The sequence below is a fragment of the Periplaneta americana genome, chromosome 10 (genome assembly GCF_040183065.1).
Source record: "Periplaneta americana isolate PAMFEO1 chromosome 10, P.americana_PAMFEO1_priV1, whole genome shotgun sequence".
Lineage (NCBI taxonomy): Eukaryota > Metazoa > Arthropoda > Insecta > Blattodea > Blattidae > Periplaneta > Periplaneta americana.
Window position 1 is genome coordinate 151,077,336 of NC_091126.1, and position 288,358 is coordinate 151,365,693.

The 288,358-nt window shown below is 36.4% G+C and overlaps 1 protein-coding gene and 1 non-coding gene across 2 annotated transcripts; one reads left to right on the forward strand and one right to left on the reverse strand.

Annotated features, from left to right (window-relative positions):
* Positions 1 to 7,639: 7,639 nt before the first annotated feature.
* LOC138708102 (uncharacterized) lies at positions 7,640 to 194,292 on the reverse strand. The gene is made up of 4 exons (XM_069838289.1): positions 194,131 to 194,292; positions 58,103 to 58,227; positions 14,949 to 15,330; positions 7,640 to 11,462 (listed from the first exon to the last, which is right to left on the reverse strand). The coding sequence occupies exons 1-4, from the start codon at positions 194,265 to 194,267 to the stop codon at positions 11,117 to 11,119; spliced, it is 990 nt and encodes a 329-aa protein (XP_069694390.1). The 5' UTR covers positions 194,268 to 194,292; the 3' UTR covers positions 7,640 to 11,116.
* Positions 37,712 to 37,783, forward strand: TRNAN-GUU (transfer RNA asparagine (anticodon GUU)). Its single transcript has one exon. It is a non-coding gene; the product is annotated as a tRNA-Asn (tRNA).
* Positions 194,293 to 288,358: the final 94,066 nt, after the last annotated feature.

Below are 288,358 nucleotides of genomic sequence, written 5' to 3' on the forward strand. Positions count from 1 at the left end.
ACTAACAAACGTGTGACTAGGTAACTTATCACCAGGGAAAGGATTTATATGTAAATACATATTTACTTATAAAGCTAATATAATTTATATTTTGCATTATCTTTATGTTTCACAATGTGTAGGGTTGAAAAATCCTACTTTTATTTTCCATATTTTTCCATATTTTAGAGTTTAGTACATATTTTCGTTAATTTCCATATATTTTCCATATTTCATATAAAATAGTCCATATTATATTAGGTTTAACAATAAAACAAAACAAAATTCCATTAACTTTTAAAAATACATTTCAACAATAGAGATTTAAACACATGTTCAGTAATCCCTTTAACATCAGAGTTATTTGAAAATTAGCAGTCCTATCAACAATGGGAAAGTAAGTTACAAAACTGTATTAATTTAATTTAAAATTTTTAACAGACTTCAGTTGTGCAGCTCAACAGTTAAATGCCAGTCAGAGTACACATAGGTTCAGTTTTGTAAATCATACTATAAAGACGGTAAATATGCCAAAAGTACGTCATTCAGTCAATTTAAAATCAAAACTAACAAGTTACATTTCAGAATTTAAAGAAGATGGTTTATCAACTGACAATAAAATATTATTTTGTAATTTGTGTCAGTGTGCAGTATCATCTACACAAAAGTTCCTGGTGCAACAACACATTACAACTAGTAAACATCAGGCCAACAAACAACTAAATTCCAAGCAGAGACAATTGTTTTTAACACAACCAACAACATCGAATGTAAGATCTGAGTTTAACATCGACCTGTGCCGTTCTCTCATCTCTGCTGATATTCCTCTCTACAAACTAAAGAATAAGGTCTTCAGGGAATTCCTTGAAAAATATACTCAACATACAATCCCGGATGAGTCAACACTTAGGAAGACGTATGCTCCATCCATCTACGATGAGACAATACAGAAGATAAGAGATGAAATTAAAGATAGTTCAATTTGGGTTTCCATTGATGAGACTCCCGACAAAGAAGGTAGACTTGTTGGTAATGTAGTTATCGGTTTGTTAAGTGAACAATATTCTGAACGAATTCTTTTACATTGTGATGTTCTAGAAAAGTGCAATAACAAAACTATAGTTAAACTGTTCAACGAAGCTATGGGTATCCTGTGGCCAAAGGGTATTATGTACGATAATGTGTTATTCTTTATTAGCGATGCTGCCCCTTATATGGTCAAAGCTGGACAAGCATTATCTGTTGTATATCCTAAATTGACTCATTTTACTTGTGTGGCGCATGCATTTCATCGTGTGGCAGAAGTGGTCAGAGACAATTTCCCTAAAGTAGATTTGTTGATTTCATCAGTGAAAAAAGTATTTCTCAAAGCTCCCAGTACAGTTAACGTGTTGAAAGAAATGTACCCTGAAATTCCATTGCCACCAAAGCCAATTTTAACTAGATGGGGTACATGGCTAGAAGCAGTTGAATATTATGCCGAACATATAGACTCTATTAACAATGTTCTCCTTGCATTGGACTCTGAAGATGCAGTCTCAATTGATACTGCGAAAACAGTTACCTGTGACATAAGTGTGAAGAATGACTTAGCTCACATTCAGCATACATTTTCATGCATCATAAAAACGCTCAAAAGTCTCCAAAATAGGCACCTTTCACTATCTGAAAGTTTTGAAATTATAAATAGTACTGTGGAACAACTGAATCGTGGTAGAGGTAAAGTTGCAGATGCAGTAAGAGCTAAGGTGGACACTGTACTTTCAAAAAACCCTGGATATGAAGAACTACAAAAGGTTGTTGCTGTGATGAGTGGTGAATCAACAGTGAAGATTAACTTGGACTTATCCCCAGCAGACATTGTGAAATTGAATTATGTACCAGTTACTTCTTGTGACGTCGAACGCTCTTTTAGTCAGTATAAATCTATCCTCAGAGACAATAGAAGAAGATTCACTTTTCAGCACTTGAAAGAAATGTTTGTAACCTATTGTTATGGTAACAGACAATAAAAATTGTGTTTTGTTGAAACTACATTGGAAGATAAGGTACGTCCATTATATTTTTTGTTTAGTTTGATTAAAATGTACCAATATTTAACGTACATAGTCATTTTTTTTATAATTTTAAGTCCATATTTAATTCCATATTTTGGTAAAAATCCATATTTAATTCCATATTTTGGTAAAAATAACTACATATATATTTACATATTTCATATATTTTTAGTCCATATAAATCCGTTCCCTGCTTATCACTCTTAAAATGAGTTTAAAATTGATAATGCACAATATTTAATATCTGTACTGCAGAACTGTCAAAACAACATTTTCAATATGTTTCACAAGTTAAATTTCATATTGTGTTGGCTTCATTTTATTACAAGGTCAGTACTATGTGGTAGGTCTCTCTGTAATAAATATAACATTGTCTTATTTCGAACATGCTGCAGCACCAAGCACAGGGTTATATTGAAGGAGGAGTAGAAGGACTATGCATTATGTCGATGTAGATTTTGTTACTCTGACAGTAAAAAATTAGACAAGGGAAAACGATTAAGGATAAAAAAATATTCAAATCTAAATACCGGTATGTCATTTTTTTAAGTTCATGGAGGGAGGTTCAAAGCCAGTAACTCCCCCCTTGTGTACACCCCTAGATAGGGTAGCTTTGGTTGGTAGCATAGAATAGATAGATAGCATACATTGGATGAATATAGCTGGGCAGAAAGTGTAGAATAAGTAGGTAGCCTAATTACAAACCTGGTAACATCTCTCTAATACTTGCATTCTTAAGGGTAAGAAATAGTGGAATTTGTTATTTTTGCTAATTGATGCACAATTTTCATTTTTTGTTTGTAGAAATATCACTGCTGCAACAACTTAAATTTGAGATTAAAAAAAATTGATACCGGTACCCAGATTTTGAAAAAAGTACCAGGAAACAGTAATTCACTAAAATTGATTTATCTAAACCATTTTTAAAAAGCAAATTAAAAGTTTGTATGGTATATTACTCCTAAAACACGTTCTTTATAATGTCTTTGAGCACAGTTTTGATATTGGTTTTCTAAATTTTAAAATAAAGAAACAGGTAAATCTTAAGAATGAATTTTAGAGGTAGAATAACAAATTTCTATTCCAGAGAGAAGTTTCTGAACAGCCTAAACAATGTGTGTACCAAATGCCACACATGTAGCATTAATAGTTTCAAAAATATATAACTTTGTGTATGGAATAAAGCAAGAAAATAAAAATTACCGGTACTGGAAATTATTGCGATCAAAGTTCAGTGTAATTTAATAACCCAGTCTACCAGAACTATAAGAATGGCGTCACAGCAGCCGAGAGGCCAAAAGACACATTAAATTGTATGTACGTACTGGTAATGTGTTTTGACATTTCAAAGAACACTTTAAAGGCTTTTTTCTTTTTTAATTTACTGGTTTTTCACCATATTCATCTATCTTCTCCCCTTAATGTCGTCATATTGCATTCTGTACAACTGGATACATAGTTACCAGTACCTCTCATTCTATGGTAAGCCTAAAACTCGAAATAAGGGTCGGAAAAAATTATTCCGTTTGACCCCGACACCAGATTTCTAAAGAATGTTTCAGTATGATGTTCTTAATTCTCTTCTTTGGAAGTACACTACTGTACAAAAGTCTATTATTGATAAGTGTCCTCCTTACAGAAGTTTCTGTATTGCAGTTTCCATTGTATAAGTCAGAAAACACTGATTTTGTTCTTCCACTATTATAACAATCCTCTATGCCAATCGCTTTTAGAACATAAGCCTACATTTGAAAATAGAAGACAAATAGAACTAAATCTATTCCTTGAGTCATTTCAACACTTGCTTTCATCACAATGATACTACAATGAGTTCTTGAATGCAGTACTGTTAACCACATAATCCCAGCATGTTTGGGACACAGACTACATTAATGTGGCCACAAGCCTGCATCGCAGAATGCTACGACTGATATGTAAAGTGGTAACATTTTAGTCTTATTAAAATTTAAAAAATTGGACGTTTGAGTTACGGATGGCTGAATTAACTACAGTATTTATATAACGGAATCACTTCTCATATGAAAAGTGCCCACATTCGAAGCATTATTCACTGAGTATTTGTTAATATCTCACTGTCCATGGCAATACTTGAGTATACAAATAATAATTTAAATCACATTACCTTTATAAAGTGAACTTAATGTTGCATTAAATTTGTCAACGTCGTAAGATGAGATAGAATACAATGGAAGAGAAATATAACTTAGCCTGCTTCAGATTTTGATGATACTTTGTATCAACTGTAAGATGGTGGTACATGTTGATAAGTGAATACAAGAAGGAACAGGGGAAACAGTTGTGGGCTTATTTGTTTGCACGTCATTTACCACTATTACAAAGTAAACGTAAAATAACTTCTTTTGCACACATCTTGAAACAATTTTTGAACTGGTGCTGAAAAGTTTTCCTTATGAAATAAGCCTAATTTAACATTGCTGTTTTAGCAGTTAATAATACTCGATATTTGTAATGAAAATTTAATCTGAGTAGGAATTGTAATTGAAATGTTTGCAGCAAAAAGGAGGAAAATCTCATTTCTTAGTCAGTGACCTGTTTTAGTAAGGGTGCCCTCATTGCATGGAATATTAAAATTCAACAGTATCGCTTTTCTATTTCATATTTTTTTATATTTTTTTAAGTAGGTTATTTTACGATGCTTTATCAACAGCTTTGGTTATTTAGCATCTGAATGAGATGAAGGTGATAATGCCAGTGAAATGAGTCGGGGGTCCAACACTGTAAGTTACCCAGCATTTGCTCATATTTGGTTGAGGGAAAACCCCAGAAAAAACCTCAACCAGGTAACTTGTCCCGACCGGGAATCGAACCCGGGCCACCTGGTTTCGTGGCTAGACATGCTAACCGTTACTCCACAGGCGTGGACTTTCTATTTCATCTAGATCTCTACAAAAGGAAAGGTGTTCATCAGGAGGGATATTTAATGTTTAAGCAATGTTAAAATGCTGTATTGGAGCGACCCATCTTGCATTACAAAATCTATCTCCTGAGCTATCTTGGCAAATACATGTCATTCGATAAACCAATTCTTGAAGAATTGAAGTAAAAGGGAGCTATGTGCCATTTCCTTCCAGCGCCGTAGCATCATGGTCTAAGGCATCCTGCCTAGGACTCACGTTACAAAATGTGCGCTGGTTCGAATCCTCATGGGGGAAGAAATTTTCTCATGAAATTTCGGCCAGTGTATGGGACTGGTGCCCACCCAGCATCGTGATGTACTTGGGGAGCTACGATAGGTAGCGAAATCTAGTTGTGAAAGCCAGCTATAACGGCTGGAATAATCATCGTGCTAACCACACGATACCTCCATTCTGGTGGATGATCGTCCACCTCTGCTTCGGCATTTGAACGTGAGACCAGCAGCCGACTGGCCGGTCTGGGCCCTTCAAGAGCTGTGGTGCCACGGATTATTATTATGTGCCATTTTCATACCTTTGAGGAAATTCAGTCATTACATATGTTAAAGCTATTGGCACATACACATCCTGCCACCTCACTATATATATATATATATATATATATATATATATATATATATATATAAAATTTTAATTTTAATTTAATTTCTTCCTGTAACCACTACAGGTTGCCATCGACAAAGAGTATCATGATACAATAGAGTAAAAGACTTGAGGCTTAGTGATAAATTGTTGTTAGAGTGAAAAATAAACAATTTGAATGATATTGAAACACATGATGTTAAACAAAGTAACGTCAAGGAGATGCGAATTAGTCATGGTCCATATGTATGATGCCTGAAAATAGCTATTGAGCCTTTGAGTGCTGCAATTGTTAGATCTCTTAAAATACTTTTTTGCAGACCAAAAGATTTACAGAAGTCGACTAGGAACAGGGGTATGGTCCCACGGGCTCCTATCATTAGTCCCGTAATGACGATGGATTCCAGATGATATTTGTCCTTATAAAAACTGATGGAAGGTTCATATATATTCCTTTTTTCCTCGTGTACTTCTTCTGGCTGGTGTTCATGCGATTCGAATCTCGTAGTAGGGTCTATGATGTAACCTTCAAGAGAGGGAGGTTTAAATGCAATGATGTCAATTCTTCGATTACTGCCCTCACTGGATATGCCATGTACTTCTTCATATACTGAATAACCTTTGTTCCTTAAGGCAGTTGCTATTATAGATCTTACTGTATGATGCCACGTATTTCGTAGAAGTTCACCATGTGGACAGGCCCCCAGGACATGGGCAAGGGTTTCAACCTCCCTGTCGCAACGTCGACAGAGATTACTGCCCGAAGACCTGCCACGTGTATATATATATATATATATATATATATATATATATATATACATACATTTTTGTGGTGATCATATCACGAATTTTTAATTAAACGTGTTATATCTGAGTAAATAACTCACGTTTTATAGGTAGTTAGGTTTCGTGGCTAGACGTGCTAACCGTTACTCCACAGGCGTGGACTTTCTATTTCATCTAGATCTCTACAAAAGGAAAGGTGTTCATCAGGAGGGATATTTAATGTTTAAGCAATGTTAAAATGCTGTATTGGAGCGACCCATCTTGCATTACAAAATCTATCTCCTGAGCTATCTTGGCAAATACATGTCATTCGATAAACCAATTCTTGAAGAATTGAAGTAAAAGGGAGCTATGTGCCATTTCCTTCCAGCGCCGTAGCATCATGGTCTAAGGCATCCTGCCTAGGACTCACGTTACAAAATGTGCGCTGGTTCGAATCCTCATGGGGGAAGAAATTTTCTCATGAAATTTCGGCCAGTGTATGGGACTGGTGCCCACCCAGCATCGTGATGTACTTGGGGAGCTACGATAGGTAGCGAAATCTAGTTGTGAAAGCCAGCTATATAAAAACCTATATAAAAATGCCTATTCAAATTGTTTTCCTAAATGTCACAAAATATGGGCCTAAAATTGCACATTTTGTAAAATATCAACTTTTCACTATGAATGGTTTTACAACACTGGATTTTGTCAAAATGAAGAAAGAAAACTGTTTAAAATTTTTCTATTGACCATGAATTCAAAATATTTGCCTACTTATTGTGCATGTATTAACATATTATTCAGCACTATTGACAAGTAAAAAAATATTGTTGATAGTGGAGAACGAATTTTCAAATTTTGGAGCTGTCTCCTACATTCACCAAATGACATGTAAATTTTTCATAGGTTAAGGGATTAAAAAAACACCAAATTGTAGAGTACAACTCGACAGAATAGTAGAGAATAGAACAAAAGACTTTGTATGAAATACTGGACACAACAGTAGATCATCTCGTAAATTAAAAAGCATAGCTCTTGACTTGTTCTACATGTTTAAGTTTCAATGCTGATAATGAAAAAGCATATTTTTCTGAATAGGGTATGATATATAACTTAAAGATGACAAAAAATCAAGCTGCCTCCTTTTTGCTGCAAATTCTTGAATTGCTTTAATTTTGTAAAAGAGTAGTATGCTGTAAAGTCATTTACATTAACACATCCGCATTATTTAGTCAAATTCATTTGTTTGTGGAATCATTAAGCATTTGGAAAATTCTTATTTTTAAAATACTCATCTTAGCAGTCTATGATCCATGCTTTCCTTTCTTTCTGTTAACAGTACTAACTCTTTGGATTCTCTATACAGCGACTCTTAAAAAAAAAACTTGATACTTCTGAGTAAAGTAGAAGTTTGGTGACTGTTACTGGAGATCCTCACTGCACCAATTATCTACGGCAGCGAATAGGAATAGCCATCTAATGTGGAAACGCAGTCAGCATTTTTAGAACCTTTCCAGAAGCCACTTCTCTGAATGAAGTTTTTTTTTATTTGAATATCTAATGTGATTTGCAGTTTTCTTTTCCTAATTTTTATGTTCTTTAAATAATGATATACCGTAGTTTTGTAGACAATGTCACTAATATAATGAAATTATTTGAACATGTGTATGATAGTAGGTAGTTCAAAGTGTAACAATCATGTATAAGTCAAAGGAAATATCTTCACAAGCTGTATTTTATGTACAAAGAAAACAAATTATATGGTATTAAATTTCCAATAATTTTAATTTTGACAGGTAAAGTAACAGAATTGGTATTCTATATAACAAACTGTATAATTCTTCAAAATCTACAACGACTGCAAGATAAATTCATATCTTCCTTTTGCATGAAATGTTGACAATGATAATATAGAAGTCGGGGAAAATATTGGGAGAAATAAAGAAAAATATATCTGCATAAAGAGTAGACTTATCTAACCAAAAAAACATCTGACGACATAAACCTAGTTACTTGAGTTGGCCTGTTGAATTCGTAATGACGTAGGTAGAGGCGTGTTAAACATGCAGTAATGAACAATAATGACCTGAAGGTATGTGAAAATTTAGTTCCTATAACATAATAATATAGAACATTATGAATCTATTTTGACGTTTAAAATAAAACTCCTGATCCTGGCTTCTAGTATTTCAGAAGTATTCAGTAATGGACAATTTTTTATTTTGATATTTATTCATAACAACATTTTAGTTTACACAACTGCCACATTTAGCTTGTTCTTTGAGAATTTTTAATGTTTTTCTTAATGTATTCACAGTTGCTGCAAGGAATCATATGGTTCAGTTCTCTCGAGAAATTTTAATCAAATGGAGTATGTTATTGATTGGTCTTCCTCATTTTTCCTTTTGGTTACAAAATTTGATAAATGTTGACTACATTACAACATACTACCAGTACAAATTTTTAATTAAATGTAATTTTTTATACCTATCCTAATAATTTGGATGTAACTTTTGAAGAATGTGTCGAGATAGATGTAAAGGCGCGTCTCCACTATTAAACATTTAACAACAACATGTTAAATATAACATGTTGAACTTAACATGTATATGGACATTTCAAGTCTCAATTGACTTAACATCTTAACTAAGTATGTTGAATTTAACACTTTTAACATGTTGGCGTGTTTTCCAGCAGAAATGGAAAACATGTCAAGTCAATTCATTTGCTCGTGCAGCGTCGGTACTGTTCAGCAAAGTTCGTACAGTTTCCATAGCAGCAACTATAAGTTCCGATTTTGTGGCGCGTATCTTGATCATTTTTATACTATCATTGGTCCTTAGTGTTAGCTGTAAGTTGTTCGAAGTAATGGAGTGGACGAAAGAAAATACATTAGAATAAAATTAATGCACTGATGGAAAGGCCTTGTTTGTGGGATGTGTCTGCAAAAGAATACATGGGCAAAACTAAGAAGGCCGACTGTTTTAGAGAACTGGAATTATTATTTAATAATTGTTCTCGAGAATACAGTAGAGAGTTTTCACACTCTCGTCGTACACTAAACGTTAATGCTATGTTGACGTTTGTAATGGTCGTATTTGATGATGTATGTTAACGTTCTTAAAACTTCAGAAATAATAATTATACGATATTACCCACTCCTTTAACATCTATCATGTCGTAGGTCCTATGATAATCAATCGCGCTGTAATTTTTTAAATTGAGATGAAATGGCTGCTCTTAAATTGTGTTTTTCTTTGATTTAACAGGAAGTATTTTTGCAGCACTATATTAAAATCGTGTTCTGACATTCTCAGCAAGTTTTTGAATCCAAATAGATACTGTATTCAACTTTAAGCTCGTTTAGAATGTATCCTGCATAGTGTCTTTTACTAAGATATTGCCGCATCCACATTCTCATGTTCTTCCTTTTCAAAGCCTTGTAACAGGCAATAGAGGCAATTACAAAAGTCAGATCATCATCTGAGTCCATTGTCCAAGGTTTGAAAATAAAACACTATCTATATTAAAATCTCATAGGCTGTTTATGGTGGACTACACAAAGAAAGTCAAGTTTAACATGTTTAACAGTGTGGACAAAGTGTTAAATGAAATTAGCATTAACATGTTCAGTCAACATGTTGGGATGTTAACAGTAAACAATTTAACATTTAACATGTTGTTGTTAAATGTTTAATAGTGGAGACGCGCCTTAATACATTAATATAATTATGTAAAAATTGGCCAGTTGATTAAGAAGTCTGTTGTAGACAACAGAAGCCTTATGGTACATTGGTATATTAGGAAACATTAGTGTTCTATAAAAATATATGCGAAATCTGAAACAATCATCTGACTGAAAGGTGGTATCACGTGACGTAAGTGATGAAAACCCTTACTGAGGTGTGAATCCTACTGCCCATTACATTTATAATTATATTTATTTTGAACTGAAGTAGATTATAGGTTACAATTTCATTTTTCTTGCTCCCTCAGTTACATGTCCTTTGTAATTTCTATCATCATTATTACTGTTATGCACTCGAATCTACTGTCTGCACTGATGAACAAGATGGTTACCGGTACTGGATCGTATTATTATTTTTTTTTTGTAATTTCACAGAATTTCACGAGCATGAGGAGAATAAAATTACTCTGACAGAAAGTTCTCATTCTGTTTTTATTAGTTTACAGAATAACTGTCAATATGGTTTTTAGACTTTGCCCAATGTTTGCTTATTTTATGAAATAACTGTTCTCTGAATGGAATTCATCATTCAAAGGCATTATGAGTACTACATCACTAAAATCATTCGAATTTAGACTGTACCTCCAAATAGACCGTAACTTCACTGATGTGCAATGTCTTTGCATTTTACGTGGTTTTCTTCATTTACTTAATAAAAATAGCATTTTTCTGATGAAGTAACTTTAACAGTAACAGCAAATACTGTTCTAGAAAAGTTGACAAATTTAATGACAAATGTAAGCATATTCATTATCAGTAATATTTATCTTCGTTCATTTATCTCGTACAAATGAGTTACACATTAATCTGGAACTTCACAAATGCAGTACTAAAAATGCATTAAAATTCAGATAACTTTAATCTTTCCCTTATAAATGACAAGTCTTGATTTATAAAACAGAAATGTACCATCAGATCATTTCTGCAAAAATTGGAACATACTTCCTGTTTCAAATTCCAGATTTAAATACACAACAGAAATCCATAATCAATTTAAATTAGGAGCAAGAGATAGATGGCTCTTCTCAGAATTTCGTGGAATGGTAGAGAGCGTGATGTTCTCGGGGAGATGCAGTTGTTCCTGAAGAGGAGCTGGACCCAGGCAGCAAAATAGTTCCGACTCCAGGCAGAGTCGTTTGAGCAGGGGCAGAATTTCCTCCAGGTGCTAGAGGTGCAGGAACAGGTTCTCTGTGATTGAAGGTGGTGCCAACCCTCGGAATAGTTACTAGTTCAGATGCTGTGCTTGTAAATGTCCGCGAACTTGGGTGTAAGTGTGACTCGGAGCACAACAATGGGGACGGTCGCAATCCTATATTGCTAGACGTGTGAGACGGGTTGAATGTTGTGTGCTGACTGAAGGTTGAACCATGACTGCAAAGGAGGAAATATTCTCGTTATCAAAGCTATCATAACAATTTATAAAAAGTAAATACTGTATGCTGTGACACTGTTTGTGCTTTCTTTCTAGAATATCTCATGATTCCCAGAACTTGACTTAGTAATATAGGGTTTTTAAGAAATAAGAGGTAATTATAATTTCGAAATATATATGATAAGAACTTTCTTGTGTTAAATATTAACGTACCTTGTTAACATGTTTCGACCTATTTTCGGTCATCTTCGGACCTGGTCGTTTTTGGTCTTGGCGCCTCTTGTTTCCTGTGTGGGTGCGTTCGTAGTGTAGAGTCAAAGAGTGTATGTGTTTTGAAATTGAGTTGTGTGTTGAGAACGTCGTTGGGGCGTGTTTTCGTGCGTCTGTATATTTCATATTGTTCTAGTGTGTTGAGTTTCTGGCTTTTTGGTTGGATGTGCAATATTTCCATGTCTGTGTTGATGTCTCTGTAGGTGTGGTTGGCATTTGTGATGTGTTCTGCATATGTGGAGGTGTTTTGTAATTTTGTTATGGCTGTGATGTGTTCTTTGTATCGTGTTTGAAATGATCTGCCTGTCTGTCCTATGTAGAAGTTGTTGCAGGTGTTACATTTGAGTTTGTATACCCCTGTGTGGTTGTATTTGTTTGTTTGTGTTGTTTGTATGTTGAGATGTTTTTGTAGAGTGTTATTTGTTCTGTACAAATACAACCACACAGGCGTATACAAACTCAAATGTAACACCTGCAACAACTTCTACATAGGACAGACATGCAGATCATTTCAAACACTTTACAAAGAACACATCACAGCCATAACAAAAATACAAAACACCTCCACATATGCAGAACACATCACAAATGCCAACCAACCTACAGAGACATCAACACAGACATGGAAATACTGCACATCCAACCAAAAAGCGAGAAACTCAACACACTAGAACAATATGAAATATTCAGACGCACGAAAACACACCCCAACAATATTCTCAACACACAACTCAATTTCAAAAAACATACACTCTTTGACTCTACACTACGAACGCACCCACACAGGAAACAAGAGGCGCCAAGACCAACAACGACCAGTTCCGAAGATGACCGAAAATAGGTCGAAACATGTTAACAAGATACGTTAATATTTAACACAAGAAATTTCTTATCATACATATTCCGAAGTGATACAGTGTTAAAAAGTTGTGTAATCAAGATGTATAATTATAAATGCTCATATTTTCTACATAATTCTGGCACTGGCATATTACACAAGAAACTAGACTTTTTGCATCACCAACTATCAAGGTTAGGTACTGTACCACATTTGTTTTAGGAAGAAAAGGAAGATTTTCAAAAGAAATAAGAAAGATGTATGGAATTTCCCATGGATTTAGTAACATAATTATAACTATTGAGTGTTTAATTGTTTAAGGTCTAAGGTCAATACTAGGTCTCGGAAGTTGATAACCTAAAAAATAACCTATAAAATTATCTTAAATTTCTGAAAATATGACGTCAAAATTAAAAAAAATAGACCATGATTTTTATAGCAAAATACAAACGAAACAGTATTACATCCATAAGTGGGAAAATACATTGTTACCAGTCACTAACTGTTGCAAAAAAACAACTTTGTCTACTTTGTTTTACTTTCGGTATTTTTACGTCTTCACTTGTGTGTTACAATATGCTGACTGCGTGCACTGCTGCTGCAGTATTTGTTCTGTTACGTTGAATGGGGGGGGGGGGAAGCATGTAACACACGTGATCAGCATTCAAGACTAATGTAACCATAAGGAAAATTCTTGTAAGATGCAATCAAATTGTGTAAGCAACCTGCTGTAGTTTCTCGAATATAGACTACGACTACACCATAAGCAATTTCCGTTCATAAACAAAGAAAGGCAAAAAATGCAACAAAAAGGTTAACATTTCCTAAAAAAAAATGACCAACAGACGATGAATGACCGAAAAATGCAAAAAGATGCAAAATAAAAGTTGTGTATGCATCCTGTTAGCCAAGGATATTTCTTATACCATGAAAACTGAAAATTTCTATTTTGTCTTCCTCCAACCGCTATTTTAATATGTATTTGCCAGTGTGCTAGCAGACGAAAGCCTTGATGTTTCTTGTAAAAAACAAATGAGCATCATTGTTAGGTTCTGTACAAAAGATAGTTCTAAAGAAAGATTTGTTGGTTTTTATGACATTTCAAGTGACAAAACTGCTTTAAGGTTATCAGAACTTATTATTATTAATCAACTTAATGCTTGGGACGTTACTAATATACAATATATATATATATCTTGTAACCCACATGTATTCTCCTATTGGTATATTAACTCTATATTATATCTCAAGTGAATTAATCGTCGAGTTTATCTCGACCAGTTTATATCTTACAAATTTATATATTCCCCTTATATTAAGGAACTGATTTTGATTATATGTAATTTTCTACTTTATTTTATATTATGAAACTGATCTTGATTATTTGTAATTTTCGACTATATTTTATGTAATCTCTAAGGTATCTTCTTTTGTGTTGTTTTGTATTCTATTATATAATTATGCACTTCATGTATATTATTAAAACCTGGTTGAGTGGAAGAGAAGGTCTTATGATCTTAACTCTGCCAGATAAAATAAAACTGCTGCTGCTACTGCTACTACTACTGCTACTGTTTTCGAACATTGTAGCACCATTAGATTTATTTTATGAAGGTAACATGCATTGTATTCTTCACCTGACATAATTAGGAATATTAAATCCAGACGTTTGAGATGGGCAGGGCATGTAGCACGTATGGGCGAACCCAGAAATGCATATAGAGTGTTAGTTGGGAGACCAGAGGAAAAAATACCTTCGGGGAGACCGAGACGTAGATGGGAGGATAATGTTAAAATGGATTTGGGGGAGGTGGGATATGATGATGGAGACTGATTAATCTTGCAAAGGATAGGAACTGATGGCGGGCTTATATGAGGGCGGCAATGAACCTGCGGGTTCCTTAAAAGTCATTTGTAAGTAACAATGTAAAAGTGTAGCTCATTGATATACTTGTTTCAAAAAGTGTCATTTGTCTGCCATTACAGAGACACCATCACAGGTATGACTCACTATTTTATTAGTAACATCCCAAGCATTAAGTTGATGAATAATAACTTCTAATAGCCTTAAAGCAGTTTTGTCACTTGAAACGTCATAAAAACAACAAATCTTTCTTTAGAACTTTCTTTTGTACAGAACCTAAGAATAATGCTCATTTGAGTTTTACAAGAAACATCAAGGTTTTCGTCTGCTTGCACACCTACAAATTCGAAGGAATGTAGCTCTTCTTTAATGTGCTCGTTAGTTGCGTCAGTTTATTTTGAATTGTACTTGACGTACTTTTAATAATCAGCATAACAATGTATGTAAATGTAATAAAGAGGAATTTATTGACTGAAGCTGATCAATTTTGCACAAAAGCTGCCTGTAACCTACCTAAGCACCTGTACAGTTGTGTCCCGATGTTGCTCATCCCGTGACGAGAAACCACCGGAAGAATCATAAGGCGGTGGTGGTTCTGGTGACCGTAGACCTGTCCTCATGCTGGAGACTCGACAGGATCCTTGGTCATTCACTTCGCCCAATTCGCTAACATGTATGTCTGAGCGTGTCTCTCTCGAGAAGGTATGGCCTCTCCCCATGGCAGCCCGACCTTCAGTCGAAGTCAAGGAGTGCACCGGCTCCAGATCCACCAGAAGACGCGAGCCAGCTACTGCAGAGTCCAGTGGTGTTGTAGCCAGACTATTTGGGTTTGAGAAAGAGTACATGTTGGCAACTCCACTAGCTGTGGACGAGCAATGCATCCGATACAATGGCCCTGTAAAATAAACATTGAACAATCTTGTAACACGTAACATTATTCTTAAACTGGTCACTGAGACTTGAGGTCCTTATTCTCCCATCTAGGAGGATAAGAAAGGTGAAATTACCTTCGTCAACCTAAATGAACAGAGTATGACTGAATGATTATATCCTAATTACCTAGTTTTTTTAATTAAAACACATTAAAAGCTCTTCTTATGTAATGGTATTATTTATTGTGTCAGAGTTGTTTTATGATTTCATATGTCAACTGTTAAAAATAAGACAGTTAATTTATTTTCTTAGAGAACACATAACTAGTAGATGGGACGTCGAAACACCCCACATAGTATTTACAGTCACTTTCTATTTTATTTCATTTTTTATTTTGAAATGTTTTGTGGATTATTTATGTTGTTTGTAGTTTACCGGATTTACAACACTGTTATTTAAATATGTTCCACATTTTAACTTATCGTTTACCGGTAATACTTTTTGACATGTTGCAGAAACAAACTGCACATCAAGACAGTACGACAGTAAGTGATCCTCAACAAAGAACCAATAAGTTAAAATGTGGAACATATTTAAATATAGTACATTATGCAACGAGCCTATAATGGTAGTAATTAAGACGCGAGTATGTTTATGAAACGAGCGCAAGCGAGTTTCATAATTTTCATACGAGCGTCTTAATTACCATTATAGGCAAGTTTCATACGACATTTTATGCTTGACCGTATTTCTAACTTGAAATTATTCATAAATATTCATGTTATTCTTATCTGACTGGGGAGTGGAACTGACCTTGTGCAATATCTCGTAAATTGTGAGATGTGCGCAGACGCGAAAGTATTGATTTTTTTCCGAGAAACAAATGTCATTAACCTTGATATAATCTAGAGAGTAAAATAAACATTAATCTTGATATAACCTTGAAATTGATTTAGACATTGAAAAACGAGATGACAAATTGAATTTATTTGAATATTATTTACAATTAACGCTAATTATTATAGTAACAGAACATAACCTTCTGCGACAGTATTGGATTTCCAGCCTCCGTGACGTTTCGCTAGTTGTCTTTCGATTGCATATCCGAGAATAATCGATACTTGCGCTTTCGTATTGCTACAATGGTGTTTTCTGATTGGTGGAACACCTCAACTTTAATTAATAGGTGTACTTTAATGAGGTGTATAATTACTACATTTCGGCATGGTCGAGCATAAACATTGTTTTAAAACCGGTAGGCTACTACCAACGTAAATAATCTACAAAACATAAAAAAACAACAAATTAGAAATGACGGTAAAGACTATGTGGAGTGTTTCAACACCCCATCTACTATAGTCCCTTTGCTCTTATTTCCGGCAGCCAATCACGTTGCAGGTCGACTACATTTAAACGTGTGCGGCTTTTCATTCGCTGCTGATGCGTTATGCACTTCCTAAGGTCGATATATACTTAATATAATTGCCCACCAATTTGGCTCTTTCGTTGGTGACACAGAAAGCACTTGAGGACATTATTTGCCGCTCAATTATTTGCTCAATTACAGTGCGTTTGATTTATTACCATAGGAGCTACGACATGATAATGTTTAACGGTGCGGCAAATAGATTCCTCGTCTGGTAGCTAGGCAACGAAAGGACAAAAATGGCGAACGATACTACCTACATAGACTTTATAGAGCCTTCACTTCCTAAGGCGTAAGCAAGGAGGAGGAGTCACGCCGGAAATAACAGCGACGCGACTATAGTTGTGTCCACATTGATTCATTTTTGAGCCTCAGTTACTGAGAGTGCATAGAAAGAATGAACTGTATGATGCTTTTTTTTCCTTATTTTATGTAGCCTAATAAGAAATAAAACTGTTTGTGAACATTGTTGCTAGTTACCATTATTGGTAGTCTCGGTTTTACAACAATGTTCATTACTGAGGCTCATTTATTGTCTTGTTATCCTTTTGTGAATAAATATACTTAAAAAAGGAACAGAAATGATTATTATCTAAAATAACCAGTTGGGTAGAAGAAACATCCCACACAGTCGCCTATGTAACAAAATGTTCCTGTCCTCAAAAGGTTGAAGGGTTCAGAGCCATAGTGGGTCAAGTGCCATTTATTAAAAAAGAGAAAGCAAGGGTTAAAGTTAAGTGAATACCATAGTTTAATGAAGTTGACGTATCATTTACTCTAAATGTGTATACTTTATATTACTTGCGGTCAATGTAGAGTATCCACCGCCCACTGATCGAATATTGGTTAAACGAGCGTTGAGAGACTTTCGCCGATTTTGGAATAGACACCGACGCACTTAGGTTAGGTTAGTTTAGGCTTTTATTATCCCGTCAAGATGAAGGTGAAAGCGATTGAGTGTGATTTTTTGTTTTCTATGTTGGCAGTACAAGTGCGTCGGTGTCTATTCCAAAATCGGCGGAAGTCGCTCAACGCTCGTTTCACCCGAATAATTCACACTTTTATCACTGCCAATGTTGCGATATAAACTAATTTTCGCAAATCTAATTTAAAAGACTGCCTACACAAGCAACAAGTTATACTAAATGTTTAGGATTAGTGTAAAACTGGCCTATGTCTCCTATAGTGGGCGGGACGTAAGTAACATTCACCTTACTTGCTATATGTTTGCATTGATTTATAGTGTCTATTTCGTTTATATGACGTCATTCCATTTTCGACCAATGAAGTGTAATGAAATTTTGAATTCCAACCAACCACAGTCACACTTTGCGATAATTTTTGCAGCTAGATTTATCGCTATCAATTTATCGCATGGTCGTTCTTTTGTTTAGTCGTTGTCGCCAACTGTTTCCCCTTAAATTGATGATCATGAATAAATTAAGATACAACTACACCAGTAGTGTCAGAGTTGTAAGCTCCGAAACCGGTTGTGGTGCTAGAGACGTCCAGTCAGAGCGTGAACTTGCTTATGTCTGTGGAAGCACCGGAGCACGCAACGAGTTATAGTGGAGCGCTCCGCTCCGTTTAGGGTATCTGACAACGTTGAACTACACGGTTAAACTTTTCTTTCAACTTTAAAGCAATGAATGCAAGATTGATATTTAATATTAATTAATATATTTACGCAGTGAAGACGACGTTCAAAACGGCGCACCATGTAGACACAAAATCTTCATGATCTTAATTGAACGTACCTTTTAAACTTGATTCTTTCAATATTCTTCCCAGATTGCACGCATACGCGATTGGAATATTGAACTGTGTAGATGAAGCTTTAGTTCCGTTACACACTACAGCGAGAATGCGTTTGTCGAGCTATAAAAATTCCTTTCCTGTAGCACTGAGTAAATAAGGAACATCTAAAATTGGTCCTGCTCCCACAGGTAACTTAACCTATAATTGTAGCCTATAAAATTTGTATTTTGTGAATGAAATAAAACAATTGGCATTACTGAATAATATCATCGCATTTCTTTATTGCAATAATCGATATTCATCTATTTCAACATCACAATGTCTGAATACGTTAAGTATTCGTAAATGTACAATTATTAACAGTTTGTCATCGAATTTTAGGAATATATTATTTACATTTTTATTTTATTCACGAAATAGTCCTAATAAATGTCACTCGAGGTGTGAGATTTCCCAGACTATTTCGTTTATATGACGTCATTACATTTTCGACCAATGAAGTGTAATGACATTTTGAATTCCAACCAATCACAGTCAGACTTTGCGATAATTTCTGCGGCTAGATTTATCGCTATCAATTTATCGCATGGTCGTTCTTTTGTTTAGTCGTTGTCGCCAACTGTTTCCCCGTAAATTGATGATCATGAATACATTAAGATGCAACTACACGGTTAAACTTTTCTTTCAACTTTAAAGCAATGAATGCAAGATTGATATTTAATATTAATTAATATATTTACGCAGTGAAGACCACGTTCAAAACGGCGCACCATGTAGACACAAAATCTTTATGCATCTTAATTGAACGTACCTTTTAAACTTGATTCTTTCAATATTCTTCCCAGATTGCACGCATACGCAATTGGAATATTGAACTATGTAGATGCAGCTTTAGTTCCGTTACACACTACAGCGAGAATGCGTTTGTCGAGCTATAAAAAATGCTTTCGTGTAGCACTCATTGTAAGTAACGGTCGAAACAAGGCACAGCTGGCATTGGTCCTGCTTCCACAGGTAACATAACCTATAAAATTGTAGCCTATAATATTTGTATTGAAATTAAACAATTAATAGACGTTCAAATTTATGTAACATCATCGCATATCAAACTCAAAGACCTTGCATAGTAATAATGTCTTTGATCAAACTGCCTTTCGTATGGCGTAATAAAATTCGTGTTTTAATTAGGCCTATCTATACAGAGATGGCTTCACTGCGTAGCAACATGTCTCGCTGTGAATACATAAGCATTGGTCCCCACTGTTACTGTTAAATTAAATTATGATTTCAGCAGATAATGAAAATGTATTTGTTATAATAATAAGAGAAAAGTGCAGTACATGTAATTAACAATGTTAAAGCTGTATTTCGCTTTTCGCAATTGGCATTAGTGAATAATAACATCGAATTTCTTTATTGCAATAATCGATATTCATCTACGAGTATTTCAACTTCACAATGTCTGAATAGGTTAAGTATTCGTTAATATACAATTATTAACATTTTGTGATCGAATTTTAGGGATATATTTTTAAATTTTTATTTTATTCACGAAATAGTCCTAATACATGTCACTCGAGGTCTGAGATTTCCCAGAAAAATCCACTCGCTTCGCTCGTGGATTTATCGGCAGATCTCAGACCTCTCGTGACATTACTACAGATAAATCTCAGACCTCTCGTGACATTACTACAGATAACTTCATTTTAACCTCTGTTTTCTACTGTTTTAATAAATGGCGCTTGACCCACTATGGTTCTCAATCCTTCAATTGCAAAAGTTTTTTTTTTATCACAGAATCAATGGTGATAACCGAACCACAGTCTACTATATACAGTCGCGAAGCTTGAGGTGTTTTTTTTTGTAAATCTCGTGATAAAGCGCTCCAAGCGGTTAGCAACTAGAAACAATGAACTGTCCATGGTCGACTTTGGACTGTGTCGTATTTCTATCGAGTGATAGTTCGTTGCGTATTTCACATTGATGCTTGTGAAATGTTCGTTATTGGTTGCAATGAAAATGTTAAGGGCTAAAATACAATAATTGGAATAATAATATAGTAGTAGTGCTATAAATTGTAGCAACAGTAAGAGAAAGAGGCCAGAGTTATCCTTTGTCTGATTTCCGAAAGATTCAGAAAGGTTCCTGGGTTTCCACAGGAATGCTGTGCAGAAACAAAAAACTCTTAATTTTGAAGTTCTTTGTGACTGTTAGAATACATTATATCCTTAAATTTCACAATGAAATGTTTCAGTCCAACCGAAAGGACATTAGATACCGGTTAAAGTTCTGTCACTTAGGCTGTTAAATTTCCAGAGAAATAAAGGTTAGATCTACTTTTTTTTTCAGAGGATATATTTTTAATTGTAGCTATTAATTTTGTTATTATTTTTATGTGTTATTTTACTAAAGACGTAGAAAAATTAAGTTTGTTTTAATGAAATTTATTGATCACGTTTTATTTTCAATTCTGGTGGGATTATTATTGCTTAGGCCTACTTTTTTTTGTCAAAGGATATGTTTTTAATCATAGCTGTTACTTTTGTTGTTATTTTTATTTGTTGCTTTACTAGAGACGTAGAAAAAGTCTGTTACAATAAAATTTATTGATCACGTTTTATTTCCAATTCTGGTGTGATTATTATTGCTTAACCTCATCCCACTTTGTTAACTACTTAAGCCTACACTACAAGTACCGGTACGCTTAAGTTACTCCATTAATTCATATTTCCATTATTATTGTTGTAAAGGGAAATGCAAATTAATATTTATTGGTTTCATAGTTAATTATCGCTATAATCTTGAATGAGTGAAGGTATTATAGTAAATTTCAGTTCGTTTTGCACAAACAAAAATTATATTACTTATTTCTTGCAGGTATCTTCGAGTTTATGGTGGAATTTAATTTACTTCATTAAAATAATAAATTAACTTCATGCATTTAATATTTCAATAATGGAAGGAAGGTGTTAATTTTTCAAAAAGAACATGACAACGAAAGTGTAACATATTTTGTTGCCTGCTAGGAGAGAGATCTGCGATGATGAGGCGATAGTAGCGATCCTAGTGGTGGGCAACTACCCATGTTTGCATTTCTACTAAATATTGAGCTTCGCGACTGTATATAGTAGACTGTGACTGAACACAGTGGAAAGAGGAAGACTTTGAAGCGTACGTTTCATCTACTGCGGATAGCATAGCATATTTCAGAGTGTGATGTGTGTTACACAGCAAGGCCTGCGCCACAGGTTAAAAGAAACATCTGGAGCGCGTGTTACCTGCCGACATATCTGCCGCGAATTATGAAGGAGTGCAGAATTTTAAACACGTCTGAAGAAAAATCGATTATTCATATTTCACTACTTGACATTCAACGGAGTTCGAAGCGTGCAAAGAAAAGAGGCGCTGAATTTAATGTAATTGGATTTATGAGAAGGTGATTGAAGCCCGCAGCTCTATATTTTATTTACCGCCAGAACAAAGACCAGAAAAATGTTGCTGGAAGTAGAGAACACAGGCAAAATCCATGCTTATACGAGCATGCTGGTAAAGATTACAAGTTCAAAACGCACCTCCTGTGTACTGTAATAAACACCACTACTAAACTGACACTGTGTTCACTCACCGACTAGGATGAGACGGTTCCTCGTATAGGATGAGGAGATTTTCATTAGATTAGTATTTCGTGTTAATATTCTTATATGGATAGGATGCGCGGACGTGTAAGTTAGTTTCAAAATCTGAGACGGAAGTAACAGGTGGACAGGAAGGCCCGAAAGGAAGCTAGGCGGACAGGAAACATGTGTCCAGGCGTGGAGTTGACTGATGAGGGAATGTATGGACTTTGCCTGCGGGTGGTCAGTAAGATGACGCCAAGCCAGGTTCCAAAAGAGATGATCTGGTATATGTCAGAGAATTGTCAGGACGCCGGAAGTAGGAGATGTTCTAGTTAACGAACAATTTTTGAAGAACGCGTCTTAAGTGACGTAAGTGTAATCATGGCCAATCAGGATTCTTAATAGAGACACGTGATATATAGATAGGAGGGCGAAATTCTATGTTTGGTGGTTGAAAGTAGAGGATAGATTTGGCAGATAGACAGAAGGCATATAGAACGCGTACGGAGAAGTTGCACTCCACATATTCTCGGCAAACCTAACTCGGAAGTATAACAATTTACGGACTTAGAATTTTTTTTAGTGAGTGTAGTAAGAAGTCGTGTGTTGCATTATTATTATAAGTCTGAATTCTTTCCTCTCATCACGTTATCAACTGTCCGTTATTTACTGGTGTTTTATAGTACAAAATATATAATTACGTGAACTCAGAAATTAGTATACCAACTTGCGGGAAGTGAGAGCGAGATATTATACACTTGGACGCGTATTTCTGCTGATCTGAAACGAACACTTAATAATAATAATAATAATAATAATAATAATAATAATAATAATAATAATAATAATAATAAACGTTTTCATAGTTCTTACCAACAACTTCTGGTGTGCGCCTACATCATTTCAACCTACGAGCATGTCTCCCAAACCCCATGTCCCGACCGTTTTGCAGCTGACCTGGGAATCTCATACCTCTACCGGAGTAATCTCGAGGAGGCTGGCGCCCAAATTAATTAGTGTACATCTTTAATTATTGACATCGACGTGCCTCCTCGAGATACTTTCCATATACGACTGAGCTGGCAGCCGAGGGCGACGACGACCAACAACGACGACAGACGACCCGCTGCATATTTCGGCGCCCCAACGAAGGCCGGCCGCTTCAAGGAGTGTTGCAAAAAAGCTTTAAACGAAAAGCTGTTACCGTTCTGCAGTTTATTCCCCTGATGTTGACCTATATTGTAATAAAATAATATTGGGAACCGTAGGCTACTTTGCCACAGGAGGCTACAAAAATAAGTATTACTTTAGTATTTGCTGTAGCGGACGACGCGAGTGCATCTAAGAAACGAAGAGCTTCTGTCTGCTCACGCGATTGTTCTTGGTAAAATTATGCGGAACAAAACATAGACCACTTTAACAATTACACTTACTTACTTACTGGCTTTTAAGGAACTCGGAGGTTTATTGCCGCCCTCACATAAGCCCGCCATTGGTCCCTATCCTGAGCAAGATTAATCCATTCTCTATCATCATATCCCACCTCCCTCAAATCAATTTTAATATTATCTTCCCATCTACGTCTCGGCCTCCCTAAAGGTCTTTTTCCCTCCGGCCTCCCAACTAACACTCTATATGCATTTCTGGATTCGCCCATACGTGCTACATGTCCTGCCCATCTCAAACGTCTGGATTTAATGTTCCTAATTATGTCAGGTAAAGAATACAATGCGTGCAGTTCTGTGTTGTGTAACTTTCTCCATTCTCCTGTAACTTCATCCCTCTTAGCCCCAAATATTTTCCTAAGCACCTTATTCTCAAACACCCTTAACCTATGTTCCTCTCTCAAAGTGAGAGTCCAAGTTTCACAATCATAAAGAACAACCGGTAATATATTTTTTTTATAAATTCTAACTTTCAGATTTTTTGACAGCAGACTGGATGATGAAAGCTTCTCAGCCGAATAATAACAGGCATTTCTCATAATTATTCTGTGTTTAATTTCCTCCCGAGTATCATTTATATTTGTTACTTTTTGCTCCAAGATATTTGAACTTCTCCACCTCTTCAAAAGATAAATTTCCAATTTTTATATTTCCATTTCGTACAATATTCTCGTCACGAGACATTATCATATACTTTGTCTTTTCGGGATTTACTTCCAAACCTATCTCTTTACTTGCTTCCAGTAAAATTCCCGTGTTTTCCCTAATAGTTTGTGGATTTTCTCCTAACATATTCACGTCATCCGCATAGACAAGCAGCTGATGTAACCCGTTCAATTCCAAATCCTCTCTGTTATCGTGGACTTTCCTAATGGCATACTCTGGAGCAAAGTTAAAAAGTAAAGGTGATAGTGCATCTCCTTGCTTTAGCCCACAGTGAATTGGAAACGCATCTGACAGAAACTGACCTATATTAACAATTATACTAATATTTACAATGTATATTATTTACCCTATGTACACTATAATACGCCATTTTTACTATTTAAACTTTAATGAAGAATGTAGGTCAACATTGATAAAACATTATTAGTATTATTATTACTATAGTATTATGTACAGTGTTGTGTATTGTAATGCAAGGTATTTTATTTCATAATACTATATCCCACTTATTTTGTAAAAAGTGTTTAAAGGAACTGTCAGACAACGGCCACTTTCAAAAGCCGATTGTCAAGAAGACTGTTTTTTCTTCTCCACAATATGATCTTTCTTAAAATATAACATCCATAGAACGTGATTTTTATTTTTAATATATCAATGATTATCATTCATTAATTTTTTTTTCAAGGGAAAAATTGTTCGGGGACCGGGTATCGATCCCGATTGTAGATGTGTTTAGTTACATGTAATTCTAAGAGTTAAAAAATTACAGTTTAGTGTTAAGTAAAACAATTTATATTAAAGAAATTATAAACATAATGAAACATGCGAAACTGGCTTTCAGGTAGAAGCTCCCTGTGAAGCAGGCTTGCATAATTTCAAGGGAAAAATTTTTCCGGGACCGGGTATCGATCCCCTTCGCTTACAAGCAAACGTTCTGATGAGGGCAGACAGAAATGTTATTTTTTTTTTCTTCCACCATGTTAATAATGTCAAAAGAAATGCTTATACAAATTTTGGCCACTCGACCGCAATTACGAGGCCGTCCAGAAAGTGATTTTCCCTGATGTCGTTTATAGAAAAAAATGCATAATTGCATGGAAATATTTATTGAAACAGATACAGCAATTTTTGCGCTATTTGTTAACATATCCCCCACCGGAATTAAGACATTTGTCATACCATGGGATCAATTTTTGTGTCGTAGAAGTCAGCCGCCTCAGATCGGAACCAGCGTTAGACTGCGTCTGCACCTCTCTCTGTCGATCCCATGATATGAGAAATGTCTCAATTCCGATGGAAATTATGTTGAAAAAATAGCTCAACAATTGCTGTGCCTGTTCCAATAAATTTGTTCAATGAAATTGTGTTTTTTTCTGTAAACGGCCCATGGCGAACTTGTTTTTTTACGGTCCTCGTAATTGCGGTCGAGTGGCCAAAATTTGTTTAAGCACTTCTTTTGACATTATTATGATGGTGGAAGAAAAAAAAATAACTTTTTTATCTGCCTCCATCAGAATGTTTGCTTGTTAGCGCACAAATGCTCTACCGACTGAGTTACCCCAGGAACTATACACGACACCTTCACAATTCTTCCCTTTATACCCACACAACTCAAATGGGCTGACAAGACACCAAACCCAACTTTGAGTGCACACAATTCTGTGTAACTTATATTGTGGCTTTCTGTTAACGTACCTACAGCAACGAATATATTATGCAAATCTGGCTTTCAGGTAGAAGCTCCCTGTGAAGCAGGCTTGTATAATTTCAAGGGAAAAATTATTCCGGGGCCGGGTATCAATCCCGGGACCCTTCGCTTAGCGCACGAATGCTCTACCGCAGTGATGTCAACTGACGCCCATAGGAGCAAGCGGGCGCTTTAGAGCCCAGGAGAGCCTGAGCGCTTTATAACGGAAAGGAAAGAGATAGACGAAAGAGGTAGTATATGCCGCTTGGTCGAGCTATAAACAGGGATGGCCAGCACTGATTCAATAGATAAAGGGAAGAGAACTTATTAAAACTGTATCCATGTTAATTTTCAGATTTGTCTGAGAAGTATAAGTACATTACAAGAATATAAGTTTCAATTTTAATGTCCATTTTTCACAAGTTTGCTTTTTTATCCAAAAGGAATATTTTATCAATTTTTTAAATAAAAAAGTGAAATTTTCAGATATGTTTGTTTAGTAGTCTTTCAGGTACTAAAACAATGTTTTCGTAAATCTAATATATCGTAAATACGTATGATTGAAGATAGTGTATTAAAATGTTTGAAAATATTCGCATGGAAATTGTTTGTAAGGAAATGAATTAACAAAGCAAATACTGTTACATCACAAACAAAAGATATTTGCCTATATGTTGTTAAAACGTCAGCTCTATAGCTTCAGCAGATTTCGAGATAATTTAATATTCTGATAACAGAAAGTTGCGCACCAATATCACCTAAAAGCATAATGCGATGAGAGCTTTATTATGTAATATTAGTTACAGTTAAAACATATACCTAGACAACTTCGTTTTGTACTATAATATTGTTTTGATTACTTTTACAAGGGTAAAGATACCATCACTATCAATTTCAACTTATCATGTCATATTCAGCGTCTTTCTTTGGGATAACACTTTCTTTATGAATGATGTATTTAATTCACTTAGTACAGCATAGTTGTAGTTATTATGGAATTTGTGTGAATATTCCTTCTTTACTCTTTATTATGTTATTAACGTTTAAAAAACAACTGCAATATTAGGCTAAGAAATTGGTGTTGGTACTTTTGTTTTACAGACAATATAGATAATATCAAACAGAAAGAAGCCATATAAAAATAACGACATAAAATTTCACGTTCCGTTTGAAGTTTGTGCATCACTGTTTTCTTAATCCAACAGGGTGCTTATTCCTCCTAGCATACCTAGCGCTTAATGCCCGCGCACGAAGTCAAGGTCAGAAAAATGCGCTTGCTTTGACATCACTGCTCTACCGTCTGAGCCATCCCAGGAACTATAAACGACACCGAAATTATTCAAGCCTGCATCACAGGGAGCTTCTACCTGAAAGCCAGATTTGCATAATATAATGTAAAAGAATAGGTGTCCGATTATTAAATTTTTCAGATGAGTACATTTTACAAAATAATATAGTACAGTATAAATTGAGGGGTCCAGTCAGAGAGAAGGATAAGTCACAAATCTTGGAATACGGAAATTAGGTATTCTCAAAACAGTCTGAGAATTTATTGTGAAAATTTAAATTCCAGCGGGCTAAGCTATTGCCAGAGTTATTGCAATTATGACAGAACATTCTAGAGACGAGAAAAAAAAGAACTAAATTTTCTTAGAAAAGCGGGTTTTCCCCTTATTTCAGTCGAACCCTCAATTTACAACCTACAAAAGAAATACTGATTATAAATTTTATCAAAACTCAAATTTTCGTTACTGCAGTCGAGCCGTTCTTATTTCCGGCGTGGCCACGCCTTCTCGACTTTTGGCGCGACGAAGGTAGGCAATAGCGGTGTTGCTAAATCTCTGTCAAGCCAATAGTGAACGAACGCATTTCTAATAGCAGGTTGTCGAACAAGTCGGTAGTGCAGTGTTATTGTTGTTATATATAGTGCTGTGTTATCGCTGAGTTTTGAGCATCATAATGCTGCGGAGTCGGAAGACCATCAATTCGCAAAGCAGAGAAATGATTCTTAGCGTTAGAGATTATTTCGAAAATGAACGTGAAGATAAGGGTAGTTTATTGCCTTTAATGCAAGTGGTGCAAAGAACACCTGATGCGTGTGATGTGAACAAGTGCACGGTTTCTCAAATAACGACAGAGAAGTACGGACAATCCGGCAAAGAACAAGAAAAACTGAGAACTATGGCGGCGGCAGGTACCAACAATGACTGTAGCGATCTAAGCGTAGCACCTCTAAATTGAACAATACCGGTAGGCAAGCTTCTTCGTGTAATTTTTTTTTATGTAGCAACGACTTATCATGACAAAATTTTTAATACTAACATATTTTACTCAATTTACAGGTTGTGTGATTTTAGTTATTCATTCACATAAAAAATGTTTATTTCTTATATTTTACAGCTTTCTCCCATTTTAGTAAGTTCTAATATTGTTTCTGTATTTACGAAAATCGTTACTTCAAATGGTCGGAAAAACCAATTATAGCACAACATGATAAGTCTTCTGTGTCCTGGGATGCTAGGATCAACAATAACAATAATATATAATATTATGTATTACTAATTATTTATCGTAGGAAATAATTTTTCGTTCGATGTTTAAGACTAGACGTGCTAAAACTTCGTTAAGAGTACAAGGGTAGACCTGACAACGCAGTAACATCCACCGTGAGCGGGAAGCGGTAAGTCGTCTGCACAAGAGGAGTAGAATAACTCCTCTTGCGTCTGCATAACCTTGACGACAACCACTGCCAGTGAAGCAGCGTGTCAGCTGACCAGAAGCTGTCGTGTGATTTGCTGCCGGAAATAAGAACGGCTCGACTGTACGTTCCTTTATATCACAAAATTAATATCTGCTTCCATCAATTCGCACATATGTTCAGTATTGTCCAATTGATGATTATTCACGGCACCATCAATGACGTAGATGTAGAACTTGAATATATTAAAATTGTGATAAAACACTCGATCCTGCTTAATTTACCAATACATCAGTAGGAGCCAAGCAGAATCAGAAAAGAATATTAACCTTGCTAATAATTTGGCCTGGTTTCTTTTCGTTATTTCTGGAGCTGCTATACATTTCCTTGGTCGTCCTCTCTCTCCAACCTGTAATACGTTCTCTTCCATAATATTACGTTTACAAAATGATCAATTATAGCCGTTAAATTCACTCATATTTATAAAAATAACAAGGTACATGTAAGATACTCATCCACAACTCTATTCTAGACAAAGACGTTATAATAGTATACTAGACTCACACAGAGCGCTGGTGTGCTGTCCAAAATTGAAACCAGTCTGCGCATGTTTACGCCGCCATGCTACTGGTAGAAATAGAGCGGTAAACACGATTTGTGTTGTCTCGGGTGTTTTTAGTGAATAGTGTGAAAGTAATGGCAATATAATTTTGAAAGATGATATATTATCGCCGCGGACTCATGCTTAACATGTCGGTATCATACAATAACGTGCGGTGTGGTTTAAAAAAATAATTTTGCCGACCGATTGTTGCTCTGTAGGTTTCACTCTAAGCGTCACGTTGTCACGTCTACTTTCTCGATAAGAATAAGCACTAGTTTGTTATATTGTTAAATTATTATTATTATTATTATTATTATTATTATTATTATTATCATTATTATTATTATTATTATTATTATTTCATATACGAGTACGTTGGCTTTCTTAACTCTTAATAATAACTCTTTAATAATAATTTTTAATCACATACCTTAATGTTCGTCCTCAGCACAAGACATTGCAATCTCGGGTTTAGTCTACGTGGATTAGACAAGTAAGTGCCATTTAATAATAATTGAAGCGGCTTATTGGTTGCATTATTGAAATTGAGGCGAGTGATTGGAGCGGCGACACAAGAAATTGAAAACAATAATACAATTAATTTCAAAGACCTGCCGAACGCATGAGGCCGCTCAAAGACCTGCCGAACGCATGAGGCCGCTCAAAGATCTGCCGAACGCATGAGGCCGCTCAAAGACCTGCCGAATGTTAACCATGAGAACGCGGCGATAATACCATCCCTGTTTAATTTTCCAAGCTATTTGCAAAAGGTACGATATAATATTATATCTGTTGTTACAATATCAATATCATTAAAAATCAATCAGTAGTTTACGACAATAAAGAATACTTAATTGTTAGTACAGGTATATCAGACTGTAGAGAAATCCCACTGAGTGAATTATTTAGACTTACACATCAGATGTTAAAACATTAGTGGAAAGATAACTTTTTGTTTTTATTATGTAAATGAATTTATCTGCAAGGTAATAAACTTTCATTCAAGATCCATATATGGATAAATAAATATACAGATAATAAATAAATAAATAGCTATAATAGCTAAGCCTCCTTTGTGAATTTATGATTCAGAGTTCACCTATAAATAACTCTTTTACATTTTGCCGGATATATTTTATTAACAAAAGCAAGGAATGGCATCTTATTGATATTGCATATGTGCATAAAAATTATGTACCATCACTCCGCAAGCAATGATAATATATCTATTTTATTTATTTAAAATAAAAATATAATATGTAAAAAATCCACACATAAAAAGTATGTGGTTTTTTTATCTTGCATAAAGTGATTGTTTAGTTTTTAGGTCTTCACGTTACCTATTGTTTGCAATGTATTAGGTACCGATACTTTTTATAATTGATAGCATTCCCTTTATTAATTGAAGAATGAATTCAATGTAATTTGGCTACCTTCGCATATTATATTTTGCCAGATTACCTATGTCCTGTGGTCTAAAAGTACCGGTAATATAATTTATTTTTGATTCTCTAAAACTTAACAACAAGTCTATACTGATTATCGGATATTTATTTCACTTAGGAATTTGATTATAACAAGAACTTGTGTAATCAAGGTGCATATATTTATGTCTTGTGATCTAAGAGTTAATATGTTAATATAATTTTAGATTCTCTGAAACCTAACAATTTGCTGATTATCGTAAAATTGTACAATCTATAATGTGTATTGTGTAGGCCTATTTATGGATGTATCAGTATGTTTTCTATAAATTGCTGCATACGTATTTTCTTTTCTTTAATGTTCTAACACATATCAATGAAACTTTGAATATGTTTATTTCGTCCTAATTATACGTTAAACGTCGAAAATGGCCATAATATGTCAATTTTAGATCATCACAGCGTTAAATTGCGTGATTTACGCACTGCTATTATTTGTCTGCTCTCCAACAATATGGCGGCAAGCGCAGCGTTCAATTTGCCCCGGTTTCCTCGTTTCGCGCAGCCGAGACTGTAGGGGCTTGATTCTAGACAACAAGTGAGAGGGAAATACTGATCGGTGATTGGTTGAGAAGCGCTATACAACAGAACTCACAAGATCCAGTGGATCATGAGACTTTTGACAGAAACCGGGAAGTTTGTCGCCTACTTATACAAGCATCATGTAAAGCTGGGTCCACACTATATAACAAAACATGTTATATAACAAACTTTATACGCAATATGTTTCTTTAACTTGCTATATGTTATATTTGTGTTGGTATCAAAATACAATTTTTGTAGCAAATTATATAACTCGATAAATTAAATTTCACGTTTGAAAATGGCGTCAAGTGCAGAGGATGTAGTTCTTGCTGCTGCTGCTTGTTTGATTCTGGCAGGATGTAGTAGGCCTTGTACACGAAAATGTTAGGTGCGACCATCATTACGAGCTAGGAAACAATACAGTGGAATAACCTTGGCAGGAGAATTTCGATGTGATGGAAGTTTCAAAAATTTTGTTTCTTATTTCTGGCTTTGTACAGGATTGTTTCCGACCTCTGATAACGAATTTGAATGACATAATATGCGTCAGGAGTCACACGACAGCTGAACTGTGGCGCGAGGTGACAGACCAGTAGTGAGTGATCTCACAGTCAAGAGTGCACGGCGACTCACAGCAGAAATTCCCAAGAAAATCGAGCCTTTTTGAGAGGGGTACATTACGACCCTTTCCAATGCCAAGTACAGTTAAGTGAAAATAAAATAAGCCTGCAATAAACGAGGTTTCGTTATTTCCAAGAAAGGCATCTTCTATGTACTTAATAAGATAGGTAAAGCTCGAATGGAATTAATTTGTATCATCTCGTGGAGTGTGGCGACTTGTGACGGGGGGGATTTGCTTGCTTTTTCCACTCTGTAATTAATCCCATCCGAGCTTTGCCAGTCTTATTAGGTACACACGAGATGCCTTTCTTGGAAATAACGAAAGCAAGTTTTTTGCAGCTCCTATGATTTTCACGTAACTGTACTTGGCATCGGAAAGAATTGTTATGTACCCCTCCAAAAAGGCTCGATTTTCTTGGGCATTGCTACTGTGATACACCGTGCACTCTGATTATGAAATCACTCACTACTGGTCTGTCACCTCTCGCCGCAATTCAGCTGTCATGTCGTGTGATTCCTGACGCACATGATATCATTCAAATTCGTTATCAGAGATCGAAAACAACTCTGTAGTCCATATCAGTCGGATCCCATAACATCCGTTATTCTCTGAAGAGCTCAATTAAGTCACAAGTTGCAGTCTTGTTCTACTACATCAGTGATGTCAAAGCAAGCGCATTTTTCTGACCTTGACGTCGTGCGCGGGCAGCAAGCGCTAAGTATGGAAAGAGGAAGGGTTGTGTATATGAGTAAGCAACCTGTTGGATTAAGAAAACAGTGGTGCACAAACTTCAAACGGAATGTGAAATTTTATGTCGTTATTTTTATATGGCTTCTTTCTGTTTAATATTATCTATATTGCCTGTAAAACAAAAGTACTAACATTGATTTCCTAATACTGCACTTGTGTTTTAAATCTTAATAACATAATAGAGAGTTAAGAAGGAATATTCACTTAAATTCCATAGTAGTATAATATTATACTGTATTAAGTGGATGAAACACATCATTCATAAAGAAAGTGATATTCCAAAGAAAGAGATTGAGTATGACATGATAAGTTGGAATTTATATTGATGGTATCTTTAGCCTTACAAAAGTAATCAATAAACTAATCAAAACAATATTACAGTACAAAGCAAAGTTACCTAGGTACTGTATCTGTTTTAAGTGTAACTAATATTACATAACAAAACACTTATCGCATTATGCTTTTAAGGTGATATTTGTGAGGAACTTCCTATCATCAGAATATTAAATTATTTTCTCGAAATCTGCTGAAGCTATAGAGCTGACATTTTTACAACACATGGGCACATATCTTTTGCTTATGATGTAACAGTAGTTGCTTTGTTAATTCATTTCCTTACAAACAATTTCCATGCGAATATTTTCAAAATTTGCAATACACTATCTTCAGTAATACTTATATAGAGTATATTAGATTTACGAAAACATTCTGTAAGGCTACTAAATAAATAGGCCTATACCTGAAAATATCACTTTTCTATACGAAAAGTTAAGAAAATAATTCTTTTGAATAAAAAAATCAAACCTGTGAAAAATGAGCATTAAAATTAAAACTTACATTCTCATAATGCACTTATACTTCTCAGACAAATCTAAAAATTAACATGGATACAGTTTTAATAAGTTCTCTTCCCTTTATCTATTGGATCAGTACTGGCCATCCCTGAATATAGCTCGACCAAGCGGCATATACCACCTCTTTCGTCTGTCTCTTTCCTTTCCGCTGTAAAGCGCTCAGGCTCTCCTGGGCTCTAAAGCGGGCTTGCTCCTGTGGACATCAATTGACATGCCTGCACTACATTATGCCAAGTTGACTTCAAACACAGTTGAATGGGCCTAATCACGCCAAGCACACAGAGAATGCATATAAGATACTACGCTATAATGCAAAACACATGACTTGATGATTCCAGCAAGACTCAGCTCGTACCGTTTTATGCAGCGGGTGTGTTTTATAACAAGTTACATGATGCGCAAACATGTTATATAACGATGTTTTATAACATCCTTTGATCTTTACCGACACCCGATTAATAACATATAACTTGCTATATAACACAAAAAACTCATGTTACATAACATTTCTTCCCTTTTCTACAAGTTACGAGGAGGATCCAGGAACTAACGACCGTTCGCGAATACCCGCCGCGCAGCTGACTCCCCTTCCTTGTTTGAAGGTCAACTGGCTTCCTTAACATGTGTTCTCATAGTGTTGTGAGTACTGTTGCAACAAGTCGCCATTGTGCATTTTGTGTTACTTCATAATGAACGACGTGATTGATAATCCCGCCGACTGTGAGGTGAGGAGTGTGATTCGATTTTTGAATGCCCGACATATGAAACCTGCAGAAGTGTATGGTGATACTGTAATGAATGAAAGAAATGTGAGAAAATGGTGCGAAATGTTCAACAATGGGCGAACAAATGTCCACGATGAAACTCGACCCGGACGCCCATCACTCATCACAAAAGACCTGAAGACTAAAGTGAACGACAGAATCTTGCAAGACAGGCGCACATCACTCGACGAATTGCATATTGCCTTTCCTGACATTTCTCGTTCTTTGCTTGGTGAAATTGTGTCGCAACATCTTGGCTACCACAAAATCTGTGCACGATGGGTTCCACGGCAACTGAGTGACCAACACAAAACTCAGAGAATGGCCTCAGCATGACATTCTTGATGCGATATCACACAGATGGAGACGCCTTTCTTGATCAAATTGTGACTGGTGATGAGACCTGTGTGTCTCACAACACCCCAGAGACCAAGCGCCAATCACGTCAGTGGCATCATCCCTCATCACCCAAGAAACCGAGAAAATTCAAACAGACACTCTCAACACAAAAAGTCATGACTACTGTCTTTTGGGATCGCAAAGGTGTTCTTTTGCTGGATTTCACGCCAAAGGGCACTACGATCAATGCAAATCGTTATTGTGAGACTTTACGAAAACTACGGCGAGCCATCCAAAACAAGAGGCGAGGAATGCTTTCGAGAGGAGTTGTGCTTCTTCACGACAACGCCCACGCGCACACTGCTGCTTCAACTCGAGAATTGCTGGATCAATTCGGTTGGGAAATCTTTGATCATCCGCCCTATAGTCCAGACCTTGCTCCTAGCGATTTTCACCTTTTCACTAAGCTGAAAAACTTTCTGGGTGTTACGCGTTTTGGAAGTGATGAAGAGTTGAAGAAGACAGTGAACACCTGGCTTAATGAACTGGCGGCAGAGGAGTATAACACGGGAATTCTAAAGCTAGTGAACAGATACGACAAATGTTTAAATGTAGATGGTGATTATGTAGAGAAGTAAAGGAAGCTTCAGTTATGTAACAGACTTTGTTTTTTCAAATAAATATATATTTTTTAATTATTACAACAAAACGGTCGTTATTTCCTGGATCCCCCTCATATATAACTTTGTTATATAACGTGTTTTGTTATATAGTGTGGACCAGCTTTAGAAATGTGAAAAATTAACCTCTGAATCGTGTTCTACGCAGATATCTGCATGGGAATATAACGGTATCTCAATTTTTCATTTTTTGGAGCATATGAGTTATGACTCTAACCGATTCATGTTATAGGTCTAATTGGAATTGTAGTATTGTTTGTTACCTAGCCATTATCACTTTTTCGCCAGTCGTCGTGCTCTTTATATTTTCTACAGCAGTGTTCCGCAACCGGTGTGCCTCCACAAGGTGAAAGGTGTGACGCGAACTTTTACCTATTATTGTAAAAGAATAATAAAATTAATTGAAGTTAAATTTCTCTCTCTGCTGACACAATTAGCCGCCCAGTTAGTGACACGGCCAATGACATCCAAGACATTATGAAGCAGAAAATAAAGAGCAGTCAGAAGTTCTCACTTCAGATCGACGAGTCCACCGACATTAGCGGTCACGCACAACTTCTTTCCTACATTCGATACATTCATGGGGATGTAATTGCATTTTTTATTTTTGTGCAAAGAAGTGCCCGAGCGAGGAACCGGTGAAGAAATATTTCGTACAACTAATGAATCGTCCACACCTGTGGAGTAACGGTTAGCGAATCTGGCCGTGAAACCAGGTGGCCCGGGTTCCGGTCGGGGCAAGTTACCTGGTTGAGGTTTTTTCCGGGGTTTTCCCTTAACCCTATACGAGCAAATGCTGGGTAACTTTCGGTGCTGGACCCCGAACTCACTTCACCGGCATTTTCACCTTCATCTCATTCAGAATCTAAATAACCGAAGATGTTAATAAAGCGTCGTAAAATAACCTACTAAAAAAACTAATTAATCTGTGGTCCGTAATGAATTTACATGCAGGGTTGCGTTAGCGTTTTACAGATGAAGCCGCTTCTAAGAAAGGATTCGTGGCTAAAGTACGTGAAGTATATCCTAACATATGGAGTGACCATTGTCTCATTCACCCCGAAGCCATTGATGCTAAGTCTTTGCCATCTCCTCTGAAAATTGTGATGCACGAAGTAGTAAAAGTTAATACGTTATTGTCATTTTCAACTACATATGTGTGTGAACTCGGCTTCTCGACGTTAACTGAAATTGAAACATTAAAGAGGGAGAGACTCAAATCCATCGATGAAAAAATCAGGCTTGCACTGTCAACAATTCCGCCGCGGATCAGCCACTTATGTGCAGCTAAGCAGGCCAAGTATCACTTTGAAAGTGTGAGTGGAGTTATTTACTTTAATACTGGTAATAGAAATGTGTATTTTCTACAGTAAATTAAAGTTAATAAATTGTTAATAAATGCAAGAGTCGATTTCTGTTTTATAATAATAATTTATTTATTTATTTCGAATATTAATGTGCAAAACAACATCATAAAGCCAATTACAGTTTAGCACAAAATAAAAAACAAAACAAAACAGAACAAATGATTATGAGAATGAATGACAGAAAATGGCAGTGAGATGAAATACAATCAATCAACATTAATCATTCACCAAATGCAACAAAATAAATGGCAATATCTAACAAATAATAAAAGATATTAAATAACAAGCAAGGATATATCATGCATAAGTAAAATCAAATCAGATCTTGCAAATTATCACTTTTAATACACCTGGCTATTGGAGAAAGGGATTTAAATAATTTAGTGAAGAAAATTCTTTGACCACGAAAACCTTTCACGGCAATTCTAAGGTAGGTGTTATGTATAAAAGAATCACAATCAATGACACCATTAATAGCATTGCAAATCAAGATTTCAGGTATAACTCCCTGTAAAGTTGATTTGAATAATTTCGAGGGAAAAATTGTTCCGGAGCCGGGTATCGAACCCGGGACCTTTGGTTTAACGTACCAACACTACCACTGAGCTACCCGGGAACTCTAACCGACACCGAATGATATTCAAATCAACTTTACAGGGAGTTATACCTGAAATCTTGATTTGCATAATACACGTCACTGTTCGTTAAAAGAAAACCACAATTTAAGTCACACGGAGTTAGTGTGCACTCGAAGTTGGTTGCTTGACGGTTGTCAGCCCACTTTGAGGTCTGTGGATATAGAGGGAAAAATTGGATCGGTGTCGGTTAGAGTTCCCGGGTAGCTCAGTGGTAGAGCGTTGGTACGTTAAACCAAAGGTCCCGGGTTCGATACCCGGCTCCGGAACAATTTTTCCCTCGAAATTATTCAAATCAAATTTACAGGGAGTTATACCTGAAATCTTGATTTGCATAATACACGTCACTCTTCGTTAACAGAAAACCACAATTTAAGTCACACGGAGTTAGTGTGCACTCGAAGTTGGTTGCTTGACGGTTGTCAGCCCACTTTGAGGTCTGTGGATATAGAGGGATAAATTGGATCGGTGTCGGTTAGAGTTCCCGGGTAGCTCAGTGGTAGAGCGTTGGTATGTTAAACCAAAGGTCCCGGGTTCGATACCCGGCTCCGGAACAATTTTTCCCTCGAAATTATTCATTAATAGCATTATTAAAGAAAGTGTAAGCAATATCCTGACGTTTCGAATACAGACTGGTACAGTTAAAATATTTACTAGATAGTTCATAATTTAAAGAAGAGGAATTGGGTACAAATCTGAACGCACAAAGAGAAATGAATTTTCTTTGGATATTTTCTAGTTTAGCCGAATCAGTAGAAGTAATAGACTTCCACGCAACCGATGCATATTCTAATTTAGACCTGACTAAAGCATAATATAATGTAAGTAGTGTATCAGGAGAGGAAAAGGAATAAGTAATAGACCTAAGAAGCCCAAGCATTCTTAGTGAATGATTAAATAAATGATCAACATGGTCATGAAAGTACAATTTAGAATCAAGATGTATACCGAGATCCTTTATACAGTCCTTTCTGATTAATAATAATAATAATAATAATAATAATAATAATAATAATAATAATAATAATAATAGTAAATTTGATTACATTACGTAATTATATTAAGAAAGTCACATCATATGTTTTTGAGGGGATTAAAATTTTGGTGTGCCGTGTTGAGTCTAGGCCTGTCTAGGGTGTGCCGTGAGTAAAAAAAGGTTGCGGAACACTGATCTACAGTATCCGAAGCACATTTATTGCTCTCGGTTCTTGTGGCATTTCGCAACCATCGTGATATCTGTATCGGTATCGAGTACGGAAACCTCTTAACAATCGGGAAGGAAGCAAGCTCTTATGAAGCAAATGGGGAAGATGCGGAGATACCGCGATCTCCATGAATGATTCATGAGTTTTGTTGTCAACTGATGAGAATAATACTGCGGGGCATGTTATAGCAATTAACCACCACAAGCAATCTCATTACTATGCAAATAAATTGACTAACTACCTCCAAAACACGTCAGGAGTTTACAAATAAAAGAGGTGGCTTGTGCACCATGTTTCAGGACGGACCAGTTTGTGTCCCCACTGCATTCTGCGTAACAATGTGCAGACTACACAGCTTGTGCTTCTGATGGATTTCTCGACAACTAAATGCGCCTGAGAATCCAAGCAAGACTAAAGGGCAGTGAGTCTCATATTTGAAGAGTTTAAATATACAGGGTGGAAGTGAAATAATTCTGCAGATTTTCAGAGCGAATAGCTCATGTTCTATGTAGCAAAAAGTGTAATACTCGTGCACAGCACCTATGGAAGGAGACGGAAACCCGATGGGGAAGTGAAACAACTGTCTGACTTATTCATTTTCCTTACGTCAAGCACTTAAATATAATTTTAAACAGTTTAAACTTATAATAGTACATTATGCAACGAGCCTATAATGAAGGTAATTAAGAAGCGAGTATGGATATTTATGAAACGAGCGCAAGCGAGTTTCATAATTTTCATACGAGCTTCTTAATTACCATTATAGGCGAGTTTCATACGACTTTTTATGCTCTACCATATTTCTAACTTGATATTATTAATTTTCTTTGTATCTGACCTTGACCTTGTATGTTGTGAGACGTGCGCAGACGCGAAAGTATTGATTTTTTCCGAGGAACAGATGTCCACATTGACCTTGCTAGGCCATAAGAACCTACACAGAGATAACACTGAAATAAAATTAGACATTGAAAAACGAGATGACAAATTGAATTTATTTGAATATTATTTACAATTAACGCTAATTATTATAGTAACAGAACATAACCTTCTGCGACAGCATTGGATTTCCAGCCTCCGTGACTTTTCGCTAATTCTCTTTCGATTGCATATCCGAGAATAATCGATACTTGCGGTTTTATAACGGTAGAAAGCTGACCTGTCATTGGCTGAACAGTTGTAACCTGAGTCGTCATTGGCTGAAAAATCTGACCTTTAATGAGTAGGTGTACTTTAGTGACATGCATTAAAGGTCTGCTACCAGGTGTATAATTACTACATTTCGGCATGGTCGAGCATAAACCAATATTTAGTACGTGTAACGAAGAAAGTAATGAATAAGAAAACATAGGACACATTATCACAACCTATTAACTGTCTTCAGAATGTCTCTGCGATGGAATTTCAAAATCAGGAATTATTTCACTTACTACCAATCGTAGGTGATCACGAAGGTATTAGTCTGTCAGTCGTGATCCAAATTTGGTTTTTACTACTTTCATTGTTGAAAGTAATTTTTCACAAACGTAAGTTGTAGAGAACATGGCTTCAACAGAGCAAGCGAAAGAACGAAGCTTCGGATATTTATTTTTTGGCAAAGATTTAAAAAGTTCAACATTTGTCAAGTCCTTACATCTAGCTTTCATTTCACATCACATTGTAAATCTGTGAGATTAAATTGAAGATCTAACCGCATTATTCGTACATCTGCTTAAAAAGAATCTACGTACAGGGATGATGATGATAATGTTGATGATGATAATAATAATAATAATAATAATAATAATAATAATATTTAACCTTTTAATGTTTCATGAGTAACATGTAAGTAACATGTAAGTGTAAGAGAAGGTCTTAAGACCTTAACTCTGCCAGGTTAAATAAAGCCATTATTATTATTATTGTTATTATTATTATTATTATTATCATCATTATTATTATTATTATTATTATTATTATTATTATTATTATTATGTAGTATAATGCCGTTTTATGTTATACAACCGTTTTCCTCGTAATACTTATTTTAATATTCTCATCATATTGGCAGCAAAAAAATGCGTCCTCCCATCCTACTTGAAACTTTCGATTTTGTAGAGGTACATGGTTTCGAGAGAGATATTGCTAAGATACGCCACTCGCAGGTCAGAGATAAACACGAATGGAACGCAGTTTGATTCCAGTGAGTGAGAGGGTGGGGGTTGGGGGAGGTAGGAAGCAAGAGTAATGTACAGCTATCATTGCGATCCACAATGTGCTCGTGAGTCACAGTTTCGCCACGGCTGCTCTAGAGCAAAGTTAAAAAGTAAAGGTGATAGTGCATCTCCTTGCTTTAGCCCACAGTGAATTGGAAACGCATTTGACAGAAATAGACCTATATGGACTCTGCTGCACGTTTCACTAAGACACATTTTAATTAATCGAACTGGTTTCTTGGGAATACCAAATTCAATAAGAATATCATATAAAACTTCTCTCTTAACCGAGTCATATGTCTCTTTGAAATCTATGAATAACTGATGCACAGTACCCTTATACTCCCATTTCTTCTCAATTGTCTGTCTAATACAAAATATCTTATCAATAGTTGATCTATTACGCCTAAAACCACACTGATGGTCCCCAATAATTTCATCTGCATATCGATCGTCCAATTCAAAAGTGCGATAACTAAAGTTCATTACAACATGTGTCCGGAAATGCTTCATTTCCGAGTTATGGCCTTCACAACATTGAAATTCACCGGAACGTTTTTCTTTCCGCAGGTCGTTGTCATTACAGATATTCAAAATGTCCACCTCCTGCTTGAATACAGACCTCACATCGATGTCTCATTGACCTGCAAACACGATCCCAAACTCCAGGAGTATTGCGTATGTCCTCAGAACATGCCACAATTCGATTCCGAAGGGATTCCAAATCAGGCACCGGAGACGAATAACCCAAAGATTTTAAATGGCCCCAAAGTAGAAATCGAGAGGGTTCAGATCAGGTGAACGTGGAGGCCAAGCAATTGGGCCACCTCTACCTATCCATCGATCAGGAAACCTTCGATCCAAGTACCGGCGAGCCGTACGACTGAAGTGTGCAGGAGCGCCATCATGCAAGAAGTGAATGTGTTGACGATTGATCAGTGGAGTGTCTTCTAAAACATGAGGTATGGTGTTTTCCAGGAAGTTTGTGTACGCCTGCCCCGAAGTCTGTTTACAAGTACATGGGGTCCAACTAATCGATCATCAATGATACCGGCCCACATGTTGAGGGAGAACCGCACCTGGTGATGAGATGGAATATTTGCACGTGGGTTTTCATACGCCCATACATGCTGATTGTGGAAATTTGTTATGCCATCTCGTGTGAACTGTGCTTCATCTGTAAATAATACTAAGGCAGGAAAGTTCGGATTTACACCACACTGCTGCAAGAACCACTGACAGAACTTAACTCGTGCAGGGTAATCTGCTGGTGACAGGGCCTGTACACGTTGCAAAGGATAAGGATACAATTGATACTCTTTCAACAGTCTCCAGACAGTCGTATGAGGAACATTGACTTGCAACGCTACCCTTCGTGTGCTGATAGAAGGAGTCATGTTCACAGCTTCCAGAATCTTCTCCTGTACTTCTGGAGTTGTAGATCTTGGTCGTCCCCTTCCCAAACCAGGAGAGTTAAATTTTCCATACTCGTACAGACGGTAATGGAGACGTACAAATGTCTTCCGATCTGGACGTTGTCGCTGTGGGTACCTCTCCTGGTACAAACGACGAGCCAGCGCAGCATTGCCGTCCGCCTTACCGTACATGAAGTGTATCTCTGCCACCTCTTGATTTGAATACATGTCGCACAGTCTAACGCCTACACAACACTGAATGTAACCTTCGCCTCAGAATGAACAGTCAGAGTGCCCTCTTAATGTCTCCTTTGACGGCAACGACCTGCGGAAAGAAAAACGTTCCGGTGAATTCCAATGTTGTGAAGGCCATAACTCGGAAATAAAGCATTTCCGGACACATGTAATGAACTATTTTGATTGTCTACATGTGGGAAATACATACCTGAAATTATGCCCCGTATTTTTGAAACACCCTGTAAAATAAGGTTTTGGGTACAATTGACTACACCCACATTCCTATATTGTCACCTAGGTGTTATAATGCTGAGATTTTTCAAAAAAGGAAGTCATATTTTAGCATTAGAACTAGAAACTGACTTTATAATATTATTATCCAACCCGAGTCACCTACAATTTAAATCTGTCAACTTTTCGTTTATGGATCATGGTCTACAGGTTTTGATTTTATATATGTTTCATTATTCATTCTACTCAATAGAGAATTATTTAAAGAATAATTTCAGCCAATTAAAAATTGCGTTACATATGTGCAAAATCATTACCAATTGCTACTGAGTAGTTAAAATAGTGCTAAGAAATGTAGGTAAATGTTGATTGTTTTGAGCAAAATTACCTCGAATAACATAATGGAAAACACATTAAGAAAATGTTAAAAATAAACAGATTGTTAACTTAAGAATTGTTAAGTCGAATAAATGTTACTTGAGGAAACGGGCCATTAGTCATTTGCAGCTTTTATTCTTCCTACTCTAAAAATAAACAAACTTCTACTTTAAGAGTGACTATAATGTGATGCGTAGGCATTTTATTGAATAAGCATCGTTACGTGAGTGAGAAGATCCGATTGTTTAATCCGCTCCCTTCTGATTTGTGATCGGAGTCGCTACATCCAACCTCACACGTACAAAATCAATACTTCAAGCAATTCATGCATGCTTCTTTGTAGAGGAGTAGGCAAAGGACTGGTATTAGGCGAATCCCATGCACCAAAGCTCACACTTGAAGCAAGTCTGTCTGCTTTGTATTTAATGTTAACCACTTGTTACCACAATTTAAAGCGTCCTTCTAAGGGGATCATTTCCACGCCGTTTAACTCGGCGATCAACACTCTTCTTTGTTCAGCAGGTTACGCATGATAGGTTTAGTTTATTATATATATATAACATATATAATATATATTATATATACACATACATACATTTTTTAAATTTAATTTCAAACAATATTCAGGTAAAATTACTTAAAATTAGTACTGTTGATCGATCAAAATATCTAATCGATTAACTATTTGAATTTAGCTCTACTGATGAATTGTATATGCTGTAAATTGAATGGTAGTCTGTATAGCTCAACTGATGAATTGTACAGGGACATCATTTTATTTTTATTAACATTTCTAATATTAACCTGGCTATACCTTTGAATTAAAGGTTCAAAACCGGAAACACCGTTTTCTACACCCTTCCACTGGAGTTCGATGATACTGGCGTAAAATACAAACAAATCACTTTACTAGGTATAGGAGGGAAGAAAAGTAGTTCATACATTTACGTAAAGTAGGAAATAAAGCGATTTTGAGTTTGATAATTTTCATTCGGTTTTTCTTTAATGAAATTAAAGTACTGCATTAACAATAAGTGTTTCTACTCCATTCGGACATATTCATTATGCAGTTAGCCTACATTATGCAGTCTACAGCACATTAGCGTACAATATAGAGAATGAAGTTAAATTGAAAAATAAACATAATATGGATATTTAAACACATTTTTGAAAATGGTGGCCGTTCATTTCGATACAGGCTTCAGTTCTTTTTTTGAAAATTATTGCACTATAGACTATTGTACCTAATTCCAATTACCAGTTTCGTCCTTCGTACTAGTAACTCATGTTGAAATAATTCTGTACCTACTCTATAAAAGAGTACCTTATGTGCTGTAAATTCATTCTTCACTTTTGCCCGATCCGAAAAGATAAAATTACTCAGACATTCTATTTACTGTTCGTCCAAGTGGTTTTGTCGCAGGGTCGTAGAAAGGGAGGAAATCACGTGCCAGTTAATTAATTAACGAGGCCCTTTTATTTATTTTAAACAGTTGTATAATATTACGTAGACGTCCAATTCCTAACATAAATTAATGTTTTCAGAAAAGAGCTAAGACAGCCCAACTACTACCCTTTACAGAGGGACGAGCAGCAGCCGTTGGGGGAAACCGGGATGTGACATAGGCAAACGACGACAGTACCTGCACGAGAATATGATTAAATATATTGAAAGCGAACATATTTCTGGAACATACTGTACTCACTAACTCAGTACTGTTTGTGTTTACTATGACCGCAAGGCGACTTTGACTGTATACGCTTGGTTCTGTGTGGAGAACGGTTCCAAGTTTACTAGTAGAGGGGGTGGGAGTGAAGTACATTAGAAAACTCAGGTACAATAAAAATTGAAGTAAAAATAAAATGATGTCCCTGTGTATGCGCTAAATTGTATAGTAAGGTAGGTGTCCCTGATATGGCCACGATAAGGTTTGAGAATTTTTCTAGCCGCCATTTTGAAAACAAAATGTAAGCTACTTTTTTCTTACTCGTTCTCCGTCTAATGGATTTTCTTAAAACAATTCCCTTTCCCCATAAAAATAGCTTTAATTGTCCAAAAATTCCCAAATTCCAAAAGTCTACCTAGTGGCCATATCAGGAACATGTGCACATGATATGGCCACCCTTGTTCTAAGTTGTACAAATCGTGATTGTTTTCAGTTTGATAGCGCAGTTGTGTTAAAATTAAATAATTTTGGTGTAAAATGAATAAAAATGACACTTGATAATCTTTTTTATAATTCAAAAGTGTAGACAAAACAGGTTTTTCCGTAAAAAATTGAATTGTTTTTCTTAAAATACAAAATTTTTGCGTAATCCCAGCTATAAGGCATGTAAATTTGTCAGGTGAAGAAATAAAAGTGAAATGAAATTGATATGGCCATGGTGCATTTGATATGGCCATATCAGGAGCAGGTAATCTTTCACGAAAATCGTTTGATTATGAACAACTCGTAAAGGATACGTCATCAACTACAACGCCAATCAACAGAACATTAAAAACTGAATGGAGTACGATGGATTTCATGAAACAAGTCTTTGACAAACATGCACAAAACAAAGGAGACTTACCAGAGACAAATAAGAAGAGGTCACATGAAAACCGCAAAACAGGCAACTGACGCCATATTGCTCAACCTGACTGGATGGAAAACGATCAAGTGACATACCAGGATGCCTTTTACTGGATGATGCTGCAATTTAGCGGATTTTTTGGTTAACTAACTCACAATAGCGGGGTGGCCATATCAGGAACATGGCCATAACAGGAGCACCCACCTTAGTCTGTATAGCTGAACTGATGAATTGTTTATGATTATAAATTGAATTAATGTACTTGATATTAATTGTACAAATTTGTATAGCTTAATGCTTGTAAATTGAATTAATCTGCTTACTTTGTATTGTATATGTTTATATAGTTTTGGCCGATGCTTTAAATTGAATTGTAATCTGTATAGCTCTATTGATAAATTGTTTGTGTTTGTAATTTGAAGTAGTTTTCATGATATGTATTATCAATTTCTGTATATCACAACTGATTGAATTGTTTATGCCTTAAATTTAATTAACTTACTTGTTTTGTATTATACATATAGGTCAACTGATGAATGATCGTTTGCGTTTGTAAATTTAATAATCTGATTGGCTATGTATTGTATATTTTTAGTAGAGCCATCGATGTAGCTCAGTCGGCAGACTAGCTGGGCTGCTGATCCGGAGCTGCGTTCGGGCTTGGGTTGGATCCCCCTTTGGTCTCAATGAATGGTTTCTTCCGAGGTTTTCCCCAGCCGTGGGACTGAAGCCGGATGGTCTATGGCGAGTCCTCGGCATCACTTCATTTCCCCCCTTTGATTTGATTACCTGGTTGGGTTTTTCCGAGGTTTTCCCCAAACAAAAGGCAAATGCCGGGTAATTTTTTGGCGAATCCTCGGACCTCACCTCATCATTGTAGAAAATTACTAGATTGTAAAACTGTAAAAATGGTAAAATATTGTAAAAATTTGTAAAAATGTAATTGTAATATTGTAAAATTTTGACTTGTTCCACATCTTAAAGCTTCATTGCTCATGTAAGATCTATGGAAGATAATAAATAAATGAATGAATGAACGAATGAATCGAATTTTGGTCGAGTTGGAAAATGTTTTAATATACTGTAATAAACAATTATTGTTAAATTTAACTTCTGTTCGGTGATAAGCATAAGTATGTTTCCTGCATCTACAGTTTGAGTATTAGCAGATTAATAATGATTAATAATGAGTTTTGTTTGCAGAAACTGAAGACTAATTACAACGCTCTGTTTTTAAATTACAGATGGTTTTAAAATGATACAATATGAAAATATCAACTGAAAAGACGAAAGTAATGGCACTTTATGGCAAAAAGCTTGTGCGGGCAAAAATAGTGGTTGACAACGAAATAATAGAACAAGTGACAGATTTTATATATTTAAAAAGTCATATTTCTTTGTATAATTATCATAAATAAAAATATATTGAAATATAATCAATTAAATGTTACCTTGAGAAGGAACTTTGGAAAACAAATGCGAAAAGAGGTCCAAATCCGATTTCACAATATAATATCAAAACCAGGTCTGTTATATGGCAGTGAATGTTGGACACTGCGGCAAAAGTAAGTAAATAGAATCAACGCATCAGAAATGAGGTTTCTACAGTCAGTGATAGGTGTTACATAAGAAATCAGTGGGAAGTTGAGGAGATGACCACAGACGTCCAACATTATCAACGTAAATGGAGAAACCACCTTCTTAGGATGCCTGAACATCGTTTACCAAAGAGACTATTGTATTACCATCCACGAGGACGAAGAGATTTAGGCAGACCTCACCGACGTTGGACGGACCAATTCCATTTGTAGTTCACAGACGGGAAGCAACCCAAAACTGTGTATTGGCAGAAGAAAAAGAAGATGGTTTTTTCATACGTTCATATACTGGGTGTTCAGTTCAAAGTGTGTCATGGCTCGCTGTATGCCGTCATGTGGCTAGTCGATGAGCCTAGAGAATTGAATCTTCCTACACTTCCGCAGAGGTGTATTACCTATGTTTCAGAGAAGTTGCCTAGCAAGTGCGGCGTTCATTCTGAAGAGTACTTACCGATACGTATGGTAACGCCGGTAGTGGCAGGAATGTGAACTGTTTGGAAACATGTACTGAGGTGGGTTTTTTCTTACTGTCGAGATATGGGGAGAGGGTTAAGACGATTACTTACGTATTTGTTGACATTAACTTCGACGGTGAACATGGACACGGAGCATTTGATTTGTATTGTGGAATGTTGCCGTACGCAAACGATGATAACAAATACCCTGCGTACGATTTGCCCGCGCAAAACACAGTTCGAAAAAGGTTATGGTAATACACAGACAGTACAGACCGCCATCTGTTGCTACGACGTTCAAGTTATACCGTACACGTTCTCAAGTTCAGATTGAACGCCTTGATTAATAGGCAACTTCTCTGACATAAAAGCTGAAACTCGCTTCAAATCGCTGTTGAGTGACGTCGAAGCCACCGGCGTGGCTCAGTCGGTTAAGGCGCTTGCCTGTCGGTCTGAAGTTGCGTTCGGGCGCGGGTTGGATCCCCGCTTGGGCTGATTACCTGGTTGGGTTTTTTCCGAGGTTTACCCCAACCGTAATGTGAATGCAAGGTAATCTAAGGCGAATCCTCGGCCTCATCTCGCCAAATATCATCTCGCTATCACCAATTTCATCGACGCTAAATAACCTAGTAGTTGATACAGCGTCGTTAAATAACCAACTAAAATAAAAAAGTGACGTCGTGACACACTTTGAAATGAACACCAAGTATAAGTACACTTAGGTACTGCCTATCTCGACAATGTTATAATCACAGAGTTCAGGTATGCGTAGCTCTGAAACCATTGAACATAGAGATTTGAAATTTTTACATGTTATATTTATAATCTTTATCTATGTATTAGGATAATTTCATTAAGTACATTCAATTCCTATAATTGATAAAAATTTGTGACCTAATTTTTTTTTTAATTTTAATCACATGTTATTTTTTTGAGACCACAATTTTAAAGATACAATAATACATTTTGTTTTAAAAATAGAGGACTTTAAGATTGATAAGTGTTGTTAAAAATTGTTTTTCTATCTCAAGTAGTTTCTGAGCTATGCGTACCTGAATTTAAGATTGTCGAGATAGGCAGTGCCTGCTCCCCTTAAACAATTGAGTTAAGTGTAATTCCTTTTTCAATAATCCCGTAATGGCTACATGGAGATGATCAGTCTTCCTTCTTGGAGACCTAGCTGAACTAGGGAATGATACCAAACGAAGTTGTACAATTCGTGCCGTTATGAGATTTGAACCGAGCATGAAGAATATGAAAGTCTGCGACCTGGAGACCCCAGCTTGCGGAGCAGACCCGGTGGCTGTCAATGTAATTTAACAATGTAATATCGTGGCAGAGAGACTGTGTTAGGCATTTCTGCTCTATCTTTCCTACTGCTTTTTATATAGGGTGACCCGCAAAACACTTACGGTGTAACTCCACAAATAGACACAGGAATGGTCCGTGTGCGAGACGAGGTACGACCTCTGTCTTTCTACGGAGTACTGCGGACATTGATAAACATAAGGGCTGTACAATGTTTTATGGCGTGCGGACCGAAACATAAATAATTAACGTACATAATTTTAAATACAGTAGAACCCCGATTATCCGTCACCTTATTAACCGATCGGCGGATTATCCGACAGTCTTTCTGTTGCTCCTTCTTTCTTTCTTTCTTTCTTTCTTTCTTTCTTTCTTTCTTTCTTTCTTTCTTTACTACGGAATTAAACGTGTAAGAAACTTAGTACTGTACCTTATATTATAATCCTATTTTTTTCTAGAGTGTTTTATTAAAAGCCTTTACCTTTACATAGTACTACTACAGGGACATCATTTTATTTTTACTAACATTTCTAATATTAACCTGGCTACACCTCTGGATCAACGATTAAGAACTGGAAACACCGTTTGCTACCTCCTTCCACGACTGGAGTTCGATGATACTGGCGTAATATACAAACAAATCACTTTACTAGGTATAGGAGGGAAGAAAAGTAGTTCATCCATTTACGTAAACTAGGAAATATCGCGATTTTGTGTCTCATAATTTTCATTAGATTTTTTTTTAATCAAAGTACAATACAGTATTAACAATAAGTGTTTTTACTCACGAGCTGAGCTTTCCATGCGGACGTATTCATTATGCAGTGTATATTATACTGTCTACAACACATTAGCGTACACTATAGAGAATGAAGTTAAATTGAAAATTAATTACAATATGGATATTTAAACACATTTTTGAAAATGGTGGCCGTTCATTTCGATACAGGCTTCAGTTCTTTTGTGCATATTATCGCACTACAGACTATTGTACGGAATTCCAATTACAGGTTCGTACTTCGTATCAGTAACTAATGTTGAAATAATTCTGTACCTACCCTATAAAAGAGACCTTACGTAATGTAAATTCAATCTTCACTTCTACCCGATCCGAAAAGATAAAATTACTCAGACATGCTATCTACTGTCCGTACAAGTGGTTACGTCGCAGCGTCGTAGAAAGGGAGGAAATCACATGACAGTTAATTACTTAACGAGGCCCTTTTATTTAATTTATTTTAAACAGTTGCATAATATTACGTAGACGTCCAATTCCTAACAGAAATTAACGTTCCCAGAAAAGAGCTAAGACAGCCCAGCCACTAGCATTTACAGAGAGGCGAATAGAAGCTGGTGGGGGAAACCGGGATGCGACGTAGGCAAATGGAAAATGATGCAATATTGAAAGCTCTTTCGTCACTGGAAAACGCGAACATATTTTTGGAACGTACTGTTTACTATGACCGTAACGCTACTATGACTATATGCGGCCTTGGATCTATGTGGAGGACGGATGAACTTCATTAGTAGAAGGGGTGGGATTGAAGTACAGTCAAAAACTCAGGTGAAATAAAAATTGAAGTAAAAATAAAATGACGTCCCTGTAGAAGCAATAAGAACGTTACTTGAAGGTATTTTTCTCAACTTGTAAAATAGTCACTACCTGCTTTCAAAGAAATAGTCCCAAGAACTTCCGCACAATATACAGCAAACCTGTGCAGCATTCAGTCCTTGTCCTACTGCTCGAACGCCCGTACTTCGCAACTTCTATGCAAAATATCTTCCACGGGTGTCAACAGTATTTTATATATATATATATATATATATATATATATATTATAATGTACCGAAGTACATATGATACTTCCATGCAGATATTCTGCGTCATCATACGATGAAAGAGTAATGGAACGGAGAAAAATTCTCTCCGGCGCCGGGATTTGAACCCGGGTTTTCAGCTCTACGTGCTGACGCTTTATCCACTAAGCCACACCGGATTCCATCCCGGCGTCGGAAGAATCGTCTCAGTTTTAAGTTCCAACTCTTGGGTTCCCTCCAGTGGCCGCCCTCTGCACTACGTCATAGACATCTATGAATCTAGGACCGAAGTCCACACATGTGCTGAGGTGCACTCGTAATGAGTGACTAGTTGGCCGGGATCCGACGGAATAAGCGCCGTCTTAAATCACGAAGTGATTTACGCATATCATATATATTATTATAATGTACCGAAGTACATATGATATTTCCATGCAGATATTCTGCGTCATCATACGATGAAAGAGTAATGGAACGGAGAAAAATTCTCTCCGGCGCCGGGATTTGAACCCGGGTTTTCAGCTCTACGTGCTGACGCTTTATCCACTAAGCCACACCGGATTCCACCCCGGCGTCGGAAGAATCGTCTCAGTTTTAAGTTCCAACTCTTGGGTTCCCTCCAGTGACCGCCCTCTGCACTACGCCATAGACATCTATGAATCTAGGACCGAAGTCCACACATGTGCTGAGGTGCACTCGTAATGAGTGACTAGTTGGCCGGGATCCGACGGAATAAGCGCCGTCTTAAATCACGAAGTGATTTACGCATATCATATATATTATTATAATGTACCGAAGTACATACGATATTTCCATGCAGATATTCTGCGTCATCATACGATGAAAGAGTAATGGAACGGAGAAAAATTCTCTCCGGCGCCGGGATTTGAACCCGGGTTTTCAGCTCTACGTGCTGACGCTTTATCCACTAAGCCACACCGGATTCCACCCCGGCGTCGGAAGAATCGTCTCAGTTTTAAGTTCCAACTCTTGGCTTCCCTCTAGTGGCCGCCCTGTGCACTATGTCATAGACATCTATGAACCTAGGACCGAAGTCCACATATGTGCTGAAGTGCACTCGTAATGAGTGTCTAGTTGGCCGGGATCCGACGGAATAAGCGCCGTCTTAAATCACGAAGTGATTTACGCATATCATATAATTATATTATTATAATGTACCGAAGTACATATGATATTTCCATGGAGATATTCTGCGTCATCATACGATGAAAGAGTAATGGAACGGAGAAAAATTAGTGGATAAAGCGTCAGCACGTAGAGCTGAAAACCCGGGTTCAAATCCCGGCGCCGGAGAGAATTTTTCTCCGTTCCATTACCCTTTCATCGTATGGTGACGCAGAATATCTGCATGGAAATATCATATGTACTTCGGTACATTATAATAATATATATGATATGCGTAAATCATTTCGTGATTTAAGACGGCGCTTATTCCGTCGGATCCCGGCCAACTAGTCACTCATAACAAGTGCACCTCAGCACATGTGTGGACTTCGGTCCTAGATTCATAGATGTCTATGACGTAGTGCAGAGGGCGGCCACTAGAGGGAACCCAGGAGTCGGAACTTAAAACTGAGACGATTCTTCCGACGCCGGGGTGGAATCCGGTGTGGCTCAGTGGATAAAGCGTCAGCACGTAGAGCTGGAAACCCGGGTTCAAATCCCGGCGCAGGAGAGAATTTTTCTCCGTTCCTCTACTCTTTCATCGTACTCTTTCATCAACAGTATTTTGCTAAGTATCGAAATAAAAATACAAATAATTGAGAGGTTTGGGAAAAGAAAAACCGCGGCTCATTTCGCATCGGAATACGTGATTGGCGTTACAACTGTGCGCGATGTAATGAAAAATAAGGATAAACTGTATAACGTATGTAGATCTACAACAAGGGCGCTCTACTATTCCTATCCTTCCGCAAACAACCATCATAAGAACTTCCTTGGCCCTTATAAACTCGTCGTTGACAACCAGAATTAAATTAGTGAACTTCTGATTCACTATCTAGCATGTTAAACACAAACTACGGAGGAATATTATGAGACTGTAATATGAAATTATGCAAATATTTTATGGTACGGATTATCCGATGTTTTCGATTAACCGTCCAGTCCACCTCCTTCATTACTACGGATACTAGAGGTTCAACTGTAATATAGTGTAGTATATGCAAAATATATAACGAAACAAATCCGTGATTGAGTGTAACATATACGTGATACATCTGAAACATAAAACAAACTTCTGGAGGAAAATCTTTCTAAATGTTTTTACAGGGGTTTCATTTCAAAACTTCCCACTCTAAATAACTAGTTAATTAAATTGAATTCAATTTAAACAAAAAAAAAAAAAACAGATACTGAGGGAGAAGTCTTAAACAAGGCTTAATTGTATTTTAGATTTCACCTCCCAACCACAGCCACTCCCACTTTGAAATTTCAAATGGCACCCCTATATTTTTATACTTAAATATGAAAGAGCATTCACTTGTTTATACACCTCATTCATTTGTTTTCGTATCATTTCTTTTTTATCGTCGCCTGGCAACCTGGATTATTGTTATTGTTGATTAGAGCTGAAGAGAATAAAGCTATAAAAACTTATTGAGCATTTCTTGTAATAGTTGTGTTCATGTATTAAATTATTTCATGCTCGACCATGCCGAAATGTAGTAATTATACACCTGGTAGCAGTCCTTTAATGCATGTCATTAAAGTACACCTACTCATTAAAGTACAGGTGTTCAGCTAATGACAAGTCAGCTTTGTACCGTTATAAAACCTCAGCCAATGACAAGTCAGCTTTGTACCGTTATAAAGCCGCAAGTATCGATTATTCTCGGATATGCAATCGAAAGAGAATTAGCGAAAAGTCACGGAGGCTGGAAATCCAATACTGTCGCAGAAGGTTATGTTCTGTTACTATAATAATTAGATTTAATTGTAAGTAATATTCAAATAAATTCAATTTGTCATCTCGTTTTTCAATTCTAAATCAATTTTCAGGTTATACCAGAGTAATGTTAATCTTATTCTGTGCCAAGATCAATGAAATTCGGCCTCTGAAAAAATCAGTACTATCGCGTCTGCGCACATCTCACAATTCAGGTCAGTTCGCACATAACCATAATTTTGAATACTTTCAAGTTAGAAATATGGTCGAGCATAAAAAGTCGTATGAAACTTGCCTATAATGGTAATTAAAACGCTCTTATGAAAATTATGAAACTCGCTTGCGCTCATTTCATAAACAATCATACTTGCGTCTTAATTACTACCATTATAGGCTCGTTGCATAATGTACTATTAAAATGGTGTATACCCTTCATGAGAGAACATAAATCATCCTTATTGATTAAATTTAGGAAATTAAGCTGTGTTTTCATCCTACAATCAACTGATACTAACAAAGCTTCTTATAATCATTACAGAATGCCTCGTGTTCAGATGAATTTTGTTTTATTCCATGCACTGTTCTGATAAAAATATCAAAGTTTTGAGCGATGGCTCTTACTGATTCACCTTTTTAAATCGTTCCAATATTTGTAACTTCTGCTTCAACATAAGTACACACTTTTTGTTCCCTGCCTTGCTGCCAACGTGTACGAGTATCTGCACACTACTGCACTGGTTCAACTGGTTAGCCCTGTGCAGCACGGGACAGGATGCGTTGACTTACCTTGTATCGTGAAGTATACGAGAGTGAGCGTCTATTTGTGGAGCTCCACTGTATATTATTTCAAGATATTGTTTTCGAGGTCATTTAGAATGGAAAACAAAGAACTCAATTAAAAGCGTGCAAAATGCTAAGGGCATGAATTGAAGTAGAGGTAGCAGAAGAAAAATATGCATAAATTCAGGACATTTAGCCCTACTTTGCACCATTGCAAGGATTCTCAGAGAATATTCTAAATGATTAGACCGCGGTAATCAGCAGAGAGTACCCTGGGACTAGCGTCTCTTACCCGCGGAGAATACACTGCACTATGGTGCACTCGTAGTTACTAGCGGGTATGCTCTCTACCTCTTCCTGCTGCACGACTGGGCACACGGGACGGCTTCGCTTACCCTTTACCCATTTCAGTGAGTGCTGATGACCACTGGATTAGATCTACTGTCCGTCCGAGTGGTTATGTCTCAGTGTCATCAAAACGGGGGAAATCACGTGAGAATTACTTAACGGGACTCTTTTCTTTAAGTTACTTTAAAGAGTTTTATAATATTACATGGAATCCTATTCCGAACAGCAAATGTTTGCAGGAAATAGCTAAGACCGGCCTGCCACTAGCCTTTACACAGGGGCTAGCAGTAGGTTTAAGCTAGAAAATAAATAATTGTCGCAAAAATGCACAAGTGAAAAATTATATCTGTGCAAATTGCGAAATGCCTGTGCAATATTATAATTGTGCAGAAAGATAAAATTAATAAAGTATGCAGAAACGAAAAGTTATGTAATTTGTTTCTTGGAGTTTTGTTACTTTCAATCCATTTTATCACACTCTAGATATACTTATGTAATTAAATAATTAGACGTAGATATGTTTAGAATCAATTACTGCTGAATTTACATCACATTAAAGTATGTTATTTTATCGGCACTAAATATTGAAATTCTTTATTAGTAAGCCTCTCAAGATTTATTGTTGGCAGAGTTCACTTAACTTACATGAATTGCAGCAACTCTTTGAAATCAATTCCTCAACATCTATTGCTCAATACCTTTTTGAACATTGTCCATGTCATTAGCATTTCATTTAAATTCAGATTAGTTCAAATACATCTCTGATTTCATTTTCTCCATTACCATCTTCGTTTCTGAAGTTCGATGTGGTAGCCGCATTTTTGCACAATTACATTCAAAGTTTGTTGCATTTTTAGAAGTCGAGTAGCAAAATGCGACAGTGGCTTAAATCCTGGCCAGCAGAAACATGTGGAGGGAGACCGGAGTGCGACATAACCACTCCGACGGACAGTAAGTTAAGTTAAATTCCTACAATTTAAATAAATAGGTAGAAATAAATAGGTAATTTGAACAGGTAAACGGATAGATAGATAGATAGATAGATAGATAGATAGATAGATAGATAGATAGATAGATAGATAGATAGATAGATAGATAGATAGATAGATAGATAGATAGATAGATAGATAGATAGATAGATAGATAGATAGATAGATAGATAGATAGATAGATAGATAGATAGATAGATAGATAGATAGATAGATAGATAGATAGATAGATAGATAGATAGATAGATAGATAGATAGATAGATAGATAGATAGATAGATAGATAGATAGATAGATAGATATAATGGGTGAATACTAAATGCCGTTTTCGAAGAACAGGGCGTAAGAGACCACATCCAAACATACATAAATAAGATAAAAACAATACTCTATCTTGCAATTTTCACAAATGACTAATGGGGAAGTATTATTTCCGTGGGAAACGCTTCTGTATGCACGGGCTTAAGTTCAGACTGTAACTCCCACATGTCTTCGTCGAACATTCTGCACTTACAAATTTCAATTTCGTCATTCCAAGCATCGCGCACACAGGTTTGGTAGGATTTAGTTCAACGTCGACAACGGGTGGGTCGCGCAGCACGCTTTGAAAACCGGCGTGTTTGAAGTAAGCAATGTAAACATCACGTACTTACCTTACTTCATAATGCAAAACAGATATGTATTGTAACATCAGTTTGAACTGTGACATTGCACAGGAACTCACAGTACAGTACTTGAAGACAAACCAGTTACAGATTATTTTCGTCTCAGTTCTTCCGCTGAAACCAAGAAATCCGACCATTTCAGGGACATCGTTGTTGTGTTCTTGTTATTTAACACTAATCACTACGCGCTATGGACCAAAAGTAACTATGACCCCATTTGATTTCTAGGTATTGTCTCTGTTATCTCCATAACCAATCATCGTATCATGACGGTTCCCATATCGAATTTCATAGCTGCGGTATCCTCTATCACACTCCTGTCTTGGAAGAGGGCATTTACTATTCACTCCGTAAAAAAGGTAAAAAAGGTATCCCCGTAACATGCCATGAAGGCACTTGGGGGGGCATGGAGGTAGAGCCCCATGCTTTCCATGACCTCGGCACTAGAATGAGGTGGTGTGGTCGGCACCACGCTCTGACCGCCTTTTACCCTCGGGAAGGACCCGGTACTCAATTTTCTATTCACTCTGTATATATATATATATATATATATATATATATATATATATATAATTTTTCTCCGTTCCGTTACTCTTTCATCGTACTCTGTATATGTTTATTGATATAGAGATATACTAGATATAGATAGAGGGATAGATAGGCAGACACACATATTGATATATAAATAAATAAATAAATAAATAAATAAATAAATAAATAAATAAACAGATTAACGCGCGCATGGACGAACGAACGAGCAAACAAGACAAAACCAAAAACAAAAAACATAAATAGATGAATAAATGAATAAATAAATATATAAATAAATGACAAACAGACATAGACAGACAAATAAATAAATAAATAAATAAATAAATAAATAAATAAATAATCATAATTTAATTCCTTCAGGTACAATTTCATGCAGCTGCACTAAAAATATTCTATTAAGCCTCATCCAGAGCTTTCTAATGATACCTTAGAAAATAATTTTTGATTATTCATATAAGAAAAGGTCCACACCTGTGGAGTAACGGTTAGCGCGTCTAGCCACAAAACCAGGTGGCCCGAGTTCGGTTCCAGGTCCGGGCAAGTTAACTGGTTGAGGTTTTTTCCGGGGTTTTCCCTCAACCTAGTATGAGCAAATGTTGGGTAACTTTCGGTGTTGGACCCCGGATTCATTTCACCGGCATTATCACCTTCATCTCATTCAGAAGCTAAAGAACCTAAGCTGTTGAAATAGCGTCGTAAAATAACATACTAAATATAAAAAAAAATATAAGAATATTATTTGAAAATATTTGTTTGTTGAAAACAATGAATTTTAGTTCTTTTTAATATTAACACGATAGCATGTGGATAAATAATATTGCTCACGCTTCCTGTATACGACACAGAGTTAAATATACAATTATAAACAAATTTGAGGTTGTTGATTTTTTTCATCATACTGCTTTGTTTACTAACTCATCAAGCTAGGAACGAATGAGAGATGATATGCACAGCAAGAAGTATGTCTAGACGTGCCCAATAATATCACTGCTCTGTCTCAACCGCGTACATTTCTTCGTTCAGCAGTAGTCTAAGAAGTTCGGTTTATTATTGACCTTACACATTTCTCGTTCTCACACACACACTGAGAATTCACCTCTAGACTAAGTTCGGAAATAATATAAAATTAATTAATAAATGTGTCATGGACAACAAGTCATTACCTTCTGAGTCCGTGTCCGTCCTGCCTAAGTCGAGGAGAAACAGAACTGTACTCACCGCCATTGATACGGGGTTGTCGCTTCTTGTAAACGATACAGCAGGAGCAAAAGCAGCAGGAGACAATAGTGACTAGGATGACGGCTGCCACTACACCGAAGATCACCCCCAGTAGCAATGGTAAACTGGAACAAGGGCGCAAGTAACATTTAATAACACGGCTAAGAAAGTAAAGTTCATGGCTTCACGCAAGTATACTGCAAACGACTTTGTTATAGCTTATAGCTATTACAGAATTTCGGGTGGAAGACGAGTTCAGAAACTTAAGTAGGAAAGTTGTTCGTTCTAGCGAAATGAGAAAGTGACGTGTAAAGAGCAAGGAGTGTTCCTGACTGACATTCGCGAACAATCCGAAGGATATGTGTACGCGCTTGTTAACACTGGGACGCCCGCAGTTTCTGTTCACCTAGGACGCTCAAAAGGGTCAATTTAACCCGGACTGTAACATTTAATACACTGATAAGTAGAAGACGGTTTTTGGCATTATTTGCATGTTTTAATCCTTGAAGGTTAAAGTATCAGAGGAATGTGTTTCATGCTATGAGGAATCAAGGGGGGAAGTTTTATAGTGCATATAAATGCATATTCGGGGGGTTAGTGCATATTTCTCAAATATTTGAATATGGATGGATATACAGGGACATCATTTTATTTTTGCTTCAATTTTTATTGTACCTGAGTTTTTGAATGTACTTCACTCCCACCCCTTCCACTAAGGAAGTTCCAACTCCACACAGAACCAAGACCGCAGATAGTAAGCAGTACTGAGTTACTGAGTATAGTACGTTCCAGAAATATGTTCGCGTTTTCCAGTGACGAAAGAGCTTTCAATATTGAACCATATTTTCGCACAGGTACTGTCCGTTTGCCTACGTCGCATCCCGATTTCCCCACCTGCTTCTGCTCGCCCCTCTGTAATAGCTGGGCTGTCTTAGCTCTTTTCTGAAAACATTAATTTCTCTTAGGAATTGGAAGTTTACGTAATATTACACAGCTGTTTAATTTAAGTTAAATAAAAGGGCCTCGTTAAGTAATTAACTGTCACGTGATTTCCTCCCTTTCTACAATCCTGCGGCATAACCACTTGGACGAACAGTAGATAGCATAGCATGTCTGAGTAATTTTATATTTTCGGGTCGGGCAGAAGTGAAGATTGAATTTACAGTACGTAGAGTAGGTACAGAATTATTTCAACATGAGTTACTAGTACGAAGGACGAAACTGGCAATTGGAATTAGATGCAATAGTCTATAGTGCGATAATATGCACAAAAGAACTGAAGCCTGTATCGAAATGAACGGCCACCATTTTCAAAATTGTGTTCAAATATTCATATTATGATTATTTTTCAATTTAACTTCTTTCTCTATATTGTACGCTAATGTGCTGTAGACAGTATAATATACACTGCATAATGAATACGTTCGCATGGATAACTCACTTCGTGAGTAAAAACACTTATTCTTAATACAGTACTGTACTTTGATTAAAGAAAAACCTAATGAAAATTATCAAACTCAAAATCGCGATATTTCCTAGTTTACGTAAATGGATGAACTACTTTTCTTCCTTCCTATACCTAGTAGAGTGATTTGTGTTTTACGCCAGTATCATCGAACTCCAGTCTTGGAGGGGGGAGCAAGCGGTGTTTCCGGTTCTCTAAAGGTATAGACAGGTTAATATTAAAAATGTTAGTAAAAATAAAATGATGTCCCTGTATTACACTTTTTACCCGAAGATCGTTACTAATGAATAGGGCTAGGATTTTGATGAAATTGCATATTTTTTTCTGGTAAGTCAGAAACATTGCTGCTTTAATATTACTGTATATGTTATGTGATAAAGTGAGTGTTTTAAAACATGTTTGTTAGGACATTTTTTTTATTCGGTCATTTTTGGTGTATTTTCATTTAGTTTTGGTCATAAATCCCCATTATTAATGTAAAGTATTCTTTATTTCCTTTGATATTTTCTCTACACATTTTTTCAATTAATACCCATTATTTTTTATATCATTTTAATCGTTTTTCTACACAAATATTGCCATTTTAACGTAGTACACCACCACATAATGGATCAGTCCAACCACCCCTTCAATATAGACTTCTCTATACCTGTTAGTTCCGGATAAGAGTGGCCTTGTGGTGGACTATATGGAATCACATGAGGTAAAATAATTAAAGTGTACTACTTAGAACAATTAATTAAAATTAAATAAGCTTCAATGTTGGTACTAGAATTTAATTTAATTACAAGTCTAAATATTAATATTGCTACTAAGCCAATTATGTAAGATCAATTTTAGAGCATTTTTGAAAGATTCTTAGTTCATAAATGCATTGTTTTTAGGACATTTTTTCATGATTTATAGGTCATCAAAATCCCAGCCCTACTAATGAATGATTTCTCAAACCTACATTTAAATATTAACTGTTCATTGTTTGAAACCCTCTACTCCAACGCAACGACAATCATTCCTTATCGTTGAAATTTTAAAAATTGTTCCATAACTGCGAAAATAACATGTAATAAAACTGAAAACACAAGTTTAAATTTCAAGACAATTCAATATGTTTACATCCAAACCGGCATTTCTTTATGTATGTAACACCGCCTGATTGGGACAGATAGCAGTTATAAATCTTTACAAATCAGTAAGCAAAACTGATGTCGCAAGGTAAAGCACCAAGAACGTGCTTCCAACAATGGACAGTTTTTTGTGGTCGGAACTCGCCTTTTAACTTAAATGTTTCTTTCTCTGTAGTTTAAATTCTTGCCAATTTCTTGATCACTGTCATTTTGTAAGTGTGACTGAACAGACATAGGGGAGAGTTGGGTAGTATCGGACATCGGACAGTGATGTTTCTTTCACTACCACCAGATGGTAGTACCTAAGTGACATGGTTACGTTTCTGTATGCGACATCTGAACACTGCTACTACCATCTGGTGATAGATGAAAGAAACATCACTGTACTAACATCTGGTGGTAGATGAAAGAAACATCACTGTCCGATATTGCCCGATGTCCGATACTAGTCAATTCTCCCCTAATGCCGAAGGAAGAAAGTAGCAAAACATATCTGCTTAAATAGTGGATTGAGGGGAATCCTACATTATCAACGGATGACATTGTCCTCTGCCAAGTCTGAGACAAAAATGTGAGTTAATTTTATTATAAATTTTTATTACGTTAGGCCTATAAATTATAATATCAATATAACTCTGCAGTAAATATTTTTGTTATGTTATTTACAGTAATTTTAATGTCTTTTTTTGTAAGAAAATTTGAAGAAATATTTAATTGTGTATTGTAACAAAAACAACTGATCAAATGATCATGAAGTGATTGGTGAATGACATTTGATATAATGAATATAATGATTAATGAAATGAGCACATGACTAATGAGATTGTGTATAAGTAGACCTAATTATAATTTAATTACCAAATAAATTCAATGAAAGAATAACATCGTTCCATTTTTATCATTAATGCATTATGGTAGGATATTTGTCAGTCAACTTTACAATTCACAGTTAAGGTGGACCTTCACATTTCTTTTTTTCGATCCACCATCCCTTTAATACATGCAACTCTTTTCTATTAATGTATTCTTTGCCGAGTATTTCTTGATTACTTTCTAATATTCTGTTGTAACTGAATTGCTATATGTCCTTCCCTCTCTATCCTCTTTTATTCTCTCCCTCCTACCTAGACTGTCTCCCTTCCATTTCTCACTTACCTATTAAATATTGCATATACCTTCCTTAATAATTTGCGTTATTTATTTATTTTCTTCTCTACCCTCAAATCCTACCTACTCTAATCATTGTTTTCCCGCTATTTTCTCCTACCTTATTTGCTGACTTTTCCGTTTACTCTATTTACACTTACATCACTTTTCTTCTACTATTCTATCTTCTGTTTATTTACGTATTGATCCCTTTCTCTTCGCTTCACTCCTAAATTTCCTATTTCATTACCTCTTTCCATATATTTATTTCTATAATACTCCTACAGTTATAGTACCCCTGATACTAATCCCGACCCCTAACATTGAAAAACATGAAATATCGAATTCACTTAATTACACTTGCAATTTCTCTCTCATTCCACTTCACATTTGTTCAGATGTTTTTTTTTTCACTTTAATGTCTTGTATTCATTGTTTGATAGTCTATCTTATTACACTCTTACACTATCTTTTTACACTTAACACTTTCTTCTCTGTTCCTTTTCTTACACTTTTGCCACCCCTAACTTTCTTGTACTCACTTTTTAGCACTCTTCTTCTTCGCTAATAACCTCTCCAAAGCCCTATCTATTCTGTCCTCACAATCACTAATATCTGGTAGTCGCTTCATTCCTTCACTCGTTCTTCTCATGTCTTCTCTTGCATTTCCTCCATTAGTCTTGTCTATGCTCCTGACCTCAGACACTTCCAGCAGTTTCCCTAATCCTTCGTCCGCAGTATTTGGTATCTGCTTCACGTTTTGTTTTCCTCCTTGGTTTATTCTGGTCAGCTGTTTCGTACTCGAAGTAGGCGTCAGATACCGACATTGTATATCTCTCGTTTCATTGATATTTAAGTTTTGTGTCGTTTGCATTTTTTCATTCTTCCTAGCGTGCTGCCTTGACGTATGCATATTTTCACGTTCATTGAACCTCTGTTTCACTGCGCCTTGATTCACCTGGCTTTGCTCGATTTCAGTCCAAAACTCTGGTTTGCCACAATTCTTTTCACAGTATTCGAGAACGTACACTTTATCATTGATTCTCAATTTATCATCGATCATGATCGCAAAATGTCCTTTACTTCTCGCTGTTTTCAGATATGGTAACAATAATTTTCTTCTTCTTCTTACTTCGTAACTAAGGTCATTTACAAAGCGCAATTTTGTTCCCCTCGCATTTTTCACTCTGTTCATGATCATTTCTTTTGTCCTTAAATTTTGAAATTTCAGCAAGTTATTATTAATGCATTACATTTATTACTTGAATAAATTTATGAGAAAATTGTGAATTACACTGAAAATGAAGACTTTTGTGGTGCATATTTCTCAATTTCGGAGCATATTTTCCAACGTTTTTACTGCATAAATTCATGCATATATTCACTACTCTTAGTGCATTTAAATCCCCCCTCTATTGACAAGATATTATGTTCTTTTATTTCAGTACTTATATCTAACTTTACATTGATACATTATAACATTTTAGTAGGAATATACAAATTGAAATAATTAACAATTAACTTCAATGTGACAAAAATTGATCGTACAAGAAATTGTACTTTAAGAGAAATGAAAATCCAGTACAGTAAAACCTCGCTAATCAAGACTAATTGGAGATAAGTTGACCGGTTTAACGAAAGTCCGGATTATTTGAAATAACCTAAAAGAACATTAAAGTGCATTAAAACTCCATTTATAGCAACAAAACACTTTTATTATGATGTATTTAAAGGTCATAGGCCTAAAGACATTATACAGTACAATAAAATGTACATACACTCAGGGGCGGATGCAAGGGGGGGGGATTAAGGGGATATATCCCCTCCTGAAATTTTGTGAAAAATACGAAACAAGAAACAAAAATAATGTTAATTCTAATTCGTGAATGTACATAGGAATTAGAGAGTTTTCCACATAAATTCTCTTTGCTAAAATGTTAAATTCCAAGAATTGCAGGAAGACAAACACAGGGTTCTTATTTTAAGACAGAGAGTGATGAAGAGTATTTTAGGCTTTTAATTTTCCTTCTCTTCTTAGACTACTTCATTAGTCAGCTCAAGGGCAGGTTTTTAAATCATAAGGGAATCCTAAAGCCCACACAAACTTTTCTGCCTAAAAACATAGTGCGAGCATCAGATGAAGATTTAGAAACTGCTGTTGAGGCTATAGTAAATCAGTGGCCCAATGATGTTGATGCATCACCAGAGTCTTTCTTCAATGAATTGAAGATGTGGAGAAGAAATTTCCTTGATCAGAAAAATCTTCACCTAATACCTACTGATTTTATATCATCTTTGAACAGTGCAATTAAATTATTTTTCCCTGCACTCGCAAGGCGCTGAAACTTTTCTGCACGTTGCGTGTAACTACAGCAACACCAACATTGCGGTATTTGAAGGCTTAGTTGAGGAACACGATGGGAGCAGACAGATTAAATGGACTGGCCTTGATGTATATACATAAAAATGTAGAAGTAAAAGCTCATGAAGTACTGGATGAACTGTCTAAGAAGCCTCGTCGCCTTCTTCTGTAAATGTCATTCTGTCATTGTTTTTGTATTGCAGTCATCGTAAATGTTAAAATTAAAAAAAATTATGGTTTATTTAACAACGCTCGCAATTGCCGAGGTTATATCAGCGTCGTCGGTGTGCCGGAATTTTTTCCCTTAGGACTTCTTTTACATGCCAGTAAATCGACTGATATGAGGCCTGTCGCATTTAAACACACTTAAATGCCATCGAGCTGGGTTGGAGTAGAACCCGCAACTTCGAGCACAGAACGCTAACACGACTACGCTACTCAGGCCAACTTGTAAATGTTTGTGACTCGGAAACAAATTGTGAGTATATAAACTTATTTCTCATTAATCCATTTTTACTATCTCCTCAAATCCCTCCCCCAAAAAAAATCCTGCGTCCGCCCCTGCATACACTGCAGTACATACGTGATACCTATACTTATGATGATGTGCCCGAAGGACCTGACTCTGCACCAGTAGGAACTCTTGCTGCGGAAGTTGGTTTCAAGTATATTTAAGTCTTAAAACAAGGTTATTTAATTAAATTACATAAGTTAGGTCAGATGCAACAGTGTTCATGAGTAAGATAGTTATATATAATAAAAGTAATATAATACAGTTATATGAACACTTTTTAATGATTGAATAAAATTAATAAAATCAGTTAAAAACCATACATGTTTCGAAGGAATGCTCCTCCATCTTCAGTGGTAGTACCACGACGCCGGTATAGATGTTCAACCGCGTAACGTAGCTTAAGGAAGACGTTACGCGGTTGAACATCTATACCGGCGTCGTGGTACTACCACTGAAGATGGAGGAGCATTCCTCCGAAACATGTATGGTTTTTAACTGATTTTATTAATTTTATTCAATCATTAAAAAGTGTTCATATAACTGTATTATATTACTTTTATTATATATAAGGTTATTTAATTTTTACAAACTCATCTTCTTTGCCTGTCCGGATTAAGCGAAGTCCATTTATCGGGGTCCGGATTAACGAGGTTTTACTGTATTATAAACATCAAACTGACAGATAATTGTAATCTGATGCAAATTCGATGATCAAACACATTTTTAGTACATTTACCGCATACCATTTTATTGCAATGTAGGCATTTACCGATACTCCTGTTTTCCTTACATGCTTTATTTAACATCAGCGACGTTTTGGTTGATCTTCAGATTCTGAATCATCTAGTACAATTATGATAAAATCTGCCTGTTTCTTTATTTTCAAATGATATTTCTGCAGTGTTTTCAATCTCACTATTATCTGTAGAATCGCTGAATGAATCATCTTGTGGAGGCACAAAATCATCATCATCATCATCATCATCATCATCATCATCATCATCATCATCATCACTTTCGTGAAAGAATATCTTTTCTCCCATCTAAATGTTCATTCATAACTTTTTGGAGCTCAACAATTAGCTTATTTCTAGGTAATATTTTCCGACGGAGTCCACGAGATTTTGAGCTCTGGTTTGGGTTAAATTCCCTCTTGGGCTGATTACCTTGTTGGGTTTTTCCGAGATTTTTCCCAACCGTAATGCGAATGTCAATTCTATGGGGAATTTTCGGCCTCACCTCATCTCGGCAAAAAAACTACATAACACTTGACATGTTCCACAGCTTAAAGCTTCAATGTTAATGTAAGATCTATGGAATACAATAAATGAAATGGGGAAAAGGAAAAAGAAATTACGAGATCTGTCCTAGGAGCTCATATTTTAACAGGATCTCCATAGTCGAGCTCTAACTCTAGAATCCTCAGTTAAATATGATCTCCACCGTTGAACTTAACTTGGAGATCACAGTTAAATATTCTCCCAGCAACACGTTCATATAATCCAGTGCACCTGGCTAAGAATTCTTCAGCGGAAAGTAGAAATAAGCTAGGAACTTATTCTTTAATATCCCTTCCTCTTCAATTCTTATTCTGTCCTTTACGTCTCGGATGTTAAATAACGTTTTGAGTTGTGAAGTCCAATAAACGGAGACAATAAATCAATCAGAAAAAAATATGTGGAAAGTGTTTGCAGGACTTTCGTAGTGAAAGTGGTGTGCGTATAATTTATGTTCAGTTCTAATCTTTCCTGACGGGAACAAGGGATAGCTACAGCTGTGTGTCGATAGTCATATATTGAAGTAGACCATAGAAATTTGTGTAAGAATTCTGTCATAAAGATGAAAAATTCGATGACTGCGTAGTTCATAACAAGCTTCGCTTGATCCATAAAATTTTATTAAAAAATAAACCTAATTCTACTTAGTTATTTCGATGGAAGTTCTAACAAAAAGCTATCCGCTCGTCATTCAATAGGGGACCGATGTCATCTACAATTTCAACAATATTCGTAGAAAAGAATGTTTCTGGAAATTGGAAGAGAATATACTCGAAATTTGATTCCAGTCTATTTAACCTGAGTTTGCCCGTGTGACCAACTTAACGTATGCCATGGTCAGGGAACAAAGAAGCGAATTTTCGAAATCTAAGTCAATGTTCAGAGAACACCCACTTACTTACTTACAAATGGCTTTTAAGGAACCCGGAGATTCATTGCTGCCCTCACATAAGCCCGCCATAGGTCCCTATCCTGTGCAAGATTAATCCACTCTCTATCATCATATCCCATCTCCCTCAAATCCATTTTAATATTATCCTCCCATCTACGTTTCGGCCTCCCCAAAGGTCTTCTTCCCTCCGGCCTCCCAACTAACAATATGCATTTCTGGATTCGCCCATACGTGCTACATGCCCTCTCAAACGTCTGGATTTAATGCTCCTAATTATGTCAGGTGAAGAATACAATGCGTGAAGTTCTGCGTTGTGTAACTTTCTCCATTCTCCTGTAGCTTCATCCCTCTTAGCCCCAAATATTTTCCTAATAACCCTATTCTCAAAAACCCTTAATCTCTATTCCTCTCTCAAAGTAAGAGTCCAAGTTTCACAACCATACAGAACAACCGGTAATATAACTGCTTTATAAATTCTAACTTTCAGATTTTTTGACAGCAGACTAGATGACAAAAGCTTATCAACCGAATAATAACAGGCCTTTCCCATATTTATTCTGCGTTTAATTTCCTCCCGAGTGTCATTTATATTTGTTACTTTTCCTCCAAGATATTTGAATTTTTTCACCTCTTCGAAGGAGAAATCTCCAATTTTTATATCTCCATTTCGTACAATGTTCTGGTCACGAGACATAATCATATACTTTGTCTTTTCGGGATTTACTTCCAAACCTGTCTCTTTACTTGCTTCAAGTAAAATTTCCGTGTTTTCCCTAATCGTTTGTGGATTTTCTCCTGACATACTCACGTCATCCCCATATACAAGAAGCTGATGTAACCCGTCCAATTCCAAACCCTGTCTGTTAACCTGAACTTTCCTAATGACATGTTCTAGAGCAAAGTTAAAAAGTGAAGGTAATAGTGCATCTCCTTGCTTTAGTCCACAGTGAATTGGAAAAACATCAGATAGAAACTCGCCTATACGGACTCTGTTGTACGTGTCACTGAGACACATTTTAATTAATCGAACTAGTTTCTTGGGAATACCAAATTCAATAAGAATATCATATAATACTTCTCTCCTAACCGAATCATATGCCTTTTTTAAATCTATGAATAACTGATGTACTGTACCATTATACTCCCATTTTTTCTCCAATATCTGTCGAATACAAAAAATCTGATCAATACTCGATCTATTACGCCTAAAACCACACTGATGATCCTCAATATCAGAGAACACCCACAAAAATCGAAATGGGATTGACTCTATTTTGACTGCCTAGGACGAAAGCTTTTCATGGATTGCTTTTCTGCTTTTGGACGAGATTGCTTTTGCGGACATCTGTGTCCAATTACAGAAATACAGCTATGAGAGGGGAAATATTTATAAAGTTACTCACTCAGAATTTATGAAAATTATTAGAGGCGTTCCTCAGGGATCAATTTTTGGTCCAGTTTAGTGTCTGGATTATATTAATGATTTAGCTTTACCCGTAAATAATTTATCCCAGATAATCTTATTTGTAGGTGATAAAAGTATTATAACCTCAAGCACTATCGCGCTAGTTTCCATATAGGCGGTCCGAGTTTGATCTCCAGCAGATTTATTGTTAGTTGTTCAGACTGAGTGCGTGTTTGCTTTCGTACGTGAGCCGACGACATCAGCAAATAATGCATTAATATAGGCCTATAAGGGACGTCTTGTAGATTCCAGACGAATGCCAGAACCTTGTCGTTTCGACAGGTCCATTTATATGCCTAACTACGATTAATGCTAGGCGACGAATGCGAAAGAAGTCTTCATTAGTGACATCTAAATTTTATCGAGTTAAGAGGTTGAGCCGAATGCATGCTTCAATACTGCGCAATGACGAACTACAGGGTCCATCTAATTACGGAAACTTTAAACTGAAAACGGAATAAGTAATAACTCATTGCAATTCAAGGTACGAACGACTTTTTCCTGATTCGCACTCTCTCGTGTCAGTCTTTCCTAGTTGCGGTCAGTTCCAAACACTTCACGTTTGTGAAGTCATAATATGACCAGGGAAGTGAAAGAAATTAAGGTCTTGAAAATTATGTTCGGGTACACTAGTTTGCAAACATTTTAGAACTTCACAGCACGAAAATATTTTGTGTATTTATTTACACTGCAAATGGGTAAATACCCGGTGACAGTGGTAAGTATTTACACTCAATAATTACAATAATAATAAATTTGAATTCATAATACTAATAATAAAATAATACAGTAGCGTGCAAATTAATCCGAACACGACATATTTTTTAATTTTCTGTCATTGTTGGCCTCACAGCTGCTCATACCGCTTTAATTGACAACTGTAGTACGTGTAATTCCATTGTTGAAGGTCTGTCGTTATTATTTTTTTTATAATATGTGACACTTTGCCTGTCGTTTTGTACTTATAAGCATTTCAGTTGTGCTGAAGACTTAATACTGCAATCCTGTGTACATTCTGTCGTCTTCACAAATGGATACAACTCCACGAAAACGGTCTAAAATTATAACATTAGCAGAACATTCTTCTATGACACAGAGGCAAATTGCTGCAGAATGTCACATCGGTTTGGCTACTATTAATTCGATCATAAAACGATACAGGGAGACTGGATCCATCACACCCCAGAAAAAAGGAAACTGTGGCCGGAAAAGGAAGACTTCACCTGCAGATGATCGTTTAATTGTCAGGAAAAGTAAATTAAATCCTAGACTAACTGCTGTCGACTTAACCCGCGAGTTAATGGCTACCACTGGGGCGAATATTCACGTCACAACAGTACGGCGTAGGCTTTTGGAAGCTGGACGAAGGGCTCGTAAGCCTATTAAGAAGTAACTGCTAACCCCTGTTATGTGCAAAAAACGCTTAATGTGGGCAAAATTACATCAACATTGGACAGTGAATGACTGGAAGAATGTACTTTTTTCCGATGAGTCTCATTTCGAGGTCCACGGCCACCGTGTTTCTTACGTACGGAAAGGATCCGAAAAAGTAACAGCAGCTCATCTCCAACAAGCACCCAAATACCCCCCTAAAGTAATGTTTTGGGATTGTTTTACACATTAAGGGCCTGGAGCAAGGGAATGAGGAATTCTGACAAATATATTCAGTTATTGGAAACCAGAATCGTACCCCAGCTGCAAAAATCATTTCCGGATGGCAGAGGTGTGTTCCAACAAGACCTGGCACCACGCCATACGTCTCGAAAAACTACAGAATTCGTCAACAAGAAGAATATTCAGGTACTTCCCTGGCCAGGCAACTCACCCGACATCAACCCCATTGAGAACTTGTGGTCAATTTGCAAAAGAAGAATGCAAAAAATGGATTGTTCTACAAAGGAGAAGATAACTTCTGCCCTCATTGGTGTATGGTTTCGCGATGAAGAAATGAAGAATATTTGTGGGAAATTAGTGGAATCCATGCCAAATCGTCTCGGAGCTGTTATTAGGAACAAGGGAGGCCACATAGATTACTGAGGTATGTTTAGATCCTTTTTTTTTATCCCGTTTGAGTGTTTTTGCATAAGTAATTACGTTGTTCGGATTAATTTACACGCTACTGTACATATAATCACTTGTAACCAATGACAGGCAAAATATGAAACGCAATATTCTAAACCAGGGATGTCGAACAGCGCTCTCGACCTGTGAACTGAAGAGCCTTCACTCCTCCCTTACCGTGCAACGGTTCAACACAGGTAGCAGTCAGACCGGGCGAATGATCGTAAACAAAAGCGAAACTGCTAATGCGGCGGCTGGTACTTAGATAATTTTTATACATCTTACTAATTTTTAGGAGCTCATTTTATATTTGCACTTGAAAACTTTGATGAACGAAGAATGTAGGTCTACATGAGGATGGATGGATGGATGAATGGATAAAGATGATGATGATGTTATCGTTTTATCTACTGGATCATTCATTAATGTTGTTCGGTAGTGGCAGAAATACATCATCATAATAATGTTGCTAATTCATGTTTAAAATATCAACTTTATGTATATGTGTTGTAGCAGTGCAAGTTCAAAAACGTAAACTGTTTTGATGTATAAAATTGATTAATCTTACTATGACTTGAAATTTGTTCATATTTTTTGTTACAGATTCAAAAATATCTTCTCCTCGAGTTCGATCCTTTAGTAAAATGACATCTACAAGATCTTAATGAACATTTAAATCTGAATCGACATCCCTTATGAATATAGCTAGCTGCGCCGTATCTTTGCGGTTGGTACTTTCATCAAAAGCTAGTGCATAACAAGTAAAAGTTTAATTCTAGCTATCAGCTGTCCGTCCAAGTTACTGTATCTCCCATTTCTGTCATGCGCTCAGCAACAATATTACGGGACAAACTTAGAGATTTAAAAACATTCCAGACATATCTCTTTTGCCTTTTCACGGGCGGAACCGGATATTTTTTCTGCTTCATAAGCTACAGCAGGCATTGAATTAAAACGCCTTTTAATATTATTATGGCTTATGTATCAAAGTTTCTTTCTACATATTAAGCAATGCGCCTTTCCGCCCTTTAAGATAAAGAAATGTTTATCTATCCATTCACTATTGAAACGTCGTTCCATATCCATACCAGCCGCCAGAGTTGATAAACACACTGCGTACAGAACACTGCTACAGTAAGAGTAGACTGACCTCACAGCTCCAGCTCAGGTAGTAAGCAGTACCTACAGTCGGGCTGTTCTTATTTCAGGCAGCAAATCACACGACAGCTTCTGGTCAGCTGACAGTGCTGACACGCTGCTTCACTGGCAGTGGTTGTCGTCAAGGTTATGCAGACGACATACCACTTCCCGCTCACGGTGGATGTTACTGCGTTGTCAAGTCTACCATTGTACTCTTAACGAAGTTTTAGCACATGTCTAGTCTTAAACCAAGTCCCCACACTGCCGGCTGCGCAGAAGATACGACTGGACCCAAATTGAAGCGATCGCTCGCCGCCATCTTGAGGCGGACGGAAAGCAATGCTGATAGAACGCAATCGTAAAACAAACTAAGATTTATTACTGTACAACATAAAAACAACTAACATGAGCCTAACAGTAACAAGGATAAAGACAAATATAAATCATAAAACGTAATTACTTGCATTCTTGTGGTATAACATCAAATAATCTAAGATATTAATCCTGCAACTGTCAGTCAACAATCTTCTTCGTCTTTGTCATTTGGGGGTATTTATATTTACATAATTCATCATTCAGGATGGGCTTCCTTAAATATATTTCAATAACCGAGTGAGAACATTAACTTAATCTTGCACATTGTGTGCATCTTGCGGTCGTGAAAATAGCGGACGAAAAGTAATGCTGATAGAACCCAACCGCGAAAGACACTAAGATTTATTACTATATCATAAAAAACGACCAAATATAAACTAAAAGAGTAACAAGGATAAAAACAAATATAAACAGTGAAACATAATCACCTGCAATCCTATAGTAGTCTACGACAGCATATAATTGAACAAATTGGAACTGTCAATCAGTAATCGTCATCTTTGTGAACAACAAATATTAAGCTGTTATGCTAAAACTGTCAAATAAAAATTCTTGTCTTCGTGATTAGGCCTATTCATATTTACACAATTCATCAAATCTGTACCGATGGAGTTCCTGAAATATTTCATTAATCGAGTTAGGACATTAACTTAATCTTACACACTGTGTGCATTTTGCTTAGGCATAATAATAAATATTTCCATAAACAAGGAAATGGATCAACTGTTATTATTAAATCGGATATGTGCAAGAATGTCAAAATATTGTAATTTGGCCATATCTAGATAGTATGAAAATACTTAACCAGATTTATTTGGACTCACTTATTGATTCATAAATAAAATTGATTTAGAGAGATGCTGTGTAACTATCTTCTTGTGCAAAGCAATATTGGTGGTGAATTGATGGTAGGCTATAAATTTATCGCGTTTAACAGCAGATAACCATTTACTGAGAAGCTCAGGCTTTTGCAATGGAAACCTAAAAAGTTTGCGCTTACTCCTATAAAACATTCTTTTCTATTAACACAATAAATATGTACTAATGTTCTCAGTCATTTTACAATATCCTAATACAATATATGTAACTAACTTACTTGTGAAAAGAAATTTCCGAATCCTTCTTACGTCGATTCGTACAGTTGTATGCGGCACAACTATGCACCATGATTCCACTTACGGAATTTATATAGGAGTACGATGAAAATAAATGATAAAAGAACACTATTTGTACAGTTGTATGCAGCACAAGAGCACACGATGGTTTCACTTATAACAAAGAAATATGATTAAAATACTACTATTTGTATAACCCTCATATGTAGCACAGAACCGGTAGTAGACCTACACTGTGATTTCACGTATATCACAGGAGAACAATTCATTTAAATTATATAAACACTATACACACACACTACTGATTAAATTAATACGCACTTACTCCTAACACATTCAGTAATATTGAATAACCTTCTATGTTATTCCAAATTAGGCGGAGTCGTGATGTAAACATATTGTAGTCACATGACACTCACCCTCAAGATGAAGATGCCCGAAAGTGTTCAATTTTTGGTCGAGGAACAGCGCTCGTAGTGAGTCTAGGTTAAACTATAAAACGTCTTTGTCTTAAACATCGAACGAAAAATTATTTCCTACGATAAATAATTGGTAATATATGAATACATATTATATATTATTGTTATTGTTAAACCTAGCATCCCAGGACACAGAAGACTTACCATGTTGTACTATAATTGGTTTTTCCGACCATTTGAAGTAACGATTTTCGTAAATACAGAAACAATATTAGAACTTACTAAAATGGGAGAAAGCTGTAAAATATAATAAATAAACATTTTTTATGTGAATGAATAACTAAAACCACACAACCTGTAAATTGAGTAAAATATGTTAGTATTAAAAATTTTGTCATGATAAGTCATTGCTACATAAAAAAAAAATACACGAAGAACCTTGCCTAACGGTATTGTTCAATTTAGAGGTGCTACGCCTAGATCGCTACAATCATTGTTAGTACCTGCCGCCGCCATAGTTCTCAGTTTATTTTCTTCTTTGCCGGATTGTCCGTACTTCTCTGTCATTATTTGAGAAACCGTGAACTTGTTCACATCACACGCATGAGCTGTTCTTTGCACCACTTGCATTAAAGGCAATAAACTACTCTTATTTTACGTTCATTTTCGAAATAATCTCTAACGCTAAGAATCATTTCTCTGCTTTGCGAATTGATGGTCTTCCGACTCCTCCGCGGCATTGTGATGCTGAAAACTCAGCGATAACACAGCACTAACAACAATACCGACTGATTGTTCGACAACCAGCTATTAGAACTGCGTCCGTTCACTATTGGCTTGACAGAGATTTAGCAACACCGCTATTGCCTACCTTCTTCGCGCCAAAAGTCGAGAAGGCGTGGCCACGCCGGAAATAAGAACGGCTCGACTGTAATCGTTTCACAGCTTGAGAGCTTTGTTCAACATCCCTGTTCTAAACCAACCATCGTCAACTGGCCTGCATACTAGTTCGGAGCGCCGACACGCTGGCTGAGGAGGTAGTAGTGTGCTGTGTGCAGTGTGTTGAGCCAAGCCAACGCATCCCATCACAAAAGCAAACTTTCTGACCATAATTTATGTGTTCTTCGATTGTGTTCTACACGAGCATTGACACCTAACATAAACCAGTTAGTGAGGGAAAAACGAATTCAAAAATCCAGGAAAACCAATCCTAATGATCGGCGAAAATAATTTTTATCATTTGTTATTTACAGTGTAATAAAATAATTTAGGCCTACTTCAGTCTTGTAACAGAAACGACAATATGTTATACAAAATAACAAATAATTGGTTTTGTGATATATAGTGTCAGATAAAAAATGGATAATTAATTTTATTTTATTGACGACACTTAAACAAAGAAATAGGACGACAGGATTTAAATATTAGTAATGGGTTCGATTTGTTTAATATTATGTAACGGTGAAAATGCATTATAGGTCTGTAAGTTCTCAATTACTTTAATATGAAAAAAAAAAGCTATTTGTTTTCAAAACCTCTGCAATACACAACGAAAAAGTACAACTTGTTTGTTGTCTTAAACCAAAAAGTGATTTAAAATTCCAGGAAAACCAATGCTAACGAACAGCGAAAATAAATGTTATAATTTGTTATTTACATTGTAATAAAATAATTTATGCTCGACCATGACGAAATGTAGTAATTATACACCTGGTAGCAGACCTTTAATGCATGTCATTAAAGTACACCTACTCATTAAAGGTCAGGTCTTTCAGCCAATGACGACTCAGGTTACAACTGTTCAGCCAATGACAGGTCAGCTTTCTACCGTTATAAAACCGCAAGTATCGATTATTCTCGGATATTCAATCGAAAGAGAATTAGCGAAAAGTCACGGAGGCTGGAAATCCAATACTGTCGCAGAAGGTTATGTTATGTTACTATAATAATTCGCGTTAATTGTGAATAATATTCAAATAAATTCAATTTGTCATCTCGTTTTTCAATGTCTAATTTTATTTCAATATTATCTCTGTAGGTTATTATGGCCTAGCAAGGTCAATGTGGACATCTGTTCCTCGGAAAAAATCAATACTTTCGCGTCTGCTCACATCTCACAACATACGGGACATTGCTCCAGGTCAGATACAATAAAATTAATAATATCAAGTTAGAAATATGGTCGAGCATAAAAAGTCGTATGAAACTCGCCTATAATGGTAATTAAGGAGCTCGTATGGAAATTATGAAACTCGCCTGCGCTCGTTTCATAAATATCCATACTCACTTCTTAATTACCTTCATTATAGGCTCGTTACATAATGTACTATTAAACCTACTTTAGCCTTGTAACAGAAACGGTAATATGTTTCATATGTTATACATAATAACAAATAATTGGTTTTGTGATAAATAGTGTCAGATAAAAAATGGATAATTAATTTTATTTTATTGACGACACTTGAACAAAGGAATAGGATGACATTATTTAAATATTACTAATGGATTCGATTTGTTTAATATTTCGTAATAGTGAAAATGCATTAGGCCTATAGGTCTGTAAGTTCTCAATTACTTTAATCTAAAAAAAAAAAAACTATGGGTATTTACTTTCAAAACCGATACAATACATAACGGCAAAATACATATTGTTTCTTGTCTTAAACTGAAAAGTGGTTTACTTATTACATAGTTCCTCTTAAAATAAATTAAGTACATGCTTCTTCCGTGTTTATTATAATTATTAGAGACTGATTAAAAGGGTTGAACAAGTGAACGGACGCCACTGCCATCACCTGATTCCTTCCCCCCAACTCCTGCTGCACAGTTAATGTCTAAGGGTACGAACATGTAGCTGGTAGATGGTAGAGTAGCTGGTAGCGGTAGTGGGGGAAATGAATCGCTAGAATCATATGACGTTGACTCATGGATGGTCGCTTTACTGCTAGCTTTCCAGCACGCTGTAAGCTCCAAGAATGGTTTCAGTCATTCTTTCAAGCTTGCAGCGCAAGTCTCGGCGTGGAGCGGAGAGGCATTGGCGAGGTGATCTGTGGACCAGATGTCAATGATGACTTGTGTAATTAGTAGAGACGACTTTTATCAATTATTTGTGTAATTCGTGCTTTTTAATTTACACAAATTTGTATTCTATTTCAAACTACGCGCGTGTGATTTAGTTTTGACGTTAACTGGCCGTAACTCGGTAACCAGTAAAGATTTTGAGGAGCGGTAACTTTTAAAACGAATTTCCATTCTTACTCAACATTTTTCTCGCTTTGACCCCCCATCTAACGTGAAAAACAAAAAAGTTTACCGCTTACCGAAAATTATTTTCTGTGAGCAGATCACTTCAAAGTTAGTATTTTTTTTCTCACTTTTAAAAACAATATTTTGACTTCGAATTGTTTTCTATGCTTCCCTTGGACATTGACCTATCAATACAAAAAATTGTAGCGCGATTGTTTGAATATCATAGATGCTACGACGTGATAAGTTAAACGGAGCGGGAAATATCATTATTGGCTACTCCGACTATCAGCCAGCGGCCTGTCAAGCTCCGCCTTGAGCATACCGCTTGCTTCACTCGTGGCGGGAATCCTGTGTCAGTGGTTGTAAAGTTTTAAAACACTGCACACATTGGATGTAGAAAAACGTATTGCTCGTGTGTTCGAAAGACCTGCCACGACATTAACTTTTCGTATAGATTCAAAACTGGAGGTAGAATTTAATTAATTTTTTAATTACAAACTACTAATGAATTCGGATGAATGGACATCGTCGTTCACCAATAGGCCTGATTTGCAGTCTTCGACCTCATTTCAAGAGTTTAATCGCTTTCTTCTGTATGTGCCTTAATACCACGAAAAATAAAAAAAATAAACAAATAAATAATAACTAATATCGATCAAATTATTGAGAATGTTCACTAGGCACTATTTTGTAAGAATTGTACAGTTTACCTCAGTGTGAGTATAAGCCGTTCTTCCTTTAGGGATAGAACTGAGCAGCGAGCAAACTGTGCCTGCACCATAGTGCACTGAGATGACGACTCCTGTTCTAAACCATTCCTGCTAGCGGTGTTGCAACATGAGTTTTCAGAATTCACGACCTATAGAATATAATTAAAGCCACAAATGTTTTTTTTCGTATTGTATCATCTTTAGTAAAATGTTCATAGTTCATAAATAATGCCATTTTTTTTCTATTTGCAAGATTTTTATAACATACACTGATATTTCTATAACTACTATTGAACCGGGTTTACCAGAGATAAAGAGACAATAGAGATGTTTTACAGAAGAAAAAAAAAAACTTGAGAAACCTAAGCCATCCATTCCAACAACATTCCGGGATTCCAAAGGGAAAGTGTAGTGCTGCTTATGATTAGGTTTTCTCCGGAGCGGTTGTTTGCGCGCTTTCAATCGGAGACCTCCGGATTACCTCCGATTGATGCCGCGCAGGTTGTATGTGTTGTGGCGCAGACATACGCTTTCCGCTGAGCATTCCTTTAATCGGATCAGGTAGTGATTCGAGTCCGCTGACGTCCGCGTATCTTTTAAAATAAGTTCTAATTTGTTGTTGTTTATTTTCTATTTTATGTTAATCTCTCTATCTTTCTTCGGCTCTTTTTTTGTTTTGCTTGAAGTGCTACGTTAACCGACAGATTTTTTTCTAGTTTTGAAATTCATAGTATACTGTGGAAAGGCGTATTAGTTTTACGTCACTGATCAAATTAATAACATTCAATCTAACCGTAAAACTAATCCAGAAGTAAAGCTTTTCAGTAGCTAATGTAAACATTTATACTGCAGTTATACTAGAAACTCTCGTTTAATCGCAAACAGTGTTTGTCGATTATTATTCTAATCGGTTTAGTTTAACGTAAAATATATTAAGGGAGCTTCAGAATGGAACAAAAGAAATGTGGGATATCAATTGGTTAAAGTTTACTGTTCAACATAATTTATTCAGATTCTTCACCGGACAGGATTGTGATTATTGTGTTAAAGAGTGTCAATATTTGAACTACCTCTTCTAAAATTCGCCACTCTTTCTCTGTAATAAAAATGTAAGCGGATATCAACTTAAGGATAATTGTAATTATATTATTACCACATGTTTCTTTAACTTCATTCAGAAACTCAATATTTTAACCCAAACAGTAAAATACAGGGACATCATTTTATTTTTATTAATATTTCTAATATTAACCTGGCTATACCTTTGGATTAACGGTTGAGAACACCGTTTGCTACCCCCTTCCACGACTGGAGTTCGATGATAGACTACTGGCGTAAAATACAAACAAATCACCTGAGTAGGTATAGGAGGGAAGAAAAGTTGTTCATCCATTTACGTGAAGTAGGAAATATCGCGACTTTGAGTTTGATAATTTTCATTAGGTTTTTCTTTAATCAAAATACAGTACTGCATTAACAATAACTGTTTCTACTCACGAACTGAGCTATCCATTCGGACGTATTCATTATGCAGTGTACATTATTATACTGTCTACAGCACATTAGCGTACAATATAGAGAATGAAGTTAAATTGAAAAATAATCATAATATGGATATTTAAACACAAATTTGAAAATGGTGGCCGTTCATTTCGATACAGGCTTCAGTTCTTTTTTTGCATATTATCGCACTATAGACTATTGTACTTAATTCTAATTACCAGTTTCGTCATTCGTACTAGTAACTAGCGTTGAAATAATTCTGTACCTACTCTATACTCCCTGTATAACTCAAGTTGTCTAAACAGCAAAATATAAATCAAGTCGTGTTTTAAATATTTCATATGTTTTCTATTGCCTCGAAAATTACGTTTTAGAGAAATTTCAAGACTTTTTCCTATACTGTGGGCCTTTGGGAACAAAAACACTAAAACAATTTAAAAAGAAATCGTATCAAATGTCTTCGTAATTGTTTTTGTCGGCGCTGTCATCAAGTTAGCGATTATGCGATCGCTTCAAATGGTCTAACAAATTCGAAGTTCCACCACCCTTAGAGTAAATTCGCCCATAAAGTTTACAGCGTGCGACTTTATTATTACATTCAACTAAATTAAAGAATTTTCATGCGACGGATATCCGATTTGGTGCCATTTTATTCCACTCAAAACTATCGTCAGTCCGTACGCGCCGGTCGTCCTTGAGCTAACTGTCGCTTCGCTCCGAACCACCGCATCCCTCCGTATGTCTCCTGTTCAATCTACGGTAGTACCGGAGATCACAGGTGGAGAGCTTTATTCGTAATATCCGATTCCTCCGCGGTAGTAGTCACTCCGATGAGCAGCATTGGGAAAGTGAAATCTTGAAAGAGTCATTGAAACTGTACAGTCTTTGAATTTTATTTGAGGAGCCAAAACAAAATAAGCGATTCCTATTCCACCTTTGGTCATTCTTTCGAATCCAGTGAAAGTTTTTTCTGTATTCCCATGCCTTATGTGTCTACTAATTTCTCCTCTTTTTGGAACTTCACGGGTTTTCTGTCGTAGCGAACAAAATTAACTGACATGGTGGAATCTTTTGCCTGATAATATAGATGTATTATAACTAGACTTCGCGGAATTGCCACGAGAGTCGTAAGGTTTACTATGCACGCAGTATAGACTGTATGAGAAGGGAACGTGCAACGGATGGAGTATGCCTCTGATGTAAACACCGAGCAGTATACTGCGGTTACAATAAAACCTGTATCCTGCATTCAAGAAATACAGGGACATCATTTTATTTTTACTTCAACTTTTATTGTACCTGAGTTTTTGAATGTACTTCACTCCCACCCCTTCTACTAAGGAAGTTCCAACTCCACACAGAACCAAGACCGCAGATAGTAAGCAGTACTGAGTTACTGAGTATAGTACGTTCCAGAAATATGTTCGCGTTTTCCAGTGACGAAACAGCTTTCAATATTGAATCATATTTTCGCACAGGTACTGTCCGTTTGCCTACGTCGCACCCCGATTTCCCCCACCTGCTTCTGCTCGCCCCTCTGTAATAGCTGGGCTGTCTTAGCTCTTTTCTGAAAACATTAATTTCTCTTAGGAATTGGAAGTTTACGTAATATTACACAGCTGTTTAATTTAACCTTAAATAAAAGGGCCTCGTTAAGTAATTAACTGTCACGTGATTTCCTCCCTTTCCACAATCCTGCGGCATAACCACTTGGACGGACAGTAGATAGCATGTCTGAGTAATTTTATATTTTCGGGTCGGGCAGAAGTGAAGATTGAATTTACAGTACGTGGAGTAGGTACAGAATTATTTCAACATGAGTTACTAGTACGAAGGACGAAACTGGCAATTGGGATTTAGATGCAATAGTCTATAGTGCGATAATATGCACAAAAGAACTGAAGCCTGTATCGAAATGAACGGCCACCATTTTCAAAATTGTGTTTAAATATTCATATTATGATTATTTTTCAATTTAACTTCTTTCTCTATATTGTACGCTAATGTGCTGTAGACAGTATAATATACACTGCATAATGAATACGTTCGCATGGATAACTCACTTCGTGAGTAAAAACACTTATTCTTAATACAGTACTGTACTTTGATTAAAGAAAAAGCTAATAAAAATTATCAAACTCAAAATCGCGATATTTCCTAGTTTACGTAAATGGATGAACTACATTTCTTCCTTCTATACCTAGTAGAGTGATTTGTGTTTTACGCCAGTATCATCGAACTCCAGTCTTGGAGGGGGGAGCAAGCGGTGTTTCCGGTTCTCTAAAGGTATAGACAGGTTAATATTAAAAATGTTAGTAAAAATAAAATGATGTCCCTGTATAAAGAATGATCATTGAAGTAGGAAATGTGTAAACATATAAATACACAATTATTTTGTAGTGAGATATATTAACTCTTAAAATTTAATTGATATACTCACATCATCCTTGAATATGTGCATTGCAGTGAAGAGTTACGTACATTTTGAGCGACTGCAAAGTGAACCTCTTCCGTTGGTCACTCAAACAGTTTTTATATTGGGAAAATGTACGTTCAACATGACACAATGTAATAGGTGCATATTTGAAGAACGGAAAGTCACTACTTTTTAGTACACCAACTTCAGACGTCTTGTCGTGACCTGATAATACATAATATTTTACAATACGAAGTTGTAAATAGGCAGAATTTTAGCAATAATGTTCCTCAACTTACATTTCACTTTTTCTGAAATTAGTGAATTGTTATTGTGGATAACGGTTTGTGATACTTTATCCACTATATTAAGGGCTTCTGAGAGTTATAGTTTATAAGATTCTAACAGGGTGATGCTTTTGGACGCGATTTTAAAATTAGAATCAATGAACAGAATATCTTCCAATAGCTGTTCAGAAGGCAATGATTTTACAGCTGCAACAGCGGAACTGTCTTTGCTATCCAATGCACAAATTACCTCCATTATTTTGCCGTAATATTCTGCATAATAATTAACATCATCAAACCACATTGTCCAACGGGTCAAGACTGGCTGCGGGGGTAAGGGTATTCCAGGGGCAGTTGTTTGGAACAGCAACAGTCACATTGTAGTATGTTTGATTGAATTCTTGTCTGCACTGAACATATGTTAAGCTTTGACTATTCCAACCACAGTAATGCAAAAACAAGTGCTTACATAGGTATACATTAGCTGTAGCTGCTTCGTCTATTTGGACCGGTTACAACTCTTAACATGAACTGCTGCTACTACGAGACCGGGAGGTCGCTCACCTCTTCTATACTACCGTACATCGGCAACCTGATTGCATGCTGCGTGTGGCAATTCAACGAAGTCTAATTATAACCAATGTTGAGCCAAATCAATGTCAAAACTATATTTTTATCTTCAATGTAACAAATTGAGTTACCTAATTCTTACATTATGTATTTGATGATACTGAAAAACTGTTTAATTTTGCAGATTTATTGTAACCTATTTTATTTGGTAACGTATTAACTACAGACAAAACTATTCACCTCTAAAGGCGTGTATTGGTAAATAATGATGCAAACCTGCTCCAAATACTTCAGGAACGATGATATTTAAGTATTGAAATATTTATTTCATAATTTACAAAAACAAACTTCTCAATTTGGGAAAATGCTCTTCAAATGTGATGGTCTTTACTCACGACCTATCGCCTATATAGAATTTGAACATTGTTACAATGACTGTCCTTACTTCCGCAAAACCAGAAGAAAGAAGGTAGTTAAATGTTTCATCTTAGGTACAAAAATGATCGATAGCCTTAGGTAAGTTCCCCCCGCAAGAAGTCGTTTTATTTCGTAAGAGCTTAGTTTTATACGTGAAAGAATTTTTAATACAAGCCTACGCTATGCTTTCCTTCGTCTTGTTTGTTTCATTTCTCTTGTGTTTTAAGTGAAATGTTGTACATAATCTATAAGAAAGATATATATATATTTTTTTTATTGGGTTATTTTACGACGCTGTATCAACATCTAGGTTATTTAGCGTCTGAATGTTATGAAGGTGATAATGCCGGTGAAATGAGGCCGGGGTCCAGCACCGAAAGTTACCCAGCATTTGCTCGTATTGGGTTGAGGGAAAACCCCGGAAAAACCTCAACCAGGTAACTTGCCCCGACTGGGATTCGAACCCGGGCCACCTGGTTTCACAGCCAGACGCGCTGACCGTTACTCCACAGGTGTGGACTATATATATATATATATATATATATATATATATATATATATATATATATATATATATATATATATATATACAGGGTGTTTAAAAATACGGGGCATAATTTCAGGTATGTATTTCCCACATATAGACAATCAAAATAGTTCATTACAACATGTGTCCGGAAATGCTTCATTTCCGAGTTATGGCCTTTACAACACTGAAATTCATCGGAACGTTTTTCTTTCCGCAGGTCGTTGTCATTATAGAAGATGTTCAAAATGTCCACCTCCTGCTTGAATACAGACCTCACATCGATGTCTCATTGACCTGCGAACACGATCCCAAACTCCAGGAGTATTGCGTATGTCCTCAGAACATGCCAAAATTCGATTCCGAAGGGATTCCAAATCAGGCACCAGAGACGAATAAACCAATGATATTAAATGGCCCACAAGTAGAAATCGAGAGGGTTCAGATCAGGTGAGCGTGGAGGCCAAGCAACTGGGCCACCTCTACCTATCCATCGATTAGGAAACCTTCGATCCAAGTACCGGCGAGCCGTACGACTGGAGGGTGCAGGAGCGCCATCATGCAAGAAGTGAATGTGTTGACGATTGATCAGGGGAGTGTCTTCTAAAACATGAGGTATGGTGTTTTCCAGGAAGTTTGTGTACGCCTGCCCCGTAAGTCTGTTTACAAGTACATGGGGTACAACTAATCGATCACCAATGATACCGGCCCACATGTTGAGGGAGAACCGCACCTGGTGATGAGATGGAACAGTTGCACGTGGGTTTTCATACGCCCATACATGTTGATTGTGGAAATTTGTTATGCCATCTCGTGTGAACTGTGCTTCATCTGTAAATAATACTAAGGCAGGAAAGTTCGGATTTACACCACACTGCTGCAAGAACCACTGACAGAACCTAACTCGTGCAGGGTAATCTGCTGGTGACAGGGCCTGTACACGTTGCAAATGATAAGGATACAGTTGATACTCTTTCAACAGTCTCCAGGCAGTCGTATGAGGAACAGTGACTTGCAACGCTACCCTTCGTGTGCTGATAGAAGGAGTCATGTTCACAGCTTCCAGAATCTCCTCCTGTACTTCTGGAGTTGTAGATCTTGGTCGTCCCCTTCCCAAACCAGGAGAGTTAAATTTTCCGTACGGTAATGGAGACGTACAAATGTCTTCCGATCTGGACATTGTCGCTGTGGGTACCCCTCCTGGTACAAACGACGAGCCAGCGCAGCATTGCCGTCCGCCTTACCGTACATGAAGTGTATCTCTGCCAGCTCTTGATTCGAATACATGTCGCACAGTCTAAGGCCTACACAACACTGAATGCAACCTTCGCCTTGGAATGAACTGTCAGAGTGCCCTCTTAATGTCCCCTTTGACGGCAACGACCTGCGGAAAGAAAAACGTTCCGGTGAATTTCAATGTTGTGAAGGCCATAACTCGGAAATAAAGCATTTCCGGACACATGTTGTAATTAACTCTTTTGATTGCCTACATGTGGGAAATACATACCTGAAATTATGCCCCGTATTTTTAAACACCCTGTATACACACACACATATATACATACAGGGTGTTTCCGGGATAGTATTACAAACTTTCAGGGATGATGGGGACGGGCAAATGTATAAATTTGAGATAAGGAACCCTGGTCCGGAAATGACTGAGTCGAAAGTTATAAGCAAAAATTGTTGTGTGGAAATGGAATTGTAGTTTGGTACCACGTGCCTTCCTTCCCTTAAGCTTTGGAACAGTCGTGGAAATATCGTATGGGACAGATGTCTCCCACGTGGGTACCTGGCCGGATACAATCTGTGAGCTTGTCTACTGTTCCCATTGGCTCATCCGTATTCGAAAATCATGTCTGCATATTCCGTTCTCGTGTACTCCTCCATTTCACTAGGACTGATCGACTGGTCACTGCAACTTGTACACATACATTGCTGTCTACAGACGTGCATATCAGGACCATGTCCGTTACACATTACGCCAATTGAATTACTTTAGTGTAGTTTCCTGTCCCCAAACCTCAGACAGCACACTGAATGGAATACTGTAAGTAGACGACGTAAACAACGTCAGATGAATATAGTAGTGTAAAATGTACAGATAAATACAGATAAATAAGGTGTACAGAAGAATAAAATTATTTCATTTCCACACAACCATTTTTGCTTGTAACTTTCGACTCAGTCATTTCTGGACCATGATTCCTTATCTCAAATTGATATATGTGCCCTTCCCCATCATCCCTGAAAGTTTATAACACTAGCCCTAAAACACCCTGTGTACATATATATATATATATATATATATATATATATATATATATATATATATATATAGGGAATCATTTTATTTTTACTTCAATTTTTATTGTTTTATTGTACCTGAGTTTTTGAGTGTGCTTCACTCCCACCCCTTCAACCGTCTTCCACACAGATCCAAGACCGCATATACACTCATAGTAGCCACAGTACGTTCCAGAAATATGTTCTCATTTTCCAGTGACGAAAGAGCTTTCAATATTGAATAATTTTCTCACAGGTACTGTCGTCCATTTGCCTACGTCGTATCCCGGTTTCCCCAACCAACTTTTATTCGCCAGCTAGTGGCTGGGCTGTCTTAGCTCTTTTCTGAGAACATTAATTTCTGTTAGGAATTGGACGCCTACGTAATATTCCATACTTAACAACTGTTTAAAATAACTTAAACAAAAGGGCCTGTTAAGTAATTAACTGTCACATGATTTCCCTCCTTTCTACGACCCTACGACATAACCACTTGGACGGATAGTAGATAGTATGTCTGAGTAATTTTATCTTTCTGGCAGAAGTGAAGATTGAAATTACAGTACGTAAGGTACTCTTTTATAGAGTAGGTACAGAATTATTTCAACATGTGTTACTAGTACGAAGAACTGTTTTTTTATTTTTTATTTGATTATTTAACGACGCTGTATCAACTACTAGGTTATTTAGCGTCGATGGAATTGGTGATAGCGAGATGATATTGGCGAGATGAAGCCGAGGATTACGAAGAACAGGTAATTGGAATTAAGTACAATATGCTATAGTGCGATAATATGCACATTAGAACTGAAGCCTGTATCGAAATGTGTTTAAATATCCATATTGTGTTTATTTTCCAATTTAACTTCATTCTCTATATTGTACGCTAATGTGTTGTAGACAGTATAATATACACTGCATAATGAATACGTCCACATGGACAGCTCAGTTCGTGAGTAAAGCACTCATTGTTAATACTGTACTGTATTTTGATTAAACAAAAACCTAATGAAAATGATTAAACTCAAAAGCGCAATATTTCCTGGTTTACGTAAATGGATGAACTACTTTTCTTCCCTCCTATACCTAGTAAAGTGATTTGTTTGTATATTACGTCAGTATCATCGAACTCCAGTCGTGGAAGGGGATAGCAAACGGCGTTGATCCAGAGGCATTGGCAAGTTAATATTAAAAATGTTAGTAAAAATAAAATGATGTCCCTGTATATATATATATATATATATATATATATATATATATATATATAGAGAGAGAGAGAGAGAGAGAGAGAAAGAGAGAGATACACACATATATACACAAGGGGTACATTAGGTGATGTAAAACAAACAAGATTGATCATTTTTCGTGCCTAAGGCGCATAAAAGTTGTAGTTGAATTTAAAGATGACAAAAGTTATTTCTTTATCAGTGTGAAGTCCGGTGTTACATTAGATGTTCTATCTGCTCAGGCTGGAATTCTTCTTTAAGAAAGACGGAAGAACAGTCTCACATATGAACACCACTTTCACGGGAATGCGCAGTAATATACTGTAGGTTGCTCTAGCAAATTTTTGGACTATTTGCATTACTGACGGAAGGTTCGTTCCCCGTGTATCTGAACATTACTAAGAGAGTAGTCATCGCTGTAAATAATAAGAGCCACCATTCTTTGTTTAATCATATTGATTTTAGCGGCAAATCCCCAGAAAGAGATTGCATATAGCTGATGTGTTCTTATAATCTAGTTATACATAGTTTCTCTCTGTTGCAAATTAGGAAAATACAGGGCGTTAAAAATAACGTTTACAACGTTTCAGGTACAGAACGTTCGCCTACGGGTGGGGCCAGGAAAGCAGCCTGCCTGCAGTGTCGCTTACGGGAATCGTCTATCCGTAAGCTTTCGCTTTCTATAATAATAGCATGCACATAAGAATTTTTCTACATTGTACTAACCTTGTTATAGGCGATGTTGGAAGTGAATTATTAAATGAGAATTCACAATACCGTCCACAATACTTTGTAAAATCCAATCACAAAACAGAACTCGTTTTTCATCGTCTCTAGGCCGTAATTCATGCACGATACTCTCTCTGTAGAGTTTTAATATTATTTTTTTTTTTAATTTTATTGGGTTATTTTACTACGCTGTATCAACATCTAGGTTATTTAGCGTCTGAATGAAATGAAGGCGATAATGCCGGTGAAATGAGTCCGGGGTCCAGCACCGAAAGTTACCCAGCATTTGCTCGTATTGGGTTGAGGGAAAACCCCGGAAAAACCTCAACCAGGTAACTTGCCCCGACCGGGATTCGAAACCGGGCCACCTGATTTCGCGGTCAGACTCGCTGACCGTTACTCCACAGGTGTGGACTTTAATATTAAAAGTTTAGCAGCAGTAAAGAGTGATGGTTTTGAAACACTAACTTCCTGTGAAACACGTCTTACAGATTTTTTTAGGAGAGCGTGTAAATGATGCACTGATTTCACCAGTTTTTTCTTCCTTCAATACTCTTGGATTTCTCGTAGGAATTGCAGCATTTGGCGACCCTGTTTTCCTTAGTTTGTTAACAGGACGTCTAACGGTTTCTCTACCCGGAATTGAAGTACCCGGATATTTCACTCCAAATTGCTTACGCACCTCTCTACATGACTCTCTTTTCACATATGCATCATACATCATAAAAACTCTCTTTTCAAGCGTGAATTTTGCGTTTTGCATTGTTAGCAAATTTTACACACACTCTGAATATTTAAGCAACTGTGTCAAGAAACTGCACTGTACGTGTTAACATTGCAAAACTGGCTCACAACTGATAACTTGTCGACCTTGATTGTCGAGCGTTTCTCAACAACTACGCGCACAAAGCGGCGTACCAGCACATGCCGCTTTCCTGGCCCCACCCGTAGGCGAACGCTCTGTATAATAGAGGAGGTAAAAACAAATATCTTTTGTAAGTGACAAAACTGGCAGATGTGCCGTTTATTGTGTACGTAAGTAATAGTATAATCCATAAAGAACAAGATAAACCGTCGTTTTAGAGGTGGTGTTCAAACTGCCGTCCACTGAAGGCACTGCAAAACTGGTACCTTCGTAATATGATGTGTCTGCAACGTTCAAAAAGGCCAACATTGTCTCTAATAACATGTGCAGCTTCAACAACGCGAGCAACTAAGTCTTCTGCCGTATCGATCGGTGTCTCATACACAAAACATTACACGTCTCCCCACAAAAAGAAATCCAGTGGGGTTAGGTCCGGTGATCGAGGTGGCCACGCTACCGGCCCACCCCTGCCAATCCAACGATCGGGGAATGTAGCATTAAGTGGTTCCTGACACGACGATCAAAGTGTGGAGGGGCACCGTAATGCTGAAACCATATTCGTTCTCTGATGTTCAATGGGATATTTTCTAAAAGTTCTGGTAGGACGTCGCGTAGAAAAACAAAATAATTACCACCACAGAGACTGTTAGGCAACAGATAAGGCCCTACAAGATGGTCGTGCACAAACAGAACTAACCAGTGTGTGTTGTGACGGAAGTCAAGTCACCTATCCTTCAGGCCATCTAGCGGCAAAACGGCGCATCTGCTAAAGTTTTGTCACTTAAAACAGAGGTTTGTTTTTATCTCTATCATCCCTGAAACGTTGTAAACGTTATTTTAAACACCCTGTATAATGCAAATCTGGCTTTCAGGTATAAGCATATAATTTCCCTTGAAATTATTCAAGTCTGTTTCACAGGGAGCTTATACCTGAAAGCCAGGTTTCCATAATATATACGTCACTGTAGGTACGTTAACAGAAAACCACGATTCAATCACACAGAGATTGTGTGCACTCAAAGTTGGGTTTCTGACGCCTTGTCAGTTCACTTGAGTTGTGTGGATATCAAGGGAAAAATTGGGATGGTGTCAGGTGTAGTTCCTGGGTAGTTCAGCCGGTAGAGCATTCGTGCGCTAAGCGAAAGGTTCCGGGATCGATACCCGGTCTCGGAACAATTTTTCCCGTGAAATTATTTAGGAAAATATGATTTTAATAGCGAATATAATTCGACCATTGTTATAGTTGCTGTCAGTGACATACTTAGACTAGGTTTTTTAAAAAATGTATGCCAAGATAGTTAACTTTGCTCTAAGAACACAGTTCAGATATACGTGCTGTTGCATAACACTAATCTACGATCAAGTTTAGTGATCTAGGTTGCGAGCTAATGTAAGTTCACAAAAAACTCGTTTGGCAACAGCGCCAATCAGCTGTAATTAGTTTCATGGTAACGACGGCACTTCTTTCATTGAAAAAAAAAAAGGACCCCACTAGTAATCTTTTCGTCACCGGAGCTTATTTTATAAGGAAGTTATCTAATAATCATTTTGATAGCAATGGCTTAGTTAATGAAAGATGTATCATCGATTTTATTGGTTAAACCAGAGACGATTATGTCTGCAAATTCACCATAACTTATGCTGGAAGAAAATTGCAGCTGGAGCACTCTTACAGCAAGACTGGCTTTATCTTGAGGTGAAAATGGAATACGATTTGGTCCACGAAGTGGTGTCGTGCTCGTCGTTGTCCTTTTACCGATTAGAGTTTGTCTTATGCACCATACTTATTTCTTTTAGCTGTGTAAATTTGGTCAAATTGTTTCAAACGATTCACCGGAACAAGTTTGTGAACTATGTTGCATAGCTGGTTGTAGATCAGTGTTCCGCAATCGGTGTGCCTTCACAAGATGAAAGGTGTGACGCGAAAATTAATTGAAATTAAAATTGTGTGTTGACAAAACGTGCCCAATCCCCGAGTGTGTTGTGTTTGGTGAAAATCTCAGTAATGCTATGGTTCCCAGTAAATTGAAACGACATTTGGTAACAAAACATTCTTTTCTGTCAAACAAAGATGTATAAGCTTATTATTATCATCGGTTGTTGGAACAAAATAAAAAAAGAACAAGTGACGCTCATGATGATGTCGGTACAGGTTTCACAAAAAGTACAGGAAGCTAGCTATAAGGTAGCGGAACCTATCATAAAGGCCAAAAAAAAAAAAAAGACACATAATAGCTGAAACGTTGTTAAAGCCTCAAAATGGGTCGTTTGAGATGTTCCGAACTGTATGGCTCCTTGCTGACGGTAATAAAGTGTTGATGGACTTAATTAAAGAACATTTAGTAATCTTGCAGCAGAAGTTCAAGAATTATTTCGGAGAGTGTGTTCAAGATTTTTACTGGGTTCGTGATTCAATCATTGTGAATTCAAAACATCTTCCGAATAATATACTCGTACAAGAGGAACTGGCAAACTTAAAAGCAGACAGAATATTGAAATTAAAACTTCTCGAAGTACCTTTGGAAACATTTTGGTTGTCAAAAAGGAGTGAATATCCGGCTATCTCTCAGATGGCAGTTAATAAGTTGTTGCCATTTTCAACTACATAATATGTGTATGAACTGGGCTTCTCGACGTTAATTGAAAATTAAAACCTCAAAGAGGGAGAGACTCAAATCCATCAATGAAGAAATGGAGCTTGCACTGTTAACGATTCCGCCACAGGTCAGCCGCCTGTTTGCAGCCCAAGTATCACATTGAAGGTTGAGTAATAGTAATATGTGTTACAAGAGCGGTATGTTGAAGTTTTCATGTTCGAGGAAAAGTTTGAAAAAGCGAAACGTAGTTGAACTTTTTTAATTTCCGGGAGTTGAAAGAAAACATACCGCTCGTGTATCGTACATTATTTTGTGCGAAGATCGTTTATTACATGCCTGAAAGAGGAATTTCTAATTAGTTACAATGAAATCTCCATCTTGGTTTCTGTTCAATGACGGCAAATTTGCAAAACAAAAATATCTATCTTCAACATTGTTGCTTTAAAATATTTTCTGTGTTTACTATACTCCAGCAGGCCGTGATATACGTCTGTCTTTTTTTTCCCCAGTCTATGATGAGTCTGGAATCTTGTTGATTTTTTCACGGCTTCCTTAATGTTACTTGCATCACGAATGCAGTAACTTCAATGGAGTTGTAGAGTTTACTTAATTTTTGCAAATATTTAAAAACAATAATTAACAGCGCAATTTAGGTAAAATTGCAGTGATAAGTTTCCAATTTATAATTATTACTATATTGAACGTCTCTAAAAATAATATGTTGAAAGCCTAAAGCAGTAAAATCAATATGGGAATAATGAATGTGGAATTTTATACTTTCCGCGGATTGGTTTTGTGCGGAAACCAAGCAAATACGCACGATCTCGCACAAAGTTATTTACTTTAATATTAGCAATAAAAATGCATATTTTATACAGTTCATAAATTCTTAATAAATGCAAGAGTCGATTTCTGTTTTATAATAACGACAATAATAATAATAATAATAATAATAATAATAATAATAATAATAATACATTTAATTACATTACGTAACTATATTAAGAGAGTCACATCATAGTTTTGAGGAGATTAATATTTTGGTGTGCCGTGTTGAGTCTGGGCCCATCTAGGGTGCGCTGTGAGTATAAAAAGGTTGCGGAACACTGTAGTAGATTCTCTGTCGTGTTGAGAACGAAATGGTTTCCAGCAACGTCCAGCTGCTTGTTTTTCTCACTGAAGTGTGAGGCTTTCGGTGTCCCTTTGTGGGTGGTGTATTCTAGAAGAGCAGTGTACTCTGCTTAAGGGCTGTTTGTGAAGTGCGAGGAAGTAGTTGAATAGCTTTTTCGACGTCACTCCTCGTAGAAAGCATAGAGTTACCTGTACTGCAGCTTGAAGGTAATGTCTAAAATGATGACAATTTATTTTTCAGCCACCGGCGCACAGTGTGAAATTTCGCCAATCTAGCTGGCCAAAAGTCGAAAATTTAGATCCATGCGGCATTTTATTCTTAAATGTCTGCAGTATCTTGTTCTGCATTTTGTTTGGCAATCTAATTCACATGTTTTACATCATTCTCCAGGCAATATCATGTGGGTATGAAATCAATGTACAGTTATTCAAAGAATATTTAAATCAAACAAGAGAACTGTACATTAGTTTATACCCATGGTATTATATGCCAGTATCTGTTCATAAGATTCTGGTCCATGGCCCAGAAATTGTAAGTAATTTCATGCTACCAATAGGGCAACTATCGGAAGAAGCACAAGAGGCTCGCAACAAGGACTGTAGAAGATACAGACAGAATCATACTAGAAAGATGTCAAGAATCCATACTAACAGAGATATACTTTCTATGTTGTTGATTTCAAGTGATCCTGTCATCTCCAGTCTCAGAAATTTTCGGCAGTCAGCACATGTTGATTTATCACCGGATGCTATAAAGTTGCTTGCGGACCCTAACATTTCCCTTAATGCTGGAGATAGTGAGAGTGATAATGAGTTTTAAGCATTTGTTGGTCTGAAAACATTCTCCTGTTTATGTATTACATGTTTTAATTTAAATGTCAGTCAGTATTTTAATATATCCCATCTTTATTATGTTAAGATTTTATTATTCATTTTATTTTGTGTTAGTATTATTGCATTTTTCCTGTCTTCATTCTCTTTTGAATATTTCTATTTCGTATTAGGCCTATGTTCTGTTTGTGTGATTCAGTCTGCTCTATCTTCCTTCATTTACACAAGAGTATTTATTTTCTGTTTACTCTATTATGTTTAGTATGCTATTATTATTATTATTATTATTATTATTATTATTATTATTATTATTGTGACAGCGACGTGAGATTCGAACTCACGACCAGCGTCCCGCAAGAGAGCAGATCGCGCGTGAGCCGACACGGGCTCCACGGAGCATTGAGGGACTGCTCACGGCGGAGAGAAGAGAGGGGAAAGGGCCTACGCGGCGAGGGAGTTTGCGCGCGCATCTGGTGCTGACAGAGAGGAGAAGGATCTGGATTGTTCTCTGGAGTGCTATCTCTGGACACGCGTGGAACTTATTATTATTATTATTATTATTATTATTGTTACTACTAACATTATTAAATGTTACGTTTAAGAGTAATTTCTTTGACTTATAAATTACAGGCTAACATGTTTTGTATTTCTCCACTGCTGGACAATAATATTTTATATATTTTATTATGTTCCAAAGTGTGATGTATTGTGAAAATGTTTAAGATTCTAGATGTTAGATACAATATATGTGAGTGGAAATATAGTAGGTTTTCCCATATCTGCTAAGCCAGTGAATAAAAAGTGTACGTGTCAGTATTATAACTTTCCGATAATTATCCCTCCAACACTTAACGCAAAATAATATTATTTCTGGTCAAAGAAGTAATAAAATTATTTTTAAAATATTGAACATTATCTACAGTAATTTTTCTTTTCTAATTGACCAATTTAAGAATATTCTATGCCAACTCCAAAATGTAACATATATTTTTTTTAATCGGCAGAGATTCGAACCGACATCCTCGCGAGTTCAGAAATCTCGCGCATCTGAAACTGTCGTCAAATGATAGAATAAGGGTAATATCATATTACTGTAACATAAAACATTACTACACATGCTTATAGAAGCGACAAATATTTTTGGCCAGCTAGATTGTCGAAATTTCACACTGTGCGGCGTAGCTCAGTCGGCTAAGGCGCTTGCCTGCTACTGATACGGAATTGCGCTCGATTCTAGCTTGGGCTAATTAACTGATTGGATTTTTTCCGACGTTTTCCTCAAACGTAACGCAAATGTCAGGTAATCTGTGGTGAATCCTCATCCTCATCTCGTCAAATACCATCTCGCTATCACCAATCTCGTCGACGCTAAATAACCTCGTAGTTGTTACAGCGTCGTTAAATAACCAAGTAAAACAGTTGTTTTTCGTTCACAGTATGAGGTGTTGTAGATGTAGTAAAGCCTTGGTTTTACTGAACCGACGCATGCGAGATTCAAGGTGCGAGGCCCGCATCGCATAAATCCAGACTACACGAGAGATAGTGAGTGGTTTCTATAGTTGTGAAGTGCGCAGGCCTCGTATCTCGCAGTTATAGAAACCACTCACTATCTCTCGTGTAGTCCGGATTTGTGCGAGTCGAGCCTCGCACCTCGCACGTCGCATGCGTCGGTTCATAAAAACCCATGCTTTAGAGGCTTCTTAACCACAGTCCTAGAAAACCCCCGCGCTACAGATTCTGATGCAGATACAATCAGTGTTGAAAATGTTACTGATATTTTCCATTGTATACAGATGCTACAATTATAAATAGTTTGCTATTTCAAGCAATTTGGGATGTATCATGGTCTTGTGAACTTGTCAACATTGAAAACACAAATTAATAGGCTAAAATTAATGTTCTTTATACATATAACAAGGGGCCGGATTTTTATCTAATATCAAGGTGTGAAATATGTACATATTTATGTAAGAACAATAAGCTGAATATGTATCAAAATATGTAAAATAATGAAAATATTTAATAACAATATCTGGCAGGTATAGGATAGGTAAGACTCTCCACTTGTGTTTTCATACAGCACCCGATTTTTTTACCGCACACTTGACACATTACCATTTTTCCATCTGTAGTGAAACCTTTGTCCATCGCAATCCATGATTTTACTTTTGTCGTTAGGGTTGAAGAAACAGAGGCCATTTTAGTTAGTTAAAAGCAGCAGATAAACTCACTTGCACTTTATACTGTAAGTACTAAAACTAGAGAACTGAGTGAAATGAATGACACAACAGTACTGCAAGCACTGTTTCGCTTTACTGGATTAGGAGAAAATAAGAGGAGATGTGGGACACATGCATTTTAGCTGCTCCCTGTAAGAAAAAAAGTGCAGTACCTACTAAAACCTCAACTATAGGCATTTACAAACTGTTGTGTGAAAAGTGACATTCCTGTCTCGGAAGGGTAGGATTATTGCAGCCGAGGACCATACTTTCTAATTGCTCAGAAAATTCCATTTCCGTATAGATCTACTAAATTTAAAGTAAAGAGGTCAAGCAATAACCTAAAAGTCTATTTATTTTAATATTTCAACAACTTTCCAGTTTGTTCCTTTACTCCAGCTTCTTTTCAAAAGTCGGCTACTTTATTGCGGCTCATGTCAGACTTGACATGGGTTTTCCCTGGAAGGATTAGGAATAGGGTGGGTAAGGTTGCAACTTGTTAAGACGTGTGCAGAACAATTATAATTTGAGACAAATCATGTCGCCCTCGTCCCACTCTACCACATGAAGGCAACATTACACTTTCTGAGTGATTTTTACAATACAAGATAGTTGTATGAGAAAGGTTGCCTTTTGTCCACTCATATTTACAGTGGGCAGTATGGGGTGAGTGCCTCTATTACTTCCTGAAACTAAGGACGTTATGTTTCGTCCCGAAATATATCCTTTCTTGGGTATGTAAAAAGGCTTTTTAAATCTGTGTATTTAAAATTGTAAACTTCCCCAGCAGAAGTTTTTTTTTTTCCTTTTAGAGAACTAAAAATGAATAAAACCCCTAAATATGTAGATTTATGTAATACCAAGCCATAATATGTAATGTAGGGTTGATATGTAAAAATATGTAGTATCAAATTTTAATATATTAATGGTAATTATAAGATTCGCAAAGATTTGTTATTTATATACGGTTAGGTTGAAAGGAATATAATGTGTAATTACATAAAACTCCGGTCCCTACATATAACTTACTTTCTATTAACTGTTTAATTTCATTCACAAAATACAAATTTTATAGGCTACAATTATAGGTTAAGTTACCTGTGGTAGCAGGACCAATGTCAGCTGTGCCTTATTTCGACCGTCACAGTACTCGTGCTACAGGAAAGCATTTTTTATAGCTCGACATACGCATTCTCGCTGTAGTGTGTAACGGAACTAAAACTGCACCTACACAGTTCAACATTCCAATCGCGTATGCGTGCAATCTGGGAAGAATATTGAAAGAATCAAGTTTAAAAAGAACGTTCAATTAAGATGCATGAAGATTTTGTGTCCACATGGCGCACTGTTTTCAACGTCGTCTTCACTGCGTAAATATATTAATTAATATTAAATATCAATCCTGCATTCATTGCTTTAAAGTCGAAACAACACTTTAACCGTGAAGTTGCATCTTAATGTATTCATGATCATCAATTTACGGGGAAACAGTTGGCGACAACGACGAAACAAAAGAACGACCATGCGATAAATTGATAGCGATAACTCTAGCTGCAAAAATTATCGCTAAGTGTGACTGTGATTAGTTGGAATTCAAAATTTCATTACACTTCATAGGTCGAAAATGGAATGACGTCATATAAACGAAACAGTCACAATAAATTAAATATTCATATCAATTAAAATTATACATAAACGAGTGTTCTACCAGTACCATGCCGCGAGGCAACCCTCTCTATCCGTGAAACGTACTATAGTCGGGCGTTCGTTGAGAAAACAAATCTCCTGAAAGCATTAACCTAAAAATATGTTAAGGCTGATTCACAATAAACCGGAAACGGGAACGGGAACGAGAACGAGAACGGAAATATTGTTAAATATATTTATTTTAACATTTTCGTTCTCGTTGCCGTTTCCGTTTCCGATTTATTGTGAACCAGTCTTTATTATTCAATGTCGAAATAACTCCGAAGATTGAGAAATTTTTTACATAATGTGGTTCAGTAGACTATACCCGATTATCCCTAAAAATATTTGCACCTATACACCTAACACCCGTATAGGCCAGAATACTTGCAGAATCTGTTTCCAAGACATGGAATGCACTTAACTGGTGGTTAGAACGACGGTAAGTATATCTTTCACTTGTTAAGGGCTAAAAGTAAGGCCTGGTTTCTTCAACATTTGTTAAAATGCACCTAACATAGCGTTAATTAACTGTAAGTTAAAAGTATGAATTGCTGTTAGAAATATTGTGTTTCTTCAACTTTACATTTCACATTTTAACATTCTGTTTGTTAACTCTCTGATAGGACCAGAGATTCTAGAGTTTAACCATAACCTATAAGCAAGTATAGGCTCAATTCTGTTTTCTGAACTCTGACAATTGCGATTCTCGCTTGTTTCAGTTGTTTGATTCAGAGAGGATAGAAGTCTTTCTATTCTCTCAGGTTTGATTTCTGCTTCTTTCCTCGTCTGTATCACAATAGCGTGGAGCGGCGTATTGGTATTAATGTTGTGAAATGGAAAACACTGGAACAAAAAGAAATCGTGGGACTAATTTCTCTTCGTTCGAAAGAAACCTTCTGCTTGAAATTATTTCGCAGTATAAACCAATTAATGAGAATAAACAAACAAACGTATCTAAGTTGAAAGCGAAAAGTGAGGCTTGGCAGAAAATAGCCTATACCTTTGTATGAACTTCTGGTCTGTCAAATCACAGAAATCATTCGCTCTGTTTAAGTATTCATGGATATCATTTTCTAAATAATCAAGATATATAAGTTCAGCATCTAACGCACCAGCCATATTGGATACTTCTATGCTAACAGAGAGTTAAATGATTTAAGTGCATGAAATTGGGCAGTTAAATTAACATAGGTTTTAACAGTCTGTTACTACTAACAGTAGTTGAAGAAATGCTTCAATTGTTAAGTTTACAGTTAAAATGGAATAACACACTGTTATAATTTAACAAAGGTTGAAGAAACCGGGCCTCATGGCCAGTTTGTCCAAGTAATGTTTAATTTTGCTTAACGAATGTTAAATTAACAGTCTGCTTATTTTTAACGCTTTGTTAATGTATTTTCCATTTGTTCAACATAATTTTGTTTAAGATAACCAACACTTAACTACAACGTCTGTTAGCACTATTTTAACTGCTCAACAGCAGTTGGTAATGATTCTACACATGTAAGACAATTTTTGATTGGCTAAAATTAATCTTTATATTCTATATTATAGTGTGAGTCATGAAACTTGCACAAAATGACAACCTGTTATAGTAGAATTTGATTCATATATAATTCCTCAAGATGAAATAAACCAAGGTATATTCCGACTATTAGACGTTGACAACCGGGCAGTACTATAAAAAAAATTAATGGTACATAAATATTATTGATAATAATGTTAAACCTTTAACATATAAAGTAGGCCACGCTCCATAAACAAACAGTTGACAAATGAAAGTTGTAGGAGACGTGCTGAATAATAATTACAAAGTAAGGTTATGTTTCCTCATTGCTATTATGGATACGAAATACGAAAGAAATAAAATAACACTGATGTATTTAAGCAGTCCAAAGTATTTTTTAAATGTTATATTACCAGTCATATGCTAAGCATTCCCTACAGAGAGACACAAAATATTAATTTCGCAACTTCTGTCCGAACAGCTGTGGAGACACCGGCCATATTTAACTAACTGTTAAACGAGTTAACTGCCCGAAATCCCACATTTAAAATAAACAAACTGTTAACAATCTGTTAAACCAAACTGGTGTTGAAAACATACAATTTTATCAATTAACAAACTGTTTAGAGTTTAACAGTCGTTAAATTTTCTAACAATACTTGGAAAAACCGGTCATAAGTCTATTTTTGGCACTTGTACAACACAATGTAATAAATCCGAAATCCGCTATAATTGTTTTCCACGGTGCCCCACAAGGATAATAATATCAAAATTAACTGTTAAAACTCAAGTGTTTATTGTGTTTGACTCTCAAGTGTACCTGTTTCTATCTCTGTCTACAAATATTGTCTCTGCGCGTGAGTTCACTCCAGCCACATCAAGGTAAGATTGTTTTACGTTTAATGGATAATAAACAAACGAAGTATGAAAGAGGCGGGGAGAATTGGAGTGATGAACGATGAGCAGAAGCTGTGAGCTAGAGACGGAAAGGAAGAGGCGTGAGTGCTTCGAAAGAGAACCTCATTATAAACGAGTGACTCGCTCAAAATTAAGAAGAACGAATCCTTCACTTTCAACGACTCGTTTTTAAGTTAGTCATCAACAATCGATATGTGTCAATGCTCCATGATGATACTCAGTAGCCTAGTAGACGCTTCCAAGCACTCCATATCAATGTGAAATAGTACACAATACCCAGTGTAACGTACCGATAAGGAGTACTTGACATATCCCAAGGATCCGTACGGATATCGAATACAGACGTGGACAAATTATTAGACTAAACGTTTTTCTTGGAAACATAATATAATTCGTCATATAAACTATCAGTATAATTCACAGAGTCTCTATTGTTGTAAAGATGATTGTTTACATCTTCTGTTATATTTTCCCAATGGTTAAGTATATTTTGTCTGGCTGTGTTGGTACTACTGGTGTTTTAATTATGTACTGCAGAAGATATTCAACAGTCTGTTCTCCCATGGCCTGCAAGAAGACCGGACATGAACAAAATTGAAAATATGTGATCTATACTGAAGAAGAAAGTGAAAAAAGAGGCTTACAACAAAACATGGACTCATTTAAGCACTGTCTGATATCTGGCTAAATGATGCTGATATTCAAAGAAAGTCAAACTTTGGTTTCCAGCATCCCTGACAAAATAAACGTGTTAATAAAGAATAAGGAAATGTTCACAAAATATTAGTAACCTCCAGACTCAATTTTCTGTTCTTTATTTCTGTGCAAAATAAATTTTTGTTCATTATTTCTACCGATAAATACAGCTTCGTTGCACATATAATTAATTTTGTCTAATAATTTGTCTACATCTGTAGTATACAATATCCAATGCTCCATAACAGTATCGAATAGCAGACTATTTTCGGTGCTCCATATCTATACATACATAGTTTTCGCAAACTACGGATTCGAAAAATACGAGTTTTCACTGATAAAAGCGAGCATTTTATGTTTAAGCCATTCTAGGTCAAAATACCATGAAGACCATGATACATCCCAAACTGCTTGAAATAGCAAACTATATATAACTGTAGCATCTGTATGCAATAAGAAATATCAGTAACATTTTCAACACTGACTGTATCTGCATCAGAATCAGTAGAGCGGGGGTTTTCTAGGACTGTGGTTAAGACGCCTCTAAAGCAGGCATGTCAGAAATCAGACACTGAAAGTGCAGTGTATGTGCGCGGAATGCCGGTCTGTGCACATTGCGTCATTCACGTGTTGCTCTTACCAGTTCTTAGCTGGAGGGATGTACAAGAATCTGTTCTGCACTTCTAGTGTTCAATTAAATTGACATTTGGACATTATAAACATACTTAGCAGAAGGAAAAAAACACGATTATTGTCAGTGTCTATATTTGGCAATAATTGTAACACAAGAAACAATACACTTACTCAGTTACAATTCACAAAGCAGTTGATTGTAAAGAATCATTTATTTACATAATTTGTATACAGTATTTGAAGAAAATATAAATATTGCATTAATTTCGAAACAACAAAAAACGAACACAGTATTTCATTTTACTTAGTAGGTACTGATTATTTCAAAGTAATACTCTTTCATTGTTCTTCAAGCATTATTGGGACCATTGGTGCACAAATGTTAAAGAAATATTTTACTCCCAATTACATGCAATAGGACATTGCGAGGCTTTTACACTGGAATCATTTTCTTGCTGTATATTAATATAAATTCACATTATTATTAATATATTGGATAAATTAAGCTTGAATTTAAATTTATATATAGTTTATTTGGAAAACGTTGAGAGCAAGTATCAGCAAGTTGAGAGCGTTGCTGAATTGAGTTAAAAGAGTACTTCACAAGCTGTGAAGCGAGGACATTTTCTTTATGTCAGGTTTAAAGATTTATTAACGTAAGTATATTAAGATAATATAGTAACGTGAGATGGAAAATTCGCCATTATGTATTATTTTTCCAGAATATTTTTCCGCCTTACAAATAGTTGCTTTCTTCTTTCCCTTACAACCTCAAGACCCTCACATGTATTCCTCACTCAATATTCTCATTACTTATCAGCTTATCAAATAAAAGTTTTAAGTCTTCTAACTATTCATGGCTGTGTTAGTACAGACTCCAAAACAACATCACTGTCATGTTTGTCTTGCCGTGAGAGTACTGATTAAGAAATAAGAGCTGGCGAATATCATATTTTGAGAATTTTACTAATCTGATTTAAATTCTCACATCACTATTAAGTCCACATGATATGATGAAAGCCTTTCATTTTAAAATAATTTCTGTTGGCTGAGGAAAACATCATAACAGTTACGTTATATGATTCGTGATTTCTCTTCTTCGTTATATCTGTGGACTCCTCACTTTATTTTCCATAACGCATTCACAATCACAGCTCAATGAGCACCCGTACTGATCTGTGTTACTGAAACAAAAGCTGTTCTGCTACTGCAGGTACACTGTCGCGTTCCCCTCCAAGCAGATTCACTCCCTCCAGGTAGGGGAATAGGAACTGCACGTTGGACACAGACAAGTGCACAATGTGCGCGACTGCACAATGTGCAGGGTTTTGACATGCCTGCTCTAAAGCGTTGGTTTTTCTGAACCGACGCATGCGAGGTGAAAGACAAATACAAATCCGGACTACATGACAGGTAGTGAGTAATTTCTATGGCTGTGAGGTGCGCTGACCTCGTACCTCACAGTTATAGAAACCACTCACTATTTCTCGTGTAGTCCGGTTAAAAAAAACTAAGGCTTAAGCCTATTAAGGGCAACCCCACTCTATCCGTGAAACGCACTATAGTTATGCGAAGGTCCAAGCATGTGGGGTTTATCTATCGCCCAGGCTTACCATGAAGGTTTTTGTGGTGTAACTGGTAATCAAATAATTTGACATGTATGCAAACTCAATCACCTTGTTACATTTACACATGCGATTAGATTCAATTATTAATTTTGTACTGTAATACATTCGAATTTCAAACACAACTTACATTTTTATTCTCTGACGTATGATAGTCTGCAATGAAACTAAATAATTTAAAGAAAAGTGATCCAAATTATCAAGATAAAAAAGTATTTATAAACGATATGAAGAGTCCACTGCAAGAATGATGGATGTAACTTTCTTGTCGAAAATGAACCAAGATTGTCAATGCATAGCTTAAGATATATAGAATGTACATACAGAGTTATATGGCATTAACACTGATAGTCATTGTCCAGTAATGATCAGAAAATCACAGTTAAGCTTTGAGCACTAAGCATTTCAAACTTTCAATTGCTTCTCCTGAAAAATGTATTCCAAATGACATCTATTATTCTTGCAGTGGACTCTTCATATGACATTCACTGCTAAACTATCACGAAAGATTTAAAATAAATTTTCATTTAAAATTGTTATTTGAATAAAAGAAACATACGAAATAAAATAATATCTGAACTGTTAACAAATGCAAATATTTTCTTAACTTGTGTAGATATTTTTTTTAGAAATGTTGTGTTACATTACCAAGGAAACAATGTCAGGTTGCCGTCCACGATCCTCGGTCAGAGGACTAAGAGATCGAGTCTTTGGTACACAAGAACGAACATTAGTCTATTTGGAATCCCACTATTTAAAAATACTGGCCAGTAGAGTTCCCTTGCCACGTTTGCAGATTCTCTTGCTGTTCCGTGCATTAAATGAATATAGGCTAATTGAAGGGTTCAGAGCCAAAATGGGCCAAGTGCCATTTATTAAAAACGTAGAAAACAAGAGTTAAAATTAAGTGATTACCATAATTTAACGAAACTTATAGCACGCAAGATAAAGTATGCACATTAATTTAAATGATATGTCAATCTTCATTAAATTATGGTATTTACTCAACTTTAACCCTTGCTTTCTCCGTTTTTAATAAATGGCGCTTGGCCCGCTATGGCTATGAACCCTTCAATTCAGCATCAGTGAAACTTTCCATTACATCATGAAACATTTGACAGTAAAATACGTGACATATTTATTGAAAAACTGTTACAGCAAGGTAAATAGTAAGTAGGGCGTTGTTTTACAAGCATTTTTCTTAACACAAATATGAAATGTTTGCATGTATACCTTCTAACACACTGTATATACTTTCACAATTGTGGCAGTTTTTGGTTGTGGATTCCTCTGGAAGTTTGAAATAACTTCCTTATTACATCCCAGAGGCTGAATCTTATCTCTAAAAGCTTTTTTGGTCCGATATGGCATATAAGGAAATTTAAAGTACGCGATATCATTGTCTCTCAGCGGAAAATTCGACTCGAGCGTAGAATACACTAAAACGTCCATTTCTGCGTTCTTTGACGTAAATCCACCCGCCTTTGAAAGATATATCTGCGGCGGCAGATGTATTATACGAATTCTCTGCTTCAATATAAAACAGATGCTGGATTAGGTGCGTCAACAGGTGTGTGAGATGGGCAAGACATTAATATTCTTACTCAATAGCCTCAGTTCATCTTAATTACAGCCGAACGTTCTGCAGACTCTTATCGAAGTTTCTGAATTGATTTATCTGCCAATTCCTTCCGAAGCATCTTTAACTTTGAAATATCTCCATAGCAACGTACGAGTATAAAAGCTCTATCGGAAATGCAAAATGCGATTCTTAATGTCGTTAATATCCTCATGTTTAAAGTTCTAATTCTTCTCGCATCAGGAAATTTTACACTCGTTTTCGATTTAGTGTTTCAGCCACTTCTCTCAATTATTCATAACATGGAGCGTCAGTTTACATTTACATTGTCAATCAAATTCTTCTCTGTGGTTTTATGAATAACAGCTGGCGTTAGATTCAAGGTTCGCCGTTTCAAATCCGGCACAGATTGATGGATTTTGAAAGGTGATAAAATTATTAGAATGGTTTTTCTTCAAGACGGAAGTAAATGAGTTTTAAGTGTCGTATATTTTAATCAATAATAATAATAATAATAATAATAATAATAATAATAATAATAATAATAATTTTCAAACTTTTAGGGAGGCAGACTGTAATTCTGAGCATTATTTCGTAATTGGAGAATTAAGAGAAAGACTATCAGTAGCTAAGCGAGTAGAGTAACAAGTTAATAATAGATTCAATATCATGAAATTAAAGGATGAGGAAACTAAGCAACATCATCAGGTCGAAATTTCAAGTAGGTTTGCCACTTTAGGAAGCTCCGACGAAGTTGAGAAAGAGTTAGATGTTAATAGCGTGTGGGAAAATATCAGAGATAGTATCAAAATTGCAGCTGAGCAGAGCATAGGTTATTATCAAACTAAAGTTTAATAAAATGCAGAATATCGACTTGAAAATAAACAATCTAGGCTAAAATGTAAATTCCTGACGTCAAAATAAACACTAACGGTTAATAAAACTCACAGCACCGATTTAAAAACACACTATGCTAAATGCGCACTTCTGACATTTAAAAAAAACCACTATCGGTTAATAAAATACACATAACCTATTAAAAACACACTATGACAAATGCACACTTCTAACTTCAAAACAAACACTAACGGTTAAGAAAATGCACAGAACTTATTAAAAAACACATGCTAAACGCGCACTTCTGACTTTAAAATAAACACTAACGGTTAACAAAAATGCACAGAACCGATTTAAAAAAAAACAAACCATGCTAAATACGCACTTCTGACTTTAAAATAAACACTAACGTTTAATAAAATGCACAGAACCGATTAAAAACACACACTATGCTTAATGAGCACTTCTGACTTTAAAATAAATACTAACGGTTATTAAAATGCACAGAACCAATTTTAAAAAACACATTACACTAAATACACACTTCTGACTTTAAAATAAACACTAACGGTTAACAAAAATGCACAGAACCGATTTAAACAAAAAACACACTATGCTAAATGCTCACTTCTGACTTCAAAATAAACACTAACGGTTAATAAAATGCACAGAACCGATTAAAAAACACACTATGGTAAATGCGCAATTCTGATTAAAATAAACACTAACGGTTAATAAAATGCACAGAACCGATTTAAAAAAAACACACACTATTCTAAATGCGCACTTCTGACTTTAAAATAAACAGTAACGGTTAATAAAATGCACAGAACCGATTTAAAAAAACACACTATGCTTAATGCGCACTTCTGACTTTAAAACAAACACTAACGGTTAATAAAATGCACCGAACCGATTTAAAAAACACACTATGCTAAATGTGCACTTCTGACTTCAAAATAAATACTAACGGTTGATAGAATGCACAGAACCGATTTTTTAAAAACACACTATGCTAAATGCACACTTCTGACTTTAAAATAAACACTAACAGTTAATAAAATGAACAGAACTAATTTAAAAAACAAACGCTACGCTAAATGCACACTTCTGACTTCAAAACAAACACTAACGGTAAATAAAGTGCACAGCCAATACGAGAAAAAAAAAGAAAGAAAAACAGAAATAGCAATGATGATTGTGATAACTGTATATTTCTGTGTAAAGAATAATGTAAGTAATATATTTTTAGCTTAGCTATAATCCATGGAGCAGAAATGTTGTTTTGTGGGGGCATTTATGGAATGTGGTATGGGGTTATTCTGAAACGAAAAATCTGGCTACTTCGACATATAACATAACCGAAAGAAAGTGTAGTAAGACTTAAAAGATTTTAATGTAACCTATTGTAATCTGTTGGCAGTTGGTTTCTTTTCATGCTTGCATAGGAGTGTTAGTTGGGAGACCTGAGAGGAAAAAGAACTTTGGAGAGATCAAAACGTAGATGAGAGGATAATATTAAATTTGACTTGAGTGAGGTGGGATATGATGCTAGGGAATAGATTAATCTTGCTCCAAATAGGGACCGATGACAGGCAATGAACCTCCAGGTTCTCAAAAATCGTTGTTAAGTAATTATTATTATTATTATTTATGCTATTCTTTTCTTAATTATAATACATAATACGAACACAGACAACGTATTTTGATAGAAATTAGAATCAACGCAACGCTGAGAAGATAGTCCGGCCCCATGGCAGTGGTTTTGGTTATTCCAGGACTCTAATGTGACATACGTACAGAATGAACAATGGAAAATTCTGGGACGTGTCCTCCATCTCTTCACGTTTCTCCCGCCATCTTCTCTCAATTTCTCTCCGTCAGTTTCCAGTTCCAACCTCAATTTCATATCTGTCATTTTTAATGATAGGAAAGATTACTCCTCACACAAAATCACGTTGTAGAGCTGTATTTCTCTTACGTATATAGTTTCTTTACGAAGCCACATCTAATTAGATGCTGGGAAGATCGTTTTTGTGACGCGTCGTTTGTCGACGTATGTACAAAATGACAGATAATAAGCTGTGTACATCGAGTTGCGTTAACAACAATGCCCACAGTTCCGTAGTTAGCTCATTTAAACATCGTTACAAATGAAAAAGATTTCAGAGTCGCTCCAGTCGTGTATAGGCTACTACTCCATATACAAGGTGATTCAAGAGGAAAGGTCAAACATTTAAGATGTGAATTCTGAAGTCATTCTGAGTCAAAAAGTTCATATGGATATAAGTCCGTTTTCGAACGGTTACGGAGATAGGGCTCCTTGATTTCACAAAAAAACGTGTGAGATTCCATTGTACTAACTCGCATTTAGAGACAGATAACGGACAAATTTAAAGTTTATATTCATGTACACATACATACCTAATATTCTAGATGCCGGGGTCGATGTTTTCGCACATTTTCAAAGGTACCTCCTACTCTTTCAATGCACTGTTGCGCTCGGGCGTGAATCGCGCTCATCGCGCGGGACAGTTGCACGTAACTGTTCTCTATGCCGCATTCAAAATACGGTCGATTATCGCCTCTCTCGTTTCCCCCTTCCTTTGCTATACCAAGTTTTTCATCCAACCCCATAGACAGTAAGTACTCTTCGATATGGTACCCTTCTGTTCGGAAAGCGTCGTTCATATTCAGCGACGGCACGCAAGGAACTTCCATCCAAAAACCATAAACATACACAATATCGGCGTATTCTGTAGTCGAAAATTTATAAGGCATCTTGAAAAACACAACTTAACACTTCCGATAACTGTACCTGCATAACTACTGTACTGTAGGTAGCTGACTGGACTGCTATGAATTGATTATAGCGTAGGCTATTTGTGTTATCTGCGGGTTCTGTGTCATTACATCAGACAAGGGCAGGCGATTGGACATTTGTAATGCCCCACCACCCGGTTTCTTCCTCTTATCTACATCGTTCACAATGCAGATTCCACTGTTACGTCATTCATTGCGACCTTGACCTTGTCTCACGCCTCGTCTTACGTCAGCAGCATATGGTAACGTCTGATTCACATTGGGGCGAGACGTTTTACCAAAAAAATGCCTCTAGCTCCGCCATCGTTCAAAAACGGACCTATGTTCATACGAACTTTTTCACTCAAAATGGCCTAAGATATTGTATCCTAAATTTTTTACCTTTCCTCGTGAATCACCCTGTAGAAACAATTTTTTGTCAACATGTCCAGCATAGACTCTTCGGAATGTAAAGGAAATTGATTGTTACTGACTCCACCATGGGACTCTTTAGCACGTAAACCAGTTTGACTGTGACTAATTCAAACTTTGGCGTTTGGGATTGTAAATGAGTTTATCTGCGACTAATTCCAAATTAGGTTCTTCTGAATGTAAATTAGATTGAGAAGTTACATGTACAAGGGACGTATACCAGAAAACCATGTTTGGAGGCAATGAGATCTAAAATTTTTATTTTGGTTTAGTGTTTGTACTAAGTACTTAAAACAATTTTTTTAATGAATGCAGTAATGAACATGATCACTTATTATTGAAGACAATTTAATTCTTTGAAACAGATATTGTAATATTTGAAATAGTAATTTGCATATTAAAATGTGCCAGTATATGTCCTTAGTATATTCATTTGGCATTTTGCCAAGGGAAGGTCTTTCACTACAAATTCAGCATTCTCCAGTCTTTCCTATTTTCTGCCTTCCTCTTTGTTTCCTCATATTATCCATATATCTTAATGTCGTCTATCATCTGATATCTTCTTCTGCCACTATCTCTTCTACCGTTCACCATTCCTTCCAATGCATCTTTAGTAGGCAGTTTCTTCTGAAACAGTGACCCAACTAATTCCTTTTTCTCTTCCTGATCAGTTTCAGCATCATTCTTTCTTCATCCACTCTTTCCAACACAGCTTCATTTCTTATTCTGTCTGTCCACTTCACGCATTCCATTCTTCTCCATGTCCACATTTAAAATGCTTGCATTCATTTCGTCGTAATGTCCATGTTTCTGTCCCATACAATGCCACACTCCACACAAAGCATTTCACTAGTCTCTTCCTTAGTTCTTTTTCCAGAGGTCCGCAAAAGATGCTCCTTTTTCTGTTAAAAGCTTCCTTTGCCAGTGCTATTCTTCTTTTGACTTCCTGGTAGGAGTTCATGTTACTGCTTATAGTACACCCCAAGTATTTGAAGCTGTCCACTTGCTCTACTGCCTAATTTAGAATTCACAAGTTCATCTTCTGTATTTTTTTTTCTATGACTATGCTCTTCGTCTTATTTGCATTTATCTTCAGCCCATACTGATCACAGCTGTCATTTAGCTCCAGTGGCATATTCTTTTGTATCATTTCCTCTTCTGCTAACAACGCCATATCATCAGCAAATGTTATGCACTTTATTATTCTTCCTCCTACTATCACTCCTCCCATGTCATATAATATTAATGACAAGAATTTAGTATACAAAAAGTAAATTCAAATAGCTGTTTTATGTCACTTGTAGTAATAACATAGTCATACAAAGTAAAGATAGTTTAAAATAAATTAATAATTTATATTTTTCAATAGACAGATGCACACTCTGTAATAATTTTGATGATAGTTTAACAAATGATACACACATTTTTTCGCTTGCCATTTTCCATTTCAGCTTTCTTCATTATTTGAGTCACTTCGCTCTCTTCCTTTTTGGTTTGCTTTGGTATTTCTTCAAACCAGGCCACCTCCTTTTCAGTGACGTATTTAAAGAGACTCGGAATGTCATTTTCCTTGGCAGTATTTTTATTTTTTATTTTCTTGGGTAATTTTACGACGCTGTATCAATATCTAGGTTATTTAGCGTCTGAATGAAATGAAGGTGGTAATGCCGGTGAAATGAGTCCGGGGTCCAGCACCGAAAGTTACCCAGTACTTGCTCGTATTGGGTTGAGGGAAAACCCCGGAAAAACCTCAACCAGGTAACTTGCCCCGACCGGGATTCGAACCCGGGCCACCTGGTTTCGCGGCCAGACGCGCTGACCGTTACTCCACAGGTGTGGACTTTGGTAGTATTAAGTTGTACAATGGAAATTGATGGTAAAGTTATATCCAATGGAATGGTTGAACATCTTTTTGTGAAGGAAAATGGTTCATAAGACCCAGAATATGAGGAACATACTGCAACTCGTCATGTGGAGAAAATGTCATTCTTTGATAAGACTGAATTTTCAAAATGTTCACGGTTAAGATGAATGTCACTTGTTTCGAGTGCAACCGCATGATTTAAAGAAGGACTCTTATCGATTGGCGTGTTCTGTACGAAGTTTGTCTCGTTGTGCATCACGACATGTAGATAAACAGTCGATAGTCATGATATTGAAACTAAATTTTGCAAGATGGAGCTACATGATTATGGGGAACAAGAAAATGAACTGTACTTAAAAGGGATTATAGAGGTACAGGTTCCTTGTAACTCCTCGATTCATTATAATTAATTCCAACTTGGACTATTTGGATGTAAAGGAGACCGACTATGACAAATTTTAAATTGATTTTTTCTGGATTGATTAGGCGTTTGTGACTAAAACTTAAGTTGTACGGGATATTCACAAGATTGTCTGTAAAATATTCCGAATTGAACTCCCTTCATTCTACATGATATTTGTGGCCTGCGAATTAATTCAAATTTTAAATCTATTTATGTAAATGAGATTAAACATCTGTAACTAATTTCAAATTGAGCTCGTCGGGATGTAAATGAGATTGAAAGTTTGTTGCCTATTTCAACTTGGACTATTCCTAATGTAAAAGAGATTGATATTAATTCCAAATTGGACTCAGAGGGATGTAAACAACATTGATTTCTGTGACTATCTCCAGCTTCGATCCTTCAGAATGTAAATAAAATTGAATGTCTGTGACAAATTCCAAATTAGATTCTTTGGAATATAAACAAGATCGAGTTTTATGACTAATTAAAACTTAAATTCTACTGAATGTGAACGAGGAGCGTGTCTGCAAGTAATTACAAATTGAACCCTCCAGAAAGTAAGAGAGACTGAATGTCTGTGACTAATTCCAAGTTGCATTATGTGAGCCATACACGAGTTTCATCATCTGTGATAAATTCTAATTATGACTTTGTAATGTAAACGAAATTCAATATATATGACTAAATCGAAATCAGATTCTTCGGAATATAAGCAAGACTAGTTGATGATTATTACAGGAGAAAAATTCGCTTCGGCGCCGGGAATCGAACCCGGGTCCTTAGTTCTACGTACTAAATTCTCTAACCACTGAGCTACGCCGAAGTTCAATCCACGGCATCGGATCGAATACCTCTCCTTCAACTCGCCTAACTCCGAGTTCGACATATATGTTGATATATGTATATTAAGTCAACTGCCATTACATAAGTAGCGCACTCAACTGAGTGACTTGGTGGCCGGGATTCCACAGTAATATGTACTGTTGGGCGAAGAGTCTACGTTAGGCCACAAAGGGAAAAACAATAGATGCGTAGACTCTTCGCCCAAAAGTGCATATACCTACTGTGGAATCCCGGCCACCAAGTCATGCAGTTGAGTGCGCTCCTTGTATAATGGGAGTTGACTTAATTATATCAACATATATGTCGAACTTGGAGTCAGGCCACAAAGGGAAAAACACTAGAGGAGAGGGATTCGATCCGGCGCTGTGGATTGAACTTCGGCGTAGCTCAGTGGTTAGAGAATTTAGTATGTAGAACTAAGGACCCGGGTTCGATTTCCGGCGCCGAAGCGAATTTTTCTCCTGTAATAATCATCAACTAGTCTTGCTTATATTCCGAAGAATCTGATTTCGATTTAGTCATATATATATCAACATATATGTCGAACTTGGAGTCAGGCCACAAAGGGAAAAACACTAGAGGAGAGGGATTCGATCCGGCGCTGTGGATTGAACTTCGGCGTAGCTCAGTGGTTAGAGAATTTAGTATGTAGAACTAAGGACCCGGGTTCGATTTCCGGCGCCGAAGCGAATTTTTCTCCTGTAATAATCATCAACTAGTCTTGCTTATATTCCGAAGAATCTGATTTCGATTTAGTCATATATATTGAATTTCGTTTACATTACAAAGTCATAATTAGAATTTATCACAGATGATGAAACTCGTGTATGGCTCACATAATGCAACTTGGAATTAGTCACAGACATTCAGTCTCTCTTACTTTCTGGAGGGTTCAATTTGTAATTACTTGCAGACACGCTCCTCGTTTACATTCAGTAGAATTTAAGTTTTAATTAGTCATAAAACTCGATCTTGTTTATATTCCAAAGAATCTAATTTGGAATTTGTCACAGACATTCAATTTTATTTACATTCTGAAGGATAGAAGCTGGAGATAGTCACAGAAATCAATGTTGTTTACATCCCGTTCAGTCAAATTTGGAATTAATCACTCCCTTTTACATTAGTAACAGTCCAAGTTGAAATAGGCAACAAACTTTCAATCTGATTTACGTCCCGAAGAGTTCAATTTGAAATTAGTCACAGATGTTCAATCTCATTTACAAACAATAGATTTATAATTTGAATTAAGTCGCAGGTCACGAATATCATGTACCATCAAGAGAGTTCAATTAGGATTATTTTACAGACTATAACAGATATATTCTGTAGAACCGAAAATTAATCTTTACGTAAAGGCTGGTTGAGTTTTGTGACTAATTAAAACTTAAATGTTACTAGATGTAAACATAATTCATTGCCTGTGACTAATATTATTACAACTTGCATTGCGTAGGACGTAAACGACTTCGGTTATCTGTGACAAGTTCCGATTTTGATTCTTCGTAATGTAAACGAGACTGAATATCTGTGACTAATTCCATCTTGAATTGTGTGTAATGTAAACGATTATCTGTGACATTCCAAAATTTGACTCTTCGTAATAAAAACGAGACTAATTATCTGTGACTAATTCTAACTTGCATTGTGTGAGATATAAACAAATTTGATTACTATCTGTAACAAATTCCAGTTTTGACTCTTCGTAATGTAAACGAGATCGGATATCTGTTACTAATTCCAACTAGGGTTAAAAGTAAACAAATGGACTTGTATGGCTAATTGCAATTTCGTCTCTTCGGGTTGTAAACGCGTTTATTTGCAGTGTTATTCAAACGCTCTAGGCACTAGTAGTAATAGAAGTAACAGTAGCTACAGTAGTGATAGATTAACGACGACTTCAACTGCAGAGTTTATTGCGCATCAAAGTCGAACGTATGAAACAGTGACCAACAATTTTCCCTGGAAGCTTTCATCACGAGGAAGGGATTTATTACGTCCCCCTAAATGTGCGACACGGTACTTTCGCTTTAGTCCCCTCCTGGAGGAGCATACGCTCAGAATGTTATCGTCCTTAACTGGATTTAAACCCGCGCACCTCGGATCCAATTGTCAGCATTGTAACTATGAGTGAACTGAGGTCATCTAGTCCGCTAGCGATTCTCCAATCGAAGAATTTTGTCTTTTCTAATTCACCTGTTTCCTCGAATTTTCTCATCATTTTCTTTAGCCCATTAATTGACATGGGACCTCTTCTCAACTGTTTCTGTTGGCTATATCGCAGCGTTGTTATTGCTGTCATTCTGGTAAAACAACTTCACTAGCAGTGCACTGTCTCTCTTCTCAATAGCCATTGCGTTTCACAAAGGAAAAGTCGAACCTTCTAAATTTTCAACGAACATTCACTCCACTAACGGAATCAAAACGCGTCACCAAGCGACAGGCAACTGACACAATGCAATGCAATCGGAAGAACATACTGACGTTAGAGTTACAGACAACTGCACGTTTTGACTGCTTACAGCACCATATTTACACCTGGTGGCGAGACTTGGAACTAATTTATTTGTCATAATTCGCGAGCGCATTGGTTAATTAGCATATTTACGAAGTTTCACATTCCTACGATCATTACAGTCCGTGCTGTGCCACGCTGAACACCGTCAGTTTAATTATAACCACCCTGTACATAACCACACCAACGTGACGCTACTCATAGAATGACACAGATGTGTTCTTTACGTTGTTGTAACTGCATGAAAACAGCCGTGGCGAAAATGTGATCGTGCGCCGAGCCACTGTGTAACCTGCAACGTGCATAGCCGTTATGGAGGCAGGCGGACACCCGAAGGGGAAGTGAAGCAACTGTCTGACTTATTAACGGTTTTTCATTTTCCTTACGTCAAGCATTTAAATAAAATTTTGTACAGTACAAGGCTACAAACTAATGTTTAGTACGTGTAACGAAGAAAGAAATGAACAAGAAAACATAGGACAAATTATCACAACCTAAACTTGTCTTCAGAATGTCTCTGCGACAGAGTTTCAAAATCAGGAATTATGTCACTTAGGCCTACTGCTAGATATAGTTGATCACGAACGTATTTATCTGTCAGTCGTGATCTAAATTTGGTTTTTACTATTTTCATTGTTGAAAGTAATTTTTCACAAACGTAAGTTGTAGCGAACATGGCTTCAAAAGAGCAAGCGAAAGAACGAAGGTTCGGATATTTATTTTTGGCAAAGATTTGAAAAGTTTAACATTTGTCAAGTCCTTACATCTAGCTTTCATTTAACATCACATTGTAAATCTGTGAGTTTAAATTGAAGATCTAACCGCATTATTCGTACATCTGCTGAAAAAGGATCGACGTACAGAGATGATGATGATGATGATGATGATGATGATGATGATGATAATAATAATAATAATAATAATAATAATAATAATAATAATAATAACACTTAACCTTTTAATGTTTCATCAGTAACATGTAGTAACTTATAATGCCGTTTTATGTTATACAACCGTTTTCCTCGTAATACTTGTGAACAAATCATACATTTAATATTCTCATCATATTGTCAGCAAAAAATGCGTCCTTCCATCCTGCTTGAAACTTTCGTTTTTATAGAGGTACATGGTTTCGAGAGAGACATTGCGACGATACTACAGTCTACTATATACAGTCGCGAAGCTTGAGGTGTTTTTTTGCAAATCTCGTGATAAAGCGCTCCAAGCGGTTAGCAACTAGAAACAATAGACTGTCCATGGTCGACTTTTTGACTGTGTCGTATTTCTATCCAGTGCTAGCTCGTTGCGTATTTCACATTGATGCTTGTGAAATGTTCGTTATTGGTTGCAATGAAAATGTTAATGGCTAAAATATAATAATCGGAATAATAATATGGGACAAGGAGGAGACGCTTGAAGTGCTATAAATTGTAGCAACAGTAAGAGAAAGAGGCCAGAGTTATCCTTTGTCCGATTTCCGAAAGATTCAGAAAGGTTCCTGGGTTTCCACAAGAATGCTGTGCAGAAACAAAACTCTTAATTTTGAAGTTCTTTGTGACTGTTAGAATACATTATACAGTATCCTTAAATTTCACAATGAAATGTTTCAGTCTAACCGAAAGGACATTAGATACCGGTTAAAGTTCTGTCACTTAGGCTGCTAAATTTTCAGAGAAATAAAGGTTAGGTCCACTTTTTTATTCAGAGGATATATTTTTAATTGTAGCTATTAATTTTGTTATTATTTTTATGTGTTATTTTACTAAAGACGTAGAAAAATTAAGTTTGTTTTAATGAAATTTATTGATCACGTTTTATTTTCAATTCTGATGGGATTATTATTGCTTAGGCCTACTTTTTTCTTCAAAGGATATGTTTTTAATTATAGCTGTTAATTTTGTTGTTATTTTTATTTGTTGCTTTACTAGAGACGTAGAAAAAGTCTGTTAAAATAAAATTTATTGATCACGTTTTATTTCCAATTCTGGTGTGATTATTATTGCTTAACCTCATCCCACTTTGTTAACTAGGTAAGCCTACACTACAAGTACCGTTACACGTAAGTTACTCCATTAATTCATATTTCCATTATTATTGTTGTTAAGGGAAATGAAAATTAATATTTATTGGTTTCATAGTTAATTATCGCTATAATCTTGAATGAGTGAAGCTATTATAGTAAATTTCAGTTCGTTTTGCACAAACAAAAATAATATTAACCTATTTCTAGCAGGTATCTTCGAGTTTATGGTGGAATTTAGTATACTTCATTAAAATAATAAATTAACGTTATGCATTTAATATTTCAATAATGGAAGGAAGGTGTTAATTTTTCCAAAAGAACACAACGAAAGTGTAATATATTTTGTCGTCTGCTAGGAGAGAGATCTGCGATGATGAGGCGATAGTAGCGATCCTAGTGGTGGGCAACTACCCATGTGTGCATTTTTACTACATATTGAGCTTCGCGACTGTATATAGTAGACTGTGACGATACGCTGCTAGGAGGTCAAAGACAAATACAAATGGAACGGAGTTTGACTCCAGTGAGTGAGAGGTGCGGATTGTGGGAGGTAGGAAGCAAAGGAAATGCACATCTATCATTGCGAGTCACAATGTGCTCGTGAGTCGCATTTTTGCCACGGCTGACATAAAGCCTTAGCTACAAAATAATTTTGAGTGCTACTGTAAATCTGTTCCAGTATCGACGTCGGGAAACGAACCACTGATCGCTTTGTTGTAAAGCGAACACGCTAATCACATAGCCACAACGGCGGACGATATCCACAATAACATCCTTTGAATCTCTTCATACACCTCGAATAATTATCATGTTATGATTAATTACGAAAACTTAATAGTACATTATGCAACGAGTAGTAATTAAGACGCGAGTATGTTTATGAAACGAGCGCAAGCGAGTTTCATAATTTTCATACGAGCGTCATAATTACCATTATAGTCAAGTTTCATATGACTTTTTATGCTCGACCATATTTCTAACTTGAAATTATTCATAAGTATTCATGTTATTCTTATCTGACTAAGGAGCGGAACTGACCTTGTGCAATACCTCGTAAATTGTGAGATGTACGCAGACGTGAAAGTATTGATTTTTTCCGATAAACAAATGTCGACACTGACCTTGATATAATCTAGAGAGTAAAATAAACATTAATCTTGATATAACCTTGAAATTGAATTAGACATTGAAAAACGAGATGACAAATTGAATTTATTTGAATATTATTTACAATTAACGCTAATTATTATAGTAACAGAACTAGTTGTCTTTCGATTGCATATCCTGCGCTTTCATATTGCTACAATGGTATTTTCTGATTGGTGGAACACCTGAACTTTAATGAATAGGTGTACTTTAGTGAGGTCCATTAAATGGCTGCTACCAGGTGTATAATTGAGGCGCTGACATGGGAAAGGTAGTAACTGCCAAAAACAAAATTTTTCAGGGGAAGCAAAAAATAAATTTATGAACACTTTCTCACTTACATTATTACAGAAACTGCTTTAAATGAAAGGCATACACTTATGTTTGTGTTACATATGAAATTTGAAAAGTCTGGCACAGATTTATCTGTGAAATCCTATTTTATGAAAATACAACATTGAAATCACTCCTTAGCCAAACTGAGAATTAACGTTATTTATACATTATGCACAATTTTTTCGGTAAAATGCATGATACATTTCATCGAGGAAGTCTAACAGATAACAAGTCTCTCTTTTTGGCATCAGGGACGACTGGTCTTCTTTCAGGCGTTGCAAGCACTGCAAGTTAGTGATTGACGTTAATGACTGTCCTTTCTTAAAAATCCTGTGCTCTGTCCACATTTCAAGGTCATTAAATGACTGTCTTGTTTCTATTAGAGGAAAATCAGCTCTTGAGAGTCTAATCCAGTTGAGGGTGCTGATTTTGATAGGAGTTGTATTCAAAAACGTGTCACATTCTGCAGAAAAGTCGAAGAAATCCTCTTCCTTCATCATTATTACATTATTAGGCCTTACCTCTTCTGGAACCATGGTCTTGCATCTTTTTTTTTTTCTTTTCTCTATGTTGCCAAATTCCGTATCACATGGCATGTAGGAATGTTCTGAAACCAGGAATTTCAAGTCCACCGAATCAAAATGTTTCTTGGCAATAATGTAAATCAGGACCATTAGAATCATCCGATTCTTATGCTGCCCTGCACAGTTATCAGCCCATATTTGTCTAGACACACTCTGATGTTGTAAAAGGAGTTACTACCTTCTCCGCGCCAACAGCTGTGCGCATACAGGGACATTACTTTATTTTTACCAACATTTTTAACATTAACCTGGCTGTACTCGGAAACACTGTTACCCCTTCCATTACAGGAGTTTGGTGTTACTAATGCAATATGTAAACAAATCATTTTACTAGCTATAGGAGGAGAGAAAAGTGGTGTATCGATTTATGTTACAGGGAAATACAATGTTACGATTTTCAGTTTGATCATTACTTTTACAGTATTGTATCAAAAAACAGAAGAATAGTTGCAATTTTTTTTTCACAAACTCAACTCTTCAGGCGGTTATATTCATTATGTAATGTCTACTTTATTCAGCATATTACTACCCTAATTTATTCCTGAGAATTATGTGAGCACTTCCTTAAGAAACCCCAATTTCTACAGCTAACTTCTTGACCGACTTATTAGGACTTCGCTGCATCCTTTCTCTAGCATCTTCTACAGCATCTCCTGTCACCTTTGTTGGCCATCTTACACTTTTCTTCCTTTCTGTACACTCTGTTGCTCTAAATTTATCTACCAGATTAATGACATTTCTACCAAAATATTCCATAATGATATAATCAGGAAATTGTGAAAAAAAAAACTGTTGTTCACATTCGGTTATATAGTAATTCCAGTTTCCATCATCGTCCTTCATACTTACAAACAGTAAAACAAAACTCTTGTTTAAATAATGCTGTTAAGTACCGCACCATATTATAGGGTACCGTACTTTCGGTAACCCTAATCTTCACTTTTGCTCAGTCCACACATATAAATTCAGTTATGCTACACACGATACCCTTGTGAAAATAAACTTCAGTAATATAAGCTCTTTCATCTATAGAAAATGCAACATATTTCTGAAACACACTGTACTCTGTACTGTTTATTTCACTGCTAGCAACAGCGGCCGTAAGTTTGTGTGACTGACGTTAGCAAGGACATTAGTGAAAGGGGTGGGAGTCAAGTACATTTGGAAACGCAGGTACAATAAAAATTGAAGTAAAAATGAAATGATGTCCCTGTACAACTTACAACATCTAGTGACTACGTTTCCAACTTCGTTTCATTACATACGGACATACTACCTTCTATGTGCCATTGGCATGGCAATTTACTACCTTCTCAATGAAAACCTAAAAATTCGAATTTTTTGCAGTTACGACCTTTCCCATATCAATGCCTCAATTACTACATTTCGGCATGGTCGAGCATAAACATACATATAATTTTTAATAAGTGTAATTTATTCAACGAGGGTTGTTTCAACTCATACGCAGCATTAGGTATCGCATCGACTTAAGTTTTTGTCCTGTAGTTTTTATCCTGTAACGGGAATGATGACAGTGAATGAAGGAGAAATTATTCAATAATAGAAATCAAGGAAATCCACTACTAACAGTTGCGATTGTAGGCCTACTTGTTTTACTGGAGTCTGAATCTGGAACTTTGACGAAGGAAGCACAAAATTCAGACTCTCTGTTAAATAAACTGCTCTGTCCCGGGTTCGAAGCAAGCACATTCACTCAGCTAATGAAGTATGTAGTCCTTTTTTCAACAGTAATCTCACTAGACGTTTTGATTTATCTAGAGAAAATCAAAACTCGAGTGGGATTTAATTGACTATTACACGATTAGAAGAAAGTATATAAAGATTAGAAGTAACGAAGTACTCCAATACAATAAAATATTAATTGACTTACGAAAATACAACTGTCTTCAAATGTATTATTGTACCATCTCAGCATTACAAATATTATGCTAGATGCATGCTAGATGGCAGTAGTGTCTTTATACAGACACTGTAATGATTACTATTCAATAAATCTTAATATTAAACAATCTCTGATACGTGACTATCCATAATATCATATAACAGAAGTTCTTTTTATCCTCTCAGAGCAGAAGCTATAATATAACCTAACTAATATACACAAATGTTAGAAAAGTTTTAATTAACGACGATGACATAAAAAATAAACATGAATAATTTTAAAAGGAATAATTATTGAATGTACAATTTTCAAATTTGAATGTGGTTGGTGGTTCAATTGATGTTATATTGGACGTGTGCGTAATAGAAGTGGAACTCGTTGATTTAGGCCTACATGGTGTATTCAACTTATTCAGGATTTCCGAATGGTGCTCTTCATTTATTTGTAAATCGGATTTCAGAAGATGCATAGGTATGATCAGTGATTTTTATTAATTCTTGTTCTTGAATGCCAATGCGAGTCATATTTGAAGCTGCTGTGCATCGACTGGAGTGGTTTGAAATTTTATATATATTTTTGTGTTGGCAAACAAAGAAACAAATGCTAGGGACGCGATAAAATTAAAGAAATGCTAGGGACGCGATAAAATTAAACAAATGCTAGGGACACGATAAAATTGTGCGATAAGCAGCCATGATTGGTTGAAATACGTCCTTTCGTACCGTTTTATTGGTCAAAAGTAGTATGACGTAGTAAGAGTGTAATAGTCAATATAAAAATTTTTTTCGGCTAAATAAATTGCCCAGCTCCTATTTCAAAGTACACACTCAATAGCAATGTCGATTGAATATAACACCCTCTATTGGCAAAGTCTCCAGTACATATATATTTTTAAACAAAATATTCTAGGCTAATTGGTATGTGTGCTGACTACAAAATAAACAACAGGATTTGTAACATGATAGTCACAACTTTTAATGTAAACATTCAGAGCTAATAAAATACGCAGTGCTATCCTCAAAATATACACTCTCGGGTAGTCTGAAGCCCCGACATCAAAATAAACACTGGCAGCCACTAAACTGTGCAATACCGATTTCAATGTGTACATTGCCGCCAAAAGTCTTCAGTCTCTAATTGAGAATAAATACCTGGGTTAAAAAAAAGTTGCAGTGCCGATTAAACAAAGACTCTCGGCTGTAATACGCACCCGGGCTTTAAAATAGACATCAATTTGCTGATATTATTAGTCCTTATTTCAAAACATTTAATGAGTGCCGATTTTAAGTACACTCACTTGAAAGTTTAATCAAATGCACAATACCGACTTGAAAATACACACTCTACGCTAAAATGTAAATTCCTGACGTCAAAATAAACACTAACGGTTAATAAAACGCACAAAACCGATTTAAAAAACACACACTATGCTAAATGCGCACTTCTGACTTTAAAATAAACACTAACGGTTAATAAAATGTACAGAACCGATTAAAAGAACACACTATGCTAAATGCATATTTCTGATTTCAAAACAAACACTAACGGTTAATAAATTGCACAGAACAGATTAAAAGAAAACACTATGCTAAATGCGCAGTTCTGACCTTAAAATAAACACTAACGGTTAATAAATCGCACAGAAGCGATTTAACAAAACACACTATGATTAATGCGCACTTCTGACTTTAAAATAAACACTAACGTTTAACAAAATGTACACAATCGATTAAAAAAACGCACTATCCTAAATACACACTTCTGAATTTAAATTAAACACTAACGTTTAACAAAATGCACAGAACCGATTAAAAAACACACTATGCTAAATACACACTTCTGACTTTAAAATAAACACTAACGTTTAACAAAATGCACAGAACCAATTAAAAAAACACACTATGCTAAATACACACTTCTGACTTAAAAATAACCACTACCGTTTAACAAAATGCACAGAAACGATTAAAAATACACTATGCTAAATACACACTTCTGACTTTAAAATAAACACTAACGTGTAACAAAATGCACAGAGCCGATTAAAAAACACACACTATGCTAAATATACACTTCTGACTTTAAAATAAACACTAACGTTTAACAAAATACACAGAACCAATTAAAAAAACACACTATGCTAAATACACACTTCTGACTTTAAAATAAACACTAACGTTTAACAAAATACATAGAACCGATTAAAAAACACACTATGCTAAATACACACTTCTGACTTAAAAATAAACACTAACGTTTAACAAAATGCACAGAACCAATTAAAAAAACACACTATGCTAAATACACACTTCTGACTTTAAAATAAACACTAACGTTTAACAAAATGCACAGAACCAATTAAAAACACACACTATGCTAAATACACACTTCTGACTTTAAAATAAACACTAACGTTTAACAAAATACACAGAACTGATTAAAAAAAACACTATGCTAAATACACACTTCTGACTTTAAAATAAACACTAACGTTTAACAAAATGCACAGAACCGATTAAAAAAACACACTATGCTAAATACACACTTCTGACTTTAAAATAAACACTAACGTTTAACAAAATACACAGAACCAATTAAAAAAACACACTATGCTAAATACACACTTCTGACTTTAAAATAAACACTAACGTTTAACAAAATGCACAGAACCAATTAAAAAAACACACTATGCTAAATACACACTTCTGACTTTAAAATAAACACCAACGTTTAACAAAATGCACAGAACCAATTAAAAAACACACTATGCTAAATACACACTTCTGACATTAAAATAAATACTAACGTTTAACAAAATGCACAGAACCAATTAAAAAAAACACACTATGCTAAATACACACTTCTGACTTTAAAATAAACACTAACATTTAACAAAATGCACAGAACCGATTAAAAAAACACACTATGCTAAATACACACTTCTGACTTAAAAATAACCACTAACGTTTAACAAAATGCACAGAAACGATTAAAAACACACTGTGCTAAATACACACTTCTGACTTTAAAATAAACACTAACGTTTAACAAAATGCACAGAACAATTAAAAAGCACAGTATGCTAAATACACACTTCTGACTTTAAAATATACACTAACGTTTAACAAAATGCACAGAACCAATTAAAACAACACACTATGCTAAATACACACTTCTGACTTTAAAATGAACACTAACGTTTAACAAAATGCACAGAACCAATTAAAAAAACACACTATGCTAACTACACACTTCTGACTTTAAAATAAATACTAACGTTTAACAAAATGCACAGAACCAATTAAAGAAACACACTATGCTAAATACACACTTCTGACTTTAAAATAAACACTAACGTTTAACAAAATGCACAGAACCAATTAAAAAAACACACTATGCTAAATGCACACTTCTGACTTTAAAATAAACACTAACGTTTAATAAAATGCACAGAACCATTTAAAAAAACACACTATGCTAAATACACACTTCTGACTTTAAAATAAATACTAACGTTTAACAAAATGCACAGAACCGATTAAAAAACACACTATTTTAATACACACTTCTGACTTTAATAAAATAAATACTAACGTTTAACAAAATGCACAGAACCGATTAAAAAACACACACTATGCTAAATGTGCATTTCCGACTTTAAAGCAAACACTAACGGTTAATAAAATGCACAGAACCGATTTAAAAACACACTACGCTAAATGCGCACTTCTGAATTTGAAATAAACACTAACGTTTAATAAAATGCACAGAATCGATTAAAAAAAGACACTATGCTAATGGGAACTTCTGACTTTAAAATAAACACTAACGGTTAATAAAATGCATAGAACTGGTTTAATAAACACACTATGCTAAATGTGCAGTTCTGAACTTAAAATAAACACGAACGCTTAATGAAATGCATAAAACCAATTTAAAAAAAGAACACACTATATTAAATGCGCTCTTCTGACTTAAAAATAAACACTAACGGTTAACAAAATGCACAATACTGATTTCAGTGTATGTACTCTAGGCTGAAACGCGTATTGCTGTCTTCAAAATGAACATAAAGGCTATTAAAATGTGCAGATTCAAATTTACATTAAAAATTCTAGGTGTAAGTGCCGGAAAAAAAAGATAAAAAATCTACGTCTAATAAAGAAGCAGTGTAGACTTTAAAATAAATATTGCTGAATTCACACTAATAATAGAATGTGCAATACCATTTTGAAATATAAACCTTCGGCTGATATACGCATGACGACTTCAAAATAAACAATAGCATATAAAATGTGGTATCGATTCTAAAATACGGTCTATAGGCTAAGTTATGCAGCCCACATTTCAAAAGTGAACTCCCTGAATTATTCAAATAAACAACCTTGGCTATTGAAATATACTTGCAGAATATTAAAATGAACGGTCTAGACTAATGCACTCACAATTTCGGGTAATAAAATCGTTCATTTCCGATATTAAAATATACACTTCCCGGAGATGGGATACTAGTGAAGACCAGTCAACTAGGCTCTTAACAAAATGCGCTATATTGACAATATTTCCATCATAAAATAATAATAATAATAATAATAATAATAATAATAATAATAATAATAATAATAATAATAATAATAATAATAATAATCCGAAGCACGACAGCCCATGAAGGACCAAGACCGACCAGCCGGCTGCTGGCCTCACGTCCAAATGGCGAAGAGAGGTGTAGATCATTCAAGCAAAATGGAGGTATCGTGTGGTTAACACAATGATTCCCCCAGCCGTTATAGCTGGCTTTCATAACCGGATTTCGCTACCTATCATAGCTCCCCGAGTGCATCACGATGCTGGGTGGACACCGGTCCCATACACTGGCCGAAATTTCATGAGAAAGTTTCTTCCCCTATGAGAATTCAAACCAGCGCGCATTCCGTAACGCGAGTCCTTGTCAGGATGCCTTAGACCACGATGCCACGGCGCGGGATTATTTCCATAATTCCACTAGGATAATACAAATGAAACTCGTGCAAAATGCTCTGAACACTGGCAAAATGAGCTCCAAATGAGTGCCTTAAGATAATACTCGCAAGACAGCCATTGCACCTTTCAATAGAAAGAAAAATTTCGAGATACAGAGCTGTCAGAATCTTTCTACCAGGGGACCGCAGTAGCTGACGCAGCGTGGTTGCGCCTGGCTATCAGAATTTTCGCTCCGTAACGCTCCGTTCATTTTTACGTATATTACATAAAGTATGCTACCAATCGTAATTTATTGCTTAATTACAAGTAACCTGTGTTTTAAGAGATGCTCAAAGTGGTGGCCACCTTGATTCACACATGTCTGGCGTCTTGTGATGAGATTTTCATTTACACGTAATAGTTCTTCAGTAATTCTGGCAATTTCTGTTCGTAAATTGTCTTTCAGTTCATCGATTGTGTCTGGGTTACTTACACTGTCTAGGAATCCTCATAAATACTAGTTGCACACGGTAAGGTCTGGCGAACGTACGGGCCATAAATCTTTAGAAATAATTTTATCATTAAAAACCTCCTTATATCATTCAAAGAATCGTCAGCAGTGTGAGCTGTAACGGAGTCTCGTTGAAAATACCCATACTACAGTATCTATCGTTATTAACAACAACAGGAAGTAATTTCAGAGTATTTGTGAGCACCACCTCTCCGTAATTATTGTTATCTAAAAAAATATGGGTTCTATTATTATTTTGGCAGTGACAGCACACCATACACTAATGTTCGCATCATGTAAGTTAACTTCGTGAATTCTGTGGGGATTTTCCGCGCTTCATTATCTACTGTTTTGTTTAAGACATAACCGTGTAAATAAAACTACACCTCGTCAGATAAAATAATTAACTCTGGACCAAACGTACCGTCACCACTATTACGTAAAGCCGAACTGCTCACCTTACCCCATTATTTCCTGGCCTAGTTGCCTCGTAAGTAGTGCCATGTTGGTATTACTTGTGAGGTTTAGATCTGTCTTCGGACAGTTGACTAAACAACAACAATTAAAGAAACTCACTCGACTTACGTTCTTACGTGGCTGTAATTCCTGTACTACACTCATCCTGTACGGTTTCAGTTTTAATAGTTTAGTTGCCGATCGGGCTGATCCTTTTGAAACGCCTACTTCTTGAGACAGACGACGTAGGAATTTCGCTGGAGAGTGTTCTAAAGATGCTTAATCATGCAGTTTTCTTTCCATTGAAACTGTGAAACTGTTCTTTTTCGCCTATGAATTATAGTCTTTAGAGAACCAATGTTTCTTGATCTAAAAACCAGTCGCCTAACTGTATCTCCCTTTGGAACTTGATCGCCAGGAAACTTCTTTGAAAATTGCCTACAGACCTGTCAATATGATTCGATTTTCATTTAAGTGTCATACATGAAAATTCTTTTTTGTAACTGAACTTTTCGGCTGCAATTTAAATGGGATAATAGCAAACCCACACACGGAAATTATACAGAAAGAAAGAATACTGACATAAATTTCTACACGCTGAAATTACACTGAAAAGTCATACAGAAACTATACGGAAATAAAGAACGTTGACAGTAATGTTTGCTCATTGTAAGTAAACCACGCGATGGCAGCATTAGAAATCAAATGATCGCACAGAGCAGCCACGCGTATCCAGTAAAGTCTTGGTTTTTCTGAACCGACGCATGCGACGTGCGGAGTGCGAGGGCCGCCTCGCAAAAATCCGGACTACACGAGAGATCCTGGGTGGTTTCTATGGCTGCGAGGTGCGCAGACCTCGCATCTCGCAGTTATAGAAACCACTCACTGTCTCTCGTGTAGTTAGGATTTGTGCGATGCCCTTATGCGAGTCGGGCCTCGCACCTCGCACGTCGCAAGCGTCGGTTCAGAAAAGCCAAGGCTTAACGTGACTTTGAAGTCGCTGAGTCAGCTCACGCGTTCTACCGGCCGAAAGATAATCTGACCGTTCTGTATTAAAATCTCTATATCTCCATGGTGAAGAGCTTAAAATGGCTAAGGAAATTAATATTGGTTAATATTAACACTAAGTTTGACTGGAAATAACATCTACAAAAAAATCACAAAACGAGCGAAATCAATTTGGAAGTTTTTAGGCCCAAGTTCGGCGAAAGATGGGCATTAAGACCAGGTACATTTTGCTGGATTTATACAAGGATGATGAGATTTTCTACAATGTATAGAGCACTGGATTATTTGCCCGGAGTTCTCAAAACCAACACCAAATTCAGATGTGCAGGATTCAGAGCACTGTCTGCAGTGTTATTACTGGGACTATGAAAAGGAATCTTACTGTGGCAAAGGGAGCGCTCTTGAATCTGAAACCGTTACATATTAATAATGGAAGAGCTAGAATGGCACTACATAGAATGTAGCATTCTAACCAACTGAGGGTTTCTGAAACAGAATTATTTGTACTAAAATTGAGGAAACACACACACTCACTTGACATACAGTCCCACTGTACAGAATGTCCCAGAAGGAATGTAAAATCTTTCAGGATAATGTGGTTTGGGTTAACCTACGTCGATTTAGCCTGATATACCTATGTCGGAAATCTAACGATATGGAAGAAATTAATGGGCGAACCTTTAAATTAATTGGGGCATTATACGGGGACATCATTTTATTTTTATTTCAATTTTTATTTTACCTGAGTTGTTGAATGTACTTCACTCCCACCCCTTCTACTAATGAAGTTCCAACTGTCCTCCACACAGAACCAAGACAGCATATAGTAAGCAGTACTGAGTTAGTGAGTATAGTAAGTTCCAGAAATATGTTCGCGTTTTCCAGTGATGAAAGAGCTTTCAATATTGAATCATATTTTCGCACAGGTACTGTCGTCCATTTTCCTACGTCGCATCCCGATATCCCCACCTGCTTGTGCTCGCCCCTCTGTAAAGGCTAGTGGCTGGGCTGTCTTAGTTCTTTTCTGAAAACATTAATTTCTGTTAGGAATTGGACGTCTACGTAATATTATACAACTATATAAAATAACTTAAATAAAAGGGCCTCGTTAAGTAATTAACTGTCATGTGATTCCCCCCCTTTCTACGATCCTGCGACGTAACCACTTGGACGGACAGTAGATAGCATGTTTGAGTAATTTTATCTGTGGTGTCGGGCAGAAGTGAAGATTGAATTTACAGTACGTAAGATATTCTTTTATAGAGTAGATACAGAATTATTTCAACATGAGTTACTAGTACGAAGGACGAAACTGGTAAACGGAATTAGATGCAATAGTCTATAGTGCGATAATATGATCAAAAGAACTGAAGCCTGTATCGAAATGAACGGCCACCACTTTCAAAAATTTATTTAAATATTCATATTATGATTATTTTACAATTTAATTTCATTCTATATATTGTACGCTAATGTGCTGTAGACAGTATAATATGCACTGCATAATGAATACGTTCGCATGGATAACTCAGTTCGTGAGTAAAAACACTTATTGTTAATACTGTACTGTATTTTTAGTAAACAAAAACCTAATTTAAAATTATCAAACTCAAAATTGCGTTATTTCCTAGTTTACGTAAAAGGATGAATTATTTTTCTTCCCTCCTATACATTGTAGAGTGATTTGTTTGTAGTTTACGCCAGTATCATCGAACTCGTGGAAGGGGGTAGCTAACTGTGTTTTTGGTTTTCAACCATTAATCTAAAGGAATAGGCAGGTTAATATTAAAAATTTTAGTAAAAATAAAATGATGTCCCTGTATAAAAATTTCTGTGTTTAGAATAATGCAATAAGACACATTATAGAACATTCTGTATCATGGTGCTGTTCTAATCAATTTATTTCACATTAAACACAAACTCATTAAGAAAAAAATAATTGTACATAACAAATTGACGTGGTTACACTTCTTACGGATCCCATTAACTGTACAACAGCTAAAAGAGAAGTGTATTCATGTTCATACCCCTGCCGTTGGAACAGTGTTTTACTGCTACAAATTAAGTACTTTTTGTGGCGTTTATTAATAAAATTACTCTACCTTAACCATTAGAAACTACGTACAACGAATTTCATACATAATCGCAAAAAATATAAAAATACAACACAAACACAAGAACACAAAAAATTACATCACACTCACATACAAAAACAAAAACACACACAAGATTGCAACCTCATTCAAGAAATTAAATTACAACATCGTATACAGAACAAATAATACTCTACAAAAACATCTCAACACACAAACAACACAAACAAACAAATACAACCACACAAGCGTATACAAACTCGAATGTAACACCTGCAACAACTTCTACATGGGACGGACAGGCAGATCATTTCAAACACGTTACAAAGAACACATTACAGCCATAAAAATTACAAAACACTTCCACATATGCAGAACACATCACAAATGCTAACCACACCTATAGAGACATCAACACAGACATGGAAATTCTACACATCGAACCAAAAAGCCAGAAACTAAACACATTGGAACAACACGAACTATACAGACACACAAAAACACATCCAAATAAGTGAACTAAAGGAGAAATCTGACTTAGTCTCAAGTAGTGAGAGTGAACCGTAAAGGTTATCCAATAAAGTGAAAAAGTGATAAGTGAATTTGAACAAGTAATAGCAAGTATTACAAACAGGAGAACATTGAACAATAAATGAGAAAAATAATATGATACGGTAATGTAGATGAGAAAGTAGAAAAAGTTAGTGAATTCTAGTCGAGATAAAAAGGTTTTTTAAGATAAACAGAATATTAGGGTGAATAGTAATGACGATGTTAGTAGAGATGGATGAGTAGATTGTAGCTGAGAATGTTTGTATATAAGAGTAAGGTAGACAGTATTGCATAGTATTTGGGAATGACGATGTTAGTAGAGCTGGATGAGTAGATTGTAGCTGAGAATGTTTGTACATAAGAGTAAGGTAGACAGTATTGCATAGTATTGGGAATGACGATGTTAGTAGAGCTGGATGAGTAGATTGTAGCTGAGAATGTTTGTATATAAGAGTAATGTAGACAGTATTGCATAGTATTTGGGAATGACGATGTTAGTAGAGCTGGATGAGTAGATTGTAGCTGAGAATGTTTGTACTTAAGAGTAAGGTAGACAGTATTGCGTAGTATTCGGGAATGACGATGTTAGTAGAGCTGCATGAGTAGATTGTAGCTGAGAATGTTTGTACATAAGAGTAAGGTAGACAGTATTGCGTAGTATTCGGGAATGACGATGTTGGTAGAGCTGGATGAGTAGATTGTAGCTGAGAATGTTTGTACATAAGAGTAAGGTAGACAGTATTGCGTAGTATTCGGGAATGACGATGTTAGTAGAGCTGGATGAGTAGATTGTAGCTGAGAATGTTTGTACATAAGAGTAAGGTAGAGAGTATTGCGTAGTATTCGGGAATGACGATGTTAGTAGAGCTGGATGAGTAGATTGTAGCTGAGAATGTTTGTATATAAGAGTAAGGTAGACAGTATTGCGTAGTATTCGGGAATGACGATGTTAGTAGATCTGGATGAGTAGATTGTAGCTGAGAATGTTTGTATATAAGAGTAAGGTAGACAGTATTGCGAAGTATTCGGGAATGACGATGTTAGTAGAGCTGGATGAGTAGATTGTAGCTGAGAATGTTTGCATATAAGAGTAAGGTAGACAGTATTGCGTAGTATTCGGGAATGACGATGTTAGTAGAGCTGGATGAGTAGATTGTAGCTGAGAATGTTTGTATATAAGAGTAAGGTAGACAGTATTGCATAGTATTCGGGAATGACGATGTTAGTAGAGCTGGATGAGAAGATTGTAGCTGAGAATGTTTGTATATAAGAGTAAGGTAGACAGTATTGCATAGTATTCGGGAATGACGATGTTAGTAGAGCTGGATGAGTAGATTGTAGCTGAGAATGTTTGTATATAAGAGTAAGGTAGACAGTATTGCGTAGTATTCGGGAATGACGATGTTAGTAGAGCTGGATGAGTAGATTGTAGCTGAGAATGTTTGTATATAAGAGTAAGGTAGACAGTATTGCATAGTATTCGAGAGGGAAGATAGAAAAGATGAAGAGTTGAAAATAACTGTACATCTCAAAGTATGGAGGAAGAAGTAAACATAAATTGGGTTTAACTTTGTGTAATGGGAAGATGTAGGGAGATAGATGATAGGAGAAATATATTAGGATATGTGATTGAATATATGAAGGATAATGGTGGACCGTATGCAGAAATGTTAGGGAAATCACTACCTGAAAATCGTATGATAATAAATGTGAAATATGAAACATGAAACATCCAAATGAAAGTCTCAACACGCAACTCAATTTGAGAACACACACACTCTTTAACTCCACTTTACACTATACAAACACACCCCCAAAGGAAACAAAACAAAAAGAACCAAGACCAGCAACAACCAGTTCTGAAGAAGGCCAATAGCAGGCCGAAACATGGTAACCAGTTATAGTAAAATCCAACACGATAATGACATATAATATATATTTCAAATTGATTGTCTACAATCCCTCTATAATCAGGTAAACTTCTTCGGTTGAATTCTGAAACTCCCTGTATATGATTAAATCTATGTATTTTAATTCAAAATAAAGTATCCTGATTGACATTTCACCTGGGACACTCTGTACAATCCCAGTGAATCACCTCAAAAAGGACGTCCCATTTACTCTAAGTTTTGGAATCGTAAAATTGTGATACTTTTCGAGAGCGCTTTGACCTGGTCCACGGAGCCGACAGATCAAAAGATGGTCTTGGAAATGTTTATGGAGTACGCTTACACATAATTTTTTTGCTTCCTTTGCGTGTACAGTATATGCTGCCTTTTCTGAAGCGGAAGTATACGGCCATTCAGTACGTTCACGAAAACATGAAAAGACAGTTACATTCGTAAACAGATCCTTACATTCTCAGGCAGACAGGCTACAATTGGGGCTCTCGGTAATCATATGGTAACATCTGGATGGCTTTGAACTGCCGGAACGTGCTTACGACCTTTGCAGAACAGAATGAGGTGAAGCTGAAATGGTTGTCGGATTATTGTGGCGTAGAAGGAAATGAAAAAAGCCAATGAACTTGCTCGACAAGGGGCGGTATCAAACTTTACTGGACCAGACGTGGCATTCACAGTATCTGAGTGTTTATTCAGAGAGGCGACTAAAATTACACTGACCGGCATAGAACTAAACACTTTTTTCTGTAATTTAAGGTATTTTTACAAACGGCTATACATGTTTGTGAGTAGGAAAAATTTAATTAATGATTAAACTACATATCGGTATTATGTCTGTCAGAGTGCTGCATTGGAGTTAAATCGTTCGCTTGAACTCGGTCGAGTGTCGCACCCTCGAGTGAGATACGATCGGTCGTGATACGATCGTAATAAATAAAAGCACAGTACAAGGTCATCTCACCGACATGTATTATCTTGTATGGAAGGTGATAGATAAGATACACATATGTTTTGCTCACACGGTAAAAATAAGGCTTTATTTTCTGCGTTTATGACAAACGTTTAATGGAACAGCCAATGGAACGTACCAAAACAGGAACATGAATTTATAAATAAAATAGTATGAAAAACTTCGATATACAGTTATTATTGCTAATTAATAATTATTCAATATTTGATTTACCACATATATAATATGATAGGTCCATACATAGTGCTCCGCCTATATACTGCGACAATGCAGAAACGTTTTACAAAATATTATTGATATAGCAGTAGATTAATAACAACATTGGTACAGAGATAACGTCACAGAAAATATAAAAAAAAAACGAATAATCATGCTGCACAACTGTTACAGATATAAAGATTGATACACTAATTGTTAGAGATTGTTGTTGTTATTATTATTATTATTATTATTATTATTACTAGAAAACTTGATACAGTTCTTGCGTTATCGTGATTGTGTTCTCCGTTTATAATAATTACATTACCATCCAATAACATCTATCAAATGTAGCAAAAACAAAATCACTCCTGTTTGGAAAAAAAAATTAACCTACAACATTTATATTACATTTTAAAGCAAGTTTTGTAGCTGTACTATGGAGAGGTTAGTTAAAAACTGCAAAGTTTTGAAATGATAAACATCTATGATGTTACTACACAGTTCATCATTGTAACAAGAACGAATGTCTAAAGCTCGGCTTATACCGTTCGAGGATTTATCGTTCGTGACAATTTTACCCATCATGCATGTGCGCTACCTATCGGATTATGCTATGAACAACTTGGAGCTCGAGCGAAAACGTCCGATGCAGACCTCTGATATCTGCATATTATTTTAGCAACTAAAATATTTTCGGTAGGTATGGTTATGAATAAAGGGCGGAAAAATGTGCGTTATGCCTTAAGTTGAATGTCAACGGACTATACTGTTGTCATTCACTCACATAAACAGCGGCAAGAGAGTACAGTCTGGTAATGAGAACCTCATCACTCCATTCAATCGATCTATAAATACTGGAATGAAGTTGTAATATAGTTATGATGATTTAAAAACATACCTCAAATGTTAACTGCCACCGCCTGGATGATTAAAGGATGCATTATACTGAACCAAAATATACATCCGTAAATTATCGAAAGAGAAAGTTCCACGTCTCTCACTCAAACAGTTTTCCAACATCGAAACCTTCTTTCCGTGTCACAAGATGTTAAGAGGTACAAATGAAAAAAGCGCCGTAGTATGTCGTTTTTTCCTGCACTCAAAAAGTTAGACATAACTGTATAACCGGTATTTTTTTTGCAGAATTTGTGGAATTTTTCTTTCACCTCTAAAATGTGGATTATCAAGATTCTTGAGCGAAATATTTGCAGAAATCATCATGTTACATAAATCCTCATTAAATTCAGATCGCATATGCTTTTCATTATTTGATGTAGAAGATCTTTGTACGTTTTCGGTATGTTTCTTGCAGTTCTATGTAATATTTCATAAATATTTTAATTTCACATTTTCGCACAGCACAGAACATATTTACCCCTTGTTTGTTAGACTGTTTAATTCCAAACCCTTCGACAAAGGTATTTTAAATCACTTTTACACAACATACCACCTTCACAAAGGCAATAAACAATTCTGTAAACACCTGGCTTTCTTTCCCATACGACTAGAAGTTGATACTGAAGGCCATTTGTTGGTTCCTACTTGTACTGCCGCCCTCTCGTAGTGCATTTATGTTATTGCGCGTATACCTGTGACGTCATCCATACTTCAGACCAAACTAACCTGTATCGTGTGGTAACGCACATTTTTCCGCCCTCTAGTTATGAATAACATTAACTTAGATATTATAATAAAAATTTAAAAAAAATTGAAGTGTTTCGCTTTTTGTGCTGGTGAGGATAGTATAAAAACCGCCACGGTGGTCGAGTACTAGCGAGCTAGCCTTATAAGTCTGGGTGCCCGGGTTCAAATCTCTGACGATCAACCCTGAATTTGCATCATGTGTTGGGTAAGCTGGTAGTCCAGGCAACATAGGGATTTTTTTCCGGCTACCCTATGACTTCCAAGCAATTCTCAATCATATTCATTACAAGTGTAATGTAGACCCACCATCTGTGTTGCACTCTGGACAGTCTCTTGACGAACTAAGTGGGCTACTAATATTTGAGGAGAAAAATTCGCTCCGGCGCCGGGAATTGAACCCGGGCCCTTGGTTCTACGTACCAAGCGCTCAAATATTAATTGTAAATATTACAGATATTATTCTGTAGGACACATTAATAAATCTATAATATTCTCATTGCTAGCAGTGCATATTTCTGTACAGACTACTGTCCACTTAACTGCGGAATCCCGGCCAAACAAGTCACTCAGCTGAGTGCGCTCCTAATACAATGGCAGTTGACATTGGACCTAAACGTCAACATATATGCCTAACTTGGAGTCAGGCCATAAAGTTAAACATTGTAGGAGGAGAGTTCGGTTCGATGCTGTGGATTGAATTCGGCGTAGCTCAGTGGTCAGAACGCTTGGTACGTAGAACCAAGGACCCGGGTTCGATTCCCGGCGCCGGAGCGAATTTTTCTCCTCAAATATTAATTGGCAATATTACAGATGCTATTCTGTAGGACACATTAATAAATCTATAATAAGTGGCCTACGCTTCTTGGCAAAAGCGACATCTATAGTGCGGACAGTTTAAAAGTCCCGAAGCATTGCTTTGTCGGGTGGCGGCCCAAGCCCCACGCAATCGCTGTCATTGCCATCCATGAAATCGCGACGATCTTCCCGCCTGTAGTCAGTCGTGAGTGAGTTTTCATAGGAGTTGTGTTGTGCAGTCAAGAGGGAGATTTCATTAAAGAGTACGGTAGTGTTGTTCAATGGTGAGATAATCACTACATCGTCGTATATTAATATTGAAGGCATATACCAAGTGCAGGAAGTTATGTGAAAAAACAAGACAAACATTTCTAGGTAGACTATAGGCTATACTTCCTGGCAGGTCAGTTCTATCACGAAAGAAATATTAATGTTAGTGGATAAGCGTAATAAAACAGGTTCTGTGACTGACTGACATCATGTCAGGAAATATATTTCTATGAAATTCCATCAATTTATAAAATATTGTCGTAACCCGTTCCGAAATGATGCGAGGAAATTGATTTGCTATAAATAATAGATGGATGTGTATAGATCTTGCACTAAAAATGTGTTAAAAATTTTCATCCCTGGCAGGTTCGGAACCACGGACCTTTTAATGTGCTGTGGTCTCAATTCGTACAAACCTGATAATACCTGGCCAAAGATGAGGAGAAGAATTGGGCATACTCAAATCCGATTCTTTCGAGGTCCGGAGTATTTCCGTGAGATCGTCGGTTCCGTGCCCCACCGAAACATAACTTTTAGAACAGCAGGTTGTTTGTGAACACGATATTGAGATCGTACATTGTAGGTCCACATTTCAATTCTTTTTTTTTTTGTATTGTGTTTATCTTTATTTTGCTTCTTTTGTTTGAGGAAGACGAAAAGTATCTTCCGATTTACAATTTTTAAGGACAAGTCAAGGCTAATAATAACCTCAGAATTTGAGTACCCACAGGATTGAATAATTCCACATTTCGACTGCTCAAACAGCTGTTTTCTTAATAGTATTATTTTATGTTTGATTAATTCAATTGTTGCTTCTGTTGTATGCCTGTGATCACTCTAAGTCAGGGATGGAAAACTGTGCTACAATTGTGGCACACGTCACAGGTCGGGACACGTGACTCATCCCTTCCTTATACCCGACATGGTAGGGGGAGAGGATATATGTATTCAATATGCTTGTGGAACGGCACAGATACGTAATTCAAGGCCAGGGGATTGTGGACGGGGAACAAACTCTTTCCCCATGCTTTCACCCCTCTCTTCCCCAGTTCTGCATCCCTGCTCTAAGTGTTCTTAGCTTTACTTCAAATTTAGAGAGCATTAATACATACTTTCTGTAGTTACGGTGGTTGTTAGTGCTATTAGTGCCCAAAAATAACGTATTGGGAAAGTCAGCAGATTTCACCGAGGAAAAAGTCCCTGTTTGAATACTTATTGAAAGAAGAGAGATATTTACATCGTGACATTGCAAAAACGTTAAAAATTTCTCAAAAGTCTTGTAGCCGAATCAGTGTTTCGGTCAAAGTTGGAAAGGATCACGCTACTAAACGAAAAGGAACGTGCGGCCGAAAACCAAAACTGAGTCCTCGAATGGAGAGGAAACTTGTGTAGATGGCAAAATCTAACAGAAGGGCAACTGGCAAAGATGTTTGAATTAACATAAAAGCATATGGGATACAAGTATTGCCATCTTATCGTTTGGAGACGACTTCGCCGCTGGCCTCCCAGCACCCAGGCCACGGGAAAAGGCAAAGATTACGCCTGCAATGGCCAAAAAGAGGCCCTTCAAACAGGAGGTTCAAGACAAATTTGGGAATATCTGGAGAAAGGTAAGTTGTCATAATATTTTCATTGTAATTATTACAGTATAGTAGATCCAAGAATTTCTAGGGATTTAAATACAGATTCAAAATTTGTTTTATAGATGGAGAGAGAAAAATCTATGGTAATGACTTATTTATTACATAAAAATTAAAAAATAAAAGTTTCCGTATTTTATTTCCTTTCAAATCATCTCTTCTGATGAATCTATATTAACAATTGGTGAAGAGAGTGGTCGATACTTGCGCCGAACAAAATATGAGTTTCAACCACAATTTATCTCACAGACAGTAAAACATCCGACCTCAGTAATGATGTGGAACTACACGTCTTCAAAGGGAACTGAAAGGCTGTACATTGTACATTGTCCAACAGGCTCAGTATATAAATGTTCTTCAAACACGCCTTCTCCCACAAATGAGAGACGGTTCCCTGATAAAGACTGTTTTCATGCAAGATGGAGCACCTTGTCACAAATTCAGGTCACTAACAAATTTCTTGGGTGAAAATAATGTAGATCAGAGGTCATCAGAACACGGCTAGCGTCTCTTACCCGCAGGTCTCTTACAGTACCAGCGTGCATTCGTGGCTGCTAGCGGGTTTGCTTCCTCCTGTACGAGAGTGCATGTCGGCATGCACTGCTTACCCGTAACTCATGTAGATGTTATTCCTTGGCCCGGCAACAGCACTGATGCGAACCCAATAGAAAATATTTGGTCTGTAATAGGGGAGTAGTGGGTACAGTGAGACACAAAATATTAAGACATATGTATGCAAGTGATAATTCAAGTATTTTTAAAATCAAGTGCAATAGAAATAGACATTAAAACATGGAGTGTAATAATACATAACAAAATGCTAATAGATAAAGGACATAATATACAATACGTGTTTGTCAAAAAAAATGCGAATGTCTCACTGTTCCCATTCAGCAGGGTACAGTGAGACACCACAGTGTATATTAACGGACATTGAAATGATTTACATTTATTTCAAAAGAAAGGAAAGCTTGCTGTCTCTTTATCTTGACATGTTCTGTAGGCTTATGTAGAATCATTTTGATGTCTGACTTTGAAACCATTCAAACATCTGGAACATTTAGAAAAGTGAATTTTTCATGATATTTCAAACTTTTGCGAAAAAATGAAATGAATTTTTGGTGACAACAAAGCTTAAAATTATAAGAATTCAATGTAATTCTTTATTATTTTTTAAGACTATCTTAAATTTTGTGAATAATTTTTTATTTATGAAACCATTAAAATGTAATGTATTCATTATTTTAAGCTACAGTTACTAAATTGGTTACTAGTATGTTCATTTTTAATGTTAGTTACTGGTAAATGTAATATAATTACAGTTTGTTTTTGCAAATCATTGGTACATGGGAACAGTGAGACGTCTCAGTGTACCCTTCAATGGCATGTCTCACTGTTCCCTTTACGCATAGCTCATTTAAAAATGGCGCCATCACTTCGAAATTAAAACAAGAAAGACGAAAATTTGCCAAACACAATCTCAAGTATTAGGTAACAAAACATTCATATTTATATCTCATTTGTACATCCAATATAACCTACATTAAACACAAGCCAAAATTTTACTTCTAGAGTGAAAAATTACCAATTATTTTTTCATCACTCATCTTTACAACTAGAATCAAATTGAGTATGAAAATACTGTTACTTTACTCATGCAACATACAACTCCACTGTTACCAACATCTCAACATCAAAATTTACTATCTAATAAAAATGTCTCACTGTTCTCCCTGTCTTACTGTACCTACTTCTTCCCTAAAAGAAAACTCAAGAAAAATTGAGACTACTACCAAGACGGAGCTCATAGAAAAATTTATTTCAATATGGCACAGGAATAAGAACATAAAATTAAAATACGAAACTCTTATGAGCAATATGCCTAACCGCATCAGAATGATTATAAACAACAAATGTTATCATACTAAGTATTAAATGTAATCAGTGTATCAGTTTTGTAGAATAAATGCTATTTGTTTCATGAATTTTCTTTCGAGTCCAATAATTACACTGGGTAACAACGAAAATGTTTCTCTCGATATTTTATTTGTTTCTGGTTCATTTTTTGCGCTGATTTCAAATCCGTAATTACTTTTTCTGAAATGATAACGGTTCCAGAAATATAATGATATTCTTAATTATGTTTGTTCTACGTTGAAGCATGACTTCTAGAGGTGATCGCAGAAATCCACCGGGCTCTTTCTGTTACGTTTGTGGATATTACATCAGTACAAAGCAGAAGAAGCATAACATAAGACCTGGCACAAATATTGTTCAGCTCACAATTCTTACTTTGAAGTATCAATACGAGACCAAGAAAATTCATGGGCACCGCATGTGTGCTATGGTTCCTGTAATAGAACTTTGGAAGGATGGCTACGGGGATCTCGGAAATGTGTGCCTTTCACTGTTCCCAGAGTTTGGAGGGAACCAACCAACCACCATGACAATTGCTACTTTTGCATAGTCGATATGTCATCTTTAAAAAATTTTAAACAACTTGCACTCCCATTTGGACTTCTTTATGCAGAATCTAGGTGATGTGTCTGAAGAACATGGAAAACTATTCCACCAAGACATGCAAACTATGGAATTGCGATATAAAGGAAAACGGAGTACAGCCATGATTTTTTTTTGCTGTCTACTTTTCTTTCTTCCCTCTTTTTCGTTTCTCTTTTTCTGTTCTTCCGCTTTCTTAAACTAGTACATATACAACACCCACGCCAAAGGCGGGGCTCGAACCCACAACATTTCGGACCAAACGATAGAGACATGCCGTACCCCTACCGCTTGAGACATCCAGGTCGACTTGCACGCATTGTAGATGGGAGACTACTGGGTGTTCAGTTCAAAATGTGTCATGGCTCCCTGTATGTCGTCATGTGGCTATCCGATGAGCCTAGAGAATTCAATCTTCCTACACTTCCGCAAAGGCGTATTACCTAAACGCGAGAGAAGTTGCCTAGCAAGTACGGCGTTCATTCTGAAGATTACTTACCGATACGTACGGTAACGCCAGTAGTGGCAAGAATGTGAACTGTTTGGAAACTCGTACTGAAGTGAGATTTTTTTCTTACTGTCGGGATATGGGGGAGAGGGTTAAGACGATTACTTACGTATTTGTTGACATTAACTTGGACGGTCAACATGGACACGGAGCATTTGATTTGTGTTGTGGAATGTTACCGTACGCAACCGATGATAAATACCCTGCGTACGACTTGCCGGCGCAAAACACAGTTCGAAAGAGGTTATGATAGCACACAGACCGTACAGACCGCCATCTGTTGCTACGACGTTCAAGTTATACCGTACACGTTCTCAAGTTCAGATTGAAGAACGCCTTAAATAATAGGCAACTTCTCTAACATATAAGCTGAAACTCTCTTCAAATCGGTGACCCAACAACAGTGACGTCATGACACACTTTGAAATGAACACCCAGTATATGTGGGGTTTGGTCAGGGATAGTAATCAGCAACACAAAAGGAAAGCACGATGACATCTGCATTTCTAACATACTTAATTCAAGACTGTTATTGTATAAATATGTACTGTCCATCGTAAATATTATATTATATAGTCATTATTCTTTCTGGTACGCCTAATAAATATGCATATTACTTAAACATATACAGTTAATTTCCCAAAGAACTATTGATGCTACATTGAAAATACTGATATCTCTGAACTCAGCGTGTGTGATTTATCGATATGAAACCAAAAAACCAGGAGAAACAAAAAGTTCCTCAAAATTTGTTACCCAGTGTTTTTAGACGTATTATTATATTAGTTATTAGACATAGTAGGAACCGCCAATATTTTGAAATTAGGACTGCGTATTTTCATCAAATGTGATTGTTTATTTTAAATCGCATAGCCTCATTTACAGAGATATGCAAATTTCAAAATATTGGCGGTTTCTACTATGTATGAACAACCATGGGTATTGAATAATTTCGAGGGAAAAATTGTTCCGGAGCCGGGTATCGAACCCGGGACCTTTGGTTTAACGTACCAACGCTCTACCACTGAGCTACCCGGGAACTCTAACCGACACCGATCCAATTTTTCCCTCTATATCCACAGACCTCAAAGTGGGCTGACAACCGTCAAGCAACCAACTTCGAGTGCACACTAACTCTGTGTGACTTGAATTGTGGCTTTCTGTTAACGAACAGTTTTTCCCTCGAAATTATTCAAATCAACTTTACAGGGAGTTATACCTGAAATCTTGATTTGAACCATGGGTATTAATTTTCAATTTCATCGCTGCAATTCTCACAGCCCCGAAATCTCCCCTTAATAAAGTATGGAGTACGAATATTAAAATAAACATTCTCAGCTAAGCACAACCAATTAACACTTTTGGGTAATAAAATGTGTAGTGCCGATTTGAAATCAAATGAACTCAATTAAAAGCGTAGACACAACTGAAAAGTAAACACCGCGGGTAATAAAAAATTGCAGTGCCGGTGTTAAAATGAGCACCTCCCTTGAAGTGCGCAGCCATGGCTTTAAAGTAAACATACTTCGTTAATAAAATGTGTAGTCCGATATTTAAACAAGCGTTCTGATATAAATTGCGCAACCCTACTTCCAAGCAAACACCACGGGCTGATAACGTCCAGTCTCGATTTTAATATTAAGATCATCCGGATAATCGCGCACTTATAACTTCAAAGTAAACATCCTCGGCTAATGAAATTTTCAATTCCAATTTCGAAGTAAACACTTCTTTAGTATAGAAAAACTGCCTCGAGCCGACTTCGAAATAAATAATTTTAGCTAAAAAAATGTCGAGTCCCGTTTTCAAAATAAACACTCCAAAGTAACCAAAGTGAGCAATTGCAACTACAAAATTACCAGTCTCAGCTAAATGAACTGTTATCCCAACTTCAAAAAAAAAAAAAACATTCGCAGCTAAATTAAGTATTCGGTACTATATTCAAAATAAAAGAAAACTCCCCCGACTAAATGAAGCGCGTAGTTCTGAGTTCAAAATAAACATTCTCGGCGAAATAATAGTACAGTCCTGAGTTCAATGCCAACAACCTCGTATAAATTGAATGAATAATAAAGCCTAGGTCTTTCTGAACCGACGCATGTGTCGTGAGTGGTGCGAGGTCCGCCTCGCACAAATCCGGACTACACGAGAGATAGTGAGTGGTTTCTACAGGGACATCATTTTATTTTTACTTCAATTTTTATTGTACCTGAGTTTTTGAATCTACTTCGCTCCCACCCCTTCCACTAATGAAGTTCAACCGTTCTCCACACAGATGCAAGATCGCATATACAGTCATAGTAGCCGTACGGTCATAGTAAACAGTACGTTCCAAAAATATGTTCGCGTTTTCCAGTGACGAAAGAGCTTTCAATATTACATCATTTTCCATTTCCCTACGTCGCATCCCGGTTTCCCCCACCTGCTTCTATTCCCATCTCTGTAAATGCTAGTGGCTGGGCTGTCTTAGCTCTTTTCTGAGAACATTAATTTCTGTTAGGAATTGGACGTCTACGCAATATTATACCCATACAAATGTTTAAAATAACTTAAATAAAAGGGCCTCGTTAAGTAAGTAACTGTCACGTGATTTCCTCCCTTTCTACGACGCTGCGACGTAACTACTTGGATGGACAGTAGATAGCATGTCTGAGTAATTTTATCTTTTCGGATAGGGTAGAAGTGACGATTGAATTTACATTACGTAAGGTACTCCTTTATAGAGTAGGTACAGAATTATTTCAACATGAGTTATTGATGCGAAGTACGATCCTGGTAATTGGAATTACGTACAATAGTCTATAGTGCGATAATATGCACAAAAGAACTGAAGCCTGTATCGAAATGAACGCCCACCATTTTCAAAAATGTGTTTAAATATCCATATTATGATTATTTTTCAGTTTAACTTCATTCTCTATAGTGTACGCTAATGTGCTGTAGACAGTATAATATACACTGCATGATGAATACGTGCGCATGGAAAGCTCAGTTCGTGAGAAAAAAACACTCATTGTTAATACTGTACTGTATTTTGATTAAACAAAAAACCTAATGAAAATTATCAAACTCAAAATAGCGATATTTCCTAGTTTACGTAAATGGGTGAACTACTTTTCTTCCCTCCTATACCTAGTAAAGTGATTTGTTTGTATATTACGCCAGTATCATCGAACTCGAGTCGTGGAAGGGGGTTTCCGGTTCTTAATCGTTGATCCAATGGTATAGCCAGGTTAATATTAGAATGTTAGTAATAATAAAATGATGTCCCTGCATAACTGCGAGATGCGAGGTCTACGCACCTCGCAACTATAGAAGCCACTCACTATCTTTCGTGTAGTCCGGATTTGTGCGAGACGGGCCTCGCACCTCTCACGTCGCAAGCGTCGGTTCAGAAAAAAACCAAGGCTTTAGTCTTCCTCTTCGCCGCGTCTGGGGCTTAAGCGCTAGAATGTTGGCCTTCCATCCAGACGTCCCGAATTCGATCCACGGCCAGGTTGTAATGGAATAAGCTGTGGAGAATGCAGACGTTACAGAGGATTTTTCTCGGAGTACTCCCATTTCACTCTATTTTTAGTAGGTTATTTTACGACGCTTTAATAACTTCTTAGATTATTTAGCGTCTGAATGAGATAAACGTGATAATGCCGGTGAAATGAGTCCGGGCTTCAGCACCGAAAGTTACCCAGCATTTGCTCATATTGGGTTGAGGAAAACCCCGGACAAAATCCCAACCAGGTAAATTATCCCGAACAGGAATCGAACCCAGACCACCTGGTTTTGCGACCACACGCCCTTACCGTTACTCCACAGGTGTGGACCGTTTCATTCTATTGTTCCACCAACACTCTCCATCTTCCCCTGATTTCATATTCATACGTCATCTGTAATATTTAAAAATTCCGTGCCGGGACGAATTCTTCTCCAATAATAATAATAATAATAATAATAATAATAATAATAATAATAATAATAATAATAATAATAGTTTTATTTTCCCTGGCAGAGTTAAAGCCATTAGGCCTTTCCTTCCACTCAACTAGGATCAAATCACATACAGAAAATTACAAACCGGTATACAAATATTAACTTAAAAATAATAATAAACATAATTACGTAAAAAGAGAGATTGAATACATATACACAATCAGTATTAACTTTAAAATAACAATAATAAAAATATATAACAAAAAAGAGACTGAATACATATCACAAACAGAAAAATGCATTCTAGTATACAGTATTAGGCCTAACTTAAAAAAAAAGAAGAATTAATAAGTATCTATGAGTTAACTACAAAAAGTCATTGATTACGCAATATTCAGGTCCTCTAATAAGAACACGCACGCACGCACACACACGTCAATGTTAACAGTTCTCTAGAACTGTTGTTGAAATGGCCATAATGTCATTAAAATAAGCGCTCCTGCATATACTGGGTGTTCAGTTCAAAATGTGTCATGGCTCGCTGTATGTCGTCATGTGGCTAGCCGATGAGCCTAGAGAAATCAATCTTCCTACACTTCCGCAGAGGCGTATTACCTAAATGCGAGAGAAGTTGCCTAGCAAGTACGGCGTTCATTCTGGAGATTACTTACCGATACGTACGGTAACGCCAGTAGTTGCAAGAATGTGAACTGTTTGGAAACACGTACTGAAGTGAGTTTTTTTTTCTTACTGTCGGGATATAGGGAGAGGGTTAAGACGATTACTTACGTATTTGTTGACATTAACTTGGACTGTCAACATGGACACGGAACATTTGATTTGTGTTGTGGAATGTTGCCGTACGCAATCGATGATAACAAATACCCTGCGTACGACTTGCCCGCGCAAAACACAGTTCGAAAGAGGTTATGGTAGCACACAGACTTTACAGACCGCCATCTGTTGCTACAACATTCAAGTTATACCATACACGTTCTCAAGTTCAGATTGAACGCCTTGATTAATAGGCAACTTCTCTGACATAAAAGCTGAAACTCGCTTCAAATCGCTGACTCACAACAGTGACGTCATGACACACTTTGAAATGAACACCCAGTATGACATAAAAGGTACGGTAAAGGTATCCCCGTGACATGCCATGTAGGCACTTGGGGGGCATGGAGTTAGAGCCCCATACTTTCCGTGACCTCGGCAGTAGAATGAGGTGGTGTGGTCGTCACCACGCTCTGACCGCCTTTTACCCCTGGGAAGGACCCGGTACTCAATTTTATAGGAGGCTGAGTGAACCTCGGGGCCGTTCTGAAAGTTTGGCAACGAGAAAAAATCCTGTCACCACCTGGGATCGAACCCCGGACCTTTCATTCCGTAGCCATCTACTCTACCAATTGAGCTACCCGACCGCCGCATATATGGCATATAAGTCTAAAATGCAAGTAGTAGGCCATTGAGGATAAAAAGATGAGTTCGGCCGGCACTGTGGATCAGGTCTCGACATAGCTCAGATGGTAAGAGCACTCAGCGCGCCAAGGTGAGAGTCCTGGGTTCGATTCCTGGTGCCGGAACAAATTTTTCTCCATTAATAAGTTAAAAATTACTGAGTTGAGATTTTAAAGTACCGGTTTCTGTTGCTGATATAAAAAAGTTCTTGGGGCACTGGGCTGATGAAGCTACTCGCTTGAGGAAGAGACCCGGCTCTGCCATGGCAGAGGCACCTGTCAGAATCGCGTTTACTAATGTCACTAATGTCGGACTTGGATAATTATTGTATATATAGACTGAAAGTGATATAACAGTCAGGTTGAAGGGGACAATAGAATAGCCTATATTTTTATTGGGTTATTTTACGACGCTGTTTTAACATTGCAATGTTTTTATTTCAGGCTGTTATGTTTATAATGTGTATGTATGTAGGCCTATATACAGGGACATCATTTTATTTTTACTTCAATTTTTATTGTACCTGAGTTTTTAAAGTACTTCACTCCCACCCCCTCTACTAGTAAACTTCCAACTGTCCTCCAGACAGAATCAAAGCTGCGTATAGTAAACAGCACTGAGTTAGTGAGTATAATACGTTCCAGAAATATGTTCGCTTTTTCCAGTGACGAAAGAGCTTTCAGTATTGAACCATATTTTCGCACAGGTACTGTTCGTTTGCCTACGTCGCATCCCGATTTCCCCCACCTGTTTCTGCTCGCCCCTCTGTAAAAGCTGGGCTGTCTTAGGTCTTTTCTGAAAATATGAATTTCTGTTAGGAATTGGACGTTTATGCAATATTATACAACTGTTTAAAATAACTTAAATAAAAGGGCGTCGTTAAGTAATTAACTGTCACGTGATTTCCCCCCTTTCTACGATCCTGCGGCATAACCACTTGGGCGGAAAGTAGATAGCATGTCTGGGTAATTTTATCTGTGCGGGTCGGGCAGATGTGAAGATTGAATTTACAGTACTTAAAGTATGCTTTTATAGAGCAGGTACAGAATTATTTCAACATGAGTTACTAGTACGAAGGACGAAACTGGAATTAGAATTAGATGCAATAGTCTATAGTGCGATAATATGCACAAAAGAACTGAAGTCTGTATCGAAATGAACGGCCACCATTTTAAGAAATGTGTTTAAATATCCATATTAAGATTATTTTTCAATTGAACTTCATTCTCTATATTGTACGCTAATGTGCTGTAGACAGTATAATATACACTGCATAATGAATACGTTCGCATGGATAACTCAGTTCGTGAGTAAAAACACTTATTGTTAATACAGTACTGCATTTTGATTAAACAAAAACCTAATGAAAATTATCGAACTTAAAATTCCGATATTTCCTAGTTTACGTAAATGGATGAACTACTTTTCTTCCCTCCTATACCTAGTAAAGTGATGTGTTTGTGTTTTACGCCAGTATCATCGAACTCCAGTCGTGGAAGGGGGTAGCGAACGGTGTTTCCGGTTCTCTAAAGGTATAGACAGGTTAATATGAAAAATGTTATTAAAAAATATACTGTCCCTGTATTTATTAACACTACAATATTGGGTATATACCCGGTGGCAGTGATGTATAATATACACTAATACCATTATAATTCTACAATAATTACAGAAATGAAAGAAAATATATATATAATAAAATAAACCTAAATTTATTTCTAACTATAAATAAATAGATTCAATAAATCTAGGACTATAAATAAAAACTATTCTATAATAAAAACTATGCCTACAATAAGCAAAAGTAAACCTAACTTATAAGTACTTCTATTTCACCCAACTATTACCAATTTAAGTAATTACATATCACCTTAATTAATTACAAATCAACTTGATTAAATGTCATCTTAATTAATTACATATCACATTAATTTATTTACATATCAACTAAATTACATATCATCTTAATTAATTACATGTCAACATCTCAGGTTATTTAGCGTCTTAATGAAATGGTGATAATGGCAGTGAAATGAGTCCGTGGTCTAGCACCAATAGTTACGTAGCGTTTGCTAATATTAGGTTGATTGAAAGCCCTGGAAAAAATCTGAACTAGGTATATTACCCCGACCGGTTTTGTATTGGGTTATTTTACGACGCTGTATGAACATCTAGGTTATTTAGCGTCTGAATGAAATGAAGGTGATAATGCCGGTGAAATGAGTCCGGGGTCCAGCACCGAAAGTTAACCAGTATTTGCTCGTATTGGGTTGAGGGAAAACCCCGGAAAAAACCACAACCAGGCAAAGGCTGGTTCACAATAAACCGGAAACGAGAATCGGAACGAAAACGAAAACGAAAACGGTAAAGTTGTTATAATGTGTACATTTAAATGTGATCATTCACAATTAACGAAAAGGTTGCCGGAGACCGAGATCGGGAACGGAGAGTTGGCCAAGTTTCAACTTTGGCGTTCACGTTTCCGATCACAGCCCACTAGATTCATTCTATTGTCTTCTAAAAGCTATTTTGTCGTCGTATATTTTGTAGCAAGAAGACAGTGACATAACCTATGCATTATTTTGTTCTGTGCTGTGCATCATGGAGCAAGTTTTATTTGATGAGATTCTAATATTGAGTGTTGAGGAAAATCCTCACGTTTACGATAAGCGGCGCGCCTCGTATAAAGATGAGAAAATGAAGGCGAATACGTGGCTTTCAATAGCTGCATCTTTGAACACCGATCGTAAGTGAATCATATTTTATTACTGTATTGGTTGTATTACACACTACATATTCATGCTTCAATTCAATGACTACAGTTGCGTTCATTTTTGTTCTATTACAAATGTTTCTTCTCTAATTATTTTACGTTACGGTAGACTTACAATAGGTTGTGATAATAATGATGCATGGGCATATTTATAGTACCGTACCTAATGAAATGTTTCAGTTGAAATTTCGAAGTTGGTTAACCTGTGTTTATGTTGGCTGCCTTGTACTCATGAGAGAACGCCATTGGTCAATTATACACAAATAACATCATAATGCGTAATATCGACTTTACATATCGTTATTGACATGCATATCGATATGCATAGTCGTCTACGTTCTCGGTTTATTGTGAATAAAAAATGTTGATATTCACGTGCTCTGCTCCTCGTTTTCATTCTGGTTCTCGTTCCCGGTTTATTGTGAACTTGCCTTAACTTGTCCCGACCGGGATTGGAACCCGGGCCACCTGGTTTCTCGGCCAGACGCACTGACCATTACTCCACAGGTGTGGACGCCCCGACCGTGATTCGATCCCGGACCACCTGCTTTAGCGGTCAGACGCGCAAACCGTTACTCCACAGGTGTGGACAATAGCCTATATTAAAATCAATAAATCTATGATGGGTTTTTAAATTAAGTGCAAGGTTAATAATCAGAAAATTAGGCTGAAATTCAGCGTAGTTTGACGACAGCGCAACTCCGCCTCATCTACGAATACACGTAGTCTATGAACTCCAGTCTGAATAACAGTATTCCGTCCCTTAATCACTGCAGTAGAGTTGCGAGAATTCCTAATGCCAGAAATCGACGATATGTGTTTATTTTTTATTTAATGTGCAAGAAAACCGTTCATTTTACTTAAAAACTTCAAAGGGATAATCATTTCTTAAGAGTTTCCGTAAAGATAAATATCATGCGGATAGCACGTATCGAGTAAAGCAGTGTAAATAAAGGTACAATTGCTTTAATTTTTGTACTCATTTGAAACTAATATTGTATTAGAATTTTTTGTCATGGTTTATGCAGTGGCGGCCGCTGATCATTTTGCAGCGTTACACAACGACCAAGTTTTACCCGCACATTAAATTTTTGTTTATATTAAATAACTAAACAGATTTTAAGTTTCCTTCTCATCCAATTTAAATATATATATATATATATTTTTTTTTATTTATATATCATTCAAGAATTCGAGTATAAAATAATCAGCTTTTATAAAATTCATCAAATTGTGAATACTTCAGAAGAGGTCGTTGTGCGGCTCGAGCAACAGCCAGATTCGTGTAGCGGCTGGTATTGAAGGTAGGCTCAGTTCAGAGTTCCCTATCCCAGCAGTTAACACAGATGGTCGCGGCATAGCTCTTGCAACAACCGGAAGCAAATAGTTCTTGTATTTGCCCGCAGATTGCAGAAGTGACCATTCCGAACGGACACATTCGTTGGATGACTTGTGACTTGAGACGAAATTTTCCGAGTCTTCGTTTCTCACGTGGTTTCTCACTTCCTGACTTCCTGTTTCCCGACCAACGTGTAGCTAGGTGAGCACGTGGTCCAGTCGTTTTATAATCGTGTGAAATCCATTTAATCCTCCCTTAAATATTTAGTTTTTGTTGGAATTTAAGTAGTTTTATGTGAATTGTGCTGCATAATATATATATATTTTTATTGGATGTGATATTTTCGTCAAGTTTGTGACATAGGTACGTAGGCATATAACGTTATGAATTTTGTAAGTTGTTTAAAAAACAGGAACTTTTCTGGAGTTTAATGAGTTTTATGTGAATTGTGGTAGTTATCACAATTTTTATAGTGCACTGATGTTTTCTTCAAGTTTGTGATATACGTGCGTTCACCATTATGAATTCTGTAAATAGTTTACAAACCAAGAACTTCTCTGTATTTTCTAACGAAAAATAAAACGTTAAAGAACTTGGTAGACCATTGCCTGATCTAAATATTGTCCATACATTTACTACGGGGAAAAGACAATTCAAGAGAATTTTTAGAAAGGAAATTTACAATAATTGTGGTTGTGAAGTGAAAAACGCACTGTTTTGTTTTCCGTGTATTTTTTTTTTGATGGGGAACAGTCGTGGACAAGAACGGACATTACTGATATTAATAATTTAAGGTCCAGCATTGGATTAAAATGACCATGTACTGATAAAGGTAACTAATTCTACCCCACTCTTCATAGAAAGTGCAACACCTAGACCCAAACTTCACCGGCCGCCACTGGATTTATGCAAGGAATAAACTATTCAAATCTGAAGTTACAGTAGCTATATTAGTTCTACCTCTAAGGTGCACAAAAGTCTAAATTATGCCTATATTAAAAGACCCGTTTAACGTCCTCTCGAAATCCAAGCCAAGCGAACGTCCTCCCGTTCCTTGCAATTACGTTGCTTGTCAAGTTTCCTCATGGAACCCAGCTGTTACTATGGGGGCGAATGATCAATATGACACAGCAATGCTGCCTTAAACATTATCTCCTTGTGCTAATTCCCCAGCAAGACGCATTCCTAAACAATACCAGCCGACTACGCTAAGTTTCGCTGATTAGGTTTCAATATCCCAGCGGTGGCTAAGTGGTCAGATCTTCAGCCTGTCACGCAGACGGTGTGAGTTCGATTTCCTGTCAGACCTGGAATTTTTCATTGAAAAATCCATAGCGACACTTGTGGCGAACAAAACCGCAGTTGGGTTTTTCTCGGCGTTCTCCCGTTTTCCCATATTAGACATCTACATCATTGCGTCAATAATTCTCCATTCCGTCATCGTTACAATACATTTTCCGAACACTGGCTGGCGACACACGGAGGAGGAATAGGGTTGCCTGCTCGAAACCTGGGTACACAGCGAACTTCAATCCTTGGTTTTTCTGAATCGGCGCATGCGAGATGCGAGGTCTGCTACGCACAAATCACAAATCCGGACTACACGAGAGATAGTGAGTGGTTTCTATAGTTGCGAGGTGCGCAGACTTTGCATCTCGCAGTTATAGAAACCACTCACTATCTCTCGTGTAGTCCGGATTTGTGCGAGGCGGGCCTCGCACCTCGCATGTCGCTCGTCGCATGCGTCGGTTCAGAAAAACCAAGGCTTTAGTGTAGTCAGCCTGTGTAGGTTTGTAAATCCGCCTAGCTTGAGGGTTAGCGCAAAATAACGTGAAAGGTCGCAGTGCTGAGTTATAGTGCCCCTTCAATACATTCAATTCAATTCAATCTAGGTTTCAAGCACGCAATCCCGTTCTTCTCTAGACGAGGTCCCTTCGTGCGTTGACAGCCGTTGATCGGGAAATAATTACTTACTTACTTATTGCTTTTAGGGAACTCGGAGGTTCATTGCCGGTCTCACATAAGCCTGCCATCGGTCCCTATCTTGAGCAAGATTAATCCAGTCTCTACCATCATATCTCACCTAACTCAAATCCATTTTAATATTATCCCAACTACGCCTCGGCCATTACAAAAGGTCTTTTTACCTCCGGCCTCTCAACTAACACTCTAGAGTCGACGGCAATTCGGAAGGCGGTAGTCTGCTGGCGTTTGCGTCGAGAAAGACAGATAGTGAGAGCAAGGCAGCATACAACATTGCCACATCGTACTTCACGCGCACGTGCAATACAAATAGCGCAGGAGAGAATTTAAATTATCAAAAGGCAATAATGATCTTAGCCGTTGATTACTGTAAGCATGACACCAAACAAAAACTCTTTTCTTCATTAACAATATTCTTTGCACGGTTCTCAATCCCACTCCACATGCTTCTGCAGTCGTTTCTTGCACGTTGGCAACGTTGCAGTCAGCATAAAGATGGCCGGCAGCGTTCTGCTCGTCAACGTTTTTAAAATAATTGTACGCCTTAAACACTATTTTTCGCGCCTGCCTATGCAATACTTGTCTTTTTACAGTCTCTTCTTCCATTTATTTATCTTACACACACAGTAAATGTTACTTTTACTTATTCAATGTATTGAAACACTCACACGTGAACAAACGAACTCGGGAAGGACTTGTTACAGACTGATTCCGATTGGTTCTACAGCTTGTACAACTTGTGACGTCACATACCAGTACTACTACGGCGCATATAGCAGCCGACCGCCTTCCGAACTGCCGTCTAGTCTAGTATATGTATTTCTGGATTCGCCCATACATGCTACATGCCCTGCCTATCTCAAACGTCTAGATTTAATGTTCCTAATTATGTCAGGTGAAGAATACAATGCGCGTAGTTCTGTGTTGTGTAACTTTGGTATCGGGGAATGCTATGAAATAATAATAAAATTAAATCGAACGGAATGATGTTATGGGACGGCCGGGTAGCTCAGTTGGTAGAGCAGCTGGCTACGGACTGGAAGGTCCGGGGTTCGATCCCACGTGGTGACAGGATTTTTTCTCGTTGCCAAACTTTCAGAACGGCCCCGAGGTTCACTCAGCCTCCTATAAAATTGAGTACCGGGTCTTTCCCGGGGGTAAAAGGCGGTCAGAGCGTGGTGCCGACCACACCACCTCATTCTAGTGCCGAGGTCATGGAAAGCATGGGGCTCTACTTCCATGTCCCCCAAATGCCTTCATGGCATGTTACGGGGATACCTTTACCTTTTTTATGATGTTATGTCCGACATCGACATGTGGGGGAACGCCGAGAAAAACCTAAAAATTTCACCTCACTCACAACGAATGTTATTAAATATGTTAATAAAAGTCCCATGCTTAACAGAGGCTAGAATCCTGAACTGCTGCATGATAGTCTGATGGTCTAGACCAGACATGAACCATAATATATGTATTCATGGAACATAATATTCCCTATTGTCGTCAGTATTTTGTGAAATTAATTAATGAATGATTCAATCATTCGACCGATATTTTCCGAAGTCTTTGAACTTATCCGTTGCAGTTAGGCCTCGGAAAATGTCCACTTTATCACGCACTCTCGCATATTTACTTAAAGCCTTGGCTTTTCTGAACCGACGCATGCGATGTGCGAGGCCCGCCTCGCACAAATCCGGACTACACGAGAGATAGTAAGTGGTCTCTGTAACTGCGAGATGCGAGGTCTGCGCACCTCGCAGTTATAGAAACCACTATCTCTGGGATAGTCCGGATTTGTGCGAGGCGGGCCTCGCACATCGCATGCGCCGGTTTAGAAAAAACTAAGGCTTCAGGTGACTTGATTGTTACACAAAAATTCATCTATGTAATAATGAATGGCCACTGGCGTACCTCTGGCAATAGCGCGTTTGCCTGTTGTTCTGGAGTTGCGGTCGGGTGTGGGTTCGATTCCTGCTTGGTCTGTGTACTCTACCTGGTTGGGTTTTTCCGAGATTTTCCTCAACCGTAAGCCGATTGACAAGTAATCTATTGCGAATTCGTGACCTCATCTTGCCAAATACTATCTCCACATCACCAATTTCATCGACGTTAAATAACCTCGTATTTGATACAGCGTCGTTAAATGAACAAGTAAAAAGCAGTGAAAGTATTTCCAGGACAGTAATACCGTTGAAATCCTATGGGAGGAAATTAAGGAGACAACTAAAAGTGAAGAATATTTCTTGGCTTTGGCTTCACAGGCTGAAATCTAAGAATGCACTTCTAATTTAAAACTTAATTTTTTTTCTCAGAAAAGAAAGGAGGACATGTAGAAAAGTAATTACGTGTAATATATCATCCGGTATCCGAAACCCTTCGTGCTGTGCGTACTGGAGGTAGCAGTAGAGCTATTATCTGGCTTTCAGCGAGAATGTAATAAAATAAACAGGAACGTTCCGTGAATCAGGAGAATAGCTACGACTGAGATTTATGCAGATAGAAAACTGTACCTTCAGTTGAAGAAGATTGTGTATTTCAGAGAAACGTACTCATGCACAGCCTACGCTATGATGCATAATTCAGACATACATGCATACATACATACATACATACATACATACATACATACATACATAGAGTGTGAAGCCACAGAAGCTCTGAGGAAAGGATTCCTGCCGGAATCCTTCATTACATCTAGCAGGGGGCACTTGGCAACATACGATATGCTAAATAACGTTAAATTTTGTAACAGTGTGGGAAAATTTATGGCAAAAGTTCGACAGTTGAGGGTGGAACTGGCCGAGGGGGAGGGAGCCGAGGAAATAAGGGAAAGAGTTATTAATTAGTAATTAGGGGATAATGTTCTTTTTGTATTTATTGTGTCTTTTTTTCTATTTGTATTTTATTGTGTGTGTATGTTTTTTTACGTATTACCTTTATATTTATTAGTTGGATTATTTCACTGTTTTTCTCTCTCTCTTTTCATATCTTACATTTATTTTATTTCTATTATTTTTGTGAAATTTGGTTTGAAGTTAGATTAGTTGTAATTGTGATAATTAATGATAACGGTAGTAATAATAATAACTGTTGTATTACTATTTTATTGCTGATCCGGAGCTGCGTTCGGGCTTGGGTTGGATCCCCCTTTGGACTTTGGTTTCTTCGGAGGTTTTCCCCAGCCGTGGGACTGAAGCCGGATGGTCTATGGCGAGTCCTTGGCATCAACCCCTTTGATTTGATTACCTGGTTGGGTTTTTCCGAGGTTTCTCCCACCGAAAAGGCAAATGCCGGGTAATATTTCGGCGAATCCTCGGACCTCATCTCGTCTCACTACATCTCGCCAAAATGTAAAAAAAATTGTACAAAATTGTAAAAATTATAGAAAATTACTAAATCGTAAAACTATAAAAATTTGTAAAAATTGTAATTGTAATATTGTAAAATGTTGACATGTTCCACATCTTAAAGCTTCATTGCTCTTGTAAGATCTATGGAATAAAATAAATGAATGAATGAATGAATGAGTATTAGTAGGTATTATTTTCGTTTTGAAGATTCAAACTGCATAGTTATAGCACGAATGGCCGTACGGGCTCGTGCGAAGGATCTTGTGTACATGAGTTTGTATAATTTATTATGCATCAACAAATGCACTTATCTATTTACATACAAACATACATACATACATACATACATACATACATACATACATACATACATACATATACACACATTACACGTACATGTCCACACGTGTGGAGTAACGGTCAGCGCGTCTGGATGCGAAACCAGGTGGCCCGGGTTCGAATCCCAGTCGGGGCAAGTTACCTGGTTGAGGTTTTTTTCCGGAGTTTTCCCTCAACCCAATACGAGCAAATGCTGGGTAACTTTCGGTGCTGGACCCCGGACTCATTTCACCGGCATTATCACCTTCAGTCCACACCTGTGGAGTAACGGTCAGCGCGTCTGGCTGCGAAACCAGGTGGCCCGGGTTCGAATCCCAGTCGGGGCAAGTTACCTGGTTGAGGTTTTTTCCGGAGTTTTCCCTCAACCCAATACAAGCAAATGCTGGGTAACTTTCGGTGCTGGACCCCGGACTCATTTCACCGGCATTATCACCTTCAGTCCACACCTGTGGAGTAACGGTCAGCGCGTCTGGCTGCGAAACCAGGTGGCCCGGGTTCGAATCCCGGTCGGGGCAAGTTACCTGGTTGAGGTTTTTCCGGGGTTTTCCCTCAACCCAATACGAGCAAATGCTGGACCCCGGACTCATTTCACCGGCATTATCACCTTCATATCATTCAGACGCTAAATAACCTAGATGTTGATACAGCGTCGTAAAATAACCCAATAAAATAAATAAAAAATTATCACCTTCATTTGATTCAGGCGCTAAATAATCTAAGATGTTGATAAAGCGTCGTAAAATAACCAAATAAAATAATATAAATATACATACATATACAGGCTGGAATTGAAATAACCTTGCAAACTGAAAGAGATGATAGGGTGCACGTAAATGGATAGAAAATCTGTATTACGTTTTGTGATTAAATGCACGGTTAATTAGAAAATTAAGTTTGAAGTTCACAAGTACTTTGAAGTTCACAAGTCCGGCAACATCGTCGCTAAAAATGGTAACCTAGAATGATATATTAAAAATGGCAAGATATGCTCATCGATTTTAGGTAATTCGGGCCATCACAGTGACAGGGAAAATTTCCAAGTCCCCGGCGAAATTTGAATTCACATGCTGTCTTTGAGGAGCTGGGAAGCAGAGCGCTATTGGGTCTAAGTTCGTATCTGTATGGTCGCTTGTATGTATCTCCCAGGGGTGCGACGTCCCACCGACGAGAATTTTGAAGATGCAGAAGCCGAACAGAGGATGTAAACTACTAGAACATCTCCCGCAGTCAATTGGTACTTCGTTGAGCTTCGTCCCACATTTGTAAAGGATCGAAAAAAATTTAAAGGCTAGATTTAAGTGAAGGACTAGCAGAAAATTTATTCATCACTTCTAGGATTAATTTATCCAGGAGTTATGCACAAAAAATTTTACAATTTTAAGTATAAATTAATGGACATTTACTTACAATATAAATGCAAAGGCACTCAACTTGACAAGTCTGGAGACGATTTTCTTTCATACTTTATATATATATATATATATATATATATATATATATATATATATATATATATACAAGGTGTTTCAAATATACGGGGCATAATTTCAGGTATGTATTTCCCACATGTAGACAATCAAAATAGTTCATTGCAACATGTGTCCGGAAATGCTTTATTTCCGAGTTATGACCTTCACAACATTGAAATTCATCGGAAAATTTTTCTTTCCGCAGGTCGTTGCCGTCAAAGGAGACATTAAAACGGCACTCTGACAGTTCATTCCGAGGCGAAGGTTACATTCAGTGTTGTGTAGGCGTTAGACTGTGCGACATGAATTCAAATCAAGAGCCGGTAGAGATACACTTCATATACGGTAAGGCGGACGGCAATGCTGCGCTGGCTCGTCGTTTGTACCAGGAGAGGTACCCACAGCGACAATGTCCAGATCGGAAGACATTTGTACGTCTCCATTACCGTCTGTGCGAGTATGGAAAATTTAACTCTCCTGGTTTGGGAAGGGGACGACCAAGATCTACAACTCCAGAAGTACAGAAGGAGATTCTGGAGGCTGTCAACATGACTCCTTCTATCAGCACACGAAGGGTAGCGTTGCAAGTCAGTGTTCCTCATACGACTGTCTGGAGACTGTTGAAAGAGTATCAATTGTATCCTTATCATTTGCAACGTGTACAGGCCCTGTCACCAGCAGATTACCCTGCACGAGTTAGGTTCTGTCAGTGGTTCTGTTTTGCAGCAGTGTGGTGTAAATCCGAACTTTCCTGCCTTAGTATTATTTACAGATGAAGCACTCTTCACAGGAAATGGCATAACAAATTTCCACAATCAGCATGTATGAGCGTATGAAAACCCACGTGCAACTGTTCCATCTCATCACCAGGTGCGGTTCTCCCTCAACATGTGGGCCGGTATCATTGGTGATCGATTAGTTGGACCCCATGTACTTGTAAACAGACTTACGGGGCAGGCGTACACAAACTTCCTGGAAAACACCATACCTCATGTTTTAGAAGACATTCCACTGATCAATCGTCGACACATTCACTTCTTACATGATGGCGCTCCGCACACTTCAGTCGTAAGGCTCGCTGGTACTTGGATCGAAGGTTTCCTGATCGATCGATGGATAGGTAGAGGTGGCCCAATTTCTTGGCCTCCACGCTCACCTGATCTGAACCCTCTCGATTTCTACTTGGGGGCCATTTAAAATCATTGGTTTATTCGTCTCCGGTGACTGATTTGGAATCGAATTGTGTTATGTTCTGAGGACATACGTAATACTCCTGGAGTTTGGGATCGTGTTCGCAGGTCAATGAGACATCGATGTGAGGTCTGTATTCAAGCAGGAGGTGGACATTTTGAACATCTTCTGTAATGCCAACGACCTGCGGAAAGAAAAACGTTCCGGTGAATTTCAATGTTGTGAAGGCCATAACTCGGAAATGAAGCATTTCCGGACACATGTTTTAATGAACTTTTTTGATTGTCTACATGTGGGAAATACATACCTGAAATTATGCCCCGTATTTTTGAAACAGCCTGTATATACACACTAGTCCACACCTGTGGAGTAACGGTCAGCGCGTCTGGCCGCGAAACCAGGTGGCCCGGGTTCGAATCCCGGTCGGGGCAAGTTAACTGGTTGAGGTTTTTTTCCGGAGTTTTCCCTCAATCCAATATGAGCAAATGCTGGGTAACTTTCGGTGCTGGACCCCGGATTCATTTTACCGGCATTATCACCTTCATTTCATTCAGACGCTAAATAACCTAGATGTTGATACAGCGTCGTAAAATAACCCAATAAAATAAAAAATATATATACTTACTTACTTACAAATGGCTTTTAAGGAACCCGAAGGTTCACTGCCGCCCTCACATAAGCCCGCCATCGGTCCCTATCCTGTGCAAGATTAATGTGGTCGTGCCAGAGAATCAGTCCTATTCCGAGGCTTATTGTAGGGATTCGTAACAAGCTGTTTTTTTACGGTGATGGGTTGTTAGCCCTTCGCCCAACCCCCAAGCTGGAGGACCACCCCTTATCGGCTGTCCACGACTGCTTATTCAATATATTCGCAGCTATTCTCCATATCTGGAGGCCGTCTCCTCTATCCGCATCCTGAGGACGCGCCATGCCGTGGTGATAGGGACCCACAATACATGGATATATATACAGGGTGTTTCAAAAATACGGGCATAATTTCAGGTATGTATTTCCCACATGTAGACAGTCAAAATGGTTCATTACAACATGTGTCCGGAAATGTTTTATTTCCGAGTTATGTATGGCCTTCACAGCATTGAAATTCACCGGAACGTTTTTCTTTCCGCAGGTCGTTGCCGTCAAAGGAGACATTAAGAGGGCACTCTGACAGTTCATTCCGAGGCGAAGGTTACATTCACTACTTGGATCGAAGGTTTCCTGATCGATGGATAGGTAGAGGTGGCCCAATTGCTTGGACTCCACGCTCACCTGATCTGAACCCTCTCGATTTCTACTTGTGGGGCCATTTAAAATCATTGTTTTATTCGTCTCCGGTGCCTGATTTGGAATCCCTTCGGAATCGAATTGTGGCATGTTCTGAGGACATACGCAATACTCCTGGAATTTGGTATCGTGTTCGCAGGTCAATGAGACATCGATGTGATGTCTGTATTCAAGCAGGAGGTGGACATTTTGAACATATTCTGTAATGACAACGACCTGCGGAAAGAAAAAAGTTCCGGTGAATTTCAATGTTGTGAAGGCCATAACTCGGAAATGAAGCATTTCCGGACACATGTTGTAATGAACTATTTTGATTGTCTACATGTGGGAAATACATATATATATATATATATATATATATATATATATATATATATATATATATATGATGAACCAGAACTCTACCGACAGACTTTCACAGGTTGTTCAGGGATCTTGGCTGAGTGTTTTGACACAAGGAACTTATGGTCTCCGGTGACTTATTACTGAGGAATGTGTTCATTCTTATTTCAGCAGTCGCCTTATTGCACATGTCAACGTAAGCCAATCAACTGTTTTGAGAGTACAGTCTCTGCACAGTTTGTAGAGATGATAGCGGTTGAAATTTTGAACAGCTGCTTTAAACGAAGTGTCTTGTGCACAGTATAGGGTGTACTGTACAGTGAAATGTTTAACAAACAAGTATGAGTTTTGTTCTAAGGTTCGATTCATTACTCATGTACAGACAGTGTATGCGGGATGACTTAAGGAAAAGTGAAGTTGTTTCGTATGGGAGTATATGGCACGTGCTGTGTGCTTCGTCTTTTGTGTACCTGGCGAGTACAGCAGCGTACAGAACGAAGGAACCCCGGTCCGTTCATAGTAATATTGCAACGCAATTTGTGCAGTTGTGTTATCCTGCTCAAGTATTTAGTACGAGTTGAATAGTGTAGTGCTGATCCATTCATAATGTCGAAGTCAAAACGTTAAATTCGCTTAGAGATACGAAATGCAATTAAGAAGTATGGGTGACATTTTATGTATTAACGAAGGCAATATCCTGTGTAATGTATGAAAAATTGAAATAAAAATCAGAACAACTCAGGCTATAGAGAAACATTGCAACAGTACATTGCACAGGAAATGCGTTGAAATGAAATATGAGGAACCATCATCATCATCATCATCATCATCATCATCATTTAGTTGTGAGGGAAACGTTTTGCAAACACATGTGCAACATGATGCTCAGTGCAAATATTCCTCTAAAGAAATTAAGTGATCCCCAATTTAGAGGTTTTCTTCAGAAATTCTCTCGATACAAAAACTGTTCAAGCGATAGGCAAAGAAAAAAAAAATGTTATGTTTTATTTAACGACGCTCGCAACTGCAGAGGTTATATCAGCGTCGCCGGATGTGCCGGAATTTTGTCCCGCAGGAGTTCTTTTACATGCCAGTAAATCTACTGACATGAGCCTGTCGCATTTAAGCACACTTAAATGCCATCGACCTGGCCCGGGATCGAACCCGCAACTTTGGGCATAGAAGGCCAGCGCTATACCAACTTGCCAACCAGGTCGACGATAGGCAAAGATGATTTAGCTTCGACAACTCACGAATAGTCGTTTACTTAAACGCTAGTAATTTCATCAATGATGACGAGGTATGTGCTACACTACGTCATTTTTCTTTTCCTTCTGACTGTACGGAGATACAGTAGCATGTTGACGTCGTCTGTTTACGTTTAAAACCTGTTAAGTCAATGGTCTGAATGAAAAAAGAAATGTAACATATAGTAAATGTGCACCTACATTCAGCGATAAGTCATCCCGCATTCACTGTATAATTATGAATAATTAACATTACTTTGAGAACCGTTTGGATGCTTATCAGTCTAAACATTTTCGTGACGAATCTTGATATTTTTCTATACCTTATTTTATTTCAAGGAGTGCAGTTCGGTGGTTCCTTTGAACACCCACTTACAGATTTATGACTTCCTACATAATCACCTCTGACAATTCCATCCTGTCCCCTCGTCCCAAGATTGCACAGTTGCCACAATCCTGCCACAATCCTCGTGACCCTCGGCGGCATTCTTGGAATTCGGAAAAGACGCGGCAACTCTGCCTCCACGTGGATTAGACGGGAGTCTGTCAATTCTTCTGAACGAGGGTTGTGATTGGTTACTGACAGGAGAAGACAAGATTTCCGTCACAGTAAGGAAGACATTTATTTATGACAACCAATTAGTAGGGGGCAGTAGAAGGTCTGTCGGCAAAGTCCTTTCTATGAAACTGCACTCCATGAAAAAAAAATACAGTATACCTCAGCAATTAATAATATAAATAGTTTCAAAATTTGCTGCTTAGTTTGAGTCGAGTTAAAGTTCCTTCACTATGTGGCATGTCTTGAAAATTTGTGGCTCTATGTGCAGAAACATTCATCTACAGGAAATGGTATTTTATACAAGAGTAGTGAACATCTTTGTTAAATACCTTTTGCTGAAAATAATAGTGATACAAATTTCACTTCTCTGAATTTCCCCCAGATTTCCTCGACGCTTATTACTACGTTTGTATATTTACTGATTTCAGCATTCAATAATTAATGCTCTGGGGTTTCATTTCTATTAATAACATATCACACTGATTTAATCTCCTGTTCCGTCAGTTGTGATGAGGGATTTCAATGCAGTAGGTTTACATTATTTGTAGCAGAGCTGCGTTATTTGTTACAGTTGTATGTAAAAGCACAAGTTTTAAGCGGTGTCTGAATTTGCAGTATATTCAATTGTAATGTGTTCAAACGTGTTATTACATAATTTTTGTATGTATACGCAGTTGTTCTGGAAACTCCAATTTTTCAATATTACAACAAACTGTCATGATTAGAGACGAGAATTTTATACACTATAAAATCCAAAAATATTTATTTATTTATTCATTTGTTGATGAACATAACAGGCAATGCCCAATTACAATGTTCACGACTAACAAATTAATTGATAAAACATAAACAAGGAAAAGGAAATATACACTTATTAAAAACTGAAACATAATAGAAAAAAGGGAAAGAAAACAGAGAAATTGAAATAAGGTGTGAAAGTAGCTTCAAATTAACTAACAACAATATTCTGTAAAATATGATAACAAATAATTCTGTATCTAGAGAAATTCATATTGAAAATATCAACATTCGGATGAGGATGTAATTTATTGTATAACTGTAACATTTGGAAAACTGGGGAATTTTTGTGGGATTCAGTATTTGTCCTTGGTATGTAAAACAATTTTCGAAATTTCGTTTTAAGCTTAGGTGCATATAATGTTACATAATAAAATAAACCAACACAGTCCAACTTATTGTTAATAATTTTATAAAGAAAGTTGAAAGATTGACAATTTCGTCGAATTTGCAAACTAGTAAAATGGAAATGTTGAAGCATTGTAGCATAACTCTCATAGGTAGGATAATCATTATAAAGTCTGTAATATAACCATTTTAGAAATTTATTTTGAATTTTTTCTAGTAACAGAATATATTTGTTAGTAACTGGGTTCCAGATAACAGCAGCATACTCTAATTTAGATCGAACAGTGTTCATGCACTATCAATCTCTGAAACATGCAAGATCAACCGAAAAATACATTAAAATATGCACTTTGATTTTTGTTCCAATTTCTTATTTCACTTCACATTTTTTTTGACAGTTAACATCTAACAACATTTCTAAATTGGTGTCTATGAGGTTCCTGTGCTTGTCAATCAATATGTTTTTGTAGGCAGAGAATGACCCTCTACTCGCAAGAAGTTATGGATGCAAACGTGAATGAATGTATTTGTGATAGCGCTAAAGTCTGTGTGATGTATCTTGTCTCAGTGTGAAAAGAGAGAGAAAGGAGATATGTCTTACTTCGTCTGTGTTATGTTGATGGGGGAGTGGAGCGATGCCGTCCATCCATCCAGTGGCGGAAGGGACTAGTTGATACATTCTGTAGCGCAAAATAAATTTACAATATATCTCTCTTCGTACTGTGTAGTTCCGTCATTGAGCTTGTCTTTGAAGAAACTGAGTTCCGGTAGCCTGTACAATAACAAGGTTCTGAAAGGAATCCTGAAAATTTATAACCCTCCTATAATCTCCACCCTCATTTGAAGGGGCCTGGTTTTATTGCTACTGAGACAAGATAAACCTTACCAGGTATAGGTCAAATTAAAGTTTTCGCCAGAAATAACCATCTTCACTGAACAAAAGAATCCGCAGACCGGTTTCGCCTTTATGACCCTGTCCAGTTTATTTTAAAGAAGTTTTGTAATGTTTTACAAAGAAAAACTGTCATAGAAAATATTCGGAAACAGAATAGCAATGTTGCAACAATTGCAGAATACGACATTCCCATATGATCTAATAAAATCCTTTCCTTTAATCCACTGTGCAAAGAGTACACTTTTGGAACCTTTAATTGGAAGCATATTAGAACCACATTAACGTACGCAAACAGAATAAACGAACACATTAACCACTTACGAGTTTCACACACTGCAAAGACAGTTTAGCGAATGATTCCAATTTTAGAAGAATCTAAATCGCTACTAGTACTGGAAAATGGAGAGAAAAAGTGTTCACAACCTTCCTGAAAGAGGGTGCTTTTGGCCAAAATTGTCGGCAGTTTCCTTGAACCCTCTATATTTCCTCTCTATTTCTCAAAATATCCAACGTAATAAATCCATTTATGACACGCAATCTTTAGAGGTAAAGTGTTGTAAAAGTGAACTTCCGTCCAGTGAAACATCTCATTGTGAAAATCTTAACATTTTATTTCATTTTTCTGTCATTTAGTCTTTTTTCTTTTCCTTCGTCAATCCTGATTCCTGAAGCTAAAATAAGGTTCATAAAAATGGGGAACTGAGATGTCCACTCAGAATCATTAAAACATGCATTTAAACTGAATATAATGTAGCCTATATTACATGTAATATTAAACTAAAAATTGCTTAAATATACATCATGCATGTTTTTATCCCCAGAAAGGCTAAAACAGCAAATGTGCACGGAAAAAGTTAACATATTTGGAACCGGAAAATAATGAAATGGATAAGTACTAAGTTTGAGCTATGTCCAATGTTCCTATAAAAACATGCATTTGCATGGAATTCTCGTCTCTAGTTATGATAAAGGGGAAATTCCTAATAATTTTGACCAAAAGCGGAATTCTAGGTAACTATAGCAAAAAGGAAACATTTCTGGTTGCGCTATTTACAGAAGACTGCCACTTTTTCGCATGCATGAAAGATTTTAATCGATGTCATTAGAAACAGAATCAAAGGGAAAAGTAATAATGTAAGAGATGGAGATCAGTTTGGACTGAAATAAAACTAAGGAACTAGAGATGCAATTTTGATAAAGAGAAATATACTGCGCGGGAAAGGTGATTAAAGTTTAATAGGAATACTTACGTCTTATATACAGACATTGAGAAGGTCTTTTGCATCATAGTTTGAAACGAATTATTATTATACATCTCCATAAAATACAGACTTCAGTAAAATAATTAATAAACGGGAATGAAAGGATAGCAGGGATATTTTTGTCACCTTTTTTATTTAATATGTTAATTAACTTACGGTAAGGGGAATAAAAATTAATGACACATAATATCAGATTACAAGAGAGACATGAAAATAATCGTACAAAAATTATCGACTTTAAAGAAAGTGAAATTTAACAATATTTTTTTTAATTAACGGCGGGAACTTGTCTTGCGTCATTCGCACAAGCGTCACCATCTCTTTTCATTGAGCATAGTAGTGAAATTCATCATTGTGTGCAATACGGTTGTCCTGTACTTCCACTGCCACTACTCTGCTAATCACTGACTCCTATGATCGGTATTTATATTTTAACGTAGACGGAGACACGGGTCATGACCGATTATAGGTAGCGCTATAGGCAATAACAAAAACCCCATTCCCGTTGTTGTACTTTGAACACTGCTACTACTCTGCTACATGATCGATTAACAACCTCGTTCCACACAGGCTTGGAACCTACTCGCGTTGATGATATTTAAACCTGGGGAACCTACTCACATTGTTGATATTTGAAAATGGGGAACCTACTCACGTTGTTTATATATGAACATGGTGAACCTACTCACGTTGTTGATATTAGAACATGGCGAACCTACTCACGTTGTTGATATTTGAATATGGGGAACCTACTCAGGTTGTTTATATATGAACATGGTGAACCTACTCACGTTGTTGATATTTGAATATGGGGAACCTACTCAGGTTGTTTATATATGAACATGGTGAACCTACTCACGTTGTTGATATTAGAACATGGCGAACCTACTCACGTTGTTGATATTTGAATATGGGGAACCTACTCAGGTTGTTTATATATGAACATGGTGAACCTACTCACGTTGTTGATATTAGAACATGGCGAACCTACTCACATTGTTGTTGATATTTGAACATGGGGAACCTACTCACGTTGTTGATATATGGACATGGGGAACCTACTCACGTTGTTGATATTTGAACATGCGAAACTTACTCGCGTTGTTGATATTTGAACATGGGGAACCTGCTCACGTTGTTGATATATGACCATGGGGAACCTAATCAGGTTGTTGATATTTGAACATGGGGAACCTACTCATGTTGTTGATATTTGAACATGGGGAACCTACTCACGTTGTCGATATTTGATCACGGGGAACCTACTCGCGTTGTTGATATTTGAACATGCGGAACTTACTCGCGTTGTTGATATTTGAACATGGGGAACCTACTCACGTTGTTGATATTTGAACAAGCGGAACTTACTCGCGTTGTTGATATTTGAACATGGGGAACTTACTCACGTTGTTGATATTTGAACATGCGGAACTTACTCGCGTTGTTGATATTTGAACATGGGGAACCTACTCACGTTGTTGATATTTGAACATGCGGAACTTACTCGCGTTGTTGATATTTGAACATGGGGAACCTACTCACTTCGTTGATATTTGAACAAGCGGAACTTACTCGCGTTGTTGATATTTGAACATGGGGAACTTACTCACGTTGTTGATATTTGCACATGCGGAACTTACTCGCGTTGTTGATATTTGAACATGGGGAACCTACTCACGTTGTTGATATTTGAACATGCGGAACTTACTCGCGTTGTTGATATTTGAACATGGGGAACCTACTCACTTCGTTGATATTTGAACAAGCGGAACTTACTCGCGTTGTTGATATTTGAACATGGGGAACCTACTCACGTTGTTGATATTTGAACATGCGGAACTTACTCGCGTTGTTGATATTTGAACATGGGGAACCTACTCACGTTGTTGATATTTGAACATGCGGAACTTACTCGCGTTGTTGATATTTGAACATCGGGAACCTACTCACGTTGTTGATATTTGAACATGCGGAACTTACTCGCGTTGTTGATATTTGAACATGGGGAACTTACTCGCGTTGTTGATATTTGAACATGGGGAACCTACTCACGTTGTTGATATTTGAACATGCGGAACTTACTCGCGTTGTTGATATTTGAACATGGGGAACCTACTCACTTCGTTGATATTTGAACAAGCGGAACTTACTCGCGTTGTTGATATTTGAACATGGGGAACTTACTCACGTTGTTGATATTTGAACATGCGGAACTTACTCGCGTTGTTGATATTTGAACATGGGGAACCTACTCACGTTGTTGATATTTGAACATGCGGAACTTACTCGCGTTGTTGATATTTGAACATGGGGAACCTACTCACTTCGTTGATATTTGAACAAGCGGAACTTACTCGCGTTGTTGATATTTGAACATGGGGAACCTACTCACGTTGTTGATATTTGAACATGCGGAACTTACTCGCGTTGTTGATATTTGAACATGGGGAACCTACTCACGTTGTTGATATTTGAACATGCGGAACTTACTCGCGTTGTTGATATTTGAACATCGGGAACCTACTCACGTTGTTGATATTTGAACATGCGGAACTTACTCGCGTTGTTGATATTTGAACATGGGGAACTTACTCGCGTTGTTGATATTTGAACATGGGGAACCTACTCACGTTGTTGATATTTGAACATGCGGAACTTACTCGCGTTGTTGATATTTGAACATGGGGAACCTACTCACTTCGTTGATATTTGAACATGCGGAACTTACTCGCGTTGTTGATATTTGAACATGGGGAACCTACTCATGTTGTTGATATTTGAACATGGGTAACCTACTCACGTTGTCCATATTTGATCATGGGGAACCTACTCGCGTTGTTGATATTTGATCATTGGGAACCTACTCACGTTGTTGATATTTGAACATGCCGAACTTACTCGCGTTGTTGATATTTGAACATGGGGAACCTACTCACGTTGTTGATATTTGAACATGGGGAACCTACTCACGTTGTCGATATTTGATCATGGGGAACCTACTCGCGTTGTTGATATTTGAACATGGGGAACCTACACACGTTGTTGGTATTTGAACATGGGGAAACTACTCACGTTGTTGATATTTGAACATGGGGAACCTACTTGCGTTGTTGATATTTGAACATGGGGAACCTACTCGCGTTGTTGATATTTGAACTTGGGGACCATACTTGTGTTGTTGATATTTGAACATGGGGAACCTACTCGCGTTGTTGATATTTGAACTTGGGGAAACAACTCACGTTGTTGATATTTGAACATGGAGAACCTACTCGCGTTGTTGATATTTGAACATGGGGAACCTACTATATTTTTTGATATTTGAACATGGGGAACCTACTCACGTTGTTTATATATGAACATGGTGAACCTACTCACGTTGTTGATATTTGAACATGGGGAACCTACACACTTTGTTGGTATTTGAACATGGGGAACCTACTTGCTTTATTGATGTTTGAACATGTGGAACCTACTCACGTTGTTTATATTTGAACTTGGGGAACCTACTCGCTTTATTGATGTTTGAACATGTGGAACCTACTCACGTTGTTGATATTTGAATATGGGGAACCTACTCGCTTTATTGATGTTTGAACATGTGGAACCTACTCACGTTGTTGATATTTGAATATGGGGAACCTAATCACGTTCTTGATATTTGAACATGGGGAACCTACACACTTTGTTGGTATTTGAACATGGGGAACCTACTTGCTTTATTGATGTTTGAACATGTGGAACCTACTCACGTTGTTGATATTTGAACTTGGGGAACCTACTCGCTTTATTGATGTTTGAACATGTGGAACCTACTCACGTTGTTGATATTTGAATATGGGGAACCTAATCACGTTCTTGATATTTGAACATGGGGAACCTACTCACGTTGTTGATATTTGAACATGCGGAACCTAATCACGGTATTGATATTTGAACATGTGGAACCTACTCACGTTGTCGATATTTGAACATGGGAAGCCTACACAATTTGTTGGTATTTGAACATGGGGAAACTACTCGCATTGTTGATATTTGAACATGGGGAACCTAGTCTCGTTGTTGATATTTGAACATGGGGATATTACTCACACTGGTGATATTTGAACATGCGGAACCTACTCACGGTATTGATATTTGAACATGTGGAACCTACTCACGTTGTCGATATTTGAACATGGGAAACCTACACAATTTGTTGGTATTTGAACATGGGGAAACTACTCGCATTGTTGATATTTGAACATGGGGAACCTAGTCTCGTTGTTGATATTTGAACATGGGGATATTACTCACACTGGTGATATTTGAACATGCGGAACCTACTCACGGTATTGATATTTGAACATGTGGAACCTACTCACGTTGTCGATATTTGAACATGGGAAACCTACACAATTTGTTGGTATTTGAACATGGGGAAACTACTCGCACTGTTGATATTTGAACATGGGGAACCTAGTCTCGTTGTTGATATTTGAACATGGGGATATTACTCACACTGGTGATATTTGAACATGGGGAACCTACTCGCTTTGTTGATATTTGAACATGGGAAACCTACTCGCGTTTTGATATTTGAACATGGGGAACCTCCTAACGGTTTTGATATATGAACATGGGGAACCTACTCACGTTGTTGATATATAGACATGGGGAACCTACTCGCGTTGTTGATATTTGAACATGAAGAACCTACTCACGTTGTTGATATTTAACATGGAGGACCTACTCACGTTCTTGATATTTGAACATGGGGAACCTACTCACGTTTTTGATATTTGAACATGGGGAATCTACTCACGTTGTTGATATTTTAACATGGAGAACCTACTCATGTTCTTGATATTTGAACGTTGGGAACCTACTCAATTTGTTGATATTTTGCTAGGGAATCAACTGAAGAACAGCGAAAATTATGCACCTGTCGACAGGTAATCGAACCCACACATAGTTCTGCATAAAGACTTGCAGCATAGTAAGATTATCCATCTGTCTACATGTGATCACAAACATATGTATTTCAATGTAAACCTATGCAACAGTAAAGATATGCACCTGTCGACAGGTAATCACACGTGGTTTTACATAAAGACTTGTAGCATAGTAAAGCTATCCACCCAACTTTGTTTTCCTGAAATTTTAGTTAACTTCTTATTTTAATCGTCTGACTGAAATGTAAGTTATGTTAAATTTTTAAATGCATGCAACTCCCAGAAATGTCTCCTCTATTTGAAGGAATAGAACAACACGTAGAGGGACTTTTATACTAGGAAAGAAACATCTCCCTGTTGGTATTCTGCTATTATTACAATCAGATGAGATGCTATTTCCGTGAGAGCCAATGAAATGCAAATACGTGAGCAGCATTGCAGGTTTGAATCTTCTCCCTCCCACCATTCCTCTATCTCACCAAGTTCTCTTCACGGCAAACACATTAACCTTAATGTAAAACGTGTTACAACAATAATTTCCTGAAACACGCTTATTTTTTAAATAAATTATTTAGCTGATATTTTATTCTGTGGAACAGTTTGAGGTTCGTTATTACAACCATCGTTATTTTTTCGTCATTGTGCATTTCGTCATTCCTGTCGTCATTAGACTTGAAAATTTATGATTATGTCTACAATCTCGTCACGTCCTGTTTCTTTTAAGTCGCCCTCTGGTAGTTTTCCAGATTACTGTACCAACTCATTTTGTATCACGTATTTATTTCTTGATATAGAACAGAATATAATATGAATACCCTAAATTCAAATCTGGTTTCAGTTTTACTCTATCGAGCTAGGTTTTTGAACAAAATCAAAACAAGTGTAGTAAGTCACAATTTAAGTCACACGGAGTTAGTGTGCACTCGAAGTTGGTTGCTTGACGGTTGTCAGCCCACTTTGAGGTCTGTGGATATAGAGGGAAAAATTGGATCGGTGTCGGGTAGAGTTCCCGGGTAGCTCAGTTGATAGAGGGTTGGTACGTTAAACCAAAGGTCCCGGGTTCGATACCCGGCCCCGGAACAATTTTTCCCTAGAAATTATTCAAATGTAATAATGTACTTAACACTTTAAAGAAATATTATAATTATTAAATATATAAAGCTGAAGCAAAACTATTCCTGTGTTTAATTTTGACTTAAATATGATAGCTATGTTGCAATAATTGTGAATTTCAAAACTTTGTTCACACTTACTGAGAAGAAAACTTAATTTTTTCAAAAGTCCTGATATGTTCACCACTAGTCTCTCTTTATTATATCAAAAATAGTCGGCCATTATTGACACATCCCAATGGCCTTGATAACGGGTTTCCATTGTTTTAATGTCTTTATGAAACTGCTCACCTTCTTCAATCACTGCACCAAGATTCCCAGGGAAATAATCAATATGGCTGTTGACAAAATGCGCCTTAACATTCATTCTGCACCCTAGGTTTTTCAAATTGTGTAACATTTTCTTTACAATTCCCTTATAGTTCTCAAATTTCTTGTTGCCCAGAAAGTTTCCTGTCACTTTTTTGGATGCTAACCATGCTGACTTCTCTAACTCGGACATCGATTGAGGGAAAGTTTCATCCTGCATGTGTTCACGAATTTGGGGTTCGTCAAAAATACCTGCTGCTATCTTAGCTTTAGTTTTCTCAAGGAATTTTATAAGAAGAAAGTCGAAAAATGCACTGTTCTTATTCAGAGTTGTTACAAATTGCTTCATTAGATTTTCGTTTGCCATAAATCCACAGCCTTATATCGGCACACGAAGAACATACGTAATGGGGAGCCCACTGTTTATCCAAATCATCAACTGGCATGACAAAATAAGCCTTATATGCGTTTTTTAAAAGTCTGTTATATTCTTTTCTGCTTTTGTGGAGTATAACGACACACGTATAGCGAAACGAATCAGGGCTATTTACGCACCGAAGGCGGTGGGATATTTCACGCCCACATTTGAACTCACGGGAATTCGAAAGATCAAAAGTCGACTGACTGCAGCCAGGTCATTGGAAAAACTAAGATATTTCTTAGAAATCACCGGGAGAATATTCCATCTCTATTTTTTGTTACTGAGAACAAAGTGAAGCGATCTACCAGTAATAAAAGCAAGATGCTGGGTCATGGTCGACTTACTTACTTACAAATGGCTTTTAAGGAACCCGAAGGTTCATTGCCGCCCTCACATAAGCCCGCCATCGGTCCCTATCCTGTGCAAGAGTAATCCAGTCTCTATCATCATATCCCACCTCCCTCAAATCCATTTTAATATTATCCTCCCATCTACGTCTCGGCCTCCCTAAAGGTCTTTCTCCCTCCGGTCTCCCAACTAACACTCTATATGCATTTCTGGATTCGCCCATACGTGCTACATGCCCTGCCCATCTCAAACGTCTGGATTTAATGTTCCTAATTATGTCAGGTGAAGAATACAATGCGTGCAGTTCTGCGTTGTGTAACTTTCTCCGTTCTCCTGTAATTTCATCCCGCTTAGCCCCAAATATTTTCCTAAGCACCTTATTCTCAAACACCCTTAACCTATGTTCCTCTCTCAGAGTGAGAGTCCAAGTTTCACAAACCATACAGAACAACCGGTAATATAACTGTTTTATAAATTCTAACTTTCAGATTTTTGGACAGCAGACTGGATGATAAGAGCTTCTCAACCGACTAATAACAGGCATTTCCCATATTTATTCTGCGTTTAATTTCCTCCCGAGTGTCATTTATATTTGTTACTGTTGCTCCAAGATATTTGAATTTTTCCACCTCTTCGAAGGATAAATCTCCAATTTTTATATTTCCATTTCGTACAATATTCTGGTCACGAGACATAATCATATACTTTGTCTTTTCGGGATTTACTTCCAAACCGATCGCTTTACTTACTTGGCTGATTTCATGCCAAAACTTTAAAAGAAAGACTCAGTATAAATTGTCATTACTCTTCAATACTCGAAAGCAAGGCTTAAATCGTACACACCCTGCTCCTGCAAGAAGACCGATGCCTGATGCACATGTTGCCAAGTTTCCGCCTTCCGACCTTCTACTAATGTCGACCGTGGCTGAGATCATCGGTAATCCGTCGACTACCTGGGGAAACAAGTAGAAAACAGGGAACCCAGGGTTGGGAAGAAACCTAAGAGAAAATTGTGAACAATTTTTATTATGGAGAAGATTCGGTAGAACGGAGAAAAATTTTCTCCGGCACCAGAACTTGAACCCGGGTTTCCAGCTTTATATGCTGGCGCCTTATCCACTAAGCCACACCAGATTTATGTTTCGATGCCGGATTGAAAATACATATACATATACTTTTTATTATGTTTAAATCTCTCAGAAAGTTATTTTACGTATTTATCCAAGGAAGAAAAATTAAATTAAACTAGCATTTTTATTTTCTATAGGCCTATCAATTTCTGGAAAACTGTAGCCCGATTAAACAAAACCAAGGCTGGTTTGAGAGCGTCTATGCGGTAAGGAATCACGAATATGGACAGTTTTCATTCTGCAACATTTATATATACCAGTGTGTATCATTAAGGAGAATTGGATTCATTTGGCAAGTTAATACCACAGTTAAGGACTGTAGAATTACACTATGTTAAATTAACTTTTTCCTTTAAACTCCCGTGTTTATTAACCACCCGCATTTGTGTACGAAAAATAAATTTGACTAAATTAAAATCAAATTCTATACTTAATTAGGCTTTTAGACAGTTGAAAAAACAAAACGTTTCATGTGAACACTCTATAGCAATAGTCTTTAACACTGCTCCTATTTATAAATACAGGGTGTTTAAAAAATACGGGGCATAATTTCAGATATGTATTTCCCACATGTAGACAATCAAAATAGTTCATTACAACATGTATCCGGAAATGCATCATTTCCGAGTTATGGCCTTCACAACATTGAAATTTACAGGAACGTTTTTCTTTCCGCAGGTCGTTGTCATTACAGAAGATGTTCAAAATGTCCACCTCCTGCTTGAATACAGACCTCACATCGATGTCTCATTGACCTGCGAACACGATCCCAAACTCCAGGAGTATTGCGTATGTCCTCAGAACATGCCACAATTCGATTCCGAAGGGATTCCAAATCAGGCACCGGAGACGAATAAACCAATGATTTTAAATGTCCCCACAAGTAGAAATCGAGAGGGTTCAGATCAGGTGAGCGTGGAGGCCAAGCAATTGGGCCACCTCTACCTATCCATCGCATCAATCAGGAAACCTTCGATCCAAGTACCGGCGAGCCGTACGACTGAAGTGTGCAGGAGCGCCATCATGCAAGAAGTGAATGTGTTGACGATTGATCAGTGGAGTGTCTTCTAAAACATGAGGTATGGTGTTTTCCAGGAAGTTTGTGTACGCCTCCCCCGTAAGTCTGTTTACAAGTACATGGGGTCCAACTAATCGATCACCAATGATACAACACAACACGGAATGTAACCTTCGCCTCGGAATGAACTGTCAGAGTGCCCTCTTAATGTCTCCTTTGACGGCAACGACCTGCGGAAAGAAAAACGTTCCGGTGAATTTCAATGTTGTGAAGGCCATAACTCGGAAATAAAGCATTTCCGGACACATGTAATGAACTATTTTGATTGTCTACATGTGGGAAATACATACTTGAAATTATGCCCCGTATTTTTGAAACACCCTGTATACAATCGGCTAAAATGAAAAAGCCCCAAATTACATAGTTAATTTATTAATTAATACGTCATAGTCAGTACAGTATTTGCTTATATACATATCCTGGACGGCTGAGTAGTTTCTTACAGGAAATATTGGGACACACACAATCTCTTAAAGTATACTACAGGGACATCATTTTATTTTTACTAACATTTCTAATATTAACCTGGCTATACCTTTGGACTAAAGGTTGAGAACCGGATACACCGTTTGCTACCCCTTGTACGGCTGGAGTTCGATGATACTGGCGTAAAATACAAACAGATCACTTTACTAGGAATAGGAGGGAAGAAAAGTAGTTCATCCATTTACGTAAACTAGGAAATATCGCGATTTTGAGTTTAATAATTTTCATTCGGTTTTTGTTTAATCAAAATACAGTACTGTATTAACAATAAGCATTTTTACTCACGAACTGAGCTATCCATTCGGACGTATTCATTATGCAGTGTATATTATACTGTCTACAGCACATTAGCGTACAGTTTAGAGAATGAAATTAAATTGAAAAATAATCATAATATGGATATTTAAACACTTTTTTGAAAATGGTGGCCGTTCATTTCGATACTGGCTTTAATACTTTTGTACATATTATCGCACTATAGACTATTGTACCTAATTCCAATTACCAGTTTCGTCCTTTGTACTAGTAACTCATGTTGAAATAATTCTGTACCTACTCTATAAAAGAGTACCTTACGTACTCTACATTCAATCTTCACTTTGCCCGTCCCGAAAAGATAAAATTACTCAGACATGCTATCTACTGTCCGTCCAAGTGGTTTTGTCGCAGGGTCGTAGAAAGGGGGGAAAATAAGTGAAAGTTAATTACTTAACGAGGCTCTTTTATTTAAGTTTTTTTTAAACAGTTGTATAATATTAGGTATACGTCCAATTCCTAACAGAAATTCATGTTTTTAGAAAAGAGTTAAGATAGCCCAGCCACTAGCCCTTACAGAGGGGCAAGCAGAAGCGGGTGGGGGACCAGGAGGCGACGTTGGCAAACGAACAACAGTACCTGTGCGAAAATATGACTCAATATTGAAAGCTCTTTCGTCATTGGAAAACGCGAACATATTTCTGGAACGTACTATACTCGCTAACTCAGTACTGCGTACTATGACTCTAAGGCGACTTTGACTGCATACGCGGTCTTGGTTCTGTGTGGCGAACGGTTGGAAGTTTACTAGCAGAGGGGGTGGGAGTGAAGTAAATTAAAAAATTCAGGTACAATAAAAATTGAAACAAAAATAAAATGATGTCTCTGTATAAAGAAACAAGAATGGATAACAAACCTAATTATACAGATTGTGCATTCCATTTCATAAATGTTATTGTAGAAGCAAAATCTGGGCCGGGTGAAAAAATGAAGTAAGTTAAGTAACGAATGCATTACGAGTGGCATTCGACAAAACACTCATACTCGGTAACATCCTAATCTGCTTTTACAATTTTTCTCGAGTGGTAAGCAGAAAAACGTTCCATCTTCGAATAAAAATTCTGGAATACAAATAAACTCACCTTATGAACGTAGCGTTTATCCATATAACTCATAAATGAGATTTCATAGTGTTACATCAAGTTGAAAAAGCAGAGCTGTTAATTCTCAATAGCTCTAAAAAATCTAATAGCTTTAATAAATCACCCAGTACAGAATGGTTATTTATTGCGTTACAAAATAATGCTTTTTAAAGTTGATATATGTAACAAAACGACAGATATGTGAAATGGAATTATTGGAGGCAATACGTGGGAAGATTGAACTCCGTCAATAAATGTAGACAAGGATTCCAGCCCCAGAAGGGAATTGTGTGTCCATGGTCTTGAAATTAAAACATCCGTGTAGTCGAGGTATTTACCGAAGGCTAAGCTATGCTCACGACATGTTGGTATAGAGCACATAGTCTTATATTCGAAAGACAGGAAAATGGTCTTCTCTCTTCTTTCGTCACAGAGCCTGAAACTCTTGCGAAATAGGTCACAAATCGCACTGACTTATCAGCGTGTGTCTTTCAGAAAATTTAGGTGCAATAAAACACTAACGGGATCTGTAAATCACAACACAGAATTAGAGATAAGCTGCTTATCTTTCAGTAGGGATATATTTTTGACTATTACACTCTTACTACGTCATACTACTTTTGACCAATAAAACGGTACGAAAGGACGTATTTCAACCAATCATGGCTGCTTATCGCACAATTTTATCGCGTCCCTAGCATTTGTTTCTTTGTTTGCAAACATTTGAAACTGCGCTGGTCTGGACGTCAAAAAAAATATATATATAAAATTACAAACCACTCCAGTTGATGCACAGCAGTTTCAAATATGACTCGCATTGGCATTCAAGAACAAGAATTAATAAAAATCACTGATCATACCTATGCATCTTCTGAAATCCGATTTTCAAATAAATGAAGAGCACCATTCGGAAATCCTGAATAAGTTGAATACACCATGTAGGCCTAAATCAACGAGTTCCACTTGTATTACGCACACGTCCAATATAACATCAATTGAACCACCAACCATATTCAAATTTGAAAATTGTACATTCAATAATTATTCCTTTTAAAATTATTCATGTTTATTTTTTTATGTCATCGTCGTTAATTAAAACTTTTCTAACACTTGTGTATATTAGTTAGGTTATGTTATAGCTTCTGCTATATGATATTATGGATAGTCACGTATCAGAGATTGTTTAATATTAAGATTTATTGAAAATCATCTGTCAAGTGACGTTGATTACTGAGATTCGGATAATTGAAGTGGAATGTTGCATTTTAATAAAAATGAAACTGAATCAACAAAGCCTTCTTGACTAGTAACATTGCCATCGTGTATAATAGATCGAGAACTTCTCGACGAGAATGCATTGCTCACTACTGCCATCTAGCATGCATCTAGCGTAATATTTGTAATGTTGAGATGGTATAATAATACATTTGAAGACAGTTGTATTTTCGTAAGTCAATTAATATTTTATTGTATTGGAGTACTTCGTTACTTCTAATCTGTATATACTTTCTTCTAATCGTGTAATAGTCAATTAAATCCCACTCGAGTTTTGATTTTCTCTAGATAAATCAAAACGTCTAGTGAGATTACTGTTGATAAAACAGAATGGGTGATTTCAATGTTAAAGATGTCACTATTTTGGTTAGTATTTCGTGAAATAAGTTGTTAATTATATTATGTTAGTTTAATATAAAAAATGTATCTCAGTGAAACTTAGAGCAGAGCCCGTACAGGCCAGTCTCTATCTGACGATTTTTCAATTCACTGCAGGCTAAAGCAAGGAGATGCACTATCACCTTTACTTTTTAACTTTGCTCTAGAATATGCCATTAGGAAAGTCGAAGAAAACAGGGATGGTCTGGAATTGAACGGGTTACATCAGCTGCTTGTTTATGCGGATGTTGTGAATATGTTAGGTAAAACTCCAAAAATAATTACGGAAAACACGGGAATTTTACTTGAAGCAAGTAAAGAGATAGGTTTGGAAGTAAATCCCGAAAAAACAAAGTATATGATTATGTCTCGTGGCGAGAATATTGTACGAAATGGAAATATAAACATTGGAAATTTATGCTTTGAAAAAGTGCAAACATTGAAGTACCTTGGACCAACAGGAAAAAGTGTAAATTACACTCGAGAGGAAATTATTGGCAGAATAAATATGGGAAATGTCTATTATTATTCGGCTGAGAAGCTTTTATCATCCAGTCTACTCTCGAAAAACCTGAAAGTTAGAATTTATAAAAACAGTTATATTACCGGTTCTGTATCGTTGTGAAACTTTGCCTCTCACTTTCAAAGAGGAACAGAGCTTACGGGTGTTCTAGAATAAGGTGCTTAGGAAAATATTTGGGGCTACAAGGGCTGAAGTTACAGGAGAAAAGAGAAAGTTACACAAAGCAGAACTGTGCGCATTTTATTCTTTATCTAAGATAATGAGGAACATTAAATCCAGACGTTTGAGGTGGGCACGGTTTGTAGCACGTATAGGCGAATATAGAAATGCATATAGAGTGTTAGTTGGAAGACCTGAGAGGAAAAGTCCTTTGGGGAGGCCAAGGGGAGGATAATACTTTGGCACTTGTAATAAAAGGCATATACTGTAAATGTTACGTAAAAATATTTATAATAGTTATAATATAACTTGTTTTGTATATTTCTTGTTAAGCCATTAAGATTGAATACAGGAATTTATTGATAAAATCATATATAGCAATTTGTTTATCTAATCATCAGCACGAATTGTAAACCATTAAAATAGATTTGAGAGAGGTGGCATATGATGGTAGGGATTGGATTAATCTTGCTGAGGATAGGGACCGATGGCAGGCTTATGTGAGGGCGGCAATGAACCTCAGGGTTCCTTAAAAGCCATTTTTAGTAAGTTTGTTTAATATAAAACTTTTTGTTACACATATCAGCATCACCAAAATATAAACTAAATATGGTTTCAACGCATGAGAATTTGTGGAGCATTCTGTGAGTATTTTCGTTTAGGAAGAAAAGCCCTCTTACTCTTCACATTAGACGTAGAGAGCCACTCTGCCTGCAAACAATTTACACAAATTTCACTCTAGTCCATTACTAGTCCCAAAAAACTCTTCGCATCAAAATATATTCTTCGTTGCGTAACATACTGCAGACGCTTACAGAAATCGATATTTTTTTCGATAGCCATAGAAATAGTAAAGCTAAATGTACACAACATGGAAAAAATACAGATATATTGGCATTACCGAGCGATTGACAAATTAAGTGAAGCAAAATTCACAAACATATTTTTAATAATAATAATATTGTACAGAGGTGCACTCATTACCAGTGACTAAGTGGCCGGGATCCGAAGGATAGTGTGTTGGACATTGTGCCAATGTACATACTCTGTGACACAGTACATAGGGTAGGCCACCAAAGAGGAACAGAGAGGTAGAACTTAAACTGAGAAGGATTCAATCCCGCATCGCAACTAGAATCCGGTGTGGCTTAGTAGATAAAGCGTCATCACGTAGAGCTGAAAACCCGGATTCGAGTCCCGGTGCAGCACAGTGGTCCAGAATGCAAATTTAGCGAGACAAACTAATAACTTTTCAGCTACCCAACAGATTTTTATCAAATTTTACACAGTATTTAGTATTTTAGTATTTAGTATTTATTTAACCTGGTAGAGATAAGGCCATCAGGCCTTCTCTGCCCCTCTACCAGGGGATTACAACTATAATATGAAGACTAAAATTACAATTAGTATTAAATTTACAATTACAATTACAATAAGAAAATTAAAGTACGACAAGATTACCTGATTAATGAAAGCTAGACAATTTATCATGGAAGTTAAGAACAAAGAATATTTTTGTATTTACTGAATTACAGATTAAACCTAGAATAACAAAATTCTATAGTGATGAATTACCATATACTGAGATATTTTGTGACAGATTAAGAGAACTATTTACAAGAAACCATGTCTGAACGCGTCTCAATACTGACCAAGTGCCTAATTTGCGTTTGAATTCAATTTTATTTCGACAGTCCCTGATGCTAGCAGGTAACGAATTCCAGAGTCTTGGCAGGGCTATTGTGAAAGAGGATGAGTATGAGGAGGTGCGATGGGATGGTATTGTTAGTATTGTTTCATGGCGAGAGCGTGTGTTCAGATTGTGGTAGGAAGAAAGGTAAGTGAAGCGAGACGACAGGTACGAAGGAATAGAAGAGTTCAAGATTTCGAAGAGAAGGAGAAGTGAATGTAAATTTCTTTTCTTATCTAGTTTAAGCCAACCAGTAGTTACAGGTAGCATATAAATCTTGTATATAAGCTCTCATTACGTTGGTATAACGGGAACTACCCCTTATAGGTGGGCGCATTTAGACAAAATTAGTAACTTTTCTCCTATCTGATAGATTTTTCATAAAATTTTACACAGTAGTTACAGGTAGCACATATTGTATGTTTTGTATACAAGCTCTCATTACGTTGGTTTAAGAGGAAGTACTCCTTATAGGGGGACGAAAGTAGGCAAAATTAGTAACTTTCCTCCTATCTAACATATTTTTATGAAATTTTACACAGTGCGCCACTGTTTCTGCTTCAGCGGACGGAGGGGAATGATAAATTTCAGTATTTCCCTCCTTCCCTTCTGGCTGGTACGCAGCGTGCCCATACTTGGCTTAAATGTTGTTGTAGGTAACTATAAGAATAAACTTAACATAGAAAGTAATTGAGACGGTCAGAAGCAAGGTGTATAAGTGCACTTACGTTATTTTCCATTTTCGTAAATTCCGTGAAGTTTTAATTTTAAATGTCAATGTGCGATGTGATTAAAAGATACAGTATATTCCTTTACCACTGAAATTTTAAATGCTTTAGTTTGCCCGGGATACACTTAAATATATATATATATATATATTTAGAAATGTCACTTACATCCCTTTGCTTCTCAATCACTCAATGAATTGAGGGCATTTCAAAACCTAAGGCGTTTTTAACCTCATTCACGATATATCGCCATTCTTCTCTCTGTTCTCTACATCTTCTTTTCGTCCTCCCACTAGAAAGATTATCACATACTTGGTTCTGCCAACGGAGACGAGGTCTACCAAGAGGTCTCGTACATCTTGGTGAACAGTCGAAAGCTTTTCGTAGAAGAGAGTCTTCATCACGCCGTAGAACGTGTCCAAGCCAAGGTAGTCTTCGGCTTTTTATTAAGGCTATTATGTCCGGATCTTTATAAATATCCCTTAGTTCCCTTTTGTTCAAAATTCTCCATGTGTTATTTTCTTGAATGGGACCCCTTTGCTTCTAACGCCAAAATTGGGAAAAACATTTGCGGGTATTGCTATTACCAAAAAATACAGTCTTTCACTATGAGATATCAAAAGGAAACCTTTTATTCGACTTCATTAAAGCATTTAACTGTCTAGTCTTTACTCAACACGAATACACGATTTGTGTTTAACATGAAAACTCGCGTCAGAATCTTTCCTTACACAAGTAACAAACTTTGGTACATACCAGATAACTGTGTCGAGCTTCGATTCAGAGGAGTGCGACCAGGAGCTAGCGGTGGTTCAAAGACTTCGACCCGATATTGCTGATAATTTTCACACCATTAGTCACATATTCATACTTTCCACGTCGTGCACACAGGTTTCCTGGTGGCTAAAGCAGTTACGCTTCATGGAATTTTGATTACCGAACAACAGTTTCTTTCTGAATTACAGTGAAAGCGCCCTTCTCACGCCCAACTAACCAAAGCCCCATCGTTATATACAACAAAATGTCTAGCTTTAAATTTAATAGTTTCACTCTCAAACCGCTCAATTCGCTATACCAATGATAGAGATGATCTGTATAATATTAACGTTTTATCTTTGACGAAAATTACTTAAAGGGCAGTAGCCGAACAGTGAATTATTCATCCACTACGAGAGAAAAAGTACACAGAAAATAGGAACGTTCATCAACTGTCCTACACACCCCAATGCTAGCAAGCTCGATTTTGAAATATCTTCTTAGAAGACACAAAACGTCTACCTCTGCAAATACCCTACATATGGTGATGTTTGCTAAGTTAGCAAATTAGTTTTTCAAAGAATATGCTTTTAGAGGCACACAATTTCTAAATCTTCAACTGCCCGATATACAGTAACTCTTGGCACGATAGCTTTCGAAAGGATATTATGTTCTTACACGGCACAAAATTTCTACCTCTTCAAGTATCCCAAAACTGTAACGCCTGGTGAATTTCTTCTGAAAAGAGCCATTTTCAGATGTCACAAAATGTCTACCACTTCCATTACCCTACACACCTGGTGCGCAAGCTTTTGAAAGAATATGTTCTTAAAAGACAAGCAACTTCTACTACTTCGACTACTCTACACACCGTAACGCCCAGTAAGTTCACCTTTGAAGGAATATGTTCTTAGGAGACACTCAGAGCGTATTCCGAAACTCAGTGCTGAACAATCTGATGGCATCACGGTGTTCCGAATTTCAACGATGACATCACTGATGTTCCACCTGTGTCGCACCGGTTCCATCAGCTTGCAGAGGTGGTGGCAGTCTCCATCAGCCGCCATCAGTGAATCTGACTGGTTCTTGTATAGGGCGGGAATTAGCAGACGAATGACATCGTGCACTATTGTGTCATGGCGGTGTGTTCTGCTTTGGTTCTGCTGTATTGTTTGTAATGAGCACAACGTAAAAATAATATGTTAATGGCTTATGAGCGAACACGTCAACGGACCAGTTATCACTACGGTTCAAGAAATAAATTGTTTATACTCTCTTTTCTTTGAACGAGATGGCAGTACGGAAATTTCGCAAAATCTTGCTAGCGTAGCACAGGCAACAAATTGTACAGCCGCCATGATAGCCATCGAACCTTCCAGTAGTTTTGTTCCTATTTCTCTGCAGCGTGACATTGTTGTCCACCGGTCTGGTGAGATTTGGAATACGCTATCAGTTTCAACTTTTTAAACTAACCTACACAACGTAACGCCTGGTGACTTTGCTTTTGAAAGGATATGTTCTTAGAAGGCACGCAATGTATACCTCTTTAACTCCGCTACACCCTAACGCCTGGTTAGTTCGCTTTTGAAAGGATATGTTCTTACAAGACACGTAATTTCTACTTCTTTAACTACGTTACACCCTAACGCTTGGCGAGTTCGCTTCTGAAATGATACGTTCTTAGAAGACACGCAATTTATACCTCTTCAACTTCGCTACGCAATCTAACGCCTGGTTAATTTATATTTTTAAAGAATAGGATCTAGGGAAACATACAATTTGTATCTTGTGAATTGCCCTACACATTGCTTCGACTAGTAAGCTTTATTTTCAAAGAATATGTTCTTAGAAGGTACAAATGTTCTATCTTTTCAAATACCCTACATAATATAAAGTCTAATAAGCTCTTATGTTCTTAGAAGCCACAAAATTTATCTCTTCAACTACTCTACACACCGTAAAATCTGGTATGTTTGCTTCGAAAAGAATTATTTTTTGAATGCATGAATTTTCTATTTCTTCAAATAATCTACCTTACATATTGTAACACCTGGTAACCTCGTTTTTGAAGGTATATTATATTCGTAGAAGGCATAACATTTCTTCAAGTGCCGTGCACACTGTAACGCCTGGTAAGGGCACATGTGAAGGTTATATTCCTAGAGAACACATCATTTCAACCTCTTCAACTGTTACACACACTGTAATGCCGTATAAACTCGCTTTTGAAAGTATATATTCCTAGAGGGCATACAATTTCTACATCTTCAACTTTACCTAGACAACGTAATGCCTGGTAAGCTCGCTTTTGAAGAGATCTGTTCGTGGAAGGCACAATATTTCTACCTCTTCCATTAACCTAAACACCTTAACGCCTGGTAAGCTCACTTTTGAAGAGATCTGTTCGTAGAAGGCACAATATTTCTACCTCTTCCATTACCCTAAACACCTTAACGCCCGGTAAGCTCAATTTTGAAGAGATCTGTTCTTAGAAGGCACAATATTTCTATCTCTTCCACTACCCTAAACAACTTAACACCTGGTAAGCTCGCTTTTGAAGAGATCTGTTCTTAGAAGGCACAACATTTCTACTTCTTCCACTTCCCTAAACAACTTAACGCCTGGTAAGCTCGCTTTTGAAGACATCTGTTCGTAGAAGGCACAATATTTCTACCTCTTCCACTACCCTAAACAACTTAACGCCTGGTAAGCTCGCTTTTAAAGCGATCTGTTCTTAGAAGGCACAATATTTCTACCTCTTCCATTACCCTAAATACCTTAACGTCTGGTAAGCTCGCTTTTGAAGAGATCTGTTCTTAGAAGGCACAATATTTCTACCTCTTCTACTATCCTACACACCTTAACGTCTGGCAAGTTCACTTTCGAAGGGATATGTTCTAAGAGGGCATAAAATGTCTATGTCTTTCACTACCTTATACACCTTAATGATTGGTAAGCTCGCTTTCGAGAGCATAAGGTCTTAGAAAGCAAAAAAATTTCTGCTGCCGACGTCAAACATTTATTTATTCATAAGGTAATTTTAGCCAAACCGGTTATTAATTATGTCTGCTACGAACTAGACAAAGGTTGTTAGTATCCAATCAAATTCACTACGTACCTGTGCACTTAAGTGTATATTAGTTATCCATTACTTGTCACTGCATAATTGCCTTTGTAATATTGGTTACCGTGACAATATTGATCGCAGACATAATTTGATTCACATACTAATCACCTCTGCCAATTTCGCAGCTGCAGTCAATAGTAACTGCTTTGGCTAAAACTTCATATTAGCCATCAAAATTAGTTTTATTACCTCTAAAGACTTTTCAAGCCCGTCAATGTCCATTCTCGCACCGTTTGCTGAAGAAAAGGCACAAGTATGTGCATTCTACCGAGTGTTAGAGTGTAAAGAAGTTTCCGATTAGTATTGAAAGGGCACGTGTCCAGGACATGTGACCTTTCAATAATAAACTCTCCTCTTCTCCCATCATTCTTTGCATGAAGTAGAATATAAAACCCCGTGATTCCATTCTTTCTTTGCAACAGTTAAAAATAGCGAATAGTTGATTCATTAGAGAAAGGAGTGCTAAAGATCAGAAAATATACTTTCAAATTTCACAGTATTCAGTGAGGTTTTTAATCCTAAGTCCCCGGGCACAGTGGTTGCATATGAATACTAGTATATTGGTAGAGTAATGACACACACATTCAAGTTACTGCTTAGAACCAATACGATCTATCCTAATGACTTGAAACTACCTGAAAGTAAAGCATATTATGGAAAAGTCCCAATAAATAAGAAGAAAGTTGAAGATGTCAGCAAAGTTATGCAGTATGTACTGTACTTCCTGAATATCTTCATTTTATGAAGAAATTGTCTCCAGTGGCCGACAGAAGAAAGAAACAATAAAGATGACTGAAAACATAAGAGGAAGTGTTTATTGAAGAAACTTAAAAGTTCTTATGCTTTTAAATTGATTTATTTCAGAAATAAGAGATCTTTCCTCAGCAAAATAATGTTAACAGTTATATTCTTAAGTATTTCTTAGTCAATAATAGTTAAGACACATTTAAGAACACAAACATTTATTTCATTATGTTTTACTTATTGTTTATTGTTAAAATGGCACAAGTCCAACATAAATATTATTTTCTTTCAATTAAGTTTTAGTGATGTTATCATTTGTTTATACATGGAAATGTAACATTACACCCCTGTCGTTGAATAAAAAATATCTGATTACATTACAAAGTACCATTTGCAAAATAAATAGCTTTTGCTTCTTCTGTAAATTTGAATAAAGTGGACATGTGACCTTTAAAAAATAATCGATTCAATTACAGCATAGGAAACGCAAGAAAATTATATCGTCTGTACGAGTCTGATGATTAAGGTTACCATGTTAGTAGTTGGATCGTTTGTTGGACAGTTCAAACCTGGTAGAGCACAATAAAATTCTAAGCATGGCTTCTTCCGGAAGGGAAGTAACGCAGGGGGGGAAATTTTAGCACGTGAAGGAACCCTGTCCATGGTAAGAGACCTCTTGGCAAAAATTTCTAGCCGTATTTCGTCCAGTTTAAATTTCGAAGATGAATAAACTCTGCAGTTGAAAACATCGTTGAATAAACTGCTGCCACTTCTACTACTGCAAACACCAGTAGCGTACTGAGAGGGATTTATGATTAAGGAAATGACAAAATTTTAGTCTCTGTGACTTCCTCCTAAGAAATCTTGTATCTAAAGTACTACTCTTGTATCCATCCTTAGCCTCCTTTACCTTCTAGCAAGATACAATGCTTTACTAGATTAGGACCAATGGAAAAATTAAATAAAATTGCAATTACTTACTCTTATAGGCCTATGTGACTTGCATCTTCGGTTATATCGTGAAATAGTTCTACCACAAATGAGAATAGTATTCTCATAGTTATGAAACAAAAGGTATCAATTCTTTAAGATTGTTTGAACCAAAATGCAACACTCCTACAGTATTTAATTATAGTAGTAATTTAGGCCCAAGAATATATAACAAATTTATATTTAAATATTCTCATAGTTATGAAAAAAAAAAGGTATGAATCCTTCAAGATTGTTTTAACCAAAATGCAACACTGCTACAGTATATAATCCTAGTAGTAATTTAGGCCCAAGAATATGTAACAAATTTATATTTAATATTCTCATAGTTATGAAACAAAAGGTATGAATCCTTTAAGATTGTTTTAACCAAAATGCAACACTGCTACAGTATTTAATCATAGTAGTAATTTAAGCTCAAGAATATATAACAAATTTATATTTAAATATGCTACTCTTGTCAATTCTAATAATTCTATTAGTTCTAGTATTACATTTAGAAAGTTATATATGGATTTTATAAATAATGAAAAATTGTAAATTTAAATTTATATATTCTCATTGCGTAGTAGACATAAACAAATTATATTATATACTTCATAATTTCAATTCAGGAATCCGCCCCTGAGCACGAGTTCTGCTCTTTCAGGAGTGTGCTAAAGTTTTTCCGATTTTATTAGATTTTGTTACAATTATTAGACAGACAGACAGATAGATAGATAGATAGATAGATAGATAGATAGATAGATAGATAGATAGATAGATAGATAGATAGATAGATAGATAGATAGATAGATAGATAGATAGATAGATAGATAGATAGATAGATAGATAGATAGATAGATAGATAGATAGATAGATAGATAGATAGATAGATAGATAGATAGATAGATAGATAGATAGATAGATAGATAGATAGATAGATAGGTAGGTAGGTAGGTAGGTAGGTAGGTAGACAGACAGACAGACAGACAGACAGATAGACGGACGGACAGACAGAGATATAAATAAATAAATAAATAAATAAATAAATAAATAAATAAATAAATAAATAAATAAAAAAAACATGGAAATACTCCCTTAACACCATTCTGATTTCCATAAAACCAATCCTTAGCAACGAAGACGTGACGAATATATTATTTTATTAGGTCAGCGGTCGGAAAATGTACTATATTTAGAACTTGTAATACGCGACTTCTAAATCTTGCACCAACTACTTCATCTGTACTGACAGAGTTTGTTCACATGATCAATATACTCACTCATGCGGTTAACAACGGCGGGTTAATGAGAAAGAATGTCTACAGTATTTCAAAGGAAGTAAGTGAATCGAAGCGGGCAAAGAAATATTATTTTCATGAGGTTTGGGATGAACAGTATTTTATTGTGACGAAGGAGAGATCATTAGATGTTTGCTATGCCGAAAAGTGTTACCAACTTGCTAAAATAAGAAATGTGAAGCAGTATTGTGCAGATATACATCGTGCGCATAACTACATAAGAGATTATGCTTAAGTGTTTAATTTTTCTAAAGTTAAATTAACGACAATTTAATTATTTTTCTCTGAAAAATGCAGATTTTTTTTTCATTATGTATGTACAGTGTGTATATACAGCGTGGTGACTTGGAACACGCATCATAGGGATTTCAATGCTAAAATTTATATTTTGTTATAATTATTAGCTCCCCTAATTATATAGAAGAAAATGTTATTGAAGTTTTTTTGGTAGAGAAAGAAATTCTGGTATATGACGCCACGGGACGTACAAAAACGTTCCCTCCCACAGTAGGTCCGTAGTACTCACCGAAATTCAAGAGCGTTTGTCAGTACGCTGCAAAACCAAGACATAGTACGACCTCGTACAATAAGATATGGATTAATATTCTGGGGCAAATCATCTTAAGCTAACCACATATTTGTCTTAAAAAACAAAGCTCTAAGGATGACTGGTGTTCATAAAAGACATGATGTAAAATTTTCCAAAATTTCTAAATCTTGACTATCTTGTGAGTACTGTACTCCAACCAGGAGAAAGTCTCAGGGGAATGAGACACAGCGGTGTAATGCTGTGAATGAATGTTGATGTCATAAGGTCACACGCGTGGGTACACGCATCTCCACTGGCTAACTCTCAAAGCACAAACGATAACACTGATACACACATACTTATACTATCCTAGTTACAAAATTAGATCACGGTTTGTCTTAAAAAAAAACAAAGCTATAAGGATGACTGGTGTTCATAGAAGACATGATGTAAAAAGATTTTCCAAAATTTAGAAATCTTGACTATCTTGTGAGTACTTTATTCTAACCAGGAGAAAGTCTCAGGGGAATGAGACGCAGCAGTGTAATGCTGTGAATGAATGTTGATGTCATAAGGTCACACGCGTGGGTACACGCGTCTCCATTGGCTAACTCTCAAAGCACAAACGATAACACTGATACACACATACTTATACTACGCTAGTTACAAAATTAGATCACGGTTAATCTCTTAGTCTTTTAATCCCTCCATACAGGAAATAACATATACAGGAGAGCGCATGTTTTTTAAACTGAAGTTATAACGGTAATATCATCTATCTACTTCGCTCCAATAGATGAGGCAATAGTAAACACATTCCTTTCACGGTTAATCTCTTGGTTGGAGAACAGTACATTCTTTCCCTAATTATGAACCAAGACACATTTAGTACAAATAGAAACATTCATAATTTTAATAAAAGACAAAAATCAGATCTACATCTACCCTCTATTAGTCTCAGCTACTACAAAGTCCACCGCTGGCCATGCAACGAGTGGGTCAGGCTCAAATCCTGGTTGGTACAAGTTACCTGATTGGGTTTTTTCTGGAGTTTTCCCTCAAGCAATTCAAGCAGAATTGCGAGTAACTTTCGGCGTTAGTCCTCGGACTCATTTAGCTATCATTAATTCACATATCATAATAATAATAATAATAATAATAATAATAATAATAATAATAATAATAATAATAATAATAATCATCATCATCATCATCATCAGCAGCAGCAGCATCGTCGTCATCATCATCATAATCATAATCACAATGCGCCTCAGTTCTTCATGGCAGAAATGCTCATCAGTGTCATTCTGAGCTACGAGAAACAATTGAAGAAGCCGCTGCTTGGAAAGCGGTTTGCAAACAGGGAGGATCTCTTAACAGCGTTTCGACAAGAGTTGGTAAACACAGATGAATTGCACACGGCCGATGGTATTCAACGCCTGCATCATCGTTGGCAAAGAATTGTGAGAGCCTTGGGGGATTATTTTGAAGGATGTTATTTGTGAGTAATGCACTTGGTTTCCTTTTGTATATAATAAAAACAATGATTTCTATTTACACATCTTTCAATTTCCTTTATCCCTTGCCTCATCTATCCGGACCCAATTTGGTAGTAGCATTGCGAAGTACATTTCAATCACCTTCAATCGCATATTTTGAATTTCCATCCCTGCAGCTTTATTGGCTGATATAATATAGTTGTCATGACCAGGCTTCGCATTTTTGTCACACTGAATTTATCGAGAAATACAGCCTTGCACAAAGGGAGTTCAAATGTCTGGCCCTCACTGCATAAGTGGCAGTACAGCAGGCCTATGGTGAATGTAAATAATGGAGCATATCATGACAACATTGAAACTTAATTTTAATGGTTTGCACAATCGAAACGTTTTGAACAAATATGTTTACCACGTTATTGATTACAATTGCATTTCAAAATTAACAATCTGATAATAAATACACAACAGAAGTTTTGTATACAAACAATAATTCTCTATGTGTGTATATTTCAATAAATTCCTTAAAATGTGGACTTTATAGCTTATTGAATGGTATATTTGCACTTCTCATAATTAAGCACAAATAATTGATTGTCACAATTAGAATCTGCATCTATTGGAGCAAGAAACAATTGCAAATGTTCCGTATGTTTTTACTGCCACAGTGAATTTGAATACCACGTCGTCTTTCTACCTTCATTTCCACTTTGCACACTTTACAGAATATGTTACCATTCCTTACACAAAAATAATCATTTTCAAATTCCGAAATAGTGTAGATATTGGTGACGGCATTTCTCTCATGGTGCACCTCTATTATGACTGAACGGCATCACAATTAACTCATCGATATACAGGGTGTTTCCGGGCTAGTGTTACAATCTTTCAGGGATAAAGGGGAAGGGCACATGTATCAAGTTGCGATAAGGAACCCTGGTCCGGAAATGACTGAGTCCAAAGTTACAAGCAAAAATAGTTGTGTGGAAATGAAATAAATTTATTTCTCTGTACACCTTATTTATGTGTACTTATCTGTACATCTCACACATACTCTATTCATCTGACGTTGTTTACGTTGTCTACTTACAGTATTTCATTCAGTTCGTTGTCTGATGAGTGGGGACAGGAAACTAAACTAAAGCAATGCAGATAGCATAATATGTAACAGACATGATACGTCCTGACATGCACGTCTGTAGACAACAGTGTATGTATACAAGTTGCAGTGTCCAGTCCGAGGATAAATATATAATAGGATGCAAAACTGCGGTCAGCACCATCTGGCGGCGGGGGGCTGAAATAAGATAATCAGCGCCAAACGTTGTAGGTGGTGAACATTAGAACTACGTGTTGGGTACATTACCCAGAGCTCTCTATTTATCCGTTTGAGATATTGCTCGAGGAGACGAGATGGCAAACAGAAACTTGCTAATAAGTGAACATAAAGTGATACGTGTGTGTATAAGCAGTGTATGTTAAACAGTGATGTTTATGGACGTTGTAAAAATAATGTTGTTGAATGTATTGTAAAGTATAATAGTAATATAATAAATTCAACTATCTATAGTTCTTGCAGACTTTTTCATTGCGCTGTACAATAAATACCCAAAGAATAAAATCCCAATTGTCTAACCTTTTGCTTTATTTTTGTCTCTGTCTGGTTATATTTTAACTGGGTAGTGTAAAATAGATCGTCTCTTTTATCTTCCTGTTGGCTCCAGTAAGAATTTTCAGTAAAAGATACTGTGAGGAATAAAAATGTAAAAGCTTTATTTTAAATTGGGTTAGTTTTGAATATCGATGAGGGTGGGAGGGAATACTTTCTGCACACTTTAACATTTTCGTCACCAGGTACGCTGCTAAATGCATGGAGTAGTTACTCTTTTCACTACTTGGTGCGCCGCTAGATGTAATAACGCCCCTCCCCCCAACAGGTGGCAGCAAGATCAATTTCTACAACAGCGCCTCTAGTATGTGTTACGGGAAACTCAGTAAGTTTCGCATCCTATTATATAATCATCCATGGTCCAGTCGATCAGTACTAGTGAAATGGAGGAATACACGAGAGCGGAATATGCAGACCTGATTTTCGAATACGGATGAGCCAATGGGAACAGTAGACAAGCCCACAGATTGTATCGGGACCAGTACCCACGTAGGAGACATCCGGTCCATACCATCTTTCCACGACTGTTAAGGAAAGGAGGGCACGTGGTGCGAAATTACAATTCCATTTCCACACAACTGTTTTTGCTTATAAATGTGGACTCAATCATTTCTGGACTAGGGTTCCTTATCTCAAATTGATACATGTGCCCTTCCCCACCATCCCTGAAAGTTTGTAACACCAGCCCGGAAACATTCTGTACAAACATACGTAACAAGGTGGACTCCTATAAAACACACTAACACTAATCAGAACTCATTGAGGTCTTGTAACTGCTTGTGCTTCTGACTGACGTCATTAATATACCAGGAGAAACCACTTCACCTAATATACTGGGTGTTCAGTTCAAAATGTGTCATGGCTCGCTGTATGCCGTCATGTAGCTAGCTGATGAGCCTAGAGAATTCAATCTTCCTACACTTCCGCAGAGGTGTATAACCTAAGCGGCAGAGAAGTTGCCTAGCAAGTACGGCGTTCATTCTGAAGAGTACGTACCGATACGTACGGTAACGCCGGTAGTGGCAGGAATGTGAACTGTTTGGAAATACGTACTGTCGGGATATGGGGAGAGGGTTAAGAAGATTACTTACGTATTTGTTGACATTAACTTCGACGGTCAACATGGACACGGAGCATTTGATTTGTGTTGTGGAATGTTACCGTACGCAACCGATGGTAACAAATACCCTGCGTACGACTTGCCGGCGCAAAACACAGTTCGAAAGAGGTTATGGTAGCACACAGACCATACAGACCGCCATCTGTTGCTACGACGTCCAAGTTATACCGTACACGTTCTGAAGTTCAGATTGAAGAACGCCTTAAATAATAGGCAACTTCTCTAACATATAAGCTGAAAATCGCTTCAAATCGGTGACCCAACAACAGTGACGTCATGACACACTTTGAAATGAACACCCAGTAGGTCTTGTGACAAACATGCGAAGCCTGGTCATGACTTATGAAATATCCTTTGTAAGTCCACCCGAACTTACAGTAGATCAATTTCGTTTCCCGATCGCCGGCTGGAGACGTACGAAAGGGACTAGTCTTGGGACGAGTGGGGTTGCGTGTTCGAAACCTGGATTCGCAGCGAACCTTATTGTAGTTCAAGTGATGTGGTTTGGGAATGGCCCTAGCTGGGAGTCAGCATAAATTTCTCTTTAGAATTCGTCCTTACCCTTCAAGATAACAGTAACAACACTGATGGCCGGTTTCACCAAGCTTCTTTAAATCAGCACAAACGACTTGTCAACAAATGGATCGTTTAATTTTAACGGGATCTTTAAAAGTTGACGGTTTCACCAAGCCTCGTATCTTTAAAATTAACAGGCGTTTACTAACGAGGGGATTTTGTACATGTATCTTGCATGTTTTGTTTTTCATACGACCATGGCTTCGAAATCGCGAATTTCATTGGTTACATATGATCATGGCTGACTTTGTTTGGCATGAGGAGACAATCATAGGCAAACGGGTAAGAGGCAGTAATTTTAAGAACATCTTCCTAAATACAGTATGTTGTCATACCGCAATTAAAAACAAAAATACAGATGCTTCCAAATGTAAATAGTGGGAATGTAGAGCAGTTAAATTGTAACTTCTAAAGGAAATCTGAGAAAATTTAGCGGACTATAAGGCCGACAGCTTCAAACTGATGGCACAAGTAATTATATACAAAGCATTCTAAGCAGTTATATGTATTAGGCCTAAATTTAGGACGGGATATCGCTCTTCCATAAATTGCATACTACTTTTCCACTGTATTTCATGCAGATTTATGTAGTACCCTGTAACAATTTTGCCATGCTTGAGTGGCAGGATTCAGGAGAGGTGTCATTAAATTGGATTTTAAGGGGCATCCATTGTCTCCTAAAAGAAAATCTCTTTGCACCCTTTCATTTAAAAAGCATCCTCCTTTGGAATGTTGGGCTATCCGTGTACACTGTAACATTATCTTAAACCGAGAAGAATCTGTTGAAGAGGCGTTAAGTGGGTGATTCCTATCTCTCGTATTCTAACCTATTACAACTAAACTAGCGCTGAGGTAGTTCTGCTGGTTTCAGAAGTGAAAATCGTTGAATATATAAATGATTTTTTGTGGTAATGCAATTGATCGTATATGCAAGGCATAACAATAACCTAAACTAATCAAACGTAACCTGTCACAGATTCGTATGTGCAAGGTGTATAAGCAAAGTACGAAGGAAACCACCTCAGCGCTAGTTTAGCCACAATTTTTCTATGCGGAGCTTTACATAGGCCTGTGCAATTGTTTGAATATTGAATGAAAAACAGGATCTTCTATTGCAGAATCTTTTGGCTATATTACTGCCAGAATATACGATTGGGACACGTACACAATCTATGTTGTCTGTAACAACAGAAAATTTAGCTATAAGCTTATTAGGCCTATAGAAATAATGACTATTGTAATGTTGATGTACGTCTGATATTTTATTCACATATCTAGACAATACAGCTTTTGAAACCCCGTTCATATCATCAATTATTATTTCAAAACTTCTCGCAACGTTATCTTAAAGCGAGAAGAATCTGTTGAAGAGGCGTTAAGTGGGTGATTTCTAACTGTCGTATTCTAACCTATACAGTATACCGGTATTCAGTTTTTTCTAGAATCATTCTTACTACTTATTTCCTTAATGTGTAACTTTTGTGGAATTCTTTATCACTTAAATCTTCAAAATGATTATTCCGAGTGTTATTACAACATATAAGTTCGTCGTTATGTTTAAGTTCTAAATAAAGAACTTCATCACCGAATAATTACGTCCGCCATGTTGTTGACTTCTTAACGCATCGTCACTGTTTTAACGCGACGAATAGGTCCTAATAAATTAACGATGAATTTAAAGATGCGTTAGCAATAATGATACTTGGTGAAACACAAAAACTAACTAACGTGTCATTAAATTATTTAACAAGACGTTATAATGATAAAGAAGGTTGGTGAAACCGGCCATGAGTTCTTATACATTTAATGTGAATGCAGTTCACAAATTATCTCAATTACAGTTGGTGTAGATGTTGATCAACATTCAGTCAGTATCTCTACAAAATACGAGAATGTCCCTAACTTCAAAACTGGCTAGGAAACTGAGATGTTACGTCTTACCTGGAGTATTCCTCCGTGACCACGTGCTCCCTCTGCGGACAGCAGTACTTGAAAGTGGCGGTGCCGCAGCAGAATTGCTCCTCTGTCGATTCCCCGGGACAATAGAAGCCATTGTTCCACTTGCCCATGGTGTCCATGTAACCGGAACAGAATTCGCTTCCCAGGGCTGAAATGCACAACATTTCCGCGTAAATGTTTCGGTTTCCCTGCGGCAGGGAGTAACATTTAGTGTGTTATTCATAGCACATCAATCTAAAGCCCGAAACTGTCCCTTTAATCCCCATCAAATACAATACGAAGACACTATAGGCCTAATTTAATAGGAGGAACATGAGACGTGGTTGATAGTAAACTGAAACTATTCAGAGATAAAAGGTGAGATCAAAATTAGTGATATAACGTCATACTAATTAGCACACCTCGTAACTCTATAATGGTCAGTTTTACACAGGAATGAAAAACTTTACTATTTATTAACTAATGTTGCTAAACACATGAAAATTGGGAGTTTAACATTCTAAGGCAGTGATGTGAAAGACAGCGCATTTTTCTGACCTTGACGTCGTGCGCGGGCATCTAGCGCTAGATATGAAAGGAGGAGTAAGCACCCTGTTGGATTAAGAAAACAGTGGTGCACAAACTTCAAACGGAACGTGAAATTTTATGTCGTTATTTTTATATGGCTACTTTCTGTTTGATATTATCTATATTGTCTGTAAAACAAAAGTGCTAAAACCAATTTGTTTATATTACAGTTGAGTTTCAAATGTTAATAACATGATAAAGAGTAAAGAAGGAATATTCACATTAATTCCATAGCAGTACAACTACACTATACTAAGTGGATGAAACACATCATTCATAAAGAAAGTGATAAAAAAAAAGGAGATTGAGTATGACATGATAAGTAGGAATTGATATTGATGGTATCTTGAGCCTTATAAAAATAATCAATGAACTAATCAAAACAATATTATAGTACAAAGCAAAGTTACCTATGTACTGTATATATTTTAAGTGTAACTAATATTTCATAACAAAACTCTTATCGCATTATGCTTTTAAGGTGATATTGGTGAGCAATTTCCTATCATCAGAATATTAAATTATTTTCTCGAAACCTGCTAACATTTTTACAACACATGGGCACGTATCTTTTGCTTATGATGTAACAGTAGTTGCTTTGTTAATTCATTTCCTCACAAACATTTTCAATGCGAATATTTTCAAAATTTGCAATACACTATCTTTAGTAATAGTCTACGTATTTACGATATATTAGATTTACGAAAACATTGTTTCAGTATCTGGAAGACTACTAAGTAAATAGCCCTATATCTGAAAATTTCACTTTTCTATAAAAACGTTGAGAAAATATTCCTTTTGAATAAAAACAAACAAACTTGTGAAAAATGAGCATTGAAATTGAAACTTACATTTTTATAATGCACTTAAACTTTTCAGACAAATTTAAAAATTAACAAGGATACAGTTTTAATAAGTTCTCTTCCCTTTATCCATTGAATCAGTCCTGGCCATCCCTGTATATAGCTCGACCAAGCGGTATATACACCTCTTTTGTCTGTCTCTTTCCTTTCCACTGCAAAGCGCTCAGGCTCTCCTGAGCTCTAAAGCGTGTGCTTGCGCCTATGGCCATTAATTGACACGACTGTTCTAAGGACTGGGTGTGGTGTTTTGACATTCCAGTCGCTTGTTTTTTTAAATTAAAAACACATTAAATGCTCTTCTTATACAGGAACATAATTTTATTTTTACTAACATTTCTAATATTAACCTGGCTATACCTTTAGATTAACGGTTGAGAACAAGAAACACCGTTTGCTACCCCCTTCCACGACTGGAGTTCGACGATACTGGCGTAAAATACAAACAAATCACTTTACGAGGTATAGGAGTGAAGAAAAGTAGTTCATCCATTTACGTAAAGTAAGAAATATCGCGATTTTGAGTTTGATAATTTTCATTAGGTTTCTGTTTAATCAAAAATACAGTACTGTATTAACAATAAGTGTTTTTACTCACGAATTGAGCTATCAATTCGGAAATATTCATTATGCAGTGTACATTATATTATCTACAGCACATTAGCGTACAATATATAGAATGAAATGAAATTGTAAAATAATCATAATATGGATGTTGAAAGACATTTTTGAAAATGGTGGCCGTTCATTTAGATACAGGCTTCAGTTCTTTTGTGCATATTATTGCACTATAGACTATTGTACCTAATTCCAATTACCAGTTTCGTCTTTCGTACTAGTAACTCATGTTGAAATAATTCTGTACCTACTCGATAAAAGAGTGCCTTACGTACACTTCTGCCCGATGCGAAAAGATAAAATTACTCAGACATGCTATCTACTGTCCGTCCAAGTGGTCATGTACCAGGGCCGTAGAAAGAGGGAGAAATCAGGTGACATTTAATTACTTAACGAGGCCCTTTTATTTAAGATCTTTTAAACAGTTCTATAATATTACGTAGACGTCCAATTCCTAACAGAAATTAATGTTTTCAAAAAAGAGCTAAGACAGCGCAGCCACTAGTATTTACAGAGGGGCGTGCACAAGCGAGTGGGGGAAACCGGGATGCGACGTAGGCAAACGGACGACAGTACCTGTGCGAAAATATTATTCACTAGTGTGCACTCAATGTTGGTTGCGTGACGGTTGTCAGCCCACTTTGAGTTCTGTGGATACAGAGGGAAAAATTGGATCGGTGTCTGGCAGAGTTACCGGGTAGCTCAGTTTGTAGAGCGTTGGTACGTTTAACCAAAGTTCCCGGATTCGATACCCGGCCCGGAACAATTTTTCGTTCGAAATTATTCTTCATAAGATGTTATAACATATGCGAAAAAAATGTTTTCCTCAGAATCTAGCATATTTCCTTCACAAAAACGGACGTAAAAATATGGAATACCATAAACAATTTAGAAGATTAACATAGCCTAATTTTAAAGTCAAAATGGCCTCTACTAAGGAAAGCACAGAACAAGCATTCAGCATCTTCATTAGAAGATATTTTTCCAACCGTAATACTGAATCCAGATGAATCGTCTCTCGCGTCTTTCCTCGAACTTGTTTTATGTCTTCTTGCATTGCTTTTTCATTCCACTGTTTTCTAAGTTTGTGGGAAGAGGAGGTTTTCCCTTCTCCTACAGATGCAAAGAAACAGAAAAGAAGGGTATGGAGATGGAATACTAATAATATAATAATTCATATTTGTGACACACTGATGTTATAAGTCATACCTCAACACATATCATAATTTAAGAACGAAATCAATTAGACACACACTACCGGTCAAAAGTTTTCGATCAGCTATGAAAACAACTGTAAACTTTATTTCAATGTACAAAGACATCGGAAATACTAAATAGACCAACAAAATAAATATTTTCTCTCTCTATCATTATGAAATGATAGAATATTCAAAACGAAATCCCTGTTTTAACCACAAATCCAAAGTTGTGATAGGTGATCGAAAACTTTTGACCGATAGTGTTTATTGCTACAGTATACGTAGGTTATTTCCCTTTAAGAATATGTATTATTAATATTTCTATCATTGAGAAATAACAATTAGAGCTGGGGACGGAGCGAGTAGATCCGTTGAGTTACTCGGTTCTATCGGTTTATGTGCTTGGCAGCGGAGCACCGAAATTACTCGGTTAACCGTAGCCGTTACCGGTCAGTTCAAACATTCAAACAGAGTTCGCGTGTTTTACTTAATTCTAGCAGACAACAACATAGGTACTGTTGTATTTAAATATTTTCTGCTGCAGGACAAATTATTTCCTTATCCCCAAGGCGGGCTGAAAGGCCTCTAGTATTGAAGAGGAGTTCATCCTATTATATTACCTGTCAAGTGGACCTAATGAACATTGACAGTCTGAACATATTACTATACATACATACTAATAATAATAATAATAATAATAATAATAATAATAATAGTAATATTATTATTATGATTATTATTATTATTATTATATTAGAGTGTTTGATTAATATTAAAATATGTTAAAAAAAGAAGTGCATTATATCTTTCTCCTATTTGTGTTTATTGGATTTGTGTTACCTCATCAGTCATAATTTTATTTGTATTTATTTCTACGAATTATGTTACCAAATTTCTTTAGTTTATAAATAACATTACTCTTCACCAAAGAGAACATGTTTGTATTGAAAGCTAGTAATGTTATAAAATAAATAAACATTATGTTCTTCAATTTAATATTCTACGTTTTATTGATTATTTTATCCACTTTCCGTAATAGTAAATAATTATGTGTGTTATTTTTAAGTATTTTAGGCAGCGCTTCATGGAGCCCGTTTCTTTCTACCTTCTTTTTTTAATTAGCTGCAGCGTTTAACGTTTACATCACATGTTAATTTATTAGCTGTTAGTATTATAAATTATTTTATCAATTTTATTTCTTCTGTCATATATAACAACACTGAGAGTTAAATAGGCCTTTCATACAAAATAACTCCGCAAATAGTTGTACTCACGCAAATGAAATTTGCTACCGCCATTTTGCAATGAAGAGAAGCACTTTTTTCTCGTCAATTGGCAAAGCGAAAGCGCTTTACTACAACGCTTTTAAAACACGCTTGGTTTCATTTTCAAAGTACGTTCTAAAATCGACTCTATCTAAATTTTAAATCTGCCGCCACAAATTTATACTCGGTACTGTACTCGGTTCAACCGAGTAATGACATCACAGTAACTGCTCCGAACCGAACCGCTCCGTCCCCAGCCCTAATAACAATGTACTTTCAAGAAAAGAGTTACCGCCAAAATGTTCACTTTCCCCGAAAACGCAATAATGATAAACGTTTCAACAGTTCAGCTTCTAACTGCAAACTAACGCATTCCCGCCAAAAACAATAATTTGGAAGGATTCCGCTAGAATACAACACGTCTTATTCATACATCACAGTATTACATTTTTCTACCACTATTTCATATTTATAATACTTCCCCTATTATTAAAATGGTCATAGACCTAATTTCAAACCTGCAAATAAATCTGATAGTTTCGTTCTTCCTTGAGTAGAATCAGAATGACTTCCATGTACGATATTAACGTGCACGACAACAACAAACTTTTGACGGCTTATACTTACAGAAAGGCATTCTCATTTCATAATTACCGCAGCCTATGTTCCGAAATGTTTTTAACGAGTGCTTTCTCTTGCTTTATGAAAACCATATACCTGAAAACTGGAGAGGCTTATAAGTAAATTTGCACAATTTTTGCTCATAAAATGTCATTTTACTTCCAGTCGTGAAAGCAGACAAAACTTTTGGTCCACAAAATATTTTCCGAGTGTTGCGTTCTGCCTTAAATCCTGTTTCGTATTTCTCTTAGTGAATTCAGTTGTATAACGACTCAGTAGAGTTCGGGTCTATTCATTTGACGACATTGCAATTTCCATTGCTTCCCTTGGGCAAAAACAGATTAAATCCATACGGTGTATGCAATACAGCTTGAGCACGGCGTATCCTAAATTCAACCTCATGAAACAGAAAAGTCTGGTAATGAAGTATTCGCATTGCGTTATTGCTTTTGTAATGGTGTTTGAAGTGTATATTTGTTTCGTGGAATAAGGACTTTTTATACAGAGTGATTTACGAAGATTGTGCAACACTCCAGGAACTGTTTTCTGATATCAATGTGGTGAAAAAGCTCATATAAGCATGTGGAATTAAAAAAAAAAATGTCTAAATTACATGAAACTGGAAGTTATGAAGGTGATGAAAATAGTTTATGCAGAGTGTTTTCGTGCTAGTGTTACAAAGTTTCAGGGATGATGGGGAACGGCACATGTATCAATTTGAGATAAGGAACCCTGGTCCGGAAATGACTGAGTCGAAAGTTACAAGCAAGAATAGTTGTGTGGAAATTAAATAATTTTATTCCTCTGTACACCTTATTTATGTAAATTTATCTATACATCTTACACATACTGTATTCATCTGACGTTGTTTATGATGTCTACTTACAGTATTCCATTCAGTGCGCTGTCTGAGGGGTGGGGACAGGAAACTACACTAAAGCACTGCAGATAGCGTACTGTGTAACTGACATAGTCGGTCCTGATATGCACGTCTGTAGACAGCAGTGTCTGTGTACAAGTTGCAGTGTCCAGTCGATCAGTCCTAGTGAAATGGAGGAGTACACGAGAGCGGAATATGCAGACATGATTTTCAAATACGAATGAGCCAATGGGAACAGTAGACAAGCTCACAGATTATATCCGACAAGTACCCACGTAGGAGACATCCGACCCATATCATCTTTCCACGACTGTTCCAAAGGTCAAGGGAAGGAGGGTACTTGGTGCCAAATTACAATTCCATTTCAACACAATTATTTTTGCTTATAACTTTCGATTCAGTCATTTCCGGACCAGGGTTCCTTATCTCAAATTGATACACGTGACCTTCGCCATCATCCCTGGAAGTTTGCAACACTAGTCCGGAAACACTCTGTATAAGCATGTCATACATTCTGAAGGATGCACTGGAAGGAATGGTGAACGGGAGAAGAGTTCGGGCCAGAAGAAGATATCAGATGACAGACGACATTAAGATATATGGATCATATGAGGAGAAAAAGAGGAAGGCAGAAAATAGGAAAGACTAGAGAATGCTGGGTTTGCAGTGAAAGACCTGCCCTTGGGCAGAGCACTATGAATGAATGAAAAACATGTCATATTTTAAAAATATGACTAAGTTACATGCTTCTGAAATTTGAACATGAAAGTGGAAGTTATGAAGTAAGCATTTTTTAATATCTAAGGTGCTATTCATAGACATTTCGCTAGCCCGCGCTACGAGCGTGCTAAACTAACCCAGGCTATCGACTGGTTACTTGTACAGGATTCATATCATATCATATCATATCATATCATATCATATCATATCATATCATATCATATCATATCATATCATATCATATCATATCATATCACATATCATATCATATCATATCATATCATATCATATCATATCATATCATATCATATCATATCGCTAACACTGGTTTATGAATACGAAAAACATTAGTTCGCTGATCATCCACCGGAAACCCGCGTTAACAATGTCTATGGATACGGCTCTAGGAAAATAGGACTGGATTACAGTTGTAGTCGTGCCAGGGCGCGCCAGAGCGCCTCCTCTGTACATTTTTTAAGATAACAGATCTAATTTTCTTACTTGCTTCTTAATCAACTTTGTATTTAATAAGTATGGATTAGTAGTATGTAGACCTACTGTAAATAGCAACGGCGTTACTAGTAAGTACTATTGCTACTAATACTACTACTACTAATAATTATTATTATATTAGTAATAGTAATAATAATAATAATAATAATAATAATAATAATAATAATAATAATACAATATTTACCTGCGCTTTAAGGCTACATACGAAGGAGCTGTGAAAGTTTGTCATCTTTGTTGTGTCACAGTGTCACATTTACGAAATGGCGGCTCCTGTGGATAAGTAATTTTATGTGTTGCAATTTGCGAAGTGCTGTTCTATAGTTTCTGTACATCAAGCTTTCTGACATGAGTTCAGAATTGATCCTCTATCCAACGACAACATTCATCGATGGTGTAGACAATTTGAAACAACTGGATGCATCTGTAAAGGGAAGAGTTCAGGACGTCCACGTGTGCCCAACGAAAGAGTCTAGAATGTCAGAGAATCTTTCTTAAGTATTCCATGTTTCCTCCAACTTCACACCATGTGATTTCTTTCTGTAGGGGTTATGTGAAGGACCATGTGTACCTGCCACCACTACCTGCCGACCTGCCAGAGTTGAGAAGCAAAATTGTTGCTGGTGTTGATTCTTATCACTCCAGACATGCTGGCTATTGGCTGGATGTCTGCTGTGTGACAAATAGTGCTCACATTGAACACTTATATGATATGGTATGAAAACTCGTACAGTCGCTCTTTATTCCCATATAAGGTTTGTTCTTATATATTGCAAGCAAGAGGAATTAAACAACTTTGAAATCCTAATAATTAATTAGGGACACGCTGTATATTAAACATTCAACACTGTATGATACAAACGTCTGCTATCCGGTGCTTCTCCCAAAACACGGCTGTGAGCGCAAGCTTCAATTGAAGGGTTCAGAGCAACAGTGGGCCAAGCGCCATAAACTAAAAACGTAGAAAACAAGGGTTAAAATGAAACGAGTACCATAATTCAATGGAAACATATAGCAAGTAATATAAAGTATACACAATAAAACTAAATGATATGTCAATATTCATTAAACTATGTATTCACTTAACTTTAACTCTTGCTTTCTCCGTTTTTAATAAATGGCGCTTGGCCCGCTATGGTTCTGAACTCTTCAATTTGTTCCGACTCAACTTCTGCGCAACCTCGGCTGTAGGGACTTCCTTAATCCGAACTTCGGTCAACTGAAACCTGGGTTAACCGAAACTTTTTCTTGTCACGAACAAGATAGGGCCTACATACTGTTCTCATTCTTTAACTTGGGAATGTTTGAGGGAACTACAGAACCTGTACTTTATTACAGATTGCTGATTCCTTTACTTCTTCAGTTCCAACGTACTGTAATGTAGTGGAAGGATTGGAACAGCGCAGCAGCAGAGTTGCCGGTCATTAATGGACCTCTCTAAGAACAACTTTTCGCCCTCTTTCACTCTTAAAAAGTGTTGCTCATTAGGTGGCTGACATCTGACATTACAGGCACTATTGTCAACCGGTAAAATAGCTGCACTTGCTTCAATTGTGTAGAATTATTAGCCTCACTTACTTATGGCTTTTCAGGAACCCGCAGATTCATTGCCACCCTCACATAAGCCCGCCATCAGTCCCTATCCTTAGCAAGATTAATCCAATCTCTAAAATCATCCCACCTCACTCAAATCCATTTTAATGTAATCCTCCCATCTATGTCTCAGCCTACCCAAAGGTCTTTTTCCCTCCGACCTCCTAACTATCACTCCATATGCATTTTTGGATTCGCTCATACGTGCTACATGACCTACTCGTCTCAAACGTCCGGATTTAATGTTTCTAATTATGTCAGGTGAAGAATATAATGCATGCAGTTCTGCATTGTGTAACTTTCTCCATTCTCCTATAACTTCATCTCTGTTAGCCCCAAACATTTTCTTCGAAACACCTTATTCTCGAACACCGTAAACCTCTGTTCCTCTTCAAAGTGAGAATCCAAGTTTCAAAACCATACGGAACGACCGGTAATATAACTGTTTTATAAAGGTAAATACTAAAGATTAACACAGTAAAAAATTGGAAATTTAATCAGTGTTTTATAAATTCTAACTTAGAGCTTTTTTAAGAGTAGACTGGATGACAACAGCTTCTCAACCGGATAATAACTGAAATTTTTATTCTGCTTTTAATTTTCTCTCGAGTGTCATTTCTATTTCATACTGTTGCTTGAAGATATTTGAATTTTTCCTCCTCTTCAAAGGACAAAATTTCCAATTTGCGAAGTGCTGTTCTGTAGTTTCTGTACAGCAAGCTTTCTGACGGCAATTTAGAATTAATCCTCCCTCCAACGACAACATTCGTCGATGGTATACACAATTTGAAACGACTGGGTGCATCTGTAAAGAGAACAGTTCGGAGAATGGTTAATGAAACCCGATGTGTGCGCCTCGAGTTATCTTGCAGACATCCAAATGTTACTCAAGTGTTCTATAACATTTGTAGAGTGACTAGCGCAGCTGCATTTGTAATGCGTTGCCTTAGTTCTTCCAAACTGTCAACTCTACCACGTTGGTACACAATAGCGTTCACAAAGCCCCAGAAAAAAGTCAATTGGGTTCAGGTCGGGTGACCTAGATGGCCAAATAGGAGGTTCTCCCTTGTGATCAACCTATCGGGAAAGTTTGCGTCCAAGAAGTCACGCACTGCTCCACAGTAATGGAGTGGAGCCCCATGTTGCTGAAAAACCGATCCTGGGAGGAGTTGGTCAACAACAAATGTTCTGCAGTATGTCCAGATACACATTCCCTTGTGACTGTTGCCTTGATGAAGAAAAATGATCCAATGACGGAATGCTCTACTGAATGGCGCCAAGCTTGTTTCCTCGTTAAACATTGGCGGCTGTTTTTAAACCATTGGTGCATAAACTTTGACAGTTTATGCATCTTGTCAGATGTAAATCACAACAATATCTTCAACTGATTTTAAATGGTGAGCATTCATTTCTCGATCCATCTAAGTGGAACACGATGTATATAGAATATTCTAGCAGTATGCAAGTGGGATATGTGCGAACTTTACAGTGTACGGCACATTTCTTTATTGAAATGTCAAGTAAACTGAAACGTGTTGAGATTACATATATGAAGAAAAACTGGAGGCTGTGAGAAGAATAAGAAATGGTGAAATCCTCCGATGTAGATTGCTTTGCGCTTTGCGTACGAAAACGAGGAAGCATCACCAGCAGATGTTTTATTAATAAATCAGTGGAAGGAAATAGCAGGAAGGAAAGAAATTGAAACTGAATTCAAAATGACTGACTACTTTAAGTAGATCTGTAACTGTAAATTGTAATTAATAAATTTATACAGTATCTGGATAACAATAGAGAGATTTTTAATCATATTTTTTTACCTTGATAGATACCTGGGATTTCTGAAATTTACGGATTATCGGAAAAATTTGCAATCATCTCCTGCAGAATCATTTCGTATAAACTGGGCTCTACTGTATACAGGTAAACAAATCAATACTTCTATTTCGTAACAACAATACTGTACGTTCAAACTAAAAAGTTATACAATGAAGCCATACTGCAGAAAGGTCATTAATAAATATAGAACAAATGATTTAAAACCATTCAAAACAAGAAACAAAAGATTGCGCTTCTAATTGAAGGGTATGGGGGAATATAATAGTAACCCACATTGAGCAGAAATGGACGTAGAGTAGAAATGTTGAACCCTCCATATTTAATAGTACGCGATCTCATAGAAATAACTCAACATTTTTCTGCCAAATGTTAAGCATTATACTGAATCATTTATAACATTACGTTTAGTAATATTTATCATTGTGTTTGTTCACTTTTCAAATAATTGCTATATATAAAAATGAGAGTTATTGTATTCTCCCTTATCCTTCAGTTATATTCCGTCACATCACTCGATCGGGTAACAATTTTTCTTCCGCAAATCACTGCAATTTGATGCCTGTTATATGACTGATATTGGCTACTACTGATTCCACCAGAAAAACTGCTGGTTAGGTGCGATAATTTGTACACGATAATTCTGCATTGTTCTATACCAGTGATGTCAAAGCAAGCGCATTTTTCTGACCTTGACGTCGTGCGCGGGCATCAAGCGCTGCGTATGGAAAGAGGAAGAATTATGTATATGTATAAGCAGCCTGTTGGATTAAAAAAAAAGAAAGTGTAAAAACTTCAAACGGAACGTGAAATTTTATGTCGTTATTTTTATATGGCTTCTTTCTGTTTGATATTATCTACATTATCTGTAAAACAAAAGTTCTAACATCAATTTATTAATATTGCAGTTATGTTTTCAACGTTAATAACATAATAAAGAGTGAAGAAGGAATATTAATAGTACAACTATATTGTATTAAATGAATGAAACACATCATTCATAAAGAAAGTGATATCCGAAAGAAAGATATTGAGTATGACATGATAAGTTGGTAATCAAATCAATTAAAACAATATTATAGTACAAAGCAAAGTTATCTAGGTACTGTAAATGTTTTAACTGTAACTAATATAACATAACAAAACTTTTATCGCATTATGCTTCTAAGTTGATTCTGGCGCGCAACTTCCTATTATCAGAATATTAAATAATTTTCTCGAAATCTGTTGAAGCTATAGAGCTGTCGTTTTTAGAACACATGGGCACATACAGTATCTTTTGCTTATGATGTAACAGTAGTTGCTTTGTTAATTAATTTTCTTACAAACATTTTCCATGCGAATATTTTCAAAATTTTCAATACCCTATCTTCAATAATACGTATTAACGATATATTAGATTTACGAAAACATTGTTCAAGTACCTGTAAGACTACTAAATAAACATATCTTAAAATTTCACTTTTCTGTAAAAAAATTAAGAAATTATTGCTTTTGAATAAAAAGCAAACTTGTGAAAAATGAGCATTAAAATTAAAACTTACATTCCTATAATGCACTTACAGTTCTCAGACAAATCTAAAAACTAACATGGATACAGTTTTAATAAGTTCTCTACCCTTTATCCATTTAATCATTACTGGCCATCCCTGTATGTAGCTCGACCTAGTGGCATATACTGGGTGTTCAGTTCAAAATGTGTCATTGCTCGCTGTATGCCGTCATGTGGCTAGCCGATGAGCCAAGAGAATTCAATCTTCCTACACTTCCGCAGAGTTGCATAACCTAAGAGGCAGAAATGTTGCCTAGCAAGTACGGCGTTCATTCTGAAGAGTACATACCGATACGTACGGTAACGCCGGTAGTGGCAGGAATGTGAACTGTTTGGAAATAAGTACTGTCGGGATATGGGGAGAGGGTTAAGAAGATTACTTACGTATTTGTTGACATTACTAACTTCGACGGTCTACATGGACACGGAGCATTTGATTTGTGTTGTGGAATGTTACCGTACGCAACCGATGATAACAAATACCCTGCGTACGACTTGCCGGCGCAAAACACAGTTCGAAAGAGGTTATGGTAGCACACAGACCGTACAGACCGCCATCTGTTGCTACGACGTTCAAGTTATACCGTACACGTTCTCAAGTTCAGATTGAAGAACGACTTAAATAATAGGCAACTTCTCTAACATATAAGCTGAAACTCGCTTCAAATCGGTGACCCAACAACAGTGACGTCATGACACACTTTGAAATGGACACCCAGTATTACCTCTTTCGTCCGTCTCTTTTCTTTCCGTTGTAAAGCGCTCAGGCTCTCCTGAGCTCCAAAGCGCGCTCTTGCACCTATGGGCATCAGTTGACATGACTGTTCTACACGGCTTTGACTGGCTCAAATTCAACGGGTTCTTACGGTCTACTATTGAATGAATCTATTAGAGATATATGAGAATGTACCTTGATATTGTATATAATATATTTCGTCACATTCACGAAAAAGATTTTCCCAGTATACCTTTCAATTAAGTGAATAAGGGCATAGTGTTCGTTTGTCTGCCTGCTCACCTATTTGTCTGTCTGTCCGTCCGTGTACAGGGATTTGTCGAATACTATTGCACGCATTTTGTTCGTATTCAGTACATACATTCATTCACAGATTTCTACCCAAGGGCAGGACTTTCACTGCAAACCCAGCAATATACACTCTTTCTTCTCTTCCGCTTTCCTATTAATCTTCGCGTACGATCCATAAATGCTCGTATATTAATGTTCTCTTTTTCCCAGAATTTTTCTCCCGCTCACCATTCCTTCAAATGTATCCTTCACTAGTCAGTTTCTTCTTAGCCAGTGATCCAGCCAATTTGTTTTTCTCTTCCTGATCTCATAAGTTTCAGCATTATTCTTTCTTCGCACACTCTTTCTATCACAGCTTCGTATTATGTTCGACCATTTCACACGCATCATTCTTCTTCATATCCATATTTCAAATGCTTTCATTCCTTTCCCTTCACATCGTCGTAATGTCCATGGTTCTGCCCTATACATGTCACACTTCACACAAAGTATTTCACTAATGTCTTCCTCAGTTCTTTCTCCAGATATCCGCAGAAGATGCTCCTTTTTATATTAAAAGCTTTCTTTGCAATTGCTATCCTCCCTTTGACTTTTCATGCTCATTCTCGAGATATAGATAATAAACTAGCAAAATTTCAACAGCTGCTAAGAACAATTACAAATGCACTGTTTAAGAAGGTCCGGCAAGACACAATTTTGAAATTCTACAAAACAATGGCCATTCCAACTTTGCTATATGGATCAGAAACTTGGACTCTAACAACTAGTCAACTGAAAAGAAAAGAAGCAGCTGAGATGAGATTACTAAGACCGCTAGCAGGCTACACTCTCTATGACCATAAATATAATGAAGACATCCGACAAGAACTAAATATCGCAGCAATTACAGAGACAATCCACAAGTATCGGAGCAACTGGCATGAGCATGTTCTACGGATGCCAAATGATAGACTACCCAGGAGATTATTAAATTACAGACCCCTTGGATACAGAAATCGTGGACGCCCGAAGAAGCGATGGAGAGACCAGCTTTTCACCTGAGACGGAACAGGCCAAATGGCCTAAACCCTGATAGCTATTGATGATGATGATAACTTCTCATGTTACTACTTACAGTACATCCCAAGTATTTGAAGCTGTCTACTTGTTCTAGTGCCTCATTTCAAATTTGCCCGTTTACAGTCTTTATTTTTTCTTCCGATAACCATGGTCTTTGTCTTGTTAGCATTTCTCTTGCTATATAGTGCTCACAGCTGTCATTTAGCTGCAGTAGTATATTCCTTATTATCATCTCTTGTACTAACAACGCCATATCATCAGCAAATCTTGTTCACGTTGGTCTTCGTTGTACTACCACCTGTCCTATGTTCTAAAAACAGTACCGTCATTTCCCAAAATTATGGTCCTGAAACAGAACTATGGTCCACGATACAACCATTCAAAAACATTATAGAAGTAACATAGACCGTTCGTAGATAGCTGCAGTGACTTGACTTCAAACTACAGGGCAGCAAAAATATATATAAACGAGGTACTACGGTATGGAGTACAAAATTTGAATGGCTGTATCGTAGATCATAGCTGTGTTCCAGGACCATAGTTATGGGAAATGACGGTATTCAGTATATATGAGTGAAGTGATCCAGGAATGATGCACATAAAATATAACAATCTTAATTAAAGGAACAATGTAGCCCTATAATTTGAGTTCCAAAACATAAATTGACGGTTTATTATAATGAAATGCGTCGCTTTTCCTTGTAATTTCTAGTATTACGTGGAATGAACATATGGATTAATTGGTATATTTGATATCGACCGTATAATGATTTATGTACAGAAATTAATTGCTCGCTTTAACTAAATAAATACGCATATTTATATTTATCGTCGTGATATAGGCCTACGTCAAATGTTACACTGCATCGAGCACAGAAGAATCATCAGAAATAATATACCACGCGCATATAACAAAAGAGTCTCTCTTTCTTATAGAATTATCGACGATTAAACAAAAATAACCTTCGGAAACGTCCAAAGAATAATATATTTTACAACGTTCTTTTCGACATTCTGATTTCAGGGTTTAGTACCACTGGTTAAATGAAAAGAAAGAAATATGCTTCAAATCTCACTATAAACCAGTAATGTATCTTCATTAAATACAATATATTTTTAAACTGATGTTTCAAATAGAAGGCTAATGTTAGAAATCATCATCATCATCATCCTCATCCTCATCATCATCATCGTCGTCGTCATCGTCATCGTCATTGTCATCTGTGGTGCTACGTCCCTTTCAGTGTAGCCTTGACCTCCTTAAGAACAGCCTCCCCCACATTTCCCCCCTCAACGGTCTGAGTTGTAAGCTCCCTCTCCCGTCCCCTCAACGGTCTGAGGTGTAAGCCTCTCCCATCGGGAGGGAAGTGAATTCTGCTGCTGGCCACCAACTACCACTTCTTGACATATTTATGGAGGCCGGCCGAGAGAGTCAACAGCTTCGGAGGACAACCAGAAATGAAGCTGAAATGAAAATAAGGGAGGAAAGAAGTGGCGAGAATGAATGGGGTTCCAAGCGCCTGATAAATTTACCTGATATTTGTCCATAAGAATGAGAAAAAAAAAACGAAAAACTTGTCATCAAACCCCGTCCCGCTGGGTTCGGGAGCGAAGACGCTACCGCGAGACCACAACGGTGGACAGCATAAATGTTTACTATATAGGCCTATTATTAATTTACCGTATTCTTATAAAATTTTTATTCGGAAACGTCTTCTAAATTGCTCTAAGAGGAAATTTAAAGCATTTATAACAGTAACGTTATAAACTAAACACAATTTTCATAATTCCCCAGAGTGCGAAAATTCGCTGGGTGGTCAGAGGGTTAATGAAAGTACTATAAACGTGTGATATTTCACAACTTCGTATGAAGAGGACTAGATGAATAGCGCGGTATATATTATCTGTACAAAAAAGTAGTAAAATCCGCTACAAAACAATAGGCCTAATGGACTCTTAATTTCCGAGCCGGTGTTTCAATATTTATTCAGCTTAATTGGAAAACTGGACGGTGTACATTTAGTCATATTATTTCAACTATATCACGGGGCTACGATGTTGAAATAATAATGAGCAATCGGTTTTCTGCGAAAACCTGTAACTTCGGACTAAGAGAGAATTGAATCGGACAACACTGCTAAATTACCTATTCGGCTTGATTCCCTGATAGCCAAAATGCATCACCATTAGCTTTCCACTCCAGAGACCCGGCATCACATCCCGGAGACCATAAATGTAATATATAGTGTACCAATACAGTTTCTCTTAAAGTACATCCGTTTGCACTATCACAATTACAATAAAATGTCCATCCTTAAATCTTATCCCTCATGCACGAAACAAAAGAGAAAGTACTTTATTGCAACAGCTTCCGATGAGACATCGAACGCATCGCAGAGCGCTGACGAATATTTCATCTCATGCCTTTCTGAAACAATATTCTTAAAATAAATTGTAATTCCACACAATTTATATTCCTGAACTACAGGGACATCATTTTATTTTTACTTGCATTTTTATTGTACCTGCATTTCTGAATGTACTTCACTCCCACCCCTTCACTAATGTCCTTGCTCCCGTCAGACACACAAACTTACGGCCGCTGTTGCATTCAAAGTCTTCAAGCAGTGAAGTAAACACTGCAGTGTATAGTGTGTTTCAGAAATATGGTTGCGTTTTCTATAGAAGAAAGAACCTATATTAATAATATCGTAATAAAAATTATATTCGAGAAACGATAAATTCAATTTCAGAGAATATGCTTCAAAATGTTTTTAATAATATGCGTAAAGAATTGAAGCCTGCATTTTAATGAACGGCAACCATTTTCAGCAACTTGTTTAAAAATTCAGATTAGCTTATTTTGAATTGAGGTGGCTACAAGCAAAGGAATGCTAGTGACATTTGTAATAACATGAGTTAAGTGCATCCAGTGTAAGCTAAAGTATCTAAAATTTTAGTGGCAAAGGGATATTTTAATCTCATCACACATTAAAATTTAAATAAAAATTTCACCAATTTTACGAAAGTTTAAATATTTAAACCCCATTTTCTCAAAAGTAACTTACTGTAAGTGCACTTACAGCCCTTTACTTATGACCCCCTCAATTTAAATGCACTCTCTATATTGTATGATAACATCAATAATTAATATGCTAAATAAAGTAGACATTACATAATGGACATAGCCGCCCGAAAAGTTGAGTTTTTGAAAAAAAATGTTACTACTCTACTGTATTTTGATAAATTCCATAAAAGTGATGATCAAACAGAAAATCGTAATATCGTATTTCCCTATAACATAAATGGACACACTACTTTTCTCTCCTCCTATACTTAGTAAAATGATTTGTTTACATATTGCACTAGCAACATCAAACTCCTGTAATGGAAGGGGGCAACAGTGTTTCCGAGTATAGCCAGGTTAATGTTAAAAATGTTGGTAAAAATAAAGTGATGTCCCTATACTTCTTGTCGCTAAGCGTCATTTCTTTGCTTTGGCACATTGGCGTTCAAAGATGTCTGACCTATGATTTTATGATCGTGTAAGCGAATTTTCTCACACGGGATAAATCAGAACCAAAGATAAAAAAAAAATTCACAAACTTTGAAATATTTCCGCTAGTTCTGAATAGGTGGTACATTATTGGGGCGGTTAAAAAGTGTTCGGGAAAATGATGATGCAGATTAAGCATAAATTATTCATAAATAATTGATTAAATGGCGATCTTACTCCTGTTAATTATGTAAGCATGTGTGCCTTACAGCTGTTTCGGTGTTACTTGACACCATCCTCAAAGCCTACTAGATCTCAGCGCTATCTCAACTTCGCTGCCTGTTGTGCGGGTGCGTTCGTGTGATGAAGAGTTGTGTCAAATAGTATGTGTGTTCTGAAATTGATTTGTGTGTTGAGAATTTGAGCCAACAACACTAAAATGAAGAAGTGAACACAATCAAATACATAGCACAAGAAAATGGTTACAACCCAAACGTAATAGACAACATTATAAGGAAGACAAAACAAAAACTCAACAAACACAAAAACAAACAAAACACAACACAAACAAAAGAACACAAGAAATACATCACACTAACATACGTAAACAAAAGCACACATAAGATCGCATCCTCATTCAGAAAACAGAAATACAACATAGCATACAGAACAGAAAACACACTACAAAGACATCTCAACACACAAACAACACAAACAAATAAATACAACCACATAGGCGTATACAAACTCACATGAAATAGTTGCGACAGTTTCTACATTGGACAGACAGGCAGATCATTCGAAACTCGATACAAAGAACACATTAAAGCAATAACCAGAGGACACAATACATCTACATATGCCGAACACATAACTAATGCTAACCACACATACAGTAACATATATACAGACATGGAAATCCTACACATACAACCCAAAAACCAAAAACTCAACACACTAGAACAATATGAAATATACAGACACACTAAAACACATCCTAATCAAATTCTCAACACACAGATCAATTTCAGAACACACACACTATTTGACACAACTCTTCATCACACGAACGCACCCACACAACAGGCAGCGAAGTTGAGATTGCGCTGAGATCTAGTAGGCTCTGAGGATTGTGTCAAGTAACACCGAAACAGCTGTAAGCCACACATGCCTACATAATTAACACGAGTAAGACCGCCATTTAATCAATTATTTATATTCAAATGTTAAAAGTAGTGTGCTAAAGATTCAACATTGATAAATTATTCTCATAACTTATAATATCAGCGGTTTCCAGCTGAACCCAGTGTTGTTTTACAATCAGCAGAGGGGATTGAAATATTGAATTCTATAATGCGGTTTTATTATGTACGATTGGGGATACTACTTTCTTCGCCATCTATTCAGAGAAGTCATAACTAAAGAAGCCACACCTACATCAACAAATTAAAAATCACTATCGATTAGTAGGATCAGATACCTTTGAACGTCAATGTACTAGTTTAGCCAATTTTGCTCCCCATGTAGAGTTAGGAAAAAGTATTGCATAAAGTAAGTCTTGCTATATACTATTGTGTAAAATAGCTTCCCGGTCGTAATATTCTGCGCAGTAAACCAGTAAAGTTTATATGATACTGATATGGAAGAAAAGGAGTAAATGGATTAGTCCGGCGACTGAGAACAGCCTATACCAGAGAGCTTAGCTTCTCCCGCTACCTTAGTTAGTTGATTTTGTATGTAGGTACTCATTGTGACTGCCTTGTTTCCAATACGAGTTCCGTCGCTGTGCAGCTACATCGTCGTACAATTAGACGAGGTTAATTATTCTACTACACGCGAGCTTTATATGTGCTATCTGGTAAGATGGAAGAGAAGGCCTTATGGCCCTAATTCTGTCAGAATAAATAAATAGATAGATAGATAGATAGATAGATAGATAGATAGATAGATAGATAGATAAACAAACAAACAAATATATATATATATATATATATATATATATATATATATATATAAGCAAACAAACAAATAAATAAATAAATAAATAAATAAATAAATAAATAAATAAATAAATAAATAAGTAAATAAGTAAATAGATAAATAAGTACGTAAGTAAATAAATAAATAAACTTTAAATAGTGCTATGAATTTACTTAGGTCATCGCCGTGGCATCGTGGTTTAAGCATCCTGCCTAGGATTCGCGTTACGGAATGCAAGCTGGTTCGAGTCCTGATGGTGGAAGAAATTTTCTCATGACATTTCGGCCAGTGTATGGAAACGGTGCCCACCCAGCATAGTGATGCACATGGGGAGCTACGATCGGTAGCGAAATTCGGTTACGAAAGCCAGCTATAGCTACTGGGCGGATCATCGTGCTAACTACATGGTACTTCCATTCTGGTTGGATGATCGCTCACCTCTGCTTCGGTATGTGGGCGTGAGGCCAGCAGCCGGCTGGTCGATCATGGTCCTTCATGGGCTGTCATGTCTCGGGTTATCATCATCATCATCATCATCATCATGTGTACTGTTTGAAAATGCCTACTTGTTGTAAATGTTGAAACTAACATGAACAGTACGGCAAAGTTTCTTCAACAGCATTATCCGAATATGATACACGTGACATGTCTTGCACATACTTGTCATAGACTTGCAGAAGAGCTTAAAGAGCAATTTCCTAATGTTGACAAACTAATGGGTAATGTTAAGACACTGTATCGTGTTTCTGAATTAAACAAAAAACGGTGTGGCGGGGTACACTAGCGGATAAATCTCACTCTCGGCTCTCTTCACAGCGCATGCGCTAATCGTCTCTGCCCCGTTGTAAGCTTAAAATCGAATTATCGTCTGCTCTAAAACTGTCTCAAAGTCTTTTATAAGGTATGTGACAAGGTTAGTGGGTTAGTTGAGTGGTTATTTAAGTAACGTGAGGCCGAGAAATATGTGAAAAGATTTCAGTGATTTAAAGGGAGTCTCCACTGAAAATCATGAACATTTTCCAAAAAAAAATTATTGACTATTTCAATTCTTTGGAATGTATATTTTCCTAACCCAAATGGATTTAGTTCAATTCTGATTACAAATATGTTGTAAAAGAAGTTCAATTAAGGCTCTAAGGAGGCGTGGCATTTAAATAGCTGTCAAAATTATTTTTCCATCAAAGAATTTTTTTACACATTTCTCATTACAAATCTAGTAACTTTTTGTTCTAAAGTTGGCTCCCTGAAGTTACTAGATGAATGTAGCGGAGGAGAATTTTAATAGGTATGTGTTACACACACACACACACACACACACACACACATATATATATATATATATATATATATATATATATATATATATATATATATGTTCATTTTAGTTTCAAATCTAATTTTTTGGTAAGTTTATTTTTCTTCATTCAACACCAACTTTTTAATGCCAAATATTAATCAATCTGAGTAAAATTTTTACTGGAAGATTTTATGAGGTAGGTGCATGTTTCTTTGCATTTATTTTGTAAGAAATGCTTCTAGTTTATTTTATTAATATATTTCCCTTGAATTATAGAAAAAAATAAAATTTCAAAAACTTCAAAACAATTCTTGAAAGTGGATAAATTAGATATTTAATAAAATGAATACAAAGAAATGTTTCTCTATGTCTTGTGAATGTGGCGAAAAAAAAGGAAGCTTAAAAATTGAGATCTTCCACAAAAAAACTTGGGTTTGAAAATATTTTTAAAAGTAGAAAAAATAAAAAATCAAAAGCGAAAAATATTCGGAGTTCGAAATTTGAATTTTGCTAGTCAGAAAACAATATTTCTTTCCTTATTTTATTTGCGTTATATTGCTTATATCGTGAGTAAAATTACGAAAACAATTATATCAGTAGGTACATCTAGCAAACAGTTAATATTAGTTTAAGTAAATATTTGTGTGTTTTATTGCGTTTTCGTGAAATTAAATATTAATAATATTCGCTTAAATTTGTTAATATTCTGGCCTAAGAGACGTGGCAACATGTTTAGCAGGATTCATGCTGCTGACAGCAGTCACCACAAACGTACAGATCAGCTGAGTTCCCTGTCCATAGGTCTCCTGCCGAGCGGATAACAGTTCAGTACTTGTAGGCCTATAGTCTCACTAATAAACCGTGTATAGTTTTTGTACGAGACATATGCAGAGTTGAGACAGAAAACGTTACTAATAAACCGTGAATAAGCTATGGACGCATAAACAGGCTGTAACTATACAATGGGAATTGCTTTGCAGTAGTTATATACACGAAACTCCTTGTTTAAGTGTTATATGTAGCGAAAAAAATGGCCGCCCCTATAACAGCTGTTCGTATCGACTGTCATTTTATGATGATGATGATTACCTTGTAACCACAGAAGAACAAACCAAAGATCATGGAATTATTAGAATAATATTGCTGTAGCTTGTACTCTTTGACCAAAATGTAGTGTGGTAATCGATTGTCGTACTATCGATATTTAACACGCCACACTAGAGCGCACTACCGTATGCAACAGAGAACCTCAGATATTCTATTACCTTTCGTAACGAAGTAATGGCGAAACTATGACGTAGCTGTGTAACAGTCATAATCAGCGTATTCGGAATCTCACCGGACCGGTGGACAACAATGACGTCACGCTGCAGAGGAATAGGAACAAAACTGCTGGAAGGATCGATGGCTGTCATGGCGACTGTGTAAGTTGTTATCTGTGCTACGCTAGCAAAATTTTTCGAAATTTCCGTACTGCCATCTCGTTCAAAGAAAAGAGATCATAAACAACTTATTTCTTGAACCGGTAGTAATAACTGGTCCGTTGACATGTTCGCTCATAAGCCATTAACATATTGTTTTTACGTTGTGCTCATTACAAACAATACAGCAGAACTAAAGCAGAACACACCGCCATGACACAACAGTCCACGATGTCATTCGTCTGCTAATTCCTGCCCTATACAAGAACCAATCAGATTCACTGATGGCGGCTGATGGAGACTGCCACCACCTCTGCAAGCTGATGGCACCGGTGCGACACCGGTGGAGCTTCAATGACGTCATCGGTGGAATTCGGAACACCGTGATGCCATCGGATTGCTCACCGGTGAGATTCGGAATACGCTCTATGTTATACGAGACGTATGTAGTGATTATTAGTAAGGAATTTACACACGACTTATAAACGAGCTACTCATTGTATAAGTATATAGAGTTTTTATTAGTAAGACCGCTATTCGATAAACAACTTACAATGTCATTCACAATTTAGAAATAGCATGATATGTTATTAATTTATGGAGAAAGTCTTCGTAATTCAAGTGCTGCAAGAAGGCTGTACCGTCAACGTTATACGCAAAGAAAGTCAGCGAACGTTGGAGCAGATTCTCAACGATTATTAGAAACTGGAAGTCTCTACCCCGTTTCGAAAATCAAACAACGCGAAATTTCTTTAAAAATGATACTTCTTTAAGGAAGCGGTAGAGATTAAAATTTTGCTTTAGAGAAAAATTTCGTGTGATCTTGTGCAGTAAACCATTGTTGCTTATTTCTTAGACATGCAATAAAAAATGGAGCAGCATTATTACATAAAATGTAAATTTAACATAATGCTCTATTGATGAGTTTAAAAGTTTGTATTGCTGCTCGTTTTATGTAAACAACAGTTGTCCTGGTCCTCCCCTGCATTAGAACAGAGCATCTGTTTTGGACCGGTATGTCTGTACCCGCTTCAGCTGTACTGTATACTTGTGAACCCCCTCCAAGAACATTGCAAAATATCTAATATTGTAAACCTTAATAATTAGTTAAATATTGCAATTAGAAAAAAAAGTGAGGATAATTTTTTTTCTTCCTTACGAGATGAAAATATTATGTTTTATTTAACGACGCTCGCAACTGCAGAGGTTATATCAGCGTCGCCGGGTGTGCCGGAATTTTGTCCCGCAGGAGTTCTTTCATATGCCAGTAAATCTACTGACATAAGCCTGTCGCATTTAAGCACATCTAAATGCCATCGACCTGGCCCGGGATCGAACCTGCAACCTTGGGCATAGAAGGCCAGCGCTATACCAACTCGCCAACCAGGTCGACTACGAGATGAATAATCATCACTTAAAATAATGGCATATTCTAGGAAATAAAATTAACTTGTTTTGACGTTGTATCAGATTCGCTTTTCATAATGAATTAACAACTCTCAAATATCCATTCCCATATGATCGATTTTTACTGTCCATAATATTTATTTCAATATCCAGTAATTTCATCACTATACAATTTTGTTATTCCAGGTTTAATTTGTAATTCAGTAAATATAAAATATTCTTTGTTTTTCTATGATAAATTATCTAGCTTTAATTAGTGAGGTAATCTTTTCGTACTGTGATTTTTATTGTAATTGTAATTGTAAATTTAATACTAATTGTAATTTTATTTGTAATTGTAAATTTAATACTAATTGTAATTTTATTGTTCAAATTATAGTTGGAATCTCCTGGTAGAGGGGCAGAGAAGGCCTGGCGGCCTTATCTCTACCAGGTTAAATAAATACTACTACTACTACTACTACTACTACTACTACTAATTTCTTGGCTTCCTTTTTGTACCCTCAGTGGTACTCAATCTTTTTTGCTAGCGTACCCCCAAAATATATTTGTACCCCCAAACTGCACTGCAATTATATAATAATTAACAACGAACTGTGGTTGATGTACTAAAAATTAATTAATTTATTTATTTATTCTGGCGAAGTTAAGGCCATCAGGTCTTCTCTTCCACTTAGTCAGATACAAAAGAAGCTGATACAATTGTACTAATATTTAAAGAATACAAATAAAACATTGTGGACGGACAAGACAATCAACCGCAATCTCAAGTTCGAGGAACTAGAGACATGTATAATCCCAGTTTTGCTATACGGCTGTCAAACTTGGACATTGTCAGAGAGACAACGCTCAAATATACAAACATGCCAGAGGAAGATGCAAAGAAAAACACTGGGCATCACGCTACGAGACAGAATGACAAACGAAACACTACAAAGACTGACGAACACTACTGACGCAGCAGAACGAGCCACGGCAACGAAGTGGACCTGGGGGGGGACATGTGGCGAGACTACATCAGACAAGATGGACCCATGCATTCACGATATGGGACACCTACGTCGGAAAGAGAGGACAGGGAAGACCACGTCTCATGTGGTCTGACATGTTTACCAAAGAGGCGGGGAAGCAATGGTCGAGGACAGCAAAGAATAAAGTTTTGTGGAAAGAACTAGGGAAGGTCATTGTAAATAGATAACGTAATCAGTGTTAAGATATTGTAAATAGTAAAGTCAGTATTAGTGAAAGTGTGAGATAAGTTTTGTAAATAGTAAAGTCAGTGTTGAGAAAGTGTCAGTTAATTAGTGTAAATAGCAATCAGTGTTTGTCGAAGTGCTGGTGTTAGTATAATGTGGGTAATGCAAAAAAATGAACAAAGAACAGAGTGCTGAGACTGGTTAAAGTCTAACAGGGTTATTAGCCATGTCACAAAAGTAGTATACACGACAAGCTCGCCTGGATTGGCTCACCAGGCGAGTACACTTGAGCCATCCCTGTCGAGTGGGTTCTAACCCCATCACAGGAAGTCTGTGCCCAACATGGGGACATCATAGCTAACATTCATCCGTTCATTCAATAAAACATTTATAGTCATACAAGCACAAGTTGAGTAAAATAATGCAAACGCAATATTAAGTAATTGTTATTATTATTATTATTATTATTATTATTATTATTATTATTCCGAAAAGACAAAGTATATGATTATGTTTCGTGACCAGAATATTGTACGAAATGGAAATATAAAAATTGGAAATTTATCTTTTGTAGAGGTAGAGAAGTTCAAATATCTTGGAGCAACAGTATAAAATATAAATGATATTCGGGAGGAAATTAAACACAGAATAACTATGGGAAATGCCTGTTATTATTCGGTTGAGAAGCTTTTATCATCCAGTCTGCTGTCAAAAAATCTGAAAGTTAGAATTTATGAAACAGTTATATTAACGGTTGTTCTGTATGGTTGTGAAACTTGGACTCTCACTTTGAGAGAGGAACATAGGTTAAGGGTGTTTGAGACTAAGGTGCTTAGGAAAATATTTGGGGCTAAGAGGGATGAAGTTACAGGAGAATGGAGAAAGTTACACAACACAGAACTGCACGCATTTTATTCTTCACCTAACATAATTAGGAACATTAAATCCAGACGTTTGAGATGGGCAGGGCATGTAGAACGTATGGGCGAATCCAGAAATGCATATAGAGTGTTAGTTGGGAGGCCGGAGGCAAAAAGACCTTTGGGAAGGCCGAGACGTAGATGGGAGGATAATATTAAAATGGATTTGAGGGAGGTGGGATATGATGATAGAGACTGGATTAATCTTGCTCAGGATAGGGACCAATGGCGGGCTTATGTGAGGGCGGCAATGAACCTCCGGGTTCCTTAAAAGCCAGTAAGTAAGTATTATTATCATCATTATTATTACGCAGTAGTTATTGGTGCAATACTAATAGTAATGATTTACGTAAAATGGTATTCAAGCACGGAAAAACAAGAGTTGATATTGCAAAATAAACTATAATATAATGCAATAATTATAAACAAGTATAATAAAATAAATATAGTATGATATTTACACAAGTAATCAGTGGGTTACGTTGAGAGAACCCCACGTACATCTGTGTTACGTGTATCTTAGATTGAATACCACCGCTCTACCAAAAGATGATGCTTGCCGATTGCAGGGGACTTGCTCCGCGTGTTATATCCAAGTGGCTGAACATTGACTTTTTACTAAATCGACGGTGTAGTGTACTCATAATCATGTTTAATTCAAAAGGGAGTAGAGTGCCTGTCATACTAGATCAGCTGCATAAGGCATATGGCTAATAATGGTTTACAGGTCCGGGTCTTACACTCTGTAGCCTATGTTACATAAAGCTCTGGTTTCAATGTTGAAGCCACGAATTATTCCACATATTTCCTCATCGATTCTACGCTAGCGGTGTCATAAATGTACTGCAAAACGAGGCGAGCGCTTCCGAAATGTATTATAAATTGGTTGTGCTTTCAAAACTGACAATTTAAGAGTTATAAATAAATAAAAATGATATTTTGTTAATTTACCTGTAGTAATGTCACGAGAGGTCTGAGATTTATCTGGGAAATCTCAGACCTCGAGTGACATTTATTAGGACTATTTCGTGAATAAAATAAAAATGTAAATAATATATCCCTAAAATTCGATCACACAATGTTAATAATTGTATTTAACAACGAATACTTAACCTATTCAAACATTGTGAAGTTCAAATACTCGTAGATGAATATCGTTTACTGCAATAAAGAAATTCGATGTTATTATTCAGTAATGCCAATTGTGAAATACAGGTTTAACAATGTTAATTACATGTACTACACTTTTCTCTTATTATTATAACATAAATACATTTTCATTATCTGCTGAAATCATAATTGAATTTAACAGTAACAGTGGGGACAGCTATATACCAATGCTGATGTATTCACAGCGAGACATGTTGCTACACAGTGAAGCCATCTCTCTATAGATAGGCCTAATTAAAACGAATTTTATTACGCCATACGGGAGGCAGTTTGATCAAAGACCTTATTATTACTATGCAAGGTCTTTGGGTTTGATATGTGATGATGTTACATAAATTTGGACATCTGACTTTCTATTAATTGTTTCATTTCATTCACAAAATACAAATTTTATAGGCTACAATTATAGGTTAAGATACCTGTGGGAGCAGGACCAATGTCAGTTGTGCCTTATTTCGACCGTTACAATCAGTGCTACACGAAAACATTTTTATAGATCGACAAACGCATCCTCGCTGTAGCGTGTAACGGAACTAAAGCTGCATCTACATAGTTCAATATTCCAATCGCGTATGCGTGCAATGTGGGAAGAATATTGAAAGAATCAAGTTTAAGACTTACGTTCAATTAAAATGCATGAAAAGTTTGTGTCTACATGGTGCGCCGTTTTGAACGTGGTCTTCACTGCGTAAATATATTAATTAATATTAAATATTAATCTTGCATTCATTGCTTTAAAGCTGAAAGGAAAGTTTAACCGTGCAGTTGCATCTTAATGTATTCATGATCATCAATTTACGGGGAAACAGTTGGCGACAACTACTAAACAAAAGAACGACCATGCGATAAATTGATAGCGATAAACCTAGCTGCAAAAATTATCGCAAAGTGTGACTGTGATTGGTTGGAATTCAAAATTTCATTACACTTCATTGGTCGAAAATGGAATGACGTCATATAAACGAAATAGTCAATATAACGTAACCTATTATAGGTGTTTATATTACATTGAACAACAAGAATTTTTCTCCGACTTAAAACAATGTGTCCCTTATGGTTTGATGTGCGCTGAATCCGAAAATGCATCTCTTTTCTTCGTATCACGTAAGGGTTTTAAGATATACTATGATTTCACTTTTAGATAAGCGCTTCCCCAGGAACAAACTGGCGCGGGTTGGGGGTATAAACCAAAACAAAATCTAATGCATTTTATGAGTTTATGACTTATTTCTGGTTTATTATGGTTGTTGACATGTTCTTTTTTACTGCTAATAAACAAACAGATACTCTATTGGTCCCATCTATTAAGTCAATTTCATAACAGTTCAAAGTGAGGTCTATGCAATAAACAAACAAGGGTGTGGTTTTCAGTATTTAAAGGAAAAGTTTACCAGTTTGAGTGAAGGGAAATTAAAGCGGACATTTTCATAGGTCCACAAATTCACGAAGTTGTGGCTGACCCTTTGTTTGAGGAAAAACTTTCCGTTACAGAAAAGATGGCATGGCGCGCTTTCAAAGACGTTTGCTCAAATTTCCTTGGAAATTCTAGGACAGAGAACTACATAGAACTTGTTGTGGAAACCATGTTATGTGCGTATAACAAAATGGAGTGTAATATGTCTCTCAAAATACATTTTTTACATTCTCATTTGGATTTCTTTCCTCCTAACTTTGGAGCGGTAAGCGACGAGCATGGGGAAAGATTTCATCAAGAAATATCTGAAATGGAAAGGCGATGGAAAGGAAGATTATCATCCAGCATGCTTGCAGACTATTGTTGGTTCCTTGTAAAATACAGTCCCGCGTCTAGTTGTAAACAGAAATCATCCAGAAAATTATTTTAAATGTAAGTTTAAATTCAGAGATTTTTCTCATTATACGCATGAAATATTTTTATTGTTGTGTTTTAAACTATGTAACATCATTTTTGTATCCAGTACACATTTTAAAAATGTTATGAGGAATTTTGAATCCCTAGTGTGTTGTAATTTTAATAGTAGCAGTGAAAAATTAAAAACAAACAATTTTCGTCATAAAAATTCGATTCATTTCCTGCAGAAAATGGTACGTGATGCGGCAATTCGTATTTAAAATTGAGATTTAGGGCACGCAAATTAGTAATATTCACCTACTTTTATTTCGGAGCAAGACAAAAAGTAAAAATTTGTTGTTCAGTGTTATTAGAATTTTAAAACGAAAGAATTAAGGCACACATGTCTACAAGTGGCTCGACGGTGTCACTTTTCCTACTTGGATTTTCATCTCACACCACTACTACGCGAATGCTCATACTCCTTCCAGGCAGTACTCAAGAAGCCTACCCACTCACACAGTTATTCCGCTTGTAGGCATGGCTGCAGCTACTACTGCACAAAGATGTTTACTCAGCAAAGGGAAGAAATGTATGTTTATTAATCTACTGAAAAAACACGATAATAATTACGAAATTGTATATTGGGTATAACATATCGCATTTTAATATTAGAAGGCACTTTAATATTAAATATGTAAAAGAATATGGACAATGTGTTCTCTCAGGTGTTTACAAATAGTACATTATGCAACGAGCCTATAATGGTAGTAATTAAGACGCGAGTATGTTTATGAAACAAGCGCAAGCGAGTTTCATAATTTTCATACGAGCATCTTAATTACCATTATAGGCAAGTTTCATACGACTTTTTATGCTCGACCATATTTCTAACTTGAAATTATTCATAAGTATTCATGTTATTCTTATCCGACTGGGGAGCGGAACCGACCTTGTGCAATATCTCGTAAATTGTGAGATGTGCGCAGACGCGAAAGTATTGATTTTTTCCGAGAAACAAATGTTATTGACCTTGATATAATCTAGAGAGTAAAATAAACATTAATCTTGATATAACCTTGAAATTGATTTAGACATTGAAAAACGAGATGACAAATTGAATTTATTTGAATATTATTTACAATTAACGCTAATTATTACAGTAACAGAACATAACCTTCTGCGACAGTATTGGATTTCCAGCCTCCGTGACGTTTCGCTAGTTGTCTTTCGATTGCATATCCGAGAATAATCGATACTTGCGCTTTCATATTGCTACAATGGTGTTTTCTGATTGGTGGAACACCTGAACTTTAATGAATAGGTGTACTTTAATGAGGTCCATTAAAGGGCTGCTACCAGGTGTATAATTACTACATTTCGGCATGGTCGAGCATAAACATAATTAACGTATTTTATGATTAAATGGATATATTTATACATTTTAAAATATATAATTACATCAAATTTTTATACTTTTTTATTCTACTACACTTCCAGACTTGCTACGGGAACGACATTCAGAGGACTTAAAAATGAATTTTTGTTAGAGCAAGAACAAAATAAAATGTCATTCACTTCAAAGGATTGTTTTAGGGTACTTATCTAACGTTGCACAAAAATTTGAAAATTTTATTCCATTTTTAAAAACTCATTCTTCCCTGAATACTTGATATAAAATTAAGAAGTTCACACAAAACAAAACCCTCCAATATTTTTCGGGGCAGGGAGATAAATTTTTAAAGAGAACCTGGAATTTATTTTAGTCTTTGGCACACACTTTTATGTTACAACATTTTCAATGTATATTTCACTTCTGGTAGTGTGGAAGAGGAGGCTTCATGGTCTTAACTCTAAGACGATAGATAAGTAGATACATAGATACGTAGATACGTAGGTAGGTAGACAGACAGACAGAGAGAGACACAGAAGATAGATAGATAGATAGATAGATAGATAGATAGATAGATAGATAGATAGATAGATAGATAGATAGATAGATAGATAGATAGATAGATAGATAGATAGATAGATAGATAGATAGATAGATAGATAGATAGATAGATAGATAGATAGATAGATAGATAGATAGATAGATATAGATAGATAGATATAGATAGATAGATATAGATAGATAGATAGATAGATATAGATAGATAGATAGATATAGATAGATAGATAGATATAGATAGATAGATAGATATAGATAGATAGATAGATATAGATAGATAGATAGATAGATAGATAGATAGATAGATAGATAGATAGATAGAGAGATAGATAGATAGATAGATAGATAGATAGATAGATAGATAGATAGATAGATAGATAGATAGATAGATAGATAGATAGATAGATAGATAGATAGATAGATAGATAGATAGATAGATAGATAGATAGATAGATAGATAGATAGATAGATAGATAGATAGATAGATAGATAGATAGATAGATAGATAGATAGATAGATAGATAGATAGATAGATAGATAGATAGATAGATAGATAGATAGATAGATAGATAGATAGATAGATAGATAGATAGATAGATAGATAGATAAATATATTTGGGTGCTGTCGTCTTCCAATTTTCAATTATTTTATTCATATAGAGATCAAACAGAATTGGGGATAAGCCACACAACCTTGATATACTTTTCTATTACTTAATAGGCTCTTCTCAATATTAGTCGATATTCTCCAAAGAGAATTTGGATTTTTGTGTTTCTATATGGTGATTTAAGACAATTTATTAAATCTAAAGGATATAGTGACTGTGTAATGTATTCCATCTGAATAAATATTTTGACATAATTTACACATTGTGGATTTAGTCTGGACTTTCTTCTTCCATTTGATAATATTTGAACGTTACTGTATGTAAAGAAAACGGTCGAGAAATAAATTTTTATTCTTGTGACATTATTAATTTGCGATGTCAAATTTCGATGTCCCGTTTCAAGAACCTTCCATATACCAAAATCTAGAAAACTACTTCAAGTTGCATATTATTACGTGAAATAAAAAGTCGGTATGTGGATAACTTATTTCAGGTCCGCATTTCCATGCTTCAAGAGAGTAATTCTTGTTCAATAGAAAGCACATAAAAGTAAAAACTTAAAAAATATTGCGGCTTCAACGAAAGAAAAACGGGCTCAAAACACACAGAAGGAAACTTTGAAACATCTAAGGATTCAAAGCGTACTCCAAAATTGTATGTGTGTAATGTCCTATTAAATAAACCTCTCAGCTCCGATATGCAAATTAAGTTAGACCTGCTAAGGGGAAACGTACATTAAAGGTAGCTCTTTATTTGGACTGCGGCCGCTATATCTTTGCACTCCGTGACGTCAGAGGGGGTGGAAGGCTTCACACACTCGCAACTATTCACAGTAAAGCATTAAACGTGCAGAAGGTCTAACGAGACAGACTGGGACTCTGAAGTTTGATCTTTATTTTAAGCTAAACTTGATGCCGAAAAATATCTTTCAAAATGCAACAGTACTTTTAGTATAAGGAGATTTGACTTTACCGTGATATTTAGATATTATACTTAGTTTTAATATATTCAGCAATGATAAGTTAGACTTAAAATCTAGAGAAGTATACTATACAGTAAATAAAGAGTTCTCGCACGCCCCCTGTACGCTAAACGGTTAACGCTATGTTGACGTCATTGATGAAAGAGCCAATCAGAGCCATTCACCTGACGTTATTTCAATAGCGCACCCGCTATCTCTAGGCCAGCGGTGACCAAACTGGATATCGTGATTACATCGAGTAATCAAAGACATTCATACTAGGAAGGGGAGTTTCCTGTACATTGCTCTCTGTCCCGCTCACGTACTGAAGGTAAGCAGTGTCGGTACCATGTCGCTCTACAAACCCTCTGCCTCTAGCAGGAACAGAAGGTTTCGTACAGAATGGGAAGAGGAATTTATTCGCTGTTCTGTCGGAGAAAATGTAATATGTTGCTTTGCTCAACGGTTCAATTAGTAGTAGTATATAGAATCGACATTACAGGGCATTACGCTGAATACACAGGCATAACAGGTATTATTATTATTATTATTATTATTATTATTATTATTATTTATCAGCAAGTGTTACCATAATTCTTATATACGTGCCTGAATATATAGGCCTACATCTTCCCTTGAAGGATAAAATAATTACTAGACTACGCTATACTTCCATTTCAATTTTCTTTTTTATCTTTTGATAACTATTACCAGTTATTTACTAGTTACCGATTTAATAATAATAATAATAATAATAATAATAATAATAATAATAGGCCCCAATAATAATAATAATAATAATAATAATAATAATAATAATAATAATAATGGCTCAGTCGGTTAAGGCGCTCGCCTGCCGGTCTGAAGTTGCGCTCGGGCGCGGGTTCGATCCCCGTTTGGGCTTATTATCTGGTTGGGTTTTTTTTCGAGGTTTTCTCCAACCGTAAGGTGAATGCCAGGTAATCTATGGCGAATCCTCGGCCTCATCTCGCCAAATTCCATCTCGCTATCACCAATTTCATCGACGCTAAATAACCTCGTAGTTGATATAGCGTCGTTAAATAACTATAATAATAATAATAATAATAATAATAATAATAATAATAATAATAATAATAATAATTAGTATAGAGAAACTGATTGAATATTACGTGCTAGTGTAGTAATGAAACGAGCTATTAAACCCCAAGAACTGAAATCAGCCTTAAATCATCGTCATGAAGAGAAATATTACATAAATATAGCTCGTTCTCTTAAGCCTTCCGATGGAGGAGAGTTTTTTTAAAAGCGTAATGATCAAGGTGGCTGAAATAATTTGTCCAATGAAAGTTGTCAATTAATTTTGATAAACTGCGCTTTCTTGACTAAATATCGAGAAGAGAATTCAGGAGATTTCTGACTGTGTTCATGAGGAATATTTAAAAAAGGATGAAACTTTGTATATACATTTCTTTATCTCCTGATGACAGTAGTGACATTACTGATACAGCAAAGCTTGCGATTTTTATTAGCGGATTGATGAACTCAATGTTAGTGCACGAATCACCACTGGTTATGGTTTTCATGCCAAATACCTCTCCCCCTCTCTTTACTTCATAGATTGTCTCTCGCGTGTAATCACTGCCGTTCGAGTTTTGGTGGATAACTTACAACAGAACAAAGTTTATTGTAGGCGCAATTCGGTTTTAAAACATGCCATCTCGTTCGAGAATTACCAGTGTGGAAGATATTCATCTAATTAGAACAGCTCAATATGGATACATTATTCGGGCCGATGTACAAGACGGCTCAGGAATTTTTCGTTAAGATTCCAACAGAAAAATATTAGTCTTGAGTACTTCGCCAAGCGAAAACACTCCGTTGTTTAACTCGCCGTAACTTGGAAACCAGTGAAGATTTTGAGTAGCGACTAATTTTAAAAGCAATTTCCATTATTTCTCGACATTTTTGTCTTTTTGATCCCCATCTAACGTGAAAAAAAAAATTGCCGCTTACCAATTTTTAAGGTGTAAATGTCTATACTGAACATATCACATCGAAGTTGGTATGTTTTACTCACTTTTCAAAAAAGATTTTCATTTCGAATATTTTTTCTATGCTTTCCTTAGATATGGAGCTATTAATTAAAAAATTACAGCGCGATTGATTTATTATCATAGGAGCTACGACATGATAAATCTTTAACGGCACGGGAAATATCGTATAGTAGAAGTCGCTCTCGGTAGCGCAGTTGATATAGCGCTGGACTACTATGTTCGAGGTTGCGGGTTCGATCCCGGCCGAGATCGATGACATTTAAGTGTGTTTAAAGGCGACAGGCTCATGTCAGTAAGTTTACTCGCATGTAAAAGAACTCCTGTGGGACAAAAATTCCGGCACACCGGCGACGCTGATATAACCTCTGCAGTTGCGAGCGTCGTTAAATAAATCATAATTTTTTTCGTATTAAAGAACCTTACGTTAAAGGAATATGTTCACCGATCACTTATGATTCTTTACGAAGTTTCACGAACGTCACCAAATACGTCACTAGTGACGTCAACATACCTTTAACTGTTTAACGAACCAAGAGGGTGTGAAAACTGTATAATGTCTTAGAATGAACAGTAGAGGTAAAGGTAGCCCCTTCACATGGTATGAAGACACTTGGAGACATGGAGGTAGAGACCCTCACTTTCTTGAGCTTGGCACTAGAAAGAGGTGGTGTGATCGGCACCCACCTCCGACCGTCTTTTACCCCCGGAAAATACTCGGCACTTCAATGTGATAGGAGCTGAATGAACCTTGGGGCCGCTCTGGAAGATTGGCAATGAGAAAATCTCTTCACTGTCCGGGATCGAACCCCGGAAATTCAGTCGTTAGTCAGCTGCTCTACCAACTGAGCTACCAGGTCTCCAAAGGTACAGGAATTACTTATAACTGGGGGGGGACGTTGATGACCTAAAAATCTACTTAAAATGATAATTAAAATACCGTTTAATGGAAAAATGACAAAATTTAAAAAAATGACAAATGACCGTACTCGTACCATAACTTTTAAAAATTTGTCACCTTGTTTCAATGACTGTCCTGCAAATCTCGGAGAGAGGAGGCAACTTCCTGGAATTTGGCTAAGATAAAGCAAAAGAACATGCAACAAAATGAAGGTTTTAAAGGAAAACTATAGATTTTAATGAGAGTTTACAATGTGTTTCAATCAGAGATGGTCCATGTCAGTGCCTTCATTCTCCGTCTCCTCCTCCTTCCGCGCTTCACTTTTGCTACCAGACCTTCCAGATGAGGGAGTGTGAATGACAAAACAAATTGTGGACGCAGCCTGCATTCTTGCAATCTTTGTGTTAAAAATACTGTCTACTACACTAGACATCCGTTCCGAACCATGTTGAGGACACAACGTCCTGTCCAGGACATGGTGAAAGTTCCCCCCCCCCATCCAAACAAATTCTAAAGACACCCTCGTACCGACAAAAGAACAGTAGCAATCAATGTCCTCACTTAAACTAAGCTGTTGTCAAACATTTTGTATTACTTCCGTTGTATGAAGTGAAGCCTTCAGTGGAATGAGGGATGGACTTTAGAGTCTGTTCCAAATTACTGGGTGTTCATTTCAAAGTGTGTCATGACGTCACTGTTGTTGGGTCACCGATTTGAAGCGAGTTTCAGCTTATATGTTAGAGAAGTTGCCTATTATTTAAGGCGTTCTTCAATCTGAACTTCAGAACGTGTACGGTATAACTTGAACGTCGTAGCAACAGATGGCGGTCTGTACGGTCTGTGTGCTACCATAACCTCTTTCGAACTGTGTTTTGCGGCGGCAAGTCGTACGCAGGGTATTTGTTATCATCGGTTGCGTACGGTAACATTCCACAACACAAAACAAATGCTCCGTGTCCATGTTGACCGTCGAAGTTAATGTCAACAAATACATAAGTAATCGTCTTAACCCTCTCCACATATCCCGACAGTACGTATTTCCAAACAGTTCACATTCCTGCCACTACCGGCGTTACCGTACGTATCGGTAGGTACTCTTCAGAATGAACGCCGTACTTGCTAGGCAACTTCTCTACCTCATAGGTTATACACCTCTGCGGAAGTGTAGGAAGATTGAATTCTCTAGGCTCATCGGCTAGCCACATGACGGCATACAGCGAGCCATGACACACTTTGAACTGAACAACCAGTATAAAGCTCAAACTTCACTGTTATTCACTTATTCAGTAGGTAATTAATACAGACCTATTTAGTTAGGAAATAATTTAACAGACCTATCGGTAAAGAAGAAAGTAAAATGCATTCCAAATGATCTAAAAGTTCTTCAAACTATTAAAAATGACAAAAATGCCGAAAAAAATATAAAAATGACCTATTAGTTCAAAAACTAAAAAAAATGCAATATAAGAAATTACATTTTTACGTTGATATTAACACAGAAAGGATTTCTATATTAATAGGCATCGTCCTAATGTGAAAAGTAAGAAAATGACTTTTCATCAACATCCGCCTCCTACTTATAACTCTTCTATTCGAGAATCTTCGCTTCCACCTGGTTCCGTGTCGCTGTCGCTATCTGGCCATTCTAAATTGATGACAAAGCTGTCCATCACTTCGTCGATGAGGCCTTCTCGTTCCCGATATTCAGCGTCTATTGCTTAAAAAACTGCAGACACATAGCAAGTCTTCATCGAATGTCTCGAAACTTCTCGTCACAAGGAGCACGCATGTCGTCCAGCTTGAAAGTTTTGTTCCTGGCTCTTCTCCATCCTTTCACTATAAACCAAACTTTTTCTATAGGATTAAGTTTCACGTGATACGGTGGTAAGCGTAAGAATGAATGTCCACGTCTTTAGAATATTTCGTCCACTCTGTATCTTTTTTATCTGAGTTTGTTGAACCGAATAAGATAAAATAAGCTACCGGCATAGCTCAGTCGGCTGAGGCGCTTGCCTGCCGATTCGGAGTTGCGCTCAGACGTGGGTTCGATTCCCGCTTGGGTTGGTTACCTGGTTGAGATTTTTCAGAGGTTTTCCTCAACCGTAAGGCGATTGTCAGGTAATCTATGACAAATGATCGGCCTCATCATGCAAAATATCATCTTTCTATCAGCAATTCCATCGACGCTAAATAACCTAGTAGTTGATACAGCGTCGTTAAATAAGCAAGGAAAAAAGAGATTAAATACAGTATTCAGGTTTTAAAATTGTAATTTAAAAGAATTCACATTTCTATAAACGATTCAGCCATGTTTGTTCTAGTTGAGTTGGAACAAATGCATTTCTGGCTTACAACATTATGATTCAATGTAATGTCTAAAACAGTCATTTCCAACTGAATGCTGTGTGACGTGATAGCGGAATTCTTACGTTCTCCGTAGGAATCCCGGTATAAATAACGGCCAATTAAAAATTTGTGTGATAAGTTTTTAACTGAAGATTTACCACAAATTGTGAATATTCAAGTGGATTAAATGTATCGCAACAAGAAAAATCGCGATATCGTAAAGAACTCAAACTGTGGCTCTAAGGCTGTATTTTTTTAAGTCCTAATGCTGATAAGTTTATGCAATACTACAATTGTGGAGGCTGTGAATAAAACCAGTCATTTCCTCCATAAACAAAAAATGAGCTTTTTTTACGGTTTTATTATGTTTAGAGAGGCATCTTTCTGAATATGTTACTGTTTTTATCCTAATTCGGTCATTTCCATGAGAAACAGTGTGACAAAATCAGTATTTTCAATAATTTTCCATATCTTACTAATGCCAATATTTTCATTGTCCTTTTTGTGTCAAAAAGGAACATTTCCAATACACTGTATTAGTATTTAGTATTAGTATTTATTTATTTAACCTGGTAGAGATAAGGCCGTTAGGCCTTCTCTGCCTTCTACTAGGAGATTCCAACTATAATATGAAGAATAAAATTACATACAATTAGTATTAAATTTACAATTACAAATACAAATAAAATTACAATTAGTATTAAATTTACAATTACAATAAAAATCAAAGTACGAAAAGATTACCTGACTAATGAAAGCTAGATAATTTATCAACAGTAATCTCACTAGACGTTTTGATTTATCTAGAGAAAATCAAAACTCGAGTCGGATTTAATTGACTATTACACGATTAGAAGAAAGTATATAAAGATTAGAAGTAACGAAGTACTCCAATACAATAAGATATTAATTGACTTACGAAAATACAACTGTCTTCAAATGTATTATTGTACCATCTCAACATTACAAATATTACGCTAGATGCATGCTAGATGGCAGTAGTGTCTTTATACAGACACTGTAATGAGTACTATTCAATAAATCTTAATATTAAACAATCTCTGATACGTGACTACCCATAATATCATATAGCAGAAGTTCTTTTTATCCTCTCAGAGCAGAAGCTATAACATAACCTAACTAATATACACAAGTGTTAGAAAAGTTTTAATTAACGACGATGACATAAAACATAAACATGAATAATTTTAAAAGGAATAATTATTGAATGTACAATTTTAAAATTTGAAAGTGGTTGGTGGTTCAATTGATGTTATATTCGACGTGTACGTAATAGAAGTTGAACTCGTTGATTTAGGTGTACATGGTGTATTCAACTTATTCAGGATTTCCGAATGGTGCTCTTCATTTATTTGTAAATCGGATTTTAGAAGATGCATATGTATGATCAGTGATTTTTATTAATTCTTGTTCTTCAATGCCAATGCGAGTCATATTTGAAACTGCTGTGCATCGACTGGAGTGGTTTGTAATTTTATATATATTTTTGACGTCCAGACCAGCGCAGTTTCAAATGTTGGCAAACAAAGAAACAAATGCTAGGGACGCGATAAAATTAAACAAAAATGCTAGGGACGCGATAAAATTGTGCGATAAGCAGCCATGATTGGTTGAAATACGTCCTTTCGTACCGTTTTATTGGTCAAAAGTAGTATGACGTAGTAAGAGTGCAATAGCCATAGAAAAACAAAGACTATTTTATATTTACTGAATTACAAATTAAACCGAGAATAACAAAATTGTATAGTGATGAAATTACTGGATATTAAAATATTTTATGATAGATTGAGGAAACTATTTACAAGAAATCAATTACTGACCAAGCGCCTAGTAAGTTTGCGTTTGAATTCAATTTTATTTCGACAGTCCCTGATGCTAGCAGGTAGAGAATTCTAGTCTTGGCAGGGCTATTGTGAAAAAGAATGAGTATGAGAAGGTGCGATGGGATGGTATTGTTAGTACTGTTTCATGACGAGAGCGTGTGTTCAGATTATGGTGGGAAGAAAGGTAAGTGAAGCGAGACGACAGGTACGAAGGAATAGAAGAGTTCAAGATTTCGAAGAGAAAGGGAAGTGAATGTAAATTTCTTTTCTTATCTAGTTTAAGCCAACCTATTTCTTCCAGGGATGGGGTAATATGATCATATTTACGAACATTGCTTACAAAACGTACACACAAATTATGAGCACGTTGAAGTTTCGTTTTGTTGTCGCTGGAGAGGTCAGTCAGTAAAATGTCAGCATAGTCAAAATAGGGAAATACAAGTGTCTGCACAAGGGACTTTTTTAAGGCGGAGGGGAGATGAACATTTATCCTTTTGAGCACATGGATAATAGAATATACTTTTCTGCAAGTTTCTGTGATTTGCATGTCCCAGTTGAGATTATTATCCATGTGAATGCCAAGATTTTTTACTGAAGAACTGAAAGGGATATGCACTGTACTTACTTTAACGGGGGAAATGTCAAGGTGTTTTACAGCGTCGGTTTGCCGTTTGCCGCTGTATGTGTTGCAATTACCAATCCATTCAAATTAGGTCATTTCCACTTCTATATGCATGAATGATAATATTCTTATTGCTAATTGAAATTATCGTAAAAGTATTATAATATTGTGACAGCTGCAACGGGGTTTGAACACGCGTCCGACGAAACGCTGGCACGGTGAGCATCTGCATGCTGAAGGGCAGAGGGGGTGTATTACGTCAACGTGACGAGGGGAGAGTGCGCGCGCAGCTGCTGCTGCGTGCGGAGTGAAGGGGGGACGGACCCTCCCTACTCTTCGAGAAGTCCGTCGAAGTGGAAAAATCGGGAATTCGAACTTTCCAGGCTACGTCGCTCTGGTTATAAAAGAAGCGCGAGGGAACTCGGACAGTGTGTGTGTGTGTGTGTGTGTGTGATTCATGATTAGTTCAGTGAGTAAGCCAGTGAACAGAGCAAGCTAGCCAGTCTTGTGTACCGGAGTTCGACTTGAGTGTGCGTCCGCAACTGTGTCAGCATCCGAAGGCCTGTGTTCGAGTGCAGTGGACCGCAGTTGGAGGGACCTGATTTCGAGTGCAGTGGACCGCAGTTGGAGAGACCTGAGTTCGAGTACAGTGGACTGTCTCTGAAGGTCTGTGGTTCGAGATACTGTGAACTCGAGTGACTGAGCTAGAAGAACTGTGAACTGAGAACTGACAGTTCTGATTTTGTAAATAGTGCCTTGTAAATATTAGTTAAAAAGTTACAATACTCATTTCTCCATGATACAGTAGAATGAAAGTGAAGGATGTCTAGGTAGGTAAGCTATTCAATTCATATTTTATTTTCATGCAAAGTGCATTCACATAGTTGAGCTAAATGTATTTTAATTGAAATTATTGTAAAATTGTTACAGTACGGGTGATTATGCAGCAAGCACCGGCGAGGCCGCTATCTTCCCACAATAGAGGTCATGAGCACATATTTTCCGTTAGAGTGTAACGGCATATTGTAATATGCCAGTCATAAATTTTTTTTCAAAATTTAATTGAAGTATATGTATATATTTGATAACACTGAACAACAGCAAAATTGCGACATGAGTGGGGTATAAAATTTTTAATTAATTTTACACCCAAGAACATGAAAATATTGTCGAAATTCGTCTGTTGCGTCTAATTTTATAATAATAATAATAATAATAATAATAATAATAATAATAATAATAATAATAATAATGATTTATTTAACCTGGCAGAGTTAAGGCCATATGGCCTTCTCTAACACTGAACCAGGAGTAAAACTGCGTTAAAAAACGCTACAAATTTACAAAGTACACAACAATTTTACACACGAAACTGAATAAGATAATAATATAATGTAAACAACAAGTAAGTAGTAATCAGACATAATATATATTACATACAGAAAGAAAGGAAAAAGCGTAATAAAATGTGAACAGCAAGTCACAATAAATGAGACATACAAAATATAAAAATAAGACAATTATTGATGATAATAATAATAATAATAATAATAATAATAAGTAATAATAATAATAATAATAATAATAGTAGTAGTAATAGTAGTAGTAGTAGTAGTAGTAGTAGTAGTAGTAGTAGTAGTAGTAGTAGTAGTAGTAGTAGTAGTAGTAGTAGTAGTAGTAGTAGTAGTAAAATAGTGCAGTACAAAGCATACAATGAATACAATATTTTTAGGTACACACAGTAAGGAAAATTACGATTATAGAGGGACATCATTTTATTTTTACTAACATTTTTAATATTAACCTGTCTATACCTTAAGAGAACCGGAAAAACCGCTTGCTCCCCCCTCCAAGACTGGAGTTCGATGATACTGGCGTAAAACACAAATCACTCTACTAGGTATAGGAAGGAAGAAAAGTGCTTCATCCATTTTCGTAAACTAGGAAATATCGCGATTTTGAGTTCGATAATTTTCATTAGGTTTTTCTTTAATCAAAGTACAGTACTGTATTAAGAATAAGTGTTTTTACTCACGAATTGAGTTATCAATGCGAACGTATTCATTATGCAGTGTATATTATACTGTCTACAGCACATTAGCGTGCAATATAGAGAAAGAAGTTAAATTGAAAAATAATCATAATATGAATATTTAAACACAATTTTGAAAATGGTGGCCGTTCATTTCGATACAGGCTTCAGTTCTAATGTGCATATTATCGCAATATAGACTATTGCATCTAATTCCAATTGCCAGTTTCGTCCTTCGTACTAGTAACTCATGTTGAAATAATTCTGTACCTACTCTACATACTGTAAATTCAATCTTCACTTCTGCCCGAACCGAAAATATAAAATTACTCAGACATGCTACTGTCCGTCCAAGTTGTTATCCGCAGGATTGTAGAAAGGGAGGAAATCACGTGACAGTTAATTACTTAACGAGGCCCTTTTATTTAAGTTAAATTAAACAGCTGTACAATATTACGTAAACTTCCAATTCCTAAGAGAAATTAATGTTTTCAGAAAAGAGCTAAGACAGCCCAGCTATTACAGAGGGACGAGCAGAAACAGGTGGGGGAAATCGGGATGCGACGTAGGCAAACGGACAGTACCTGTGCGAAAATATGATTCAATATTGAAAGCTCTTTCGTCACTGGAAAACGCGAACATATTTCTGGAACGTACTATACTCAGTACTGCTTACTATCTGCGGTCTTGGTTCTGTGTGGAGTTGGAACTTCCTTAGTAGAAGTGGTGGGAGTGAAGTACATTAAAAAACTCAGGTACAATAAAAATTGAAGTAAAAGCAAAATTATGTCCCTGTATATAGCTCAAGTTATCACACTACAGATATACCATTATCGGAAAATACGAAAACAAAAATATAATGTAAGTTAAATATCACTACAATATGAAGAAATGTAGTGAATACGTGCAAACATGCAATACAACACGTGCCATAACAGTAAGTTAGTTTTGCAACTCGTCAAAAATAATTTTCTAACTTGTGCATAATTCGGTATAAGAGTTTCAGCGAGTGCAGATTTCTCCTCTCATGTAACTTCTCGAAATAAGGTGAGATATGATCATAGTATCGAGCATTACAAATGAAGCGGACGCACGCATTATGAACAAGCCGTAGTTTCTGAGCGGAATCAATCCTGAGATCACTGAACAAAACGCCGCAATAATCGAAGTGAGGTAGAATGAGTGTCTGTACCACGTCTGTTTTAATTTAGATGGATAATGATACAATCTTTTTGGTGAATGGAGAATAGAGAATGCCTTCTTACATGTATATTTAATATGCGGACAATAGTACGACAATATGAATTTGTTATTAGATAATAGTACATTATGCAACGAGCCTATAATGAAGGTAATTAAGAAGCGAGTATGGATATTTATGAAACGAGCGCAAGCGAGTTTCATAATTTTAATACGAGCTTCTTAATTACCATTATAGGCGAGTTTCATACGACTTTTTATGCTCGACCATATTTCTAACTTGATATTATTAATTTTATTGTATCTGACCTGGAGCAATGTCCCGTATGTTGTGAGATGTGCGCAGACGCGAAAGTATTGATTTTTTCCGAGAAACAGATGTTCACATTGACCTTGCGAGGCCATAAGAACCTACAGAGATAAATTGAAATTAAATTAGACATTGAAAAACGAGATGACAAATTGAATTTATTTGAACATTATTTATAATTAACGCTAATTATTATAGTAACAGAACATAACCTTCTGCGACAGCATTGGATTTCCAGCCTCCGTGACTTTTTGCTAATTCTATTTCGATTGCATATCCGAGAATAATCGATACTTGCGGTTTTATAACGGTAGAAAGCTGACCTGTCATTGGCTGAACAGTTGTAACCTGAGTCGTCATTGGCTGAAAGACCTGACCTTTAATGAGTAGGTGTACTTTAATGACATGCATTAAAGATCTGCTACCAGGTGTACAATTACTACATTTCGGCATGGTCGAGCATAAATTATTATAGTGGACTGTAGGGGTACTAAGCAAACATTTTTAAAAGGCAGAGTTTATATTTATCTTAGGTTTATCATTGTAGGAAAGGACCAAAAATAACAATAAGATATGAAGGAACAAGAGAGAAATGCAGTTAGTTGAAATTCAAGTGAAAATTTCTTCTTAAATCATTCAAACAAAGTGTGTCATATAATGTAAAATTCATTTAATTGCCTGTTTAGAATTGTTATTAACAATACTACATAAGTACACAAACAATCCTAACAGTTTCTGTTACATTTCCGGTAATGTAGCGTTTGCCGTGCAACGGAGGAATATCACTCCTATAACGAAAAGAGCTTGCAATCTTTATTTTGGTAAATACTACAAATTAGGAGACTAAGATAAGTACTGTAGAACATAGAAACTTCAAGTTTTTCCTTCAGTTTTTAATATTGTGCACTGCTCTTTAATTACAGTAGCGTTGAAATTATTTATTTCAATCGCTGAATTCACACGCTGCTACAATTTATCTGGGGTTTAAAAGAACGTTCCTTTACAACCATCTTCTTTATCTACACAATACACAAGGACACAAATGCAACTTCCGCAACCCTTAACAAAGGTCTCTCCAGTGGAGTGGCAACTATTTCTGCATTCACGTCTCCCCATGGATTTAATTACATTATAAATCATTCTGTCCCTTGAGCATGGATATTCATATTCTATAGTCCAGACACAAGAGAAGCTATTGTTTCTTGCAATTGTCAACAAACTTCACCTAGCTAATTACAGTAACAACCTCGCTAATATTTACCAACACTAACGAAAATATTATGCACTAAATGTAAGGTATTGTGAACTAAAATAATAACAACAATACATTTGTAATTAAGTTACAATTGTTAAACAATGACATTTCACTCGCTGGTTTCACATGATGCTACATTTTATCAGGAATTTAAAAGCGTGTTCCTTTATATCCAGCATCAATAATCTCTTTCTTTATTGTCTTCACAGTACGCAAGGACACTTCCAAAACTTCCGCAACTCTTGACAATGTTCTCTCCAATGGAGTGGTAACTGTTCCTGCTTTCGATTCTCTCTCCATGATTTAATTAGGCCTACATTATAAATAGGGACCGGATTTTTATGCAATTACGTATTATATTCCTTTCAATCTAACCATATATAAATAACACACCTCTGCGAATCTTGTAATTACCATTAATATATTAAAATTTAATACTACATATTTTTATATATTTACCCCACATTACATATTATGGTTTGGAATTACATAAATCTACATATATAGGGTTTTTATTCATTTTCACTTCTCTGAAAGGAAAAAAAAAACTTCTGCTGGGGAAGTTTATAATTTGAAATATACAGATTTAAAAAGCCTTTTTACCTACCCAAGAAAGGATATATTTCGAGACGAAACATAACGTCCTTAGTTCCAGGAAGTAATAGAGGCACTCACCCCATATCACCACTGTAAATACGAGTGAACAAAGGGAACCTTTCTCATACGACTACCTTGTATTGTAAAACTTACTCAGAAAGTAGCGTTGCCTTCATGCGGTGGATGGGACGAGGATGATTTGTCTCAAACTATAATTGTTCTGCACACGTCTTAACAAGTCGTTCCCATGCAATTTGCAATCTTACTCACCCTCTTCCTAATTCTTCCAGGGAAAACCCATGTCAAGTCTGACATGAGACTTTCAGGTTATTGCTTGACCTCTTTATTTTAAATTTAGTAGACCTATACGCAAATGAGATTTTCCGAGCAATTAGAAAGTATGGTTCTCGGTTGGAATATCCTACCCTTCTGAATGAGACAGGAATGTCACTTTTCAGACAATAGTTTGTAAATACCTATAGTTTGAGGTTTTAGTAGTTACTTATTTCTTACAGGGAGCAGCTAAAATGCATGTGTCCCACATCTCCTATTTTATCCTAATCCAGTAAAGCGAAACAGTGCTTGCAATACTGTTGTGTCATTCATTTCACTCAGTTCTTTAGTTTTAATACTTACAGTACCTATAAATTGCAAGCGAGTTTATCTACAGCTTTTAACTAAAATGACCCCTGTACCTTCAACCCTAATGACAAAAATAAAATCATGGATTGCAATGGACGAAGCTTTTACTGCAGATGGAAAAATAGTAATGTGTCAAGCGTGCGGTAAAAAAGTCGGGTACTCTATGAAATCACAACTGGAGAGTCTTACCTATTTTATACCTCCCAGATATTGATATTAAATATTTTCATGATTTTACATATTTTGGTATATATTCAGCTTATTTTTCTTACATTAATGTGTACATATTTCACACCATGATATTACATAAAAATCTGGTCCCTAATTATAAATCACTTCTCTCTCTCTCACTCTCTCTCTTGAGAATGGTTATTCATATCCTATAGCTTAGGCACAAGAGGAGCTATGATGGCTTGCAATTGTCAACAAACTTTACCTAGATAACTACAGTAATTACCTCCCTAATTTATGCTAACGCTAACGCAAATATTATGCACTAAATATAAGTTATAGAGACCTAAAATAATAATGAATAGTTATTCGCTATACCGAGTGCTAATATTACGTTTTATTTCGCGAAAAGGACCGCAATTGAAACGTCCCGGTTTAAACCAGGGTGCCACCTAATATATATATATATATATATATATATATATATATATATATATATATAAGTATTGACTATTTAATCCATGTATTTGGGTCCCTATCACCACGGCATGGCGCGTCCTCAGGTTGCGGATCGAGGACATGGCCTCCAGATATGGAGGGTAGCTGTGATTATATTGAATAAGCAGTCGCGGACAGCCGATGAGGGGTGGTACTCCAGCTTGGGGGTTGGGCGAAGGGGTAACAACCTATCACCGTAAAAAACAGCTTGTTACGAAACCTCAAAATAAGCCTAGGAATGGGACTGATTTTCTGGCACGATCACAGTGGCGGGCTTATGTGAGGGCGGCAATGAACCTCCGGGTTTCTTAAAAGCCAGTAAGTAAGTAAGTAAGTAAGTAAGTATGGACTATTTAATTCTTAATATTGTTTCATGCTGAAACTGATCAGAAAGAGAAAAAGAAATTGGTTGGGTCACTGGCTGAGAAGAAACTGCCTACTGGAGGATCCACTGGAAGGAATGGTGAACGGGAGAAGAGTCCGAGGCAGAAGAAGATAACAGATGATAGACGACATTAAAATATATGGATCATATGCGGTGACTAAGAGGAAGGCAGAAAAAAGGAAAGATTGGAGATTGCTGCGTTTGCTGCGTTTGCAGTGAAAGACCTGTCCACGGGCAGAACACGTATGTATGTATGTATGTATGTATGTATGTATGTATGTATGTATGTATGTATGTATGTATGTATGTATGTATGAATGAATGAATGTATGTATGTATGCATGTATGTGAGCCGTTCAGAGTAGAAGTGGTGTAAGTCAAAAATGGGTATTGAGGGTTAAAGTAAACATTCTGTAAAATACAGCGCAAAGTAGCAATTAATATTCAATTTATTTAAACTATTAGTAGTCAGTGGATAGCAAGAAGGACATATTAATTGCTACTATGCGCTATATTTTACAGAATTTTTACTTTAAACCTCATTACGCAATTTTGACTTACACCACTTTTGCTCTGAACGGCGTATGTATGTATGTATGTATGTATGTATGTTCTCCATCATCCCTGAAAGTTTGAAACACCACCTCGGAAACACCATGTATAATGGCAGTTGACTTAATATATGTCAACATATATGTCGAACATGGAGTAAGGCCACAAAGGAAAAATCACTAGAGGAGGATGATTCGAGCCAGTTCTGTGGATTGAACTTCGGCGTAGCTCAGTGATTAGAGCGTTTCGTACGTGGAACCAAGTATCTGGGTTCGATTCCCGGCGCCGGAGCGAATTTTTTTCCTCTAATTACCATTGTTACCATAACAGATATGTTCTGTAGAATTAAAAATTAATCTTTACTTAAAACAACATGACTCTGAATATCCCCAACAATGGTCACCATGAAAAGACAAGTTTGGGTACAATTCGTCACTCATGAACCTCACGACCATACTGGCAAACGCAGTCAAAGTGTTCTTTTGTGACGACTAGTTTGTGAGTGGCACTGTTAATGCGCATTATTACAAGTCTTTCCTGCAGTACAATCTGCGCCGTGCAGTGGGGGGGGGGGACGTCCAGAGCTGCTGAAGAGTATTATAGTATCACCATAATCCTATATAACAATGCTACAACTCACACAGGTAAATCTTTTACGGTATTGTGAGCAGGAAGTCTTACAAAAACGTACTTACTCTTCCGACCTCTGTCGACGTGATTTCGGTTTGATATTTGTAGTGAAGAATCTGTTGCCTGGGGAATGCTTTGCTAACAGAGCAGCCGCGGCGACAATGCGACTCACGAGCACATTGTGGCTCGCAGTGCTTTTCTCTCGCTTCCTACCTACAACCCCCGCCCTCTTACTCACTGGAGTCAAACTCCGTTCTATTTGTACAGGGACATCATTTTATTTTTACTAACATTTCTAATATTAACCTGGCTATACCCTTGGATCAACGATGAAGAACCGGAAACACAATTTGCTATCCCCTTCCACGACTGGAGTTCGATGATACTGGCGTAATATACAAACAAATCACTTTACTAGGTATAGGAGGGAAGAAAAGTAGTTCATCCATTTACGTAAACTAGGAAATATCGCGATTATGAGTTTGATAATTTTCATTAGATTTTTGTTTAATCAAAATACAGTACAGTATTAACAATGAGTGTTTTTACTCACGAACTGAGCTTTCCATGCGGACGTACTCATTATGCAGTGTATATTATATTGTCTACAGCACATTAGCGTACACTGTAGACAATGAATTTAAATTTAAAAATAATCATAATATGGATATTTAAACACATTTTTGAAAATGGTGGCCGTTCATTTCGATACAGGCTTCAGTTCTAATGTGCATATTATCGCACTATAGACTATTGTACGCAATTCCAATTATCAGGTTCGTATTTCGTGTCAGTAACTCATTTTGAAATAATTCTGTACCTACTCTATAAAAGAGACCTTACGTACTGTAAATTCAATCTTCTCTTCAGCCCGATCCGAAAAGATAAAATTACTCAGACATGCTACTTACTGTCCGTCCAAGTAGTTACGTCGCAGCGTCGTAGAAAGGGAGGAAATCACGCGACAGTTAATTACTTAACGAGGCCCTTTTATTGATATTATTTTAAACAATAATATTACGTAGACGTTCAATTCCTAACAGAAATTGATGTTCTCAGAAAAGAGCTAAGACAGCCCAGCCACTAGCATTTACAGAGAGGCGAATAGAAGCAGGTGGGAGAAACAGGGATGCGACGTAGGCAAATGGAAAATGATGCAATATTGAAAACTCTTTCGTCACTGGAAAACGCGAACATGTTTTTAGAACGTACTGTTTACTATGACCGAAAGGCTACTATGACTGTATATGCGGTCTTGGACCTGTGTGGAAGACGGTTGAACTTCATTAGTAAAAAGGGTAAGAGTGAAGTACATTCAAAAACTCAGGTACAATAAAAATTGAAGTAAAAATAAAATGAAGTCCCCGTATTTGTCTCGGACCTGCGAGTGGCGTATCGTCGCAATATCTCTCTCGAAACCATGTACCTCTATAAAAAACGAAAGTTTCAAGTAGGATGGGAGGATGCATTCTTTTGCTTACAATATGATGAAAATATTAAATGTATGATTAGTTCACAAATATTACTAGGAAAACGGTTGTATAACATAAAACGGCATTATAAGTTACTACATGTTACTGATGAAACATTAAAAGGTTAAGTATTATTATCATCATCATCATCATCATCATCTCTGTACGTCGACCCTTTTACAGCAGATGTACGAATAATGCGGTTAGATTTTCAATTTAAACTCACAGATTTACAATGTGACGTTAAATGAAAGTTAGATGTAAGGACTTGACAGATATTGAACTTTTCAAATCTTTGGAAAAAAATAAATATTTGAAGCTTCGTTCTTTCCCTTGCTCTGTTGAAGCCATGTTCGCTGTAACTTACGTTTGTGAAAAATTATTTTCAACAATGAAAATAGTAAAAATCAAATTTAGATCACGACTGACAGACAAATACCTTCGTGATCAACTACGATTGGCAGTAAGTGACATAATTCCTGATTTTGAAACTTTGTCGCAGAGACATTCTGAAAACAGTTAATTTTAGGTTGTGATGTGTCCTATGTTTTCTTGTTCATTTCTTTCTTCGTTACACGTCCTAAACATTAACTTCCCCTTCGGTTGTCCGCCTCCCTCCATAGGTGATATGCACGTTGCAGCTTACACAGTGGCTCGGCGCACCATGGCCTTTTCGCCACGGCTGTAATAGAGTGAACATTTTAACAGCTTAAAACTCACTGCTTATTTTCCAGTAAGTCAATTTCTTTTCACAATATTCCTGTTTCATTAAAGTACAGTCAATATGACGTATCACACAATATTTGAAAATAATATTTTACATCATATTATTTATTTCACTAGTTAACGTTTTAGCATATTCGGCATCTTCAGACTACAAAAATATACGCCTACAATATCTACAGCAAATATAAATACCTATTAAAATTACAGCATTCCACATGAATAATATAATAAATTTAACTGACGACTTTGAACCAGGATTCAACTGATTTACGTAATCTAATCATTTGTTAAAAGTAGTAGCAAAGTATGATATTACTTACAAATGGCTTTGAAGGAAGCAGCAGATTCATTGCCGCCCTCAAATAAGCCCACCATCGGTCCCTGTCTTGCGCAAGATTAATCCAGTCTCTATCATCATATCCCACCTCCCCCAAATCCATTTTAATACTATCCTCCCATCTACGTATTGCTTCCCCAAAGGTCTTTTTCCCTCCAGACTTCCAACTAACACTCTATATACATTTCTGGATTCGCCCATACGTACTACATACCTTGCACATCTCTAACGTCTGGATTTAATGTTCCTATTTATGTCAGGTGAAAAATACAATGTGTGCAGTTCTGTGTTGTGTAACTTTGTCCATTCCCCTGTAACTTCATCCCTCTTAGCCCCAAACATTTTCCTAAGCACCTTATTCTCAAACACCCTTAACCTATGTTCCTCTCTCAAAGTGAGAGTCCAAGTTTCACAATCATACATAACAACCGGTAATATAACCATTTTATAAATTCTAACTTTCAGATTTTTTGACAAAAACGAGATGACAAAAGCTTCTCACCCGAATAATAACTGGAATTTCCCATATTTATTCTGCGTTTAATTTCCTTCCGAGTGGCATTTGTAATTTTTACTGTTGCTCGAAGATATTTCAATTTTTCCTCGTCTTCGAAGAATAAATCTCCAATTTTTATAACAACATTTCGTACCATATACTGGTCACGAAACAAAATCATATACTTTGTCTTTTTGGCATTTACTTCCAAACCTGCAGCTTTACTTGCTTCAAGTAAAATTTCCGTGTTTCCCCTAATCGTTTATAAATTTTCTTGTAACATATTCACGTCATCCGCATAGATAAGAAGCTGATGTAACCCGTTCAATTCCAAACCCTCTCTGTTAACCTGAACCTTCCTAATGACATAATCTAGAGCGAAGTTAAAAAGTAAAAGTGATAGTGCATCTCCTTGCTTTAGCCCACAGTGAATTGGAAAGCATCAGATAGAAACTGGCCTATACTGACTCTGCTGTAAGTTTCACCGATATGCATTTTAATTAATCAAACTAGTTTCTTGGGAATACCACATCCAATAAGTATATCATATAAAACTTCTCTCTTAACCGAGTCATATACCTTTTGAAATATATGAATAACTGATGTACTGTACCCTTATACTCCTATTTTTTCTCCAATATCTGTCGAATAAAAAAAATCTGATCAATAGTAGATCTATTACGCCTAAAACCACACTGATGATCCCCAGTAATTTCATCTACGTACGGAGTTAATCTTCTTGAAAGAATATTGGACAACATTTTGTACGACGTCAACAAAAGTGATATAAGTATGAATAAGGGTGTAATTGTTTGTCTGTGTAGTTGTTTATGGTTTACTGTGGCAGTGAGTAGTTTCGATCAGTGATAATTTATATTGTGTTCTATAGTTCAGAGAAATGTGTTATATAGTGTCAGTGAAATGTGTCGTAGTGCCAGTGCAGTGAGTGAGATTAGAGTGAAGTGAAAGGTTATCAGTATCAATGTGAAACTTACGTAGAGCCTATACATATGTGGGTTGTAATAGAAAATTAGGTTCACTTATAAATTAGGCTATTTTATGTATTATTATTATTAATATAATTATTGTGTACTATTTGTATTGTGTATTATTTTTATTGTGTGTAATTAAGTTTTATATGTCAGTTTTTATCAGATGTGTTTCCAATTCACTGAGGGCTAAAGCAAATTGATGCACTAACATCTTTATTTTTGAACTTTGCTTTAGAGTATGCCATTAGGAAAGTACAGGATAACAGAGAGGGTTTCAAATTGAACGGGTTATATCAGCTTCTTGTCTATGCGAATGACGTGAATATGTTAGGAGAAAATCCACAAACGATTAGGGAAAATACGGGAATTGTACTTGAAGCAAGTAAAGAGATAGGTTTGGATGTAAATCCCGAAAAGACAAAGTATATGATTATGTCTCGTGACGGGAATATTGTACGAAATGGAAATATAAAAATTGGAAATTTATCCTTTGAAGAGGTGGAAAAATTCAAGAACCTGGGAGGAACAGCAACAACTATAAATGATAATCGGGAGGAAATTAAACACAGAATAAATATGGGAATTGCCTCTTATTATTCGGTTGAGAAGATTTGTCATCTAGTCTCCTGTCAAATAATCTGAAAGTCAGAATTTATAGAATAGTTACAATACAGGTTGTTCTGTATGGTTGTGAAACTTGGACTCTCACTTTGAGAGAGGAACAGAGATCAATAGTGTTTGAGAATAATGTTCTTAGGAAAATATTTGGGGTTAAGAGGGATGAAGTTACAGGAGAATGGAGAAAGTTACACAACACAGAACTGCACGCATTGTATTCTTCACCTGACATAATTAAGAACATTAAATCCAGATGTTTGAGATGAACAGGACATGTAGCACGTATGGGTTGTTAAAATGTTATGTTTTATTTAACGACGCTCGCAACTGCAGAGGTTATATCAGCGTCACCGGATGTGCCGGAATTTTTTCCCGCAGGAGTTCTTTTACTGTACATGCCAGTAAATCTACTGACATGAGCCTGTCGCATTTAAGCACACTTAAATGCCATCGACCTGGCCCGGGATCGAACCCGCAACCTTGGGCGTAGAAGGCCAGCGCTATACCAACTCGCCAACCAGGTCGACAGCACGTATGGGCGAATCCAGAAATACATATAGAGTGTTAGTTGGTAGGCCGGAGGGAAAAAGACGTTTGGGGAGACCGAAACGTAGATGGGAAGATAATATTAGAATGGATTTGAGAGAGGTGGGATATGATGATAGAGATTGGATTAATCTTGCTCAGGATAGGGAGCAATGGCGGGCTTATGTGAGGGCGGCAATGAACCTCCGGGTTCCTTAGAAGCCAGAAAGAAAGTATGTGTGTAATTAAGTTACCACTGCCACCGGGTGTTTGCCCACTCGCAATGTAAATACATACATATTGTTATTAATATTATTATTATTATTATTATTATTATTGTCACTATCATTTCTATTAATGTTATTTCAGCTTTTCTTCTCCTTTTTTTATTAGCTCAATAAGTGTTCTGTAGTGTTCTTTAACCCTGTTGACCATCTAATAGGGCTTTAATTTAATTTGTATTATTTTTGTCACTGTATTTTTATGTGCTATCTGGTAGGATGGTAGAAAAGGCCCTATGATTGCGGTCATCAGAACACCGCAACCTCGGGGTAACGTCTCTTACCCGCGGAGAAGACACTGGACTACAGTGCACTCGTAGTTGCTGGCGGGTATGCTCTCTACCTCTTCCTGCTGCACGACTGGTCACAACACGTTGCTCCGCTTACTCTTTACCCATTTCAGCGAATGCTGACGACCCTATGACCTTAATTCTGTCATATTAAATAAATAAATGAATGAATAAATAAATAAATAAATAAATGAATAAATAAATAAATAAATAAATAAATAAATAAAAATAATAGCTAAAACTGTTAAGAGTAAGTTTTACTTACACAAAATGGAAATAATATAAAATAGGCCTACAAACTCCGTTTTATTTTTCAGGCTCGAGGTACCTTGTAACCGGGGCTAGCAGTCGACACTCCTCCATAGTAGACCTGCGTAAGAGACGTGGGATTGTATCAGAATGCCGAAACAAAAATCCAACAAAGAACAGATACTTGTAAGAAGGCGACTGAATTCAGAACATGGGGAAAATGTGTTCGACTTAATTATTGATAAGAATGATATTTTTTGTAAATGTTATGTCTGTTGCGAGTTAATTAATTTCAAACACAAGTAATGCCGTAAAAATAAATTGTACAGGGACATCATTTTATTTTTACTTCAATTTTTATTGTACCGGAGATTTTGAAAGTACTTCACTCCCACTCCTTCTACTAATGAAGCTCCAACTGTCCTCTACACACAGATCCGAGACCGCATATAGTAAACAGCACTGAGTTAGTGAGTATAGTACGTTCCAAAAATACGTTCCCGTTTTCCAGTTACGAAAGAGCTTTCAATATTGAATCATATTTTCGCACAGGTACTGCCTGTTTGCCTACGTCGCATCCCGATTTCCCCCACCTGCTTCTGCACGCCTCTCTGTAAAAGCTGGGCTGTCTTAGCTCTTTTCTGAAAACATTAATTTCTGTTAGGAATTTGACGTTTACGTAATATTATACAACTTTTTAAAATAACTTAAATAAAAGGGCCTCGTTAAGTAATTAACTGTCACGTGATTTCCCCCCTTTCCACGATCCTGCGGCATAACCACTTGGACGGACAGTAGATAATATGTCTGAGTAATTTTATCTGTGCGAGTCGGGCAGAAGTGAAGATTGAATTTACAGTATGTAAGGTACTCTTTTATAGAGTAGGTACAGAATTATTTCAACATGAGTTACTAGTACGAAGGACGAAACTGGCAATTGGAATTAGATGCAATAGTCTATAGTGCGATAATATGCACAAAAGAACTGAAGCCTGTATCGAAATGAACTGCCACCATTTTCAAATATGAGTTTAAATATCCATATTATGATTATTTTTCAAATTAACTTCGGCCTCTAAATTGTACGCTAATGTGCTGTAGACAGTATAATATACACTGCATAATGAATAGGTTCGAATGGATAACTCAGTTCGTGAGTAAAAACACTTATTGTTAATACAGTACTGCATTTTGATTAAACAAAAACCTAATGAAAATTATCGAACTCAAAATCGCGATATTTCCTAGTTTACGTAAATGGATGAAGCACTTTTCTTCCCTCCTCTACCTGGTAAAGTGATTTGTTTGTGTTTTACGCCAGTATCATCGAACTCCAGCCGTGGAAGGGGATAGCGAACGGTGTTTCCTGTTCTCTAAATGTATAGCCAGGTTAATATTTAAAATGTTAGTAAAATAAAATGATGTCCCCGTATTATGAGTTCATTCATATAACCCGTCTGATGAAACATTGCAGTTTTCAGATGAGGGCGCTCGTGTGTCGCGAATGCGATCCGCTCAGTCTGGATGCGTGGCGGGTCAGCTGGAGAAATGTTTGGACAGTCTGACAATAAAAACATCAACAGCTGTTATGAACATAAATACAATTACCAATACCATAGTTGAATTTACTTTTTCTTTTATGTACGGTATATAAACATACTTTATTCCAGAAGTACATGTATGCCCGTGGCAGAGGACTCAATTTCATCTGCACTATCAGTTGGACTGCCTTCGTCTGCTGTGTATGTGCTCCTACCTGGCCTATCATAATCCATCTCATCTTCTTTACACTCTTCATCACTAATCACAATGTCTGTATTTTTTACTACCCTTTCTGCAGGGACATCATTTGATTTTTACTTCAATTTTTATTGTACCTGAGTTTTGGAATGTACTTCACTCCCACTCCTTCTACTAGTAAACTTCCAACCGTTCACGACACAGAGCCGAGGGCACGTAAGCAGTACTGAGTTACTGAGTATAGTACGTTTCAGAAATATGTTCGCGTTTTCCAGTGACGAAAGAGCTTTCAATATTGAATCATATTTTCGTACGGGTACTGTCGTCCGTTTCCCTATGTCGCATCCCGGTTTCCCCCACCTGCTTCTGTTCGCCCCTTTGTAAAGTCTAGTAGCTGGGCTATCTTAGCTCTTTTCTGAAAACATTAATTTCTGTTAGGAATTGGACGTCTACGTAATATTATTCAAGTCTTTAAAATAACTTAAATAAAAGGGCCTCGTTAAGTAATTAACTGTCACGTGATTTCCCCCCCCTTTCTACAACCCTGCGACAAACCCACTTGAACGGACAGTAGATAGCATTTCTGAGTGATTTTATCTTTTCGGATCGGGCAGAAGTGAAGACTGAATTTACAGTACGTAATGTACTCTTTTATAGAGTAGGTATAGAATTATTTCAACATGAGTTACTCGTACGAAGGACGAAACTGGTAATTGGAATTAGGTACAATAGTCTATAGTGCGATAATATGGACAAAAGAACTGAAGCCTGTATCGAAATGAACGGCCACCATTTTCTAAAATGTGTTTAAATATCCATATTATAATTATTTTTCAATTTAACTTCATTCTCTATATAGTACGCTAATGTGCTGTAACAGTATAATATACACTGCATAATTAATACTTCCCAATGGATAGCTCAATTCGTGTGTAAAACACTAAGTGTTAATACAGTAGTGTATTTTGATTAAACAAAAACCTAATGAAAATTATCAAACTCAAAATTGCGATATTTCCTAGTTTACATAAATGGATGAACTACTTTTTTTCCCTCCTATACCTAGTAAAGTGATTTGTATTTTACGCCAGTATCATCGAACTCCGTCGTGGAAAGGGTAGCAAACGGTGTTTCCTGTTTCAATCGTTAATAGAAAGGTATAGCCAGGTTAATATTAAAAATGTTAGTAAAAATAAAATGATGTCCCTGTACTTCCTCTTCCATTAACGCGTCACGACGCCAATATTCGTCTTCGATATGTTTAACAGGTTGGCAGCATTTTATCCAGACTTATTTGCTGATTTCGCTTATTGATTGTGCGGTCATTTGTTTCAAAACTGACAGCCTCCAGAATGTATCTTTTCCATCATTAAACTGTATCTTTTTCTTAACAGCATTCAGAAGCTTGCGTAGAGTCGGAATTTCTTTACTCTTCTCATAAAACTCCAAAAAAAGGTCTGCGGATGACACAGTTTTTCAAAATCAGGTACAATTTTCTTTGGATGTGGGCGGCTTTCACCAGGAGTTGAAAATTGTCCTCCAATGCGCTTTGCCTGTTCACCTCCTTATGTTTTGTTCTTTCTCTCTTCCCCACCGCCGTTGCTGTTATTTTCACAGCGTTCGTTAATGGAATGATAAGACCTTTCTTTTTCTCTTCTTTACAAAATTTTAGCACATTGTATATAATCTTTCTGCTTTGCGAGTGTAAGACTTCGCGTGACGAGTGTCTCGGCGGAGTTTCCATTCGCTCTTGTGTACACACACACTTCCGATACCGACTAGAAGACTGAATGAACTGAACTGAGGCATTTCTTTACTGCAGACTGTGCATAGTACGTCAGAACAGGGTGACGTAATGCAGTATCGATCGCATGTTTATGTTCAAGCTTACTCTACCTGCCGTTTGCAATGATTTTTAAGACGGGTTATACGAAGTGGGCTATACAAGCAGCCGCTACCATAACTAGTCGAGTGTACACACAAACATTTTGTAAACACAGAGCTCTACGTACGATTCAGCTTAGCCTAAGGCCAATTCTCTTTTTCAGCCCTACTGATTACTAACGCATTTCACTAATCAGACTTCAGATATATGCAAAAATCGTTCTTCCTCTGACAAAAAGTGCGATGTACTGCTTGATAATAGATGTATCAACCAGAACCTCAATCAGAGGTAGGCTTTGTATGGTAATGAGTTGGATCGATATCAGGGTAGAAAAAACACTGTAATGGTACCTCTTCGTACCACGATTTTTGCTTCGACTAAAATTTTGGACACTGGTTTTCGATCTGAAAATCCATTCGTCGAACGCAAGCACACAAAATGAGGTCATATGAAACATATGTCATTACGATACAATATAAACTCAGTTATAACCCTCTGAAAATGACGCAAACTACCTCTTCTCTTCAAATGGGATTCCGCTTCAACAATAATTTGCATATCTGATATGTAAGCAGGCATATGGCTTCTATGACAGCTCATTAAAACAGGATGGAACAAGCTAATTCCTCAGTTCAACAGATATACTGTAACGACAATTTATATTCAAAACACCGCTGAATTAAATTAACAACATAAATTACCTTAGCCCACAGGGTACATGACAATCTAATCAAAATACAAAGAAGTGACCTTTTTGCTAGCATTTGATCTTAGCTTCGCTAACAATCTTCCATCAACTGCAAGCCTATGTAACCTCGGTTTAGAGCCCGGATGTTTGGCAAAATGCCTTTTTTACTGCGTCGAAGTAAATAATTATTTTCATACATATAAATGTGATTTAGAATAAATCAAAGTAATAGGGCCAATTTTTATTTTTCCTATTATGCCTTTTTAATACTAATTCAATAATAAACCGTTTTTCGTTCATTTTAAAGCAATATTTCTTGTTTACTTGCAATTTCTAATTAATTGTAATGTTTTTATATATTTTTAGTTAGTTATTTAACGACGCTGTATAAACTACAAGGTTATTTAGCGTCGATGAGGTTGGTGATAGCGAGATGGTATTTGGCGAGATGAGGCCGAGTATTCACCATAGATTACCTGGCATTCACCTTACGGTTGGGGAGAACCTCGAAAAAAACACCAACCAGGTAACCAGCCCAAGCGGGGATCGAACCCGCGCCCGAGCGCAACTTTAGACCGGCAGGCAAGTGCCTTAACCGACTGAGCCACGCCGGTGGCTAATTTTAATGTAGTGTGTATGAAGGCTATTCCATCTCAGATCGACCGAAATATAGAGAAAATTGACCTTGCAATTTTTAAATACAATGAAATTTTTTCTGTCCGTAGACAACTGTGATATAATGCTTTGTGCAAAGTTTGAGGCATCAGAACTTAATAGTGTTTAAATAAAAAAAAAAAATATTTAAATTTATCGTATGTTCATAAAATTAGCAAATTTAAACTGTTGCGGCTCCGAAACCCTTTCACCCAATGATCAAAATCATGGTTTATTTTGATGCTGAGAAGTTAAAGTTTATATTGACATGTAAACGGTTTTTCTTACTTTTTATGGAAATGGATAAATTTAGATTTTTCTTCATTAAGACGCCTTTGGCCACGAAAAAAAATATTTTTAAAATATATGGTTAGATTCCGCATTGAAAGTACAAATAAACACATATTTTTTACTGGTGATACGTTGATAAGAAAGTATTGAAAGTATCAAATAAAGAAAAAAAATAGTAGCCTACGCGCGTGAACTAACCAGCTGGCTGTGAGACGGGAAGTAGTCGAGACAAGCAAGGCCAGGAGACAAACACATGATGTGTCGTCTAGCATTCATGGCTGGGCTAGCTTTATCACAAGTTTTCATAAACACAGGAGTAAAATGACGCCCAATACTCGCTTATCTTCAGCTCTCGGCCAGTGCGTGCGGTACTGCACCGTTCAAGTCTAGGCATGTGAAAATAATTTATTTAATACCCTCGAAACTTATTGACGAGCCACTAAGCAAGTAATGCCAAGTCACTCTTAATAATGCAAGGTTTTTTCTCAATATTTTTTACATTTTTACAAATGGCCAAAAAGCCTAAAAACAAGTAAAATCAGATTATCAGTCTCTCTGTGTACAATAAATATAAGGATTACTTCTTAACATAACCTACCAAATGTCAGCTTCAAAATAAGCTCTCGTTCAATGTTCTGCAGTAAATGGTTCCAGAGTTCTGAGCGCTGAAAGAGGCTTGTTTTTATAAAATACGCTAAATTTGTCGCTCAATAATACGAAAACCGTTTGACTTTCGATAGTATATTTTTGAAAATGCACTCCCTTCATCACCTTATATAAGTAGGGAAAAAATTAGAGTATAGAAAATGCGAGGTTTTTTACTGATCGATTTCATATGGAATAGCCCATGAAATTTAAATACATGAAACAACACACTTTACTAACAATAGTAAATGAATGTAATTTGTATTTCGGTGCTTAAATCTGCTAATAATCGTGCTTTAATACTATTGGTGCAATATGAATAATGATCGACAATGCACAGGCACAAATCGTCGTTGTTCCTGCAATAACTCCTATGTGTAAAATATACTCGTAACAATTTTCAGTAGGAAGAAAAAAAAAACATTTATTCATCCTATGGCAGCCGTACATAGGAGACTGTAAATTCTTACATTTTCGAAACAAAAAAATATAATTATATATAGGAGATTTTATTATTTGCTGTATCACTATTTAACTTATTTAATAGAGCAAAAATATGAAAATCGATAAATATGTCACATAGGAGTTATTGCAGGAACAACGATGAAATACTATATAATGTCACATCTTCACGATATCAACAATCAGCTTCATAATTTTAAACATCAAGTCCGTTCTCATAGAAGTTGTCACGTATGTAGCATTTTCAATTGTTCGCTTTCATTGTTTCAAATCTTACTGTGACCAGTGGCGTGCGGTGCTATTTCTCGATGGGAAACAGGTCAGAAACAATACTCATAATATTAATAGTAATAATATAATAATAATAATAATAATAATAATAATAATAATAATAATAATAATCTTTATTATGATTTAGCAACATCACCAATTCCTTTTTTACTTCATTTACAACTTAATCAGAAAAGAATATGTTAATGCAAAACAAAATAATGGTATTATATTATTGTTATTATTATTAGCCTAAATATATAATATCATTAACTAAAAATAAATAAAGCCCAATTAAACCTACAATTTAAAGCTTGACGAGTACCCAGTTAACCATTTCACAGAATTATACTAACTACTTTGAAACTGTCTTGTATAATATTTTGTTTTAGTTTTAAGTTATGTAAGGAGAGGAGAAGGTTTGCCATTAAAAATAACCGCGCTTTTCTCAGCAAAATTGATCGAAATAAACGCTCTCGACTTCAGCTGACAGATAACACAACACTCGCTGTCTTGGTTCGCACCAGGGCGCTCGCGCTCGGTCTCGTTGGAGTTGGAACAGGCAGAAGTCACCTGTTCCATTGTCATTATTTCGTCAGATTTAACTCATGCCGTGAATACGTAAATCGTACGGACCCTTTTAAGAACTATTGGTTAATTTCATACAAAAAAACTCTTCGAACTTAATTGTTTTCCGAATTACCACTACATAAATAAATCAGCTTGATGAAACCGTATATTCCACACTTCTCAATACTTCGCGAGGGAAGAGGTAACTTCTACAGCTTCCAGCGATACTCGGGTAAGTTCGTGTCCGCTCGAGCCTGCTTCGGAGAAAACATTGCTTGCGACCCCCACTCACATCATCACGCACAGCAGGCGAGAAGGGCTCGAATCGTTTTCACTTCACTGCAATAAACCTGCTAACGGCAGACGTTTTTGTTTTTCGAAAACTGCAAGTAGGCCTATCCTTTAGAATGAAGTATACAGTATCTCACAATCTCAGTTAAGGGGGCAGGGAGGGGGAGGGAACAGCCTGTTCCCTCTGTTCTACAATTTTGTGCTACACGTGTTTATTATTGTACGAGAAAGAAATTTGAGTGAGGAAAAAGTCAGTTATTGGCGGGTGACAGAAGGTATAAGATCGGTTAGCTAGAATGCCTAAGTTCAGTAAGCCATTGAAAAGCAAACTTCATGTCTACGTTAGTGAATTTGATGCCCATGTGTTTTCAACCGATTTAACAGTTTTGTTATGTAAGATTTATGTAAGGACAGTTAATCACGAAAAAAAAAAACTATCTTGTAAGTCAACATGTGTCAACTACGAAGTAAAAACGTGAGTTATGTTGATATAATTTAAATTTATTGTTAAACTATATTATGACTTCTTAAAATTTATAATGCCTTTTTCAAAATTTATTGTGCCCTTTTCACGTTTTTATTGCCTTTTTTGCCTGCCTATATTAACTGTTATAAATGCCTAAACATCGTGCTCTAGTCATGAGTAGATAGTGGATGCGGGATGACTTAAGGAAAAGTGAAGTTGTTTTGTACCAGAGTATATGGCACGTGCCGCGCCGTCCGTCTTTTGTATACCTGGCGAGTACAGAAGCGTACAAAACGAATGAACACCGATCTGTTCATAGTAACATTGCAACGGAATGTGTGCAGTTGTGTTATCCTGCTCAAGTATTTAGTACGCGTTGAATATGTTGTCCTGATCCATTCATAATGGCAAAACGTTAAATTCGCTTAGAGATACGAAATGCAATTAAGAAGTATGAGAGTGACATTTTATGTATTAACGAAGGCAATATCATGTGTAATGTATGTAAAATTCAAATAAAAATCACAACAACTCAGGCTACAGGGAAACATTGCAACAGTACATCGCACAGGAAATGCGTTGAAATGAAATCTGAGGAACCATCTACATCATCATCATCATCATCATCATCATTTAGTTGTGCGGGTCTAAACGACACGTGCAACATGATGCTCAATACAAATATTCCTCTAAAGAAATTGAGTGATCCCCATTTTAGAGGGTTTCTTCAGAAATTCTCTCGATACAAAATTGTTTAAGCGATAGGCGAAGACGATTCAGCTTCGTCAACTTACGAGAATATATCGCCGTTTACTGCAACGCTGGTAATTGCATCCATGATGAGGAGGACTGAACCTTGCAAGGTATGTACTACAGTACGTTATTTTTCTTTTCCTTCTGACTGTACGGAGATACAGTAGCATGTTGACGTCGTCTGTTTATGTTTAAAACCTGTTGAGCCAATGGTCTGAATGAAAAAGAAAAAGTAACATATAGTAAATGTGCACTTACATTCAACGATAAGTCATCCAGAATCCACTCTCTAGTCATGAGATTACTTGACAATCGCCTTACGGATTGGGAAACCCTCGGTTGTTCCATATGTTATCAGTTTTAAAGTTTTATGGGATCAGGTATCAATGCTTGGTAAGAGAAATAGCTCAACGGGAGAGAAATAGAATATACAAGAAATATCGTGTCCTTGAAATAGGTACCGTAACTCAAGGAACAGCAATGTAAGCTCCAAGATTCTCACCGTTCTGCATTTCAAAACTTATTTTCTGTTGTTTTCAATCTGATCGGCGATTCTAAACGGATTTTTTGTGCTGAATTCGAAAATAATCTCCATTTCCCCCCATCACGTCAGGTTTTCAGACAATTCATGAATAACTAGAAATTAAATTATTGCTTTGTGAAACGTCATAAAAATTATTTTCAAAAGAATTTTGTGAGAAAAACTATACCAGAATTTGCTATTTACCACTAATTAATCATTAATTAATATTAATTAATAATTATAAACTCTTTCATAACCTTACCTCAATATTGCACTTCAAATTTTCTCCTCTTTGACCTCCTCGCATGTTGTTGAGAGCAGTCCCTTTTTAACATCCAGCAATAGTCCGCAATGTTTCCATTATGAAGCAAAACACCTTTAAGAATTTTCTGAGAAGAATCTATGAAGAACCTCCACTCTTTGGAATTATAGTTTATGTTATAAAATTTTATGACGGCAATGATGTCTTGGCAATACACTAAATTTTCTTCTTCAGCAAAAAAAGGGACAAATTCCTGCTCACGATGCCTGTACCAAGAAAAATATGTACCTTGAGCCAATACTTTGTTTTTCTTTTAACCCAGAACCTAATAGTTCTGCTGATTCTTTAGGAAAATTTAAATCCCTGGCTAAATCATTAAGCTCACTTTGATTAAAACATCTATCATCACCAGTATTGTCTGGTTCATAAGTATGATCCACTGGAGATTCAGTTTCTGTGCTACTGGATGCAGATGGCAATGTTTCTGATTCAGAGGGTAGTGGAACGGGAATATCAGGACCATGAGGTACGGACCGAATGGCAGAGGGAATGTTAGGATATAGAATCTCTTTCTTGTTTTTAGCAGTACCTATATCCAGCTACCTTAGCTGTACAAAAATAACAATCGTCTCCATGATTTGTAGATTCCCTCCAAATCATAGGGATACCAAAGGGCAATGACTTCCTTTTTCCATTTTTCCAACTCCTCAACACTTCAACACAACTACGACATACTTTATGGGGGCACTAGGATTTATCCTGGTCTCCTAACTTAATGCCAGAGTATTGAAAGTAAGTATTCTTTACAAAAGCTGTTATATTCTGACTCTGTTTTACTAACATATATGACCCACATATAGCAAAACAAATTTGGATCATTTACACAACCACGTTTCGACATTTCTATGAAACAACACTATAATGTTATACTCTCGAGAAAAATGAGAACTCACACACTTCACTTTTACACGACAACCTACAACACAAAACTGAACCTCTAATTTTAAAACAACTTTTAAAAGGGGATAGGTTTATTATCTCAGTAAGGAACTCTGTAGTCTCATAAGCTCGATTGCACTTCCATAAATAAATATATATACAGGGACCCTATATCATTTCTCTAATTCAAATTTAGTTTTAATAGCAATCTCTAAGAGTAAATATTTTCTTCATAATTTTTATGACCTGAGACACTAAACATTTCAACTTCCTGTTTATAGATAACGTTGGGTGCAGACAGATAAAAATCTCCAAGAATAAACAACGGATGTCTTAACCTCGGTTCATTTTAAGGGGAAGGATACAATTTTGTACATCCCCAAGGGCGGATATAGTCAGTAGATTTTAATATATATCAAATACAAACATAATGAAATATATTATGTTACATTTTAAGTAATAAATTTTAAATTATAAGCTGTCGTGCCTTTTTAACAAACAAGCACACTGTATTATTACTAAAGATGAGGGATTTGTGCGGTTTGTTGTCAGGTTGTGTGTGCATAGACGTTATACAGCTGTATGCACAATGCCTGTGTTGACTTCCGACGTAAACAAACCACGCGAAGAGTACAGCCTAGAAATGACAAATGCAACACTCCGTTAAGGTCTATCAGATGTCAATACACAAATATGAGGAATATGCTGAAACAATAGTACAGTTAGAAGAAGAAACTTGCCTTTATGATTCATCCATAGCTTCAGAGCCATCACAAGCCAAATTGCACTGCACTACTAACATTCTTAAATTATCGAATGTCAAACGTCGTCATCGATCACTCAAATAGTTTTTCAACTGCGAAAAGCTTCTTTCAACGTCACAGGACGTTAACGGTGCATTATGTCAAGTTTACTATCCTATCGCCTGATGATTTTGCATTCTTCAGCATTTTACAAATTGTAAAATAGCCCTTATTTTTCTGTAGAATGTTTTGCCATTTATTCTTTATTCTCTGTGTGCAAGGTCCTGGAGGTCCTTTCTTGATTTTTTCTGACACCTCTTTTATTATTGCTATGCCCTTGGATATTTCCAACCCAGATGTTTCTGTGTTATGCTTTCCGGTATCGTTCCGTGATTTTGGTGTATGAACTCTATATCTTCAATTTATATTTCATTTCACATCCTTTGCTTAGTTTCCGTCATTGTAGGCAACTACTGCTCAGTACGTCCGTTCACCACTGCAGTGCATTGGACTATGAAGGCCTGTGTTCGTTTCATGTTCTTATCATAAGACGGCAAGTAGGCAAATGGATAGCGTGTAGTTGCATTTATTTTGGTTGCACTGGTCGCAGTTGTTCATCTGTCTGTCCACCTATGCTCCCTGTCGAGTCAACGTGTTTTTCGTGCCGCGCACAAACCCCTCATCTTAATTATTACCATATTACGAAAAATATTGAAAACATAAAATTTTGAATTGTAAAAAATTCTGACGTGGTACGCGAAAACGGATTTCATTTTGCAATCAGTGTGAAATTGTGATTCAGAAACGCTCATTTATTTCAAAGCAACAAAATTCATGCAGAACGGTGTTATTTGTCACTTGTCTTAAGAGACTTCTATCAGCAAACAGATATTTTGGAATTGTACGGACGAGTGGCATCGTAGAAAAGCAGTTACTTTTTGTAAAAGCAAGCAATTTTTCGAAGTGACTTTTATAGAAAAGACGAGAAATAATTTGAAATTACAGTATGCAGTAATGTAAACAATTCTGAAATTATCGCTCATCTGCTGTACATGTTTCCTCAGTAACTAAGTATTTATTTATTTATTTTTTTATAATAATTTGACATACTGTGTTAGCATTAGTGCTGCAATTACGTTTCTCTCAACATAGGAAGTGTTTACCGTTGAGCATTAATTCATGTCATACGAAGTGGGGCGTCAGAATGGGCCGAGCTTGCTCCACGTTGAAGAGCAATACCAGGAGCGATTTAACATTGCGGCACCAAATAACACAACAGTGTTAGCTGTCGTCCAGAAATTCCGTCGTAAGGGCACAGTCTTGTCACTCTGCATGTTATAATGACTAGAGCTCGGAACTTGGTACCAAAACTGTTAAGTTGTGTGAGCTTGGACTGTATATCTACCGACTGAAAAGTAATAGATCGTCTCTCGACATCAGTGAAGTAGAACCACTAACTTGTACAGCCTAGTGGTAACCAAACATGTGCTCCAATTTTTTACAGACTTAGAACAAGAAAATAATTTAAAAAAGCAATAATTTGTAATTGTAAATTTCGTAACTCCCAATCAAAACATGTACAGCCTGGTGGTAACCAAACATGTGCTCCAATTTTTCAAAGACTTAGAACAAGAAAATAAAAATAAAAATAAACAATAATTTGTAATTGTAAATTTCGTAACTCCCAATCTAAACATGTACAGCCTGGCGGTAAACAAACATGTGCTCCAATTTTACACAGACTTAGACAAGAAAATAATAATAAAAAACAATAATTTGTAATTGTAAATTTCGTAAATCCCAATCTAAACATGTACAGCCTGGTGGTAACCAAACATGGGCTCCAATTTTTCACAGACTTAGAACAAGAAAATAATAATAAAAAAACAATAATTTGTAATTGTAAATTTCGTAACTCCCAATATAAACATGTACAGCCTGGTGGTAACCAAACATGTGTTCCAATTTTTTACAGACTTAGAAGAAGAAAATAATAATAAAAAACAATAATTTTTAATTGTAAATTTCGTAACTTCCAATCTAAACATGTACAGCCTGATGGTAACCAAACATGTGTTCCAATTTTTTACAGACTTAGAACAAGAAAATAATATAAAAACAATAATTTGTAATTGTAAATTTCGTAACTCCCAATCTAAACATGTACAGCCTGGTGGTAACCAAACATATGCTCCAATTTTTCACAGACTTAGAACAAGAAAATAATAATAAAACACAATAATTTTTAATTGTAAATTTCGTAACTCCCAATCTAAACATGTACAGCCTGGTGGTAACCAAACATATGCTCCAATTTTTCACAGACTTAGAATAAGAAAATAATAATAAAAAACAATAATTTTTAATTGTAAATTTCGTAACTCCCAATCTAAACATGTACAGCCTGGTGGTAACCAAACATATGCTCCAATTTTTCACAGACTTAGAACGAGAAAATAATAAAAAAAACAATAATTTTTAATTGTAAATTTCGTAACTCCCAATCTAAACATGTACAGCCTGGTGGTAACCAAACATATGCTCCAATTTTTCACAGACTTAGAACAAGAAAATAATAATAAAAAACAATAATTTGTAATTGTAAATTTGGTAACTCCCAACCTAAACATATACAGCCTGGTGGTAACCAAACATATGCTCCAATTTTTCACAGACTTAGAACAAGAAAATAATATAAAAAACAATAATTTGTAATTGTAAATTTGGTAACTTCCAATCTAAACATGTACAGCCTGGTGGTAACCAAACATATGCTCCAATTTTTCACAGACGTAGAACAAGAAAATAATAATAAAAAAACAATAATTTGTAATTGTAAATTTCGTAACTCCCAATCTAGACATGTACAGCCTGGTGGTAACCAAACATATGCTCCAATTTTTCACAGACTTAGAACAAGAAAATAATATAAAAAACAATAATTTGTAATTGTAAATTTGGTAACTTCCAATCTAAACATGTACAGCCTGGTGGTAACCAAACATATGCTCCAATTTTTCACAGACTTAGAACAAGAAAATAATAATAAAAAACAATAGTTTGTAATTGTAAATTTCGTAACTCCCAATCTAAACATGTACAGCCTGGTGGTAACCAAACATGTGCTCAAATTTTTTACAGACTTAAGCCCGGTTGCAGAAACACCGATCAAAATATGATTGGCAATCAAGGAGGGTTTGATTGACCATCAGTTCTATTTCTGTTGCAGAAAGAACAATCAGTGTTTGATCGGAGATCAGTCTTCCATCAGATTTGATCAACAGATTTTTGCTGGTTAAGTCACTGATCATCGATCAAGTAGGCTATTTATGTTGTTCTGTTTGTAATGCAGTTACTGTAATGTATATAGTAAATAGTTACATCGTAACAATATTGTTTTCGACATAATGGATTCTTCTGATGAAGAAATTTTAGAATGAAAAAAATATTATTAAGAAGAAGGCGTTTTCGTGATAGACATGAATTGATTTAGGTTAAGTAAGGATTCGTGTGTTTTGTTATTTTCAAAAATTGAAACAAATATATGCAGACAGAAAAATCGAAACCTTCCACTTTCTCCAATGAACCAAGTTCTAATAATGCTGAGATTTTATGCTGTTGTAATTTTTCAGGCGGTCTTGGGTTATCTTGTTAGGGTCCACAAATCAACTATTTGCCGAGTAGTTAGGAATGTTACGTATGAAATTGCTTTGTTATGGCAGGGTCTCATAAATCCCCAAACTTCAAACAGGGAACGATTTGAAATCCAGAGAGAATTTTCAGCCATGTCAGGATTTTCAAGAGCAGCCTAATATTGGTTATATAGACTGCTCACATCCCCGTCCAATCACCTGGTTGAAATGATGCCGAACTTTATCGAAGTAGAAAAGGTTTGTTTTCTGTGAATATACAGGCAATATGTAGTCTACACCATCACTGCAATTCTGGAATGTTGTAGCCCGTTGGCAGGGTTCTACACATGACAATACAATACTGTATTTTTAATGAGTGGGTTACGAGCTCCATTTGTAAACAGAGAGATGGGAAATGGAATTATTTTGGGTTATGGAGGTTATGCATATTCCAATTTCTTGTCGACTCTCCTAGCAAATCCCACAACAGAAGCCCCCTCACGTTTTTTTTTTTTTTTTTTTTTTGGGTTTGCTTCATTTTTTTTCACTATATCGTAGTCTATATACAAATAGAATCCGCCTGTTTCCTTTCTACAAAAAGCAACAAAACAGCAAAACATTCACTTGAACATTCACTTGTTTTCCTAGTCACCGCCCACTTGATGCATTCGTTTCCCTACTTTTAAAGAGCATCAAATTGGCTGTGGTTGCTAAATAGCGCTGTTGTCAAATGTATTTCTTACTCAAATCAGCAATTAGTAAATTGAGACAAGTTGATTGGAGATTCACGTTTGTGCAACGCAAAGAACAATCAAATAAATCAGACATCAACTGATTGGCGATCAGGGACTGATTTGATTTGCGTTTCTGCAACCGGGCCTTAGAACAAGAAAATGATATAAAAAAGAATAATTTGTAATTGTAAATTTCGTAACTCCCAATCTAAACATGTACAGCCTGGTGGTAACCAAACATGTGCTCCAATTTTTTACAGACTTAGAACAAGAGAATGATATAAAAATAATAATTTGTAATTGCAAATTTCGTAACTCCCAATCTAAACATGTACAGCCTGGTGGTAACCAAACATGTGCTCCAATTTTTTACAGACTTAGAACAAGAGAATGATATAAAAATAATAATTTGTAATTGTAAATTTCGTAACTCCCAATCTAAACGTGTACAGCCTGGTGGTAACCAAACATGTGCTCCAATATTTTACAGACTTAAAACAAGAGTATGATATAAAAAATAATAATTTGTAATTGTAAATTTCGTAACTCCCAATGTAAACATGTACAGCCTGGTGGTAACCAAACACGTGCTCCAAATTTTGACAGATTAGAACAAGAAAATAATAATAAAAAAACAATAATTTGTAATTGTAAATTTCGTAACTCCCAATCTAAACATGTACAGCCTGGTGGTAATCAAACATTTGCTGCAATTTTTCACAGACTTAGAACAAGAAAGTAATAATAAAAAAACAATAATTTTTAATTGTAAATTTCCTAACTTCCAATCTAAACATGTACAGCCTGGTGGTAACCAAACATATGCTCCAATTTTTCACAGACTTAGAACAAGAAAATAATAATAAAAAACAATAATTTGTAATTGTAAATTTGGTAACTCCCAATCTAAACATGTACAGCCTGGTGGTAACCAAACATATGCTCCAATTTTTCACAGACTTAGAACAAGAAAATAATATAAAAAGCAATAATTTGTAATTGTAAATTTGGTAACTTCCAATCTAAACATGTACAGCCTGGTGTAACCAAACATATGCTCCAATTTTTCACAGACTTAGAACAAGAAAATAATAATAAAAAACAATAGTTTGTAATTGTAAATTTCGTAACTCCCAATCTAAACATGTACAGCCTAGTGGTAACCAAACATGTGCTCCAATTTTTTACAGACTTAGAACAAGAGAATGATATAAAAAATAATAATTTGTAATTGTAAATTTCGTAACTCCCAATCTAAACATGTACAGCCTGGTGGTAACCAAACATGTGCTCCAAGTTTTCACAGACTCAGAACAAGAAAATAATAATAATAAAAAAACAATAATTTGTAATTGTAAATTTCGTAACTCTCAATCTAAACATGTACAGCCTGGTCGTAACCAAACATGTGCTCCAATTTTTTACAGACTTAGAACAAGAAAATGATATAAAAAACAATAATTTGTAATTGTAAATTTCGTAACTCCCAATCTAAACATGTACAGCCTGGTGGTAACCAAACATGTGCTCCAATTTTTTACAGACTTAGAACAAGAGAATGATATAAAAACAATAATTTGTAATTGTAAATTTCGTAACTCCCAATCTAAACATGTACAGCCTGGTGGTAACCAAACATGTGCTCCAATTTTTTACAGACTTAGAACAAGAAAATAATAATAAAAAAACAATAATTTGTAATTGTAAATTTCGTAACTCCCAATCTAAACATGTACAGCCTGGTGGTAATCAAACATGTGCTGCAATTTTTCACAGACTTAGAACAAGAAAGTAATAATAAAAAAACAATAATTTGTAATTGTAAATTTCGTAACTCCCAATCTAAACAAGTACAGCCTGGTGGTAACCAAACATGTGCTCCAATTTTTCACTGACTTAGAACAAGAAAATAATAATATAAAAAAACAATAATTTGTAATTGCAAATTTCGTAACTCCCAATCTAAATTAATTTACTCCTACAATACAAATAAAAATCACATACGAAGTATACAATTATGATTCTATCCTCATCATGACAAATAACAGTGAACATTTTCATGTTATGAAAAGAAATACTCCTTAGGTTCAGAAAAAGAACAATATTTGTATTCTGAAAATATTCGTTCTATGTCACAAGACGTTACTGGAGCAAATCTGAAATATGGTACAGTATTTATTACTATCATCAGGTGAACAACTACTTCGTGAATCTAATAGCGTATCTCGTGTGTCATACATAATATTAAACCCATATTGTTTTCAAGAAAATTTTTCGTTTCTATTGTAATGGCAGCTAGGAAGTTCGTATCGTAATTCCGATCTTGAACTTGGACTGTAACGTAACCGAATGCATAGCAGCTCGAGACGTCAACATTTAACGAAGGATAATCGAGTAAAAAATAGATGTTTTACACACTCCTGTTTGCATAATTATTTAATAAGGGATGAGTTTACTGTTTTAGAATCATGCGTAATATTCACATTACATAAATAATACAACACTAACAGAATATCTCACTTTGTTCAGAACCTAAAATATTAATATAAAGTAATAATAATATTCTTCAAACTATTCACGACACTACACAGCTCCACAGAATGTCACTATGCGTTGTTTATGTGAACATACTGTGTATCATCTGTTGCGAGCGGCAGCAGGGCAAGGCGCGGGTGATATCTACTATATAATCCTCGCTGTACTCAACTGAAATCTACTGCTTTGGTACGAACTTCCTAGTTCTGATAATGACATGTATTGATTTTCAGGTATGTTTATAACTTCAGTATTATTTGCTTTGCCGCATACAGTACTTTTACCGTATTGAGTTTCTGAAATAAGATATTAACAGGATTCATACACGTATCTTTGAAACATGTTAAAGATTTCTAATTTCGGGGACAAACATGCAGTAAGAATAACTTTGAACTTGTTATAAATAGTGAGAAACTAAACACATTTCAGAGACAAATAAAGCAAATAACAAACCAAGTTTTCAAAGGAGAATGATTGCCTGTTGCTAGAAAACACAGCCTTATATCTAGAGAAACTTGTTCCACTTCTGCAGAAACAATGAGGACATATTTGAAATAATTTATACAAGCATTATTTTTTATCTCAAAATCCGTATCATTATTACAAATTTCCTCATTCAAAATTAAGTCACAAATTTCGTCTTCGGAGTCTTGCTATGTATTATTCTTCTTTACAGGACGTTGAATGTTGCCTGTTACGAACAGCAGTATTCGGTCGTTAAAAAATGTTATGTTTTATTTAACGGCGCTCGCAACTGCAGAGGTTATATCAGCGTCGCCGGATGTGCCAGAATTTTGTCCCGCAGGAGTTCTTTTACATGCCAGTAAATCTACTGACATGAGCCTGTCGCATTTAAGCACACTTAAATGCCACCCACCTGGCCCGGGATCGAACCCGCAACCTTGGGCATAGAGGGCCAGCGCTATATCAACTCGCAAACCAGATCGATTTTTTTATTGGGTTATTTTACGACGCTGTATCAACATCTAAGGTTATTTAGCGTCTGAATGAAATGAAGGTGATAATGCCGGTGAAATAAGTCCGGGGTCCACCACCGAAAGTTACCCAGCATTTGCTCCTAGTGGGTTGAGGAAAAACCCCGGAAAAAAAGAATCAACGAGGCAACTTGCCCCGACCGGGATTCGAACCCGGGCCTCCTGGTTTCGCGGCCAGGCGTCCTGACCGTTACTCCACAGGTGTGGACAACCAGGCCGACTATTCGGTCGTAATGTAACCAATCAACTAAAGTTCACTGCTGAACGAAACACACTGAAATCCCCCATCCCAACGCAATTACGTAATGGTAACTAAAATCAGAAGCGCTAGAAGCGCAATGTAACAGCATACACTTCTTAGCCCTAGTGATCAAATTTTTTTACTGTAATGCAATGATTTACTAGCATGCAGTTCCCTCTCACATTACTATTACAGGAATATACAGGGACATCATTTTATTTTACTAACATTTTTTTACATCAACCTGGCTATATCTTTGAATTAAAGTTCTAGAACCGGATACACCGCTTGCTCCCCCTTCCAAGACTAGAGTTCGATGATACTGGCGTAAAATACAAATCACTTTGCTAGGTATAGGAGGGAAGAAAGTAGTTCATCCATTTATGTAAACTAGGAAATATCGCAATTTTGAGTTTGATAATTTTCATTAGGTTTTGTTTAATCAAAGTACAGTACTGTATTAACACTTAGTGTTTTTACTCACGAATTGAGCTATCCATTCGGACGTATTCATTATAAAGTGTATATTGTACTGAATAATTTCAAGGGAAAAATTGTTCCGGAGCCGGGTATCGAACCCGGGACCTTTGGTTTAACGTACCAACGCTCTACCACTGAGCTACCCGGGAACTCTAACCGACACCGATCCAATTTTTCCCTCTATATCCACAGACCTCAAAGTGGGCTGACAACCGTCAAGCAACCAACTTCGAGTGCACACTAACTCCGTGTGACTTAAATTGTGGTTTTCTGTTAACGAACAGTGACGTGTATTATGCAAATCAAGATTTCAGGTATAACTCCCTGTAAAGTTGATTTGAATAATTTCGAGGGAAAAATTGTTCTGTTCGTTAACAGAATACCACAATTTAAGTCACACGGAGTTAGTGTGCACTCGAAGTTGGTTGCTTGACGGTTGTCAGCCCACTTTGAGGTCTGTGGATATAGAGGGAAAAATTGGATCGGTGTCGGTTAGAGTTCCCGGGTAGCTCAGTGGTAGAGCGGTGGTACGTTAAACCAAAGGTCCCGGGTTCGATACCCGGCTCCGGAACAATTTTTCCATCGAAATTATTCAAATCAACTTTACAGGGAGTTATACCTGAAATCTTGATTTGCTGTATATTGTACTGTTACAGCACATCAGCGTACAATATAGAGAATGAAGTTAAATTGAAAAATAATCATAATATGAATATTTAAACATATTTTTGAAAATGGTGGCCCTTCATTTCGATACAGGTTCAGTTCTTATGTGCATATTATCGCATTATAGACTAATTCCAATTACCAGTTTCGTCCTTCGTACGAGTAACTCATGTTGAAACAATTCTACACCTACTCTATAAAAGAGTACCTTACGTACTGTAAATTCAGTCTTCACTTCTGCCCGATCCCAAAAGATAAAATTACTCAGAAATGCTATCTACTGTCCGTTCAAGTGGTTTTGTCGCAGGGTCGTAGCAAGGGGGGGAAATCACGTGACAGTTAATTATTTAACGAGGCCCTTTTATTTAAGTTATTTTAAATAGTTGTATAATATTACGTAGACGTCCAACTCCTAACAGAAATTAATGTTTTCAGAAAAGAGCTAAGACAGCCCAGTTAGTAGACTTTACAGAGGGGCGAACAGAAGCAGGTGCGGGAAACCGGGATGCGACGTAGGTAAACGGACGACAGTACCTGTGCGAAAATATGATTCAATATTGAAAGCTCTTTCGTCACTGGAAAACGAGAACATTTTTGTGGAACGCACTATACTCACTAAGTCAGTACTGCATACGCGGCCCTCGGTTCTGTGTGGAGGACGCTTGAGTTTACTAGTAGAGGGGTGGGAGTGAAGTACATTCAAAAACTCAGGTACAATAAAAGTTGAAGTAAAAATAAAATGATATCCCTGTACTACACGCCAATATTGGCGACACTAAGGAAGCACATTTTAAAGAAACGACAACTTCATCAGGATGTTATTAATAAGTATTTAATGAATTTCAATCTTAAGGCATATAAACTTGCAAATGTTTATTTGCTATTTAATAACAATATATGAACGTTTTCGCCGTTTAGGGCATCTTCAGATGTAACAAAACATATTATCTGGACCTATAATAACATATTATGCAAATAACAAGGAAAATAGAGAACAATATATGTGATACATGAAATTCATGAGCTTTATGTAGATATAACATGATACAGGATGGATATTGAGATAATCTTTGAATATGAACTTAGACTGGACGAATATTTTATTTTATACATATAGCTCATCTTACAATTAATATACAATGTTTAAAATTTGTCAATGATGTTAATTTTAAAATTTACAATGATGATAATAAAATATTTAAAATAATCACGACAACTTTCAGCCATGATTATTTTAAATATTTTATTATCATCATTGTAAATTTTAAAATTAACATCATTGACAAATTTTAAACATTGTATATTAATTGTAACATGAGCTATATGTATAAAATAAAATATTCGTCCAGTCTAAGTTCAAATTCAAAGATTATCTCAATATCCATCCTGTATCATGTTATATCTACATAAAGCTCATGAATTTCATGTATCACATATATTGTTCTCTATTTTCCTTGTTATTTGCATAATATGTTATTATAGGTCCAGATAATATGTTTTGTTACATCTGAAGATGCCCTAAACGGCGAAAACGTTCATATATTGTTATTAAATAGCAAATAAACATTTGCAAGTTTATATGCCTTAAGATTGAAATTCATTAAATACTTATTAATAATTTACCAGGCATATTGATATATTAAAATGAATTGTAAAATTCATCAGGATGACTGGAAACTGACCAGAGCACAACCTCACATCTCGAATCAAATCATTAAATTTCTTGATTATTTCAACATAACCTGTGTACCACATCCACCTTAGGGCCCCAGTTTCACTCTCTGTGACTTTTATTCCCATCACTAAAGGTAGAGCTCTGGGAGGCATTCGATTTGAGAACTCTGAAGTAGTGCTCAAGAAATGTGAAGCGGATCTCAAGAACCTGACAAAGAATGGCCTGCGTCATGTTTTCGAAGACTGGATGAAATGCTGTAACAAGTGCATCCAAGTAGAAGGGAACTACTTTGAAAAAGATCATGTAAACACTGAAGCAGAGTAATCAACATCTGTGAAAAAAGCCAGTCTGTATTTTTTGTGCAGCTCTCGTATAACAAATATAATGTTAAATTAACTTCATTTGAACGTCTTCAAATTAATATATTTGTGAATTTACAGTACACAAACAATAGGGATAAGCATGCAATAAATTATCACAATAATAATAATAATAATAATAATAATAATAATAATAATAATAATAATAATAACAATAACAAAATCAGAGTGTAGCTTCTGCGTGTGGCTGAAGTGTGTAAATATATAATAATCTTTTTAAACGTTTATGCAATGAAACGAGAAATTTGGATCAAGTTTAACATTGTTATACTCGGCATTCTTCACAATTTAAAAATGAAACAGTTCACGTGATTTATGATAGCTGAAGTATGAATGGGTGAGAATGATATAGTTCTAAGCCACACAGTAAATTTTACGATAGAGCGTGATATTAGGTGCGGTATCATAATTTCTTCAGGGTATACTTATGTCATTTGTTGGGTAATTTTTATATTTTCGTAGTAGCTTCCTCATATGTGTTAGAAATGAACTTGCACAAAAAACCATTTTGTTAAAAGTCTGGCTTTGGACTATCTCATTCGCATCCATTCATATACAGGGTGGATGTGAAATGCCTTGCAGATTTTGAGAGCGAATAGATAATGTAATAATAATAATAATAATAATAACAGTAACAATAACGATTTATTTTAGCTGGCAGAGTTAAGGCCTTCTCTTCCACTCAACCAGCAAAAAGTATACATATGTATCAATTTACAAAGAACAACTTCATTTAGATAAGAGCTACATGTACACAAGAGTTATTTATTAATTAAACAACAAAATACTATGAACTATTAATTAAACACTGAAATACAAACTATGTAGCAGAATTAAGTTAAAATACATAGAATGTTAATATATTTCAAATAATGTTAGATTATAGAAAGAGATTATTATGAGAAAATTTTGAAAATACAGCACTATCAGGATGCATGTCTAAAGGAAGGAGTAACAATGTAGACAGTGATAGTTTAAGTCAGTATGATTGGAGTGAAATGCTAAGAAAGTCATCTTTTAAGCTTTTTTAAAAGTGTTTATTGTCTTGCAGCCCCTAATACTTTGTGACAGGGAATTCCATTGTCGCGAGGTGGATACTGTAAAAGATGATGAATAACGAGATGTTCTATGGAGAGGTATACTTAACGTGCCACAGATAAGTGATCTGGTATTTACGTGGTGGTTAGAGTATAGATGAGAGAAACGAGACGAAAGGTAATTTGGTGTTGAAGTGTGCAGAATTCGAAAGAGCAATGACAAGGAGTGTAAAGTTCTACGTCCTTTAAGTCGAAGCCACGAACGACTTGCGAAGGACGGTGATATGTGATCATATCGTCGGATGTTGCATACGCATTTGACGCACATATTCTGAACTCGCTGTAACTTGACTGACAGTTCAGAACTTAGGTCACTTAACAAAACGTCATAATAATCTAAATGCTGCAGTACTAGGGTTTGTACTAGGGTAGTATTAGGGTAGTAGTAATGTAGTATGTAACAGACAACTATAGCATCATATTGGTGGAAATTTTTATAGTTTTTTTTTAGGATTTTTTCCAAAATGTTTAACAACCTTTTATTCGGTAACTATTGCGAGTAGGATCGCGATTTTTTTCCAAATAGATAGAAAAGCAAATAAAGAATAATTTATCTCTCAGGCGTACTTCAATATGGGAGGAAATTAAACGGAGAATAAATATGGGAAGTGTCTTTAATTATTCGGTTGAGAAGCTTTTGTCATTTGCTCTAAAAAATCTGAAAGTTAGAATTTATAAAACAGTTATATTACCTGTTGTTCTGTATGACTGTGAAACTTGGACTTTCACTTTGAGAGAGAAACAGAGGTTAAAGGTATTTGAGAATAAGGTGCTTAGGAAAATATTTGAGGCTAAGAGGGATGAAGTTACAGGAGAATGGAGAACTACACGCATTGTTTTCTTCACCTAACATAATTAGGAACTTTAAATTCAGGCGTTTGAGATGGGCAGGGCATGTATGTGTGAATCCAGAAATGTATATATTGTTAGATAGGAGGCTGGAGGGAAAAAAGACCTTTGAAGAAGCAGAGACATAGATGGGAGAACAATATTAAAATGTATTTTAGGGAGATGGGATATGATTGTACTGACTTGATTTATCTTGCTCAGTATAGGGACCGATGGCGGGCTTATGTGAGGGAGACAATGAACCTCCTTCCTTAAAAGCCATAAGTAAGTAAGACTTATTTCAATATTGTGGAAGGTTTTCGTGTAAATTTAATTTTAAAATCCTCTAATTTCAAGCAACTGCACGATGCGAATTGGTTGCAACGTCAAGGCGGGGAGCAGCTCACCTACCGAGATACACCGAGTTTGTTGAGCTCTAACATCTGTATTACGAGTAGTGTGTGTTAGCGGCGATGTTGCCGGGCTGCTGAGACTTCAAACTTAATTTTCTAATTATCCGTGCACATAATCATCTTGCTCAGTATAGGGACCGATGGCGGGCTTATGTGAGGGAGACAATGAACCTCCGTCCTTAAAAGCCATAAGTAAGTAAGACTTATTTCAATATTGTGGAAGGTTTTCGTGTAAATTTAATTTTAAAATCCTCTAATTTCAAGCAACTGCACGATGCGAATTGGTTGCAACGTCAAGGCGGGGAGCAGCTCACCTACCGAGATACACCGAGTTTGTTGAGCTCTAACATCTGTATCACGAGTAGTGTGTGTTAGCGGCGATGTTGCCGGGCTGCTGAGACTTCAAACTTAATTTTCTAATTATCCGTGCACTTAATCATAAAACGTAATACAGGTTTTCTATTCATTTAAGTGTACCCTATCGTCCCGTTCAATCTGCAAGATCATCTTGCGATGAAAGAGTAATGGAACGGAGAAAAATTCTCTCCGGCGCCGGGATTTAAACCCGGGTTTTCAGCTCTACGTGCTGATGCTTTATCCACTAAGCCACACCGGATACCCACCCCGGCGCCGGACAGAATCGTCCCAGATTAAGTTCCAACTCTTGGGTTCCCTCTAGTGGCCGCCCTCTGCACTACGTCATAGATGTCTATGAACGTAGGACTGAAGTCCACACATGTGCTGAGGTGCACTCGTTATGAGTGACTAGTTGGCCGGGATCCGACGGAATAAGCGCCGTCTTAAATCACGAAGTAATTTACGCATATCATATATATCATTTTAATGTACCGAAGTACATATGATATTTCCATGCAGATATTCTGCGTCATCATACGATGAAAGAGTAATGGAACGGAGAAAAATTCTCTCCTGCGCCGGGATTTGAACCCGGGTTTTCAGCTGTACGTGCTGATGCTTTATCCACTAAGCCACACCAGATACCCACCCCGGCGCCGGACAGAATCGTCTCAGCTTACGTTCCAACTCTTGGGTTCCCTCTAGTGGCCGCCCTCTGCACTACGTCATAGATGTCTATGAACGTAGGACTGAAGTCCACACATGTGCTGAGGTGAACTCGTTATGAGTGACTAGTTGGCCGGGATCCGACGGAATAAGCGCCGTCTTAAATCACGAAGTGATTTACGCATATCATACATATTATTTTAATGTACCGAAGTACATATGATATTTCCATGCAGATATTCTGCGTCATCATACAATGAAAGAGTAATGGAACGGAGAAACTAGTCAGTCATAACGAGTGCACCTCAGCACATGTGTGGACTTCAGTCCTACGTTCATAGGCATCTATGACGTAGTGCAGAGGGCGGCCACTAGAGGGAACCAAAGAGTTGGAACTTAATCTGAGACGATTCTGTCCGGCGTCGGGGTGGATATCTGGTGTGTCTTAGTGGATAATTTTTCTCCGTTCCATTACTCTTTCATCGTATGATGACGCAGAATATCTGCATGGAAATATCATATGTACTTCGGTACATTAAAATAATATATAAGCTCATCTTGGATTGTAAAGGAATAGTTTCTTTTACATCAATATAATAAGAACGTCTTCCTTTATATCTGTGAAAGGAATGTTAAGATATGCATAAAACTGACCAAGTTTTGCATATAATGTCATGTCATGCAAACACAATAGCAACCAGCAATATGTAATTTCATCGTATGTTTCATTTTATTAAAACTGAATTTTCAAAGCGTTTTAAATAATGTCTTTCACAATTTTTTAAACAATTGCACGAAATGTTACATGGTACATTTTCTTTATAAGATCAACTAACTGTAGCTCAATCTTTAACCTACATTTAACAGAAATTAGAGAAAGATCAGTGAACTTTTTAAATTTAAATTTATGAAGAAAATATTTTTGTTACACTTGCAGGGAGATAATCAAACCACTGATCTAGGCCATCACAAAGATTACACGCTACCCCGGTTCTGGTTGGATTATCGTTCACCTCTGCTGATGCATGTGGATATGAGGCCAGCAGTCGGCTGGTTGGCCTTGACCCTTCCTGGGTTGTCACTCCACGGATTATATTGTGGTATGAAACATATGTCTGCCACTGTGGATTAGCGGTTAGCATTTCTGGCTGCGAAACGAGGGGGCCAGGTTCAAATGCCAGTTGGACAAGTTATCTCAGGGATGTAGAACTGCGAGAGAGAGGCTTTGAAGCATGGGGAAAGCATTGTTTCCCCTTCCACAGTCCATCGGCCTTGAATGACGTCTCCGTGACCCATAAACATGTAGCACTAGACATTAAATACACATCCCTTTTAACCTAACACGTCAATAACTCGTGAGGTTAAAGGAAGGGATGAGTAACGTATTCCGGGTTGTGACGTCTGCCACAACTGTCGCCCAGTTCTGCGTGCCTGAGTTATCTAGTTCCCTCTACGAATTGAAACTGAATTGCTGGGAAACTTTCGGAATGGACCTCAGACTCATTTCGCCTTCCCGTGTTTCGGGCTTGAATCCGCTGTAGAGCCGGCTGGTGGAAAGGAATTGTGCAGAGTGTAGCGAGTTCGGGGGAAACCCGCAAGGGAATCTGTAGCGCTGGGGCCTTATGGCGTGCACACCATTCCATTCGGGGTAGTACAATAGGCCCACCCAAGGGCCCACGTTCAAGAACAGTCCCCAGCCCGTGTTTTTCCCTTCAATGGGGACAAATAAATAAAATTATGCGTAAACAAAAGACTAAAGCAACTTCATTATTTCGTGATTTCCTGCAAAAACAAATATGAGCAATATAATATAACCTCATAATGCTACTTTATAGCAGGAAAATGAAAGCAATTGATACTCTTATTATGAAACCAGTGGATCATTATATAATGTATAAATAGGAAAGGTAATACAGAGTGTAACAAAAGTTTCTCGTACAGTTTGTTAAAATTATTCTCTTGTTTAGTTCCCATTTTCCGAGGAATGATGACCAAATTTTATGATGCCGGAGTTGTTACTACTTGATTGTAGTGTGATCCAATTCTTTATTAATAATTTGGAGGGAAATGTCACATTGTTGAAGACAGGTGTTCAATATATTAACAGTGTGAGTTAATTTGTAGTAAAATTAGGCAGTGTAAATTACGAGGTCAAAAATTTTTCCTGTTATTTGTGATTTTAATTCTGGTGAGTATTGTTTTATATTCTTTAATCAATAAATTATCGTGTAGTATGATTGAAATTAAGCGTCATCTTCTTTCAATATTAATTATTCGAACACAAAAATGTAACAAAAGTTTCTGGTACGTACCAGGAATTATTGTTACATCTTTAGTTTTCTATACTTTTCGGATAATAAACCAGTTAAATGTAATTTTTAATGCGTAATTTTAATAATCGATACTGACACTTATTTTTAATCACTCAGATCACCATGGCACCAACAAAACGTGAGCATACTCGGTCTCAGGTTCAAGCCTTGGTCAAGACTGGAAAATCAGTACGTGATATTGCCAGGTTGTTGAAAATGTCACCAACAAGTTTTAAAATGGAAGAATCAAACGGATGGTTCTGTTTCTGATGCTGAACGATCAGGTCGACCAAGCAAAGTGTCACCTCAAACAAAAAGAAAAATAAGGGAGTGGGTGAAGGACAAGGTTGGTGTAGGAACTCGGGCTGTGGCTAAAAGGCTGAATTTTTCGGAGTGTTACTGCTCTATAAACAAAAACATTTCACACATGACAATCAGTAGGCATTGTCGTAGTCAGGACTGGGGTCGGAGGTCTTATGTACCAAGAATCAAGCCAATGTAGAGTGAAAGGAACATATCCGATCGAATTAAATTTTGTGAAAGGTTGCTGAAAGAAGGATACACAGAGGATGCACCTGCTGCCAGAATTCTAAGGGCTCATATTCTATTCACGGATGAGTCACTTGTGGAACTTCACTCTATTCCGAACCGTCAAAATGCCAGAATTCGAACAGCGGATCCATCCTCTATAAAGCCTACGCAGGTACCCAAGTTTGGCGTTAAGATTATGGTGGCCGGAGGAATCTCACGTTATGGAAAGACACAACTTGTTATAGTGAATGAGAAGAAAACTGTGAATGGCGAATATTACTGTGCACACATTCTCCCAGCATATTCTAAAGTTCTAAGGGATACCACTAAATTTCCAAAACAACATATTGCGTTCCTCATGCAAGATGGAGCCAGAGCCCACACAGCTAAGAGTACACTGGACACAATAAAGAATTCTGGCATCAAAGTCTGGACAGACTGGCCTGGAAATTCTCCAGATTTAAATCCCATAGAGCACCTGTGGAGCAGATTACAAGAAAGTGTGTTTCGAACACCCAGACCAAGAAATCGCAATGAGTTGATTGCCCGAGTGTTGGAAGAGTGGGAGTCCATTAGTCAGGAAGACATTTTCAGACTCACAGATAGTTTTGGTAGACGTGTGTTGCAGTGTCTTGAAAAAAAAGGATGTAATACCGACTACTGAAGAACAGTAATGAAAGGACTGTTCACTAGGCTATAAAGTGGCGTTATTTTGTGATATTTACCACAAAAAATTAAGAAATAAAGTAAAATTTTCACTGTACCAGAAACTTTTGTTACACTCTGTAGTACATTATACAACGAGCCTATAATAATAGTAATTAAGACGCAAGTATGGATATTTATGAAACGAGCGCAAGCGAGTTTCATAATATTCATACCAGCGTCTTAATTACCATTATAGGAAAGTTTCATACGAATTTTTATGCTCGACCATATTTCTAACTTGAAATTATTCAGATGTATACATTTTATTTGTATCTGACAAGATCGGAAGTGACCTTTTTCTGGGTCGTGAATTCTGAGATGTGCGCAAACGCGAAAGTATTGATTTTTTCCGAGGAACAATAATGTCATTGACCTTCATGTAATCCCGTTAAACTTGATATGACCTTGATTATTGAATTCGACGTTGAAAAACGAGATGACAAATTGAATGTATTTGAATATTATTTAATTTAACGGTAATTATTATAGTAACAGAACATAACCTTCTGCGACAGTATTGGATTTCCAGCCTCCGTGACTTTTCGCTAATTCTCTTTCGATTCCATATCCGAGAATAATCGATACTTGCGGTTTTATAACTGTACAAAGCTGACTTGTCATTGGCTGAACACCTCTAAGCTGAGTTGTCATTGGCTGAACACCTGTACTTTAATGAGTAGGTGTACTTTAATGGCATGCATTAAAGGACTGCTACCAGGTGTATAATTACTACATTTCGGCATGGTCGAGCATAAAATGCATTATAGTATACTTATTGCGCAATGCTCCGTACTTTTAAGTTTCTATCCTTTACATAGAGCGCTATTTATGTTTTCACGCCAATCGATACCCGGCCCCGAAACAATCTTTCCCTTGAAATTATTCAAGTCTGCTTCACAGGGAGTTACATCTGAAAGCCAGATTTGCATAATACAAGTTACTGTAGGTACAATAACAGAAAACCACAATTCAAGTCACAAAGAATTTATGTACTCTCAAAGTTGGGTTTCTGGCGCCTTGTCAACACAGTTGAGGTGTGTGGAAAAATGTAAATTATCGTTTATTTAACGACATTCGCAACTGCAGAGGTTATTAATATTTAAGGAGAAAAATTCGCTCCGGCGCCGGGGATCGAACCCGGGTCCTTGGTTCTACGTACCAAGCGCTCTGACCACTGAGCTACGCCGAATTCAATCCACAGCACCGGACCGAATCCTCCTCCTTCAAAATTTCCCTTCATGGCCTGACTCCAAGTTAGGCACATATGTGGACGTATATGTCCAATGTCAACTGCCATTATACTAGGAGTGCACTCAGCTGAGCGACTTGTTTGGCCGGGATTCCGCAGTTACGTGCACAGTAATCTGTATAAATATATCCACTGCAGCTGTAGGACAAATTAATAAATCTATAATATGCAGAGGTTATACCAGCGTCGCCGGTGTGCAGGAATTTTGTCCCACAGGAGTTCTTTTACATGCCAGTAAATCTACTGACATGAGCCTGTTGCATTTAAAAACAATTAAATGCCATCGACCTCGGCTGGGATCGAACCCGCAACGTCTAACATAGGTCAGCGCTATACCAACTAAACTATCAAGGGCGACAGGTGAGTGGATATAAAGGGAAAAATTGAGACGGTGTCGGGTGTAGTTTCTGGGTAGCTCAGTCGGTAGAGCGTTGGTGGCCTAAGGCAAAGGTCCTGGGATCGATTTCTGGCCCCGAAACAATTTTTCCCTTGAAACAAAGTCTGTTTCACAGGGAGCTATACCTGAAAGCCAGATTTGCATGATTATTGGTGTTGTTTAGTCAAATGTCCGAAGACAGATCTGAAACCAACACGACGCCACTTATGAAACAACTAGGCCAGGAGATAATGGGGTAGGGTGTCCAGTTCTTTCCCCCTACATTGCATACATCGCTGACTCGCCACATATTACACTATTCAGTCTTCAGATGTATACAAACAATTGTTCTTCCTCTGATTATTATTATTATTATTATTATTATTATTATTATTATTATTATTATTATTAGTAATAGTAGTTTGGCTGATTGTCAAATTCTTCAAAGGATATCAATTCAATTGCACTTTGGACTGTTGAAAACGGAATGAAAATTAATCAATCCAAAACTTTTGCTATTTCTTTCACACGTAAAACAACCTCCCAAAAATTTAATTATACTCTTAATAATGCCATAATTACTAGGAAAGATACTATTAGAGATCTTGGTGTCTTACTTGATTATAAATTATATTTCCATGATCATGTGCAATATATTTATACCCATTCATTAAGAATGCTTGGTCTAATTAGATCTATAACTTATTCTTTTTCTACTCCTATGTGTTTGTTAATTTTATACTATACATTGGTCAGATCCAAGCTTGAATATGCATCTGTAGTATGGAACTCTATTACTTCCACTGACTCGGCTAAGCTTGAGAATATTCAAAGAAAATTTATTTCCCTTTGTTCTTATAGATTTTTACCTAATTCTGATGATTATAAATATGAGATTAACTGCAAATATTTTAATTGCTGTAGTTTATTTGCCAGACGTCAAGATCTTGATTACTTATATTTTTGTAAAGTTCCTAAGGGTGATATTGGTTGTGAATCTTTCCTAAGCAATATCAGTCTTCGTATTCCTACTAAGGGTTTAAGATATCATAAAATGTTTTACAATAGAAATTCTAAATCTCTCTCTCCGGTCTGCAGATGTATAAAATATGCGAATTTGCATGGATCAAGCTTGGATCCATTTAATATGTAGTATATATTTTGAAATTTTACATCAGTTTTCATTTATATCTTTTGTTTAAATATGTATTTTAATATTATTCTCGCTCATTATGCTATGTAGTTTAGTCATCCATTTTATCCCGTCCATTCATTGTCATTATTGTCGTTGTATTATAATCTTGTAATCTTTGTAATACTATTTTATATGATTCAATTATTTCATTTGTAATTATCATTTTAATTGATTGCCATTAATTTAATTATTTCTTTGTACTTTTATTTTAAATTATTGCTAATGTTTTTGTTATATTGTTTATGCTGAACTGTAATTGGCCTCTGGCTGTTGTACAGCACATTAAATATAAGTAAATATAAGTAAATTATTATTATTATTATTATTATTATTATTATTATTATTATTATTTTCTTTAAAGTTGAAAAACTAATGTAATTCTTGAAATTTACAAAAAAAATCATCTCATTACCACATTAAGAAACTTACTCTAGTTACCAAAATTAATATTGATGTCTGTAGACTGTGTGGAAAGAAAATCACTGAAATTCTTCCACTTGTTTGAGAAAAATTCATATTTGTCGCAGCGTTTTCAGTCTATTTTCACAAGACTTATTCCAAAATATTTCATTAAAATTATACGTTCGCTGCAATGTTGAAGTTTACAGTGTCTGTTTACCAGAGATTTTTTAATCTGTCTCAAGAATTTGAAATGGATATCTTTAAAATTTGGTGAGATACAGAGCAGAATGTGGGCTGCAATATTTTATAGTAGCTTCACGTACCTTGTTAACGTAAACAGTCATTTACAACGTATGTTTACATTGTTTCTAATTCAAGAAAGGTTTAACCTCTACGCTGCATAACGCTTTACTTTCATTTATTTATCAGTAGGACTACAGAAAAACTGGAGCAGCAATATATGGTACCGTAATTTCCCATAACTATGGTCCAGGCACCCAACTTTGGTCCAAAACGCATTATGTACTACTTAGTCCCCCAAGAGTTCAGTGTTTGCCATTTAAGGCGCCACTGTGATGGAATTATGTTCCCCATAGATGCTTCTATCTACCATTACACGTGGCAATGATATGGATACTTAACAAGGTCAGTGTGCATCGTTCTATTGAATGTGTGAAGACACGAAATCATTCAGTTTGTGATTTTCTGTTTTATTAAGCTCTCCTCTGTAGAACTGGTACGTTATAGATATATGATTCTTTGTACAATTAAACCTGCCTATATAGTGTTTACTTTCACGTAATAATTACACTGGCAGAAGTTAAGGACTCTGCGTGAAAAATGCTTAACCTCAAGGCTAGAAGTCAGTCCTCAACTATGTACCACAATTTTTCGTGGACCATAGTTATATTTCATTTTGAAATATTTGTTTCAATAAAATGTGATCAATGTGATTATTTACTTCTGCAAATACGGTATCTCAGTATATTCTAAAACACCATTTAACATTATAGTCAAGTAAACAAAGAAACAGGCTGTTCCAGCATCAATGGTACTAGCACGAATGATAGTCCGGTAAAACGAAAAAACTTCAGGGTAGAAGGAAAACAACCGTCCCTGTAAGTGACTATGAGAGCGATGAAATTGAATTGGATACAGATTATGATTCAATTTCAGAATTACAAGAGAAGTGGAGATTCAAAGTATCGAAATAAGCCTAATGAATGTAGTTCTCAGTACGATAAATAAACATTATCAGTGAATTTATTTGCATAATATTTTGCTAAGAATGTGTTAGTTTATTTTGATACCGTACTTTTGTTCTTTAATATACAGTAGTTGTTCATTATTGCAGAAAAATGACTTTCAGATTTCACTTGTGTATTGAGTGTTTATATAATGTGTACTAATAAAGAGAATCCATGTACTTTTCATTTATTTTTAATATTTCTGTGCTAGATTATGTTTCTACCCTTAAATAAGAAACTCAATGTATTGATTTACGAATAATTACAGCCCCAGTTATAGTCCATTCATGCTTTCAAGCATGAATATATGAGTGGACCATAGTTGGGCAACTTAGAATACAACTATGTACCAATGCTTATTATTTTTTTAACACTTCTAATTAAATAATTTCAAACACATATGTCAATATTTATTTAATATAAATTTACAACAGTCCGAAGCCAAAATTTCATTTAATCTGGATGAATAGTATTGAATATACAAAGAAAAATGTGACAAATGTGGACCATAGTTAGGGGAAACTACGGTACTTTCACTTTCGACATTTCATAATCGCGATTTACATCTGACAAGGTACATTCGCTAAGTGCCTGATTGATAATGGTATAAAATCAAATACGATGGAAAGTTCAGCTGTAATCAATGTTTATGGTACCAATAGCTGCCCATAGTGCAATTATACAATGTTTATGAGCCTGGACAGATATTGGTATAATAATGAATACAGAAGGAACCTCGTCTATAAATAAAGATTATTTTACTAATTTCAGCTGTCCTTACATATACTTAAACATGTTTATGCTCGACCATGCCGAAATGTAGTAATTATACACCTGGTAGTAGCCCTTTAATGCACCTCATTAAAGTACACCTATTCATTATAGTTCAGTTGTTCAGCCAATGAGAAATCACCATTGTACCATTATAAAAGCGCAAGTATCGATTATTCTCGGATATGCAATCGAAAGACAACTAGCGAAAAGTCACGGAGGCTGGAAATCTAATACTGTCGCAGGAGGTTATGTTCTATTACTATAATAATTAGCGTTAATTGTAAATAATATTCAAATAAATTCAATTTGTCATGTCGTTTTTCAATTCTAAATCAATTTCCAGATTATATCAAGACTAATGTTCATGTTATTCTCTAGATTATATCAAGGTCAATGACATTCGTTCCTCGAAAAAAATAAATACTTTCGTGTTTGCGCACATCTCACAATTTAGAAGGTCAGTTCGCTCCTCACTTACATAACCATAACATGAATACTTATGAATAATTTCAAGTTAGAAGTATGGTCGAGCATAAAAAGTCGTATGAAACTTGCCTATAATGGTAATTAAGACGCTCGTATGAAAATTATGAAACTCGCTTGCTCTCGTTTCATAAACAAACATACTCGCGTCTTAATTACTACCATTATAGGCTCGTTGCATAATGTACTATTGTGGGTGTTGATGTAGAAATACGTTAAGCAAAATCAATGTAATGATAATAAGCACACTGCATGAAAGATGCATTTCTGCAGTTGGGAGTTGAGCAACTGGAATCTTCAGTGTTCCAGATAACACTGGCAAGACCTTCAAATTCATCACATTCAACTAGCTTTCTTCCAGGCATGCTTAATCATGTTAGTGAATATGGGGGATAAATACATACAGGTAACAACCACACCATCTGGTGCAACTTCCCTTGTTCAATCATTGGATGTATACTTTTTTCGTCAATGGAAGAAGTTCGCCAAACGTTTTTGTGAGAGAGTTTTACTCGACAATATTGATATTGACCTCCAGAGCCATAACGTTATCGTCAATCTGTATGCACAAACCCGTAAGCATTTCAGTGTCCCCTTATTCACAAACAAGATTAAGCATGCCTGGAAGAAAGCTACTTTTCCAGTTGAATGTGAGATATGGTCCACTGTGCAATAGGTGCTCTCTACGAAAATGTCCAACGTTTAGAAATGTCCACATAGAAATTTCGTCCATGCCCTAAAAGTGTCCTTACCTGAAAAGGTCCACTGTCAGCAAGTCCTCTTTTTAAAAATGTCCTACGTTTGAAAATGTTCACATATAAATTCGTCCATTTCCCTAAAATGTCCGACAAGGATAACTACAAGGAAAGTGCCGAGGAATTTATTGTCATTTCAATTATGTTATACATATTACATATGTAATAGAAAAAAAAATACATATGTTGTTCATCTTGAGGGTCACTATACAGGGATATCATTTTATTTTTACTTCAACTTTTATTGTACCTGAGTTTTTTAATGTACTTCACTCCCACCCCTTTTACTAACGAAGTTCCTCCACACAGAACCAAGGCCGCAGTACTGAGTTAGTGATTATAGTACGTTTCAGAAATATGTTCGCGTTTTCCTGTGACGAAAACTTCCAATATTGAATCATATTTTCGCACAGGTACTGTCGTCCGTTTGCCTACGTCGCATCCCGATTTCCCCCACCTGCTTCTGATCGCTCCACTGTAAAGACTAGTGGCTGGGCTTTCTTAGCTCTTTTCTGAAAACATTAATTTCTGTTAGGAATTAATTGGACGTCTACGTAATATTATACAACTATTTAAAGTAATTAACTATCACGTGATTCACCCCATTCTACGATCCTGGAACATAACCACTTGGACGGACAGTAGATAGCATGTCTGAGTAATTTTATCTGTGCTGGTCGGACAGAAGTGAAGACTGAATTTACAGTACCTAAGGTACTCTTTTGTAGAGTAGGTACGGAATTATTTCAACATGAGTTACTAGTACGAAGGACGAAACTGGTAATTGGAATTACTTACAATAGTCTATAGTGCGATAATATGCACATTAGAACTGAAGCCTATATCGAAATAAACGGCCACCATTTTAAAAAATGTGTTTAAATATCATATTATGATTATTTTTCAATTTAACTTCATTCTCTATAGTGTACGCTAATGTGCTGTAGACAGTATAATGTACACTGCATAATGAATACGTTCACATGGATAACTCAGTTCGTGAGTAAAAACACTCATTGTTAATACTGTATTGTATTTTGATTAAACAAAACCTAATGAAAATTATCACACTCAAAGTCGCGATATTTCATACTTTGCGTAAATGGATGAACTACTTTTCTTCCCTCCTGTACCTATTAAAGTGATTTGTTTGTATTTAACGCCAGTATCATCGAACTCTAGTCGTGGAAGGAGGTAGAAAACGGTGTTTCCGGGTCTCAATCATTAATCCAAAGGTATAGTCAGGTTAATATTAAAAATGTTAGTAAAAATAAAAAGATGTCCCTGTATAATTTCAAATCGCATGCCATCGCTCTAAGAATCGAAACATTTCATTCCTACCTTTGTAATCTTGGTTTTTATATTATTCACTCATTAAAGCGACTGAAGCACTTTCTTCCTGATAAATTAAAATTAATCCTTGTACAAACACTCGTGATGTCACACTTCGACTAGTGCGATATTATATTAAGTAACCTACATGCAAATTAGAACAGCAGGCTACAACGTGTGCATAATGCGTGCGTCCGTTATATTTGTAATATTCGTAAGTATGATCATGTTTCCCCGTCTTTCCAAACTCTGTCTTGGCTAAGGCTAAGCGATCGACGAGCCCTGCATTCTCTTGTTCTCTTATTTCAAATTCTGCGCACCGCTACCCCAATTTATTTGGCTTCTAGTTTTCAAAATTTATATGCATAGCATCAGCTAAGTACAAGATCTCATCATAACAATTTACTCATTATACCCTACCACAAGACATCTTTATATTCTTCATCTTATACAGTTTCAGTTGCTAGAAATTGGAACTCGCTACCGAGTGATATAAGGGGTTGTTGGACAGTAACTTCATTTAGGTCCAAATTACATAAATTCTTACTTAACAAATTAATTGCTGATTAATATTTATTACATATAATGAAACTAACATCTGTCCATTCTTATTATTATCATTAATTTCTCTAAATAGATTTACAAAACCTCTAATCGCAATTAAATTAGTATTCTCATTATAGAAATATATTTTAGATTTATATATATATTTTTTTCTCCCTGTAACATAGTTCTAGTAAGCTTATAAAAAATCATTTTCATCTTTTACTAACTATCTCAGATGAATTATAATTGATTGAATTAAATTAGCTCATAAATTAAGTTACTACTTTACCTTATAGGTTTATCTAAATTTAAATAAATATGTAGTCTACTAGTCGTTAAAACTTAACTGAAGAATATTGCTGGAGAACCTTTTAAGTGTAGTGTAAATATTCGTAATTTAAATATGTATTGTATTGATTAAGGCTGGTTGAGTGGAAGAGAAGGCCTTATGGCCTTAACTCTATCAGCGAAAATAACACATTATTATTATTATTATTATTATTATTATTATTATTATTATTATTATACCGTTTATTTACCAGTTTATTATCTGTATGCCCACCAAGGACCTGGGTTACTAAATGATCTGTTTCCGATTGCTGTTGTTGCAAATGGCTACTGAATCGCCAAATGTTCAGGTGATGTGCCTCCACAAGTCATTGGAATTGAGACTGAAATCCTTGAACCACATTATTCGTACGCTGTCTGCATTAATTACTAATTCATAGACTTTCCATGTCTCAAGAGAAAATTAGGGGGAATTGCTCGCCTTCGCCCTCTTGTCGGATGACCAGTAAGATATTTAGGCCCTGATTATTAATACAGTTAGTAACTCATTTCTGTTGGACCTTTTTGTATGGACCTTTCGTATGTTGGACTTTTCCGTATGATGTGCTTTATAATATGGTGGACCACATAGACGTTGAGCTTTTTCACTCCATGGACGAATTGTATATAGGACTTTAAATGTTGAACTGTTTAGTTTGTGGATATTTTTTGTGGACCTTTTGTACCTGTGGACATTTTGTTATGGACCTTATAACCTGGAAGCTTTGAAGCTCCTGCCAATGTTATCTGGGACAGTGAAGATTCGAGTTGCTCAACTCCCAACTGCAGAAATATCTCATTCATCCAATGTGCTTATTGTCGTTTACATTCATTGTCCTTAACGGCTTTATTCATCAACAACCACAAACATGTTTAAGTATATGGTATATGTAAGGACAGCTAAAATTAATAGAATAATAATTGATTAAATGGCGATCTTACTCGTATTAATTATGTAAGCATGTGCGACTTAGAGCTGTTTCGGTGCTATTCGACACCATCCTCAGAGCCTACTAGATCTCGGCGCTATCTCAACTTCGCTGCCTGTTGTGTGGGTGCGTTCATGTGATGAAGAGTTGTATCAAATAGTGTGTGTGTTCTGAAATTCCTAGACATCACCATAACAGAAATTGACAACAAACACACCTTCAAAATATACAGAAAACCAACCACCACCACCACACACATACACAACACATCTAATCACCCCATACAACACAAACATGCTGCATACAGGACAATGGTATACAGATTACTCAACATACCCATGAGCCAACAACACTACAATGAAGAAGTGAACATAATCATATACATAGCACAAGAAAATGGTTACAACCCAAACATAATAGACAACATCATAAGGAAGACAAAACAAAAACTCAACAAACACAAAAACACACAAAACACAACACAAACACAAGAACACAAGAAATTACATCACACTAACATACGAAAACAAAAGCACACATAAGATCGCATCCTCATTCAGAAAGCAGAAATACAACATAGCATACAGAACAGAAAACACACTACAAAGACATCTCAACACACAAACAACACAAAC

What these genes read in the sequence shown, in the direction of transcription:
- LOC138708102 (XM_069838289.1), bottom strand. Translation starts at nt 194,267, where the DNA reads ATGGACACCATGGGCAAGTGGAACAATGGCTTCTATTGTCCCGGGGAA. An exon ending in GTCACGGAGGAATACTCCAG is followed by an intron (nt 58,228 to 194,130) that starts GTAAGACGTAAC and finishes CCCTTGTTCCAG; the next exon opens with TTTACCATTGCTACTGGGGG. An exon ending in ACAACTGTACAGGTGCTTAG is followed by an intron (nt 11,463 to 14,948) that starts GTAGGTTACAGG and finishes CCTCCTTTGCAG; the next exon opens with TCATGGTTCAACCTTCAGTC.